A 288,358-nucleotide genomic window follows, 5' to 3' on the forward strand; every position below is an offset into this window, starting at 1 on the left:
ATGTCGGTAGAGTGCTCACCCGAGGTTTTGGTTATAGGAATTAATCTCTTCAGTGGATCATTTTGTGAATGTTTTTTCCGTCCCAACCAGTGTCTTATGACTGGTATATCCAAGGCCCATCAAAGTGCAAGTAAAAGATCCCTTGCTGCTACTGAAAACATTATCTCGTGTTATTGATTGTGTCGAGCGCTCAACATTTTACTTCTCATCATCAAGTATATCTATATTTTGTAAATCTCTTTTTGGCTGAGCACGGACGGGGTTTAGCTCTGTCGGTTGAGTGCTCGCCTTAGGTGCTTGCGTCACAGGATCGAACCACCTTGGTGGGTCCATTCAGCTGACTGGGGTTTTTTTTGTACACGACAAATGGTCAAATGCCTTGGTATTTGTTTTCATGTCTACGAGAGTGTGCATATAAAAGGATCCCTTGCTACTAGTGGAAAAACGTAGCTTATGATCTTGAGCTCTCAACTTATTATCTCAAGCTATCAATGTATTATGTCAAGCGCTCAACATATTGACTCAGGACAACATGCATGTCTTTTTCTTTTGCGATTGTCTTTTTTGGCTGTACAGTACTGATGCAGAAGTTGAGAGCTCAAGATAATAAGTCGAGCGCTGGAGATAATAAATCGAACACTCAAGATAATAAGTTAATGACTAAGGACAATACGTTGAGCACTCGAGATAATAAGTCAAGCATCCGAGAGAGCAAACCGAGCACTCGTGATAATAAGTCAAAGGTTTAACATAATAAGTTGAGCACTCAGGATAATCAGTCAAACGCTTGAGATAATAAGACATGCAAGTGCTCAAGATAATAAGTTGAGCATTTGAAATAATGCCGAGCGCTTTGAGATACCGTAATCGGTAATGTGCTCAAGATAACAAGTTGAGCATTTGAAATAATGCCGAGCGCTTGAGATAATCGGTAATGCGCTCAAGATAATAAGTTGAGCATTTGAAATAATGCCGAGCGCTTGAGATAATCGGTAATGTGCTCAAGATAATAAGTCGAAAGCTCGAGATAATAAGTTGAGTGTGCATTCAGCATGCGCAGAAAAAAGCAGTCGATCGGTGTTACTTGTAACTTAAAAGTACTTTGATGACGTCAAATTACGAAAATGTAGATATGAAAATGCACGTTTCTGTGCACAGATAATGATAATGGAAAGTGGGCCTTATGTTGAGATCTCCACTTATTATATTGGTGTTGAGGACTGAACATATTATCTGGAGCTTTCAAATTATACTGTCGAATGCTGTACGTATGTTTTGTCAATGCATACGTACCTTCAGTGGCATATAGTCATAATAAAAGGTCGAGAGCATGACATTATAATCAAAATCTTGAAATACTATGCTGACATTTCAAGAAAATAAGTTAGACACTTGACAAAACAAGTCCAGATTTCAAGATATAAATTGAAGTTTAGTATTTTTAAAAGTAAGAAAAAAAGTGTGTCTTAAATATACCACCATATTATTTATTTTAATGGGTGGTGTTTTTAGATTGTATGAAAAGAAACCTTGAGACCTTAATGCATTTTAAATTACTGGTGTTTAACATAATGATAGTTATTTTAACACCGAACGTTGATTTATTTCTATGGCAACGAGATTAAATAATAATCATAACCATTTTACATTAAGGTTATATACGCAGTTTTCGGCTCTTACGGTCGTGGTTCATATAGCGGAGCGAATAATTTTAACATGCTCATATACCACTAAGGTTTCGAGCATGTCTATCCCGGGTCCTGTCTCTGGATTGCCAGGGGCATGACTCGGGACAGAAGTTGAATATGGGCAGAATTTTGAAAATAGCAATTAGTAAAAAAAAGTGAATAGAATTTTTTTTAAAATAAATAAAAAGTTACAAGCCAAAAATTAAAAGAATTGACTGCTCGGCCGAATATTTATATAATTTGGAGCATTTTAGAAGGACAGTCCAAAAATAAATAAGAGAAAGAAGAGAGGATCGGACTATTTAATAAATATTTTAAAAAAAGAAAAAGAAAAGTAATTTCGACATAAAATGTTTAACGGAGGTCTAAATGTGGGCGTGGGAGTGAGTTTAAGGTGGGCGTAATTACGAATACGAATTTAGTAGTTAGGTCAAGGGACCTAAAGCCAAAAGGAGCTGCTACATTCGACTCATGTCTAGGTAAAATTTAAAATAATTAAAAAAAAATATTAGAGTGCTCGGCCAAAAAGTTGTTAGGGCGATTTGAGCAATTTAGACGGGCTGCCAGGGTAAGGTGTGTCGGACTGTTTACAAAAAAAAAAAAAACCCATAAAATTTTGAACCACGGCCAAAAGATTTAAAGTCCAACTAAGCCCCAAAAAGGAGGTTCCTGTCCTAGGAGAGATTTGGCGGAACTCATGGCGAGATGTTGGGGTGATCGGCCCGGAACCTCGGGAAAAAGTGAGGCAGGTCAATGTAGCACTCTCCCCGAAGTAAGGCTGGGTAATCTTCCGGAAGTATCAGCCTGATAATCCGATGGACGATTGGATTATCCATGTCTGATTTCAGCAGTTCTTGCTGATACACCCCGTTCCGCTCAGACGTCAAGTAGAAGGTGCGACTCTTCTCGACGTAATGGAACTGGTACCGCCCCTGACCAGATGGTGTTGGTCTTCTACTCTTGGGGATGAAGGGGCTTGACAGTTGGGAGGTAGCAGTGAACTCCCCCTTAACACATTCGCGGAACTATCAAGGAAGCTTGTCGCAGGCGATCTGCCAAGTAGTGGGTTGGGTGTCAGACGGGTCCTGAACCGACACTTTCCTCTTCTTGGCGTCCCGCTCTGCAACCGCTGTAGCAACAACTCGTGGAGACGCCGGTGGGTTAGCTGGAGATGACGACACTTTGACATGTCCTGTCTCCATCGGCGCTGGTGCTGAAGGGAGGATGGGCCGCCACTGCCAGTTGAGCTGACAGCTTAGCCCCCCCCCCCCCCCTTGCCGCTCCTGGCGTCTGCTGCTTCCGAGTAGTGGGGGTCAGCGAAGCAGAAGTGACCGCCGCCGGCAGTTGAGCTGCCGGTTTTGGCCCCACCTGAACCGCCCCAGCCGGTCTTGACTTCGTCTTTGAAGCAGGAGGGACCGCCGGGTCCCCCCCCCCCCCCTTCTTTTCAAATCACTGCATTCCCAGTCTGGAGCTCGATGCGGTAAAACGTGTTTGTTTCGCTTGTGCACACTGCACGTGCTTTCGCAGCTCGACTTTGAGATCCTTCACTTCGTTGTTTTTATCAGCGAAGTGAAGTTTTCTACTGGGATGTATGTGGCCATTGGAACTGATTGAACGCTGGAACGCTTCTCGTTTCGACAGTCTGCACAACCAGGTTGGATTCCTTTTTAGCGAGATTCCTTGCCCCCACGTCATTTCTCCGTCTGACTATGTTGACTTGTTTTTTTCGTGACTCGTATGACGGCCATTCTGCAGAACGCCACGGTTGTTCGCGTTTAGTCTCTACATGTCCGAGCCTGTCCTAGCAGCAATGGAAGATTAACCGTCCCACTCTAAGAAGAAATAGGAAGTGGGGTCGCCCCTACTTCTCTTTTCTAGACTTTACTTTGTTTTATTGTGATACCATCTCGTATCCTCCGGAGTCGAGCCCGTCCGCACCACTATACCAACCCATGACGACTGGACTATACCCTAATCTGATTCTCTCTCTCGTTCAGACGGATCCGGCTTCTCAAGATCTGTATTTCAGCACAGCACTACACCTTCATCGTCTATAGGGGTTTTCTTGACGGGATGCAACCCATCTCGTCCCTACAAGTTGTGCACCCTAACGGCCTTAACGAGGCCACTCACGTGGACATATAGATCGGACTTTAAACTTTTAGACCTTCGTTCAAAAGTTTATGTCGAAATTACTTTCTTTTTTTAATATTATTAAATAGTCCAATTCTCTCTTCTTATTTATTTTTGGACTGTCCGTCTAAAATGCTCCAAATTATATAAATATTCGACCGAGCAGTCAATTCTTTTTATTTTTGACTTTTTTACTAATTGCTATTTTCAAAATTCTGCCCATTTTCAACTCTACCCCCCCCCCCCCCCACCCACCCCCCACACACACACACTCCATCCCGAGTCAGGCCGATCTTATCTAATTTCTTTTTGACCACCCGATCTAATTTAATGAGTAGAATTTTCTTTATTAATTATATTAATTAGATATGCGCATCAAAATTTTAAAGGCCCACTATTTAATTTTTGGATGTAAATTTCAAAATTGTCCGCTTAGTTTTTTTCTGTCCCGGGACAAGCCCTAGGCTATCCAGAGACAGGCCCCGGAACGGACATGCTCTAAACTCTAGTAGTATATGAGCATGTAAAACTTATTCGCACTCGCACTCGCACTCGCACTCGCACTCAAATCACTGGCATGATTCTGCAAGTAAGGTTTTGATTAGTCGAATGAAAGGTCAACTGGACATGATCCTTTTTCCCTGTTTGTTTAAATATCAAAATTGCCCCAGTAATTGTTCTGTCCCAGGTTGGACTACTGGCATCCGGTGGCCGAACCTGGGATAGACATGCTCGAAACCTTCGTGGTATAGGAGCATGTAAATATTTTATTGATTGATTGACTGGACAATAACTATCTAACTTACCAAACTACAAACTGCACCAGTAAATGACCTTGCAGACAATAACAGAAGAAGGCATTTGTTTAGCTGAAATTAACATTACATATAAAATGGAAAATGTACCCTGATAAGTTAGATAATTAATCAAAATTGAAATGTTAAGTTTATAATTTTTGCAAAAACTACCCCTGACATATATGCAGCTTTGGTGCAATCTGACATTAGCCAAATATTATCTAATATAATATACCACATTAATGAAAAAGTACCTTCAGTGGATGATATCCACGGTATCAGTTGTTAGGTCGTTTCACCCCATTCCCTCACCGTACCTGTATGTGGTACATAATGGATTAACCCACGATTATATATTCATTTTTAATTTTAGGTCTCTACTAAAGTAGATCAACTATGCAGCATTGTCTCAGACGACGTAGACCGGCCCTAGGTACGTCAAAATATCGGAAGTACAGATTAGAAGGGGAAAAAAAACCCACATTGAAATACGCTCGAAAACGGAATCGCCGAGTGGGCGATCATGTGACACTACGTCACGATATAGGTCAGCGACCTTAGAATTCTGCTGTCCGAAGTTTGCCGAAGCTTAGCTGAATGTGGGTGCTGTCGGGTTTCTTTCTGTAGTGTGTGTATTAGTAATTAATATGTGGATTTTTTAAAATCAAGGAACTCGAAAATGATCGATGTAAAGATAGTTGACTTCAAACATAGGATTGTTGTGGTATTAGAGCGGGGACCTTTGACTACTGCGAAAAAATTACATATCTTGGTCTCTGACTGTAATGGGAGCGTCATAACCTTCTAAATGTCCGCTTAGCTCTCTTATAGTCAGAGTATCCTCGAAGGATCGTAAAACGTCCTATTAACGGGAAATTGGCTACAACGCACACGCATTGTAATCGCACGATCAATTTGATTATTTGATCTATTACCTTATTCAATTAACTACAAATATCAATTAATAAAATGTTTATAACCTTACAAGTGTATTCCGTCGATATATAAAACACATGCCACATTTGAATGTGTACATTCCAAGGCCTGGATCGGAAAGCGTCCTATAGGTAAGATGGGCTTCCATAATTCGTTTTTGTTGAAAGAATACGTACGTCACGTGACCTGACCCAAAGATGAAAGCAGACGTGACGACAGGATTATTTCGCTGTTGACTAGTGCTGCTTATTTAGATGCAGGTAGGTATCAATATAGCATATGATTTTAATCGATGCTACTATTTAAAATAACGATCATGTATAATGCATTGTGTAGCCTATAAAAATAACTGTTTACCTATTTTTTCCTCATTTGTTTTTTCTTTATCGGTAGCAAGTACTTCCTGGTTCAAAATTATTGTGTTGTCAAAGTTTACGGGCGCGCAGATTCATAATAAACAAGCCGTACGTAAAATAGGACGCTTCTTGACTTAGGACGCCTTTCGATCTTTAGCGATACTCGGGCTAGTGCGACGCGGACAACTGTGAAATAAACCGTTTCAAGGGTCGCGACGTCTGCTCTATATTATTTTCGTTTCATTGTTTACTACTTTCTAGTTATTGATCATATTTGCCTTAGAACTGATATAACAAACATTATGAAAGTACTGCTAAAGCAATACGTGCCTCCTACCGAACCCAATAAGTTTTCTTATCTCCTACATTTAAGGGACATATCTTTGTGAAAAGTGGGTAAATCGCCATGAAAGTCAAACTTGATCTATAACAGTACATTATAAAGCCATACACAAAATTTCAGCTCGATATCTCAAGGGCTTCCGAAAAAAAATGTTCTCCTAAGTTCAAGGGCCATAACTCCGTCAAAAATTGGTAAATCCCCATGAAAGTCAAACTTTATCTGTAAATGTACATAATAAAGCTATATAAAACATTTCAGCTCAATATTTCAGTGCTTTCTAAAACAAACATCCGAAAAACTATATGTGGGACAGACCGACGGACGGACAGACAGACAGACAGAAGGACGGAGATGAAACCTATAGTCCCCTCTGGTTGGACCTAAAGTGGGGTATAAGTCAGTTATACGCACACTTACTCGGTGTATCGGTGAATGTCCCATAGTCCTGTGTAGCGGTTAAGGTCCCGAGCAATTTTGACAAAACCTTGAATAAAAAAAACCCTGCCGGGTTTCAGAATGTCCACCCTCGCTGAAAATGTGTCCCAGAGGGTCCTCTATCAAAACCAGGTGGGTGATTGCGGGGACCTTTTATGCATGCAAACACCCCTTGGCTCCAGGACTACCAACAGTTATGGCTTATGGGTACTTGTTTGACGTGCTCATATACCACGGAGGTTTCAAACACGCCCATCTCGGACTTAACCTCTGACAGCGCCAGTGACAAAGTCCGAGACAGAAGGGGGATATAAGTTTGATATGGGCAGAATTTGGAATAAATTTAGAAGTCAGGTCAAAGGCGTAAAACAAAAAATGGAGACCTGATCATTCTACTCGTGTCTGGAACATAAAAGTTAAATCCAAAAAATTAACTTTGAGTGCTCGGCCGAAAACGTTTAAGGTGATTTTGAACAGTTTTGACGGGCGCCAAAAATATAAAGTGCATCGGACTATTTACAAAAAAATAAACAAGTTTTTGAACAAGAGCCGAAAAAATTAAAAGTCCGACTAAGCCCTTACCTGGAGGCAGAGATTCGTAGGAAGGTTGGTGTCTATGGCGAACCCAGGAAGTGCCAGATGTCGAGCAGTGGTAGAAACCGCCGGAGTTGCGGTGATGTCAGCAACCCAGTGACGTAGGGGTAGTCCTGTCCAAAGATCATCCTGATGATCCAATGAATGAATGCGTTGTCCATATCTGAAATCAAGAGTGCTTGGCTGTAGATGTTCCTCCGGCGTTTAGTCATTGAGACTGCCTCAGGTCCATCTTCTGCAAACTTCTCCCTCGTTTTTCGACAGTGGATGGACAGTTGTTGAAGAGCACTCTTGTATCCGTGACGCCGCTCAGTATCAGTTTTCTGAATCGGGAGCTTGGAGCCGTGCAGTGTATACTCCTCGTTGTTGTTCCGGATTCGGTTGAGGCGGTTGAGACCGTGCCTTGTCGGACAGGTCGGTCAGCTAGGCGTCGGCCTTTCTCTTCCCAACGGCAATTTGCGGGACCGACGACTCAACAAGAAACACGTTCCGAGGGGGCGGCAGCACACTTGGAGTAGTGGTACATGGACTTGAAACGGTTCTGGCCGGCGTGTTCATCGCTGTGTCACGTTGGTTGCCGGCTGGCAGGTTCGCTTGTCAGGCTTCAGTCTGGCAGGCGTGGAAGGTCGGGCAGGGAGCGACGACGCAAACGGGACCGCTGTCGGCAGTTTAGCTGTCGGTGTAGCCAATGGGCCAGATACCGCCCCCCACCAAACACCCCCAGCCCCACCCCCACCCCCACCGGGATTTTTGGAGACAAGTATTTTTAGATACCTCATTATATATGAATTTAATATCTGCTTGTCCGCAGTAAAATTGATGGAATAAAAAAATATCGCCGTTGCACATTTTGTGTCCGAAAAATACAATATGGAAAAATGAAATATAGTGATAAAGTTGTCATCCATATACATTTTTAACAGATATAAGGCTAAAATGGATGATATTCATCCTATACTAGATGCTAATATTCATAAACCAAATAACAATACAATGTGTGGTGTGGATCATGATATACTCATCTGCAAAAGTTAAGCAATGCCTGAAATACATTATTTTTTTATATTTACACATACTTTGGGATGCTTGAACCTTTTATAAAAAAAAAAATTTGAAAGTATTTAATATACTGAGGCAGCATTATTCAAATATGGTTCAGTATATCTGCCTATACTATACTCAACGAAATTAATTAAGGGTCAATAGATAGTTTAGCATTTTCTTTTAAATTTGGGGGAAATTACAACTTGTTCCTTTCTAAGGTGTCAGCATTGTGTTATGTTCCTAAACTTAATGATTTAAACAACAGTTTAAAGGAACACAATGGCAAGTATCATTATGAACAAATGTATAACAAATCCTAACCAAATGCTCAGTTCAATATTTTCCATAAATATGTGAAATACCCACCGTGTTCAAGATTTTTGCGTTTATCGCGGGTCAAATTTTACTGAAACAATGTTTAGAAGTCATATACATATAACCAACACTAGCTAAAACAATATGACACAAAAAATTATCAGAAGTTTACTAGTTTATTTTGTTGAGTATACATATATGTCCCTCTATACTACATACCAGTGTTAAAATTTGTACCAAATTTCCTTTGCATTAAATGTACAATTTATCTACATATATCTCACAGAAGTTCATCTTATTCTAGTTTGTGTATGTAATATTTTTAGAAAGAAAGTTTGTTTTGTTTAATGACACCACCAGAGCACATTGTTTATTTAATCATCGGCTATTGGATGTCAAACATTTGGTAAATTCTGATGCTACATCAGAGGAACATCGCTACACTTTTCCATTAGCAGCAAGACATCTTTTATATACACTTTTCCAGAGACAGGAAAGTACACACCACGACTTTTGACCAGTTGTGATGCACTCGATGGAACGAGAAAAAACACAGTCATTTGAATGGATGCAACGAAGGGGTACGATCCTGCGATGTAAGCACCTCAGGTGAGCACGCAGCCGATTGAGCTATATGTTTTTATTTGCCTTTCTATTAACTTATGCTCAGGTGTATATAATATTGTCATTAGCACTAGGAAAGTCTTGACTTCCTTTCATATTCATTTGTAGTTTTATGCAATTAAAGTATGATGTCTGTTATGTTCACAATTTCTGGGATTCTTCTTCTCCAGGTTCTGCTCTGGTTCTTCCATGAGTATGTCCATCAGCTCTAATGGTATCATATCACATTTCATATCTAGTGTTCTTTGGAAATGTTTCAGCCATGACCATTTGCTTGGGAAATAGCATGGACTGCCTAGTATGACGGATACCAAATGACAACTTGGCAATTTGTTCTCTTTATGTGCATTCTCAGAGCATTCTCAGTGAACATATATACATGTACGATGGAGAAGGCTGATGTACTCTACTGTTGTTCAATATTATCATCCTTGGTTTGGCAACAAACATTTCCAGATGTTTCTCAAGTCATGATTTTAGTGTTATTTGCGCCTGCACTCCTATAGAGAAGGTATATGGGATGCTCTATTTCTTAAATATATGAACATCAATTTCTGCTCATCTTTCATGAGCTAAAAACATAACAAGGAAGTCGTAATGTTGCATGAGAATATTATGATTCCCTGCTGGTTATTCTATCAATAGTGACTTTATTTTTGAAAGTAAAACCTGAATTTGAGACTTTATCTGATAATGATCCTCAAGCACACTGACCTATATCTTTTCTATCTGGGCTGACTGTCTAAGACAGGAGCTAATGGTTAGTTGCTGGTGAGAGAGAAATTGGTGTCGCGGTCTTGTACTTCGTCACTGAGCTATAAAAACGCTCTATATAGGAGTCGGTACCGAGATGCGAACCCAATACCTACCAGTCTAATGTCCGATGTTTTAAGCACTACGCCACCGAAGCCAGTTTGAGATTGTGTGTCGCATCTTATTTAGGTAAGCCAGTACCATATTGACAGGACAAGACAAGAATTTATTTACACTCTGGCGGTTGCACAACGGCATAAAAGGAATATATACATATACAATTTATAACATTCACGTGACAAGATGGTTGATAATAAACATATACAAAGACCACGTACTCTGACTGTAAGAAAGCTAGACGGACATTTGGAAGGTTATACGCTCTCATTACAGTCAGACCAAGCTATGTAATTTTCTTTCAATCGCTGCCCACCAAAGAGTAGTCAAAGATTCCCGCTCTAATGCCACAACAGTCCTATGTTTGTCGTCAAATATATATACATTTACATCGATCATTTTCGAGTTCCTTGATTAAAAACAAACCCACATATTAATCACTAATACACACACTACAGAAAGAAACCCGACAGCACCACCATTCAGATAAGCTTCGGCAAACTTCGGACAGCAGAATTCTATATCGTGACGTAGCGTCACATGATCGCCCACTCGGCGATTCCGTCTTCCAGGGGCCGTCTCATACGATAATACAAGTGCCCGATAAACACCCCAAAAAGTTTGTTTTGTTTAACAACAACACTAAAGCACATTGATTCATTAATCATCGGCTACTGGATCGCCGAGCTTTGCAATTGTTGCGACGGAGTGTCACGAAGCGTAGCTGAATGTGGGTGCTGTCGGGTTTCTTTCTGTAGTAAGTGTATTAGTGATTAATATGTGGATTTTTTTGTATCACTTAACTCGAAAATGATTGATGTAAAGGTATTTGACGTCAAACATAGGATTGTTGTGGTATTAGAGCGGGACTCGTTGCCTACCGTTTGGTAGTCAGGAATTGCCAAAAAAAGACATAGGTTGATCTCTGACTGTAATGAGAGCGTGTTTATATCCAAATGTCCGTCTAGCTCTCTTACAGTCAGAGTACTCGGGCTACGACTCCCCCTTCCCAGAATATATATTTTGCAACCCCATTGGGGAGAGGGGGGAAATTACCTGGAGAAAATAAATGTACACATCATCGCAGGGCCCCCTGAAGCGCGGGTCCCGTAGCACGTGCTATTAGGATAAACCTGCGCTGGTGGCTTGTGTACTGTTATAGCTGTATTATTGTATTATTACTGTTGAACTTATTTTAATTTTAATCCGTACACAAGGTGAGACGTAAATAAAGAATGTGCATGTCTGTCTGTCTGTACTTACTTAGAGAATACAATAAATTACAACAAATGACTAATCAACGCATGATGTTCACGGTGGATGCAGCTTAAAGTCAACACCGTGGCCGTTAGATACCGTTTATCTCACAACGAGTTGTTTTGAAATGTATCTAACGAACGAAAGCGAGTTTGGTACGTTTTTAAACAACGAGTTGTGAGATAAATGGTATCTAACGGACACGAATATATTATTCTATTTCTTACATATCCTCAAAAACCAGGTTTATAGCAAATTTTAACATCTTTTTCGACTAAAAGTTATTTACAGCCGTTGCACTTGCAGCTGCCTTACGCGTCACAGACACATGATTGTTAGGTTAACTATACGTCACAGTCTAATCGATTTCCATCGCGCTGGGGGTTTTTTTATTGGACATATGACATTGGTGACCTAGGAGCAGCCAGTCGTATGTCTTGAAATTGTTAACACACGTACATGCGTTAACAAGTATGTGTAATCATAAATAACTCATGATGTTCTCACCAACTGGTGTGTAAGAAACAGATGTAACGAAGACATTAACTCAGTTAACGGTTTTAATTTTGTGTACATATATTACTGTTCACAAACGATATGTACAGTTTGCTTGTTTTGTTTAGCGATACCACACGAGCACGTTGGTTTATTAATCATCGGTTAATGGATGCCAAAAATATAGTATAAAGATACAACACAAAATTAATATCCACAAACTATGTGCTGTCATCCCTCTTGCCATAAAGGATGTACCCCGCCACTCTGGTGATTCGTGACACTGGTTTTACACAGCGATTTAAGATCAGATTGTAAACAGTCACAAGACATCTTCGCTTCAGATCTAACACTGCACAAATGACGTTGTAGGGAGTTATAAACCAGATGTGAAAGAAAACAATTCCCACCAAAACGCTTGCACACTCAATAGCGATAAAACATCCACACAAAATAGCGTTGATCGCTGCGCATGCGTTCCTCCATACGGCCCGATAACAAGGCTCGGTGTCGATGGTGTATTTTCGCACGTTATCCGAGCTTAACAGCATATCTTCATCGGCAATCTGCTGAAACGTAAAGTATCAAAATACAATAATATCAATACAATTCTCAAATACAATTCATAGGACATACCAATTTAACCCTAAAACTTTTCTTAGATCAATTAATTGAAAAGTTGATGTTTGCTTTGTTTAATGACATAACTGAAGCACTTTGATTTATTAATTATCGTCACAATTTGGTAATTTTTGACACGTAGTCTCAGAGAAAATCCGCTACATTTTTCCATTAGCAGCAAGGACAGGACAGCACATACCACGGCATTTGATATACCAGTCGCGAGACACTGGTAGGGAAGGGGGAACAGACACAGAATTGGTCCATTGAGATGGTTCAATCCTACGACACAAGCACGTCAGGTAAGCGCTCTACCGCCTGAGCTAGACGCTAGATGTCGCTCCCATCAGTTGAATAGAAATAATTGTAATACATGTCAAATGATATATAATGATAAAGATAAATATAACAGCAGCAGCAGCATAGGCGTACAGGCTCCCATTTTTGTGGGGGGGGGGGGGGGGGGGAGGCTGCTTTTGCCCGAATCTGGATAACAACATTTATTCATATCAGTACCGGCCTCGGTAACGTCGTGGTTAGGCCATCGGTCTACAGGCTGGCAAGTACTGGGTTCGGATCCCAGTCGAGGCATGGGATTTTTAATCCAGATACCGACTCCAAACCCTGAGTGAGTGCTCCGCAAGGCTCAAACGGATAGGTGTACACCACTTGCACTGACCAGTGATCCATAACTGGTTCAACAAAGGCCATGGCTTGTGCTATCCTGCCTGTGGGAAGCGCAAATAAAAGATCCCTTGCTGCCTGTCGTAAAATAGTAGCCTATGTGGCGACAGCGGGTTTCCTCTAAAAAACAGTATCAGAATGATCATATGTTTGACGTCCAATAGCCGATGATAAGATAAAAAAAAATCAATGTGCTCTAGTGACGTCGTTAAATAAAACAAACGACTTTTTAAAAAATTCATATTAGCATTACTATCAAACAGCTATATAGCGTATAACGAAACACACGGATTACAAAAGTTTTGCGGGTATAATGATGGAAATATATGGTAAAAAGGCCTCAGATTAGCAAATTTTTCCCGAATATCTCTATCGTTTTTGCCCGACTTTGAGGTTTTGCTCCAGATCTAGGGGGAAAGTTGCCTAGGTAGCCTACATTTGTGTGTGTGTGTGTGTGTGTGTGTGTGTGTGTGTGTGTGTGTGTGTGTGTGTTTGTGTTGCTGTTGCTATTGTTGTTGTCATTTGCATTAAAACTAGTAAAAATATCGGCTGATGTCAAACATTTCGTAATTTTGACATATAATCTTAGAAAGGAAACCTGCTACATTTTCCCATCAGTTGCAAAAATAGCACATAGCACGGTCTTTGATATTACAGTCGTGGTGCATTGGCTGGGACAAGAAATAGCCCAATGGGCCCACGAGCGAGGATCGATCCTAGACAAGCTGCGCATCAGGCGAGTGTTTTACCACAGGGCTACCACAGGACCCTCTTTAGATTCAGGATTATATATAAAATGTGTTGGGGTTTGAGATTGTTTTCATGAGTAAACCAATACTGAATAGGAATTAAATATAATATTAGCAAAAAAACCTCAGGCTTTAAATAACTGAACAGGACAATAATAATAATAGTAATATATATATATATATATATATATATATATATATATATATATATATATATATATATATATATGTATAGACTTACACGACCATTCATGTTAAGCTGCAAAGCACTTCCTGTTGATTTTCGTCTTCGCATCTGACATTTTAACAACTGCACACTGAGCCTCTGCAAAATGGAATAACTAATAAGCAAGGATTGGTATCGCATATACATCTCTTGTAAATTACTTGAGTTACGCAAATATCACATTACACAAGACACCCAACAGCTTCTAAATTACACAAATATCACATTACACATTGACACCCAACAGCTTCTAAATTACACAAATATCACATTACACGTTGACACCCAACAGTTTCTAAATTACACAAATATCACATTACACGTTGACACCCAACAGTTTCTGAATTACACAAATATATTACACATTGACATCCAACAGCTTCTAAATTACACAAATATCACATTACACACAGGACACCCAACAGCTTCTGAATTACAAAAATATCACATTACACAAGACACCCAACAGCTTCTGAATTATACAAATATCGCATTACACAACACACCCAACAGCTTCTGAATTACACAAATATTACATTACACAACACACCCAACAGCTTCTGAATTACACAAATATCACATTACACATTGACACCCAACAGTTTGTAAATTACACAAATATCACATTATACAAGACACCCAACAGCTTCTGAATTACACAAATATGACATTACACAAGACACCCAACAGCTTCTGAATTACACAAACATCACATTACATATTGACACCTAACAGTTTCTAAATTACACAAATATCACATTACACATTGACAGTGTCAATGTGTAATGTGATATTTGACACCCAATAGCTTCTGAATTACGCAAATATCGCATTATACATTGACACCCAACGCTTTCTGAAGTACACAAATATCACATTACACATTGACACCCAACAGTTTCTGAATTACACAAATATCACATTACACAAGACACCCAGCAGTTTTTAAATTACACAAATATCACATTACACAAAACACTCAACAGTTTCTGAATTACTGGCACGTGCAAACTGGGTGTGGTAGGAGGCGAATTGTGACCGCGTGCCATGTGACTATCAAAATGGCAAATGTCACTCGTCTAATATCAAAACTGTTCAGACATTTCATAAAAATGGTATAACAGCCAATCTCGTTTAGTATTCTATATGAAACTAAACAACATTTACTGTTCGTACTAAAACGATGGTCGATTAACATACGATGTTCTTCTACTACAACTAGTAAGCTTTTCTTCTAGGATGAAATGCCTTTCCTTATCTCTTCGAAAGTTCTTTTTGCAAATATTTCCTTCCGACTGTTGATATTCTTTGATAGTCATATATTGAATAGTCCAATGTGTTGCGGTTGATGACACTTGAAATTGAAATCTCAAACTGTTGGAAAAAGACTCGAAAGTAAGCGCATTTCATCGTGTAATAATTCCATTCTATAAAATTTTACTGTTTTGTAATAGGCGTCTGGATTTCTTACAATGCTATTTCGTGATCTAAAAAACCAACGTTCATTCTTCCATGAACGTGAAAACTGCACTTTTTCGTTAAACAAATAAAAACTGAATGTTATTACCGGAACTACGTTTTATCAATTACGTCAACAACGGAATCCTCGAGGATTCCATCGTTTCTATTTTTATCCAAATATCGTCTGCACTGTGGGTGACCGTGACAATTCAGGCTTTAAACACCTCCGGTTTTGAACTGAGACATATAGTGTATATGACAGGCCACAAAAACAAAGCTTCTATTACAAGTTCTAGCAGAGAATGCTCAACAAATCAAAAGAGACATGAGCGCAGCTCTGTCATATTTGACAAAAACACCAAATCGACAACTTACTCGCGCGAAAACACATACGCCTTCGTGCACAATTACGCGACCTGTCCTTTCCGATAATAATATAACACAATCACAAACTTCCTCTGAAATCCACACACACACAGTAACACTGAAACCACTTTATCCCTTTCAAGTCAGTCTTCACATTCACTTTTTACTAATTCAATTTTGACAACTTCAATTTTAATATAGTAATTGATAAATCTAAATAATTTGACGCTCTCCCTTATGTTAATTAGTTCAAAATTCATACTCTAACCGCTTTATAACAAATCTTCCATTATATATATATATTATTCAATTCTTAATTAATTATCGTTTGATATTTTTGAGAAAGAAAAAAACCTGTTTGCGTTATCAGTTGATGTTCAGTTATTTTAAATTTTATAACTTTTTATCCATATTTCATTCTGAAAATTAAACTTTATAAAATTGTATGAAAATCATTATAGGGGAAAGTGCCTAAAAGGCACCCCCTTAACATTGATGACGTGTACATCCCGAAAGTCTGTGTTTATAACCACACATACTATGACAACCGATTTAATTAATAATCAGGTTTGGATCCTGGGAATTTTGCGTGTATATTATTTTCTGTTCTTAAATAATGACAGAAAAATAGGGTTAGGCATAAAGTGGGCCTTTTGTGGACACTGTTCTCACGAGGCACCCCTCTATTCACAAGACGCACCCCATCATATTTTGTATTACTTCAATGGTCACAAAAGGCCCACTCTAGGCTCTCATCCCTCAAACAACTTAACTCATATTAGACTTCAGTAAACAAGACGTTTTATTGTAAATTCATGTAGCAATAAAAACTTGTAACATTTAACGTTTCCTGGTCGTATATTTACAGATATAACTACATTTGCGATTTAACAACACAAGTCACAAAAAAAAAAAACCCATTGCCACATACTTCATGACTGGCACTGTAGCCAATTCCTCTGTCGGTGGATGACTGTACTTCTCTTAACAGTAAATAAAAAAAATATACAGACGTTGCTTCCTTACCATCTTCATACCCCTTACCTACACTTGCTCCAAAACGTGTTATGACTCTTTGTCAGAGCAAAGGATCCACCCCTGGTGACTAATTTTCTTTTTAGTCTTTTCCTTTCTCATACCATAACTCTTGCTGCCCCAATACGACTTGCTTCTTGTCATTCGTCTCCCTGACCCCCTCTCCATACCTCTTTCCCTCAATGCAACTTGTTCAGTTAATGCGTTTTTATATGGGGACGAAGTTAACAGCTGTGCTGCCTGGGCATGTTTATTCCTACTACGTGGTTCGGCCTTAGGAATTAGGGAAAGTGCTAGTATTTGCCGTTTGATTTGTTGCGAGTTTTGTAATGGTGTACATTCTATCACGGTTACGTCATGCCCTCCTACAACCCGTTCCACAACACCAATATCGTGACCAGAGCCCCTTACACCCACTACAGTGTGCTCATTTCCACCACTGACTGAACATGACTTAAAACAGCCTGTTCAAGACTGAAAACGGCCTTCTTATTTTCTACAGTGAGTTCTGGTACCATCACGTTATGTCCAGACAGGTCATCAGCGTCTAAGTTTAGTAGGCTATGTTTAACCGATTTTAGATAAACAATTATTTAAAGTTAATGTAAATACTAATTAACAATTAAATCACATCAGCTTAATATGTTCATAAAACGCCCACCTCTGTTCTTAAAACACACACCCACTGTGTGTTTTAGGAACATCAGAGGTGTGCGTTTTGAGCACAAGCACGCTTTTAGTTTAGAAGAGCGTTGCTTAAATATGGAGATTCATTTTACTTGATTTATTGCAAAGATATAAACAAAAGAGATTGCTTATGACGGACACCCTTTATGCTATGTACTATCTATAAAAAGTTGTCAGATATCACACTTTGAAATTATGGAAAACTAGTAAGAAAAAGTATCAAATTACATTTCTGTTTCTTGGTTAGTGCCACTACTTCTTTAGCTATCAATATGCATTGCACAAGGTCACAGAACACGTGGACAAAACATTTATGACGTAATTACAACATCAATCTTTTGGAAAACGTGCGAAACTAGTAGTGGGCGTCTTAGGCGCAATGGGCGTTTTAGACACTTTCCCCTAATGAATCGGAGATCTGACGGGAAAAAAACGCGAATGTAAAATTTTCACCAACAATAAACAATATAATAAAGTGGGTGGTTTGTTTGCTGGTGTTTTCTTCTTCTTTTTTTAGTGGGGTTGGGGTTGGGGAGGTGGCAAATTTACAATGCTTTGTGCCGCATTCCTTTCCGCTACAGAAATGCACCTATTATTTTTTTTAAATGTGTGTCGCACTTCCCCTGCCTAGGTATAAGCTTGGCAATCATTTATTTATTCTAACATTTTAATTTGAACTTGATGCTCGTGCCTATGAATGTTCAAACACGCAGTCCCGGACACACAGACGAGAGCTGTCTGAACTGTCTGTCCAGAAGAAGGGTTAAACGCGCTCTCTCACAGATGGTTGACCTAATTATTGACCCAACAAGGTATTATATGACAATATATACATTTGATTTGTACCTAAAAGTACATAACCATCATAACACACTTATTATTGATATTTTTATAAAATTAACTGAATTATGGGTACGGTCCATAATTCTGAGAAAAATAACGGCTATTTGGAGAGCAGAGGTGTGACGTATTATTTTGAATCACGTGACGGGCATTCCCCGAATAATTGCAGAGCCAAAACGATTTACCAAGCTCGTGTAACGAGAACGCTTGCCCGTCCTCTGCGACGTAGGGTAAATAGAAAAAACCAAAAACAATGAAAATAAGTTATTAAAAAATAATAAAAACATGTACTGAATAATAATAAGCTTATACATTAATTTATTTTAGTAACAGAAGCATGTTAAACGTCGACAATCCCGACTAGTTAGGCCTTTGCATCTATAGGTAAATTTATCGTTAGTCGTACGCGGAACACTTTAAACATCTGGATCACAAACACCGTAATTATCCACCTTGTCAAATTCATTATTATGCAAAATATGCCATAACAGCTGACTTGGGATAGGAATTGTTACATTTTTAAAGAATACTCTGAACTAGACGGTGTTTAGATACGATGTGACTATACATACGAAGGCCGTGTCTATAGTCTCTACTAACGAGGGCTGGCTATATTCACAGCAAAAATGTATATAGGCGGTAAATAAGTACATGTATTTGATTGATCCATATTACCGAACCATCTGGAACAGGAGGAATACATACTAAGTACTGTACGGGCAGTGCATTTTCTGAACAGGGATGGGGGAGTATATGAATTTAGCGGACCCTTTTGTGTACGTTTTCCACAGATATATAAATAGCGTCATATTGTCCCTACAGTACTAACAAAAAATGTATAATAATATATAAATAATAATAATAATAATAATAATATAATAATAATGATGATGATGATGATGATGATGATGAAATAAATAAATAAAAATAACATTTACAAATTATCAGCGGCTGAAGTAGATTAACTGAAAGAGAAACTAACTACGGACAGTACACAAACTAACAACAGGGCTTGAACTTAATATTTTTTTACTAATTGCAATTTTGAGGCTGCTTACGTAAATTTTGTAAAAAAAGTTAATTTTACCGCAAATAAATATGACTAAAAGGTTATTTTGCTGTATTTAGTCACATTTCAAATGCTCAAAATTGAAAGGGGCAATGAAACTCAAAATACATTTTTTTAAATAGGCTGCTAGTAAAGCTGAGACCACTCCCGGGTCCCCTTCTAAATTTATGTAATGTTTTTGTGACAACCGCCCCCACCCACCCCACCCCACCTCATCGCGACGTGATTTTACCAACATTATAATACATGTAATAATAATAATAATAATAATAATAATAATAATACAATAATTATATACTTATTATTCTTATTACTACTACTACTACTACTACTACTACTACTACTACTACTACTACTACTACTACTACTACTAATACTACTACTACTACAACAACTACTACTACTATCAGTGTTTCTGCCAGAAAGACATTTTTGGGTATGGCACTATGGAATTGAATATTTACAATGTGTGTGCTGCATGCACCTGCTGTCCCCTAGAAAGAAAAATGGGTTAGGTTTAGGGTTAGGGTTAAGAAAATCATACAGTAATGATAAGAGTCATTAATTTTGTCAAACGGTTAACTTAAAAAAATAATATCTGCCCAAATATTTGGGTATGGAGCCATACCCGTTTTACCCTCTGGCAGAAACCCTGATTATTATTATTATTATTATTAGCTTACTACTACCTTTTTGGGATAGAGGGGCGGTGTTTTATCTGGAGGAGTTTTGGCTATAAAAATGCAAGATTAACGTGCGTGCACACACGCACAAACGGCAGACTGAACTTGTCCCTGCACGTAGAACTGGATTCAACTGGGTTAAATAATAATTAGCCAACTTTTGGACGACAAAACATGCAACAGTACACAGTTTTTTTTTACGCTATACATTAAAACCGAAATACCACTTGGCGAATCAGTCAAAATAATTCGCACACGCGCTTAATAATAATAACAACAACAACAACAATAAATGGTGAGTTCATGTTCTGACTGTTTATTATTTTATTTCAGCGTATTCGCGGTTATTTTCGTCATGAAATAATATATTTTTTTATTATTTGCCATGTATATAGCCGGCCCTCATTTGCCAAGTCTCTATACACGTCGATCGTTTATATAAAATCCAAAAATACATTATACGGTTGTCGTATATATAGCCTCATCACTACGAGTCTGTTTTTCCGTATTTTTCATGTCTCAGCACAAGAAGAGTTCCAAATTTTAAAAATGAAGCGTATCATGGAATTCCCTCGATCGTAGTTCAATTAAAATATTTTGGATCATACAATAACTAGGTTTGGTATTCCAAATGAATGTAAGTTTCATTTATAATGTATATTTAGAAAAACAAGGCCCACTAAATCCGTGATTGAGCTCTTTTAATAAGCAATCAATCGTTAGTGGTTATTGAGAGAGACGTCGGCCTTAGTGTTATTTATATTTTCCCACTGAGCCATACCTTAGTGGGAGGCGATACTAGGATGCAAGGCCTGGCGAATATGGTTCCAGTCGAAAATGAAACGCATTGAATCAAATGTCACAACACTGTACTGTGTCACAGACGGCATAGAACATGCGCCAGACTGGCAACTGCACAATGTTCAATCCTTACTCATTCATTTTTCTTATTAAACAACAGGAAAGGTATATACAATGTATTAATGAATGTGAATTTATCATACTTATTATTGATGTTTATAGAAGTAAATTTATCTAAAGATATTAACGTATTAATATATATATTATAAACACGTAACAGTTACTGACCCAGACATCAAATGATCTGGGGCCTATATCACAAAACATCGTAAGTTTACGTCTGCGACTTGCAGTTATACCGTGTTATATAAGTGTTTGGCATCTATTTCAGGAAGAAAATTACATCATTACAGAAGATGAAGCATTTTACGGACAAAAGAAAATGAAATATGTGTACTTTTAACTATAAAAACTGTTGTTTAGTCGTAGATTTACGTTTACGTGCAAAATCAGGCTTACGCTGTTTAGTGAAATTGGGCCCAGGGTCGTTATTAAGCAAGACAAGAAGAGTCTTACATCCGATGGCGCGCAGCTCCCGAGACTTCTAGGGGGGTCCAGGGAGGGGCTCTCTGGAAGAAAAAAAAATTAGAGCCCTTTTCTTGGCATTTGAATCGCAAAATTAGCCATTTTTAAAAAACAATTTCAAACTATTTTGAGGATTATTTTGCACAAAAGGCCCTATTTTAACCCAAGAAGTTTTTCATTTACTTGCCTTAAACACACAAGATCTCACCGGTTAAATGTGTGTGTGTGTGTGTGTGTGTGTGTGTGTGTGTGTGTGTGTGTCTGTGGCTGTGTGTGTGTGTGTGTGTGTGTGTGTGTGTGTGTGTGTGTGTGTAGTTTTGGGGAGGATGTAGTGTTCAGGGTCAGAGACGTCTAAGAGGGTCCGGGGAAATACTCCCCCGTGAATATTTTCAAATTGGATGGCTTAAAGGTAGGGTCAACTCAAACAAGAGCCTTATGTGTTGGAAAGATGCATACCCGGACCACCAACACATACTGACACTTTAGCAAATGAAAAACGCGTAATTTTAGAGTTAATAAAAGCGCATGATTATTCCTGCTAACTGGGGGCAGCCATTTTGTTTCGTTTTTGTGACGTCCGGTGGGATAGCTCGAGGCGAAGTGACGTCAGCTCCTGACCATCTCCTGTATGTACAGTGTAAACAAAAGCAGTAATTTTCGACAAGGCGCTTCTCTTTGATCAACCTGACTTGTAAAACAGCATAAATGACGTAATATTATAATAAACTATTTAACTAAATATATTTCAAGTTGCATTAACGGAACAAAATGGGGTTATAGTATTTTTCTCTATTAAATAATCCAAAGGAAAAATGTACAAAATTAGGCCTATTGATATGCTACGTTGGAGCAAAAACGACAACCCACGATACCCAAGTGATAATTTTCTTTTCTTTGGGACTACGTAATTGGTCAGTTCTGTGGTTTTTGTTGGAAAAGTCTACTTAATCAATAGTTTTACAGAACTGTTTACAGTAATAAACCATGTCCATTACAATTTTAGGGGCGACAGGTAATATTCCACAATACCGGTATGTATTTTTGTGTCTAGACAGCGACAATTAATTGGCTCGTCTGGTTACCAATCAAATACACACCTGCCAATCAGGAATCACAGGTAGAAGCAACTAACAGCATATACCAATCATTTCAGTACGTAGGTTAATGCATGGGCAAAACATTGTTAATTATTTCGACTTGTTGTGTAGCCACTTTGACAATGGTATTTTATTTTGTATTGAAAACTAATATATATAGTGCTAGATATACTTATTGCTGGCTTACTAGGATGTGTATTATTACAGAACATTGCAATGTATGACTATTTATCATCCCGCAAAAACCAGGTAGATTGTGTTTCTCTAGTTCTAAGGCTCATTCCTGACGTTACGCGTTAAGTATTACGTAACCACCAGCTCGCCAGAGGGCGTACTCACTGAAATGGTACAAAATGGCTGCGCCCGTTATATATAATAGCCGTCACATTTAACCGTTTTATTAATTAGCTATACGATTATACGTGTTGATATTAAGCAATAATGTGCATTATATATCGTTAAATATGCATACCAGGCCAAATGCCTTAATTGTCCTCTCCTTTAAAACGTATTTCTCCCCAGGAAACATTTTAACATGTTTTCTTAGCGTGTGAATCGAAACATTAACCATTTTTAACAATAAATTGCTTACTATTTGAAGGATTATTTTGCACAGTATTATAACTCAACAATATTTTTGTATTGTTATTTAGATAACTTTAGATGCGATTTCTTGGCATCTAAATAGTAAAATTACCCATTTTCAGACAATGATCAGTTGCACTTTTTGAATTTTATAACCCCAGAATTATTATTTAGATGAGTTGAAACAGGCTACTCTTAGATCTGAATAGCTATATCGTGAAATTTAGTGTTGACCGCCATCAATGAACACAGCACTGAAACGGTGTCTCGATGCAAGCGATTTGGTTCTGTGACGATTTCGGTCAGTCGGTTGAGCGCTCGCTTGAAGTGATTACGTCGCAGGATCAAACCACCTCGGTGCATCCATTCAACTAATTGGGGTTTTTCTCGTCAAAGGCCGTGGTATGTGCTTTCCTGTCTGTGGGAAAGTGCATATAAAAGATCCCATGCTGCATCAGACTGGTAGATACAGGATTCGCAGCCCGGTACCGGCTCCCACCAAGAGCGTGTTTTAACGACTCAATAGGATGGTGTAAGACCACTACATCCTCTTCTCTCATACTAACCACTAACCACCTAACAACTAACCTACTGTCCTGGACAGACAACCCAGGTGTGTGCCCAAGACAGCGTGTTTGAACCGTAATTGGATATACGCACGAAAATAAGTTAAAATGAAAATCAGGACAAATGTAGCGTGTTTCCTCTGATGACTATGTGTCAGAATTACCAAACGTTTAACATCCAATAGCCGATGCTCTAGTTGTGTCGTTAAGAGATGGATGGATCTGGCATAAAGAGCAGATTCTGCCACTTAGTGGGAAAGTGAAATTTCATATTTTAATTTTACAAGATTTTGCTACCCCTTAAAATTTTACCCTTTGCACTAATACGGCCCTGTTTGTTCGTTAAGCATCGCTGTTCTATATTTTGCGCGGTTGGTCTGACTATGGTTAAAGAAATTATTTGATGACTTGCCACTCAACACAGTTTATTATGGTTATCTTGACGTCGGACATTATGGGTAGAAGCCACACAGATAATAACAGTCTGAGAGGAAATCCGCCATACCTAATACCCGCAAACACAACATTCTGGGGTCTTTTGTATGCATTTTGGTGTACCAGTCGTGGGACACTGGTTGTGATGAGAAAAGATCGGAATATACATGTAGTGGTAATACAATTAGAGATTGTCTTCTCATATAACTAAATATACATGTAGTGGTAATACAATTAGAGAGTGTCTTCTCATATAACTAAGTATGCTTCAATTGGATAGTACAGTGATACCTGTCAAAACCGTATATGTAATAAAACAATAATAATAATAAAAACTTTGAAAAAGCACCACCACCACACCACCACCACACCACGACCCTGCTCCGACGGCCCTGCTAAATTACCGAAACCAGTATGGAATGTTGTCAGAAATATATATTTCTATCCAGTGTGGAATGACATACCTTAATGTGGTTATTAAGAAGAACGGGATCTTCGTCATAATCTGGTTCCTCCATGTTACTCTTTTAGTAGATAGCGACAACTGTTTCGTCTAGGATGTGACCTCAACATCTGCATGGTCGTTATAATCTGGTTCCTCCATGTTACTCTTTTAGTAGACAGCGACAACTGTTCGGTCTAGGACGTGACCTCAACATCAGCATGGTCTTATGCTGTCCACTCGATACTTTACAATATTAACAGTGTAAACACAGCTACCCGTTTCTGCTTATCAACCAAACAAAGAATTGCACGCTTAAGCTACTTTTGTAAATCCGTGTAATCTTAGAGCAATGATCAAGTACAATACTTTATACCTAGATCAAATACAAAGCTTTGTGTAGACCGAATATTTAATTAAAACCATGAACAGCTTAACTCTACTCGACAAAATAATGTATCTATATTTAGTAGTATATGTCCTATTTTCATATAAAAGTAGGTTAATTATACGTTGAATTACTGGGAAATATACACAGCGGTTGTATGAAGCACCAAGGCCATATGGATCAATATTTGGCGGGAGAATTTTCTAAATATCCCAGAATGCACCCTAACCGTTGGGGAAAAGGTGTTTTATCTGCTATGGGTGCGCTTTCGGACGTATCACAAAACAGGTGCCTAGAACAGTCACTGGAGAAAACCAACAAAACCCAAATAAACTGATCAGTCGGCATTTGTAGTGCCACCTATACTATTACGTTGATTGGAAAGAAAGAAATGTTTTATTTAACGACGCACTCAACACATTTTATTTACGGTTATATGGCGTCAGACATATAGTTAAGGACCACACATATTTTGAGAGGAAACCCGCTGTCGCCACTACATGGGCTACTCTTTCCGATTAGCAGCGAGTGATCTTTTATTTGCGCTTTCCACAGGCAGGATAGCACAAACCATGGCCTTTGTTGAACCAGTTATGGATCACTGGTCGGTGCAAGTGGTTTACACCTACCCATTGAGCCTTGTGGAGCACTCAATCAGGGTTTGGAGTCGGTATCTGGATTAAAAATCCAATGCCTCGACTGGGATCCGAACCCAGAACCTACCAGCCTGTAGACCGATGGCCTAACCACTACGCCACCGAGGCCGGTCTACGTTGATTGGATATATGAAGTAGCAAGGCAATAAAACATATGAAAATAAATAAACTTTAATTTTTAAGGTGTGTGATGTGTTTTTAACACTGACACAAGCAAACAGAAGCGAAAAGGTTAACCCTGGGCAAGGTAACACACCGAAAACCTTAACCCGCACCCGGAGGCTGGTTGCTTTTCACATACTTATTTCACGGGAAATAGTGAGACCAAAAAAAAATCAAAAAAAATCAGCATTTTATTAATTATGGCACGAAATGGCAGCAACGATGTTTTTTGTCTTACGAGATCTTATCGAAGTCGATATAGGTGGCCATCTAGTATGTGGAATATTTGTCATTGTAATTGTGTTTTCACGATTTCTGTTTAGACAAAACGTGGAGGACATTTATTGGTAATTAAATGTATGAGAGTAATTGTTAACAACGTGGTTCGGACTTTAGAGCCAACAGAGGTCAAATTCATCCAATTAGCGACTAATATTGTGTACACAGGGTGAGGTTTTAATAAAATATTTGTCTGTCTGTCTGACTACGTTGTTAATCGTTTAGTCTAAACACGTGTAAATCTATAGTCCCATAGAGCCTGCGTTGGTATACGATGGGCTACGATGGCCCAAATCTACGATGGTCCACGATGGTAGACACTAAAATATTATGCTATTGCCATCATACGACGACGTACGACCATCGTACGATGAAGAGCGTCATCGTATGATATAGCTTTAGGTGGTAGCCGAGGTAACCCAAAAATTTCAGCCAGCACCTGTTGTGGAGGAAGAGCCAAAAGAACGAGACTTGATGCAGCAGGGAGGGGCAGAGGCGGAGAGGGACAACCGGGGAGACCCTGAACAGAGTGAAGAGCACAGTGACGGTGATGAGGAACCAACAGCGGCCGGTCCAGCCAAGAAAATGAAGACCAAGACCAGGCATCCGTGTCAGAACTGAGCTGGCGGAGTGATTTTCGGAACACCCAATCTTTTGAGACAAAACCAGAAAGGATTTCAAGCAGGTTTGAGATGAAGGAGCGGCTGCTGAATGACAAGGCAAAGACATTTGTTCGGCTAGATCTGGTGGGGAAGAATCTACGTACATGACACACCACGCAGAGAAGCAATTATGGGAGGTGGAGGGGCTGCAAGAACGTGAAGTCCGGGTCGGGGAAAACCACGTTACGAGTAGGAACAAGTTGGTCCTCGCCAACTTCTCCTTGTTGGAGGGCCTCGTGCTAGTGAGGACAAAGACATCCCCGCTGGGCGTGATAGGTAGCGCCCCACGGTTGATGACTCTGACCAATCGTCTGACGACGGCGCCGTACAGCTCGGTATTACTGTTTTTTCCAAGTCTACCCAACCCCAAACTCTCTTCTTCTTCTTCTTTGATCTTGTTCTTGACTCCTTCTCAGCAGAACAGCTATAGCGATCATGTCAACGTCAACGTCATCTTGCTCTTGGCGCCTCCTCAGCCTCTGGAGTGGAATCAGCGCCATGATGATCACTCTGAACAAGTCGGCTCGAATTAATGATGATGAAGTGATGGCTGGGGTTTATATACCCCAAAGGTAGCTACCCCCAAAATAGCTACGAGGACGCAGGATGATCCTGCGTCCTCGCAGGATCGTCGTACGATATCCTATGACATCGTACGATGCCGTACAATATCGTACGTGTCTGGCATTTACCTGTGGATAGGTGAAAGTTATCTACGTGGTCGTACGATAGTTTACGACATCGTACGACGGTCCTACGATGGTCTACGACGTCGACCATCGTGTACCATCTTTTGAACATTTCAAAAGATGATTTTCCAACCTACGATGGCCCTCGGAGGCCACAAAATCGTACGTCGACGCAGGATGGTCTCCACGATGCTCCACGATTCTACCATTGTAGCCCATCGTATACCAACGCAGGCTATATGGGACCATAGCTTTAGCTCATGCCGTAAAACGCCGCAACTGTGTTATCAATTATTAATTTTCTAGACACACTGTCGGTACTTAATACTCGTACTTATATACATATTATATGAGAGTTAAATTTCATACCTTTTATTCCTTTTTTATTTATTCCATTATGTTAAATGTACACAATTTGAATAATTTTTTTCGAAGATGTGATGAAACGTCTTTTTGTTTTAGTTTTCTTTTATGTTTTGATGTTTATCGTTCAGCGTTCATGATTCAAGATAAAAATATACAAACGCCCTAACAAACAAAATAAACCTATTAATTTTATGGCCTGTGGATCAACATTTTGTTCGGTGACCTATGCTTTTTTTTCCTTTTCTTTTTAACATTTCAGTAATATAAGGATATGTGACCGAATTGTATCATTTCCCCATAAATATACTTTCAGAAAAAATGTCCTCCCCCCCCCTGCCCCCCGATATTTTCCGATATTTTTTTAATATGTTGTTTCTATATCACGTTTAGAGTAATTTCTCGTAAAAAAAATTTTTTTACTTTTGATTGCGTAAAATTGCGTGTCAAACGTTAATTTAACTGGACTATGAACATCATATCGGGGTTTACCGGCCTCGGTGGCGTCGTGGTAGGCCATCGGTCTACAGGCTGGTAGGTACTGGGTTCGGATCCCAGTCGAGGCATGGGATTTTTAATCCAAATACCGACCCCAAACCCTGAGTGAGTGCTCCGCAAGGCTCAATGGGTAGGTGTAAACCACTTGCAACGACCAGTGATCCATAACTGGTTCAATAAAGGCCATGGTTTGTGCTATCCTGCCTGTGGGAAGCGCAAATAAAATATCCCTTGCTGCTAATCGGAAGAGTAGCCCATGTAGTGGCGACAGCGGGTTTCCTCTCAAAATCTGTGTGGTCCTTAACAATATGTCTGACGCCATATAACCGTAAAATAATGTGTTGAGTGCGTCGTTAAATAAAACATTTCTTTCTTTCATATCGGGGTTCTGATTCGAAGACACACAATTATAATTATGGTCCCGTCAAACTCCAAACGCAATACTAGATCAGTGGAGGATCCAGAATGAAATCAATTAGAGGTCACCACGAGGATGTGAACCTGGTGGAACGAATTGAATAATTTTCAAATATTATATTTTATCATTTTGCGTGGATTTTTCCTAATTAGGTCCATTTGTGTCCGTTTACATTAAACAAAGTCATAAAAATTATGTTAAAAACATGCTTCTTATATGCTAAACAGGAATTAAAGGTAACGCATGACTAAGTACAATAGCAATATATTTGATTACACCACGGTAGCGGTAATACCCATGTGATATTTTCCGTCTCCCATGTATTTTGAGAGGTCTTGATCCGATCAACGGTTCGACTGTCAAATAGTATGACTCCACATAGATGGTCGTGCGAAAAGTGTGCTTATGGTCCCTTAGATTTAAATATAATTATATGAATATATTATCGGAAATATACTTCTTGTCGATTCTTATCATTAATGTGAACCGCATAATTTAACATAATACATACATGTATTTTAATACTTTTGTTTAGCCGGGAATACGATTATAGTAGTGTTATGTTTGTGTAAACTTCATTCACAGATGTGTAGCGTTGAAATGCAAATTTTCATTGATAAATAGCTAATCAAATGATCACCACATGACATAATTTTGCTAAGTAACATCATCTTCCACGGTTTTAGGTATATGCATTTCCATGACTCGTTTAGTTATGTTGGAAGTAATTCTGTTCGATTTTTGTTTATTGAAGTGCGGTGTAATAAATAGAATAATATACTCCTTCCCGAAAGAGACCATTCATATTACACCTCGTTCGAAAATCGTCATGTTTTTAGTGAGATAACTGCATTGGTGGAAATTATGATACATGCGTTTCTAACCAAGCGGGTGCTGTGTCTGTTTTTAAAATAAATAATGAATGAAGAACAGCGACAAATATTAAAAATTATTTGGTCACTTTATAGGACATTGTCAGGAAAGATTGTTTGATTGCAGTATACACTGACCAGTGACGTAGGAAGGTGCCAAAACGTGCGCACGCACGCACACACGCACACACACACACACACACACACACACACACATATATATATATATATATATATATATATATATATATATATATATACTACTCAAAAGAATTTAAGGGTCAGACGATATTTTCGACATTATTTTCTGAATGTCAATTATATTAGCTAGACCATAATGTCACGCATGGTATTGTTCCATTTTGATGAAAGTGGGTCTAAGCAACCCATAAATGAATTAAAATCCACTGTCATTGACACTGTCGACTAGTTCTAATGGCGAAAACATGCTTACATTTGCACGTAAATTAGGGCGAAAGCGAAAGGTCTGCTAAGTGCCCATAACTTGCTTTTTCACAAAGCGCTTCATTTGCACGCTTTGCACGTGTATTCCATGTTCCCAATGCTGAATTTCCGTATAATTGGAGCTTGCGTTCGTGTACGGTGCACACTCCAAATTCGACAATGGTACGACTTCAACTGACTATCGAAGATCGAGGAAGGGCTATTGCTTGGCTTCAGGATGGCAATACGCAAAGAAATGTTGCTCTGAGACTTGGTGTCAGTCAGAGTGTCGTTGGCCGACTGTGGCAACGGTACCAAGCAACGAATTCTGTTCGAAATCGTCCACGTTCGGGAAGACCCCTAAGCACTACAAATAGAGAGGACCGCTACATCACCAATATGGCTCTACGTCAACGCACAACCACTGCACGCCGATTACGTGACAATCTGCGGACTGCGACTGGAACTCGAGTGTCTGATCAAACCATACGCAATTGTCTGAGAGCCAATAATCTACGCTGCCGTCGCCAGGCTGTTCGACCACCACTCCTACCACGTCACAGAACGGCCAGACGTCACTGGTGCACACTTCATCTGCGGTGGCAACGTGTTCAGTGGGGTCGAGTGATGTTCACTGATGAGTCCAGGTTTTGTCTCCAATTCAACGACGGTCGGGTTCGTGTCTACAGACGTCCTGGGGAGCGCTTCGCTGACGTTAACGTTAGACAACGTCACCGGTTCGGTGGTGGCAGCGTCATGGTGTGGGACAGCATCTCTATCCACCACAGGACCCCCCTCTATGTGGTGGATGGCAATCTGAATGGAATCCGCTATCTAAATGAGATAATCCGGCCGTTGGTTCTCCCAGGCCTTCAGCAGATTGGCGGCGGGGCAGTTCTGCAGGATGACAATGCCAGACCCCACCGCGCCAGGGTGGTAACGGACTTTCTCAGACAACAAGGTATCGCCAGGATGGATTGGCCAGCATATTCGCCTGACTTGGCCCCAATAGAGTACGCCTGGGACGAATTAGGCAGGAGAGTTCGGAATAACCATGCCCCTCCGGGCAACCTTCATGATCTGGGTCAACTTCTTATGGCAGAGTGGCAGGCCATTCCCCAAGAGTTCTTCAGACGTCTGATCAACAGCATGAGGCAACAATTTGTCGAGTGTATTCGCGCCAGGGGTGGGTTCACACACTATTAAACGAATGTTCTAATGTGTAAAATCCATGTTTGACAACCTTCAACTTTGACAGCATGTCATGTGACTTTCTTGTATACAGTGACGTTTATTTGTGTTTTTTTGTAAATATGGAACAATAAAAAAAAAAATTGGTGTAGTTTACATCATCAATCTAATACACTTTGAAACTTATTTGGTTATAAATTTTTGACCCTTAAATTCTTTTGAGTAGTATATATATATATATATATATATATATATATATATATATATATATATATGCTGCTACTAGATAAAAAAGGTGCACTCCCGCTTCCCACGCCAGTGCTAAGCAGTTAAATAAATATTATCTTCTAAACATTTTTACTAAAAGCGCCAGAAAATTAAGAAGTGCTAGAATGTATATATATATTAATCTACAAGGCTCGATCGGTCTGGGATCGATTCCGATTGGTGGGCTCATTGGACTATTTCTCGCTCCAGCCAGTACACCACGACTGGTATATCAAAGGCCTTGGTATGTGTTATCCTGTCTGTGGGATGGTGCATATAAAAGATACCTTGCTGCTAATCGAAAAGAGTAGCCCATGATGTGGCGATAGCGGGTTTCCTCTCTCAATATCTGTGTGGTCCTTAACCATATGTCCGACGCCATATAACCGTAAATAAAATGTGTTCAGTGCGTCGTTAAATAAAACATTTCCTTCCTCGATGTTTGTTCCCTTCAATAGACTGTACATACGTATTCCGCCCATAAGACCCGTCAGAGTTAACCCATTGTGTGTACAGTATATATGCATGTGTATCCACTAGTGTAAATAATCATTAAACAAAACCCCAAAATTTGGTTGTTTTGTTTCAAAGTTAATGTTTGTTTTGTTTAACGACACTACTAGAGCACATTTATTTATGCATTTATCATCGCCTATTACATGTCAAACATTTGGTAATTCTGCCATACAGTCTTGCATAGGGAACTACATATGTTCCATTAGCAAGCCTAGCACATACCACGGCCTTCGATATACCAGTCATGGTGCACTGGCTGGAACGAGAAATAGCCAAATGGGCTATGAACGGGGATCGATCCTAGACCGACCGAGCATCAGGCGAGCTACTAGCCCATGGTCCAGAGCCGTAACTGGTATCCACTGGGCGGGGAAATTCCCAGGGTATTTTTTAATAGCCCTATGCATTACTTTTCTAAGCAGTAGCATTTTGGTAGTTATCATTCCATAAACATACTAGTGAGGTGAGGACAAATTCTTTTACAATTTTTTTGGGATAGGGAAAACACAATATATCATAACTTTGCAACCAATGAACATAGCCACACAAATTACAACTCAAAATGTTTATATTAAACCACTCTACAAACTGATATGTGATATGTACAAATTGATTCAATAATTAGGTCACCAGAGGTCAAAAGGTCATGACATTTTGGTTATCTTAAAAATCTGACAACTTGGCATTAATGGTTCATGTATGAGGGACATATTTCAACATAACTGTCTAGAATGCGAATGATAGACACCCTGCGTGTAAAAAAAAAACTATTGCCTTTACAATAAACGACAGAAAGTAATATTTACAAAACTAACATAAAGTGTGAGAAACCCATAATTACTTTACAGGCAGTCATCTACCAGTATAAGTTGAAATTGGTTGACCATTGCCTTAGTTTTTAACTTTAAAAGGAACCACTTGTCAAGGATACGTTATGGTGGCCATTTTGGATTTCCAAGATGGTCGCTATGCAAAAAATATATTAGGACCAATACCTCAGCACCACCAATGCCACCTAGGCAGGCGCGTGCGCAGGAGGGGGGGGGGGGGTCGAAACCCTCCCTGCTCAAGGCGAAAAAAAAAATAATATCCCGATTTTTAATGTAATTTCTTTCCAAAAAAATGTGGTCTGAAAGCAGCTCGGCTAGCCAGCAGAAAACACCTCAGAATAGCCCTAGAAGAGGTCAATTTTTCAAAATTTCCTTTTGGTTTAACGTTTTGGGGGTTTTGGGGGTAATTAATGCAGTTATATCGTTCAAAATATCCCTAGATGGATGTTTTATAAACAAAATAAAATATACAGAAAAATCATTGAGAAAAAAAGCTGCAATGTCAACTGGAAGTCCTACCATCGTTTTGCTACAGGCTTTGGAAGCTAAAGTTAGCTTACGGGTATTCCACACAAGAACCAATCTTTATCAAAAGCTCTTCCCCGTCCGTCAGGAGTGGGTTCATGTTGTTTACATAGTTCATTGGTGGTCCATGTTATTGTTGAGCACACAGTTTTGTGTGCTGTAATGGGGCATACTAGTTGGGTGGAATGGTTTCTATTGTCTTCCTATTTGGCGTCAACATGTTCCAGGTCACTGGTCTTATCATGAGGGTTACTGTGAAATGTTCCAATAGCTGAAAGTGTGGAGCATCTGCAGTTATATTGATGTAACAGTTGAGCGATATATATAATAGGGAAAGGCACGAGTCACGTCAGAATAACATGCACTCCAAGCTCTCCTTTAATACGTTTTCCCCAAAAGAATGCATACATAATATCACATGTTTGTGAAGTTGTGGAAGAGGCAGGGCCAGGGACTTAACTTTACTTTATAAGACGTCATATATACCATAATGCACTTCTCATAATGCATGTATCTCATACAACATCGTCTTTTGGAATGTTCTGTGTTATATGAAACACAGACACGGTCGGCATGCTCATCAAATGTTGCGTGTTTGATAAGCAGGTAGGCCTAACTGGTATGACGTTTTAATTGATCGAACCAACAAACAAAAATGTTATGTATCGTTCACCACCAAGATTGCCATTGTAGACTTCCATAAAGTAAATAATTATAATATCTGGTGTCACTGTTATTCTTCGAGGTCCCAATCGTTCGATGCTACCACTGAAAGCAGACATTATACTTTTAATTCATGTGCCTTCCCTAGAAATGGAGAATATACTGTACGTAGTCGCGGCAAATATTAACTTGAATACGACTTGCAATATATAGGGGAACTTATCATTCAAGATGCTTCGCTGATTTCATACTTCACTGCACATGAAATAAGTTTCTATTAATCATTTGATTTCGCACAAACGCAACAATTGAGCATCATATAGGAAAAGGCATGAGTCACATCAGAATAACAGCTCCATGCACCACAAGCTCTCCTTTAATACTTTTCCCCTAGTACAGTTCAATGTAGCATTTGTGTATACACAGTCAGTACCACATCCACTCAGACTCTTGTAAGATTACGTAACCAATATTGCAAGTTCTCGTCTCATAGGACACAGATAGTGTCCCGCACAAGAACTCAACATTGGCTGTCTTTATTAAAAGCCATCCTCCATCCCTCAGAAATGCGCGCATTTTGTTCATGTTGTCCACTGGTAGACCACACCCCAGCTTGTAGGGAACTCGTTTTGAGTACTACAATAGAGCATCCTGGGTGGGTGAAATAGTTTCCTATGTCTTCTTATTCTGGCAGTACAACACCTTCCTTACATCGCCAACATATTCTAACTGTGAAACATTCCAATAGTCAAAGTGTAGAGCATTTGCATCCACTATGATCTACGGTTTGAGCACCATTGTAGGTAAAAACACGAATCACATCAGGGTAGAAGTTCCCTGCACCCGAGGATGTGCATTTACCTTTCTAAAGAAAGGCATCTGAATGGCATTTTGCACATGAATTAAAAGTCTATGTGTCGATGTGTTATGGTAGACATGCATCACGTGTAATATAACCTAATTTTAAAGGGACAGTTAAGGCATTTGGCCTGGTATGCTTAGTCAACGATATATAATGCACATTATTGATTAATATCATCAAGTATAATCGTATAGTTAATTAATAAAACCGTTAAATGTGACGGCTATTATATATAACGGGCGCAGCCATTTTGTACCATCCCAGTGAATGGCGAGCTAGTGGTTACGCCATACCTAACGTGTCACGTCAGGAATTAGTCTTCGATCTGTAGAAACAAAACATACCTGATTTTTGCGAATGAATCGCAATGTTCTGTAATAATATCCATCCCAGTAAGCCAGCAACAAGTATATATTATTTTTCAATACAAAATAAACCACCATTGTCAAAGTGTTGAGATAACTGTATTACATTTTGTACATAAATTAACCCACGTACTGAAATAATAGTCGGAGTGTTTTCTTGGTTAATTGGTCTTTTCTTTCCGTGACCTGTACCTGTGGTTCCTGATTGGCAGGTGTATATTTAGACGGTCCCCAGACAGAACAGAACAGAACAGAACAGAACTTTATTTACTCTCATGGCCCCCATTCGGTGGCATCAGGGGAACATAAATAATAATAAACATACAAATTGTCAAGATGATTTCAGAAACATATATACCACAATACAAACAGATGAGCAGCTAAATATTAAAAACAGTTAAAATTACACGTATGTCAAGAAGCACAAAATTGTTTGTTAATAATTGATATAAACTTACACAATTTTTTAAGAACACTAATACGTTTTGAGCTGAAGAGTTGCTGGAATTTGTATTTATTTGGTCTATTTACATAGTATTTGTTAAGATATTTTAATCTTTCTTGTCTAAATGTTTTGCATATAAATAGATAATGAAATTCATCTCCAACAATATTGCTATTACAAAGCGTACAGTTTCTATTTTCATATAAAACACTGTGTCTAGATACACTAAAAAGACATGCCTCTTTTATTAAGATCACAGGGTATTGTGTGATAACCGCGCGGACACCCCTCGCCGTCCTGTTTTATTACTGTAAGTAATTCTGTAAAACACTTGATTAAGTAGACTTTCCCATCTAAAATCACAAAACTGACCAATTACTTGGTTCCAAAGAAAAGCATTCCTACTCGAGACAGCGCAGAATGCGGTTGTGTTTATCAAACGTCGATGTTCTACTACCCCCACTACTCGGAAGCAGCAGACGCCAGGAGCGGCAAAGGGGGAGCCAAAGCTGTCGGCTAAACCGGCAGTGGCGACCCCTCCCCCTGCAGCACGAACGCAGATGGAAACAGGAAAAGTGTCGTCCGCACCAACCAATCCACCGGTGTCTCTACGAGTTGTTGTGACAGCGGTTGCAGAGCGTGAAGCCAAGAAGAGGAAGGTGTCGGTCCAGGATTTGTCCGACACACAGCCCACAACTTGGCAGATCGCACGCAACAAGCTTCCTGGACGGTACCGCGACTGTGTGAAGGGGGAGTTCACTGCGACCTCTCAGCTGCCAGGCCCGTTCGTCACCAAGAGCTGGAGAACAACACCAACTGGTCAAGGGCGGTACCAGTTCCAGTACGTCGAGGGAAGTCGCACCTACTACCTGACGTCGGAGCGGAACGGGATGTACCGGCAAGGCTTGCTAAAATCAGACATGGATAATCCAATCGTCCATCGGATTATCAAGCTGATACTTCCGGAAGACTATTCAGCAATACTTCGGTGAGAGTGCTACATCGACCTGCCTCACTTCTTCCCTAAGTTCCGAACCGATGAGTTCCGCTGCGCACCTTCTCCTAGGACATGTACTTTCTTTTTTAGGGCTTAGTTTTTGGTTGTTTTTTTGTTTTTTTGTTTTGTTTTGTGGTTTTTTGCAAACAGTCCAACGCAGTTTATTTTAAGGTAGGCTCATCACCTTAAAACCTTTTCGGTCGAGCACTCTACTTTTATTGTTTGGACTTAAATTTGTGTAGCACATTTTAGTCTTCGGTCTTTGACCTAACTACTAAATTCGTATTCCAAATTCCACCCACCTCAAACTTACCCTCCCCCTGGCCTGGACCATATAGATCGGACTTTTAAACTTTCAGACCTTCGTTAAAAAATTTATGTCGAAATTACTTCTTTAAAAAAAGATTTTTTTATTTATTAAATAGTCCGATCCTCTCTTCTTTCTCTTATTTATTTTTGGACTGTCCTTCTTAAATGCTCCAAATTATATAAATATTCGGCCGAGCAGTCAATTCAATTATTTTTGGCTTGTAACTTTTTTCTTTCTAATTTTAATCCTACTAATTTCTTTTACTAATTGCTATTTTTAAAATTCTGTCCATTTTCAACCCCCCTCCCCCCATCCCAAATCAGGCGTGTTATCTATCTATCTAAAAAAAAATTGACCGCCCGATCTAATCTAGCGACCAAATTTAATGAGTAGAATTTTCTTTATTAATTATATTAATTAGAGATGCGCATAAAAAATTTAAAGGCCCACTATTTAATTTTTGGATGTAAATTTCAAAATTATCCCCTTAATTTTGTTCTGTCCCGGAGCAAGTCACTGGCTATCCAGAGACAGGCCCTGGGACGGACATGCTCGAAACTCTAGTGGTATATGAGCATGTTAAAATTATTCGCTCTCGCACCCAAAGAAAAGAAAGTTATCACTTTGGTATCGTGAGTGGTCGTACCAATAGGCCTAATAATATGCATTTTTTCTTTGGATTTTTTGAAAGAGACACATACTATAACTCCATTTCGTTCTAGATATTGATGCAAATTGAAATATATTTAGTTAAATAGTTTATTATACCATCAAGTCATTTATGTTGTTTTACAAGTCAGGTTGATGAAAGCGAAGCGCCTTGTCATAAATTAGAGCGTTTGTTTACACTGTGTATAGAGGAGTTGAACGGAGCTGACGTCACTTCGCCCCAAGCTATACCACCGGACGTCACAAAAACGAAACAAAATGGCTGCCCCAGTTAGTAGGAATAATCATGTTTTTTTTATTAACTCTAAAATTACGCGTTTTTCATTTGTTAAAGTGACAATATGTGTTGGTGGTCCAACACATAAGGCTCTTGTTTGAGTTGACTGTCCCTTTAAGGAGAAAGTGAGGAATGGGTATTCGAGGAAGTAGACATCATGGTGTATAATATAAGGTCTTATATAAAGAAAAATCCCCGGTACTGCCTCTCTTTCACAACTTCGCAGGATGTGACACTACCTCTGCTTTAATTGAAAAAAATAAAAAGACAGCTTGGAACTGCTACTCCGATGTGACTTGTCTTTACCTGCATGACGATCAACCCTTACACAAAAGTAATTGTAAATGTTCCACACTTCCAGCTAACAAAACACCAACCCCAACATATTTACATCAATTACAGTTAACATTTTTACCACAATCAATTATGGACTTTTATAATCTGTAGCTTATCAGGTTCGGTTGCCGTACTTTTCTTGCTGTGTTGAAAGTATTTCAGTTATAGAATTTGGGTAATTTTTTGGGAATAGCCCCTACTTTTTATCAGCAGTATCGTCAACGTCCCTAACTGCGTTATTTTTCCTACTTCGTTCGGTTTGTTTTCTCGTGTATGGTTCGCGCAATCAACATCCGATTTGTTGTCTGTTTGTTGGAGTGCGGTAGCGTGGGAGGGGGGGGGGGCGTGGGGGAATGCCCCCTTCAATAGTAGGTTACCCCCCCCCCCCCCGAAGGACGAGTCCAAAGTGAAATGGTGCGCATTTATGAGAAGGAAATTAGGCGCATTTTTGAACGGTCCGCCGAAATAGTAGCCCAAAGAAGGGAGCTACGTATATATAGTTTTGAAATTTAGTAAGCCGAGAGTACGACTGGTGTGAAGCACAGTCTCTTTTTAATGAATATCAGTTTGGATTTAGAGATTTTTATAATACTATTGATTGTATTTATTTACTAAATGGTTTAATTTCAAATACCCTTAAAACAAAGACAAACTATTCTGTGCATTTGTAGATTTTAAAAAGGCATTTGATACTGTTTCTAGACATTTCTTATGGCTAAAAATGGTAAAAAAAAAATGGAGTTAGTAATAAAATGGTTACTATTTTAACCTCAATGTATGATGTATGTGTTAGATTATTTTCGAATACATCTGAATTCTTCGATGTCTCACTCGGTGTAAAACAAGGAGAACCTTTATCTCCAGTTCTGTTTATTATGTTTGTTAATGATATAAAAGAAGAAAATGTTAATACACTTAGAATATTGAATGAGATTTCTATTTTTGTGTTGATGTATGCTGATGACACTGTACTTTTTTCAAATTTCGAAAACGAATTACAGAAATTGCTTGACAACTTGAGTTCTTATTGCGATAAATGGGAAATAGAAGTTAATACCAGTAAAAACAAAATATGTGTATTTGAAAAAAGAAAATCACTCCATAACTTTAGCTTTAAATATAAAAACACAGTGATAGATATTGTTGATACGTTTAATTATTTAGGTATTACATTTAGTTATACTGGTAATTTTAAAACAGCATGTAAATTGTTAGCCTGGGATAATGAGGATATATCATATTTATCGCCCCAAGTAATCAAACAACGTCTTAGAGATCAGTACTTACAAAATATGTTAGCGAAGTTATCGACATTCTCACGTCTATCAATGTACTGTCATTTTAAACAAGATTATACTTTTGAAAGTTATTTAGCAGTTCCTTTCTGAAGATAAGATTGAAACATGTAAAAGGATAGTTATTTCTTTAAATTGTTTTTTAAAATACATATATACTGTACACTTGTTTTCTTTTATCATTTGTACATACATACATACATACACACACACACACACACACACGCACACACACACACACACACACACACACACACACACATACATACATACATACATACATACATACATATATATATATATATATACACAAATTGTATACTGTTTATGCTATTTCGTAGTGTGACCATTTCTTGCGAAATGTATATATTCTGTTTCAGCCAAAGGCTGATTACAGCTGTGGCAAATAAATTGATTGATTGTTTGATTGATTAACAGCAAACTTCAGACAAATAAGTATTTCAATCAAAAAATATCATTGGTAGTAAATCTAGCAGTGATGAATTTTACTTGTAGAATGTAGGGAATTGCATTTCAGGACATCTGAGGAGGCATACCTCCCCCCTCCCCACGAGCCCCTTAGAATCTTTGCTTTGCGCCTTCGATCTTAGTCACTCCCCCCCCCCCCCCCCCCCCCCCCGAATGTCTACTTGCTTACGCAGTGTCTGTATCTAAATACAAAACTTTACAAACCCCTGAAATCATTAATGTTACTAAGACTAAAGTCGTGTTTGTTTATTCCTTAAAATTGCCGATATCAGGTCCACTTGACTCGTAGAAATTGACTTGAAATGGAGGAAGATGAATTAACATTCGGTGCGTGTCACATGACCTCACATGCGTAGTTTCAGGTCAACAAGGCCAAATCATTTATTGTTTTATGATGTTTAAGCCCCCTATTTGTTTTCAATTAGTATATTATCTCTGCAAAAGATATGCTACATTTGTGGGGGCCACTCAAATATTACATAACGATCGAGAGGGTGGGTGGGTATAGTTCCAAACGTTATGTGGCGTTACACGGGGTGGGGCTGTATTTAACAGCATTACGTAACGCATTTAAAAAAATATTACTAAAACTTTTGCTTTGCGTTTTTCACGGCGACAGTCATAGCTAGGCGTATACATGCAATATATAAGGCTTAGGACCTATAAATCGAGTTGAAAAGCATATATTATGCGCTTTCTCAAATGGCAAAACAGTACGTTAACATTATATATACTACTCAAAAGAATTTAAGGGTCGGACGATATTTTCGACATTATTTTCTGAATGTCAATTATATTAGCTAGACCATAATGTCACGCATGGTATTGTTCCATTTTGACGAAAGTGGGTCTAAGCAACCCATAAATGAATTAAAATCCACTGTCATTGACACTGTCGACTAGTTCTAATGGCGAAAACATGCTTACATTTGCACGTAAATTAGGGCGAAAGCGAAAGGTCTGCTAAGTGCCCATAACTTGCTTTTTCACAAAGCGCTTCATTTGCACGCTTTGCATGTGTATTCCATGTTCCCAATGCTGAATTTCCGTATAATTGGAGCTTGCGTTCGTGTACAGTGCACACTCCAAATTCGACAATGGTACGACTTCAACTGACTATCGAAGATCGAGGAAGGGCTATTGCTTGGCTTCAGGATGGCAATACGCAAAGAAATGTTGCTCTGAGACTTGGTGTCAGTCAGAGTGTCGTTGGCCGACGGTGGCAACGGTACCAAGCAACGAATTCTGTTCGAAATCGTCCACGTTCGGGAAGACCCCGAAGCACTACAAATAGAGATGACCGCTACATCACCAATATGGCTCTACGTCAACGCACAACCACTGCACGCCGATTACGTGACAATCTGCGGACTGCGACTGGAACTCGAGTGTCTGATCAAACCATACGCAATCGTATGAGAGCCAATAATCTACGCTGCCGTCGCCAGGCTGTTCGACCACCACTGCTACCACGTCACAGAACGGCCAGACGTCACTGGTGCAAGCTTCATCTGCGGTGGCAACGTGTTCAGTGGGGTCGAGTGATGTTCACTGATGAGTCCAGGTTTAGTCTCCAGTTCAACGACGGTCGGGTTCATGTCTACAGACGTCCTGGGGAGCGCTTCGCTGACGTTAATGTTAGACAACGTCACCGGTTCGGTGGTGGCAGTGTCATGGTGTGGGGCGGCATCTCTATCCACCACAAGACCCCCCTCTATGTGGTGGATGGCAATCTGAATGGAATCCGCTATCTGATTGAGATTATCCGGCCGTTGGTTCTCCCAGGCCTTCAGCAGATTGGCGGCGGGGCAGTTCTGCAGGATGACAATGCCAGACCCCACCGCGCCAGGGTGGTAACGGACTTTCTCAGACAACAAGGTATCGCCAGGATGGATTGGCCAGCATATTCGCCTGACTTGGCCCCAATAGAGTACGCCTGGGACGAATAGACCTCTTTCTCATTCCACTGCGCATGTGCCCGTTGCGGAGTTACTCGAGGACGCAAGACCTATCTGCAAATTGGGGGGCAAAAGCAATGGGTGGCCACGACCATTGTTCAATTATTAACTGTTCCAATCGCATATGTCCGGGAAATTCGTTATCCTTCCATCGATATCCAGCCAATGGATATCGGAAACGTTTGTGGGTAATCGTTTCACGTAGAAAACGATTTTAATGTTACTCTAAGTACGAGGGTTTGTTCGGTACATTTTGTAGGAGGGAACCCAGTGAACGCATAAGGGACCAAAACCTTACCGGTTCTGTACAGGACGTTCCTACACAGGGCGGTCTAGTATACTTAGATATGGTGGAAAACACATTAACAGTAAAGAAAATAAATATATATTTTGTATATAAAGAAAATATATGTATATTTCGAATTATACTCAATAAAATATATAACGTGGCGTGTGTAAATATATAAAAAATATATGTAGTCAGGACAGCTATGTACAGAACGTTCCTATACAGGGCGGTCTAGTATTCTCTACTTAGATATGGTAGTAAACAGTAAATAAAATAAATAAATATATATTTTGTATATACAGAAAATATATGTATATTTCGGACAATACTCAACAGAATATATATATATATATATATATATATATATATATATATATATATATATGAACTTTTAATGTTATTATTACTCAGTGTGTTTCAAATTTAATTGTAAGTATTGTCTGTTATTACTTTTACGTTCATCTAGGTATGAACAAAAAAATCATCCGCAAACTTATGTGAGAACGGCTTCGCCGATTCACACAATTTACGGATGATTTATTTTGTTCATACCCCGATGAACGTAAAAGAAATAACAGACACTCCTTAAATAATAATAATAATAATAATGATATATGAATATATATAGAGTCATGACGGCTGTGTACAGGACGTTCCTACACAGGTCCGTATAGTATTTTATATACTTAGATATGGTGGAAAACACATTAACAGTAAAGAAAATAAATATATTTTGTATAATACCCAATGCGTTCATGTTGACACTGTATAAAAATGTGTGTATGGGTAAACAGAACGGCGCCTACCTTCAAACACTGCCACCCCCCCCCCCCCTCAAATCCCCCTTTTTTTAAATTCCCACTTTATGGATATACATGTAACAGCATAAAATCAATTCCTTTTTTTAACTTTTCCCAATTAGATAGACACTAAGAAAAATGCAAAACAAAACACCTTCTGATATATATATATATATATATATATATATATATATATATATATATATATATATATATATATATATACAGTCAAACCTGTCCTAGCGGCCACCTGTACTCAGCGGTCACCTGCCTTAAGCGGCCACTTTTTTCCTCCCAAACGATTTATAATGTAAATGCACCTCTAATAAGCGGTCACCTGTCTAACGCGGCCAACGGCCACCTAAATCGGATCCCAAATCGCTAAAATGCCTGCATTAAGCGGCCACAGTAAAGTTTTACTCTTATATAAAAGGGATATTTTAACAACAGCGATAAGGTGCAGCAAATAACTGATCTTCACACCTTCAGGAATACTAGTACCCATTCAGTCCCGGCATCTCCACTGTGTATCAATTAAGGAAATATGAATCTGACATGCATCTAATTGCCTCTGGGCAGGCTACGCTTGAAATTTGTAGATTCACTTACTATAACAATACATCGCATGAAGTCGGAATTAAATAATTAAATGGAAAAAGAAAACAAAATTGTGGAGAACGGTTAATTTAATATATTCTGTTTGCATTATTTCTGAAGGAGACAACATGTCAAAAGTTGATTTATAGTCAACTATGAAGCACAAATCCGTTAATTAGCAGTACAGACGGTAAAACAAGAAACAACAACAAATGTTTTAAAGACTATATATGTGGCAACCTGTACTCAGCGGCCACCTGTCTTAATCGCCACGTTTATCTACTCCCTTGTGTGGCCGCTTAAGACAGGTTTGACTGTGTGTATATATATATATATATATATATATATATATATATATATATATATATATATATATATATATATATATGTGTGTGTGTGTGTGTGTGTATTCACTCTCTCTCTCTCTCTCTCTCTCTCTCTCTCTCTCTCTCTCTCTCTCTCTCTCTCTCTCTCTCTCTCTCTCTCTCTCTCTCAAATATATATATCGATCGATGCCATAACCTGTCGATGCCATAACCTATGGAATCTGTCAACTGTTTTGTTTATACTTTTTACGAGATAGTCTTTTAATCTGGCGTTATCAAAACCCTCGGGTACGAGTCGCAGAGACTTTGTCCAAGTTGTTGCACTGCTTTTTAAAGGGACATTCCCGAGTTTGCTGCAATTTTTTAAGATGTTATCGACTAACAGAGACTTTTTAACGATTGTAATTACATATCAAACATATTTTTCTGCATAAAATATCAGTGGCTGTATATTAAACGTGTTTCTGATCGTTCTAATATTTGTACTATGTTAAATTTCATCTTATTTCCTAAAATATAGTTTTTTCTTATGTACGAAGTTATTTGAAGACAAAATCCAGTCTGGGCTTCTTACAAATAGTAAGACGATCAGAAACACATTGAATATACAGACACTGGTATTCTAAACAAGAAAATATATTTAATATGTAAATTTAATCGTAGAAATATTTTATTAGTCGGAAACATCTTACAATGCAGCAAACTCAGGAATGTCCCTTTAATTTGAACCATTCCGCTGTAAATTTCAGCGGACCGTTTTCTACGGCCATTATACCATCTAATTCGAAATATGTACATGTTAGTTGCCAAAGTTTAAAAGTCTCCTACGAAGCTACTCAAGTCACCCATAACAACCTGTCTGTCACGCCCCCCAATTTGTAAATAGACTAGTTTCAGTCTATTTTGTCACGGGACGTTACTCTTCGCGCGCATGCGCAATAGGAATGCGAAAATACCTCTATTAGGCAGGAGAGTTCGGGATAACCATGCCCCTCCGGCCAACCTTCATGATCTGGGTCAACTTCTTATGGCAGAGTGGCAGGCCATTCCCCAAGAGTTCTTCAGACGTCTGATCAACAGCATGAGGCAACGATGTGTCGAGTGTATTCGCGCCAGGGGTGGATTCACACACTATTAAACGAATGTTCTAATGTGTAAAATCCATGTTTGACAACCTTCAACTTTGACAGCATGTCATGTGACTTTCTTGTATACAGTGACGTTTATTTGTGGTTTTTTGTAAATATGGAACAATAAATAAAAAATTTGGTGTAGTTTACATCATCAATCTAATACACTCTGAAACTTATTTGGTTATAAATTTTTGACCCTTAAATTCTTTTGAGTAGTGCATGAGTTAGTTGTGAATGCGGTGTATGTGTGTGTGTGTGCGCGCGCGCGCGTCTCCAAGCGTTACGTAATATGTTGGGTGGGGGTGTATTGCCTAGCGTTACGGGGGGGGGGGGGGTGTCTAATTTTTGAACGGCCTCTTGTGCCTCTACAGTAGTGAATAGTAGACATAATTCATTCATAACAATTATAATCAGTTCATTAGAAAATTGATATTTTATAAACTATTTACTGGTATGAACGTATAATACCTATCTGTATTGACACCAAGTGTTAGTGATGGTGTTGGTAAAACGCGGATCGGACCGGAATGCTTGACAAACTGAATTTTTCCTTTAAAAAAAACCCAATTAAACAAAGTGTTCGTCCACTGTGACTGGGATCGATTCCTGTCAGTGGGCCCATTGGGCTATTTAGTATTGACACCAAGTGTTAGTGATGGTGTTGGTAAAACGCGGATCGGACCGGAATGCTTGACAAACTGAATTTTTCCTTTAAAAAAAAACAATTAAACAAAGTGTTCGTCCACTGTGACTGGGATCGATTCCTGTCAGTGGGCCCATTGGGCTATTTCTCACTTCAGCCAATGCCCCACGACTGGTATATCAAAGGCCATGGTATGTCACGTATGTGTTATCATATTTATGGGATGGTGTATATAAACGATCCCTTGCTAACGTACGGGGTTAAGACTTATATGTCCGGGGGGGGGGGGGAGGAGCAGATTGATTCCCTTCACCCCCAAATATGAATGTAACCCCTGCTAGTTCATGACAAAACATGACTCGGGTTTCGAGATTCTTTATTCCCGTAGGGAAAACAAGACGTCAACTATCTTTAGTTTGCACTAAAGATGTCCCCATGGGCGCTCACCATCAAGATAATAATTATGTACTTGTAAAAGGCTAAGAGAAGAATGAGAAGAAGGTGTGGTATTTGAAAGGAAAGGTCGGATTTACCCCCAGCATGCAGTGCAACTGTCGTAATGCGTCACTATTAGTGTGGGAGCCAAGAGAGATTTAACTGTTGCGAGAGTTACATGAATATAGTAAATACGTATAACTATAAATAACAAAGACGAGGTTCAGGATCTGAAGGGCTTTAATAATATAAGATAATTTATCCCCAGGATCTATAAATCACTATAAAAGATCCGGTCGTTATATATAGCCTACAGGTAGACCTATAGCCCTAATATTTAGCAAAATAGGAAACAGTTGTATAAATACATGTTCAACAAAAGTGTAGGCTAATCGAATAAATTGCATTAGTAACCAAGCTTCAGCTATCAAACCAAATACACATAATCATTAACATTAATACTCTTCCACAATATCATTAAACCATGGCTTCAAGAAGAAGTAACACGAATAAGACATTTGTAATCATCCTCAACCCATATAAATTTGGCCGGCACTAATGCAACAAGTTAATAATACAAGATAGTTTATTTCTAAACACTTGATAAAACTGTCACTCTATTATTAGATATGCATTTTGACTTTAATATTATCCTATAATCTTTTTATGCTATGCTAATTATGTAGAGTTGTGTACGTTTCTACTCTAGTATACATGTATATCCTTCACATAAAAACAAAGTGAGAAAGCCATTCCCACACAAATACAAAAGTTATTTACTTAAGTCATTTAATACCAAGCTGAGACCAATATTTGTGTTCCTGCAGAGGATTTAATATATATCAATGGCAAACTGGTGTTCTCCTAAAATAATGACCCAGGTCATTCTGACCAGTTGCCAGAATTCCAAGTGCATTGTTCTCTTGGAGCAAAACGCTGTTGATGCTAATTAAGACACACGCCAATATCCCCCACTGAGAGAGAGAGAGAGAGAGAGAGAGAGAGAGAGAGAGAGAGAGAGAGAGAGAGAGAGAGAGAGAGAGAGAGAGAGAGAGAGAGAGACTAAATGCCAACTGTTCCCTTGCAGTACCCGTTTGTAAACTCACTAACTCTTTCCTTTCTATACTAAAAATATATTTAACATATTTTACCCCAATATGAAATATTTATAATAATCAAACCATTAACCTCGTTAATGAATACATATGTATGTATACAATATCCTTATATTAATTAATCAAGTAAGTACAGAGGTGAGCCTTTTACAAAAAAGGGCACCTCTGTTTAAAGGCATACTAAATATATTATATATGTGTCCACTAAATGCAGGTTTTGTACGGTCTACTTGGACATTCGTTTATGAAAATGACTGATCACTTATGTACTGATCACTTATTATAATATACATATCTACAAAAGTATATGAATGAACAAACTAATAGTTAATGATGCCAGTATCAATTACCCCATACGACCAGAGTCCAAACCTGAACAGAAACAAGCAATTATCAGTCGCGTTTTACATAGAAATAAAGGAAAGCAATAAGGCATTATTTAGATCTTTTTAAGATTCCCTCTCAACAAAATATTACAATATTACGTTTTTCCGAGTATACAGTATCAGCAACAACTGAGGCCTGGCTATATTTTTTGGGCAGACAGTCCTCAGTTGCAAAGGCTATATATATATACACACGGCGGCCGTGTGTGTATATATATAATTCAAGGCTATAAACACGGCCTCCGTGTATATAAGCTCTGCTTTTTTTTATAACCGGAAGGAGAATATCAAGTAATCGAAAAACTATTTTATGACAAGAGTACTTTATTTAAATATGACAAATGTAATAGATAGCATACCTTCTAATTAATATTAATAATTGTAAGTAGAGCTGTGGAAAATATTTTTTTAAGGCTGTGATATAGATACATGCTAATTATTATTTTATGGACTGCAAATACATTGAGATAACCGGAAGAGCGGCAACAAAACGGGACGATAGCAAATTTTACCTGATATTTGGCAACCATCGATCATTGTTTAATTCCATGGAAGGTTATACGGTAGTAACTGAGATGGTACAATGGGCAACAGTCACGACAAAATGCCACTAAGAAAGTCCCAGTCAGTCCCCGATACACAGGTAATCCCCGCGTGTTCAATCTTTGTGATGCTAAGGCTTAGTATGATAGGCCTACTCATGTTGTCATCGTCCCGAAATGCGTTATACTTCCAACTTCGTTCAGTTTGTTTTGTTGTGGACAGTTGGCGCAATCAACTTCCAATTTGTTGTCATCTGCTAGTTGTTCATTTGTGAGGTTTTTGTTGACAGCTCTAGAACATTTCCATTAACAATAAAGTTAGACAAGTATTGTCAACATCTCTAACTGCCTTATGCTTCCAACTCCGTTCAGACTGTTTGTTTTCTCGTGCAGTGCACGGTTCGCGCAGTCAACACCAATTTGTCGTCTGCTTGTCGTTCATTTGCAAGGTTTTTCTTCACAGTTCATGAACATTTTCATTAACAATAATGTTCAGACAAGTAAGTATCTAAATTACGTTCATAACAGTGAATAGTTTGTAAACTTAGTCTAAACTATCATATTTTTAATTACCTTTGTGTACAGTGCTATCCAGTGTATTGGCGCACCTAAGCATTCAAAGACCATTTTCTATGTGAAAACTGTGAAACACTTAATAAAATGTGTCTCTCACCAATGAAGCAAAAGAAATAAATGTTTTATTTAACTACGCACTCAACATTTTATTTAGGGTTATAAAACTTATATGGCATCAGACATATGGTCAAGGACCACACAGATTTTGAGAGGAAACCCGGTTTCGCCACTACATTGGCTACTCTTTCCGATTAGCAGCAAGGGATCTTTTATTTGCGCTTCCCACAGGCAGGATAGCACAAACCATGGCCTTTGTTGAACCAGTTATGGATCACTGGTCGGTGCAAGTGGTTTACACCTACCCATTGAGCCTTGCGGAGCCAATGAAGCAGTGCATAGTCTGAGATACACTACAAATTGTTTATGTCTGTAGTAAATAAACATTTTAAAATTATCCATAAATGTAGACACCCCCTTGTATTCAAAACGATTTGCATGTCCGGCGATTCGGTGCAGTAGATGTGGATCGGTGACCCCTCTATTTATAAATCGCCTAATGACCTCACTTTGTAGCCTATAAACGCTACACTGTTGTCCCAGGATTATTTTAGTACTTTTTTGTTTTGTCTTGTTAAAAAATATTATTATGAAAATGAATGATCACACATGACCCATTTCGTGATCAGTTTTGGAATCTTTTTTTTTGAGTCTCACAGTACTGCAGATGCATACATGTTCATTGTCATGCATGGCTAAGATGCCTACATGGAATTTCTTCTCGGGTAGATTGTGCACACACGTGGATCTTATTTCGCTTTTATTTTATTTATTTTGGTAACAATGTGACAATTGTGAACTGGAATGACTGTCAGTTAAGGTATAAAACTTTTGTTTTGTTTGCATTTGTCTGTGTTTTTCTTTTCAGTTTAAATAAAAATAACTGAAATAAATAATTACTATAATTTTCAAAATGCGGGAAAGGTGTTTTTAGACTGGTTTTAACATTCTTAATATCAATAAGGCTGACCTACTTCGCGTTTATATACAGGAAAGCAGATGAATGATTTATTTTGAAATTATATATAATTATTGATAATTCTTAAAAACCTATTAATTGTACCCTTAACAATAAATATGTTGATACTTGATTAAACATTGAAATGGAATTTAACTTTAATTCGTTAAAAACACAGACAACATGACAACTTCCTAAATATATTTGAGCAAAATACCAAGTGCGCCAATACACCGGACATGGTTATATCCTAAACTATCGAATTCCATCCCATATCACTTGCACACTTTCTAATCACATTGCACACGCACAAACTTTCCCTTACTGAAATGACTTATATTTTTCACTTATAAGTGAAGTATAAGTCGTTAATACTTTTCAAGTATAAGTGATTTATAAGTAAACGATTAGGATTTTGTATGCAAAGTAGGTATCACTTATACAAAGTATATGTGACATATAGGTGAAGTGTTAACCATAAGTGATGTGTAAGTCATTCGCTTATATTTAACAGAAGTGTTAGATATATAAATAAGTGACTTATAAGTGAAGTATTTAAGTGAAATATAAGTGAATCACTGATATTTAACAGAAACTTCTGTATAAGTAGTAAAGTATAGGTGAAGTATAAGTGATTCACTAATATTTACAAACATTGCTGTATAAGTGAAGTATAAGTGATTCACTGATATTTTACCAAAAAACCCACTATAAGTGAAGTATAAGTGATTCACTGATATTTAACAGAAACTGCTGTATAAGTAAAGTATAGGTGAAGTATTTAAGTGATTCACTGATATTTACAAACATTGCTGTATAAGTGAAGTATAAGTGATTCACTGATATTTTACAAAAACACTGTATAAGTGAAGTATAAGTGAATATCAAAGGCTGTGGTATGTTCTGTCCTGTCTGAGGTAAGATCATATAAAAGATTACTTAATGCTTTTGAAACATGTAGAGAGCTTCCTCTGAAAACTATGGGTCAGAATTAATTATCAATTTAATTTTTTACATCCAGTAGCCAGTGATGAACTAATCAGTGCTCTGGTGACATCATTAAACAAATGAAATTATGCAACAATCTGTCCCTGGAGGCCAAATTTCAATGTTCTAAGGTAATTTCTGTGTTAATTAATGGGACTGACCCTATCTCCACCCATGGAAATGGACACCAATTTTGGTCAAGCTACCAACTGATAACAAATGTTTTGTTAAGAAAAAAGTAGAGTGAAACAACAGGTTCAAAATCCATCAATACCCATTTAATTCAAATAATTGTTTTAAAAAGTTATTGTTCTTATGTTACCAGTACAGTATGACAGAACTTCCACACACTATCTGTAAACTGTCAGCAAGACATAAAAATTGAAGCACAATAGTCTTAACAAAGTGGTGTTTCATTCTTCCCGAAGTGACCCACTAATATATCTGAACAGTGTATGCAAAGAAATATTTTATAAATAATATAAATGTATATTTATTTTTAAATGTTAGATTGGATTCTCTCACATCCCTTTTCTTCAGTTATGTCTTGTTCAGTGCCATCTTGATATATGTCATCCAACATTCAGATGGGATTCTGCAAAACAAAAAATAAAAAAATATTTTATATAGTCTGGATAGATCTGCTATGTAATTAGCAATTGTTTAATGTAAACATTTAGTTCTTTCTATTAGTTTTTAAAGACTAAGTTAGAGAATCATAGCCTACCACGTTTCAGATGTGGGGAATCAAAACTTCAGGAACAATCAAACTTTCAGTTAAATTTTCAATTTTACTTCTAAAAATAATAGTTAAAAAAAATATTCAATCAAATCTCTAGGATAAACGTAAATTTTTGTATTAAACCAGACTTTGAAATATTCAATGTTGAACTTTAATTTTAATTAAGAAGAAACCAGAAAAAATAAAATACATACATGTATATACATATATTTTTAATCTCTTAAGTTCTGGAAACTACTAGAAAGAATCATGCAAATAACTGTTTATAAATTTCTCTGATTCAACAGATTATGTTTCCATAAGTGTCATGTATTTGTATGTACATGTTGAGGATATTAAAACTGGATGATCAACTTTAATAAAACATCAGTCAGACTTATTTGTTCAGTACATGAACCATTACAACATGTATCTGGAGATATCTGGTGAATAAATGAAAACATCCATTTTAATTGTGCATTTTGTAAAAAAAAATATGATGACATGCAATGATTGGGCTTATAAAAATTAATATGTGTATTAAGCAAACATAAAAGCTAACAAATATTTTTCATGATACTGTTTAAAATGTCAGTCATTACAACTGCCCCCATTTCCCTTGGACTTTTAATTAGCACTCTGCCAGAAGTAGAGATACACATCCTTTTGATAAGACAGGTACAAAGTGATCAGGTGACAACTCCCATTCTCCTATAGACATTTTATTGCCCCAATTAGTGAAGCTATGTAATCCCTTTGTAAGGTGATATCTAAAGACTTCTAGTGTTAGTGCATTGCAAAAGTTGATGAACATTACATAAATTATGTTAGTTCATTTAATCAAAATACATATATATATATATATATATATATATATATATATATATATATATATGATGCTTTTCAAGTTGGTTTTATCACATAAACTGTTTTAATGTACAATGGCACAAATGTTCCTCCATTACCAATTTACCAGACATGGAGGGACAGGTTACAATGATCAAAATTATATAATGATAATAAAAAATTATAACTTATTAATACTTCCAAGCTATTAATTGATCATATGGATTTAAAAACTTAAAAATTTGCCTTGACATAAAAAAAGAAAGAAAAATCATGTTTGTTGGTAACGGAGAGAAACCACAAGTATATTTTAATTAATTACTACTAATTACTTATAATATTTAAATGTAAACAACAACACCAAACCTTTATGTGACAAAATAACTATAATCAGCACTAGTTTGAAATTTTAGTATAGTTGTATTCACTAAATAAAATGTCTATGCACATGCATTAACATAAATAAAGAGAATTTATCAGACAAAGGAATGCCGCCATTTTGTCTATTTGAAAAATCCAACAATGATTGTAATGCATGGTTTTTATATGAAAAACATGAACTGTTTAAAAAAAAAAAAAATAGGTGCTACATGTAGTCAGATACTTACCAAATTAGTTTTCCTGTATGATAGACTTGTTCCACGGACATGAGGTATAGTCTTAACTAAACACATGTGCACAAAGAAAATGCCCAGGTGCCGCCATTTTGGTTTTCTTCTTGAGACACAGTGGTGTCTGAATTAAGTCCTTTTGGAGTTGCACCATACTGCCTAAGATGGCAAGGCTATTAATCTCAGGATTTTGCACCTCTCATAACAATCCCTTGTTCTATCTGAATTCCTATGTCATTGTTGTTGTTTTTTCTTGATATTTTTATTTTTTTAAGCTAATTAACTTTTTTTTATATGTAAATACAAATTACCGTTAATAGATAAAATAAATCCATACTGTAATAAACATTGAAATGGAGCTCACCTCCACACACACACCCCTCCCCTCTGCCCTGCAGCTACAATTTTACAGATATTTATTGTGACAGGTGGTGAGTCTGGAGGGTCTATTTAAGTGAGGAGGTAGCATGGGATAATTATAATCATATAGCATCATGTGTATTAATGTTAATATTAATAATTTTTAAAATTATTATTGGAAATACTATCAAATTCTGTTACATGTATGTTTGGTTGTTTAGCCACTGTTCCCAATGAATTTGATAAATCCTGTGAGAAGCTATGAATTTTTAAAAAATAACCATGGAAATGTTTTGGTCTTAGTTTTTTCCCCGTTCATTTGGAACACATCATTTCCTTTGCAAAAGGACTATCTCCAAACTAATAGTTTACTTATATTTCACTTACAGAAACAAACAAAAAATGTCTTAATTCCAGTTCACTTATACCACTGATAAACCACTTATAGGTGAACTATATGTGGAGTATCAGTGATGTATCAGTTAATCAGTTAACCATTCTTTTCACTTATACTTATACACACTGATACTTCACTTATACCAATATATGGGTAACTTATAGGCCACTTATAAGTGGCGTATAAGTAAAGTATATTCCACTTATAAGTTTGTATAAGATATTTCCGTACAGGTTAATACCACTGCATATGTATCAACTAACCAAGCCTCGATCAATCAACGTTGAAAATAAGGGTGGAAAATGGTAAGATTTTTTTTCTCTCCCTTGTACAGTACCGGTGATTCTGTTATTGCATACAGGAACCATATCCAAAGGTTATAATATATTAAAACCTTTATAAATGAAGAGACTAGATTTGACAGATCGGTAATGACTGTCATGAGTTTTGTCTATATTTAGTAACAAGTCACATAACTGACTCTTAGTGTATGGGTTTGGGTGGGGTGTGTGTGTATGGAAGGTCATTTGTGTCTGATCCACAATTGTTATTGAGAAGCAACATTAGTAGATTTTTTACTGTTTGTAGAAGGAAGCTTTTTAAGTTGTTGGCACAAGAAACCCATTAATTTTTCCAATATTCATAACATTAAAATTAAGACTTTTTGGTATTTTCATACTATAAATGTAATATTTTATTTTCATTATTAACCAGTTAATTACTTGGTTCATATCACTGTTTATCATACCAAACATAACTATGCTTATTCAGAGAAATTCTAACATCCATTTTTTTCAAATATCCATTCCTCCAATGCATTCCATGCATATATATTTTATTTTATTGCAATCATAAAACAAGTGTTGTAAGGTTTCAGGGACATTTTTACAAAGTACACTTATTTGAATCTACATAGCGTATCATCTGTAAGTAAGAATTTGTAGCTAAATTCCAATGGAGCAATCGATACTGAAACCATAACAGGGTTATATCTTTTACACATATGAATGGTAGAGCATAAGATGTTTCCCACGTACAACAGTCATGTGTTAAACCCTTAGATGCATATTTTGTTTGTGACTTTGGTATTACATATTTATTATTTAAAGTATTGTGCAAATCTTTACTATTCGTGTTTTATTTAGGTAATATAGGTCTTTTTGTAGGGTTGAATGTTGTATTGCTAATGGTTTGTAATGAGTGTAAGAACGATTTTACAGCATTCACTAGTGATGCATAATTTAAAAAGTTTGTCTTCAGGTCATATCTTCCTTTAAAAGTTATATGATCAAAGATGTTTCCTTCATCATCAAGTAAGGCATTTATTGATCTCTTAAACTTATATAGCGAATTGAGACGCGATGCTGAACAAAATTCCCAGATTATTATATTTCTTTTCAACATTACCTGTCCTCAACAAGTGCACCTCCCCCCCACACAAGTGGTCTGGTCTGAACATCCCAGCAGCCAATGGGATGGTCTAAAATTCTTCACTGTATGCTCCTTGTAGTTACGGTTATGTGACTATAACTTTCTTCCTTTTCTCTTCGCTGTAGGGTTCGGACGTCTTTTCTTTGGCTCTGTTTTTTAAGAGTCAAACTTCGGGTTTTTTCGTGTTACATTTGTATTATTATGGTGGATTCGTTTCCTCCATTGTATTATTATGGTGGATTCGTTTCCTCCATTGTCTTATTATGTTTATTGCTATATTCTTTTTGGCATTTATGCTTGTTTTAAGTGTTATTTATTCCAAAATTCCTTGTGTTATACTGGGTAATAATATGTGGCCGCATTTTGTCAAATGGTGACACCGTGTCCGTTGTTTAGTGGCTCTGTGCAGTTCATGGTTGTTTTTTCTTTCTATTTCACAGATTAAAAAATATTTCTAATGTTGGATGTTAGCTTGACAGTGTTGTGCGTTCCTGTACCCGTTGTCGGAAGTTTATGTCAGGGGACGACCCACACAAGTTCTGCCCAGGATGTCGTGTTCCGTGTCAGGATGTGACTTGGTGTGACAGGTGTGCCAGGTTGTCGGCAGAAGAGTTTTCTGCCTACTTGAAGGTTCTTGCTACAAGAGCTAAGAAGAGTTGATTGCAGCCACAGTTTCCAGCGCTCCATCGATTGCTGACTGTTGCTGATGTCTTGAAGACTTTGTTACCAGCGATTTTAAAGGAGATGATGGCTTCCATGGTGGCCGCCTCATCAGTTACGGGTTCCAGTTCAGGGTGGATCCAGTTATGGTGGGTTCCGGTCAGGGCAAGTCTACATCATTGGTGCCGGTAGTCCTTCCAGTGGCTTCCTCCAGGCACCCGTCTGAGGGTACGGTTTCCAGTGAACAGCCTCTGAAGACCGCATCCTCCAGTAAGAAGCGGACTGAGTCCTCCAAACGGACCGAGAAGACTGCATCTTCGACTCACCATTCTTCCCGTGATTGATCGAAAGATACTAGATCGCACTGCAGCCGGGGCCGTAGCCAAAGTTGTTCTATGGGATCCATCGATCCATCTACACCGATCTTCAGTGGATACAGGTTCAAGGCTTCCACCAATTCTTGACTGGACCATCCACGGTTCGTGTCTCTAATTGCGGCCACCACTTCAGACCGTCTTGCCTGTACCAGGGTTCTGAGGGACTTCCCGGATAATGTATTGGCGCCTACCCTGGTGGACGATACTGATGCGGCAGATCACATGGCGATGCGTGACTATCTTGCTGCGGTGTATGAGATGTTGCCGTCGCTTCCCCATCCTCCGGCACCGGCTAAGAAGGGACCTGTACCGATGATAGCATACGATCCTTGGCGGCGGGGACGTTGATTTCTGAGGTGTCGATGATGATGTCCATTGGTTGGGGAAACCGTTGCAGTTGGAGCTATCAGATCGTCAGGTATAGACAATGGACACAGCTCAGTGTCGATGTCTCAGTGACCAGACGTTGTCAGGGCTGTGGTCTCCAGAAGAAGCCGATCTGCTCATCAATCTGCTGGAGATGTTGGCTGTTTACAACGCAATCCTCCACTGGCATCCGAGGTTGATTGGAGCCTCTCTGATGGTGGCCACCGACAGTTACCGTGGTGGCTTACATCAATCGCCAGGGCGGTATGCACTCCAGCAGTCTTCTACAGATGATGTTTCACTTGTACGACCTGGTGGACAGCATTCCTCTGCAGATACGTGCTCCACATATTCCAGGGGTGTCCAGTGTTCTTGCAGACAGTCTCTCCCGTCCGTCTCCTCAGTCAACTGAATGGATGCTGCATCCAGAGGCCTTTCGATGGGCGTGCAACTATCTCTGTACTCGAAACATCGATTTCTTTGCAACACTGTTCAACCATCAACTTCGGGTTTATGTGTTGCCAGTACCAGGTCCAGATGCCATAGATCTCGATGCCTTGGCCATCAGTTGGGACTAGATGGATGCTTATGCCTTTCCACCTGCAATACTGCTGCCCAGGGTGCTACAGAGGTTCCAGCAATTCTATTGTGGTCTTCTCTTAGCCAATGTGGCCAACGAGAGTGTGGTTCCCAAACCTCGTCAGACTCGCAGATCCACATCCACTGCCTCTGCCAGATTGGGATCATCTGCTGTGGCATCCCACATCAAGGTTACATCATCCACAGCCCCGCTTGATCCAGTGACATTATCACCAAAGGCTTGAAGAAAAAGAGTTTTACTTCCAAGACTTCTGTGGCTATCCTGAATGCTCTTCGATCGTCCACCACTGCAGCATATAATGTCCGATGGCTGGTTTTCCACCGATGGTGCATCCGGCAGAAGATTAAACCTCAGACTAATCCGGTGCCTCATCTTGCTGACTTCCTGTTGTATCTACGTACATCTCTGAAGCTCAGGGGGTCGACCGTTGTGGGTTACGTTTCGGTGATTGCTATGGTTCGTGATCCAGTCACTCGTACGAAGCTGTTTACCATCACTGAGATACATAAGATGATCAAGGGTTTTAGCTGGAAGATCAAGTCCATCGTTTTTGTCCACAGAATTGGGATTTGAATCTGGTCTTGCAGTCTTTGACTTTGGCACCATATGAGCCTCTAGAAGAGTCCTCCTTAGAAGCTTTGACACAGAAGACTGTCTTCTTGCTGGGTTTTGCTACAGCTGCACATGTTTCTGAGATTCATGCCTTAGATGTCGACCTGGTTTGGTTTCACTGTGAGCACAGTTCTGTTACCTTGGGGCTCCTTATGAACTTTGTGGCTAAGAATCAACTACCTGATCAAGCACCACGATCATATGTGGTTCAAGCTTTATCATCCATTGTGGGTCCGGCTGATGTGGAAGATTTATCCTTGTGTCCGGTGAGAACTTTACATCACTACATCGAGAGGACTCGCTCATTTAACCAATGTTGTTCGAGATTGTTCCTTTCCTGTCACCAAAGTCACTTGAGATATCACCAAGAATACTGTGGCTACTTGGATCTGGTCTACAATCCTGTCTGCATACCAGAAGGAAGGTTTGCCTGCACCTTCAGCTTCCAATCCGCATGAATTGTGTGCACTGGCTGCCACACACCCATTCAGCACATACTTACTGGTTGTTTTTGGGAGACGGACTCCATCTTTGCTAACTACTACCTGAGGGATGTCTCTACAGAAGATGTTGAGGGCTTTCATCATCTGGGTCCAGTGGTGGCTGTGCAGACTTTTGTGAACACTAGCTGTCCTCGTCGTCGTTGAAGTTGCTGTTGGATTCTAGGCTGCACACCGAGATGTCTATCAAATCCACAGGTGAGGACTTGCTAAGACTTTTGTTCTTTGCACTTTTAACATGCATTGGTACTAGAGCTTTTGTCTAGATAACATTTGCCTTGCACTGCACTCGGCGATATGTTTCCCAACTACTCATTTTTCTTTGGTGTACTGGATAGAAACACTCAGGGGATTGTTTAGTTCAGTGTTATGATGGATGCACCCATACTATGTTGTTTGTTTTTATTAACACTCCCAATACTTTGGGAGGTTACCTAATACCTGCATCCCTGGTGGCTTCACCTTTCCACCCGATCAGAACCAGCATGAGATGTGGCTTACCGACTCCAGATTTATGTGTTTTTAGGAGTCGTACTGCCACTGCTGACAGATGCCGCTGTTTCTGGTTGTTGTTACTAACATCACCTGCATTGGTTTGTGACAGACATCCCTTGGAAGAGGGTTTACCATGGTTGGCCTAATTCTTCCACTTGTCAGACTCCATCCGGTCTTGGGGAGATAACAAGTGCATCTGCAGATCTCATAACCCACTGCCATCTGTTGAATGCTGCACTTGTTGAGGACAGGTAATGTTGTAAAGAAATGGAGAAAACTTGGAGTGTTTTCTCTTTTGTAGATACATTACCTGTCCTCAAGGATTTATTCCCGCCCAAGCCTCCTCACTTCCTGTTATCCTTGCGATGAGTGAAGAGAAAAAGAAGAAATTTATAGTCACATAACCGGAACTACAGGGAGCATACAGTGAAGAATTTTAGGCCATCTCATTGGCTGTTGGGATGTTCGGACCAGACCACTTGCCTGGGGAGGTGCACTTGTTGAGACAGGTAATGTATCTATAAAAGAGAAAACACTAAGTTTTCTCCAGTTGTTAATTACACATTTATTATTTTAATGCAAAACACAAAATGAAGTAAAAGATTAGAGATTGGTTTAAAGTGTTTTGAGAGTTCAGTTACAGTCGGAACATTTTGATGTGTCACAAGACTTTCTGGTTGTGGTCAAAAAAAGCTTTCAAAATATCAAAAAGACTTTAATTATTGAATTGGCCAAAACTCTGAAGAAATGTGATATGATAGAAGATGGGCAACTTCGGTTATCTGACAATTATGTGTGATTCGCAAACACTGTCATAAACATATTATGTTTTTAGTTAAATTATTGTAAAATAATCATTTATGTCATAATGACAGATAGGTGCTGACAAAACAATCTACTCGCTAAAAGACAAGTGTTTTTGTAAATTTTAATGGCCTTAGCAGAATTTCACTTGAAACGGCATGATTTGATTACTTTTTTTTTTTTTTTCCTCTGCGCGTGCTGTAACCTCACCGTGGTGCAGGGGTGTAATATTCTCTTTGAGAATGGCCAATACAGCACAAATTGAAATTTAGAGTAAAAGTCAGTATCTATCTATGTATTTTTGCACAGTTCTTTACACTATTTTTATTTAAATCTTGAATTTTTATATTGATGTTGATCATCACTTTGTTTGCATTACCATAGTGTGACACCCAATAGCCAATGTATTTTTCGTGCTGGGGTGTCGTTAAACATTCATTCATTCATTCATTCATTCATTCATTCATTACCTTTTTCAGAGTTTATCAGCAAATGAAACATTTGCTCGAGTCAAGTCTCGTAGTTCTGGCAGATTGTTTCGTCTTGGGTCATCTCCTAAGGTAAACGATGTTGATAAAGAAGACGGAAAAACCATGTGGAAAATTCCCATCACAGAGGCCCTGTTCCTGCCCGACTTCCCTGTCAGAGGTGATATCGAGGAACAAGACTTTGAGGTGAAGAAAAGTATATGGTGTTCTATACATGAACAGCAATTCTCATTTTATGGTAGTGTTGACAAGACACTTAACCCTAAAAAGTGAAGTACATGTATTAGCAGTGCAACGATTTGGGTAGTTATTAAAATTTATGCATTGTAAAAGTTTTTAACGATTACAGATTTTTAGCTCTGCTATGACATTGGTCAGAGGAGCTTTTCTAATACTGATTTGTCCAATGTGCGTCCATGACTCAACATTTCCTTTGAAGTCTATCTTCTACAGTTTTGATTGATCTGTTTATCTTTCACAAACTGATATTTGGGGAATTTTTATCAAATGTTTTTAAAATTTAAATTGAAAATTTTAAAGTGTATTTTCTGCTAGAGTTTTGATTAGATAGTTCTGAAACTTGGTAATACTAAGTACTATGATTCTCTCGGTCAGTCTTCCAGAGTTAATATACTACTCAAAAGAATTTAAGGGTCAAAAATTTATAACCAAATAAGTTTCAGATGTATTAGATTGATGATGTAAACTACACCAATTTTTTTATTTATTGTTCCATATTTACAAAAACACACAAATAAACGTCATTGTATACAAGAAAGTCACATGACATGCTGTCAAAGTTGAAGGTTGTCAAACATGGATTTTACACATTAGAACATTCGTTTAATAGTGTGTGAATCCACCCCTGGCGCGAATACGCTCGACACATCGTTGCCTCATGCTGTTGATCAGACGTCTGAAGAACTCTTGGGGAATGGCCTGCCACTCTGCCATAAGAAGTTGACCCAGATCATGAAGGTTGGCCGGAGGGGCATGGTTATCCCGAACTCTCCTGCCTAATTCGTCCCAGGCGTTCTCTATTGGGGCCAAGTCAGGCGAATATGCTGGCCAATCCATCCTGGCGATACCTTGTTGTCTGAGAAAGTCCGTTACCACCCTGGCGTGGTGGGGTCTGGCATTGTCATCCTGCAGAACTGCCCCGCCGCCAATCTGCTGAAGGCCTGGGAGAACCAACGGCCGGATAATCTCATTCAGATAGCGGATTCCATTCAGATTGCCATCCACCACACGAGGGGGGTCCTGTGGTGGATAGAGATGCCGCCCCACACCATGATGCTGCCACCACCGAACCGGTGACGTTATCTAACGTTAACGTCAGCGAAGCGCTCCCCAGGACGTCTGTAGACACGAACCCGACCGTCGTTGAACTGGAGACTAAACCTGGACTCATCAGTGAACATCACTCGACCCCACTGAAAACGTTGCCACCGCAGATGAAGTGTGCACCAGTGACGTCTGGCCGTTCTGTGACGTGGTAGGAGTGGTGGTCGAACAGCCTGGCGACGGCAGCGTAGATTATTGGCTCTCAGATGATTGCGTATGGTTTGATCAGACACTCGAGTTCCAGTCGCAGTCCGCAGATTGTCACGTAATCGGCGTGCAGTGGTTGTGCGTTGACGTAGAGCCATATTGGTGATGTAGTGGTCCGATCTATTTGTAGTGCTTCGGGGTCTTCCCGAACGTGGACGATTTCGAACAGAATTCGTTGCTTGGTACCGTTGCCACAGTCGGCACACGACACTCTAACTGACACCAAGTCTCAGAGCAACATTTCTTTGCGTATTGCCATCCTGAAGCCAAGCAATAGCCCTTCCTCGATCTTCGATAGTCAGTTGACGTCGTACCATTGTCGAATTTGGAGTGTGCACCGTACACGAACGCAAGCTCCAATTATACGGAAATTCAGCATTGGGAACATGGAATACACGTGCAAAGCATGCAAATGAAGCGCTTTGTGAAAAAGCAAGTTATGGGCACTTAGCAGACCTTTCGCTTTCGCCCTAATTTACGTGCAAATGTAAGCATGTTTTCGCCATTAGAACTAGTCGACAGTGTCAATGACAGTGGATTTTAATTCATTTATGGGTTGCTTAGACCCACTTTCGTCAAAATGGAACAATACCATGCGTGGCATTATGGTCTAGCTAATATAATTGACATTCAGAAAATAATGTCGAAAATATCGTCTGACCCTTAAATTCTTTTGAGTAGTATACGTTTCTTGGCAGTTTTGTTTTAAAATTTTAAAGTGTGACAACTTCTGTCAACAACAGTCTAGGAGACTTCATTACAGGAAAACTAATTGGGTCCAGCCTTTATAATCATCTTGTATTAACTCAGACCTTTAGATCTCACAAATTTGGACGCAACAGGCTTTTTGTCTGTTCTGAGCACACCGTGCAAGGTCTTTTTAGAGAAGTTATGTTAATAGTTTAGCTCTGGTAGTGGTAATGAGTTGTACATACTCAGAAATGCATTTCAAGTTATTAGTCCCCTACCAGTCCAACCGGAGGGGAATATAGGTTTCATGTCCATCCGTCTGTCACACATAGGTTTTCAGACTTTGTTTTTACAATGCCTCAAGATATTGACCTGAAATTTTGTACATATCTTTACCATGTACTGTTACAAATCAAGTTTGACTTTCATGGTCATTTACATTTATGGCCCTTGAATTTATGAGATATGAAAATTAGTTTTCCAGATTTTTTGTGCAATACCTCAAAATACTGAGCTAAAGTTTTGTGTATAGCTTTATCATGTACTGTTACAGATCAAGTTTGACTTTCATGGCAATTTACACATTTTTCACAGAGTTTGGACCCTTGAGCTTAGTAGTGGATTTTTAAATATATATGTCAACCTAATTTTTAATGTTTTGTTGTAAATTGTCAATGAAGAAGCCTGCAACACATGAACAAATTGACATGTGTCTTGTTTCAGGTTATTGATGTCATTGCAAATGGTGCTTATGGAAATGTACTGAAAGTGCAGAGAGAAGATGAAAAACAGTTCTACGCAATGAAGGTATTCAAAATTGTTTAAAGGTTAACTTTATAATAAAGCAACATTAAAACTAGATCAAAAACTGTTTTGCCAAATTGTAGTCATATATCAGGAGATGATATTACATACGGGCAAAAAAATGCCAACATTGTTATTTCTTTTCAACATACCTGTCCTCAAAACTAGTACATATTCCCTATGGTTAGTAGACTGGTCCGAACATCCCAACAGCCAATGGGATGGCCTGAATTCTTCTAATGCGCACCCCTTCCTGTTCCGGTCACATGACTGTGACTTCCTTCTTTTTCCTTCGCGTCTTATGATTCGGACGTTTTTTTCTTTTTTTTTTTCTGTCGTAATCTGAGCCATCTATGTTTTTTACTTGGTTTTCTTGCGACTTTTGTGTTTGTAACACATTTTATAATGATGTTACTTTATTATTATACAATTATTTTGGCTGTATTCACTTTCTTTAAAGTGTGATTTGGAATTAATTTTTTCCATGTGTGCCGGTCAAGAATATTGGTCGCCATTATATAATGGTCTTTCTTGTTTACCACAATTGTACAGCTTATGTTTTTGTGATAATATTTTAGCAGTGAATCTAAAATGGGAGAAATTCATATTAAAGTATTTAGTATCATTCGGGATACAAAACTGAGATGGTTTCAATTTAGACTAATAAACAGAATTCTTACCACAAATAGCTTTTTACACTTACTCCATATAAAGGACAACAACCTCTATACATTTTGTGGTAAGGAAAAGGAAACTCTTACTATTTGTTTTGGAAATACTCAGTAGTACAAAGCTTCTGGACTTCTTTTTGGGATTGGTTAACCGCATCTTGTACACACATAAACAATATGACTCTGACACAGTTTTTAATTTGCTGTTACTTTATTCAAAACACTTTATATATAGACAAAGAACACTAAATAACAAAATAAATATAAACCATTTGTTGAAGGAGTTAAGACAAAGATATATAATAGAAAGGGAAATTTCCTTCAGTGACAGCAGATATCATAAATTTAATACCCGGTGGGCTAACTATCATTGTCGTTACCTTGAAAACAGCTAGCAAGTTAACTTGTACCCTAACTTTCGACGGCTCAAAGAAACCCCAAAAAAACAAAACAAAACAAAACAAATAAACAAAACAACCAAACTTTTATATACATGTATATTTTTCAACTTTTTACAATAACTGTACAGTTGCCATACATTACATGTGCAGATATAGCCTTGGATGTTGTGTGAATGTATGAGAGTTGAGTTAAAAAACACTTTAAAAAATCATAGATTTTTTTTAAATGTTGAAAACAATTCCTGGGTCATGTTGACCACCTGTCCTTGTTTCCTATGGATGGGGGTAGACACAGTGTAACAGGGAATCTGTGAATTAACCCCCCCCCCCCCAAAAAAAAAAAAACACCCCACCTTATGTTTTTGTTTTTTCATTACAATTATAATTGGTAATGTCTGATACAAGCTCATCTCACGTGGTTCGTTCTTGTATTAAATGCAAGAAGTTTATGGCGAGTGGAGATCCTCACAATGTGTGTCCGGGTTGTAAACCTCCCTGTGATGTGGAATCTTGTTGTCTCCTTTGTCTTCGCTTGGGTCTGTCGGAGTTCGACACTTACCTGAAGGTTCTTGCCCAGCGAGCAAAGAAGATGGAGACAGTGGCTAGTTCAACCTCTCCTCCAGCCTCTATCCTTAAATCCATTGCAGAGGTATTGAAAATGTTGTTGCCAAGTATGCTGCAGGAAACCATGTCGTCCATGGCTTCCACTCCTGCAGGTGCTACGGGTTCCAAGCAGCGTCCAGAGACCGTATCAACCGTACCTTGAAAGTCTACTTCTTCTCGATCTGAGAGTAAACCATCATTGGGTCACCATAGCCGGGACCAGTAGTGTAGAAAATCAAGTGTCACGGACTTCCACCGGGTCCCGTCACGGCCGTTCTCGGTCTCCACGACCTTCCAGTATTGGTGACCGACATGCCTGCGCTAGATTACTACGTGATTTTCCGGATGACGAGTCATGTTTCTGTGGTTGATGATACTGATTCTGCGGACTGCATGACAATGAAGGATTGTCTGGTTACAGGTACTGCCTTCTTTACCTCATCCACCTATGCCTGCATGGAAGGATCCGATGCCCATGATCACTACCGACACTGCACCAGTAGACATTGTCATTGTTAGCTGTTGGTACCATGATACTGTCGACTCCGAATTGGATGCAGTCTTTAAAGACATGGCTTCACCGCTGGCCTTTCCTCCTTGGCATGGGTATTCTTATCCAGTGTTCAACATGCCTTTCAAGGATACGGCTCCAGAACTTGACTCGGATATATCCCAGCTCGGCAAACCTACAGCTGTTGAGTTTTTGGAGCATACCGTAGCATCTATGGATACTACTCAGAGAAGACTTTTATACGTGTTATCATATTTGGATGTGTTCCTGGCTGCCTTAGCTTCCCAGGTGAAAGACAGCAAGGGCTATGCTTTGTTACAACAGTCTGCAAAGATGATTGCCTCCATGATGTCCATGATAACTTCGATGTCAACTATTTTGACTCATCAAAGGCAATCATCCTGTTTGAAGCAATCTACCTTGGATGAGGCGCATAAGAAGATGTTGTTATCACAAACCTGGTCTTAAGTTCTTCCAAGCTTTTTGCGGGCAAGAAGACACCCCAGTCTACTGTAACTGTTAAAGCGCTTCAGTTGATCTCTACACTTGAATCATCTAAACGCATCTATGCCTGCCAAGAAGTGGAAGAATGCAACATTCAAGCGACAGTCTTTTCGTCGGCCAGCAACTCCTAAGAAGCCTGCTGGATCGGGGACTTGACCACAAGGGAAGCCTGCACATCATTGATGCCAGCCGGACAACCATGGACTCCTCAGATTGTCACGACGTTCACCCGCCCCTCAACTTTCCGTTGAACAGCGATTCTCAACTCATGCTTCCGGTGTGTCCAACACTGGTCAAAATGTCCACTGTCTGAAGTCGACTGCAGAGCTATTGGAGGAATTGGGAACTGCTCTGTGATGATGTGTACGTAATCGAGATACTGTGACACAGGTATCGGCTGCAATTGTCTTCACCACCACCCTTGACCAAGGAAAGACATCTATATGGTCCAGGCCAGGGGAAGGGTAAGTTTGAGGTGGGCGGAATTTGGAATACGAATTTAGTAGTTAGGTCAAAGACCGAAGACCAAAATGTGCTACAAAAATTTAAGTCCACACAATAAAATTAGAGTGCTCGACCGAAAAGGTTTTAACGTGATTTGAGCAATTTAGACAGGCTGCCAAAATAAACTGCGTTGGACTGTTTACAAAGAAAAAAATAAATAAAAAAACATAAAATTTTGAACTGCGGCCAAAAATGTTTTTAAAGTCCAACTGAGCCCTAAAAAAGGAAGTACATGTCCTAGGAGAGGGTACGCAGCGGAACTCATGGCGAGTTGATGGGATGATCGGCTCGGAACTTCGGGAAGAAATGAGGCAGGTCGATGTAGCACTCTCCCCGAAGTATTGCTGAGTAGTCTTCCGGAAGTATCAGCTTGATAATCCGATGGACGATTGGATTATCCATGTCTGATTTCAGTAAGCCTTGCCGGTACATCCCGTTCCGCTCCGACGTCAGGTAGTAGGTACGACTTCCCTCGACGTACTGGAACTGGTACCGCCCTTGACCAGTTGGTGTTGTTCTCCAGCTCTTGGTGACGAAGGGGCCTGGCAGCTGAGAGGTCGCAGTGAACTCCCCCTTGACACAGTCGCGGTACCGTCCAGGAAGCTTGTTGCATGCGATCTGCCAAGCCGTGGGCTGTGTGTCGGACAAGTCCTGGACCGACACCTTCCTCTTCTTGGCTTCACGCTCTGCAACCGCTGTCACAACAACTCGTAGAGACACCGGTGGATTGGTTGGTGCGGACGACACTTTTCCTGTTTCCATCGACGTTGGTGCTGCAGGGGGAGGGGCCGCCACTGCCGGTTTAGCCGACAGTTTTGGCTCCCCCTTTGCCGCTCCTGGCGTCTGCTGCTTCCGAGTAGTGGGGGACGGCGACGCAGAAGGGGCTGCCGCCGGCAGTTGAGCTGCCGGTTTTGGCTCCCCCTGAACCGCCCCTGCCGGTCTCGTCTTCTTCTGTGAAGCAGGAGGGACCGCCCCTAGCGGTTGAGCTGCCCGGTTTGGTCCCCCCTGAGCTGCCGTGGGACGACGTCTCCTCCTACTTCCCGATCTCTTCTGTTTATTGTCACCATAATACAAGGTGACAATAGCCGTGCTCCCATTGTGTTCAACACGATACTTGGTCAAGCGGCCAAGCTCGTGCAGCACAGCCCCAAGGGTGGGGGGGAGAGAAATCTTGACGTTTGCTAAACACAACCGCATTCTGCGCTGTCTCGAGTAGGAATCCTAAAATCATTCTTTATCGGTGCACAATTATTTTTGCACAGTATGGAAGACGGTAGTATTTCGATAATGATTACCATGTCTGTAATAATTAAAGGTTAAAAAATATAACGAAAAAGAAAAGTTTATTTGTTGACAGTATTATTGAAATCAGTACAATGATGACTTCGGCTTATACACGAGGTTGATGATTTTGTACTTGATATTTAGGGTCAAACTAAGAGGTCAGCTTATAGAAGGAGTCTGCTAATACACAGAATTATATGGTATTTACCATTTTGATTGCTTTATCAAATGTGTAATAATTAATTGAACAGCGGTCTGGGTAAATGAAATTATTTAGGCTAGATCCCCAATAATATAGACATGTACACCAACCAACCAAAACCTGCCTAAATCGACTGAAAATTCATGCACATCCATCCCGATCACAACATGAACATATTATCTACAGACTATAATAATATTCACAAACGGGTATGATATACAATAAGAAACATACATAAAATAATGTATTGTACATCAATAACGAATGTGTAGCTTACATTTATGTAATATTTAAACATGTATACACTTTGTTTTCACGTGTGATGATGTGTTTTGTATTTAGTAGCTTGAATCAGAAATACACATAGTTTAATCAACTGTTTCTTGTTATTAATGGACGGTAGTTGAATTAATTTAAATGTTGATGGTTTATTGTACAGCAAATCTGGGTTTTCTAAGCTAGTCTTGGGAGTGGCAGTAATCCTATATGTTGTACAGGAGGGCAGGGGATCAAAAATCCCGATGCCTGTGCCAAGTGGAATTTTCATGCCGGGCAAGTAATTATGTTAACTGCATATGCCCGATGACAAGTGACTAATGTAACACCTAAAACCTTTTTTAAAGTTTTGTTACAAATCTCGGTAAGACCTTTGGAAAGAGTTCTGATCGTCCGAGCATTTACGTAGCTCTAAGCAGAGTTCGACAAATCTGCTAGCCCGATGCCCATGGCTAGTGGTTTTTAAGTTCGGGCTAGTGGGAAACGCACCCCCTCTCCTTATCGCTCGATCGTATTTTAATTTTTTTTCTCAGCTGAAATTTCATTTAATAAATTTGATTGTGACGTTTGTCATCGAATAATACCACAAAACCATCAGTATATAATAACAATCCACTTGAACTAGGTCTGCAAACTGCAGTAACATGCTATCTCTACATCGTCATAGTTACAGCATGCATTGTTTACTTTTCCCTTTCAAGTTTGTGGCACAGGAAATAAGTCTAATGACATGCGTGTTTTGATTGGTTGGACACGTTTCGTCGTAGTTAATCTCGCACATGTTTTTGGCTAAGAACTTGGAAATCACCAATTGTGACGATAGGTTAATCTCAATCAAGTAAACCCCAGTCATGCTTTGAATTTCAGTGTTAGTTTTATTTACCTGTTGTTTTCTAATTTAACACTTCGCTTACATATGGTTATCGCCAACCAGGAAAGCAATTTACTTTAATGGTAACCGCACATGCAATGACTCAGCTTAGCCTATTACATGTAGCAGTTTGGATAATGCGTCACAGCTGCCGATACAAGATAATACCTTTTTTATTTATCAATTAACAACGGATTAGATGTCGCTGTTATATACTTTTAATATCAGCCTGACATAGGATGATGCCCTGTATTTGAGCAATTGGCATCACTGTTCCTGGCGACATAAATAGTAGGTCCTAAAGGTATAACCCACTACCAAATACACTGAACCATCTATTACTGTGTGTCACACTGTCGTACCCTCATTTAAATTTAATTATTTTGATAGTGGGTTTAGATACCAATCATGAGCTCAATTATTTTTCCCCTGGGGGAGGGCAAAAGCGAAAACGGGACTGACGATGGATCACACGTGACAAAAGACCAAATGTACAACACAACAAAACTGATAGTTACAACATAATTTAAGTGTTTGTTTTATTTTACTGTTAAACTCGTAAATGTGTAATCTTCAAAATTAGATAAAAATCCAGTTATAATTGATCAAGAATTTGGGCTAGTGCTTTATCTTTTATCTGTGGCTAGTGACTTTTCAAAATATTTGTCATACTCTGCTTTAAGGAGAACTAACCCTAACCCTAAATGCTGGAACGATTGGAACTCTTGCCTTATCTACTAAGATCGGTAATATCCGCCACTGAAAGTTCGACTGAATTCGTACAAATAATCGGTTTGATGATCTTCAAACTTGGAAATAGCGTCCAATGCGCTTTATGTACAGCTCATATACAAATAAAGTATATATGCCTTGTGTGTGCATTCAAAATGTTTAATCTTGGCAAACATGGTATATGAGGTGGGATGCAGTTTAAAATTGTAATATTCAAATTAAATTAGACGTTAACGTTGTTCCGGAATCTGCTTTCTGCAAACGAACGGGGCGTAATTTAAAGCAAGTTCATAATTTCCGAGTTCGCTTGAACAAAGCACACATATTATGAACTGTATTCTTATAAAAGTTGCAAGATATTTTAGTTTATATATAATAAACCTTGTAGCAGAACATACTTAATGTTTTTCAGTACTTTACAAATGTAAATCTATGTTCGTGTAAAATGAACGGGTACGGTGAAATTAGATTTCATTAGCCCTATGTCATAATCGTGACTAGTTAGATATTATTACACCTAGAGGAGTGTTGGTTTTTATAAGGACGAGCGCTTGACATTGATACGGTGTGAGACGTAGCCCAGTGGTAAAACGCTCGCTTGATGTGCAGTCGGTTTAAGGATCGATCCCCACCGACTTCATTTACCTGTAAACAAACGTTTATTTAAAACTAAGTTACATGATTATTTTGAATTACAGCATAAATTATTAATTATGACCAGCATATTTAGTGAGTATAAATTCAATATATGTACATTAGAAATTTACACAATCTTGTAACCACTTAAAGGTGCTATATTAGGGCCTATAGTTATACGTGAGCGCACGTGTGTGATAAAGATTCGCCAATAAAAATGTATTTTTATTAGTATTATTTCCTATAATCACCTATGGGTATATATTTAAAGGTGTAGTCTTTACATGTTAAAGCAAAATTTAATAAAAACAAATATTTGCAATAGCTGTCATTATGCAACTTTGAGATAACACCTTTAATACCAGTCTGTAAATACTAATAATAGTCTGTTCCAATAAAGTGCACAAATCACCTGTTTACTGACACGTTTCTTTTAATTTCAAGAGTAAACACCACCTTGTACATCAATGAGAGTCCAAACAATTAAATGTTAAATTAGGTAGACTATCATTAAATTGAAGTTGACAAAATATTTACTTGTCTGTTTATTATGTAAGATATAATCGACAAAATCAGTTTTATTCTATTTCCGACAGTACTTTAGTTCATAATATATCACCATGTTTGATGTGCTTCGTTTTACATCTAAAATTGCATATATAACAATTGCATATATACACGTTCATGACTATTGACTTATTGAAGCTCCACTTTTCACAGTCATCATTTAATACTGTGTAGGTGTCTTCTTTCTTTGATCTCAATCCTATAACTTTAAATTTGGTAATAGACGATAAACATTTGGCTTACCAATGGTAACTACATTTATCTCTATTGACATTTGTTTGCAAGGCTGATACTTCATTTAGTGAGTTTCGGAGTTGAGTAGAACCCTGGTGGTGTAAATAGAGGTATTTTTCTCACAAATAACCAGGTATGTACATGTACATTGTATGCCTGTTGAAGGAAATGGTCTGCTTTTTGGTTACAAGACAGTATCTAAAATTGTCAATGGGATGTACTGGGAACTAGATTGCTGTACAATCATATATGGTGGGAAGAACTTGAAATTAGTTTTTTTGGGCAAATAATATTTTGGCCTTTAATGCAGGTTCAGACCTTATTTTTGCTGACAAATCGTGGCCAATGGCCGTGTTGGACAGGTTGCCGTTCTATAGGGGTCAAATAAAGAAAGAAATGCATTGGGGGGCGGGGGGGTGTTTCAGGGTGGCCGTTATGAGCAGGTGGCTGTTATATAGTGGTGCCCATTAGACCAAGTTTGACTGTACATTTATTTTGGGAATGTAAAATTGTTCAGGACTTTTGAAATGATTATTTAAATTGGTTATCAAAATCATGTAAGCATATATGTAATTTAAAGCTTTCTTTTCAGCTAGCGATATTTGGCAGTGATACAAATAAGAAAAAAAATCACTTGTCCACCAGACAAGTACACCACAGAATCTACTTGTCTGCCAACATTTTCACTTGTCCATCTATGCAGGACGGGAAGTGGAAACGGAAGGAAAAGTTAAAGCCCTGGCTCCATATTGATAAACGTACTTAAGTCAATGTATGATACTTATCTATGTACTTTAAGTATGTATTTAGGTATCATACATTGACTTAAGTACGTTTATGAATACGGAGCCTGGGCTTTTCTTTTTAAACCAATTCGCTTGTTACTCTTCCCTTCACATTGCATGTAATTTCATGACTCGGGTGACTACAACAAATTGTAGAATTTTTTATAGTCGAGGTAGATTCAGCATAAAAATAAAAGTCATGAAAAATTAATGTTTTTGTTCAGGATTCAATGAAAACAGTTAAATTTTTCTCTAGCACATTCCCTTCAGAACACGTCACTGGTTTTCACTTCAGCTGAAGGCCTGGAACTAATTGTTTAACAGTACTTGTCAAAATACCTGTCATAAATGAAAATGTGCCTGTCATCAATAAAATAATGTTACTGTTGTCCTTTATTAATCATGTACTGTTACATATACTAGTATGTACAAGTTTATATGATGCAGTGAATCTCCTCTAAACAGTACCCTAAACCCATGGGCCAAATTGGGCCCAAGTAAGTTCGATCCATGGGTATCCAGTTTACAGGGAGATTGAGGTAAAATTATTTGTTGTATTCTGTTCACTATTAAATGTGGAAAAAGTAATAAAACTGTTTAATAACTACTACACTTAAATGTGGATAAAATGATGCAATTTAAAAGTAATAAAACTGTTTAATAACAACTACACTTACATGTGGATAAAATGATGCAATTTAAAAGTAATAAAACTGTTTAATAACAACTACACTTACATGTGGATAAGATGATGCAATTTAAAAGTAATAAAACTGTTTAATAACAACTACACTTAAATGTGGATAAGATGATGCAATTTAAAAGTAATAAAACTGTTTAATAACCACTACACTTAAATGTGGATAAAATGATGCAATTTAAAAGTAATAAAACTGTTTAATAACAACTACACTTAAATGTGGATAAAATGATGCAATTTAAAAGTAATAAAACTGTTTAATAACTACTACACTTAAATGTGGATAAAATGATGCAATTTAAAAGTAATAAAACTGTTTAATAACAACTACACTTACATGTGGATAAAATGATGCAATTTAAAAGTAATAAAACTGTTTAAACTAACACTTACAATTTAAAAGTAATAAAACAATAACTACACTAAATGTGGATAAAATGATGCAATTTAAAAGTAATAAAACTGTTTAATAACAACTACACTTACATGTGGATAAAATGATGCAATTTAAAAGTAATAAAACTGTTTAATAACTACTACACTTAAATGTGGATAAAATGATGCAATTTAAAAGTAATAAAACTGTTTAATAACTACTACACTTACATGTGGATAAAATGATGCAATTTAAAAGTAATAAAACTGTTTAATAACAACTACACTTACATGTGGATAAAATGATGCAATTTAAAAGTAATAAAACTGTTTAATAACTACTACACTTAAATGTGGATAAAATGATGCAATTTAAAAGTAATAAAACTGTTTAATAACAACTACACTTACATGTGGATAAAATGATGCAATTTAAAAGTAATAAAACTGTTTAATAACTACTACACTTACATGTGGATAAAATGATGCAATTTAAAAGTAATAAAACTGTTTAATAACAACTACACTTACATGTGGATAAAATGATGCAATTTAAAAGTAATAAAACTGTTTAATAACAACTACACTTAAATGTGGATAAGATGATGCAATTTAAAAGTAATAAAACTGTTTAATAACAACTACACTTACATGTGGATAAGATGATGCAATTTAAAAGTAATAAAACTGTTTAATAACAACTACACTTACATGTGGATAAGATGATGCAATTTAAAAGTAATAAAACTGTTTAATAACAACTACACTTACATGTGGATAAAATGATGCAATTTAAAAGTAATAAAACTGTTTAATAACAACTACACTTACATGTGGATAAAATGATGCAATTTAAAAGTAATAAAACTGTTTAATAACAACTACACTTACATGTGGATAAAATGATGCAATTTAAAAGTAATAAAACTGTTTAATAACAACTACACTTAAATGTGGATAAAATGATGCAATTTAAAAGTAATAAAACTGTTTAATAACTACTACACTTAAATGTGGATAAAATGATGCAATTTAAAAGTAATAAAACTGTTTAATAACAACTACACTTACATGTGGATAAAATGATGCAATTTAAAAGTAATAAAACTGTTTAATAACACTACACTTACATGTGGATAAAATGATGCAATTTAAAAGTAATAAAACTGTTTAATAACAACTACACTTACATGTGGATAAAATGATGCAATTTAAAAGTAATAAAACTGTTTAATAACTACTACACTTACATGTGGATAAAATGATGCAATTTAAAAGTAATAAAACTGTTTAATAACAACTACACTTACATGTGGATAAAATGATGCAATTTAAAGTTAAAACTGTTTAATAACAACTACACTTACATGTGGATAAAATGATGCAATTTAAAAGTAATAAAACTGTTTAATAACAACTACACTTACATGTGGATAAAATGATGCAATTTAAAAGTAATAAAACTGTTTAATAACAACTACACTTACATGTGGATAAAATGATGCAATTTAAAAGTAATAAAACTGTTTAATAACAACTACACTTACATGTGGATAAAATGATGCAATTTAAAAGTAATAAAACTGTTTAATAACTACTACACTTACATGTGGATAAAATGATGCAATTTAAAAGTAATAAAACTGTTTAATAACAACTACACTTACATGTGGATAAAATGATGCAATTTAAAAGTAATAAAACTGTTTAATAACTACTACACTTACATGTGGATAAAATGATGCAATTTAAAAGCACTTAGCTTGGGTTTTCATCATCAAACAATTTGACGTTTTGTCAGACTTTTGACACGTTGCAATTTCTTTTGAAAATAAAATGGTAGATATCTTTCAAAGAATCAAAGCCGAAAAATATATTTTGTTACTTACACGTTAAAAACTTAACAACTGAAAAATAAAATTCATAACTGTCATGTCACTGCGGAAAGGCCTTCGATCAATCAGTAAAGTTTTGTTTTATTTAACGACGTCACTAGAGCACATTAATTTTTTTATCTTATCATCGGCTATTGGACGTCAAACATATGGTAATTTTGACACAGTTTTTTAGAGGAAACCCGCTGTCGTCATATATGCTACTCTTTTACGACAGGCAGCAAGGGATCTTTTATTTGCGCTTCCCACAGGCAGGATAGCACAAACCATGGCCTTTGTTGAACCAGTTATGGATTACTTGTCGGTGCAAGTGGTTTACACCTAACCATTGAGCCTTGTGGAGCACTCACTCAGGGTTTAGAGTCAGTATCTGGATTAAAAATCCCATGCCTCAACTGGGATCCGAACGCAGTACCTACCAGCCTGTAGACTGATGGCCAAACCACGACTCCACCGAGGCCGGTGGGAATTTCAATCATGTTCACAACTCAAATAACTTTACAATAACAAAGCTAGTGATAAACAATGAATAAGGTGAACTTTACTTACTTCAAAATAAACGTTTCTATTTAATTTTGGTTGCTTACTTGACATTTGTCAAAAACGCAACACAACCTGAAGTGAAGGTACCGTAGTATATCTTAGTCTTGTGAATCTTTTTGGTGAACATAATATATATTGGATCAGAGTTCACTTGCTTCTTTCAAATTACAGAAAAACATACAATTTATATCATTATCTGATGTATACAAAAAGTAAAACTGCCTCTTTTGTGATATATGGTGCACTGACTTCAATGAGCCCATCAATGGGGATTGACCATAGACTGCATGACCGCACATCATACAAGCTCTTTACCACTGGGCTACGGCCAGCCCTATAGACATCAGCAGCATTTCATTATTAGATTAGTAAAATATAGATCCCCTAAAACAGTGTCATACAAGAGGTAAACTGAATAATAAGTACATCTTAGCATGTACTATATTATCATAAAGAACAGGATTAAAAACAAAATATTTTAACTGAAATGCCAAAATATAATTGGCGAATACATATTTAGATTGGCGAAAGAAATTGAAGATTGGCGAATTTTTTGGCAAACAAAAATAACCACCCAGGGCTAGCACTGCTAACCCGGAGTCTCCTCCAAGGTAATATTCTGCCATAAATGATGGCTGCTACCTACGGGACTATGTGGTTTCAGAAGTACAATTTACACTAAATGAACACAATGGAACCTGATGATTTGTCCACTGTTCAGTTTAGAAGGATAGGCCAAAACATTCATTTAAAGGATGCATTGGTCATAGAACCATTCGCAATGCATAGGGCATCCTCGGGTCTTATTGATAGACGCAGGAAACTCTTTTTTCCTGGAAAAACGCCAAGGCATTCTAGTAACAGTTCCAAGTAGAAACACATGCATGATATGGTAAAAAAATCCCACAAAAAACCAAAACCCTTTAAATATACGTTTCAAAATGTGCTACATCACACTGCTTCAACACAGAAATATTTATTCTTATATTAATTAAGTTTGTGATTACCAAAGCTTGGCAAATGACACATTTGTACTGGGCAATGTCCATAATTACCCGGTAGATGCTTATTTAGGCCCATAGGAACAATATCTGGAGTGGGGGGATGAATAACCTCTATGGTGGGGAGACGAGCCATATTTTTACTTTTATTTATATAGAATGGGTCTGTTATTATCAGACTTGATCTGATAACAAATCAACAAGAAACCATGTGATTGGGCTTATCCCGCCTTTACACGGATCGTAATTTTGTTTTGTCATACCAAATTATTTTTAAGAAACTTATTTAATAAAATTTACTGCAGGTATATATGTAAATATGTAACTTACACCTAAATACTAAACTTTTTTTTTGTTTCCTTTTTTAAATACGAATGGTATCGAATATCATTTGTCGATCAAATAAATTATTTATGTTAGCCGAGATGTTCTGAGTGGGAAATTCGGAACTCAATCGCAACTCAAAGGTATTCAAAATATTCACGAGCTAAGACAATTATGTTATCAAGACCCATTTTTATTCAACTCTCAAAGCACAATGATATTTGTATAACGTTTTGCTATGAGACACCGCTGATTTCATTTGTGTATTTTTTGTTTTAAGTACTACAAATTGCTAAACATTATGACACTGTTTTGTAAAAAAAATATTTTACTTGTCTGCCGGATAACCACTAAGGTAAATTATGCTTGTCTGAGTAAATTTTCACATGTCAGGACAAACGGACAAGTGCTTATTTCGAACGCTGTTTGGATGTAAAGATAATATTAAAACAGATAATATTTTTGACCTGTTATTATTTATTGCTAACTACTTTATATATAAATTTAAAGTGCAAAGGATCCAATTAAGTATTATCCATTTCCAAAATGAAGCTAAACAAAGATGTAAAGTAGAACAACCAAAGATCAAGATGCCATTGGAAGATGATTACTCTGTACATGTCCGAAACAGTATCTCTGGGAATCCACCATAAACATGTACACAGGCATATGTGTGACATAGGGATGGGCAAAATGTCAGTATCAATTATGACCACCACAAGCCCTGATGACAGCTTGACAACATGGACACATGGAAGCAATCAAACATTGCACAATCCCCTGCGTGTGTTGTAACCTCACTGTGGTGCAGAGGTGTAACATTCTCTTTGAGAATGGCCAATACAGCACAAAATTGAAGTTTTTAGTAAAATTCAGTATCCGTAAAATTCTGTGATATTTGTGTTTTTGCACAGTTCTTTACACTGTTTTTGTTTAATTCTAGAATTTTTATATTGATGTTGATCATCACTTTATTTATTTGCATTACCATAGTTTGACACCCAATAGCCGATGTATTTTTCGTGCTGGGGTGTCATTAAACATTCATTCATTCATTCATTTACATTGCACAACACGTAGAATGTTCTGCCACTCATGCTGCAGTGTCATAATAAGTTGCATAAGTGTCTGGGGTGGTGGATTCCTCTAGTGCACACGCTGATCCAGTGCATTCCATATATGTTTTATTGTGTTTAAATCTGGAGAATGTCTGGACATTATGGTGATGCAGAAACTCCTGAGTAACACGTGCAACATGTGGTCTGGCATTGTCATGCTGAAACATTCCACTGTTGACGTTCATGTGCGGAATGATGCGATGCTGCAGTATCTCGTCTAAATATCTGATGCCCGTCAGTGCACCTGCCACATACACAAGTGCTGTCCTACCACCATGATCGATTCCGCCCATACCATGCCACTGCCACCACCAAAACGGTTGAATTGTTGCATGCAGTTTGGAGCATAATGTTCCCCTCGACGTCTATAGACGTGTGTGTCCATCAGCATGTGATAAAAGAAAACGAGACTCATCTGAGAACAAAGCAGTCTTCCACCTGACACGTGTCCATCTCACCCTCAGCTGGTACCACTGCAGACGCTCCACTATGTATGTATCAATCTTGAGCGGTGGTTGTTACTTTGGGATGACCTGACCTTGGCCTGTCATTAACACTTTTGAGTGGTGTTGTACTGTGCCCATAAAGCAGAGATGGTCGGTCTGGAGACTCCAAAGTGCCTTGCCACAGCTTTTTGAGTTGCCCCTGCTGGCAATCTCCCAATGGCATTATTGCATTGAGCTGACGTCAATCTTGGCATTATTTCATTACCTACAGTGTCATTATGCGGTCTACCCCACCAACGGAGGGTTCGGCATGCAAAGTTGCAGAACTTCATGATGCATGTGCATCTCCAGTAATCTTCCCGGATGACCATCTACGATTTTGATGAAATTTCACCCATGTGTGCGTCCATATAAATGATGGATGCATGCAAAATTTAAGTTCAAATTCTAAGTAGTTTTGAAATTATGACCAGTCAAATGCAGTGCCTGTGGAACCATTTTTTGCACTCGCAACTGTGTCAAGTGGTTTCAGATGATGTTTAAAAACTAGTAACTTTTTTAATTATAAAAATATCAAGCTGCAATTTGCTGTATTACCGGTACCTAATTCATACCTGGAGAATCTATAATTGTAATTATTTTGGACACATCTTTTATTGCCTCAGCTTTGGTGCAATCTAAAGCCCTAGAAATGATCGTGATATAGTGGTGACATTGTATGTCACATATGGGCAAAACAACTCATCCCAAGGGCAAAATTACCACCATTTAAAAAGAAATTTAATATGAAGTAAAACATAATATTTATGTATTCTTAATATGAATATTTTCTGGATACATTTTGATTTTTACAAATGAAAAATGCAGTCTTTGTGCATTGATACAAGTTTTTACTTTGTTCTCGAACTCATGATGGGGGTTAGAAACCTAAGTTCATTTACCTATCAAGGAGTTGAGCCACAAAGTTTAAATTTAGAACATATGTACCAAATATGTATTAGTTAATCATATTAAAAGCTTATGGTGCTAGGTAATTGCCCACATGGTCAAAACACCCCTGGTATGCAGGTATATTTTTCACATTTTATATTTTTTTCTCAACTTTGGACCCTAGCTACACATTAATATTTCATTTGATTCAGATAAGCTTTCTCATTAAGAAACATCTATAGGTATATACTTCAAATCAAAGAACAGTTTGTATCTGTGATAAATAATCAGGGAGTAATATAGTCCCACAAAATATAAAAAATATCATTTCCGAATGATAAAAAACTAAACTTTAGGGGTCTCCTGATCAGAAAATTTCAAGTTATTAGCATGCAAAAGGTGCCCGAAATCGAGTGGTCATGTTGTGTGTTACATACATGTGATTAAGACTCCCCTCGATGACTCATCGCTAGGTGATAATTACCAGTATTTTTGTAATTAAAATTTAATATAAACTTGAACCTGAATATTAATACATTCTAAATATAAATTCTTTCTGGATACATTTTTATTTAAAAAAAAAAAAAAAATTCCAGTTTTTGTGCACTAATACAAATATTTACTTTGTTCATGAGCTCTTGTACAGGGGTTATAAATGTAAGTTCATTTAACTATCAAGCAGTTAAGCCACAAAGTCAAAACTTTGTACTTATGTAGCAAAATTATGCACATAAGTTACTTATGTTAAAAGCTCATGGTGCTGAGTAATTGCCCACGTGTTCAAACCACCCCTAGTATGCAGGCTTATTTTTCACGTTTTATTTTTTTTCTCAACTTTGGACCCTAACCACACATTAATATTTCTTTTGATTCAAATAAGCTTTCTTATAAAGAAACGTCTATAGGTATATACTTCAAATCAAAGAACAGTTTGTATCTGTGATAAATAATCAGGGATTAATAGTCCCACAAAATATAAAAAAATATAATTTCTAAATGATAAAAAAACTAAACTTTAGGGGTCTCCTGGTCAGAAACTATGTACAAAATAATTACAATTATAGATTCTCCAGGTATGAATTAGGTAATACAGCAAATTGCAGCTTGATATCTTAATGAATTAAGTTATTAACATTCAAAAGGTGCTCAGAATCACATGACACAATTGTGAATGTTAAAAATGGGACAATGGGCCCTGCATTTCATCAACCATAATTTCAAAACTAATTAGAATTTGGCCCTAAAATTTTGCATGCATCCATTTATTTTATAAAATTTGGAGATGGTGACCTAGGGATCTCTGGTTGAGTTGGCATGGAATGACCCTATATATATATATATATAAATATTTATGTATGTTGTTTTTCATAGAATGGAAAAGAAGGATGAAATATGTGTTTTTTTTGTGTGAAATTATTACAGTGAAACCCCTCAAAACAAGACCCTCGGTCAACCGGAATTCCCTCAAAACTGGATGTTTTACATGATCCCATGATTTGTTTTATCTTTTAACACCACAATTTACCCCTCTAAACCGGAAACCCCTCTAAACTGCACCGGATGAAATTATTCAGTCCCATTGTGTTCCTTTAATGCAAATTTTACCTTGGCAAACTGGATGATCACACCGACGTCAATCATTACTGCATTACTTATACTTTGAATACCCACTTAGCCGGTAACGTGCTTGTGTCCGCAGAGCTAATTACATGTGTGCATGCTCCAGTGTCACTGTTGTGCAGTTGACAAATAATACCAATTAAGGGATTAATTAACGCCACCATATTGAATTATCGCTTGATGATAAACCTAAAATAATTCGAAAGTTCGAAAGTGTACCTGTTTTTTTGGCAGTTTTATTAGTTACTATATCAGTAGAGAACACCAACCAACAAACAGTTTACCTCAATACTGAAACCTCTGTAAACCGGATACCCCTCAAAACGGGACTTTTTCCTTGGTCCGATGGCTGTCCGGTTTTGAGGGGTTTCACTGTATATTGTGTTGTTTTATTATTTTTATGTACGCAACCATGTTTTACCCTTACCCTTCTAATTGTAAACAAGGGGCTGGGAATAAAAAAAAGAAAGAAAGAAAGAAAGAAAAAAATCATTAAAAAAAATCAACTGGTATTAATAAAATGAAACTACTAAGTAACTCTATAGGGTGTATACTACGAAATCAAATCCCATAGACGACAATAGTAACATATGTGGCTAAAACTCCTACCTGCAGCGTATCAATCGACATATTATTAAACGCCACAGATATAAATACTACCACCCCTCACACTTAACGTGAATCAGAAAAAATTGGGGGTCAAGCTGCTCGTTTCTGAGATAACGGGTAGCGTCTATGACTACCCTAGTTCCACACAAAATTCGAGTACTTTTTTTTACAGGTACCCCATACATGTTTCAAACACAAGGCTACTTGACACATTGGTACTAGATGAAATAAAATTGCATATTTTTTTTACCCAGATGAAACTATTATTTTTTACAACCAACACACTCACATTTATAACCAATCACAGGACTTGTGGTGTTCACTTCTCTATCAAAAGTTCGGTGCACCTCAAACTTTGACCCAGCAGGAAGTTATTTGGTTTAGTACTACCTTTAACTGAAGGATAATATCAAAGCTTATAACAGGCCATGTACACCTAGCTTATGCCATTATGGATCATGAAAACAGTACTTGTGATCAAGTGACAGAATTATACTACTTAGTGTGAAATAAGTGGCTTTTGAACAAGTTTGCATTAAGCAAATTGAATTTTAATTTTAAAAAAGTGATTTAATATCATGTGTATGAAATAAACAGTAGAATTACAAAATGTTATACACTTTAACAATGGGGTTGTATCAGAGACTTTCCGACAGGTGGCACTTGTGCACCATTCCGGTTTATAAATTTGTATTATCGTAACGCACGTAATCCACTCTATTATTCCCGATCTGATTGTGAGCATGTATGTGACTGAAGCGTAGAACGGCTAAAAATTAAAGTAAATAATAAAAATCTACAAAATTCCGCAGTTGGTGGTTAAAAAGTCAAATCGTGTTTTTTTCCCAACCGTTCTTACAACTTTCTATCATATATCCACCATGCCAAAACCATTAAATGTGTACATATTTGACTGATAATTCTTGAGTGTTTGCAATAAAAAACGGAATTTAATGAAGTTTTAATTTGTAAAACGCCACGTTCCATTCTTCGCTGTTTACTTCTGAATTCTATTCAGTGGTTGTTATCGCGAGTTAATGTGAAGATAAACGTGTTTAAAGCCACAAATTATTCGTTTGCAGAGTAGTGTAAATTCAACCAAATTTGTCAACATAATTATTTTTAATAAATTATTTCAATGAAATTAAAAATAAAACCCCCAAACCCAACCAAATATGTATATATTCAATGTAAAATCAAAAAAAAAAGAAGAAAAAAGAAGATATATGTAATTTAGTGTTTTTCCTAGCTTGTTTTAGCATGGTGCAGCACCATGCCTCAATAGTCTAGCACCATCTTGCCTGAATCAGCACCATGCTGCCCTGAGATTAAATAAGCCTTTTTCACAAATTAATTCTAAAATTATCTTTATAAAACACCCAAAAAGGTATTATTAATTAATAAAATATGCCTTTTATATCTTTTGCCAGCACATAAATTACATTAATGTTTATTTCAATTAAATTTTGTGTATTTTTAATGAAAAACAAGTGCCCCAAAAGTGTTTGGTCTACCATGCCTTGCCAAATTTCGTGGGAATACATGTAATAAAATTTTTAACAAAAATCAATAACATACATATAATTACAGAAATAACTATTAAATTTTCAAATGATGAAAAATAAATAGGAACTTTAAAATATTAAATATACTGTTTTTTGTTCTTAATTTTCTTTTTCTTGTTTACATGTAAATATAAATATAACAATGCTTTTTCATGCACATTTACATGAAATTAGAAATGATAGTGGTATTGTTTTGCAATATTTATAATTTGTTAATGTAAATAATTAATTTGTGTGTACAAAATGACATAATCTGATAGGAATTCTGGTTTCACTGAGCCTTTTTTAACATAAATATATTTGACATACCGATATCTAAATATTCTACTTTTCAGTACTTATGTTAAGAAAAGTCCACTGTAAATTATCTTAATCATGGTTCATACACTTATTTACCAAGAAAATTCATGACTTTCCATGATTTCCACTGATAAATTGAAAACTGCTTTAGACATTATACTTTTTTTTCTCTCCAAAGGCTGGTAGAGTAATAAATTATAAATTAAAGAAACAAAATACTGGTATTTTACAAATGTTGATTTCTAAAACCAGATGCAGCCAGAAATAATTATGACTCACTTAACATACCTGTACAAGTGTACTCTATATATAAAAGTACACTTATGGTTTACTAATAGTTTAAAGTGAATTAACTTAACACTAATTACATTAATTTCATTGAATCAAGAGATGCATTACATGCAGTATTCACACATGGCTTGTTTCATGTTCAATATATGAAGTACATAAACAATAACTATCTGATATTTACATTTTCAGTCCAACAGTGTGATTTTTTTCAATGCCATGCTAGAATTTATCATAATGTAGTCAACATACTCCCCCAAAAAGTAAAAGTATTATAACTGTTATATGGCTTAACGGTCACTGCAGAATAAAATGTTGGGTTTTTGCTACATTTGTCCAAAATAGTCTACATGTAGTTAGGCAAAAAAAAGATTTAAAAAAAAGAAAGGAGAGACACCCCCCACCCCCACCAAAAAACCCAAACATTTATTTTAAAAGGTAATAAATAAACTGAACAAATATTAAAATTTCCAGTTTCAGGATATTTATAAAAATAAATTCTAAATTATAATTTGGAAAGTATTTTGTTATAGTCAGTTTGTTTTTGGGTCAGTGGCAAAAACCAAACAGTTTGTTCTGTTATGCCTCAAGTATTTAATCAAATCTCACATTGCAAAACAAGCTCTGCAGTTTCTTTAGAATAACCAGTAATGAAAAAATTAATATTTTTATTACAACATCTCAACACATTTAAAATTTGGTGTTAAACATCTGTGTTTCAGAAAAACAGCCTTCATAATTTTGACCCATGGTCATTTTGACACTTGGCCTAGATACTGACTCACGAAGAAGGTAAACCCATGGCCCCTACACAGGCTACTCCTACCAATTTCTTTAATTTCAGTGTTTTCACTTTCATTGGAGTTATTTGTTTACATCACCATCACAGATGGTAGTGTTTTTGTCAGTAATTTCAGATATGCTTAGTATAAAAAGAAAATGCATCCTACATACATATTACATCTTACAAAAGAGATACCCAACTAGTAGGCCCCTTATGGACAGATTAACAAAGGAATAATCAAATATATAGACTTTAAGAAATGAAGAATGTTTTTTTCTTTTTTTTTCTTGTGCCTATTTTTTTTCACAGGAACATGACTAAAAAATATTAGGTAGGGCCAGTCTAAAGTTTAAAAAAAAATACATTTGTACTCTTTTTAGGTGGGGTCAGCTTCAAGAAACAATTTTTTTTTATATACCTTAATGGGTACATCACATCTTCACTATTCTATGTCTATATTGTATATATGCTATTTGCATGTCTTGAAAAAAAAAATTCTTCTTCAAATTGTGTATTAGGGGCTGCAGAAGAGGTGAGGGCCAATAGGGCCATGGTCTCCTCATTTTTCCTTTTACTGTGCTCAAAAGTCTGGAGATGCCATAGACCCTATGTTAACATTTGATATTTAAACATATTCTGGGTGAGCATGCCTCCGAACCCCAATCAACATGGTCGGGCCCTCAAATACGTGTGTGTGTCTCTGTCTCTCCCTCCCTCTCTCTCTCTCTCTCTCTCTCTCTCTCTCTCTCTCTCTCTCTCTCTCTCTCTCTCTCTCTCACACACACCACACCCTTTATCTGACGACACACACCCCCTTTATCTGACGACACACACACACACACACACACACACACACACACACACACACACACACCACAACCTTTTAACTGACGGCACACTACTAGTACCCCCATCCCCACTTTCAAATACAGTCCGCTGGCCCTGTACCTAATTAAAAAAAAGTGTGTTGTATCTAAAAAACTTTTTTTTTTAGTTTTGTGAAATTTATTGATTAAAAATAAATAATTAATTAATAAATAAATAATCAACAACAAGCATGATCAATGCCATGGGGGGGGGGGGGGGTGTAGGACAAACCCTACCCCCACCCCCCACCAAAAGCAGTGAACAAAACACACAAATAAACAAATGTTCACATAGCATACATAAAAGGAAGAAATTATAATATTTCAACTAGATTTTATTCAAATAATATATAAATAATTAAATTGTTAAAAATCCACACACCGAGAACTGATAGGTTTTTGGCAATGACATACAAATGTCTTGTTTTCTAGTGATTCACTGTTTGTGTTTTGTTGTTTTTGTCATATAATAGATCCGTTATGCAGTCCAGACATTCTTTGTGCAATGCCTCATCGTCTGAAAAAATATGACCACTTTTCCTGTTTGTACAGTGGTGGACAAAGTAATTTTATACGACCATTGGCTTCAAATCACACTACCGAACAGCTGTTTAAAGCAAGACTATAGGGTGTCGTAGTAACGATGCGACCTCTAAGGGGGGGATAATTTCTGTGCCTTCGCCATTAGAAGCACATTTTACTTTTAGCGCCACACACAGGTTGGTCTGGGCTAAGACTGCTTATCTATGAGCCTGTCACATAGTTTTGTGGTTTTGTTATTTCAAACTAAGATACTTAACAAGTGCTTAATTATTATTTGTGAAAGGTGTTCCTCAAGTTCTTCATCATTCATCTGTGCCTGTGTACACTGCCAGTGTTTCACAAGGCAACTTCGATTTCACATCAGAATCATTGATGGCGAAATAAAAGTTTTTGCTCATTTTGCCCGCATATAAAACACTTACGTTAATATGTGAAATTTAATTGTATTTTATTGCAGAAAAAACTTATTGTAAAAATCATATACAGCTGACATATGGAATATTAATCACATGAAATAACGTTAGGTTTTTTAAATGTACTATTGATAGTTATTTAATTAAGAAATTTGGTTTGTTGTAGGTGCTAGAAAAGGAGCAAATTATGAAGGAAAATGCAATTCAGCAGTGCAAAGATGAAGCCTCAATTCAGTCGATAGTTGGAGACCACCCTTTCATTGTGAAACTACATGAGTACTGGCAGTCACGGACACATCTCTATATGGGTATCTACAACATATTCTATCTGTTTTAGCTAAAACATGTGCAGACTGCTGGCTTAGATTACTCACTGCAAGTTTAAACTAGTTATTGATTTACATAATGTGCAAGTGATAGTGTGCTGGTTTACACTATGTGCAAGTTTTGACTATTGGTTTAGACTGCTAGTTTACACAATAAGCTAGTTTCTCTAGGAACAAAACTACCACATATATGCACTTTTATGTGCCTTTACAGGGATTTATCCAGTCATTGTGTGGTACCAAACATCGACCCCAAAAGCAAATATCACTGAAAATTCTCAATTTCTTGTCATTAAATTTTCAATTTGGTGAATAAATATTTCGGTAATTATGTCTATTCTAATAAATTCATTTAACTAAGTAAATAATTATTGCAGAATCGCCAAAACAACAACTGAAAGTAGCTGTGGTAATGCAAAGCAATCTTTAATGTGATGAAAATAATTGTAACCTAATCTACACTTACTGTAACTGTTGTGGCAGGCCTTTACACATGATACCTATGATTTGATCAAGTCTTCTATCCCGAGAACTCAAAATTTTCAAAGCATAAAAATACAGGCGAAGATATACAGTACTACTACCCCTAAGAACAATAGCTGTTAACTGAGGAAAAACTGTGTGCAACAAACTATTGGTAGCTAGAAATAGCATCGATAAAGACAACCGCAGATTTGTAACAATGCAAATTTAATATATACTACTCAACTTTTGCTAGAGATTGCAGTTTGACAATGTTGTATGCATGGTCAGTACATGATGTTTGGTTGCACTGTCAACATAAAGCATGAACTGCATGTGCAATCTGTAACCATGCAGTTGAAAGTTAGCAAAGTTATTCAAGGGTATTCCATCGTAAATAAATTCAGCAGATTTAATCATCATTTCAATAATATATACAACCATATGCCTCCAAACATTCAGAGATGATGTTTAAACAATAATGACATGAACAGAGGTGTTGGAATGCTTGAAAATGGGGCAACTCTAGCTCATGTGGCAGCTCAACGTAACATATCCCAAAACGTAATATCCAGGATATGGAATTGATACCTAACAACTGGCAGAGTAAACCGGTGTCATGGTAGAGGTCGGTGTCATGGTAGAGGTCGATCAAGGGTGAAGACACCCTGTGGTGATTGCCATGTTGTTGTAGAAGCACGTTGTCGACCCACTTTGAATGCAACTCATTTGCAAAACCACCACACAAACTATCCGTAGACGGCTTCATGAAGCAGGTTTGCATGCTAGACAACCAGCTATTAGAGTTCCACTCATATGCCATCATGTTGAGGAGTGTTTGAACTGGATAAGGATCCATGTTAGATGGACTCATCAAGATTCTTTCCCTATCACCTATGCGTTTCTTTATTTACAAAGAGTATATATATACTATGTATGTCAAACAGCAAATACTAACATCACAGTTCAGTTCATCAGTGCGTATGTTGACAATGTAATGCTTGCACACATTACATGCTTCAGTTTATTTAATGCATTAAATTACTTAAATGAATTTATTTAAAAACCTTATTGCGCATGGAATATACTATATTTTGAACAGCAGTTGTCAATGAAAAAGTAAGAAAAACATATTTTCTTATTTCATATGTCCATATGCTACCATTTATTGAGAAACCGTGATTACTAATGATGCATCTTTTTTTTCCTTCTAGTTCTCGACTATGTACCATATGGTGACCTGTTTTCTCTGTGGACATTCCATACAATGTTTCCCGAGAGGCTAGTGCGCTTGTATGTTGCAGAGATGGCAATGGTTCTAGGTTTGTGATTTAAGTTGTAACATTTACAAAAAATAATTTACACATTTACAGGGAACATTTTGTTTTAAAAATTTTGATTGCTGATCAGTTGAAAATTGAGTAGCAACTACTAATTAACATTTTAGAATTGTGTAGCAATCTCTGAAAACTTTTTAGCAATTTGCGACACGATACTGAACAAGATGTTCCCTGATTTAATGTTTTTGTTCAAGCCATCAGTTTATTTTTAAAAATAAATATACATGTTACAGGGCTCTACACAGAAAGTAAAACATTCACATTTGCAAGTAATGTTTGTTCACAGTTGACTGTTTGTTAAAAAGTAGTAGCCAACTGGCGAGTACAAAATATTGGGCCTATTAAGTATAAATAGGTTGAACATGACTATGAAATCATCAGTTATTAATATCTTACTAATGAGTAAAACAGGATTTCGAAACAAATCATGTTTACTTCCTATATTAATTCGCCAAACTCCTGTTTAGATTGTCTTACACTTTTTTTCCCTCACGTAAGCATGCGTGGTATGATATTATGGTGTTATCTATTTTTAGCATAAATAGTCTCAATAATGTTTAATGCTAGTAAATATTTTCCGTGAAATTAAATTCTAAAATGTGTTAAGTGGTGATTTTGTGTGACTTGTCAGATGCGAACTACCGTAAAATAAAACTAGAATTATCCACTATTTGGTGTAAGAATTAAAAACAAATCTGTGATTTGTCAATCATTAACAAAGTCTTAGAGAATTTACGATTTTATGAAGGCATGCTGGCAGCCATCTTTTTTTTTTTTTTTTTTTTTTTTTTTTTTTTTTTTTTTTAAATGCTCATAAATGTAAAAGTTGCACCATACAGAATTTCATCCAGAACTTTTTTTTAAATAAATCTAGGGAAAAAAGTAGCATGTTATACCACATTTTAACATTCACTCGATTCACTACGCCACTACATGCACACTGTCAATGGAGTGTCATCATCTTAAAGGAATGCTTAAGCAAGGCTTTTGGACTGGTATGCATATTCAACGATATATAATGCACATTATTGCTTAATATCAACAAGTATAATCTTGTATTTAATTAATAAAACAGTTAAATGTGACGGCTATTATATATAACGGACGCAGCCATTTTGTACCATCCCAGGTTTTGGACTGGTATGCATATTCAACGATATATAATGCACATTATTGCTTAATATCAACAAGTATAATCTTATATTTAATTAGAGTTAATAAAAAAACGTGATTATTCCTGGTAACTGGGGGCAACCATTTTGTTTCGTTTTTGTGACGTCCGGTGGTATAGCTTGGGGCGAAGTGACATCAGCTCCGTCCAACGCCTCTATGCACAGTGTAAACAAACACTCTAATTTATGACATGGCACTTTGCCTTCATCAACCTGACTTGTAAAACAACATAAATGACTTGATAGTATAAAAAACTATTTAACTAAATATATTTCAATTTGCATCAATAGAACGAAATGGAGTTATAGTATTTTACTCTTTTAAAAAATCCAAAGAAAAAAAACCATATTATTAGGCCTATTAGTGTGGTAGGCCTGTGGCAAAATTAACTATGACCTAAAACAAATGGTACACAAGGTCTTTTTTGCTGTAACACTATCACAAAGACCATCTCTACATATTGCAAAAGTTAGAAATGTGTGTGGCTCTGCATAATTGTTTAATATTGATTTGATGACGTCATTATGTAAATAACTACCATCAACGTCCCAAACTGCATTTGGCCAATGACAAAAACATTAATACAATACTTGCAGAACAAATATTATATGTTTTTCAGTTGGGTACATGAAATAAAACATTCCAATCAGTTAAAGAAAAAATAAATCAACATGGATGTAAAACGAATCCATTCTAGTAAACATGAGTATAACACCATCCAGTAAACAGGAAAGAGTTTTTGTTTCTAACCATTCTAGCACATGCGTTTGGAAAAATAACTTTGTTACGCCTGCCCGGTTCGTCATTTTCAATTTTTTTTAAGCCACTACTATGCACAGTGAACGAACACTTTGATTAATATTTTTAAAAGGAAAATTTCAATTTCTCAAGAGTAGTCAGTTTACCTCTTTTTCCCCCATGATCGCTGACAGCACTTGATGTCAATACAGAAAGGCAATGCGTCCATACCAGTTAATAGTTAGTAAAATATACATTTTTTAATGAAGTGAAAATTGTTAATTAAAACAATTTATATACTCAGAATTATATACAATTGTTCTGAATGTACTAGGTCTACTATTCACCATAGTATGGACCCAAAATGCAGCATACGTTTTGGAAATCGAATATAATAATTGAAAAAACATTCTAGCAATAGGGGCCCTAGGGGGCATGGAAGTTGTTAAAAATAAATGATTTGGCCTTGTTGAGCTGGCACACGTGAGGTCATGTGACATCTAATTCAACTTCCTCCATTTTAAGTCAATTTCTACAAACCATGTGGACCCATATGGGTAATTTTAATGAATATACAAAAACAACTTAGTAAAATTAATGGTTTTAGTAGGTTGTAAAGTGTTTTATTAGATACTTATTTGTCTAAAATTTATTGTTAATGAAAATGTTCCTGAACTGTTAAAGTGCTGTGCCAGACCATACACTAAAATTTCAAATTCAACAATTAAATGCTTTCTTAATTCATTGCAATAATATTTTACACCGATATGTAAATCAATAATTACGAAAATGCCCCATAAAAGTATTAAAACATCACTCCCGTAGAACACTGCCGGAAACGACCGAGTAAAATTCTCGGTAAAAACATTTGCCTGTAAATAGCCATGACGTCATGAAGGGAACGCGCTTCACAGAAACCTACCACGAGACGACTTTCATGGGACCGACAGCGACTGCCAAGCTCATTGATCATGCGATTCTTCTTCGATGATGAATAGTGTAGTAATGACGACAATATTTTGTGCAACACAAAAAAATAATGCCTTATCAGTTTGAACCTGGAACATCTTCCGATGAACCACCGGCCTGACAGATGACGATGAAAATTTACCACTAATTTACAACTTTTATTCTTGTTTTGTTCTTTAGCTTTTGGTGCGAATTATTTTGCTACACTGTATGTTCTAATACTTGTGATGTAGTAGAGAAGATGATAAATAACTCTGAATTCTACGAGTCAGTGGACCCGATATCGGTAATTTTTAAGAAATAAACAAAAACGACTTTTAGTCCGTCCCCATCCCTCTATGAAGATAGGGGTTTTTATGAACAATTTCAGTTTAGTTTGACGTAAAAAAAAAAAGTAAGTGTTTTTTGAAATAACAAAACAATACTATTTTTTGTGTGTAGTTGTGAAAACAGTCTGCTCAGAAATAAATAACTTATTTTAATTTTAAGAAATAAACAAAAACGACTTTTAGTCCGTCCCATCCATGAAGATATTTTTGTGCGAATAATTTCAGTTTAGTTTGACGTAAAAAAAAAAGTAAAAGTGTTTTGGAAATAACAAAACAATACTATTTTTTTGTGTGCAGTTGTGAAAAACAGTCTGCTCAGAAATAAATAACTTATAGCACATTCCATAGTATGAAAAAAGGTTTTCTTTGTGGGAAGGTATAGTAAAATTAATTTAATGTATTTATAGTCTGTTTTAACAGGGAACGCCTTTTTTCATACTATGGAATTTAAAGTCATTTATTTCTGAGCCGATTGTTTTTCTAAGATGCATACAAAATTAGCTTCTTTTTTTTTCTTTTTTTTTTTACAAAAAAAATCCCTACATTTTTGTAGGATGGGACGGACTAGGCTATAGATACTTACTTGTTTGTACTTTATTATTTTTATGTTTTTCGAACTGTAAAGAAAAATGAACGAGATGCAAACGACAACAAATCGGATCTCGATGATTGCACGAACCGTGCATGAAAAAAACAAACTGACCGGAGTTGAAAGCATAACGCAATTTGGGACATTGACGATATGCACCCCAAAGTCGTTTCGGTGTGGATGGCATCGGCTGTTGTCATTTGTTTTGTGTCGCAGAAAAATTGTTGGTACGGCATATTTTTTTAAAAGCCATAAACATGGTATTCCCATATCTCGCTTAAGCCGACAAGCCATTTCGGACGAATCGAAACTAAAGTGCCTGCAGTCAACGGTCTCCCGGCATTTTCTTCCTGTCCAGTATTTTCACGTTGTTTTAATCAAATTTACACACAGATTATTCACAGCAACATTACTAGGAAATGCGTGAAGACTAAATTTATCGGCTTTTGTATTGCTACAGCCGCCAACAACACGCCGTTTAACCATAATAAACACAAAAGAAGCAATGAATAATGGCGCTGACTATCGAAAGGAGTTCCCTTCGTGACGTCACGGATCAAATCTTACGGAAATTCCCGAAACGAATTCAGCTGGTTCTGTTTTTCAGGGGAATATTTTTAAATGGAAAATATACCGTTATATAATTTTTTTACATTTTTTTTTTAAATTTTCTAATCATATTAACTAATATCTTGATTGATATAGCTCAATACATCATACATCTGGAACAGCACTTTAAGAAAAATCTCACAAATAAACTAAGACGTCATGTGAGCCAGTTCGAGAGTGATGTACTAACACAATGAGCAGATCGTGTCTTCTCCAACCATTGTAGTAACATTGCTTTTTGCACACTCTGTTCTTGCAGTGATGATCTGTAAGTCAGCATCAGCTTTTGCATGAATGATTGTGCATGTATTTTCCAAAGAACTGCCAAGGGCACAAATGGAACGCTGCTTGTTCTCTTTTGTAAAAAAAAAAGAAGCTCTTTTGTAGATCTGAGCATCATATCAGGCACAAAATGAACAGCATTCGCTTTGAATGATGAGTTTATTTGTTGTTTGCCAATATGCTGTAAGGTTCATTTATTCCAGGGTTGGTATTTGTTGATTGAAAGTGACATAACAGTTAACACACGAATGACACATGCACTATCAAGAACAATGGGGTTGTAAGGGGATGACAATTTCATGACATGCCAGTTCAGTCTTTATCTTTTAACTATATTACATCAAAGTGTCAGAATATATTTAAATTAATGTGATATAGAATTAAATAATTTTCTTAATAACAGCATAATTTATGTTGGGAAATCTGTCACCAAGACCAAATGCCCTCCTTTCAAACCCAAGTAAATTGATAAAGTTTGTTTTGTTTTGGAAATTGTCAAAATCGAGAATGACACCCCACGCACATGTACCAGGCAACTGCGTGATGCATGTGCCAACTATGGAGTGTGTTTCGGTGTGTTGATAAACAGACCTGAACTTTCTTTACTAGGATGTCTGTGGTCAAAACGTATGTTCAGTCTGATAGTTGATATTAACATTAATATTTCAGGTTCCCCTACTTTTTATGAAAAGTATATATTAGGTAAAACTCTGGCAAGTGGACAAAGAGATTTGACTAGTGAATACTTGTCATTTACTGGCCATTTACTAGCTGTTTTGTGCATGTGACATTTGAGAAATCCTTGATAGTTTTATTGAGATCACACTTGTGGTTGTTTTTGAAAAATAAACCGACAATGTATGAGATAACTGGAGTTACAGTTATACAATATATTTTCATCTATAGGCCTACAGTATTTGGCAGCTTGTAATAAAAACTGTGTAATCGCAAGAAACATGTTACCATACCATGTGGGTCACCAATTACTGTGGTACCCAATAAGTGCATGGGTTGATGATTCTAATTTCAAACAGATTTTTCATGCTCTTATCCATTCAACGTTCAACACCAGTGATTGATTCCTGGGCTTAAGGTGACAAGTCTTGAAGTTATAACAAGTGGTGGTACAAAAATAAAACAACCGGCAATGGCAAACAATCATTTGAAAAATTAAAGCACCCAAAATAATAATGCAAATTCTGTATTTTGTATATCAGCATTCACTCCACCCCCAACCCCCATTTAACATATTTTTTGCTCAGATTGTCCAAAACCAGTAGACTTTTGATCCATTACCTGCTGTGATGAGATGGAACAGCAGCATGCAGTGTTTGTTGAAGAAGACCAGATATGTCTTAATCTCTCTCCACCAAAGTTGATTTTTTTCCCCCCAGTTCCATCAGGTAGGATTCAACCACACACACTCACAAACCCCAAACCCACCACACCAAAGTTACAGTTAATTAACTTTTTTATATGTAAATACAAATTACCATTAATAGATAAAATAAATCGATTCTGTAATACACAATGCCCTGCAGCTACAATTTTACAGATATTTATTGTGACATGTGGTGAGTGGGAGCGTATATTTAAGTGAGGAGGTAGTATGGGATAATTATAATCCTATAACATCATGTGTATTAATATTAATATTTTTTTATTATTATTGGAAATACTATCAAAATCTGTTACATGTATGTTTGGTTGTTTAGCCACTGTTCCCAATGATATTAATAAATCCTGTGAGAAGTTATGAATTTTTTAAAAATAACCATGAAAATGTTTTGGACTTAGTTTTCCCCCCGTTCATTTGGAACACATCATTTCCTTTGCAAAAGGATCATCTCCAAACTAATATTTTACTTATAGAAGCAATAAGAAAAAAAAAATTAACTCCAGTTCACTTATACCACTGATAAACCACTTATAGGTGAAATATATGTGGAGTATCAGTGAGGTATCAGTTAACCATTCTTTTCACTGATACTTCACTTATGCCAATATATAAGTGGCGTATAAGTAAAGTATATTCCACTTATAAGTTTGTATTTATAAGTCATTTCCTTAAGGGTTAATGAAAGTTAAATATTAGTACCAGTAACTTTGTAATGTTTGTGAATGTTTTGACTTAATGATGAATGTATTTACATGTATGTAAATTCAAAATCGAAAAAACATTTTACATTCTGATTTTATATTTTGTTTTCTTGCTACTGCTGATTTATTTTTGTATGATAAAATATTTAGTTTTGTATTTTGCAGAATATTTGCATAACTCCGGTGTAATATACAGAGATTTAAAGGTATGTGTCACTGCTTTTATAATTGTATTTGTTTTTGCTGTATTTAATATCGTATCATTGACAAATTACCAGTTGTGTGCATGTACATGTGTCACATTGTTTTATTACATACCCATTAAATCTTACTATATAAATACAGTCCTGAATACAAAAATGAAATACACTTTTCCGTATTCAACTCAATTGCTGGAACTATACCGTATTCAACGCTACTATTTATAGCACATAGGTTACCGGAAATGCCCTTCGCGATATGTAAACAAAGTTGGTGCTTGGTTTGAATTGCCTAGTGAAGCAGTCAACTGTTATGTATATTTAAAATGCTATTTTGTGGAAAATGTGAACTAAAAACAGACGAAAACGGTGACAAATATTTACAATTTAATGAGTGCGATACCAAAACTTGAGACGGGAACACTACTAACCAACAAGCTTTTAATCCACGCTAATCGACGACAGTCACTTTTTGGACCCTTATTTTGGCTTCGTACACAATAAATAAAACATCTCCATCCATAATTTTGTGATATAATATATTTGATAAAAGGTACTTTTTATTTCTTTCATCTTTTCAAACTTCAAATTAATATTTTGTCCAGAATTATGAAAAAATAAATAAAAAAATACAAACCTGTAAACAGCGTTTTCCGCTTGTTATAGGAATTTGACAGGGGTCAAGGTTAGTAGACTAGTTTTTATTTTAATGTGGTGAAGCATTGTAATAATACAGCTAATTTTGAATTTAAATGGTGTCAGTAATCCAATGACGTCACTTTGCATCTCCTTACAATAACCATAAACTGGGTACATGACGTTTCCTTTTTGGAAAAATTGCAATGTAAAATTGTTATTGAATTTTTTTTTTTTAACATTACTAATGCACCTGAATGTGTTTGAACAAAATCTTGTGATTAAATTTTTTTACCTTTTGCAAAATATCGATTTCTAGTGAAATTACGGTTATATACGAAGCCAAAACAAGGGTGCGAAAAGTGACTGTGCACTGTCTCCTCACGTAGAAAACTGACAACCGGATTATTCAGTGGAGCAATGATTTATGGAGGCACATTCAATATAAACTTAAACTTTTCAGCAACAAATAATTCCATAAACATCAATAAAAGAAAACACACCGATGACGACACAGACATTGAGTGAACAATTCTTGACATTTTTCTTCATTGATAAAACTGGCATGCTGAAGGTTTTGTGATGTATTACAAGCAAATTAAATATTATATTGTTTGTGAATTTTAGCTATTACATTGTCTTTGAAAGGCATTTCAAACAATATCATTAAAATTATAGCTAACTTTTTACTTGTTCTTTCTTATTTCTGTTTATTGTGTAAATAGAACTATATTCCTATGTGTAATAATTGGTGGTTCATCGGTCCGCTTAGTAACACAGCTAACCTAGTTGTGTAAATTTAGAAATCCCCGTCATTAGCTAGCAGTGTTACAATTTTTGAACTATTATTTGGAAACAAAATTCCAATTTAGGGTATGTAACATCAGGGGTTTTCTGCAGGAAATACACTTGTGGAATACAGAAATCAGAAAACCACATATATGTAGTTTTGTCTATGTAACTAATGTTGATTTAAGATCATAGCATGTAGTTCTACATCATATTGTTAGGCTTTTACTTAAAGGATAAATAATTATAACCTTAAGCATTTGTTTAATTTTCAGATGGAAAACATATTGTTTGATCCAAAAGGTGAGTTTAAAACTACATTATATTTGTAAACTGATTTAAAAAAAACGAAAAATTACAAATTGTTTAGTGTCTTTATTTGTTTTTGTGCAAATGGTTGCTGATTTTAGATATTTAGGTCACTGTTCAATGTTTTATACATTTGACGGGCAATAGGATTGGCCTGTATACATCATTTACTTCCTGGTTCAAATTCTTTGTTTTTAAATGTGCAAACAAACTGAGAAAATATGTACTGATTGCACAGATATAATCAGCTACAGTGTTATAATTATCTTGTAGACAATATATATATATATACATACATACATGTATATATACATACAGTAAAACTCCCAAAGACTGGACCCTCTCTAAAATGGAATTCTCGCAACACCAGACATTTTCCATGGTCCCGTGATTTTCGTATCTCTTAACACTAAAGTTTATCTCTCTAAACCGAAAACCTCTGAACACCGGACGATTATTTCAGTCCCAAAGTGTTCTTTTAGTGTAAATTGTAGCTCTGAAAACCAGACTTTCAAACCATTATCAATCATTATGGCGCCACTAATGGCTCTGAATATCACTTCGGCTGGATTACCTGACTGCGAACTCTGAACTCGGCTAGTATATTATGCGACAGAAGGTTATCGCATGCTTGGGTCAGCTGACAGAAGGTTATCACTGTTACATGTGGCTGGGCACAGCTGGCAAATAACAGTTAAGCAGTTAAAGATCTGTTGACAGCTTTGATATTTAAGTATCAAGTTGTGTTTATTTGCAGCTTTGTTGTAAATTTAGGCTGAGTTAGGTTTTCTGTTAGGTGTTTTTAAATTACGAATGTGATTGAAGGCTCTTCACAAATATGTTCCTTGACAAACATATATCTCATTATTTGCTCCAAAGATCGACAGAACGACAATGAACTTAATCCACTGTCTTCATATTGTTTACTGTCTTCATATTGTTTAAATTTGTTTTCCTTTTAAAAACATTTATTTAGCAAAATAAAGAATAAATGGTTTTGCATGGTTGAATAGATTTCATTTCCATATAAATTTTCAAGATGTCGGAATGTCCAGCGAAACATCGTCGTGTTGAACTATCACTCAATGATTAACTTAAAATCATTTAAAAATTTGAAAGTTTATCTAAGCCAACATTAAGGTCACTAAGTGAAAACTTTAGTGTATGAAAACCAACTGTTGGAGATATCACCAAGTAATGATGCGAAAACCCTGCAAACCGGACACCTCCGAAGACCGGACATTTTATTAATTCACTTGGGTGTCCGGTTTAGAAAGGTTTCACTGTATATATATATGTGTGTGTATATATATATATATATATATATATATATATATATATATACACACATGTATATATATATATACACACATGTATATATATATATAGAGAGAGAGAGAGAGAGAGAGAGAGAGAGAGAGAGAGAGAGAGAGAGAGAGAGAGAGAGAGAGAGAGAGAGAGAGAGAGAGAGAGAGAGAGAGAGAGAGAGAGAGAGAGAGGGAGGAGAGAGAGGAGGAGCGAGGGGAGGGAGGGAGGGGGGGTTATTACCAGAGTGTTTTTCGGTATCGTCAATATCATATATTAGGAATAAAAATTGTATTATGCGATACCCAAATACACGAGGGTAATAATCTCTTTATCATATAAGCTCAAGCTTAATACAACGTGTTTTTGTAAACTGTACACGCAACTTTAATTCCAGTCTGCCATTACTAGATATTCAAATGACGTAAGAATATGTGGCGCGGTGTATTTTTGAATGGAAATGACGTCAAACTCGAATGAAGTCATTTTGGATGTCCTTACATCAAAATAAAGTTATACCTAATGTTTTTTGTTTTCTGAACGCTGGACAGCTTTCAGTGTCAAATTGCCATTGAAATGTTTTTATTTGATGACTATGTATGCATACGTCAATCATGGAGTGTCACCCAAGTACGTTTGCTTAAATGTCAATAAACTTAGTGCCGAGACCTTGACTAATTTACATCTAATTTGCAAAGTTATCAAATTCTTAAAGTATGTGATCTGAAAAATATCACATACATGTACTTTGATTGCACTGAAAAGGAAAGATATTATATGATAAATATATATATATATATATAATACAGGGGTTTCCCTAGAGCGATAAGCCGACACGGCCCGTGCTCCCTTAGCCAGCCAAGTAAGCGCCTTCATGTCTGGTAAGCGCCTTAACTGCAGGACCGTGTCGGCTTAATTTGTAACATGTATACAAAACAATGGAGCTGTGATCCGTAACGTCATTCACCACACATTATCACACTTCCATTTGGTATCTCTGCAATTCTTTAGATGTTCACTTTGAGGTCCATTGATCGCACCGTTTTAATTGTCGGCAGGCTTGTGTTGGTCACGTGGTACAGGTGATCGGCTACTACTAATCCGCCAGATAACTGCTTGTTGTAATAATGTCTGTATGATTGGGAATTACGCATCAAGACAAATCAAAGAAAATACCTATTAATTGAATAAACATCTTTGAAAGTGAAATTCTTGAGTAAAACATGTCACCATTAATCCTGGTATATATTTACCATATCGAAACCGTAACTACGTTGTTATTTGCTAAAATGAACGGTCACGAATCGACCAAAAAAATGGCTAATAAAATTTGCAACAGGCTAAAATTTTGGCTGAGCCATTTTCTATCTTCTGATGTGAACAAACGGTTACATAATCTATTCGACACCTCAAACATAATAATACCAAATATTTAATTAGCATAATAGCGATCTCGCGACCGGTAACGAGAAACGGTGTTATCCAGAATACAGCGTGTGCCTTATGATGTTTGCTTATTTTAATAATAAAGGTTATTAATTTTAACGGCATGCATTCGACATGTATGACAGCAATGTGACGGCGATTCAATGTCTGGAAGATATGTAACTTGCTATTTTAATTTTGTAAAGTCTTTGAACCAAAGTAATAAAAACAAACCGACAATGCATGTCAATTTGAATACACATGCCAGTTCAGGGCCGAACGACATGTCGGCTATCCCAAGGGCTGAGTTCAGCCAGACCGAGCGGAAACAAAACGTTTGCTACACTGTTTTGTGCGCTTCACGTTAAAACCAAATGGACACGACGGACACCAATCAAGTAGTTCGCGAACGTTAGGAAGAACGTTCGTTGGCTGAACTGAGGAAAGCTCTCGGCGTAATATACGTCACGCTTCAGAGTCAGCTGACACCCACTTGTCAAGAGATATCGTTGCGGACATGAACAATACGATTACACAGGAGTAAATCCTGATGTAAATGTGTAGAAAAACAATAGTTGTTTGCAGCAATGAATACCTAACTGCAGTTTCGTTATTTCCTTTGTCTTTGTTAATTTTGTACCTATGGTCGAGAGCACGCACTGAGATCGCGATCGCGGGAAATGTACATGCAGTATTTATACAAATTGCAGTTAAACGTACACAGAATTAGTTTACAATAATCATATTTGTTAGATAATGCTAGATATATATTTGTTAAACTGTGAGATGACATTTAATAAGTTAGCTGGATTTTTTTTAAAAAGTAAAATTTTATTTTATTAACGGTTTGGGGTTTTTTTTGGTAGTTTTTTTTTTATAAATGGAATATACTGTGAAGTCAGCATTCTTAGCTTAGGTATTTTACAAGCAGAAATCACAACAAGCATTTAACACGACGCTGAAATCAACAACAACAACATGACGCAAATTATGAAGTTGTTGGGGGTGGGGAATTGATGGGGTTTTTAGAAAAAAGCCCCCCACAACCCCCCACAAAAACAACCCCAACATGATTTGATGGATTGAAGGCAAACACTTGACTGTTTTCAACTCACTACCCCACTTCTTTTGGCTTGATTTTTGTGTTATAATGATGCTAAATATGTAAGCGCCTTAAAAAAATCCTGGGGAAAGGCCTGTATATATATATATATATATATATATATATATATATATATATATATATATATACAGTTGAATCCCGTTGGCTCGAACACCCTCGGTGCTTGAGAAAGAGTCCCCGACCCATCGGGTAGTTCGACCTGAGCATTCGGTCAACATCGGATATTTCCGTGATATCAGTTTGAAAGTTGAAAAAGATGCAGGCTATGTATTAAAAGTAAGAGTAGCAAAATAAAATAAATAACAAAATTCATAATTTTGGTAAATGCAAACTTTAACACTTCATCAAGGTTTTATTATAGCAAAATGTTTGAGTGAAAATATTTATTAAAAATTATTGAGTGAAGCTGAGGCCCCTGTGTGCGCTGAAGTTATTACAGTTGATTAAGTCACCCATTAGTTCAATCGATTAAAACAGGGTGCCGATGCCCGTAAGTCTACAAACGGTCTGCTAATCTCTAAGCCGAGGCCCAGGCGTGTGCTAATTGTTTGATTGGCATTACGATACAAGTTAATTAATCTAACAGTTACTGTAATACTACAATGTAGCTGTACTTGAAACGCGGCAAGTGTGGTAAAGAAAAGATTACTAAACTAAATAAATTCAAAAATACTAAGATTAGACTTAAACAACAGGCGACAAAGGCTATGTATTTCGTTCTGGCAAAAGCAAAAGATCATCATCTATCAATAGAATGTAAACTCAAAATGTTTGACTCGATGGTTCTGCCAATATTATTATATGGATGTGAAATATGGGGATTCGAAAACAACGACATCTATAACTCTGTTCAAATCAATTTTATTAGACATATTCTCCCTGTGAAAAAAGCTACCCCAATTTCCATGTTATATGGTGAACTTGGTAGAATGCCAGTTGAGTTGACTATCCACAAAAGATTAATTTGTTATTGGGCACAAGTTATCTCGGGGAAACAATCTAAACTATCTCTATTATTATACAAATCAATGATGAGAGACCATATTAGCAATGGAACTAACTATAACTGGATTACTTCTGTTAAAAATATTTTAGATTATCTAGGAATGAGTAATATCACAAACCTTTCTATCGGTAAAATGGCTATCACAACAAATTAGCATACGAATAAATGAATGAATGTTTAACGACACCCCAGCACGAAAAATACATCGGCTATTGGGTGTCAAACTATGGTAATGCAAATAAATAAAGTGATGATCAACATCAATATAAAAATTCAAGGTTTAAACAAAAACAGTGTAAAGAACTGTGCAAAAATACAAATACAAATATCACAGAATTTTACGGACACCGAATTTTACTCTAAACTTCAATTTTGTGCTATATTGGCCATTCTCAAAGAGAATGTTACACCCCTGCACCACGGTGAGGTTACAGCACACGCAGGGGAAATTAGCATACGACAAAACGACCAGTATTTACAAACATGGAAAAATAATATTTCAGAATCATCGAGAGGTAAAACCTACGAATATTTCAAAAACCAACTAAATTTTGAAAATTATCTTAATATTATTCCTGAAAAATTATGGACTGTTATGATAAAATTTAGGACTTCTAACCATTATTTACCTGTTGAGACTGGACGTTGGAATAGAAGATAGACTTTGTACTATTTGTGATGAAAACGACATAGGAGACGAATTTCATTATTTATTTGTATGTAGTTTTTTCAATAATACCCGGAAAGAATGTTTACGTCCATATTATTATATACGACCAAATATATATAAATTTAGAGAACTTATGAGCAGTAAAAGAATAAGCACACTAAAAAAATTAGCCAAATTCATGAATATTTAAACGCCCATAACAACAACAATACCCAACAACAACCAAAATTACCATACATTAACCAGTTAATGAAACGAAAGGTCAACATAGAACTATACTTGATATATTTTAAATCGTATTACATTATTTTATGTCTTATTGTTATTTTATGAAAATTTAATTATTATTATTATTATTATTTATTTATTTTATTTATACCTTATAAAGTACACAGTTGTAACTGAAATTTTCTGAATAATTATATTTTACAATATACCTCTACTTTGTTACATCGCAGAATGCATCTATATAGTTAATACACATATCTCTTATAATGTAATATCATGTATTTATATGATATTACTAATAATTAATATTATTAATAAATACACATATCTTTATAATGTAATGTAATGTAATGTAATGTCATGTATTTGTATTTGTATTCATATATGTACCAAGCAATGTATTCCTATTATTTGTATCCTCCTGTTAACCATCTTGTCAAAATCAGAATATGTATGTTCCTCTTACGCCGTTGCATAACGGCCTGAGTGTAATAAAGTTCTGTTCTGTTTTGTTCTGTTCTGTTACGATTCCCCGATTCATCTATAGTTCGTTCCGCCTACATAATCAGTCAGAAGGTTGTAATAACCAGCTGCGCATACGCAGCAATTAGTCGTCTCGTGGACCATTTTTTCAGCTGCATGTTTTTTGATACCTTACGCATAAGCGGTTCGAGAGAAATATAACTAATTACACTGACGGGACCGATAATTTGGTTCGAGGGAAGGCTTATAGTCGACCCTGGACATGTTCGATCCATCAGCAGTTGGTATAATGGTTTACCGAACCAAAATCTCGGGACTTCGTTCTTGGTTCGAGCGCCGCGGTGTGTTCCACCCTTCCGAGGTCGAGCCAACGAGATTCTACTATATATGCATATATATGTATGTATGTATGTATGTATGTATGTATGTATGTATGTATCTCTCTCTCTCTCTCTCTCTCTCTCTATATATATATATATATATATATATATATATATATAGATATACAGTGGACACTGTCTTAAACTCTCTCATTTGGGACCGATAAAATATGCCAGTTTAGACAAAGTGCCGGTGTAGACAGAATTGGTCCAGAGTTACGGTTCCTGCGATGTAGGCTACTTATCAGAAAATACCAATGTAAATAATGTATTAACGTTTGGACTATGCGTGAGACATCTGTAATAGCAAGGCTATTTAGCAATGTTTGTTTTAGTGTTTGGTAAAAACGTGAACAATATTTGTGTTTCTAAGAAACTGATCAAACTCACGATAAACAAAATACAACGGGTCGTCATTGAGAAGCGACTTTTGAAAGTGCGATATTAACATTTGACTGTAATAAAATTATGTGTTTAAAACAACAAGCAGAATAAATAACATTATTTTATTAATTAAATTCACATGAAATAGGGGTCTGAATTTATAGTTTTATTGTTTTAAACAGATAGTATGATGCAGTGCAGGTATGAACACATACAAATAATAATCTGATTTCTCTTGCTACCTACACCCGTTATTACAGGTATGGTTAATTGTTTATTAAGCCTTCAAATTAAGAGGCGTGATTATTTTATAACACTTTCTTTGGTGTCCTAATTACTGGGGAACTGCCATCATTGTTTAAAAGGTGACCACTGGCAGACAGTAGAGGTATGATTGTGTGCCAGTGTCGACCATAGAGGTAAGATAGCGTCCCGGTGTGGATGCAGATAATTATTACATAAACCGTTCTTTTGTTCTTGAATTTGCATCCGAAGTCCGGAATAAACAGCATCCGGTGTAGACAGAGTATTATTCCTAATAAATTAACGGTAGCTGAATGGGAATTTAAAACTGCTGGTTTACACAGAATGCTGGTTTAGACAGATGCCGTTTTGGACAGTCCACTATATATATGTATTTATGTATGTATGTATGTATGTATGCATGTACATGTGTACGTACACCTACAAAAAATTCCAAGCAGCAGTGGAATAGTCCATTGTTATTTTTATGTGAGCATGCGTTAGCTTTTGAAAAACCCTGAAAGATAGACAATTATGTCCCAGAATATATTTTATAAAGTTGTTAAATATGAATATAAATAGATTTTTCTGTATTTTGTATGTCACATTTGAACCACCATATTTTAAATTAACATTAATTATCACTGCTATTTATTTATGTTAAAAAAATAATTTAAAAAGCTATTAAAACTGCAATTAACTGCATCACTGGCATAGTTTTCAACAAAGAAAGAAAGAAATGTTTTATTTAATGACGCACTCAACACATTTTTATTTACGGTAATATGGCGTCAGACATATGGTTACGGACCACACAGATTTTGAGAGGAAACCTGCTGTCGCCACTATATGGGCTACTCTTCCGATTAGCAGCAAGGGATCTTTTATTTGTGCTTCCCACAGGCAGGATAGCACAAACCATGGCCTTTGTTGAACCAGTTATGGATCACTGGTCGGTGCAAGTGGTTTACACCTACCCATTGAGCCTTGCGGAGCAATCACTCAGGGTTTGGAGTCAGTATCTGGATTAAAAATCCCATGCCTCGACTGGGATCTGAACCCAGTACCTACCAGCCTGTAGACCGATGGCCTACCATGACGCCACCGAGGCCGGTAGTTTTCAACAAAGAGACACTTAAAATGTCTGAGGTGAAACACATTCACAACTATGAACCAATCCAGCTGTCCACACCTTCTCAGTGTATTACTAGTTGTCAATTAAGTTAAAGTTGCCGCATAAACAGAGGAGTGGTATGTATGGTTATTTGGACACTTTCAAAATTTTGATTGATGGCCGATAGTCCCGAGTGCGCATCTTGAGGAAACTATTGGCTGTCAATAAAAAGTTGTCAATCAAAAAGGAAGTTTGGCTCAGACTTGTTTTTAAACGGCCTATAAACATCTAATACAATACTCATATTTGATCCAAGCTAGAAAACTGAAGTAGCCTTATTTTGTTACTTCAGAAGAAAAATCATGGAATACTCTTTTACAGTTGTAATGTTACAGCTATTGACAGTGAGTTAAATGGTCGGTTGGTTTATCAGGGCTGGACATATCCTAAAATTTCAGTTGCCCACTGGGCAAGTAAATCTCAAATTGCAAAAATTAACTTGTCCCAAAAATGTAAGTAGTATAAATCAAAATTTAAACTGTACGTATAAAACAATTTCACATCATACAAAGCACTTATAAGCGCTGTATTACTAAATGTTTATTTCCCTTAATTTGTGGGTGTGAATTTTTTATTTTTTTTATTTTTATTTTTTATCAGAATAAAAGAATTGGAAATTAGTTTATGAAATTTGTTTTTAACTTTAACCCTTTACTTTTAGAATGATCATCGAAAATATGGTACTTTGAGTTAATTAACTCAAAGTACCATATTTTCACAGTGAATAGCATTTATTTCGGTGTTTCAGGACATTTAATTTTCTAAATTTGTATGGGGAATATACCCTCGGTTTTTCCTAAGACATTCTGGTATTTGGCACTCTCGATGTGAGTCCGACACACAGACTCGGTCGGAGACTGCTTAGATCCAGTTACACATTTTTCTGCACGCGTACCTACTCACTATTCTTTCACAATTTTGTCAATTAAATGTTAATTGCATGTACATACATCAATTTAATTGGGAAACAAAATGCTACTGTGTTAGTGAAAAACCGACCGTGCAGTGGGAATTCCCTGACCTCGTTTTACGTCACGTGTGTTGCTCGAGCTCACATAGATAAAGCGAAAATTAACTTTACAAAGAGTCTACTTTTCCATTTTTGTAACATGCTGGATTGTAACATTTTAAACAGCTTTTTTTCGATCCTTCAACGTTTTTGGCAATTTATTTCACGGACACTGACTTGAAATACCATGATTTACAAATAAAGGCCTAATTTCTCAAATGCCTTAAAAAAGGAGGGACGCTTATTCAAAGACGAGGGCCTACTTCTGGTCAAATACGGTACTTGATATAATAATCATGAATTGAAAGTCTAGGACCGTGATGTGGGAAACGGAAGTCTGGTTCTGTGATTTTACCGACACCGGACTGAAAACTATAATTTCCGTGAAATTCATGGGCCTGCCATGGACACACACACTATACATAGTGAATGGATGGAGAGAGAGAGAGGGAGAGAGAGAGGGAGGGAGGGAGGGGAGGGGTGGGTTAGTTATAACACAACCAATCTAAGTCTGTGAACGGTCTTGGCCAAGCTTAGAAATGTCGCACGACGCTTGCTGCAGACTATGGAATTACAATTATCGCAAGTGTGCAAAAGGGATAAAGAGCCAGTTTGCGTCCGAGCAAATTTATACTGATCTGGGGTGAGACGAGTAATTTTGACCAGCCCTGGGTTATAGTTCATCCCATCCTCCTACAAAAATGCGTTGTTTTCTTTGAGATATTTGTATGTTTGTATATGCCATATTTAATGACTTAATTGACGTTTCCTTCTTTGGATGGTGAATACAGATTTCATTATGTACATGAAAAATTCGAAAAAAAAAATATTTTCCCTACATTTATGTTTTTAACATATATAAATACATCATGCTGAGGTGTATCTTTGTGCCAAATATGAACAATGTACTCCTCGGCATTAACATCTGGGTTCTGTTTTTGTTTGGGCTCCGGGCTGTAAATAGTCTGACCCCAAAGTACTATGCGCCGTTGGTGTCCAATCTTTTCTTTTGCATTACAATACCCACGCCTTTCTTTGGATACAATTCTTTGGAAAACCGAAAAAAGATAATCCCAATCCATTAAACTATTTATTTTGACACCCAAAGGCCGCGCAGTATGGCATTGTTGGGCTCTGAAAAGATCGTACGCCCCTTACTCCATATATATAAACAGTTAAAAGAAATGGAAGAGTACAGCATGACTGACGTCACTTCCGGTTTTTTTCACCAATAAATATGCATAAATCGTTCTTTGATACTGATTGGTGTAATTTCTGCGTTTTAAGACAATTAAACATATTTTATTGTTATAAACATATTTGTATATTATTTTTATCTCATTTTGCTTTTAAAATGAGCTATAATATGGTCTCGTGACAAGTTTCCTTTAAGAATACAGCATGAACAAATGTTGACCAATCACGGGTCTCTCTGCACTTGAGTGTGCGCAGTGTATATGGACAAATATTGCATATTTTGTCAAAGGGACCAACACCCAAGCGTGGTACAATTCATTGTTACATGCACTCAACAGTTAAAGCTGTAGTGGCTCTGCTGTCTAGTGGATAAGCTGCTGGACAATCAAGCTGATGACAGTGGTTCAAAGCCTGTCAAAGCTGGCTCACACTTTCATTCATCTTTCTCATCTATCACCCTCTGCTTATCATTCTCATTATCTTAATATAAAAAACTTTCCAAATTCTCCCATGATTTCAATCTGTTTCGACCCATTCTGTCAGTTTCCTATGACTCTGTCTTTTGAGCTGTCCACACCACCGGGTGCAGTCTCCGTGTATTTCTCTGCACCCACCTGGTATCCTCATCCTCTGCCACTAATAAAGCTAAAAACTGATGGGGAATGGCAGGTGTGTGGAGCAGATAGTCAAAAGAGACAAGCACCTGTCGCGGTTGGAGAGATAAGGACTGGGGGTGGACAGCAAAAGAAGTTGACAGATAAAAGTTGCCATATAGGAAAGAAAATAGATGGAATTCAAAGGATAGCAAGGAAAGGGGGCAGTGGTATGATTAACAAAAACAAAAACAACCCAAACAGTTAAAGCTGTCAGTCTGTCATAGCAAGTGTCTCCCCCCACCCCCATGTAAGAAATAAACATCCTTTTTGTTTTTCACTTGGGTAGGCTACATCAAAGAAACACAGCCAGACAGAGTGAAATTGACAATGTTACAATGTTTTAATCTGTTAGGCTGCATTGAGGAAAAACTTTGATTTCATGTTACTATGTTTGAGTTGAATCATTTGTATTTTTCTTTCAAGAAGTTTGACCCTTTGTGAACTTAAACAGACTTGCAGAACAATAGCTTTTTAACTCAAAGCCAGATAAAAAAAACAAATTTCCACTTTCATATTGGGCCTTTGTTTCAAGAATAACATGTTTATATACAGATCTATACATGTAGGTATGACATCTGGAGTGGGGAAGGCACAGTCTAGTTTGGGGTGTTAAAAGTTAACAACTGGTGTAATTTGATAGCTTACATGTTCCTCTTCAAAATTATCTGGTTGGTATGTTGAAAAATTACCTTAGAGGTCAAATGTGTTTATATATTAATACATTTTTTAAATAATAAAATATCACTTTAACCATCACCTGGAATGGTTCTAAATGCACAGTGTTTTATGTTAAAAGGTAAAGTTTGCTTTGTTTAATGACACCACTAAAGAACATTGATTTATTAATCATCGGCTATTGGATGTCAAACATTTGGTAATTCTGACTCTTAGTCTTCAGTGGAAACCCGCTAAATCTTTCCATTAGCAGCAGGGGATCTTTTTATGTACTTTCCTACAGACAGGACAGCACAGCACATACCACATTCTTTGATATACTAGTTGTGAGGCACTGGTTGGGACTGGGAAAAAACTCCATCAGACCCAACTACCTCAGGCGAGAGCTAGATCCTGCCCCTGGGGTATTTTATACAAATTTGAAAATGTCACCTTTTTTATGGAATATTAAACAACATAAGCCACCACATATGTACAGGAATTTACTGAAACTGAGTATGATATGCCATTAGGAATACCGTAGGCGACTTCAAAACGCTGAAGTTCATGCGTATAGTTTCACTGTCAAGACATCATACTATTGGATTTGGTAGATGTCTGATACTGTAAAATAAAATTTATGTCATCAAAAAGTGTAAATATTAGGTGCTTAAGCAGAATTTCACTCACAGTATTGTGTTCTCTTTATGGAATAGAAATAGTCCATATGTTGATGCCAGGCATTGTACTAGTCCAGATGCCAATATAGCCCAACGTACAGACATGGCAATTGGCATAGCCCTAATTGTATATTGGGAATAGTGCCCATACTGTGTATGCCACGTGTTATGGGGTAATAGACATATATATGGGGGGGGGGGGGGGGATTGAAATGGTGTGATTTGGGGACATACATTGTACCCCAGGGCCTTGGCTATGGCAGTGACTATGGTATGGGACACCCACATAACTAATTCACTAAATGTATAACCAGTGCCAAATGTAGACAGAATACATGCAAATAAACTGGGAAGAATTTATCAAAAATACTCATTTATACATTTGCTGAGGATGGAAAGCAACTTATTGTCACAGATGGGGAACAAGTTCTCTCTGATCTGTCAAACTGATACCAACTTGTTCTCTCCATGCAACCATGACAAGGTACGAATGAATGCCTCGGTGGCGTCGTGGCAGGCCATCGGTCTACAGGCTGGTAGGTACTGGGTTCAGATCCCAGTCGAGGCATGGGATTTTTAATCCAGATACTGACTCCAAACCCTGAGTGATTGCTCCGCAAGGCTCAATGGGTAGGTGTAAACCACTTGCACCGACCAGTGATCCATAACTGGTTCAACAAAGGCCATGGTTTGTGCTATCCTGCCTGTGGGAAGCACAAATAAAAGATCCCTTGCTGCTAATCGGAAGAGTAGCCCATATAGTGGCGACAGCAGGTTTCCTCTCAAAATCTGTGTGGTCCTTAACCATATGTCTGACGCCATATTACCGTAAATAAAAATGTGTTGAGTGCGTCATTAAATAAAACATTTCTTTCTTTCTTTGTTGAAAACTATGCCAGTGATGCAGTTAATTGCAGTTTTAATAGCTTTTTAAATTATTTTTTTAACATAAATAAATAGCAGTGATAATTAATGTTAATTTAAAATATGGTGGTTCAAATGTGACATACAAAATACAGAAAAATCTATTTATATTCATATTTAACAACTTTATAAAATATATACAGGCTGGTAGGTACTGGGTTCAGATCCCAGTCGAGGCATGGGAGTTTTAATCGAGATACCGACTCCAAACCCTGAGTGAGTGCTCCACAAGGCTCAATGGGTAGGTGTAAACCACTTGCACCGACCAGTGATCCATAACTGGTTCAACAAAGGCCATGGTTTGTGCTATCCTGCCTGTGGGAAGTGCAAATAAAAGATCCCTTGCTGCCTGTCGTAAAAAGAGTAGCCTATGTGGCGACAGCGGGTTTCCTCTAAAAACAGTGTCAGAATGACCATATGTTTGACATCCAATAGCCGATGATAAGATAAAAAATCAATGTGCTCTAGCGGCATCGTTAAATAAAACAAACTTTACTTTAACTTTACTTTGCATGCTTAAGAATGCATGCTTAACAACACTCCCAGCACAAAAACAACCCATATCGGCTTTAGGGTGTCAAACACAGGCATAATATACTACTCAAAAGAATTTAAGGGTCAAAAATGTATAACCAAATAAGTTTCAGAGTGTATTAGATTGATGATGTAAACTACACCAAAAATTTAATTTATTGTTCCATATTTACAAAAAAAAACAAATAAACGTCACTGTATACAAGAAAGTCACATGACATGCTGTCAAAGTTGAAGGTTGTCAAACATGGATTTTACACATTAGAACATTCGTTTAATAGTGTGTGAATCCACCCCTGGCGCGAATACACTCGACACATCGTTGCCTCATGCTGTTGATCAGACGTCTGAAGAACTCTTGGGGAATAGCCTGCCACTCTGCCATAAGAAGTTGACCCAGATCATGAAAGTTGGCCGGAGGGTCATGGTTATCCCGAACTCTCCTGCCTAATTCGTCCCAGGCGTGCTCTATTGGGGCCAAGTCAGGCGAATATGCTGGCCAATCCATCCTGGTGCAGTGGGGTCTGGCATTGTCATCCTGCAGAACTGCCCCGCCGCCAATCTGCTGAAGGCCTGGGAGAACCAACGGCCGGATAATCTCATTCAGATAGCGGATTCCATTCAGATTGCCATCCACCACACGAGGGGGGTCCTGTGGTGGATAGAGATGCCGCCCCACACCATGATGCTGCCACCACCGAACCGGTGACGTTATCTAACGTTAACGTCAGCGAAGCGCTCCCCAGGACGTCTGTAGACACGAACCCGACCGTCATTGAACTGGAGACTAAACCTGGACTCATCAGTGAACATCACTCGACCCCACTGAACACGTTGCCACCGCAGATGAAGTGTGCACCAGTGACGTCTGGCCGTTCTGTGACGTGGTAGGAGTGGTGGTCGAACAGCCTGGCGACGGCAGCGTAGATTATTGGCTCTCAGACGATTGCGTATGGTTTGATCAGACACTCGAGTTCCAGTCGCAGTCCGCAGATTGTCACGTAATCGGCGTGCAGTGGTTGTGCGTTGACGTAGAGCCATATTGGTAATGTAGCGGTCCTCTCTATTTGTAGTGCTTCGGGGTCTTCCCGAACGTGGACGATTTCGAACAGAATTCGTTGCTTGGTACCGTTGCCACAGTCGGCCAACGACACTCTGACTGACACCAAGTCTCAGAGCAACATTTCTTTGCGTATTGCCATCCTGAAGCCAAGCAATAGCCCTTCCTCGATCTTTGATAGTTCAGTTGACGTCGTACCATTGTCGAATTTGGAGTGTGCACCGTACACGAATGCAAGCTCCAATTATACGGAAATTCAGCATTGGGAACATGGAATACACATGCAAAGCATGCAAATGAAGCGCTTTGTGAAAAAGCAAGTGATGGGCACTTAGCAGACCTTTCGCTTTCGCCCTAATTTACGTGCAAATGTAAGCATGTTTTCGCCATTAGAACTAGTCGACAGTGTCAATGACAGTGGATTTTAATTCATTTATGGGTTGCTTAGACCCACTTTCGTCAAAATGGAACAATACCATGCGTGACATTATGGTCTAGCTAATATAATTGACATTCAGAAAATAATGTCGAAAATATCGTCTGACCCTTAAATTCTTTGGAGTAGTATATAATGATCAACATCAATTTACAATTCTAAAATTATTAATAAATATAATATATACAGCTATGAAAGAGTTACATTTAGAAAGTCACAATTACTGAAGCATATTAACATTAAATACCCCACCAAAAAAGATAAATAATAATAAATTACAGGGGTTCTAGAATTTAAAAAAAATTCACTTACCATTGGGCCAGTGGATTTGAAAATTCACTGGCCATGGTAAAAAATTCACTTGCCCAATTGTAACTGTTGATAAAAAAAAAAAAAAAAACCCACAGTAAATTAAAATAATTAACTTTTTAGTGTACCGGGTACATTTTGCATACTGAGATCATATGTAATCAATTTGTCAATTTGCACAACACATAGGCTCATTAGGCACACTTTATGTTTGTTTAGAAAAACATGAAACCATTTTTATCAGTTTAGAGTAAAGTTACTTATTAAATTTTTTAAATAATTGTTTCCACTAAAACCACCTAAGTTAATATATATATATATATATATATATATATATATATATATATATATATATATATATACACACACACACACACACGCACACATATATACATACATACATACATACATACATATATAATCCATGTTACATATTATGACAATTAACAGTATTAAAAACAAATAAATATTCTATCACTTACATGTATGAATGAGTATATATTTATGTACTTAAGAATGGGAAATCCTCCCCCCCCCCCCCCCCCCCCAAAAAAAAAAATCCCACCCATTCCCCCCCCAAAAAACAACATACAAAATTAGTAATTTTTCAATATAGGTACTTTGTTATATTTACCTATTTCATGATATTGTGTAATTAGTTATTTTTATTGTTTATTTATTTTTTGCTATTTATGTGATATTTTATAAATTAAATTAATAATTTACACATGAACCTTTTTGCAACATACATGGTGACATGCAACCTTTAAAAACTAATAAAAGACTGGTTACCGTTTCGCATTTTACGCTGACAATATACTACTATGAACATTAGAGTAACAAATCTTTGGGTACCAGTGCAAATCAGGTATACTGATGTCATCAATGGGTTAAAGATTACTGGTTGCCAACTATTTGTTAGTAAAATATCGCATGTGATAGCAAATCGAAAGAAATGACTTGTAGATGTTTCTTTTGTTTTCGTACGAGCCAACTCCAAGCGTTGTTTTTTTTTTTTTTTTTTTATCACTTGCCATCGGGATCTCACAAAGTAACTTTTACTGGCCCGAATCCAAAAACCACTGGCCTCTAGCATCGGGTCACCATATTTTAGAAGCCCTGAATAAAATAAAATTTTAAATAATGATAATAAATTAAATAAAATCTTTTAAAAAAGACAAAAATAAAATGCTAATGTTAGACCATGAAAAACAGTGTGGTAAGCAAACTGCACTTAATTATCGACATAAAACAAATGAGATACCGAATGTGCTGTATTCGCTCTTTTGGGGAAACCCATGAGAATGTTACTAGCCCTGCACCACGATGTACTGTTGTCACTGATGGTATAGTAAAGTAAAGTTTGTTTTATTTAATGACGTACTGGTTTGTATGTGTGAAGGACATCGAACCTTAATACTATGATGATATTCTAAGGAATGCTGATGGAAAATACATATGTATTTAAATTTGAAACAGATGTCTTCCTCCTCAATAGTAAATCTGGACAAAATCTGTCTACACCAGCATATTTAATTGTGCCAAGTGAATCCGGTTTTTCCACTTGTCTTAAAGATACATATATATGTATTTACAACTGAATAGGTATTTCACCCATTTCACCAATTTTTATGTGCTTGTCAGATGAATGAACATGTGACATCATTTGAATGGGAGAAAAGTAGAGTGATGTCATGACAACTATAAGAATACATATATACACACAGTCAAACTTTGTTAACTCCAATTTCGGTCTGTCGAAAAATTTGATTTCTCAAACTGAATCGATGGTCCTGTCCGAATTGCTATATAGGTCAGGCAGAATAGTGAAAGACCCATCACAAATTGTAAAAGTTTTAATTTCAACTGTATTCAACTCTGTATGTAGTACAAAATAACAAAAAAAATGTAGAACAAGATAATTAGTGGAACAATTTAAAATTCAACGTTAAAAATATGCTAGTTAAAATAAGTTAGGGAACACTTAACGTTTCAATTTTATGATTCTGTATTCAACTGGTAACTCAGTTCAACATGAGAATAATTTTAACAGCTATCTAACACTTGAAAAGTGTTCCAAAATTAATGTGAATATATAATTAATAGATACTAACATATTGTAAACCGTTTTAATATGCAGTGTCTTAGCGAAAATATGTTGTGTATTCTACCTCCTATCTGCTATGATTGCCATTTTATTCTCAGTATCCATTATTTCACATGCAATATGACTTACAGTACTGGCTATAATGATGTATACGTAATGGTTGAGGGATCAGTGTAAAGGCTGGTAAGTATAGAGGTCGCATTCCGGTAATGGCTACTATCAAGGGTTTTAACAGCCCTGTAGGTGGTGTAAGGCCACTACACTGACCTTCCACTTACTTATTAACCCACTGTTCTTTTGAGACTGTCCGGATAGCCGAAACGTGTCCAGGACAGCATGCTTTAACCTTAATTGGATCTTTGCACAAAAATCAAGTTAAAATCAATAAAACTAATAAATATGCCTTTGGTATAATACAAATGCACACTATTAAGGCATATGAGAAAATCCTCAGCAAGTTTTGAATATGCCTCTGGACTTCTTGCTTGCTTATATTGCCATTGTAGGTAGTAAAATGCTCAATAGCATGTCACCCGATCTAAGTTCGAAGTGTGCCTAACTTTAAAGAGCGTATTGAATATGGTCACGTCATTGGTGAAATATGTGACAGAACATGTTGTTTCATGTGGCCAGTAAATTCGTTATTAATCTGCATTGGTATCAGTGGTAGTCAAGCACGGTTTCTAAAACTGGCACCACAATCTCACATTATTTTTGGATTTAAAGATTGATGGAAACATTACATGTAGCAGCTTTAGCCACATTTGCTGTTGTCATCTATAGGATTTGATTTTGTGGTATACACTTTAAAATAAGATGGTCAGCATCTGCTTTTGCATCGTATGTTTCACACCTGTGCACTTAGCACATTTAGTAAACATTATCTGTTTATTAAGCCCTTTGTTATCAGTCCATTATAGATGGACTAGCTTGGCATCCATAAAAACCAAAGAAAGCATCTCCAAATTTTGTGTGAAAAATGCTGTGAACAGCATTTTAAACATATTTCCCTATCTAACCACAATGCAATGCTACATGTATGTGGAAAAGTGAGCTATTTTCCAAGACATGTTGGGTACCATTTGATAAACTTTCTAATGTAGTATGAATTGTCTGTGGGATGGTACATATAAAACAACCCAGTTAGTACTAATTGAATAGAGAAGTCCATGGAGTAGCGGCAGCGTGTTTCCTTTTTCAATATCTATGTGGTCCTTAACCATTAATCCGACGCAGTATAACTGTGGAATTTAAAATGTGTTGAGTGTGTCATTAAATACAACATAAAAACGAATACAGAATTGTCTTGTTTACTGGTCTCGATCCATACATTTCAGCAGAAATTGTCAAAATATAAATTTAGAAAACATATATAACAAACTACCGGTTAGAACGAACTGATTGTAAAGTCCTGATTTTCCCCCCATATAGTATTAATAAATTTTAATGTATAGAACAAACTATGTATAGTGAATTAACTGTTAAAGGTGCTCTGTCATGGATGGTTGACCTAATTAATGACCTAACAAAGTATTAGCTGATCCCGACTAGTTAGGCCTTTGCATGTACAGGTAAATTTATCATTTGTTGTACGCGGAAAAATCTAAACACCACATTCATTTTTCACTATGTCAAATTTATTATTGTATTAAAAATGCCATAACCCATGAGTAATTACAGCTGGCTTGGGATAGGAATTATTATATTTTAAAAGAATACCGTGAACTTGATGGTGTTTATATACAAAGTGGCTATATATATACGAGGGCTGCCTATAAACACTGCAAAAATGTATATAGGCGGTAAATAAGTATTTGATTGATCCATATTACCGAACCACTTGGAACAGGAGGAATACATACTACATGTAAGTACAAACAGAGGAATGGGGGTTGAATATGAATCTAGCGGACCCTTGTGTCTATGTTTTCCATAGACACCTACCCAATGTTTATGCCGGAAAGACATTTTTGGGTATAGCGCTATGAAATTAAATATTTACAATGTGTTTGCTGAATGCAACGGCAGTCGATAGGGGGTATGGGGGGCCTCCCCCAGAAATAAAATGGGTTAGGTGTAGGATTAGGGTTATTAAAATTATACAGTAATAATAAAGAGTCATTAATTTTGTCAAAAGATCAACTTAAATTTTTTTAATCTGCAATAAAATTTGGGTATGGCACCATACCCATTTTACCCTGCTATGAATGTTGCCACTGCAGTACTATAATAATAATAATGATAATAATAATAATAATATATGAATGAATGAATGAATGAATGAATGAATACATATAAATAAATAAAATCACCAGCTGCTGAGAGATTATCTGAACAAGAAAATACATACATACCAACTACGGACTATACACAAACTAACAGCGGGGGCTTGTAACTGGAAGCAGTCGGAAGGAAACATGTTATCTGTTTTTGAACCATCAGTGTGCCATTATTGTTTCAGATATGTATAATTAATAACTATGATTCGGTAACTACTAACAGTTTAGCTAGTTTCGCAGATCGGTACGGTTAGTGACTTAAATTATCTGTATTATTATCTATATTATTATTATTATTATTATTATTATTATTATTTTAAATGATATATTAGCCACGAACTGTATTACGTATAGCAGGCCGTTTAATCGTAAACAACTGGGAGCAAATTGCTAGTATGTCACCAACTACACTCGAAGTAGTGACCAATCACTATCCGTATAGTAACAGTATAGTTGAGAAACCTCTATAATATTTTTAAATACCTGCAGATAATATATATACGGGAGAGGGCACAAGCCATATTTTTACAATTAAATGTACATTAATGAGGTCAGTGAGGTAAATATTATTGACACGACATTGTAATCAACGTACTAGTGAACAACTAGACAAACCTTCATTTTCTAGTAATGCAGGACATTATGTTGTGTATTAAGCAAAAATGATTGTGCCACAGTGTTTTTTTGTCGGTGCAGGCACATACCCATTTCTTTGCACAAGCATTTTTTTTTTTTGATACATTTTTCGGGGAACATGTCTAGACCCCTCACTGTAAACTTTGCTCGTTTCTGTGTAGATCCCCTCCCCGTGCTAAAATACTGTGTACGAAGCTCCGTAAAACCCCCAAAACAAAAACAAACAAACAAAAAACAAACAACAAACAACAAAGTAAACAACAAAATAACCCTTGCCCCCCCTCCTCCCCCCAAAATAAATAAAATTAAAATAAATAATACTAATCGCTTGCTCAATCCCCTGCTTAAGCAAATTTAGTTTTCTGTTTTTTTTTCCCCCTGATAATTGTCCGTGGGAGCGTGTCACCCCCTGTAAACGTTGCTCACCTGTCTATAGACCCCTCTTGCTAAAATTCCTGCACACGCGCCCCCAGTGGTCCTGTCAAAAAACAAAACAAAACTTGCACACAATAATAATAAAAAAAAATAAACCCAAAAATAAATAAATAAAACAAATAATAATAATAATAAACAAAAATCGTGAGTTTATGTTCCAACTATTTATTATTTTATTTCAGCGTATTCACCGGGTTTTTTTTTGGGGGGGTGGGGTGGTGTTTGTTTTGTTTTTTGTTTTTTGTTTTTTGCGTGTTTTTGTTTGTTTTTTGGGTGGGTTTTTTTGGTCAAGAAATAATATATTTTAAAGTCTCTATACACGGCAGTTGTACAATGTATATACAATTCAAAGGTACTTCACACGGCTGTCATATATATAGCCTCATCAATACTCGGTTTTGTCGTACGTTTTCGACTCCTGCTAAAAGAGTTCCAATTTTTAAAAATGAAGCTGCTCACAGATTGTCATGGGATTCCCTCAATCGTGGTTCATTTAAAATGTTTTGGGTGATACAGTAGCAAGGTTTGGTATTCCAAATTATTGTAATTGTCATTTATAATCCATATTTAGAGAAATAAGGCCCACTAAATCTGATTGAGCGCCTTTAAAACGAACCAATTTTTGGGTCAAAATTGTGAATTTCAGTGTAAATTAGTGCATATACAGCAAACCAATCATAATTGTTTTGTATCTTATTTGTATTTTATCAGTCTATGGGAGGGGGGCACAAGCCATATTTTAAACCATATTTATATAGAAGTTTAAAAAACTTACATTTTCATCCTCAAGTGTGTGTACATTGTGTGTGTGTGTGTGTGTGTGTGTGTGTGTGTGGCTTTACACACACACACACACACACACACACACACACACCCCAGGCCTCATGGTTGCTACCGGCCTGAGAATGGCCAGAAATGTATTGCATATACAGATATTTATATTCGAAGCAAGAATATGTAGCCTAAGAAATAGGTAAATTTTATTTTTAATTAAGAGACTAGCCGACAACTTGTTAATATGACTACAAACTCAGGATGGTCCCGTTAAAATTAAATTTTAAATATTGATATAGGTGAAAAATTAAACATCACTGGAAATGGCATGTATATTTAACTATAATTCTGATTGTTAAGAGTAGCAAACACATTCCAATTCAGTTCATTTTATTGTATGAAGCCCTCGGCAGGAGGCTCCAGAAACTTCATCAAAGTTGTTTCACTGCTTTTGGTAAACCATTTTGATGTAAACTTTAGTTGACTGTTTTTCGCAGCCATTACATTATCTGATATAAATATGCTTTTATAATTTGTCGAAGAGACTTTGCCTAAGTTATTGCACTGCTTTTTGATTTGAACCATTCCACTGTACATTTCACGGACATCATATTAGTTGCCAGAGTTTCACATCTCATATGAAGGTACTCATGTTGCTCATAACAACTAGGTCATGCCCCCTAAACTGCTAAATCACCTGGCTGTAATCTATTTGGGCAAGGGACGTTACTCTTTGCCCACATGTGCAGATGTAATATGAAATAGGTCTTGTAGACATGTGTAGGTGTGCATTGTCGATGTGATTTTTCTTCCTTTTTTAAGGTTTGGTAGAAAAATTATCATTTGTAAGAATTGACTTTGTTGTTTCTTGTTGCTCAAAACTCTAATGTCCCCATTCCCACATATAGTCGATAAAATGCAGGTTAACCTAGCCATGGTATTTACTAATAAAATTGGAAGCCACACCATAGTTAACCCACATGCTTTCAGGGTGTGCACTTTACAGTCGCTCATGGCGAGTCAAAATAGTGTCGGGCAAGTCAAAACCATATCACATGTCACCTGCTTGGCGACCAAAAATTTCCGCATATTGTATTATGTATTAAAATGCAAATAACTAATGTTTGTAAGAGATCGGAAAGTTATTTTTTATTTATTGTTTTCAACTGGTTACCTATTAATATCTATGTAACCAAACCCATATAGGACATAATAGCGACCACTTCCCCAGTATATCGAACAGTCTAAAACCATTTGGAATGCCTCGGCTGGTTTTAATTATGTATTCGGAAAACCTCGGCCATGTAAACGTATTTGTAGGTTCAATCGGAACACCTCGGCCATGTCTGCCTTTACTTTGGGCCCACCGACGGGAATTGATCCCAGAGTGAGCGCTGTACCACTGGGCTACATCCCACCCTCACTGCCAACGATGTCAATAACAGCTATCATTGTCTGTGCACTTGCCAGTGTTAAATAGGAATGCCCTCACTGCCAGCGATGTCAATAACAGCTATCATTGTCTGTGCACTTGCCAGTGTTAAATAGGAATGCCCTCACTGCCAGCGATGTCAATAACAGCTATCATTGTCTGTGCACTTGCCAGTGTTAAATAGGAATGCCCTCACTGCCAGCGATGTCAATAACAGCTATCATTGTCTGTGCACTTGCCAGTGTTAAATAGGAATGCTGGTCAGCTAGCCCCAAAGCCAACTCGCCTGAGTGTTTGTTAAAAATCAACGTCTACAACTTTGGTGTCATTTTATTTATTAATATTACAGTGAAACTCCACTATTATCACCTCTTATTAAATGGTTTTATATTGGGGAGATCTTAATATCGGATAAATAATAATCTATTACAATGAACTGTCAAGCCTTTGTTTGTGAGTTTGTCCTTTATGTCCTTAAAGGAATGATCAGGCAAGGCTTTTGTACTCTGACTGGTGTGCATATTCAACAATATTTAACGCACATTAGCTTAAAATGTTGGTATATTAATTTTTAAAATGGTAAAGATATGAGTTGACTAAACTGGGGGGCGAGTTGACCAACCACGTTGGGGGGGGGGGGGGGGGGGTTGGTTTTGGGGCTAGTTGACCTGCTCCCGTTAAATAATGATAATTATGCCTTTAACATGTGTTGTATGTTTATTTATCTAGCGGATGTAATTATTGTTTGTATAGATTGCTGTCAGCTTAGTAATTTTTTTAATTCCTTGTCATATGGTCATAAAAGCACCTTATTCATTCCAAGAATGAACCTAGGTAAAACATTCCAGATGTTTGATTGTGTGGTTCTTGCATGTGACAACATAATATTTAGAATTTAATTACAACAGTTTGTAATAAAACTAAAACAAGTTCTGTTTCCTTCTTTTGTGTTGTTATTATTGTTTGTATGATATGATAACATGTTTTTAAAGTGCAATTTAAGTAAGTTCTTTTTTAAAAAGAAGTTTGGTCGCGGGCCATTCAAAACTTGTACGGGCGAGTTAAAGTGTTGCTGTGAGTGGCCCGATTGGCTAGTCAAAAAAAAATCCCAAGTGCATACCCTGTGCTTTTTAGGCTATGCCTCCCATTATAGTGACCTCATCGTTATATATGCACATGCAAAATCAAAGTAAAAAGCACCATATAGCGTACTAGTGTTTATTTCATGAATGTTGTTATCTGTTTTTGTTTTTTTATATGATAGGTCATATACAGTTGATAGACTTCGGTTTAGCAAAGTGGCTAAACAGAGGTGAGAGAACGAGGACAATATGTGGGACACTGCAATATATGGGTAAGATATGCTAAATTCTCTTGGTTTATTGTTTTTGTTAAATATTTTTATTCATGAAATGTGTACCAAAAACATTTTTATTTAACTAGCCATTTTCTTTTGTTTTTAAATGTAAATTCTTCAAAGTGGATCTCTTTAACTTCTGGAGACAACTGGAGACAAGAAACATTCCCTTCCACTATGTAAAACATAAAATATATGCAGTGCATATTATAATAAGGTGGCTTTATAAAGTACAGTTGAATCCACTTAATTGCATATCAGTTTTTGTAGCATAAATTGGTTATTTGTATATTATTCTGTTGCACAGAACCTTTTAGCATTAAACCAATTCAAATTATATTCCGTAATCAAATAACTTTATAAACATATATACACATGCATAGGTTATTGCATAAGAAAACTAAAACAAAAACTGAAATTTTATCATAATCTTTAATATTTTATTAGAAACAATTATAATTGTACAAAGAACAAAGCTGAATGTTCTATGTTGAATAAAAACTAATGTGCACATCGTGTGGCCTCAAGATGAATATGTTATGGATTTCGTCAGCATACACACAGGTATAATTTTCTGAGAAATCAACTTGAAGTACTGCATGTGATGGATCAGTTACATGTTTTACTTCCTCAAAGAATGATGCCTGTTCCCTTTACATGGGAATGAATGAGAAAGTTTGGTAACTTTGACTTAAACAATAACATAGCTTCACCTACAGTACCCTGCTGAAGTTGTTTCTCAAACTTTGCATCAACCTTGACCCACTGATACCGTGAAGCTTCATGATCTCGGGTTATTCTGGTAACCTTTGATTCAAATATCTCAATAAATAGTTTCCCATCACAACATGTCTTTGATGTTGCATCACAAACACATCGAGCAATGAAATCCTGTGAATATGGATGAAACACATTTGAGGCCTTCTTGGACAGACAATCAAGAATCATAATGATATTCTCATGATATAAACAAAGGCACTGGTTGTTTTGGCATGTCGGCTGCTGGAAGCACGTGAATAGACCGGAATTCAAAAAAATTTGTACGCCCAATAATGACTGTAGTGTTATCTTCTTTAAAACATGAATACGCTTCGCCGATTTACATTGTCAGATGGCGTTTCTGAATTTTAATTTTTTTCTTGTTTGATTTATCAGTGATAACATCCCTTTTACTAGGATTTGAGATGGGCAGGGTGCTCACTTATTAGGGCACTTTTTGTGGGAATAATTTTTTATGATGGCAGTAATTTATATACCATAACCGAAAAAAACACCCCAAAACTAAGAAAATATGAAAATTATGGATTTAATGTTAATTAATAATATAGGGTTTATAAATAATGCAACAGTTGTATGGATGCACTGCTGGACATAAACTAGTCAGTTTCATAGTTAACATCTTTAGGTTTTTACATGTATACACAAAAAATGAACAAAATTATGAGGTAATTATATATACTAAACAAAATAAGAAACTTCCGCTAACTTTGCTTGAACATAACTTGATGAAAACAAACCGGGGGAATAATTGTTATATATGCGTTTAAAGAGTGTTCCATGGTGCATCGTTTGGTGCAAAAATCATGGCCATAGGTTAACAGAAACTGGGTGAAATTTTGACCAAGTGTGGTAGGGGTTAAAAAAAAAAAACACCCACTTAATAACGGGTATGACCACCTCTTGAATTGACCACTGCAGTGCATCGCAGGCGCATAGAATTGACTAAAGTGTTGATTTCTGCCTGTGGAATATTGTTCCATTCCTGAATGAGTGCTTGACGAAGTTCGTTGATGTTAGCGGGTGGGTTGGGACGACGCCTCAATCGTCTGTCCAGACTATCCCAGACATGCTCGATGGGGTTGAGATCAGGACTTTTAGCGGGCCAGTCATCAATGAAATCAATGTTATTTGTCCTAAGAAAATTTACAGTATCTCTAGCTGTATGAGAGGTGGCATTATCATGCTGAAAAATCGAGATTTTGGCGTTGTTATGGAACAGAGAAATGACATGATGAGCGAGAATGTCATTGCGGTAACGTTGAGCATTTAAATTGCCATCAATGACGACTAGTGGTGAATGATAACCATGGGCAATGGCTGCCAAGACCATGACACAACCCCCACCCCCGAAACGATCTCGTTCAAGAAAACAACAGTCAGCATAGCGTTCATTTCTCCTACGGTAGATGCGCACCCTGCCATCACCACGTTGTAAAGAAAATCTGGATTCATCCGAAAAAAGAACGGTATTCCAGTGTCGCCGTATCCAACGAGTGTGTACACGTGCCCAATTAAAACGATTTAGACGATGACGTTGCGTTAAAACGCATCCGACATAAGGACGTCGTGCATGTAAACCGTTCTCCCGCAGACGATTACGAACAGTTTGCCCACTTAACCGGTTATTATGAAGCCCAGGTGTGTTAGCAGCAGTAGCAGTGGCAGTTTGGAATCGATTGCGCAAATGCGTGTTCATGATATAGCGGTCTTGACCACGCGTTGTAACACGCGGATGTCCACGATGTGGCAAGTCGTTAGTGCTTCCTGTCGTTTGAAATCTTACGCGAAGATTTCGTATCGCTCGATACGAAATCTTCCAACATGCCTTGCAACGTCTTCTGTCGACATGCCAGCATCAAGCATGCCAATCACCCGTTCGCATAAATTATTGGGTATTCTTGGCATACTAAAAATGCTACAATGTAAAAAACATTGATTTTTTTACAAATTTTGAAGTGTTTTCGTTCACTTGACAACAATGTCAGTAAGACAAGTAAAACAAATTGACCGAATACTACACGGGACATGTCGAACCATGCATGCACGTGCAAATTGAATTTCACGTTGTCGACGATTAACAGTGCAAAAATAATCGATAAAATTCATGAATCCTGATAATACAGCTCAAGGCTAATACTACCTATATAATTTCATTACACAATGAATTCTTTAACACAACAAATACTATATGTACAAATCAGAAGTTTCTTTTTTTGTTCAGTATACAACTTAGCACCATGCAACATCAATAGGGACATACAACTGATCAGTTCATTTCAAAGATTGCAACATATTCTGTTTTTTTTACGCTTAGGAACTTCTCTGTTGTCTTATTTAGCAGTGTTTCAACGTGAATGAATTTCCATTTAAGTTTAATTTGGAGTAACTTGCTTACAGTTGGAACATTTAGTTTGCTCCTTCTGTCTGTTTTTATCATTTATATACATGTATACAGTCAAATCAGCTTAATTGCATAGCTCTAGTGCGTGTCAAATTTATGCTAATAACCGGTATAACCGATAATCCGATAGAGCCCCATTTCCAGATTATAACCAACGGTAAACTTTACAAATGCCTTGTGGACAGTCTGTCTTACTCTAACTGCAGAACATGGTGGCATTGTGGCAGGCCATCGGTCTACAGGCTGGTAGGTACTGGGTTCAGATCGCAGTCGAGGCATGGAATTTTTAATCCAGATACCGACTCCAAACCCTGAGTGAGTGCCCCGCAAGGCTCAATGGGTAGGTGTAAACCATTTGCACCGACCAGTGATCCATAACTGGTTCAACAAAGGCCATGGTTTGTGCTATCCTGCCTGTGGGAAGCACAAATAAAAGATCCCTAGCTGCCTGTCGTAAAAGAGTAGCCTATGTGGCGACAGTGGGTTTCCTCTAAAAAAATCTGTGTCGTCCTTAACCATATGTCTGACGCCATATAACCGTAAATAAAATGTGTTGAGTGCGTCGTTAAATAAAACACTTCTTTCTTTCTAACTGCAGAACATTATCTGAATGCCGATACATGTGTGTATTTCATTTGTTTATACATGTATTTTAAAATAGTAATAAATAAAATAACAGTATAAATGTTGTAAGATTAAATATTTTTAATTTTTCATTGTTACAAATCTGCGGTTGTGTTTATTGATGCTATTTCTAGCTACTAATAATATTCGCGTTGCAGTTTGTTGCACACAGCTTTTCCAAAGTTCACACCTATTGTTCTGAGGGGTGTTGAGTAGTGAAACCATGTTACTTGGCAAAGTGCAATTTCCATGTGCAGACGAAATAAACATCGCTTAAATTAACAATTGTTAATTGTCAACCGATTTCAGCTTCAGTGTACTAATGTTACAGTATATTTTGTTAGAGATGCTATTGTGCATTGGGGGGCTGCTCTATAGTCCGACGGTTCAGTGGTCCAAAGGTTCCATAGTCCGGGGTTAGGTCTATGAACCTTCGGACTACTGAACCTAGGGTTAGGGTTAGTGTTGAACCTTTGGACCACTGAACCTTCGGACTATAGTAGAGCTGTAACTGTGCATTGAACAAAATATAAAAAGCGTAGTGTTTATTTTGCTTATTTCATTCAATTAATATAAAAAACAAATATATTTAATCATAAATAATAAATGAAATTATTAACACAATGTAAACCAGGCCTGTAAGAACCAGGGGAGAGGCCTGATGACGGTTAATAATTGGAAATGAAATAACGCCAAACAACTACAAAATCACGGTAACCCGGTTCAAGACGTTTCTTACAAATACATGTAGGCGGTATTTTCTACATGGCTCCATTTGCAAGTCAACTTTTAAACACGTTCACGATTTTAAAGACCTTTAGTTTAAAAGCAAGTGTAACACAATGCACATGGCATTGTTACATTCACTTTAATTTTAACGCAAAACCTGAATTGTAATGTCTACATACGATCTGATCATCACGTCAATGTCTGGAAAGTTCTGACCCAGATACATGTACTTTTCATCGATTGGCGACTGATGATTGGCCAATATTTATAATTTGGCATCATGTGACCGTCATAGAAGGTGAAGGAGAGAACTGTTACAGTTACCGTCATTCTGATGGTCGTGAAAGCTTTGTTGTTAATAAACTTGTATTTACTCTATTGTTTCAATTGTGATGTTTTATATCATTAATATCAAAGAATAAATTAGCTATTAAGAAGTACTGGTAGAACTATAATCATTACATTCTTCTATAGCTTACAATTAACTACTATAGTATTCATTGATGATCTGGGGAGTCGGAGTTGGGAGCCTGTGGGGGTGGTGGGGACATGTTTTGATCCCCCCATAATTTGTTTACAAATAGATTGTTTTTTTCATCTTTATTACGGATTATATGTTTAATTTTTACTCAAAATTGCTCTCTTTACCAGTTTCAAAAATCTCTCACTCGGAAACATGTAGGCCTGTAAGCTTGTTATTCTAGAAACAAAGACCCAATATGAATGTTGTTAAAATAATTTATTTGGCTTTGAGTTAAAAATATTTTGTTCTGCAAGTCTGCTATAAGTTCACGAAGGGTCAAACCTCTTGAAAAAAAATTGTTCAACTCAAATGTAATAACTTGAAATCAAAGTCCCCCTCCACCTCAATGCAGTCTAACAGATTAAAACATTGTAACAGTGTCAATTTCACTCTGGCTGGCTGTTTATTTGATATAGCCTACCCAAGTGAAAAACAAAAATGTTTATTTCTTACATGAGGCAAGACACTTGCTATGAAATTGTGTCGACATGTGTTGATAATGTGTTTGCACCACAGCCTGTCTAACAGTCACATGCACAAATCCTAGCTGTGAACACATCCAGTTCAGAGTTTGTGCATTCCCTTTTCTGAGGTGCAATACACGGGGAAGTTTCAACATTGACGTCGATATTCACAAGCAACAGAGCCGGATTAAGCAACTGCGGGGCCCGTAGCAAAACATAGCATAGGCCCCTACTACTGGCTAGTTACAAAAGTAAACATACAGCCCCCCCCCCCCCCCCCCCCCCCCACTATTATCATAGCTTTACATACAACATAAACACACCTTAATGTTTGAACAATCAGTCAGATATATTGTCGAAACAAAAGGAATCTCGCCAACAGTATTAAAAACCAGTGCAAATGCCATTAAACTATAATGCAACTGCATGTATGCCCCGAAAACATGGGTCAAAGTTTAGGCCAGTAGACAAGTGTGATTCAGACTCAGATTAAGTTATATATCGCACCTTCGAGATTTAATATGAGCAAAGTCTTTTATAATGGAAATAGTGTCAACCGTTCTCAACAACTCGCATTCGATGCTCATCAACGTCAGCATATTTAAAAGTTTTTCTCCCATCGTTGTTCTTTGTGCATTTTTTATGCGGCACAATTTGGAAAATGAACGCTCCCCCGTACAGTTTGTAACCATCATACACAAATACATGCGTAGCATGATTTCAATATTAGGAACACATGATTGCATGTTGTGACCACTGATGAGACAGTACATGAGCGTAACTGAGTCTTTATTTTGGGGGGCCAAAAGGGGGCAATGGGGGGGGGGGCAATGTTGTGAATGGGGGGGGGGAGATCCGCCCCAGGCCCCTATAGTGTTTTGTGACAGTCAAATTTTTACATTATGAAGAAAGCTGATCCAATCATAATGTAGTTTTTATTCATGTACGCATACAGACAACGTCGTTTCTAAACAGTGTTTCTACAAGTTCATTGAGCTGTTGATAGCAAGACGGCACAATGAGATTGAGAAAACGTAAGGTGGCATGGTCTCATCAGAAACCTTTTGCAACTCGCCTGTCATAGGTACCTCTGACTTTGTTTGTGTATGTGTGCGCGTGTGCATAAATATGATATATTTGTGCGTGTGTGTGTTCTATCATACACATGCAAACATCTAATAAAATGTCGATAAAGGGGCACTATAATTAGAGTGGGCAACTCAAAAAAGGTTTACAGTAAAATGTGTTTAATAATACCAGCGTATCAAATTACCAATGACAACACAGTCGCGCATGCTGTATAAAGTTTAAACTAAACTAAAAAAAGAAATAAAAGAAAAGGAGATCAGCGGGGCCCCTGAAAGCGTGGGGCCCGTAGCATTTGCTACATCTGCTACATTGTTAATCCGGCACTGACAATCAAAACCAGCAGTTCAAGCAATATTGTGTCTTATTACCCATATGGGCTCAAATATACAGGGGTAATATTTTTTTGATCTCTGCACAGTGTGCAGATTGCTTCTACAGCCACTGATTAGTTGGCTGAAAAATCATGACGTTTGGTTGGTTGCTTGCCATAGCCGGAACTTTCATTCATATAGTGTTTCCAGTCATGAGTCAAATTACACATACGTTATACTATCTACAAAAGATTTACAAAAACAAATGGCCTTATGCATTTGTTTCGTAAACAGCGGCTTTAGTAATATATAAAAATAATTATTTTCATTATTGTATTATTTTGTACTGTAAACATTTGGCTGTAAAAAGAACGCTGTTATGCTATGATGTCACATACATTACTTCATGTAATGCGCATAAGATTGTATTACGTAATGTCTGATGGCTTTGTTGTAGACTCCAGAGGAATTTTTACATTAAAAATCAGTTAAAATTGACAATGGGTAATAAAGAGAATAACCAAATCACTACGAGGAATTACGAATTATTTGTCCCTCTTGAATGAATGTTGTAAAACCCTCGCTAAAGGCTCGGGTTTACAACATTCATTCACTCGGGACAGATAATTCTTGGTTCCTTGTAACTCGTTAGTTATTCTCTAATTCATCACTTGACCCTGCTGAGCCAATTCAGTAACATTTATTCTTTCTTCATTACTAATTATTAATACAATTAAATTTCATAAAAATTCATGTCAGCTGCATTTGTTTTGCTTTTTAATATATACATGTTTTACCATTTACAGCAATTGATTTATTTGTACTCTTTACCTTTGGGCATATAAACATGATTTCACTTTAGAATGGGTTGTGATCAGGTTTTCAAGACATCAGTGAACAGAAATTACTCTGATGACAATGAAACATTGTTAATTTGTTAACATTGACTGGATTGTTTATTTAGTAAGACAATTATGAAGTAATAAACAGAATATTACATTCATGTGAGGTTTACACAACTCTTGCCTAAATTATCACATATTCCTTTCTCTAGCTTGAGAAATATGATAATTTAGCCATTGCCATGGTGTCGTAATTTACATCCTCTGATTAGTGTTTCAATTTCAGTACTTACATTATTTTGACTGATTTATAATATACTTGCATGGCATATCAGTGCTCTTAACAGCTAAATTAATAATTAATATACAAATAAATATCATTTATTTTACAGCTCCTGAAGTTCTTTCTGTCAACCCCTATGGCCACACAGCTGATTGGTGGTCGTTGGGAATCCTCATGTATATAATGCTAGCTGGAAAGGTTAGTACTGGGACTTTTATATTTTATAAAATTGGTTTCTTTTGTATTTGCCATGATCTGTTTTGTGTATTGAGATTAAATTTTTCCTAATGACATATTTTCTGCATTTTATCTAATGATACAGAGAACATTTTATTTTTAAAATCTTGATTAGCAATGTTTTTAGTCAATTGAAAATTGATTGGCGACTACTGTTTAATGTTTTAAAATTGTGTAGCGATCTCTGAAACTTGTGTAGTGAATTGTGATGCGATACTGAACAAAATGTTCCCTGCGATATTAATTTTTTTCTAATCCGAATGGAGTAAATCATATACCAGTAGGAAATATGTAATTATAATATCTTAAATGGATGTTTCTGTCATCTGTTGCTTATTTCTGATGCTTGATAATCCAGTTACAGTTTGTAACAGTTTGCTTACTGGTGACAGAAAGTCTTTCCAAAATTAATGCAGTTTCTTTACAACTTAACCTGACCTCAAACTAACAGTATTTTCCCCTGGAACAACAGACTGGTCCAGAGATTGCAACAGCCAATGAGATGGTTTAAAATCTTTTAATAAGTCTAGTCCGGTCGCATCACTGAAGCTTCTTTCTTTTTCATTTGCTCTTTTGGTCCGGATGTCTTTATTTTGCTCTCGTAAAATCTAAGCCATCGTGATTTTTGTTGGTTTATAGTCTAGTGTCTTTGATGTGGATTGGTTATTTTCAGTACTTATTTCTTAAAATCCCATTTTGAAAATCTTTTCTTGTTGATGGCTGTCTGTGTTTGTGCCTAATCGGAAGTTTTATCTTTCCAGATTGTTTACTTTTTCTATCCTTTCAGATTAGAGAATGTTTAATTCATTGGTTACGCTAACTTGGGACGAAGTTATGTCAGCTCCTTCCAACTCTTGTATGCATAGTGTAAACTAACATAGTAATTTACGACAAGACACATCACTTTGATCAACCTGACTTGTAAAACAACATAAATGATTTGATAATATAATAAACTATTTAACTTAATATATTTCAGTTTCATTAACAGAACGAAATTGGGTTATAGTATTTTTTTCTCCTAAAAATTCCAAAGAAAAAATGCATACTATTAGGCCAATTGGTAGCCTATTGGGAGCAAAAACGATCACCCATGATATCCAAGTGATCATTTTCTTTTCTTTGGGACTACGTAATTTGTCAGTTCTGTGATTTTAGATGGGGAAAGTCTACTTAAACACACTCTCTCACAGATGGTTGACCTAATTATTGACCCAACAAGGTATTATATGACAATATATACATTTGATTTGTATCTAAAAGTACTTTATTGAACCATCTACATAACCACCATATCACACTTATTATTGATATTTTCCATAATTCTGAAAAAAATAACGGCTATTTGGAGAGCAGAAGTGTGACGTATTATTTTGAGTCACGTGACGGGCATTCCCCGAATAACTGCAGTGCCAAAACGATTTACCAAGCTCGTGTAACGAGAACGCTTAACCGTCCTCTGCGACGTAGGGTAAATAGAAAAAAACAAAAACAATGAAAATAAGTTATTAAAAAATAATAAAAACATGTACTGAATAATAATAAGCTTATACATTAATTTATTTTAGTAACAGAAGCATGTTAAACGTCGACAATCCTGACTAGGTAAATTTATTGTTAGTCGTACGCGAAACACTCTAAACATCTGGATCACAAACACCGTCATTTTCCACCTTGTCAAATTCATTATTATGCAAAATATGCCATAACAGCTGACTTGTGATAGGAATTGTTACATTTTTAAAGAATACTCTGAACTAGACGGTCTTTATATACAATGTGACTATATATACAAAGGCCGTGTCTATAGCCTCCACTAACGAGGGCTGGCTATATTCACAGCAAAAATGTATATAGGCGGTAAATAAGTACATGTATTTGATTGATCCATATTACCAAACCATCTGGAACAGGACGAATACATACTAAGTACTGTACGAACAGTGCATTTTCTGAACAGGGGAGGGGGTGGGGGAGTATATGAATTTAGCGGACCCTTTTGTGTACGTTTTCCACAGATATATGAATAGCGTCATATTGTCCCTACAGTACTAACAAAAAATTTATAATAATATATAAATAATAATAATAATAAGAATAAATAAATAAATAAATAAATAAATAAAAATAACATTTACAAATTATCAGCGGCTGAAGTAGATTAACTGAAAGAGAAACTAACTACGGGACAGTACACAAACTAACAACAGGCCTTGAACTTAGTAATTTTTCACTGATTGCAATTTTGAGGCTACTTACGTAAATTTTGTAAAAAAGTTAATTTTACCGCAAATAAATATGACTAAAAGGTTATTTTGCTGTATTTAGTCACATTTCAAATGCTCAAAATTGCAAGGGGCAATAAAACTCAAAATAATTTTTTTTAATAGGCTACTAGTAAAGCTGAGACCACTCCCAGGCCCCCCTCTAAATTTATGTAATGTTTTTGTGACAACCGCCCCCACCCACCCCACCCCACCTCATTGCGACATGATTTTACCAACATTATAATACTAATTATAATAATAATAATAATACACAATTATTATTCCTATTATTATTATTATTATTACTACTACTACTACTACTACTACTACTACTATCAGTGTACTACTACTACTACTACTACTACTACTATCAGTGTTTCTGCCAGAAAGACATTTTTGGGTATGGCACTATGGAATTGAATATTTATAATGTGTGTGCTGCATGCACCTGCTGTGCCCTAGAAAGAAAATGGGTTAGGTTTAGGGTTAGGGTTAAGAAAATCATACAGTAATGATAAGAGATTAATTTTGTCAAACGGTTAACTTAAAAAAATAATATCTGCCCAAATATTTGGGTATGGAGCCATACCCATTTTACCCTCTGGTATTTTTCATATCTCATCACAAGAAGAGTTCCAAAATTTAAAAATGAAGCGTATCATGGAATTCCCTCGATCGTAGTTTGGATCATACAATAACTAGGTTTATAGTACCTTTATAATGTATATTTAGAGAAAAAAGGCCCACTAAATCCATGATTGAGCTCCTTTAATCATGTGTTTTACACAATTATTTACAGTAATAAACTATGTTGGCTGATAATGTCCATTTTAGGGATGGTAGGTTATTTGTATGAGAATACAATACCTTGTGGTGTTAATAATACAGATATGTATTTTTGTGTCTAGATGGCAGTAATTAATTGCCTTGTCTTGTTACCTACCAAATATACACCTGCTAATCAGGAATTACTGGCGGAAGCAACTAAATGAATAGACCATGTCAATATCATTCCAATACATTGGTTAATGCATGGACAAAATATGATACAGTTATTTTGACTTGTTTTATAGACACTTTGACAGTGGTGATTTATTTTGTATTGAAAAATAATATATATTTATTGCTGGCTTACTGAGATGGGTATTATTACAGACCATTGCGATACATGCTTGTTTCATCATCCTGCAAAAGTAGGGTACGTTTGTTTCTTCAGTTCTAAGATTAATACCAAAAGCCTTGCACATGCATTCTTGTAAATTTGTTCACCAAATTGAAATGAAAGTCAATAATTTTGGAGAGTAGCAGAGCTAGCCCTGTATAAATAATTGGTTGAACAGAAAGCAATGCAAAATTAGCTAATTTTCTCTTGCAAACGTTTTTTACACTCTGCCTTGAATACAAAATGGGAGAGAGTTTGATGTGGTTTCACTGAGGACGATGTAGTGTAGAGTAGTAACACTCAGTTGAATGTTGAACAACCAAAGACCAAACACGAGGAATCTGATGTTAGAATAGAAATTCATGCAATTCACTGATCAAAACTATCTGACTAAATATTGTTGTACATATTAGTAAGACACTAATGTCCTGTTTGTTTTTGCTTTTTTGCTTTTTTACATGTCAAATGTCCATGAAACAATTGACAATTTCTGGAAAACCATTCCTATAAACATAATATTGGATACATACCTCTCTGGACTGTTGTGTTTGCTTGCTGTCATACTCTGAGATGCAGTGATACTATTTCATATGTTGTGGTTTTTTAATGACATTTGAAGGACTCTAAGCTTCCACACCACCATTAATTACTCCATGCAGTTCAATACAATTTCTATGTCTGAATATATTCTGTGAAAAATACAACACTATTGAGAGGGTCATGTCACTACTAATTTTAAGGAGTGCTCTCAACTGACAAGTACTGTGTAAAATAATTAACATAGGTCGACCACAAAATTTTTCAGTCAGCCACCCTGATATCAGAGTACCGCCCCATGTTGCACAGTTGTTATCATTTAATACTACATATAACAAGTTACTTCAAACCAATGTGTTATTTTAAAAAATTTTTTATGAGGAACTATTTCCTAAATCTGACTATATTAAGTTGCTACAGTAAGTAACGACACGACAAATGGTGATGTGTTGCTTTAAGAATTGGTGGTTACTGTGAAGAAACAGGAATGCTTTGAACAATTATTTTGTAAAGTGTATGGCCTTACAGTGTACATAAAGTACGGAATGTTCTATTTCAGAAACAGAAAGATCCAAACTGTAATGTTCGCAGATGACACATTTGGTGACACATATTGGTCTATTTATGTTCCAGCCAGTGCACTGCAACTGGTATATCAATATATTGATATTATTTTAGCATTTATGGCAGCAAAAATGACCTTCATAAGACTTGGATGTCGATTTTATACATTTTATGACAAATGGCTGTCATTTTGTTATTTTTCATCATTTGACCATAAAACTAAATTTTCTAATTTTCAATATAGATTTTTATCATTAATGTATAAACATATATGCCAATGCTATAGTGTTGGGATACCAATTAAATACACATACCTTTTATTACACAATTTTCTGCCATAAAACAGTTTCTCCGATACCCAAATCCCAAAACAAACTTCTTGCATGCTTGCATTGTTCGTGAAATTGGACCTGACTTTGAGAGACGTGTTTATTTTATTTTTAAAATGTACATTTTTGTGTTAAACAAGCAATTTTTAATTGTAAATATTACTAATTTTATTTATTTAACACCAGAAAGCCACATTTTATGTATGTTTGTATGCCCTTTAATGAAAAACACAAACATGAAGAAGGAATATACAAAATTATACAAATATTCCCAAATAAAAAGAAAAAGTTCTCAACTTTTTACCCAAAAGAGTTCATATTTAACACGCAGTTTCGAGAGTGGATTTTTAATATATTATACTAGATACATATATAATGTATAAAACAAAAAATCATTTCTGTTCTAATTTGTTTTGGTTTATGTAATGTTTGGGTTAAATTGACTCGACTACAAGAGTTTTAAGCAACAGGACCATATTCACTGCTTTTGGCCACTGAAGTGGAATTTTTTCATTTGATAGTGCGTGTACGCTTGAATTCCTAGTAAGGTCCTCACGCTCTCTAGCTAGCGTACTCCGACTTTGGTGAGGTTGAGGTTTTCTGTAGGGGTTACCTCACCCTTAGTTCCTGAATGAAGATTCTAATCCTGTGAACTCAGGAGGAGTATTTCTGTCTAGGTTTCCATCCAGTAGAAGCTTGTCTTACTGGACTTGCATTCGAAATCGACATGGTTTGGTTTAGGCTTCGAGATACAGCAGTGACTTAGGAAATGTTGATGAACTTTGTTGGCAAACAGCAGTTCAAACATCAGTCTTCCCGGACATTCTCTTTGACATGGATTCTGGGTCCAGATGATTTTGAAGATTTGTCTTAGTTTCCGGTATGGGCCCTGAAGTTTTATGTGTAGAAAGCAAGAACTTTAGAAGTGGCCGGAAAAGGCTGTTTTTGTCATGCAACCAGAGCCAGATGAAACACATCACCAAGTACATGGTTTTGATGTGGATTCGCTTAATCATTCTTCAAGCATATGGAGATACAAATTTACCACATCCATCTAATCCTGCATCTAATCCTCAGTAATTGAGAGCACTATAGTGACAATGACATCTTTACACAACACCTCACATACTAACTGGGTGATTTGGGTGACTGACACAGTTTTTGCTAACCGTTACATGAGAGATCTGTCCACAGAGGATGTAGATGGCTTCTATTTTCCTGGTCTATTCATCATTGTTGACATTTTCTCTGGGTTGTTGGGCTGCATCCACAGATGTCCATCCTCCTGACGGGGAAGGATTGCTTTTTCACAATTGTCTTCTGCACTTCTATAATTTGCACTTGTCTTTTGTCATCACACTTTTACATCTAAGCTTTTGTTTCCAATGTTTGTTGAGCTAACAGAATTGTTGTTCTTATATAACATCAGAGCTCTCTGGTTCTTATTCTGACAAATGCTAACATGTTACTAACGTTGTTTTGTTGTCCCATGCATCCTTCGTGGAGATCAGGTAATCATTGCTCAAATCTTCCACTTTATCAGAACCGTTTCGGTCTAAGCTAGGGAAGAAGACTGGCATGTTGGTTTCTGAAACCTGCCACCTGCTATTGAAGCTGCCATTATTTGAGGTAAGGTCAAGTTGAAAATTTTTTTTCACAGACACAAGAAATCTTACAATACATGTATTCCCAATACATTATAAAAACACTTTCTGATAACAGTATCTTGGTACGTATGTTGTTTTGTTTTTCAGTATCCTGTGGAAGGCACTACCACACACACACAAATGGCACAAAAAGTATATGAATGTGACTTTCTTCTACCTCACATGATAGGGAACGAGCCTCAGGATGTTGTACATAGAGTGAGTTTTTAAGGTTCTAAATATTCAAATAACCAAACTGGAACTAAAATAGTATCTTTTCACTGACTGTCAGTATCAATGAATATCTAGTCAAAGCAGTATTCCATAAACCACATTGCTACACTTTCTGAAAGTTGTTTATAAAATTCATTTTATTCATTTATATTAATTGTCTTGCTTATTTCCAGTTAAGGTTCAAACATGCTGTCCTGGGCTAACACCTTGGCTATCTGGGCTGTCTGTCCAGGACTGAGGGTTAGTGGCACAGAAGTCAGTGTAGTGGTCTTACCGACTGAGTCATTAAACTTGCTCTGGGTGGTAGCTGGTACCGGGAGGCGAACCCAGTTACATGGCTATTATATTAATATTTGAATGGACAGGAAACATACACTTGCAGTGATCTAAATGCCCATAGATTCACAAGACATATTTATGATAATCCTTATTGTAGTTGTGGCCATCCTTTTGAAGATAGTCTACTTTTTGTTCTGTTGTCCTTTGTATGATCATATTCGCCCAACAATTTTTTTGTTACTATAGCAGTTTTGATATTAAAGCAGTGCTGTTTGGAAACAAGGATTATCCATCCGAATTGAACCTAAAGATAGTACAAGCTGTACACAGTTTCATCATCTTATTGAAACGATTTACTTTATAAATTATGCATGTTCTAGCTACTATGCTGGTATAATATTAGTCTGGTGCACCATTTGTATGTACATAATTCATGTACATGTATGTAGATATGTGCACAAGTTCTTGGCTTGGTTTAAATATATGTACTGTATGTTTAAACCCAACCCAGTATTTGTAGTTTGTATGTAATGGCTGAAATTATGTTTTTGTAATGTTATATTTTATGTCATTCATTGAAATATGTAACATCATCTCGTGGAGAAGCATTTATATAGGCTTATTGCCTGTTTGCTGATTCACGTCATTTATTTGAATAAATATTGTTTAATTTTTTTTTTACAAAAATAAATACACATTTATACAAAATTTGTAATCAAAATTAATACTATTTCTTTAAAATGGAAAAAAGATACAGGTTATATAAACCACAGAATTTCAATTTCTGCAAGGCTGAAAGTCCATTTAGCAAAATCAAGATGTGTGATTTTCTGTTTTTGATATTGACAAATGCCCCCCCCCCCCCCCACCCCTTTTATCATTTTACACAAGTTTCTTATTAGTGTTTTTGTTACATAGCCGACATAACAAACAGGTTGAAAAGGCTGATCAGCAAACATAAATTCATATTATTGTGCATATAGACCTATGTAAGAACACAACACATGATTCTTTAGTCTACAACTGTAAATTTTGTGTGTGTGTACCTTCATGCCTCGTAAAGAACTTCTTAGTTTGCCGTTGTGCCCCTTGGGTTATCAAAATTGCTGTGGTGCCCTCTTGATCACACGCTCCGTTAAGGCAATAATTGCGGTGCCCCTCTAAGGCAATAATATCAGTGACCCTTTAACAAAGAAATGCAAACCCTATATTACTGCTCTTTACTTCGAGGGTTCCAAAAAGGGAAGCAACTCCAATTAAATCTCAGTAGACACACACTACCAGTACATGATATGGCATTAATACTTATCCTTTACGTTTTTTATGCCCACCCTACCTCTGCACACTACTACTTGCTCAGTGGGAGGAAGGAAGAGTTAGTCAGAAGCTGGTACGCAATAAAAGATTCTGGTCATTTCATTGGCTTTGACAAGTTGATCACTCATGTTTAATGAAAACTATTCAAATAATTGGGGTGGGATTTAGCTCAGTCGGATGAGCGCACGGCCTCGGTGGATCCATTGAACTGATGGTTTTTTTCTCATTCCAACCAGTGCATTACAACTGTCTGTGGGAAAGTGCATATAAATGTCCCTTGCTGCTAATGGGAAAATGTAGCGGGTTTTCTCAGATGATAACCGAGTCAGAATTACCAATTTTTTTGCATCCAATAGCTGATAATTAATTAATCAATGCACTCTATTGGTGTCGTTAACAAAACAAAATTTGACTAAAATAATTAAATACATGTGTATTAAATTTACTGAATGATAATAATCTGAAATGTTTTTGACTTTTTTCCAAGTTGTACATTATGGTATAGTTTTTATACACATACATGTACCTGTTCTGATATAAGCGTAATTATATTATTATATTTCAGTTGCTGACGAAGAGCCCTGCAAGAAGGTTGACTGATTTAGCTTCACTGCAGAATCTGGACTTTTTCAAAAACCTTATATTTACCACTCTTATAGAAAAACAGGTTATATGCTATTAATTTTGTTACATTTCTAGAACTTGGGTATAATGTCACTTAAAGTGTAAGGGCATATGTACAATATACATATAGCTAAAATAGGTCCTGTGGAAATTCATGTTGATTTTTGGAACTATTATATACAAATTCAGAAAAAATATGGTTCCATTTTTTCTGATGAATATGAAGATTATTTTGAGGTCACTAAAGGTCACCACTGTAAGGCACTAAGTGAAGTAAGATGTCACTGTATAATTAGAACTTCTATTTCTACATGGTGGCAAACAATTAAATCTATATTTGTAGAGAGTACATATCTATGGTGCATGACTGCCAATGATGCTGCCCGGTTCTTCTCGGATGTGCATGGTCTGCTTCAGGATAAATTTGCGAACAATTGCTTGTGAAGAAAAGATCAATACATAAACTGTTTTTCTGTTTTCACATATCCATGATAACAACCACAAAAAAGTACTTCTTTGACACATGTCACAGTACATAGGAGAGATGACTAGAAAGTTTTCATGGATGACAAGAATCGTTGACATAGATTTTTAGTGGTATCTGTACTTGAACATGAATTATTTAAAGCCCCTTTTTTCGTTGTTAAAAACATAGGGGCAAGCTACAAAATGTATTCTTACTGACACTCAGGTCAGGTCAAGTCAGAGCGTTTAATGTGCACATTCAGAACAAGCTTTTGTAGTGCACGCCTGTCTTGGGCACAAGTGCCAGCCTCGGCCGGCTCGGGACAGGAAAGGGTGGAGTGTGGTGGAGAGGGGGACCGCCTACACTAGCAGGTTCAAGGGAGCACCAGCAGCCCGACTGGGGTCGGTAACAGGTGGAGGTTGGTTATGGGTGCTATGGAATTTGGAATGTCCCGTAGGATTAAAGCCAAATGGAAAGGGTGCACAGTTTGTATGAAGGAAATTGGGCATAATTTTGAACAATCCGCCAAAAAATAAAGGAGGGAGCCAAAACATTTGCAGCTAGTTAGCTACTGTTCTTTGTTATAGCATTATGCAATGGTTTTGGTTCAGCATGCCGGAGAATTGATGTGTGTTTTGATATATACTAGAAGAAAGAATGCTATAGTCTCATATAAGATGATAAAGCTTGTCAACCAATGTACTGTTCCCCCATCGGTAAATGTTTGTATCAACTTGCCAGCAAATAGAACAGGTTTCAAAAAGGGCACAGTTTTCTTCGGAGATTGAGCTAGTGACTGTAGGTGATTTTTTTTTATCCAGGTCTATTGATTCATATAGCAGGGCTCACGCGACCATGCAAAGTGACCCCAAACTTCGCTCTGACCAGCCTGATTTCCCCATGCCAGTCACCTTAAGGCGAAATCTGTGTCGTCTTTTTAAAAATAGTCATCACTTGCAGTGTACACAATCACTGATGAATAGTGAAGAACTTGGGGAACACCTATTCATAGATACTAATTAGGTGTTATGTGAGTTTGATGAGACACTGGCACCACAAAATCATGCGACAGGCTCACAGATAGTTGGTCTAGCTCAGACAACACCCGTGTCTGGCACTAATAGATGGCCTAAACGTGCTACTGACTGTTGAATCATATTGTCAGGTGAATGTGCTGGAAATTGTACAAGGGTGGGGATCTAGACTATGGCGAGTGAATTTTTGTAGGGACTTTGGGTGATACTCCACCGGAAAATACATTGAAAAAATTAAAAATCTTTGGAGCAGCAGACCTCAACGTGAAAGAAATGTGGGGATTAAGTAACTAGTTTTATGCTGACTTTGTCATAATGAATAAATTCAACATAACATGTCGAAATTATAAAATAATACAGGCAAACCTGTCCTAGCGGATTTTTAATGTAGATGCACTCATTATAAGCAGTGACCTGTCGTGTCAATTGTATAAAAAAAATTCATTTTAAACAACAGTGACGAGGAAGGAAGGAAATGTTTTATTTAACGATGCACTCAACACATTTTATTTACTGTTATATTGTGTCAGGCATATGGTTAAGGACCACACAGATATTGAGAGGAAACCCGCTGTCACCACTTCATGGGCTACTCTTTTCGATTAGCAGCAAGGGATACAACAGTGACAAGGTGCAGCAGATAAGCAATTTTCACACTTTCATGTATACTAGTACCCATTCAGTCTGTCTCGTTCCAGCCAGTGTTCCACAACTGGTGTAACAAAGGCTGTGGTATGTACTATCCTGTCTGTGGGATAGTGCATATAAAAGATCCCTTGCTGCTAAATGGTTAAATTAGTTGCTTTTCAATTACATTTCATCATTTCTAAAGAAGGCGACATGTGGAAAGGTGATTTAAAAAACCCCTATAGAACACATATCCATCAATTAGCAGTACAGACGGTAAAAATAAAAAAATAAAAATACAGATTGTAAAAGTTGCACTTGTATTAAGATACCCAGATAGCACACCAGGGTTGGCCCAATGTTGGCCCAACATATACCATGCCATTGGCCCAATGTAGACATGGTCATTTTGTCCGTTAGTCACCTTGTTCAAAATATTAGTTATAAAAAAATAACATATACTGTCAAAAAAGAAACACATAAGCAAAATATTCATAGAATTATCTCTTAAATACAAAGTGGCATAATTTCGTTATTTATGATGGTATCACAGTCACATTTGACATGAGTATGTGACAATGTTCTTGCTATGGACTAACGGCAGTGGAGGCGTTTTCGTCACCAAACGGCGTTGCACGAGGGTGCCGAAATCAGTACCTTGTGTGGCCACCAGCACCAGCAATCACTGCTCGACATCTCCTTGGCATAGACTGAATGAGTCTCTGAATCCGGGCACATGGAATCCTAGCCCATTCTTCCTGCAGTGCATGTGACAGTTGCGGAAGCGTCTGAGGCTCTGGGTCATGCTGGTGTACACGTCTATCCAGTACACGTCTATCCAGTTTGTCCTATAGATGTTCAATGTGGTTGAAAAATCTGAGATACTATATTACATTATATGTCCACACACCTTACTAATAAAATTTCAAGCAGACTGCCTGAAATTTTCAATATCACTTTATAGATGCCAATAGTGTTAATATAAATATCATATACATGTGTATTTTTTTATTATAAATTGTATTATCCCCAGATCATTGACAGGGTCATGCTTGGGGAGCCCTGAATTACTGCCTTACAATATGCTTTTAACATTATCAAATATATTAAATTAAACAAATATATAACAGAATCATAATATAACATTCATAAGGAGATGTTTAGCTTTTTGAAAAATAAAATAAGAAAGGAAAACAGTGAGAGAGAAGAGGGAGAGAGAATGCACATTTTGTTCAGTATCGCGTCATGATTTGCTACACAAGTATCGGAGATCACTACACAATTTTAAAACATTACTAGTAAACAGTAGTTGCTAATCAATTTTCAAATGACTAGAAATATCACTAATAAAAATTTTGAAATTTTTTTTTTCCCCTGGAATGATAAGATATTGAGATCTTACTAACAAGATTTAAAAAAAAAAAAAAAAAAATGTTTTATTTTGCTTGTTTTTTCTGTTTGTTTCCAAACAGTTGAATTTTTTTTTTATTATTGAAATTTATTATAATTACATTTTTTTTTAATATAAATTTTTCTATTTAAAATTTCCTTTGTGAAATATTTGGAATGGCCTAATCTTTGGTTTTGAATATCCATACTATAAATATTGAATGTTGATAATTGTTAGCCAGGTTTACAAGTTTTTTATTTTCATTATTTATCATACCAAATCTAATTACTGGTATTTGTTTTTCTAACGAGTCGTTTGCTAACATCGGTGCAATGTTGTGCCAACGTCGAGCCCACAGGTACCCCCAGACAGAAACCCCTAATACAAATACTATAGTTACATATATAATACTCTTTATTATATAATGCTACTATAACATATCTGACGTTAATTTTGGGGGATACCTGTGGTTGAGCCGACCCCTTCCAGCAGAAGTAAATTTGGCGCAAATGCTTCAATGCGGTAATTTATTTTTTACGATTTACACAAAACCTTGGTAATTTCCACATATAAATCCATACATTTTCTGAAGCAGAAAATATTCATATTCATTAAGATTTTATATCATGTTTCAAATACTTACGTGGCAGGTTAAATTCCTGAAATTAATGCTGGAAATATTTTCTGTTCAAACACAAACGACTGGCTGCTGAAGGTGAAGGTCAGAGTTTTCCTCACGTGGTGAGATTGGCCCAAACCAACCATTTGCCAATGTCGTGGCAACGTTTGGGCCAGCAATGGGGATAGTGCCGACCGTGGCAACATTGGGCCAACATAGTTGTGCTATCTGGATAACTTCTTTTTGCGTATTTTAATTTTTGGATTAAAAATTCAAGTCTTACTGCTGTTAAAAACTTCGCCCTCTCTAAAGTTTGAGAGAGAAGTGACTTTGCTCTTTGATTTTGACTGCGAGTGAGGCCCAAATTATAGTCAGAGTGATTGGTCATACCTCATGGTCAGCTATGAAGAACTTGATACAATCTTAATTAGCCATGACAAGGAACCAAAGACAGACTATTTTAGAAAGAACATGTAATTGGATGTTCTCAAGCCAAATAAACCACAAGCATCACATATGAATTGTAATTTTATTTAGTTGAAATTAGCGGGTAAGACAACTTGGGCATGCATTTAAAACCAAAAATGCTGCTCAATATATGATCAGCATTGTATCAATACTGAATAACTTACCGATACCGAGGTAAATCACCCCCAAAATACTGATACTGACAGAACCTGAAATTTCAATACCGCCCAGCTCTATGGGAGATACAAACATTTGTTAGGCCTAGTAGGGGACATGTATTGCTTTGGTAGTATTCTCTGAATGCTTGTTCTTTCTTGAGGTTCTAAATCCTTATTTTTAATAAGAAATCTTTACGATTTATCTGAAAAATTATAATATTGCTATTTTTGTAATTAATTTTAATTTTGAACCCTGTAAATTACTCCTTTAATTTTTGTAAGTGAAAATTGTATTTTATTTTTATGTAATTTCTGTAATTTATACAAATATATATTATAGTTTGGTTTTTGACATTTAACTTTGGCCATTACTAATAATTTGAATACTCACAAAAACAAATTCTAGTCATCCCATTTAGGGCCCCACAGTATCCTTAAAACCTATTTTAAAAAGTGACATCCACCCTAGGGGTGTTCCACTATGATGCCACAACACTTAGCATGGGTGACATTGTAATAAAAGGTGGCATCAAAAGTGTTAGGTAGGGTACTTTTGAAATTTCGCCACCTGACTAAAACAGAATCATTATTAATGGCTATGAAAAATCTAATAATCTAACCCCACTGATAGGTGTCTATTTGCTTGACAACATGTAGATAGCATATTAACTAATGAATACTATGCAGTATTATTAAACAAAATAACATTAGCAAAGGTTTTCCACTGGTCTGCCTTCAAAATACAAGTGATGAAAAGTTTTCTCGATAATGTGTGCATAATTACAAGAGACCTTATATTCAGGATTTTAAAATAAAATGAACAAAATAAAAATTGTTAAAAATATTCTTTTATGGATTATGGTGATACATGTATGTGATATAAAATAAAATACACCATTAAAGGCATTCAGTCACAGATAATTAATAACCCAACAAAGTATTATCTGCAAATATCATTTGATTGGTCTCTACAAGTACTTTATTTAACTATCTACATAACCACCATATATCCCACTTACTATTGATATTTTATAAAAAATAATTTATGTTGATGGTTCATAATTCAGAGGAAAATAATGATAATAAGAACGCTTTTACTGTCCAATGCAATGTAGGGTAAATCGAAACAAAAACTGTGAAAATAAGTTATTAAAAAATAATAAAAACATGTACTGAATACATTAATTTATTTTAGTAACAAAAGCATTTTAAATTGATCGTTGGTCATACGCAGAAAAATCTAAACATCGGGATCAAACACCTTCATTTTCCACCTTGTCAAAGTCATTATTATGCAAGATATGCCACAACCCAATGGGTAATTACAGCTGGCTTGGGATAGGAATTGTTCCATTTTTAAAGAATACTGAGAACTATAGCTAGACGGTGTTTATATACGATGGCACTCTCAGAAGTGGTATTATTATTTTTTAAATTATGTATTGGCCACAAACTATTACATATAGCAGACCTTTTAAATATAAAGAGCTGAAAGCAGATTGCTAGAATATCACAAACTACACTCGAAGTGGTGACCAATCACTATTAGTGGAGCAGCAGAGCCAAATTAAAAGTCCTCTAGTTTTTGAGATATTTCAACATAGGTTGAGATCTATCAAAATGTTTGTCTTGGGGTCAGGATTCAGAAAACCAATGTTGACATTGTGGCAAATTAGTGCGGACTGAGAAATTTGGGGTGAGAAATACGAAAAAGTAAAAGTAAAAATTCCAAAGTACATATATATGCAAACAACAGGTCTAATTATTAGTTTTTAAATTTTTAAGGCTTAAATGACTTTTATTATATGAATGACCATATGAATTAAATTTACTGTATTTATTTATTTGAATGACCATTACATAAAACAAATGATACCAAAAAGAACGGCTTCGAGCAACAAATGTGCACATCAAAACAAAATTAAAGTTTAGGCATGATCTACTTATCTTCTTGAATTAAAATCTCAGATTCTTAGATAATGAAAAATACAGAACAGTTTTAAAATCAAAATAAATTCAGTACTGACCAAAGTATGACCAGTATATGACCAAAGTATGACAAGTGTATGACCAACAATTATAGAATCTGAAACAGCAAAATGTAGCTAACTTGTGTAGTGAAAATTACATCTGCTCAGTGAGAAGTGTAGTTTTAGTTTAATCACTTGCATTATCTACAGTCTGCTGTGTCAGTGCCTATATATTGTCAATGGGGTTTAGCACTGGTTTTCACCAAAATCCTCAACTGATGTCTCACAGATGCAAGTGGCAGAACATACATGACCATGATTTACTTATTATCTGTAATCGTCTAAACAACTACATGTATTCAGTTGCACAGGAACAAACACTAATATTTTAGAAGTTAGGGGCTGCAACTCATTAGTTATGCATGATGACTTAGTCTCAGGTTACACTGGATCTAACATGTCATAAATTACAATACCATCAATTGGTAAAGATATCGAGAAACATGCAGCTAAAACCTGTATTTTCTTCTTCTTTTCGTTCGCTTGTTGACTACATGCCGAGGCCAGTAGTGACTATGAACGATACTGTTCTCTGTAGATCACTTCTTGTGCCGTACAGCTTCTTCTGTTGTAGTTGTCCAGGTAGTCTCCCTTGATCAGCTACTGTTGGTTTATGCAGTCTTGGATGACATTTTCGGTCATCTGTTCTGCTTCTCCACAGGGGGGCGGGATGTAACTCAGTGGTAAAGCGCTTGCTCGATGCGCGATCGGTCTGGGATCAATCCCTGTCAGTGGGCCCATTGGGCTAGTTCTCATTCCAGCCAGTGCTAATCGAAAAGAGTAGCCCATGAAGTGACGACAGCGGGTTTTCTCTCTCAATATCTATGTGGTTCTTAACCACATGTCTGACACCATATAACCATAAATAAAATGTGTTGAGTGCGTCGTTAAATAAAACATTTCTTTCTTTGCTTCTCCACAGGAGCACATGAAAGAACGTACCAGCCATAACCTCTTGTGCATATGCTGGTTCAGCCTGTTGTGTCCAGTCCTTAGTCGGAAAATGATGACCTGTTCTTGACGGGACAGCAGGTTTGTTTGGGAGGTCTATAGAGAAATTTAATATGGGATTTCATCTCTTCGTATGTCACCCAGTTATCCTTCTGTTCTTTAGCTGCACCCAGTTTTGCCAATCTGTCTGCATTTTCATTTCCTAGTATGCCACAGTGAGCAGGGATCCATTGTAAGACAACTTGGTTGACACTGCTGATAAGATGTAGGGCTTCTGAAAATCATATCAAGCTTGTTGTTTTCAAGAGCCTGGAGGGCAGAGAGAGTATCTGTCTCTGGTGCTGATGATGTGGGCAGCATGAATGAGAGCCTCAACCTCTGCAGCATAGTTTGTGCAGTGTTTCCCTGTAGGAAAATGTGCCTCCTCTCGGTAGCCACTAGGGTCCATGATGTATATTCCAGCCCCTCTGTTTTCCACTGCATTTGTTGCAGATCCATCAGTATATAACTGTGTTCATGATGTCTCTGGGTACTGTTCATCAATCATGGTCAGTGTCAGGGCTCATTTGTGTAGTTCACTGTGTTCCTTTCCAGGGGTGAGGTGTTGGACCACTGTGCAGATCTTTATATTGTTCAGTTGTGGTTCCCATGGTGGGATGCAGCTGACAGTACTAACTTGATGGATTTTATCTGGGAGTTGTCCCTTTTATTGCCTCAGGAGTGATTTGCTCTGTTTATGAAAGCTAGTTCTTTCGAGTCTGTTGCAGGGATAGGCATTCATTCTCTTGTTCATTAGGTGTTGTGTCACAGACTTGAACTTAGTGGCTTGTATCATTAGCTTGGAGTCCCAGCATTTCCTGAGGGGTATGATGCCAGTGAGCTGTTCCATTTTCTCAATGGGGGTTGACCTCATTGCTCCAGTTATTATCCTCAGTGCTTGGTTTTGAACCCTGTCAAGGTTTTGTTGATGTGACTTTGCTACTGTTGACCATGCACTGGATCCGTACTCAAGATGTGGTCTGATTGCTCATTGGTAGACACTTTTCAGTATGTTATGATCAGCACCCCACTTGGTGCCAGCTAGTTTTCTCATTATGGCAAGTTTTCTTCAAGCTATGGCCTCGGTTTTCTCCACTTGTGATTTCCAGGTCTGTCTCTTGGCAAAAATGACCACCATGTATATCTGTTGGTCCTCATACTGGAGAGGCGTGTCATCACGTTTTAGGTTGCCTACTTCCTGCTTTGTGGAGAGTGAGAAAAGAGTGGCAGCTGACTTGTCTTTGTTGATTGTCATGCACCAGTCTCGAGTCCAAGATATAACATTGTCATGGGCAAGCTGCATGCGATATGTTGCTGTTGTTGCATACTCCGAGCATCACAAAACTAGGTCATCTGCATATAGTGTTGCATGTATTCCTTTGGGTAGTTGTGTGACCAAGTCATTGATGAAGATGATGAAGAGAGTAGGTGACAGTACTCCTCCCTGAGGTACTCCATGGCGTATGAGTACTTTCTTGCTGTGTTGGCCATCTACCATTACTCTCGTCTTTTGGTTATGAAGATAAGACTTGATCCACCTGTACATGTTGACACATATACTGTTTTTTGTAGCTTTGCTAGCAGGCCATCTTTCCAGACCTTTTCAGAGGCCTTTTGCAGATCAATGACTGAGGCAAGAACAACCCTCTGTGCTTGGAAAGCATCTTCGATTACTTGTGACAGGTAGGTGGCCTGGTCTTCTGTGCTGCGGAATTGTCTAAATCCTGCCTGTTCTTGAGTGATAAAGTTCTCAGTGTCAAGGAACTATTGAAGCCGATGATTGATGATGCACTCTAGGGTGTTGCAGACACAGCTAGTTTGGCTGGTGGGTCTGTAGCTGCTTGCCTTTTGTTTGTTTTTACCTGTTTTCAGTATGGGTATCATCACCGCCTCTTTCCAGATTTGTGGCACCTTGCCTTCAGACCAGCTTAGGTTGAACATTTTCAACAGCTTGGATCACGTAGTATTGTCTAGGTGTTTCAGCATTTCATTAGTAATACCATCAGGTCCTGGAGATTTCTTATTTTTTAGATGTTTGAGGGCATTTTCAAGTTCTGGTAGAGTTATACTATTCGTCATGGAATCTTGCGGGGTAGCTCTACATGCCGTTTCTTTTTGTTCCCTTTCGTGCTTCTTTCATCTGAGTTGTTGTGATGGTGATGTCACTTTCTTTGGCATAGGTCAGCATATTTCGTACCTTTGAGTATATTTCCATCCTCCATTGATCATTGAAAGATCTTCTGTCCATGGGATTCTTCCTCATTTAGTAAGTTTCCATAATTTGGTGCTGTCCTTTTCAAGGTTAAGTGCAGCAGTTTCGTCTCTCCAGCTTTTTCTTTTGGATTCAATCTTGGTTCTGAGGTATATGACTTTAGCATGCTGAAGCTTTAGGTTGTTGTTTTGGCTCGGGTTAGACTCTGCTTCTTCCCTTACCTGGGTCAGTTCTTCATGTACCATTTAAAGTTTTTTTTATTCGAGTAAGGAGCATATATACTTTCCTGACTCCTCTTGAGATATTTTCTTTGGCAGCTTTAATGATTTGGAGGTTGAATTCCTTCACTACAGAGTCTATGTTCCTTCCCTGCACTTCAATTTCTTTGGTCAACTCGTTCGTGCGAAGCTTGAAAAGTTCCCATTTGGCTTTCTTGTAGTTCCACCTTGGGGGCTGTGAAGTTGTATGGATTTTGCTATCACTTAAGGTTAGGAGGACCGGTCGATGGTCACTTTTCTCTAGCTGTGGTCCTACTTCTCGACTAATGACTCTATGGACATCGTCAGTACAGAAGGTCATGGGATGTTGTGGAATGCCAACGCTTGGAATAAAATGTAAGTTGATCGAGTGGGTCATTGATGAGATTAAGGTTCTTTTCATCCTGCCAGTTTTCTATCTCCTCTCCTCTTTTGTCAATGTTGTTGTAACCCCAGATCTGGGATTGGCTGTTGAAGTCTCCAACAAGTAGGAAGTTACTGTCTGATGTCTGGATATCATTTCATTTTGTAAGGGGTAGTTTTTCGACAGGTAAGTTTTCCCCCAGCATTTTCACAATGAAAACTGTTCAAAGGAACAATCCTTTTTGTCATACAGAGTCCCAACAAAATACCATACTCAGCACTAATTGCTGTTTTGTTCATAAAGCTTTTAAGTTATTATGTAGAAGCATTCCGTACCATTAAACAGAATGCAGATTTATTTTTCCATGTCCAAAGAAAGAGTTCATTGTATCACATCTAGTCTAGCAATAATCACAGTGCTTTTCTGGGAATTTAAAGTTTCAATTGACCATATATCTGATGAGCTTGGGTAAACTTTACCACATTTGCATGCTTACCAGTATGATCTGTTAAAGAGACTGTTCTGAGTTTGCTGTCTTTGTTTCCGACTAATAATTAAATACAGCCTTTTTCACAACTTAAATACATTTTCCTTTTTGGTGCATGTAGTTTTACAACATCAGTGTTTCTGGTCATCCTAATGTTTGTAGTTGTCTAAACATGATTTTACCTCTCAATAGTTTCATACATACATAAAAAAAGAGATATCTTTTAGGACGTAAAATGAAGTTTGAGCCACTACAATATTAGGACAACTGAAAACATATTGCATATGCATACACATATTCTAAACTGGAAAAAATATTTAATGTAGTCGTTACAAAGTTTTATGAGTTTGAAACACATTACAATGGCAGTAAATTGAGGATACCAGTCCTTTTAAGGAATAAACTGTGCTGGCAAGTATCTGCATGGTGGTGGATGAGAAGTGTGAGGATGTTTAGTGTCAGGACTCGACATCAATATGTTGTCAGCACACGTCCAAAAATCATTATTTCTTATATTGGTCCAATCTGATTAAAATTAGCTCTACTGGGTTTACCAGAAGATTTAACATCATTGCATGGACTCCCATGTCTGGGTGGCATTTCATCTATAAATAACAGTTGTAACATCGACCAATTACACTTCGCCTTTTATAGCGTTATTCGAGAGCATACAAATTCTAAAAATATCGGACGAGACTATTTATGCAATAGGCAAACTTGTTGGTCTGTTTCAACATTGAAAAAACAGGGGGAAAAGTGCAATAATAAACTCTGGATTGTATACTACTATACCATCATGTTTTTTTGTTTTGTCTTGGAAACAAATTTTATATAAAATTTTATATTGCAGTTAGTTTCCGGCATACTTCGTAATTCACCCGAATCATTTCATATACTCTCGGCATAATCCCGAATGTTTTCAAATTCTTTTCAAAATCACAGACATGATTTTGCAAGTAAGGTTTTGATTGGTCGAATAAAAGGTCAACTGGACATAAGCTCCAACGGGCTGCTGTTAAATCCACATGTAATAGTGGAGCTAATTTTAATTAGATTGATATTGGTCTCCTCTTGATTAGATTACATTTGTGGAATGCCAAGGATCCAAAAACACATATTGGTCTTACCTGAGCAGTTTTGTTACTTGTACAACCAGTCAAGTCTGATAAACAATGTCTTGTTCCAGGAGAATCTTTCCCCCCCCCCCCCCCCCCCCCGACATGTAAAGGTAAAGAAATTTTTTACTGTTGCAGAGAAATATTTCTATCTTCTGCAAACAAGATAGTAAAGATAAATAAGAACATAACAATGGATAGTGTAATTATTATGTACCTTCTTGCTGTCAGTTGTGAAAAGAACAAGATTTATGTCATGAAAATGAACCTGTTCCATTTTTGCAAAAAATTGAAAGACACTATCAGCAAAATCTCAATAGTTACCATATCTGGAAGGATTCTGTGGTTAGAAAAAAGCGACATCTCTCACAGAGTGTGATGCAGTGTTATCTGACAAACAAAATAACCCTTGCTGCCCCTTCCCCTCCATTGAATTTTTTTTTATAACTCTCCTTAAGCAAATATTCTATTCTTTTTTTTTTTCCAATAATTTTCCAGGGAAGTGTGTCTTAACACCCCACTGTAAACTTCGCTTGCCTCAGTCTAGACCCACTTGCTAAAATTATGCACATGCACCTGCTGTGGTCCTGTGTACTGTAGGTCCATAAAAGATCCCCCCCCCCCCCCCCAAATAACCAAAACAAAAAACCCCCAAAAAAACCACCCAGATATATATAATAATAATAATAAAATTGTGAGTTCATGTTCCAACTGTTTATTATTTTATTTCAGCATATTTGCCATTATTGTGTTATAAAATAATATTTTAAAATTTATTTGACATGTAGCCAGCCCGCATTTGCCAAGTCTTTATACACATTTATATAAAATTCAAGGGTTACATTACACAACTGTTGTATATATAGCCTCATCACTATTCGGTTTTGCTGTACATTTTGGACTTCTCACAAAAGAGTTCCAAGATTTAACAATGAAGCATGCCGACTGGTTGTTATGGGATTCCCTCCAGCATGGTTCTTTTAAAATGTTTTGAATGATACAATAGGGAAGTTTGATATTTCAAATGAATGTAGTTTCTATTTATAACCCATATTTAGAGAAATAAGGCCAAGTAAATCCGTGGCTGAATGCCTTTAAAGCTAACAAGTTATTGGTTTTATAACAAGAACAAAAAGCTTATAGGTTTTGTTTGACTTTGTCTTACAGTTAAGTCCCATGGATGTGGTGCCAGGTGACTTCTTCCCAATGACTGGAATGAGTTGGGCACCTGTCATGGTAGAGAAGGAATCATCAAAGGCTTTTACTGGGGTATGTTTATATCATAGAATTTACAGCTTATTCCTTGCTATATTTTACAAACAACATTTCCTTTATTTGTACTGTTGCTTGGTATGAGATGACAGTATAATTAAATTTACACAACTATAACTTTGCTTTTCAGTTTACAGTGTTTCCCCAACGGATTTTAGTTCAGAGGGTTGGCATAATAGTTAGCCTTGAATGGAGCTCCTGGAGTGTAATGCTGGGGGAAATTGAGGGGGTTTGTCGGGGCATGCGCGCACCCCCATTAAAAAAAAAAAAAATTCAATTACATTTGAAGTACATGAGAGTGTCATGTACGGTTATTATAGAAGTCTAAACAAAAGATATATTTTAGGCCAAACAAAATAAATTTCTGGTCTGTGGTCAGCGCGAGCGGCGATTTGACAGCGATTTTTGACAGGCTTTTCTTGCTATGACATAAAACCGAATTTGAAGCCAAAATGAACTAGGATATGCATTCTAATTTCAATTTAAATAATCCCCTTCTTGCTGTATAAAATATACCCACCTTTTCTATGCAATCTATGCTTTAAAAAAAAAAAGCTGCATTGTGGCATCAATTCTGGAACTTTGGTATGACCAGAAAGAAAGAAGTGTTTTATTTAACGACGCACTCAACACATTTTATTTACGGTTATATGGCGTCAGACATATGGTTAAGGACCACACAGATTTTGAGAGGAAACCCGCTGTCGCCACTACATGGGCTACTCTTCCGATTAGCAGCAAGGGATCTTTTATTTGCGCTTCCCACAGGCAGGATAGCACAAACCATGGCCTTTGTTGAACCAGTTATGGATCACTGGTCGGTGTAAGTGGTTTACACCTACCCATTGAGCCTTGCGGAGCACTCACTCAGGGTTTGGAGTCGGTATCTGGATTAAATATCCCATGCCTCGACTGGGATCCGAACCCAGTACCTACCAGCCTGTAGACCGATGGCCTGCCACGACGCCACCGAGGCCGGTGGTATGACCAGAGACCGACTTTTTTTTTTTTTTTTTTTGCATTAAGATATATTTCAATAATAATTCGCAATAATAATTAGGGTATAACTATATTTTATTTGACGATTTGCAGGCGTTCATACTGGTTATACAGTCGCAAATTGAATTTTACTTTGACATACATGTAGTTATCCCCATTCTAATTCAATAAATGTATTTTCTTTTTAAAAATTGTTTAAATAATAAAAAAATTCAGGATAAACGCAGCATTAACAAAAACCTGGTCACTACTATCGTGTTTGGAGTTATCCGCCTTATAAAATAATTATAGCACAAGCGGACTAAAAAATATGTTTTTACACATAATATAACTGCTGCTCCTAATATCGTTTTTATATTTTATTGTTTTACTAACAACTATACCAACTATTATTGCCGATTTCACTTTTTGCGAATACTGGTCATGACAACTGGTGCACAATAAAGAAGATTCATAATTTGGCAAAGTTGCCATTATTTACTTCCGCATTCCTGTCAGTGTCACACATGTCATAAAATTTAGAGGAGCTCGCTTGGTATTTTAAAAACTAAGTATTCCAACTAAATAGAGAAATAGCATATGAATATGCAAATAGGCTCTTGGGGAATCCCCCTAATTTCCAACAGTAACTGGTGCTGGAAGTATAACATTTGTCACTATAGTGGAAATTAATATCTGGGGTGCTGTGTTCATGAAAATATAAGATGACATTATCTAAAGTTGGTGTGAACAAGATGGTGGCCATTTTTCAAAATGGCTACCAGTCCATCAATAAAAAAAAATGTGATTTTGTGGCAAAACTGATGTCTATGGGGTCAATAAGTTCATCAAAACTGACTGTAATACTGTCAGATTATTGTCAAGCAGTTAAAATGGCTGACATGTAAAATGGCGGTGGGGGGGGGGGGGGGAGGTATATGAAAATTGAATAATTTGTGTTCAAAGACACTTTTTATTTTAAATATTAAGTTTTGAAGTTTCGTTAACATGTTTTGAAGAATTCTAAAACAAAATGGAACCTTAAATTGTAAATAATCATCTAAAATTTAAATCAAGATGAGGTACACAAATATAGATATACCATTGCTCATTGAATAATCATTGTCATTATCACTGTTTCTGCCAAAAAGAAATATTTGGATATGCATGGTGCTATGGAATTGAATGCAACCACAGTCATTATGGGGTATGGGTGGCCTCCTCCAGATAGAAAATGGGTTAACTTTAGGGTTAGGGTTAAAAAATCATTCAGTAATGATAAGTAATTTGTTTTGTCAAAAATTAACTTAGAAAATAAAATCTGCAAAAACATTTGGGTATGGTGCCATACCTGTTTTACCCTCAGGCAGAAACCAAGATTATACAACTATTATTAGCACTCAAAAGTTACCATGCATAACTGTAATACCAAACCATGAATGAATGAATGAATGAACGAACGAACAAATTGTTAACAAATCCATAGCACGAATCCCCTGAAGATAATATATAAATTGAGTGCACAGTGTTATATACTTAACTCCAAAAGAAACGCGAACATTTTAAAATATTAAAAAACCCACATTTGAATAAACTATGTACAAATCGATTAAGTTGACCAATAGCCATCTTGTCAGCGTATCCAATTCCACATAACGCATGAAAAAAACGAGTACAGTGTGACGTCACGCACGTGCTGAAATTGACGACCAAAATCGATCTGGAATGCAAAACGGGTGGATCATGAAAGATGCGAATTGCACGTGAAACACTACCAGGCCTGGGTATAAAAGAAACGCCAGACAGCAATGTTCAACTCATTTTACGAGTAGCGATACAACGATGCCACGACTTAACGCTGATTCCAGACATAGAGCTTTGGGGAATTTGGAGGCCGGAATGGATGCCAGGCAGGTTGCACGTGCTTTCGGTGTCCATGTCTCGAACAATCTACCGTCTCATAGACCGATTTCTACAGAACAACAACGTCGTCGACCGTCCACGTAGCGGCCGTCCCAGAGTGACGTCACAGCGCCAGGACCGTTACATCGTCCGAACTCACATGCGTGATCGGTTCGTACCAGCCACCACAACAGCCCGGCAGACAGTGGGAACCCACAACCGCCCCGTTTCCTACACCACGGTACGACGTCGTCTGATCGCCATCCATCTGAACTGTCGTCGACCGTACATTGGACAACGTCTCACACAGCGACACCGCCTTGCACGACACAACTGGGCTGTTCTGCATCGACAGTGGCGGAACCGACAGTGGCAGAACATCGTCTTCTCCGACGAAAGCCGCTACTGCTTAGATAGGGCCGACGGTCGTATGAGGGTGTGGAGGCGTCGAGGTGAGCGCTTCACAGATGCGTGTGTTATGGAGAGGGACCGTTGGGGAGGGCCTTCCGTCATGCTGTGGGGTGCCATATCCTGGGGACGTCGTGTACAACCTGTCATCTTCGACAACAACGGCCGAGGACGCGGCAGGGGCGTCACAGCACAGCGCTACATCGACGAAGTGCTCACGCCTGTGGTGGTGCCTTTTTTCGCGGGTCACCGTCAGATGGTTTACCAGCACGACAATGCCAGGCCACACACGGCACGGGCCACCCAGGCATTCCTGGCACAGCACAACATCATCACAATGGACTGGCCAGCTTTAAGCCCGGATCTGAACCCGCATCTGTGACACAGCAGCAGCTCCGCCAGGCCGTCGTGGACACCTACAACAACGTGCCCAGGGCCTTCATCAGGAACCTCTTCCTCTCCATGGGTAGGAGGTGTGCGGCAGTCATGGCCAGCAATGGCGGACACACCCGCTATTAGTGGACATGTTTGAGTGGCATGTGACGCCATTGAAGAAGCGCCATGGCCTTGACATTTCAAATGACAATGCGACCTCGATTTTTAACATGTCAATAACATGAAATCTCATCTTTACGAATTGTTTAAGTTTTTCATAGAAACGATTATTTTAAGAACTTTGGGACGTATTTCAATGAGTGCACTCAAAACCTCCAATCTACGTATTCGCGTTTCTTTTGGAGTTAAGTATACATACTACTGTCCTCATCCACATATACGTTATCATCTGGTACACTGTCTGCTTCATCTCACTATTATCTTCATACACAACATAGTCATCTGGTTCATTTCTTGCCTGATGTTGTGCATGGTTGTCCATTGTCAAAGCATGATCACTTTGAAGCACAAGAAATGGGCTGTCATTTACACATGAATTGTTCAGCAATTCTGGGTAAGATCAAAACTAATTCATTAGCTTAAGTACCACAAACCAATAGAGCATTTTTGTTTTCAAAGCCAAATTTGATGGGATTTCCAAATTGTGACCTTTCACAATGCCATCAGCCAGTAGAGACATCACTGCTTACCAATGTAGGTTAAAGCTGTCTTCTTTTGGGATGTCTCACTCCAGCCACTAGTGCACCACGACTGGTACATCAAAGGCTGTGATATGTGCTATCTTAAATTGTCTATGGGATGGTGCATGGAAAATATCCCTTGCTGCTAATCGAAAAGAAGTGGCGACAGCGGGTTTCCTCTCTCAATATCTATGTGGTCCTTAACCATATACCCGACACCGTAAATGAAACGTGTTGAATTTGTCATTAAATAAAACATTTCCTTCCTTGTTTGAGGTAACTTTTGCAAGCACAGTTTTCTTTACTGGCAATGTCATATTGAAGATTGTTCAGTGAAGCGCAATCTGCATTTTTATGAAAAGAGTAGCCCATGAAGTGGCGACAGCGGGTTTTCTCCCTTAATATCTGTGTGGTCCTTAACCATATGTCCGACGCCATATAACCGTAAATAAAATGTGTTGAGTGCATTGTTAAACAAACTATTTCCTCCCTTTTATGCAGGGACCCAATACATTTGATGGCTGCCAAATGTTCTTACAACAATGTCCCTTGTGTTCCTAAGTTCAACTGGTCAACTTTCTGCATCGTTAAAATGAACATTTTCCATGTCATAGCCAAATAATTGTACTGTATTGCTTATTCATTAGCTGGTCATATATAGCATGCACTTGTCTAAACCAGTTAACACTGCTGTATATTTCTTCCATATATGAGGAGATATAATAATTAATATGTTCTTCACTCCAGTTATAATATTAGGAAAACTCTGCAAATGTCTACACAGAATACATGGAATTTTATGTTGATGGAACTCTTCAAACGCAAGCGCCAAAGGTGCAGAGCCCTAGACGGGGGAGGGGGTCCCAGATTTTTATATCTATAAAAAAAACCCTTGCCAAACAATGTTACACATGTACATGTATGTTAACAAGTTGCATTAAGTTGTGGTGGTACATGTATGCATGTAAAATGGCCTGGTCACAGAACCATGACAAGAAACCATTTGTTTTCAGTCATACCAATTAATGTACGATATATAAATAATAAATGATACATGGCAAAAATTTAAGCCTACTGGAACATATTGACTACTAATCGGCGGTTATTGGATGGCAAATGCACAGTTATATCGACATTTGGTCACAGATGAAATCCGCTGTTGCCACATGGCTACTCTTTCCAAATAACAGCAAGGAATATTTATGTTTAACAATACCGCTATAACTGATTTGGTGATTGAGGAGTCCGACGGGTAACAAACCCGGCTACGTTATCCTGGTCATTTGGGGACAAGGAATTTTATATTTAAAATCCCATTTGTTTTTTCATTTGAGCGGAATTCTCAATCCCGATCCAACACCCCCCACACACACACACCGGTTACGGGCCTGTTTATAATTATACTAACCATCCTTACTTTTCATTTTAGTCCTATTGACAAGTTTACCACTAAGAATCATCAAATAAATATTAATTTAATCACTGTCATTTTGAAGTTTTAACTGTTCATTAATAATTAATTACTAACCATTCTCACTGATTAACTTTATGACTGTCACTATATAACCACCACTGTCAAACAGTTAATTATTAATCACTGTTCTTTTGAAGTTTTCACTGACGTTGGGCGTAAGTGTACGCAACAATTCGGCAAACACTAATTTCCGCCCCCTTTTCAGGGGTACAGAAATTTTAAATATTTCACTAGTCTGCCAGCCTAGAAAATATACTTTTGTTTAGCAATATTTTAATATATATTTATATATTTACTGACAAAAACATTAAGGACACTTAATAAGTTATCACGTGACAAAAGAACAAAATCAAACCTTGATTGACAAATCTACATGTATACATGTTGAAATATTCAGATCAAGACTACATTATTAACATTTCTTTCATATAGATAATATTTACATATTGCTAACATGCATGTACTTTCAATGTAAACAACTAATTTTTAGGAACTATTGACCTTTCACAAGCCTCGTTTCCTGGGAATTAGACTAAATTGGAACCACTATCAAAACGGAACAATTTTTGTTGGTGAAAACGAAACCGATTTGGCTATAAGGGCACCTCAATGTAATGGCGAGAATGATACTTTTTAAAAAACAAGCTGTAATAGCATTTCATTTGATTGCATTTCACCGACTTCTAGTGAACTACTAATACATGTACTTCTATCTCCGCTATATAGAAATAAAAATAAAACAAAATAAAAAAAGATTAATATACAATGTAGCTGTTGTTTTATTGAAGATATTATCGTTCGTGTAATGATACCGTTTTAGCCATACATTTTTGGGGGTTCCGTTTTAGCCATAGGTTGTGGTGTCGTTTCAGCCAACGCTAGTTTCTGTTTTGTCCAGTTTGGTTCCATTTTCATTTGGGGCCATTTTGGCATGGTTCCCAGGGGTTCAAAAATTTCAAAAAAATTACTTACCACAGGGCAAGTGCCAATCGATATTCACTTGCCCCATATATTTTTCCACTTTCCCATACTTCTTAAGGTAACCAATTGTCTTACTCCTATTTAATTTAATACAGTGCTTAATAATGTAATAATATTGAAAGTAATTGGTTTGACTGCACAAATAAAGAATTTTGCCAGTAGGTTAGAACACTTACTCAGTAAGTACTAAATGTATATGTCTGTCCAGTAGTATCCACTGTCTTCTCTATATGTTGATTTAAACTTTATCTTTTAAATATTGTCCATTTGTCGATTTAAAATTTGTTATTTGTTTGGTAGTGTCCACTTGTTCATCTCAATATAATGATTGTGTCGATGTATGTATAAGTGGCCGTGGATGTGGTGAGAACCCTTTCCACTTGTGAGCCATTCTTTTATGGCTGGCATTGGTTGAAAAATGTTTATGGATTTTGGCCCATGTGTCATTATTGTGAGTATATTATTTAACATTCTCTGCCCCAAAATACTTCTCTGGAATGTTTTTACCCAGTTCATAGCTGAGAAAAGTCTCTCGCAAACAGCCGTGGCTGGGCTCAAAGTAAACATGAGCTCTGTTAATGTTTTTAAATAGTGCATGATTGGTAAACAACAAAAGGGAAGGGGTGTACATCGATTGCAGCCTTGTATTTTTAATTTATTGAGCATAATTTATTTGTTAAAAACTATTAATAAAGCAGAAAAAATTAATATATTCATGTAGGGCATCGCATCATCATGATTATGGAGTAGGGCTAATGAAATCTAACTTGTCACGATTATGACGTAGGGCTAATGAAATCTAACTTCACCGTACCCATTTATTTTACACGGACGTAGATTTACATTTGCAAAGTACCGAAATACATTAAGTATGTTCTGCTACAAGGTTTATCTAAACTAAAATATCTTGCAACGTTTATAAGAATACAGTTCATAATATTTATTTATTTATTTGTTCAAGTGAACTCGGAAATTATAAACGTGCATTGTTCATTTGCAAAGAGTAGATTCCAGAGTCCACTGCGTTAACGTCTAATATAATTTCAATATGACAATTTTTGCACAGTATTGTCTCAACGCTCCATTATTTTTCAGTAATTGAGAGATGAAACCCTACTTAATTAACCCACCAAAATCATTGGTGTTAATTTCCATACTAACATATATTCACATAAAATTTATTACTCAGTGATGTATTTTAAGTAGGGGAATATCCTCGTAACTCTCCATTCCTGAAAAATAATGGGACTCAGTCTCCATTATTTTTCAGGAATGGAGAGTTACTCGGACATTCCCCTATACATAAGCTGTAAAGCGTATTGGATGCTATTTCCAAGTTTGAAGATCATCAAACTGATTACTTGTAGCAATGCAGTCAAACGTTCAGTAGCGGAAATTACCGATCTTAGTCGATAGTAAAAGGGAATAACTCTAAAGTTGCTATTGAACTTTTCAACACATTGTTTTCCATTTTGGTGTTAACGCACTGGCAAGAGTTCCGATTGTTCCAGCATTTAGGGTTAGGGTTAGTTCTCCTTAGAGCTATGTAAATGCTCGAACGATCGGAACTTTTTCCAAAGGTTTTACCGAGATTTGTAACAAAATAATAATAATAAAAAAAGAGAAGAGTTTTAGGTGTTAATTAGTCACTTGTCATCGGGCATATGCAGTTAACATATTACTTGCCCGGCGTGAAAATTCCACTTGGCATGGGAGTTGGGCGATGGGATTTTTGAACCTCTGGTTCCGTTTTCACTATAACCCATTTCCGGAATGTCACGCTTGTGTGGTTCTGAACTCTGAAGTCGTCTTATTGACATTGTTTGAATGGTTTGGAATTATTGCATGGCTGATGCGGAGACACGGATTCAATGCAAAATAAATAAATAAATAAAATTATAATACAATCAATCAGAAAAAAGATAGATCACCCATCAAACTGGTAGTTGCATTTTTTAACTCGTCCATCAGAATTTTTACTCACATTTACTTTCTGCACCCCTGTAAAACCGATAATTAAATATAACAGGAAATTACTAGTAAGTAAACAAGTAAATAAACATAGCAATACTGTTTTATTTTAACATTGATTACAATTAATTTTTGAGATTGCTACAAAAGCAACACACCTCACCTGCTTGTTCTGCAAATTCGTGATAATTCGGAACACCTTGTCTGATCATGAATAGAAATAGACTGAATGATCGGAATATTCCAATAGACAGTACGACTTCCGCTTACCAATGAGAACAGTTGATACATGTTATATTGAGGAAGACACCACTGTTTTCTTTTTTTGAACAAATGCTTTTGGTTTCAGTTTTAATTTCTCAAAAATTATATAAGTTAACAGTATAAAATTTTCACCTTGCAAATTTGTTAAGGGGAGCGTTTGTTTGCACGCCGAGATATGATTTACGGGCGCTATACAGGCGTGGGCATGATCGCGTCTGGTAAACGGCAGTCACTGTAGTCAAATATCTAGGTATCAATCTGAACGATACAAAGATATTGTGTCTCAGTGTTGAACAGGACAAGATCAAGAAAGTTAACAGTTTTAGTCATTCCCAACATTGGAACACAGGAAATATGGTTTTAGGAATAAAACTGGAAGCCACCAAATTGTTAGGCCCTGCATACAGTAAGACGAGTATGACATTGCTTATAAGGAGGGTGTCTTTGCAAAGAAATGGCCACCAGCTGATGACATATATACACATGCAGACTGCACTGATGTCTGTTGAGATAGCAATAAACCACCATGCCCATGCATAAGGATCCCACCAAGTGTCATTTCGAGAAAATGCTTGATGGGTATGGTTTACCCGAACTGATAAAACAGACTTTAATTGATCCAATATGGCTGTTGGTTGCTGATTCTCTCCCCCCCCAACTGGCTATCAGGCTCGAACAATGTACTTATTTGGTGAACATATTGATGACAAATAGCTGTTCAATTTTTTTTTTAATTTTATCTGTGAATTGAACACAGAGGTGAGTCCATTTTTTATGGTTACAATTTTCACAGTCCCGGTAAAGCAATTCGTGGGGGGGGGTCGTTGCAGGGTCCGAATAGCCCCAAGGAAAAACACTGGGAATTATTTGACTATAAGCACAAGTACCTACTACATACTACTGAATTATTGATTGTCATCTATTTTTGTTGCTGTACTGAAAATGAAAAAAATCTGCAAGTCATTCAGTTGAAAGTGTACAATAATATCCTGGAACTGCAATCCAGGGCTTCTAGATTTTTGTAAAAGTCCACTAGCCATGGCATCAGTGATTTTTTAAATCATTAGCCATGTTTGAAAATTCACTAACCATTGATAAGACCAATAAATGAAAATAAAGACCTTTTCATTGTATAAATTGTAAAACTAAATTATATAACTAAGATCATGTTTGATAGTTTGTTAATTTACACAACAGGTGAACTAATCATATTTTTTTCCAGTTTGTCTGAAAAAATACATATAAGCTAAAATATTCATCAGTTTAAAATAAAGTTACCTATGAATTAACAGCATTAAACTTCAAATTAATGTTTAATAATACCCCAACACAAACAATATATTGGCTATTGGGTATCAAACAAAGGTAAGTATATATGAATGAATGAAGCATTAACAAAATAACTTTGTTAGGAAAAACTATATCACAGTTTAAAAGGCTCACTCTCAGTCATAAATTTGGTAATGAAGTGAGAATCTAAACTGGATTTTTTTATTATGTAGATGTATTGTTAACTTTGTGTTATTTCATAATATAATGCACTTGAAAAATCATATCTTGCAAGTCTTGCACTTTTAATTATGTAAATGTTTGAAAAATAAACTAATTAGCTAAAATAAATGGTGATGAGCAACCTTAAAAGACTGGCACCATTTGTATTCATGAGTAACTGTGTTAGGTTAAAGGTCCACAAATCATGGCATATTAGTAATACACTATATAAAAAACCCACATAAAGATTACACTATTAACCATAAAAAAACAAAAATACCACCCCAATTATTAATAAAGCGACCTTTTGTCGATTTGACCCGCATCTGACCTGTGAAGTAGCATCAGGTGAATTCCACTCATTCATTAGTATGTTAGCATGGTGACAGCATGTAATGATTCTTCGGAAAATAGCTCATTCTTATCGGAAGTTAGTTTGGACATTTCGGACTTGTCGCATTTGTCTATTTATTCTAATGCTACCTCGATTGGTGAGGAAGAAAGAGAAAATCCGTTAGGGGTACTTCCTTATCAGTTTGAACCGTAGTACACCGACGATGATCCGTCGAGCCAAATGCAGTCAGCCTATTTGCAGCCCGGAGCCCGGACATCGCCCGGTGACAAAAACAAAGCCCGAATGTTAATGCTGACGTGTACATTGTTCATATTTGGTACAAAGATACACCTCAACACGATGCATTTATATTATGTTAAAAAAATAAATGTAGGAAAAATATTTTTTAGAAAAAATCCTAATTAATATTAACTGATGACTGGATAGCATTTAAATAATTAATGTATTGCAATTATTATTAAAAACAACAAATACATGTACATACATTAAATATGTTTTTGAAAAACATCATTAAATATATTAAACAAGGCACATTCATCGTCAGTCTAATGATTACTTGGTTACAGACATCTACGATTGGTACCTGTTTCGTTTACAAAATATGAAAATAGAAGATTTTATTGTTCAAAGTTAATCCTTTAATTGGTTAACTAAAGGCTTATTTGCAAAAGCAATACATATCTACAGATTTTGCACACATCACTACGAGATCAAGAAATCTTAAGTGGTTGTGTGTGTACTGCCAATATGCTACTGTATCTGTGATTATGTAATGTTGTTGTAAAGAGGTGTTTTCAGACGTCGGATGCACGTTTGTTCCTAATTTGCTCTGTCGGTGTCGGAAGGTGTGAATTCCATTGTAATGAACAGAATAACACTGATGTATGCGTTTGTTCCCAACAATTTGTGGTCGGATGGTGTAAATGTCGCAGTAACAATGATCGTTGTAACGAGGTCTGACTATTTTTTTTTAAATCGCATTAACATTCGGTAGGACTATCTGTTTTTGTTTTCAGGTGACGTTCGGGATATCGTTGTGTACAGCCCGAACATGAAAAATACGATTGTTTTCTAAAAATATTTTTCCTAAATTTATTTTTTTAACATATATAAATGCATCGTGTTGAGGTGTATCTTTGTGCCAAATATGAACAATGTACACCTCGGCATTAACATTCGGGCTTTGTTTTTGTCTCCGGGCGATGTTTGGGCTCCGGGCTGCAAATGGGCTGAACAGGGGGGATACAGGCATGGAACAGACAAGTTCTTTAACAAAAGTTTCGGTGCCATTCCCATCGACCATCTTAGATAATTGTCGTAATCCCCAGGTGTGAAGTGGTCACTGCAAATCGAATCCCATCTTGACGGTCCTTTCCAATACACACGTGTTCGGTTTAAGAACTGCTTCCGTGCAAACAATGTCGGTTTGTCTTTCGGAAAAATATGCAAACTTCTTTTGCCTTTAACTGCAGCTTTTGTACATCCATACAACGAACAATGGTTCACCATGTTTCACATTTGAAAGATATCTTCAAAATAATATTCCAAACATATAATTCAATTCAATAGAATAACATTTTCGCGTTTTAAAAATACACATGTTCCACTTTCATGTAAAATGACTGAAAGGCTGTGAATGTTATGCTGGTTAGGGCGTCACAGGGTCACGTGACTTGACTCTTGGAGTTCAGAGGCTTTTTGGCAAGCGATGGAAAAAAACGCGACTTTTTATTGCGAATATATTAAAAACGAGTAAATGTTTTTACATTTATTCTATTGATACTTCATATATATATGTAAAAGGTATATGTAGATACCAAACAATAGTGAATTACGTTTTTGATAAATGTAGACCTTTAACAACTGTTTGGTTGCCAATGGTTTAAAGGAAAATAGTAGCAAACTAACTACACTGTAGGATCATTTTGGATTTACCGTTAAAATTTCATTGTTAGATAGATTCATGACACGGATGGGACATAGATTAGACTGTTGCATATGAAAGCAAATCGAAAGAATTAGTGACTTGTAGATCCATTTTTGTTTGTTTTCATATGATCGTGTTAGTAGATTTTTTATTATTTTATTTTTTCCCCTTTCCCACTGGGATGGTACAAAATGGCTACGCCCGTTATATATAATAGCCGTCACATTTAACCGTTTTATTACTTAACTATACGATTATACTTGTTGATATTAAGCAATAATGTGCATTATATATTGAATATGCATACCAGGCCAAATGCCTTAATTGTCCCCTCCTTTAACAAAATTATTATCAGTATACTGCAGTTCAATGTAAATGGCAATACACCGTCATAGTCTATTAATTTTATTAGTTTAGACATTGTTGATGACAACCGGAAAGAAGGGCGAGACATAAAATTCACTATCAATATTTATCAAACAATGATCTTTTTGAATGTTGATAATACGGTATTAGGACCATCCCAATATTAAGACCAATTTTAAAAAGTCCTGCCAATGGTAGCAATAATGGAGTTTCATTATACATGTATATAAATGAAGTATAATGATTTACTGACATGTAACACAAACTGTTGTGTAGGTGAAAGTGTAAGTGAAATATAAGTTAAGTATAAATAATTCAATAACGTTTAACAGACACTGCTGTACATGTATAATTGAAATAAAAGTGAAGTATAAGTGATTCACCCACATTCACTGGTAATTGCTGTCATTAAGTTTGAGCCTATTAGAGATCTTGTCTTCATGTTTATTAACTGATTAGGGCTGTTGATGTCCCACTTATAAAACAATGGCCAATTCTGCTTACGAAAATTGCCAATTCCACTTATAAAATGTGTTTTCCAGCTGAACTAAAATTCTGTTTAATTATCTTCAGAAATAGTCAGGTAAGGCGTTTGGACTGCTATGCATTTTCAGTGGTATTTAAGAAACATTCTTCCTTGATGTAAAGAAGCTAGTACATTGGTATATTTATTTAATATAATGGTACAAATATGACAGCTATTATCTATTGGTTGAACCATTCAGTCAGCTTTCATCAGGATTCAAAGATTACTGCCAAATTCAGGTATTCTGAAAAGACAGACAACTAATACCAATTAAAATTAAAATAAGATCATTAACAGGTAATTTTAATACATTATCAGCACATTGGGTAAAATATAAATAATTTTATGAAATATACAGGTACGTTAAGAACTTCAAATTTATGAAGGGGAATAAGTCTTAATTTCTGTTTAATTGATAATAAAAATACTCAAATTAATTTATAATAACTATAATTAACATGGATGTGTTGAACAGAAGTGGGGGTGGGGTGGTTATCAAGACACATATAACGAATGTCAGGCATTTAAAAAAAAAACATAGTTATAATAATAACACAGGAAGAATGAATTTTATTTGTGGTCATGCATTTTAAAGCTGCTGTCCCTGGAATATTTTTATTATTTAAGCATTTAGAATAGATGATTCAGTTCTGTTTGGTATATATAAGGTCCACCACATCGCTATAGTTTGGCAATGCTCACTTATCTACATTATCTAGGTCAACTACAAACACAATGGCCAGCTTTATTTTTCTTCATTTAGTGGGACGCCAGTAGAACTGGGACTTTACGTGATTTGCGCAGGCGCTGAGCTTCTCACATGATTTTGAACAAATTTAACTGTCTTGATTGAGAGGTTGTCTCATATCTCCAAAACATATTTATATCCATAGATATCAACATCTTTCCAAGGGTCGGTGGGGGATTTGCCTTGAAATTTTAACAGTGACCATCGGTTGGTATATGCATTACAAGTAAGGGGTTGTCAGTAATTATGTAAAGTTCTAGGGGGAGAGAAAGCGGGTGGTGTATTCGATTTATGTAACATTTATTAAGACTAAGTGTTATTTCTATTCATTACTTAGACCTAAAAAGGTGGGGTTTTTTTAATTGCGCTGTCGGTCTAGAATCGATCCCCATCGGCGGGCTCGTTCCAGCCAGTGCACCATGATGTATATAAAAGGCCATGGTATCTGATATCCTGTCTGTGGGATGGTGCATATAAATGATCCCTTGCTAAAAAACCCAAAATGTTGTGGGTTTCCAACTGGCAAGGCGCGTGTGCAGGGATTTTAGCGGGGTTGGGGGATATAGACTGTGTTGAGTGAAGTTTATATGGGGTCATGCTCCCCCACAAAATATTTTTCAATTTTGTTTAGCTTGGGCAGATAGGTGTTTCAATCCCCAATACCCTCCCCCTTCACTTATACCTGTTTCCTCTATAACATTTTATGTCAAAATTTACCAAATGTTTGACATCCAATAGCCGTGGATTAATAAATCAATATGCTCTAACATTTATGTCCTTAAACAAAACAAACTAACTTTATCCTTCCCAAACGAAAGAATATTCATTTGAATTTTTCGATTTTAACACTCGTAAAATTAAGACGTGAAAACGTTCAATGTCTGCCTTAAGCCCCAGTCACACTGTCAAGGATCAGGACGCCGAATTAGCCAAGGATACGATTCGACATCATTCGTGACAATCTGTTGTGGTCCGTAGTTGTCCGTATTAAATCCCTGATCAATCGTAGTAGTACTTGTATGTCCGTGAAAATTTTGAACATATGTCCGAAAATTCATCACGGATCGAACAACTGTAGTACAATCTTAATGATCCGTAGAAGAATGTAATAATCTATTCTAATCCGTAATAAACCGTACTTAATCATAGTAATCCCCGGCCTCAAGCCCCGGTCACACTGTCAAGGATCAGCTAGGACGCCGGGTTAGCAACGGATACGTTGCGGCATCGTTCGTGACAATCTGTTGTGGACCGTACTAAACTGTACCGATCCTTAGTGATCCGTAGTGACCGTTGTCAACTAACTCCTATCTTTAATAATCCTTGGTTTATTCATAAAAAAATGTAGTTAAACCGTGGTGCATCCGTAGGGGACCGTGGAAAGACCACTATCCGGGGTCATCCATGAGGTTTTCATCTGTCGTGGATCCAGCCAGACGATCCTTGACAATGTGACCGGGGCTTAGTATATTTTATTTAAAAAAATATACATGATCAATGTGTTATACAAACTAAACTTTGAATATTCTACTAAATCTTTATAAAATATTAATTCTGAAATAGGAATATACGATTGTCGATAATACGTTGTCAAGATCAAACCGGTTTTATCGAAAGACTAGTATCCTATCCTCAACCGAACGTTCTTCGAACAGCGCAAGATTTCTCCTTTCATTTTTTGAGATGACCCCTACAATTTCAAATCCATAAACACATGTGTTAACAGAAACTGACAACAGGCTGTCACTTGTGCTTTGCTGAGCAATGGCGGCACAGGCGACAAATTGAGCGTATACCTTTGACGATCTCCGTTGATAGCGAACACACACAAGTTTTTTAAAAGTGCATTTGAGCTTGTATTTCATATTTGTACATAATGTTATAATATGGTAACCAGAGACTGTAACTTTAATAAAAAAAAAAAAAAATCCTTGACCCTGCCAGCAGATCAGTTTATGGGTTTGAGTATGCATTTGAGTATGGCCCTTAATTGCTTAATCTCAGACATGATTTTGGTATAATAAATCATGATGTATTCTATTACATAGGCCTACCATTTGCAAGTAAAAATAAAAAGGTTGAGTGGACTTTGTAATTAAAGTAGTGGAATTTGTAAGGTAAAAAAAATAATAAAAAGAGGAAAGAATGTAGATAAAGTTTGGGCCATGCATTTCCCTTTATCCTAAAGGAACTGTATTTTATTATAGTTTAAAAAAAATTATCTTTAAGAATTCGGTATTTGATCAAAAGATGAAGTGTGGTTGGTTACTTTATATAAAATGCATGCATGAACTCTTGCATCTGTTTACAGGTGAACACTCAATCGAACATAGCCTAGGAATTTACCCAACCAAATAAAACCAAGCCTAGCCAAGCAATGAAAACAAAATGGTGGCCAAAGATGTTCGGATACATGTTTACATTTTGTAACTTCTTTTGATGCATCCATGTGCTTAATGTTTTAAATTATCAATTAAGCAGAAATGCAATGTCTGTATAATATTAACTAGGTAAAACAAGTGAGATAAAATATATACATTGTATATATACCCACAGAAACAAATTCCTGTGCACCAAATAATTGCATATAGAATATAATTTACTTGAAATCTGGTCATAAAAACTTCAGTAAATGAATGTCTAACCAGTCCCTTCGATATTTCAGTGGTGTCCTGTCAATTGCACAAGCTATTCATGCTTTGTGATCACAAATTGCATTACTAGCATTCTTGGTCACGTGCTCCTGTTTGACATCATTTTTCTTATCATTGGTCTCTAAATCTATTGTATGGATTCTCATCTCTCAGAAAAATACTTTTGTTGGTATCTAATTGTCGTCAATGTGATATCACGACTCTTAAGAAAATGAACTTCTTCAAATGATGGGTATGACTGAGGTTAGAATGGCATAAACGTTGTTGCTAGTCATTTTATTAGTGTTCATTGGTGTTCATCGGAACACTATGCAGTGTCTGTGGTGATGTTCTCGATAGTTTTGGGATTTTAGGGATCTTCCATGTTGAGGGAGTCAACACCTAACATCATGTTAACAAATCATCAATATCAAGCAGGTACACAAGGAATCATTTGGAAATGACAAGTTTAACATCCCAATACATCCTTGAGTAAAAGGAATGCTCGAGCAAGGCTTTTGGACTGGTATGCATATTGAACATTATTGCTTAATATCACCAAGTATATTATTATATTTAATTAATAAAATGATTAAATGTGATGGCTATTATATACTCTGTCAGAAAAGAAATGCATAGATGAAATATTTATGGAATTATCTCTTATAATACAAAGTGGCATAATTTCGTTATTTATGATCGTATCACAGTCAAATTTGACATGAGTATGTGACAATGTTCTTACTATAGACTGACGGCAGTGGAGACGTTTTGGTCACCAAACAGCATCGCACAAGGGCGCTGAAATAAGTACCTTGTGTGGCCACCAGCAGCAGCAATCACTGCACAACATCTCCTTGGCATAGACTGAATGAGTCTTTGAATCCGGACACGTGGAATCCTAGCCCATTCTTCCTGCAGTGCATGTGACAGTTGCAGAAGCGTCTGAGGCTCCGGGTCACGCTGGCGTACACGTCTGTCCAGTTCGTCCCATAGATGTTCAATAGGGTTGAGATCTGGCAATCTTGATGGCCATGGCAGCACATTAATGTTCTCATTCTGTAGGAAATCCATTGTTACACATGCCGTATGCGGCCTGGCATTGCCCTGCTGAAAGAGTTCTCTATGTCGATCCAAAATGGGAAGCATGTGACGGCAAAGAATTTCATCCCAGTAGCGTACAGCTGTCAGGTTGCCTTGTACGAACACAAGTCCACTTCTGCCGGTGTATGAGATGGCTCCCCACATCATGACACTCAGTCCACCGAATCTGTCAACTTGGGCGACGCAGTTGCAGTTCATTTCGGCATCTGTAAACACGTTATCGTCCATCACGTCGCTGTATAAGGAAATGTGACTCGTCGCTGAACCATACTCACCGCCAGTTTCCCAAGTTCCACCCCAGTACATTCGTGCACCAGCGAACACGTAAATGTCGATGTTGACGTCGCAGGACGGGGCCAACATACGGTCTCCTAGCCCATAAACCAGCTTCTCGAAGTCGGTTCTGTACGCATGGTTTGTGCAAACACCCTTCTCAAACCAGGTATGCGTCCAGCAGTGTTCGTTGCTGTGGCAGTTCGGTGACGCAAGTGCAGAACCCGGATGTAGCGATCTTGTGCTGCAGTTGTTATGCGAGGTCTTCCACTCGTGGACCGGTCTTCAGCTGATTGAAACTGCTGGTACCTGTCCTAGAGACGTGAAATGGTGCTCTGATGGACGTTCATGTGGCATGCGACTGCTGACTGCAATTCGCCTAACTGGAGGCGGCCTATTGCAGGCTTAGTCTTGGCATCTTGTAACTTGTCTACGTTGAAATGGAAATGAGGCATCATTGCGAGCATTTGCAGCTTTAAATACCCATTACTACCACAATCTTTTCCCCCCCGAGTTTCACGTGCATTCGCCAAAAATCTGACTATTTCGTGCCGATTTCCTGCAATTGTTGCACAATGTGCCACAACGTGCGTTAAATTTGTTTTAGGGTACATTTTGGCATGCTGTCCCATTCCAGGAACATTAACAAACATGGTCATTCAGCAACATTGTACAAAAAACCCCAATATTTTGTAAAATCAAACACTTTTCTTCTTTCCCTATCACCTGTGTATATAACAGGCCCAGCCATTTCGTTCCATCGCAGTGAATACACCCTCCGATGAACTAATGGTTACGTAATCAGGGGTAGAAATTAAGAAATATTTTCACTGGCCCTGAGGATTAGTAGCTGAGGAAAGTTACTAGTCCCCAGGAAAAATCACTAGTCCCCCCCACCCCATCCCCACTTTATTATCCAGTTTGAGAAGACGAAACCTATATGGGATTTGTAAGTTGTTCAAGGATTGAACACACAGTACTATGTTGCCTGTATTTTATTTTTAATGGTACAAATATAATGGACATCCATAATAAAATGAATAAAAGTCAAGTTTAAAATGTGCCACAAAAGCGGCAGCAAAGGGTGGGATATTTACAAAAAATAATAGCAATTATAATATTAAATTAATTTAAGTCATAAAACTCTTTATCTTTACTGTTACTGAATTATTTTATTCTGTCCTAATACACTCGGATGTCCACTGGTAAACTCAGAACTCTCCACTCGAGACCTTTGGAAGCAGTTAGTTAAAATCGATCTATGCCAACATGATCTATTACAATGCGTTTAATTAAAGACTGTATTTATTACCGACGAAACGAACACACACACCAACACACACACACACACACACCAACACACACACACACACGCACACACACACACACACACACTAAAAACATTTTGAATATCTGAATTTGGAAACAAAAATCAGAAAGTTCCGATTATGTTTGCAGTAAATATCCGGATTTATCGAGACCAAACGAAACTGTGATACTTTTGAATTTGTCAATCTGTTTGTATGTTTAACAGGTTTCATTGCCAAAATAGTTTGACTGTCCGCATTTGACTGTCCGTAAAAAAAATTGTTTCAGGTAATATGGCCAAAAAAAGTAGGGTGGGTAGGTAGGATTTTTTTTTTTTTTTTTTTTTTTTTTTTTAGTTCAAAGAAAGGTTACCCTACCTTAAAGGGACACACCCTAGTTACGGCTAGTTGTTAACCATTACGGTGTTGTTTTTCGCTATTAAACCCATTTTTTCACAAATAAAATTGCACTTTACTTACCGTTTATTATTTAGAATATACATTTCCATTCACCTGAAGTGTTTTTTGGTAATCCTGGTAATGCTGGTGTTTGTAATACCACAAAATACATTTTTCATATTTCTTAAAAACGGACACACGTTTGAGAAAAAAACATTGAGCAGACAAGGTCTAATCTATTTTTAGAGGGGATATTTCCATTTCAATGTCACAGACGTTGGTATACCACGTGACCGTTATCATTTTGGTTCAGTTTGTTTTCTCGTGCACGGTTCGCGCAATCAACATCCGATTTGTTGTTGTTCATTTGTGAGATTTTTCTTCACAGTTCGTGAACATTTTCAGTAACAATAAAGTTCAGACAAGTAAGTGTCTCAATACAAAACGTTACAAACCCTTAAAACCAATAATTTTGCTAAGTCTTACGATATCTGGAGAGGGGATACAACCAGGACAGAACAGTTGGAACATGTCCAGGAGAGGTGAAAGAAACACCCCCCAAGTCTGTGAAATTTGTCATGACGTAGGCATTGTTGTGCTTCGAGCGACATCTACCGGTGACATCAAAATACTAACTTTCAAAATTATTTCAAGCAATTGGGACATGGGGATTCCCATGGTATTTATCGATATAAAACCTGCTTTTTCACTCCATTTGATAAAAATGTGATCTAAGTGTGTAACTTTTACAGGTTTGTAGATTAACCAAATTATAATTTATTTTCGCTGGATGGAACTAGGGTGTGCGGCTTTAAATATGTTTGCCAGAGAAAACTCAGTCTCAAGATGAAAGACATGAAAGCAAGCTGTCTGAAAAATCTTAGTTTACTCTTTGCAGCCAGAAAGAAATAAAAACAATCTCACTGTCAATGTCAGTTTTAAGTTTCACATGTCATTTTCAAAAGACAGGAAAACCAAAAAAGTTCAAACTATTCCTTTCACCAATAAAAGTCAGTAGATGACTGCACAGAAACTTCACAGCTTTGTCCAGTTTTGTCAGAGGATGACTGCACAAATTTGTCCAAGTTGGTCAATAGATGTTTGCACAAAAAGTTCACAGATTTATCCAGTCAGTAGATGACTGCACAAAAACTTCACAGATTTGTTCAACTTGTATTGGAAATAACAAAACAATACTAATTTTGTGTGCAATTTACAAATCAATCGGCTTAGAAATGAATAACTTGTAGTAAATTTCATAGTAATAAAAAAGGCGTTCCTAGCCCGAGTACTCTGACTGTAAGAGAGCTAGACGGACATTTGGACATAAATAATGAGAGCATGTTTATGTTCAAATGTCCGTCTAGCTCTCTTACAGTCAGACTACTCGGGCTAAGGCGTTCCCTGTGGGACGGACTTATAGTTTTAATGTTTATTAGCCTATTGAACGGACCCATGCTAAAATCACCCAAATTAATTTATTCCCAATTAATTGAAACACTAAAATAAATGTGAACTATTTAATGTTTGTGGTTATTCTTGAATATTCCGTTTATTTAATTATTACCCATGCTCAGCAGTTGATAGGCCTGTCTACATCACTGGCGTAGGAAGCGGGGAAGGGGGTACTTTGTAGCAGCATCGATGGTTTATATATTAATTTTATACGTGTGTGTACCCACCCACCCCACTTTTTGGTATCTTCCTACAGGCTACACCCGTGTATATTAAGAAATTCTGGGTACTAGGCCTAAGCAGTAGCCAACAACGAAAATTGTACCACGTCTTCTTCAAATGACCTTCACCTTTGCATGCGGTAAAAAACGCGATGACTTGTAGTCTGTGCATGTGGTATCGAGAAATCCTTGATTGTTTTGTTGAGATCGCACGTTGTTGTTTTTGGAAAATAAACCTACAATGTATGAGATGACTGGAGTTACGATAATACGATATATTTTCCTCTATAGGCCTACAGTATTTAGCAGTTTGTAATAAAAGCCGTTTAATCGCCACACACGTTACCGTACTGTCATGCGATCTCGTGTGTCACCAATTACCGTGGTACCTAATAAGAGCACGTGTTATTAACAGTGTTCTACACTCAGTTTTATAACTTACTCTTCTTTAGCTAGTGGACAAACAAAATTTACTAGCCAAGCTTGAAATGTTACTCGCCACAGTGCGACACTACTCATTTTGTATCATTTATGAATGTGTTGTAAGTATCTGGATTGTTTTCGCCAAATTACTAAAATCAACGATGAGTTCTGAATTGTACCGACAATTAATACGGAATTCACAGTGATCAATCGGACAACTTCGTAAATACTGAAATGTTCCGACTGCACAATAATGTCAACAAATGTCATTTGTTTTCGCTGCTAGGACTCTGAACGCACATGGCAAATAATTTAATACTTAGACGTTTTTGGAGTCAGTCGCCAGATGACGACGATAATAAATTCAATCAGTCGCCACGCCAACATTTTGGTCGCAACGTAGAACACTGGTTAATGATTCCGATTTTAAACAAATTAGTTATGCTCATATCCATTCAACGTCCAGGCATGTCTAGTCTGGGTCCAGTCTCTAACAACGCCAATGATTGGGTCCAGGGCATGGCGTAAGAAGGTGCCAAAAAGTGGGGTGGGGGTGTATAAAAACCATCATTGCTGCCCCCCCCCCACAGGCCTCTCAACCTCCATTTAACACACACACTGACGTGTAAGAGTTATCCTACTTGTCGATCCGTGACCACAACTTCTCTGTGCGCTTCCCCCTACCCCAGCAGAAAAAAAAGAGTTCAGGGTCGGTGGCAAAATTTAGGGTCGGTCGGGTGACCGGAAACAAACGATTATTTTTTTTTTACCTAAGAGAGAAAAATACTATAATCCCATTTCGTCCTGTTAATGCAAATTGAAATATATTTAGTTAAATAGTTTATTATATTATCAAGTCATTTATGTTGTTTTACAAGTCCGGTTAATCAAAGGGAAGTGCCTTGTTGTAAATTACTGCATTTGTTTACACTGTGCATACAGGAGTTAGTAGGAGCTGATTGTCACTTCCCAACTAGATTCCCAACAAAATGACTGTCCCCAGTTAACAAGAATAATCACTTTTTTTTTTATGAACTCTAAAAAATTTCATTTCTTAATGGGGTATATACTACCAAATCAAATCCCATAGACGACAATAGTAACATATGTGGCTAAAACTCTTACCTACAGTGTATCAATTGACATAAACGCCACAGATATAAATACTACCACCCCTCACAGCATTCTGCCCGCGCTTGGTCGGCCTTGCCAGCACTCGGACATGCCCGACCACCACTAAGCTCAAGAAGTGCTTTTTTTTTAATCACCAGGCATTAAATAATTCTTTACTTTCACCATGAAACAGTTTAAAACAATTGTGACATACTTTCCGCAACTTTAAACAAACACGCGTCATAACCGACTATGCCATGTGCGTTACATTTACTGTAGTATCTCAGACAGCTGCGAGTGATGCTGCAATCACCTGCTATTCTATGCGCATGCGCTGATCCAGCTGATATAAAACGACATGAAACGATCTCATGAACAAGCGGGCATAGGTCCGCTAAGCAAGTTCTTTAGGTGAGAACAATCCCATGGGAATATAAGTAGTCTCATGATTAAAATGAATAGCATTTTGTTCCATTTATGAGGCTGAAATCTTACAGCTAGCTGGCCTACTTGGAATTAAGCCCACCACCGAGACCTATCGTCTGTCGTCTGCTCGACTGCTGCGCTTCATCCACATGACACAGAAATCCTGCGTATCTGACGCAATATTTACCTAAAATGCTCCCAACTAAAATCTGTGTGCGTCATGGTTGACGGAAAATATTTCCAATGTCAATCGATGTTATATTATTTTTTTTTTATTCATAAAAACCTAACGATTACAAAGTTCAAAATGAAAATAGCCAAGCGGTTCCCAACCTTATCAATACGTTTAACGTAACTTAGTGTAAAAACCAGTGACTGATGTAGTGTGTTTGTTGTCTAAATTTATATCATCGCAACAATGTCGAAACTGCGGTCTGTATACGAATATCAGATAATAGTTGACAAGCCACGAGAAAACACCCTTATTTGATAAAAAATGGCATGAAATGATCAGTACTATCAGTTTTGTTTCATCATAATTTTCGGCATTAACTACAGTTTTAAAAGTGTTACTATTGCTATATTTTTTTTTAATTATTCTTCAAATTACACACACCTTAAGAATATTAAATGTCCTTTAAATTAATATAATGTTTATAATTTTAAAAATCTGTTACCATGGTAACCATTGCAAATTGGGTAACTGCCAAAAAAGTGAAATTGAAGCAGGTTTACTTTTACCAAAATCATTGAATAGTGTTATTATAATCCTCTGTCTGTTAAACAGACCCTTATACAACAAGAATGCATCTGATTAATATTAAGGTCCTGAGGTCAAAGGTCATGTACATAGTTAATAATGAAAACAGATTGGATTACATACTAAATCATTTAAGAAATTTCTTCAAACATCTTACTTACGAAGTTCAAACTAGGCAAACTAACTAATGCACATATTACTTCGTAGGTCATAGATTATCAGGTCAAAGTTCAAGGTCACACACAAAAAAGAGAATTATTGGGCATTTCTAACAAAAACAGTCACAACTGTTGGGCATTTCTCACAAAACTTCTTACAAAAATTGTTAAAGAAACTGACCTAAAACTTCTATGCATCACCAATCTATATTTTGCTTTTGGGGTCACCAGGTCAAATGTCAAGGTCACAATGAATAGAAAGAATCAATTGTCAATGTATTTCTTATAGAACCGTTTAATTAATTGACCTTAAACTTCTAATTTATGAACTTGAAACTATGCAAACTAACTAATGCACATATTACCTTGTAGGTCATAGATTATCAGGTCAACGGTCAAGGTCACATACAAAAGGCAATTGTTGGGCATTTCTAACAAAAAAGAAACAATTGTTGGGCATTTCTGACAAAACTTCTTACAAAATTGTTAAACAATCTGACCTAAAACTTCTACTATGCAACACTGATCTATATTTTGCTTTTAAGGTCACCAGATCAAATGTCAAGGTCACAATGAATAGAAAGAATCAATTGTTAATGTATTTCTTATGGAACCGTTCAAGAAATTGACCTGAAACTTCTACATCACAGGGCACAATATTTAACGCGAACCGCCGTTCTGTTCGCGTGTCGGTTACGCAAAATTAAATTTACGCGAACCGCAAACTGGTTACGTCATGACCTGTAAACGTTCAGAAATTAAAACTTGCAAACTTCACGATTACAGGACGTTTAATCACGCAGACATACTACTAGTATTTCGACAAATGTTTTAGGCTGAATTTTAGATACTTCATGCGCACGTTATATTTCAACAGTTGTAATTTGCAAACAGTCTAAAGTAAATGTTCAGTATAGAGTCAGTAAATGTTCAGTATAGAGTCGAGCCAAACATTTTAAAGAAATGTGCTCAGACCGTTAGGGATGGCTAAATTATCTGCTGCTATTTTATCTCTAAAGGAATATATGTAAACATAATATTGGATTGCCTATAAGTTTACATATGTTAAAAACAGTTTTAACGTAAACAGGACTCCAAAAGTGTCACAAAAATTGAAAAATACTAACATCGCATAATGAGCAAAACAAAACAAAACAAACATTTGGAACGTCACTGTAGCATAGAAGTACCATCGATAAAGTGAAAGTAGCGTAACCAGCGCAAAATGAAAAAAGGAATCCCTTCAAATAATTATGTATCTATTCCAAAGGCGTAGCGCCCATTACGCACTGTACGCATGTGCGTAATGCAAAAACATAATAGGTCGAGGCTGTATGTAATTGTTCTATAAAATATCCTCTTAAAATTGACTCGAAAAAAGATAGAAAAATAAATGCCTCCGAAAAGGTTCAGAATGCATCTATAGCTGTTGTGAGTTTCAAAATTTTCACAGGGGAGAGGCTTTCCGAATTCCCTGGCTCGGGCACGCCTTTGGCGTGCGTAATGCTAAAAAAAATTCTGCTTACGCCCCTGTATTTTGTTTCAGTACTGGGGTTGATATTCTGTTGTTTTATAATATTGTTAACTTTAGCAAGCATTAAAGACATATTGTTTTGGTAAAATGTTTTCTTTTGTATTTGTTTTTAACTTTATGTTTGAGCTAAAAACTATGTATTTAAAATATAATTTCAACATAATTTTGAGGAAACCAATCAGGTAACCCACGGGTTACGCAAATATAATTCACGTACCCGAACAATTGGTTACCTAGGTAAAAACCACGTGAACCGACTTCCGGTTACCTCAGATTTAGAAATATTGTCCCCTGCATCATGACCATTATGCTAAGCAGATCCATATTTTGCTTTCTTTCGGGGTTACAAGATCAAAGGTCAAGGTCACAGTAAAAGGAGACAAATTGACAATGTATTTCCTACAAAATGTTTAACAAACTAACATTAAACTTCTACTTTATGACTTTAAATTAGACTGTTCCATAACAATCTAGCTTATGGGGGTCGCTCGGTCAAAGGGCAAGGTCATATTTTGCTCATCGTGTCACTACCAAACTATTCAACAAACCAGCAGGGGGTGGAGGGCACAGAGTCATGCCCCCAATTAAACCTTTTTTTTTAACTTAAATTTTATAAAATTATACACACATATATACATAGTTATTCACCCCCACCCCACCCCCATGTAACAAACTGACCTCAATTGTCTGCTGCATGACCTTAGTGCTAGACAGCCACATATATTGGGTTTGGGTCAAAGGTCAAAGTTACTTACATAAAAACAAAAAAATCAAAGTAGGTTTTTTACAAACCATTCAACAGATACCACTATCACGTGCTAAATGAGTTTAAGTCATTATCAGTAAAACATGTACATTAGATTTCTATGTATTGCTGTTAAAATCATTGAATGAATGAATGAATGTTTAACGACACCCCAGCACAAAAATGCACATCGGCTATTGGATGTCACAAATCATTGAGAACAAACATCACAAAATCCTCATGTAAAGAGTAGTTTTAAAACGACTTTTAAGGCTACAGAGTCAAATATCAAGGTCACTGTACATAATTTTGTAAAAGAAGGTTTCTACATGATTTTACTGCAATCTATCTGACATGTTCATCTAAAACCTGTAACACGAGTATGGACAGGCTTCACTAAGATCTTTAGGTGCAGGTCACTGCCAAATAATGTTTTTATTTTTATTTATTTTTATTTTTAACTTTTTTTTTTTTTTTATATAGTGCATATTAAGCTTGTTTGTACTAAGAAGTGTATTATTATGTAGATCAAACTCATCAGATACAACACCAAACTCCTGAGCTCTGTATAATAATACATTTTGTAAATTGAACCCAATTATTGTAATACATTTCCAATGGGTTGACCTTATATTGTAGTATATGCATTATGAGATGGGATAAGGGCCGTTAAAAATTTGGGTAATAACAAATATCAGCATTACGTTAATGTTGAATGGTCCTTTGTTGATCTTTGAGGGGCGGGACGATGCCCAGTGGTAAAGCGCTCGCTTGATGGCGGTCAGTTTGGGATCGATCCCCATCGGTGGGCCCATTGATCTATTTGTCGTTCCAGCCAGTGCACCACGACTGGTATATCAAAGGTAGTGGTATGTGCTATCCTGTCTATGAGATGGTGCATATAAAAGATCCCTTGCTACTAATGAAAAAACTGGGTTTCCTCTGACACTATGTGTCAAAATTACCAAATATTTGACCTCCAATAACCGGTGATTAACATACCAATGTGCTCTAGTGGTATCGTTGAACACCCCCCCCCCCCCACCTTTTTGTTGATCTTTGTGGCAAGTCAACAATAAGCAATGCAAAATCTTGCACTTTTAATACCCCGCTCTCTCTCACCCTCACAATAAAATATAGAATATCAGGTTTTTACGTTTTGATAATGTAGTTATTTGGCGGGATTTTGATAACAGTGTAACAGGCCACAATAATTCTGAATCAAAGATACTATTGTAGTAAATCTTAAGGCAAAGATGAATTTTATTTGTAGAATGCAGGAAATTGCATTTCAAGTCATCTAGTTTTCAAAGTTTACGAGGGAGTATACCCTGAAACCCCCTAAAAATGTTTTTTCCACCCTCAATCTGGTCTTCCCCCCCCCCCCCCCCCCAATGTCTACTTGATTCCGCGGTGCCTGGCAAAATGTGTCGAATGGCCCCATTAGTCAATCGTAAATAATAAAGTAATATTGCTGGTCGGTAAATGTACATTTTTGACTGGATCGATACGTAATCTAATAGCTCAAGTCACCTCCAGCCCTCCCCTTATTGATACTGATATGTAGGCCTAGTTCCCCTACATGATATGTAGTTCCCCTTCATATCAGCTAGCAATTTAATGGCGCTGAGCAGAACTATTAACCATGTGCAAACACGCACGTGCTGTTCGACACACGACTTTACATAATGAACACGGACATTACTTCAAAAATAGGAAGTTGCACATTTTAATTAGTGTTTTTACTTAATTTACAACTACTGTAATAACTACTTTTAACTTACAAAGACGTTATCAGAACAATTTTTTTTTTAAATAAATAATAATAATATGAAGAAAAAAGTATGAAACATACACATGTACATGTGTATGCACACCTAAACTTGCACAGAAAATATCGCATTGAATGTGTTGCCGAAGATCCCAAATGACGTGTTAACGAAAATGGTTAAATCAAAACAAAAAGTAGTATTCTTCTACCAAAAATGTATTATATCGGACAATGTAGGCCTATTACTAAAAACTACGATACAACAGACTGTATCGAAACAAGATACACCTAATTTGCATATCCAGGTCAGACTTCTTTGTCATGTGATTATCCATTTAACTGTCGGTCGGAAAGCCCGAAACCACGGAAACTAAATGTTTTCGATGTGAGTTTTATTTTAATCTAGTGTTCATCATTAAAATAATTTATCTTGGGTGTCAAATATTATTTTGACAACCTTTATAAAAACGAAACTACTTTTATCAGTTAGCGATGTCAATGCGATGGATTCATTTGAAGAATATAAAAATAAAATGGAACAGAAAATTTTATCCCACGTTAGGGGATTATTTCCAAAAATCTTTATTCTTTTTTCAAATCTCTTTAAATCTTTATTAAAATATAATAACAAAACTTTGTATCGGTTTAGGCACGCATGCAGGGTAGGGTTCCAGTGTGGAAACCCCTCCGTATTGAAGGAAATTTTTCTCTCCCTCCTCCCCCCCCCCCCCCCCCCCAATATATTTTTCCGGGGCATGACCCCTAAAAACTGTGTGACATGCTATGTTGGGATTTTGTGATTGGTTCCTAAAATTGAGGAAGTTCAAAGCAATCCCCTCTGCAGTCCTGTCGGCCTTCCCAAACTTCTGAGAATACATAACCTACCGGTAGTTTCGTTTAATGTAAGAGTGATTTGATGGGAGTTGGGGAGAGAAACAGTATCGAGCGTAAATGCAGGTCACCTTTATTAGTGCAACAAAAAAAATTCTTATTATTATTTATTTCTGTTTAGGCAATTCATCTTTGTGAATAGCTATATAGGCCTGTAAATCACATGCAAAATTACTGCATTACCATACCATCAAGTTTAGTGATGTTTTATGAAGTACAACAATAATAACTTGATGATTTAATAATACATGTACATCCAAACAAAAACAAACAAACAAAAAATTAAAAAGAAGGAAAGAAGAAAAAACCCAAACCCAAAAGAAAAAGAAAACAACACAACACAACACTAATATTCATTGATATGTTAGCGCTACTGACATCTTTCGTAATAAAAGGAAGTGGTACTTGTGCTGTCAAATGATCCATTTTTGTAATAAATATCAACTGCTTTATAACATCAACAAATCATATTTTTTTAATTGATTGGGAAAGAGGAAACAATGACATCACGTGATCAGCTGTCGAAAATGGCGCGAATGTCCTTTTGGATACCAGACGTCGTCAGGTCATTATAGTAAAACATGTTCCATATAACTACGCTTGAGTAATATTTCGAAGTGAAAATACACTGTTCTAGTAATTCTGGTGATATAGCAATGTACAGTGAAACCCCTCAATACCGGACATCCATGGGACCAAGTAAAATGTCCAGTTTTCAGAGGTGTCCGGTTTTCAGGGGTCTGCCTGGACGGAAATACCTTCCGTTCTCCATAAAATAGGGAAAGTGTTAGTGTTTTAAAACAAGAACAACAAATAGGTTGAAAAATGGTGCATTTATGAGCATTTAGACAACTAAAATCATCCATGGGAGTAATATTGAATAAAAAATACATTAAAAAGTCCACAAATTGTCAATCAATCGATAAATCAGCCTACGTTGAGAAACGTATCCATCGATGTCTGTTGTCTTTCACATCTGTGTTTAACAATGGTTGCCTGCGTTAAACTTTCTAATTCCTGTACATGCAATAGGAAATGTTCATCTTTCTGTATTGCAAAGTCGTTTAAAATCTGAAGCATGTTCAACACGTCAGGATAGCTGAGATCGTTTCCCGGAACAGATACATCTTGTTCGGATTCGTTGTCGTTTCCGTAATTGGGTATTTCGTCCCCTCGGAAGTTGGCCTCTAGTTCTCTCTCCCGCTCGTTTGTGCAGTCTTCAATCGGCACGTCATCGTCGAAGCTGGTCAAGATGTCAGTGTCCACGTCGGCAGTGATGAGTTCGCGTGCTAGTCGTGATAACGGAATGTCGTCGTCGTCATCGTCTTCAAGCACCGATTCATCGGTCGGCGAGAAACCAGCGACGGAGAAACACTTGCTGATCGTACTCGGCTTCATTTCATTCCAAGCCCGTGAAATCCAGTGAATAGCGTCCAATCAATCAATGTGTTTACAGTAGTTAACTCCATACCAAAGCTTGCGATCAGTCCTTTTAATTGTTTATTGTCAAGTTGCTAATCTTGCCTGCTGAGCGGTACCTGTACTGTATGCAGCAGTGATTACACTGATAACAGCGATCTCGAGCATGCGCATATTGCACTAGCCATCGGTGTTCACAGACAGTTGGGCGCCATATTGATTGGTATCGGTTTGATCGTCCAGTTTTCAGGAGTAGGATTTACACTAAGTTGACACATTGGGACCGAATTGTTTGTCCGGTGTTCAGTTTAGAGGGGTTTCCTGTTTAGAGGGGTAAAATATAGTGTTAAAAGATGTGTAAACGTCCGGTTTTGAGGGGATTCCGGTTTACAGGGGGTCCGGTGTTGAGGGGTTTCACTGTATAATACATTTCGTTGTAACATGTGGGTAGGCCTACACTGAGAAATAAAAACTGCAACATCATAGATTAAAAACAAACACATCTTTATTTTTTATAAATTTGCAATAAACACCGATTCTCAGTGTCAGTTTGAGGATTTTATGCACCTATTATCCATTAACGTTTTCATATGTATATGTATACACGTCTGCAGCACTCTACAGGTTAAATTACTAATTGCCAGTATGTGTTGGTGGTCCAGGTATGCATCTATCCAACACATAAGGCTCCTATTTGACTTCTCTTCCCCTTTAAAAACAGCGTCATTGGAATGATCAATGATGTTCTTATAAACACAAACAATAGGCCTACAAATACGGTAACATCATTTTCCATAAAATATTCATTAGAGGGGTGGTAGTATTGTGTTCATTGATATGCTGCAGGTAGAGTTTTAGTCACATATGTTACTATTGTTGTCTATGGGATTTGATTTGGTAGTATACACCCATATGAAATAAAGTGAAGTTACAGCCGTGGCAAACAACCGACCAACCAAATGTCAGTCAGTAGTTACAGAAGCAATCTGCACACTGCAATTATGGAAAAAAATATTGCCCCGTATATTGTGACGACCCTGGAATAGAGGGTGTGTTTGTAAATGGCCATAATTACTAACTATGAAGGCAAAAGATCACCAACAAGATTGAAATTCAACAATATTTATTTAGCAATAACCTCAAAACACATACAGAGTGGAACTGTATGCTCACTGATTCATTTAGTAATAAAATTCACATGAATAATTAAATAAATTTGACTAGTTTACTTTCAGGCTATAAAATAATATACCACAATTCTTATATACCTTAAAAGACTGAGTCTTATTCACCTGGGACAAGTAAGTCACTCTATAATAATTATTACGAATATACTAAGTCCCCAATGTTATAATATATAGTCTAACTTTGAACCAAAAATGTCAACAACTGCAAGAATATACACTTCAAATACTTTGTTTGGTTACATACATGTAGACCTATTTCTACTGCATAGGCATCTCTCTATCTCTATCCCTCTCTATATAATATGCATTAAACTTTGCCACATAAAAACCACAACACCCAGGGAATACACCTTTTCTGTGTAATGGGTGCTGTCTATCTCCCTAAATTCTATTAATAATAAATGCCGAAAATAATACCCTTTAATCTTTATTAATTATCTAATCATTAAAGTTGTGAGTTTGGTCTCTACAAATTATCCCAATAATATTCACAACTGTAAAACCCGTATAATTTAGTATTCTATAAATAAACCCAACCCACCTATCGGGGCGAATGATTGACCAAAATTGACAAATCATTGCAGGATCCATATTTATATCCCCGCTAAAATCCAGCAATACTGGTTAATATCCAGCACTGCAGAATTAAGCATTCCGCAGATCGGAATATACATTCTGCAAAGTGGCGTAAAATCCAACAGTGCAGAGTACAATCCTGCATTGCAGAATTTGTAAATTCTGCAGTGCTGGTTAAAAACCCAATGATGTCATCTACTACTGGATAACATCATTAGGCCCTACAAGCCCTACACCTTAATTACTATGCTACAATGAGAACCAAACAATACAATTAAGCCTATATATACAAATAAATATAAATTAGTAACATGTCAGATATAAGTTGCATTAGTAATATCTGAAATAACTAATATTTACCTAAACTACACAGCGTAGCAGACATCAAAAATAGCAGTGACAGATACCCAGAAATAACACAGAAATCCAGAACGAGGCTCGTACAAAAGCGTGGCTTCAATCTTTTACATTTGTGGCTGTAAAAAAAATGCCAATTTAACAACTTAATAACACATGACAAGGTAAGTTATCTGTGACTACTGATAATATAAACACTAATGATTAGTATATAGAGGATAATAAACGAGTTACCAGTTATTATCAAATTCATGTCCCGAGTGAAATAATTTTTAGTTGTCACGAGCTTTAGCGAGTGACAAATGAAAATTATTTCACGAGGGACATAAATTTGATAATAATTGGTACTGAGTTTATTATTCTATTTATTACCTCAGCGATTTTTTCTCTAAAAGCCTTTATTTCGACGCACATGCATGAAGGCCAATCTGTATAGGAACGATGTAAACCACTTTACGCACTGTTCTGAGAATTACTATAACATTGTAATTTAATCACGTTCATAGATAATTTTAAAAAACACAAGTTCTCTTTATTCTGCTTCCAAATCTATAATGAATTGCATTAAAATGACATTTTGTTATTAATTTAACCCCAAAAACAGAGACCTGTAAAGGCAAACTCTTTAAACTACATGACGTCATTTTGTTGTGTTTGTCAAATTGTGTTGACGTCATATTTAGTACCAACAAAGTCATTTGTTTGTAAGCGTCAAATTGTCCAATAGTATTGTTCGTTAGACCATTGCAGAATATTTTGCACTGAAAAAATATGGAAAATATTTTCCCAGTTATGAGTGACTGCTGGGGTAATAAATAAATGTTATACGATAAACAAGGCCTTGTTTTATTGTCCCATCGCATAGAATTGTGCTGTTCAATGTAAACAAATATAGACTTCGATGCACGTTGGCGCTAAAACAAAACGGACTTGAATTATAGCTTAATAATTTATCGAAATAATTTACTGGCAATATTGTAATCCCGGGTTCTCACAATATTTGAGCCCATATGGGTAATAAAAGGATATCTTTATAATATTTGACAGAATAGTAAGATTTTCTTTTGAAAGATGTAGAAATCACTGGAATTCCAGTTTACTGAGGAGTTTCACTGTAATTACATTACAAATTATTCCAGTTTTGATTTGCGCACTAACTGACCTGTGTTTTTATTCCAGTTTGATGGATTGAACTTCAGATGGAACCTGCCAGATGATACTGTTCCAGTGTTTGTATGACAGAGAACCAGCATAGTATTTGCATTTAGGGGACTATAGATTTCCTGTCCGTCTGTCATTCCCACATATTGTTTTCTGGATGTTGTTTCCACAGTGCCTCAAGATACTGAGCTGACATTTTGCATATAGCTTTATCATGTACTGTTACACAGGATTCTTACGCATCCTGGAAATCCTGGAATGTCCATGAATTTAAAAAAAAAAAAAAAATCCAGACCTGGAATGTTCTGGAAAGCATTAAATTTTATTGTGTCCTAGAAATGTCCTGGAAATATAGTCCAGAAATTTGGGTTTATTTTTTTCACATCTTTACTTTTGTTGTCCTCATAACCTTTCTAAATTCAGACTACTATTTGTTATAAAAACATTCGTTGATTGAACATTTCATGTCCTGGAAAAGTCCAGCAATTGTCCAGGAATTACAGATCATTTGACTTTCATGACGATTTGCCTATTTTTGTTTGACAATTATGGCCCTTGAATTTAGGAGATACATGTACGTAAATTTGTTGGGACCAGTAGGGGATATGTACTTTCAGAAGTCTTGTTCACAATACATGTATTTTTTACATACCAAGCTCTGCATCATGTAGTTCACAGTTGCGTGTGTGTGTGCGCATGTGTGTGTGTGTGTGTGTGTGTGTGTGTGTGTGTGTGTGTGAAAACTTTAAAAAACTAAACAAACATTTAAATTGTACTTGTGAATTAGTTCAGCCATTGTTTTATTTAACAAGCAATATGATCTATTTATTATTTTGTGTGGATTTTGTTTTTACTTTGTTAATTTGTATATTAAAATGTAAATATTTATTATGTATGATTTTGTAAAGAATTAGGCATTATAGCTACAGTTAAACTGACAGAAGAGAGTGTTTGTATGTCTAATGCAGGTTCTTACACGTCCTGGAAATCATGGAATGTTCTTGAATTTTGTGATTTTAAAATCCGGGTCTGGAATATCCTGGAAAAAACAATAAATTTTATTGTGTTCTGGAAATTTAGGCCAAAATATTTTGTGGTTTATTTTTTTTTTTTGCATCTATTTGTTATAAAAACATTCATCGATTGAACATTTCATGTTCTGGGGAAAAAATTTCCTAGAATTTTATATTTTTTCAAGTGTAAGAACCCTGTAATGTAATATGTGTACTTACCAGTTAATCAATTTAAAATACAGTATAACCATCCAAATGCTTATATTGGCAAACACATGATTTATTTTCAAGTCATGAATTGGGTAATTGGCTTTACATGACTGACTTGTCTTTCAGTGGCATTTTTGTTTAAATTGTGTGAGATTGTTTTTTACTTAGAGCATTTAAAAATGAAACAGTATGGAACGTATATAGTTTTTCATTATGGTGCACCAATTTTGAAAAAAAATATTTTTTGTTGTGTTGTGTTTAACTGTTCACAAACTAGTAAATGTTCAGTTGTATCATCTTAATCCACATTTTAAAGGTAGGGTCAACTCAAACAAGAGCCTTATGTGTTGTAAAAATGCTTACCCGGACCACCCATACGTACTGACACTTTAACAAATGAAAAACGCATAATTTTAGAGTTACTAAAAAAACATGATTATTCCTGCTAACTGGGGGCAGCCATTTTGTTTCGTTTTTGTGATGACCAGTGGTATAGTTTGGGGTGAAGTGACATCAGCTCCGTCCATCTCTTCTATGCACAGTGTAAACAAACGCTCTAATTTACAACAAGGCGCTTCGCTTTCATCAACCAGACTTGTAAAACAACATAAATGACTTGATAGTATAATAAACTATTTAAGTAAATATATTTCAGTTTGCATCAATAGAACGAAATGGAGTTATAGTATTTTTCTTTTTTAAGAAAGCCAAAGAAAAAATGCATATTATTAGGCATATTGGTTGGGTAAGTTCGAGCAAAAACGACCACTCATGATACCCAAGTGATACTTTTCTTTTCTTTGGGACGAGGTAATTGGTCAGTTTTATGATTTTAGATGGGAAAGTCTACTTAATCAAGGGTTTTACAGAATTACTTACAGTAATAAAGCAGGGCAGCTGATAATGCCCATTACGATTTGAGGGGAATCCGTGCAGTTAGAACCAGCCTCGGTGGCGTCGTGGCATCGGTCTACAGGCTGGTAGGTACTGGGTTCGGATCCCAGTCGAGGCATGGGATTTTTAATCCAGATACCGACTCCAAACCCTGAGTGAGTGCTCCGCAAGGCTCAATGGGTAGGTATAAACCACTTGCACCGACCAGTGATCCATAAGTGGTTTAACAAAGGCCATGGTTTGTGCTATCCTGCCTGTGGGAAACGCAAATAAAAGATCCCTTGCAGCTAATCAGAAAGAGTAGCCCATGTAGTGGCAACAGCGGGTTTCCTCTCAAAATCTGTGTGGTCCTTAACCATATGTCTGATGACATATAACCGTAAATAAAATGTGTTGAGTGCGTCGTTAAATAAAACATTTCTTTCTTTCTTTCTTTTTTCCGTGTGGTTACCACACAATACCCTGTGATCATAATAAAAGAGGCACGTCTTTTTAGGGTGTCTAGACCCAGTGTCTGGGGACCATCTAAATATACCGGCCTCGGTGGCGTTGTGGCAGGCCATCGGTCTACAGGCTGGTAGGTACTGGGTTCGGATCCCAGTCGAGGCATGAGAATTTTAATTCAGATACCGACTCCAAACCCTGAGTGAGTGCTCCACAAGGCTCAATGGGTAGGTGTAAACCACTTGCACCGACCAGTGATCCATAACTGGTTCAACAAAGGCCATGGTTTGTGCTATCCTGCCAGTGGGAAGCGCAAATAAAAGATCCCTTGCTGCCTGTCGTAAAAGAGTAGCCTATGTGGCGACAGCGGGTTTCCTCTAAAAAAATATGTGTGGTCCTTAACCATATGTCTGACGCCATATAACCGTAAATAAAATGTGTTGAGTGCGTCGTTAAATAAAACACTTCTTTCTTTTTGTTTTCATCTAAATATACACCTGCCAATCAGGAACCACATGTACAGACCACGGAAATAAACAACCAATTAACCAAGAAAACACTCCAATTATTATTTCAGTACATGGATTAATTTATGTAAAAAAACATAATACAGTTATTTCAACACTTTGACAATGATGGTTTATTTTGTATTGAAAAATAATATATAATTGTTGCTGGCTTACTGGGATGGCTATTATTACAGAACATTGCGATGCATTCGAAAAAATCAGGTATGTTTTGTTTCTTCAGTTCGAAGACTAATTCCTGACATGACACGTTAGGTATTATGTAACCACCAACTCGCCAGAGGGCATATTCATTGGGATGGTACAAAATGGCTGCGCCCGTTATATATAATAGCCGTCACATTTAACCATTTTATTAATTAGCTATACGATTATACTTGTTGATATTAAGCAATAATGTGCATTATATATTGTTGAATATGCATACCAGACCAAATGCCTTAATTGTCCCCTCTTTTAAGATTTGTTTTTGGGTTTGTTTGTTTTTTGTCCTAAAAAACATACTGTTAAAGAAAAATTGGGTAGTAAACTTCAAACCTGTAGTTATTCAGTTATTTTTGTGTATTATGGTCATTATTTAGTCAAACTTGATGCAGATAGGTGTTTTCCCACCAGTTTTAGTTATTCGGGTAGTAACAAATTTTAAAGTATTTTGAAGAACAATGTTGTTAATCTATGAACTTCCATATCTTTATGTTTCTGGTGGCAGTATTAAGTACATTTGTAGTCCTATAGTATTGTGGTTTGTTAATGAACAGAGATCTTGATAACTTAAACAATGTTTTATTTATTTTAGGTTTTGTTTTTATCATGTTCACAATTTATAGTTTTTTTCTCCAAAAAACAAATATGATCTGCTGGAAATAAGAGAGTATGGGATGAGGTGAAGGTTTGGGATAGTGTGAAAAGCTGAATAACAAATGAGATATATAATGTTCAAAATAAGTAGGGGATATTCAAATATAAACACAATATAACAGATGTATTAATTTTTATTGCAATAATCATTAATGGTAAAACACAAGCACCCATGTGACAAGGGATTGACATTAAAGATTCTAGCCAGGATAGTGATGTAGGTCCGGAGGAGAGACAGATAGGCAACAAACGTGGTGCTTGTCAATTTGACGTGTTCAACATTTACACTAGTAACTGGTAAAACCCCGTGGTTCGCCAAGCATGCACGAATCCGATGTGGCATGCTCCCGATTAAACGTCCAATAACATTTTGTGGGACCCTGTCCCATTCCCCTTGGAGAGCGGCGCCTAATTCAGCCAAGTTAGTTGGTTGACGTTGACGTTCTCGAAGACCTCGTCCGCATGTGCTCAATGAGTGAAAGGTCTGGGCTTGGGGCTGGCCACGGTAGTGTGGTGATGTTCTGTTGCTGCAGATACGCAGTCACCAGTAGACTGGTGAGCACGGGCGTTGCCGTCACAAAAACAAAATGGTGTCTAGCCTCACGTGCCAAAGGGTGCAAGAATGTTGTCACGGTAGTACTGCCCAGTGACCCTCCCATGAACAATATGCACCATAATGGACCCTCCTCCAAATTGGTCATGAGAACGAAGATTGACGTTGGTGTAGTGTTCATTGACAAGTGATGGAAGTCTAGTGTGAATCTGGACTCGTTTGAAACCATCACCGGAGCCCAACACTTGTTAGCCCAATGTCTACGATGTGTACACCATTGACGTCTGGCAGCAATGTGTCTCGCAGTCAAATGTGGGGTAACGTAGGGTCGACATGCATAGATATTACTTCTATGCAGTCTGTATAGTCTGACCAGACACTGTAACACCAGTAACTCTAACACAGAGTTCTTATGTGATTTGATTGGCTGACTGACCTCGATTCCTCAATGTGCAAGTTCTAAAGAAGCGGCCCTGAACCGGAGTTGTGGCCCTCTGCTGTCCTGAACGGGGACGATCATCCACATTTCTGGTTTGTCGATATTGGGCCTACAGTCGGCTAATGACTGACTGTGACACATTAAGTCTACGGGCCACAATTCGCTAGTAGTGCCAACTTGGAGCATGCCTACAGCCCTGAGACGTTCCTGACATTGGAGATGTCGCATTGTTGAAAAGTTACACAATGTTGTAAAGAATGTGATAGCAAGGTTATGATTTAGTGTTCCAGTAAGAAACAAGAAAAAATAGTGTGCACACAACGTACACACAAACTAAGTGTTCAATTACAAATCACACCCTTCGCACGTGCAATGTCACGTCACGTGCTTCGCGATAAAACAAATCGGTGTGTTTTTTCATGCTCTTTGAGTGAGAACATTAAAGGGACACACCCTAGTTACGGCTAGTTGTTAACCATTACGGCGTTGTTTTTCGCTATTAAACCCATTTTTTCACAAATAAAATTGCACTTTACTTACCGTTTATTATTTAGAATATACATTGTTTTTTGGTAATCCTGGTGTTTGTAATACCACAAAATACATTTTTCGTATTTCTTAAAAACGGACGCACGTTTGAGAAAAAACCGTTGAGCAGACAAGGTCTAATCTGTTTTTAGAGGGGATATTTCCATTTCAATGTCACAGACGTTGGTATACCACGTGACCGTTATCATTTTGGTTCGGTTTGTTTTCTCGTGCACGGTTCGCGCAATTAGCATCCGATTTGTTGTTGTTCATTTGTGAGATTTTTCTTCACAGTCGTGAACATTTTCAGTAACAATAAAGTTCAGACAAGTAAGTGTCTCGATACAAAACGTTACAAACCCTTAAAACCAATAATTTTGCTAAGTCTTACGATATCTGGAGAGGGGATACAACCAGGACAGAACAGTTGGAACATGTCCAGGAGAGGTGAAAGAATCGCACCCCAAGTCTGTGAAATTTGTCGTGACCGGTGACATCAAAATACTAACTTTCAAAATTATTTCAAGCAATTGGGACATGGGAATTCCCATGGTATTTATCGATATAAAACCTGCTTTTTCACTCCAATTGATAAAAACGTGATCTAAGTGTGTTACAGGTTTGTAGATTAACCAAATTATAATTTATTTTCGCCGGATGGAACTAAGGTGTGCGGCTTTAATGCACATTGTGCACTTATTTTGAGTTTTATATCTCATTTCATTCTATAATTATTGATATTTGAAATTGAACATCTCCTACTTATTTTTAACAGTATATAATCATATACATACATGCTTTTCTTGAAAATGACCTGAAGTTTTGTTGGGATGGTTTTTAGCAGGTGAATTTCTATTTAACCTGTCAATTCTACTTATAGTTCGAGCCCTGGTATGTGATTTTGTTTGATTTTATTTTTTAACAAATTGTCAGTTTTAAATTATTGAGAGCAAAAATTATTGGGCCCTGGGTTTAGTAATATGGTCGCAAACAAAAAGAACTGTTATGTTTCTGACAATATTTAATATGCAAATTTCACACATTTTTAATGTACGATTTTAGTTCCATATGACACAGTAATTTTACCTTAATATCTGTTGATATAAACTTTTAAATGTATGTTAAAGCAGTAATTCATACCATCTAAAATTAAAGTTAGTTTTGTTTAATGACACCATTAGAGCACATAATTAATCATCTGCTATTGGATGTCAAACATTCAAGACCAATAAGTGTTTAATTTCATCTCAGGAGGTTTTCTTTTATCATCCACCTCAATTATTACTTCCTTACCGGTCCAACCGGAAGGCACTAAAGGTTTCATCTCCATACTTTTGTCCATCTGTCTGTCCCACATATAGTTTTTTGGATGTTTTTTTTTTTTTTTTACACAATGCCTTTAGATATTACTGGTTGCTGTAGCTGTCGGTTGCGGAGGTGATGTAACACAATGTGATGGTCGTCTGCCTATAACGTCACACGTGGTCTACCCAGTTGGGGGCGATCAGCGGTGGTGCCCGTTTGTTGTACTCGTGTCCGCAGATCATTAATTGCCCATCGACTGCAACCCAGCGCCATTGCAACGTTAGCTACTGACGTTCCCGCGTGCAACATACCGACGACGGCACGTTCACGCTGCACATTTGTGAGGAGTGGCATCAAAACAGGTCATAACAAATATCGTTTTAATGTGTTTTTTCGTTGTGTCGGACCACTGTGAGCAAGTAACGATGAAAACGTGTACTATTGTAGTCACGTGACCAATTAAACGTGCAAAACCACTTTTTCCTCAATGGTGCAGTGCACATGCTATGGATCAGATCACGTGGCGTGAATGGGTTTCAAATGGAATGTAGACATTGCCATTACAATATTTATTCCTGAAAAATACCTGCTTTCAACACTCATTGACTTTATTCAAATTTTAGATTGTGAAGTTTTTAATTTGACTGTATATAAGGCCGAGCGAAAGAGACATGGGGTCAAAATTGAAAATTACACAATCAGAATCCCTTCAAAAGGTGTTTCTAAAGTCAAATCATGGGACAAGACATGTCCTCAGTAGCGTGTGTGACCACCCCTTGCATCAATACACGCCTCCTCATGGATGTCGTCAGTCGTCTCAGCTGTCGATCAAGATGATCCCAGAGATGCTCTATAGGATTCATGTCTGGAGAACATGATGGCCAAGGCAATACGTTGACGTTAACGTTGTTGAGATAATCCTGAACAAGTCTGGCTGTATGAGGTCGTGCATTGTCTTGCTGCAAAAGGGTACCCCTGGGCTGTTGACGCAAGAATGGCACTACAACAGGTCGCAACACTTCATTCCTGTATCTTTGACCAGTCAGATTTCCACGGATGATGAGAAGCCTTGTTGTCCGTTGACCGCAAATACCGCCCCATACCATGACGCCGCCTCCACCAAAAGGGTGCACATCTTGGATGCAGTTCGGCGCCAGTCGCTCTCCCCTACGTCGATAAACACGAACTCGGCCATCATTTCCGAACATGTTGAAGCGACTTTCATCTGTGAATAGCACCCTTTCCCAATGACGCCGCTGCCACCAACGTACAGTTCGTGCCTATTGTAATCTGCGTTGACGGTGTAGAGGGGTCAAGGCCATTCCACGGAAGGGGCGGAAAGCTCTGATACCAGCCCTGTGGCGTCGTCGTAAGACTCTTCGTCTGCTGATGGGGTGTCCCAGTGCCGTCGCCGCCGTCACGAATCGGTTCCGCAGGTGGATTGTCCGGATGTAGCGGTCTTCAGCTGGCGTTGTGACCCTTGGTCTTCCCGGTCTTGTGCCTGGCCTGTCTGCTGATAACGGCTCAACAAGTTGCTGATGGCGGCTTGACTGCAGTTGAAGGTTCTTGCAATCTGCCGTTGAGAGGCCCCCATATCGGCCATACCGATAGCTCTGCTGCGTTCTGCTTGGGAAAGTCTCAAAAAAAGAATGGTAAAAAACCTCTTTTTTTTTGTCCGGTACACATCTTTAACAAATGATTAATAACACTACATACAACATAATTTGATATTTGGTTCAAAGTGCAAGCTGTAGATGTGAGAGATAGGAGGTGGCAAAGATGTTTCTTGATAACTAATGTGTGTCAACTACTGTAAAAATATAAACTGTTATTATAAAATTCAAGATAGATAAAAATATTGGAAACCACCAAAATAAAATCGACCTAAAAAAACCCACCTTAAAAATGATCAAAACTAATAATTAGAAAAGGATTAATATTTTTACTCAGATGCCAGGAAATCGGCTTTCAGGCCATAATATTTTCAAAATTGTCCGGGGGAGCATTCCTCCTGTAACCTTGACTGACTTGCATTACTATTTATAACTTCCAAACAGTATGTCATTTGTTCTAAATACGCCTCTGTAATTTTCAGGATTTTTTTGGATGGTGCATTCTCATCTATGTGATGATTATTAAGTGAAACTTTATTGAATGTATCCTAAAATATAGAAAAAATATTTCAGTTATGTACATTTGTAGAAAACGTGTACCATTTTAAAAAGAAAGACTGGCCTTAGATCTTTCAGCTGTTACTATTATTAGCTCTGGGATATTCCAGATGTGATCACATGGGGTTGAAGTGGGGCGCAGTTCACAATGCCAAATATTATTCTCTTATTTTTATTTTTATTGTTTTATTATAAATCCGAGTTATTATGGTGTTAAATGTGTGCGAATAAAATGATAAATAAATAATTTACTGACATAACACGCATGCAGGCCACACCGAAAATCGCACCCCCACCCATTTCGTCAAATTATTATTTTAATTATTATTATTATTTTTTTTATATTTATATTTATATTTTTATTATCAATTAATTAATTAATTTATTTGTTATTATTTTATTATTATATATATTTTTATAAAATTATTATTTTTTGTTTCTTGAAAAATGTTTTACTTAAATTAATCATCCACAATATACAACATATTAAATTACCCAGAAAACGCGTCTCTGATTAGTCATAAAATGTTCTATATAGTAGTTAATTACAAAACGAACCCCTTTGACACTTACTGGTGATGCCCAAGACAAGTACAAACAAAACAGAAGAATAGGTTGGGTGTGTGGGTCATCTGATACCCTCGTCTGCTGAGGCTAAAATATTGTTTTAAAGTTCAATATATTAAGCTATACAGATGTCCAGGGAAATTATATTTGTAAAAGTTTAAATTATTCGTTATGATTTTTGTATTCGCGCGTGTGTGTGTGTGTGTGTGTGTGTGTGTGTGTGTGTGTGTGTGTGTGTGTATATATATATATATATATATATATATATACACACACACACACTAAAGAAATGTCAATCAGTATATATATATATATATATATATATAATATATATATATATATATATATATATATATATATATTGATCAAACTGTCGTTGCTGGTAGTATTTTAAAGACGACTGACTTGTCAGTCAAGTCAATCAGACAAAACGCACCTGACTCGTGTGGTCTGGGCTGTCGAGGATTAAGGTGATAATTACAGAATAATAGATCGCCGGCTACGCGGAACGCACTGATCCTGTGTTTGGGTGTTGGTGTTTGTACATGGCGTCATACATAATTACATGGAGAGCCGGCGGCGGGTTTCCTCTCTAATTATCTGTGTGGCCCGTAACCATATTCCGACGTCATAATGTTTTGTGCGTTGTCAAATAAAACATTTCTTACTTTCCTTGTACATTTTCTTCTTAAAGACCATCTAATACACAACAATAATAAAGTTAGAAGCTGGTACTGCACAATAGACGTTTGTTTTCCTCAATAATATTTCTCTATATTTCATTTCTTTTATACAAATCAAGCTAGTAAAATTTGTAATTATAAAATTGCATTCCTTGCCCATAAAAATGTTAGGTTAGACCAACAATTTGCGATCCTAGGTGGCATGGGTGCTGAGGTATTGGTATTAATAGGTTTTTATATGGCGGCCATCTTGAAAATCCAATTTAGCCATCATAATGTAATTTGGGCAAGTGGTTCATATTAAAAGTTAAAAATTATGGCAATGAACAACTTGTGGACGAAATTTGATGCTTTTATTATCTGGAACGTTTACACCATTTTACTGGGCTGCTTGAAAAATATACTAAATACGGTCGCCATTTTGATGACGTCATTTGAGCATGTTCCCCACAGGAATTTTGGGTAATTTTCACTTGTGAGAGAGTCAGGACATATAAAATCAAGAAATACCAAAATTAGCTGGTAGTACGGTAGTTGCCACTTGACCCCCAAAATGAGCCTCAATCTGTACGCCTAATGAGGTAACTACATTTGGTATACGGATAAAAAAAAGTTGTATTACCAAAACAGAACTTTGTATTTTCCCGTCAGTATTCTTTTTTCTTCCTTCCTTTATTTATTTAATTATTTATTTATTTTTGTTACGGAAAATTGCTTTCGACAACATATTATTATGCATATTGAGTACAGGACGTAATTATTTTGCATTTCATACTGTTTGTGTAGGCCTCCTACCCAAAAACAATTTATCGAAAAAAGATCGGGCACTCGGAAATACCACTGTTTGAGTTGTTCTGGGTCTTTGATGAGTACGTCTCAAACGCTGACCTGTACAGTACGTGTGCCGTGCCTTTAAATCGTTTCTGTTAAGGTTTACCAATATCAAGTGCCAATGTAGACACAAAGGACCATACACAAAGTACGTTCGCAAAACTTCATATCTTTAAAGGGGCAGTGAACGTTTTGTTTTTGTTTAACGACACCATAAGAGCACTGATTTATTAATCATCGGCTATTGGATGTCAACATTTGGTAGTCTTAAAGAGGAAACCCGCTACATTTTTCCATTAATAGCAAGGGATGTTTTATTATGCACTATCCTACAGACTGGATAGCACACACCACGGCCTTTGATATACCAGTCGTGAAGCACTGGCTATAACGAGAAATAGCCCAATGGGCCCACCGACGGGAATCGATCCCAAACCGACCATGCATCAAGCGAGTGCTTGACCACTCGGCTACTAGATCTGATGTGTTGGAACGATGCATACCCAGACCACCAGCACATACTAGCAGTTTTAAACTGTTCAAGAAATGACAAACGCGTAATTTTAGAATTAACACACACACACACACACACACACACACACACACACCGATTATTCCTGCTAAGGGGGTAGCCATTTTGTTTCTTTGTCAAGATTTGACAAGATGGCGACAGGGTGTTGTTGAAAACAAATGCTCGTGACGGTTTTTGCGTTATAAGTGTACTTGGTGTTACCGATGTTCAGCAGCTGATGGTATTAGTACAGGTATATGTTAGATAGATTATATATTAATATATCGTGAACGATTTTTGACCTGTCTACAGTCAACATTAGTGTGCATGTTGAGTCGGCGTGACAAAACAAAGACAAAATGGCGGACACATGAAACGACCCCTCCCAAGACACAAATCCTCCACTTTTACAGGTGCTAAGTAATGCGCACATGGTAATGATAAATGAACCAGAACACGCGAATCTTAACGTCGTGCATGTCGCCCAACCACGATTGCTACCTAACACACCACAGACACAGACACAAACTACTCGGTCGCCAATGTACAAGCCGCCGGGCTTCCCACAACAAGCAGTCACCTCCGCCTAGGATTTTAAGCTTGTATGACCAGATAGCCCGACTGACTGTTACGACAACCGAAATACACGAATCGATGGAAAAACCTATTGGCACAATAGACCTCTTTCACAATCCCATTGCGCATGTGCGCGAAGAGTACCATCCGTTGCCGAATTGGATGGTATCTAGGCTATATACAAATTGGGGATCATGATCGACAGTTGTCATGAGCGTCGTGAGTAGCTTCGTAGGAGCTGTGAATCTAGCGACTAACGTACATATTTCGAATAAGATGTTAAAATGGCTGCGAAAAACGATCTACTAAAGTTTACATCGGAATGGTTTAAGACCAAAAGCAGTGAAACATTAACTTAGACGAAGGCTCTGGAGCCGCCTGTCAAGGGTATTTTAACAACGCAAAATTAAAAGATTCATACAATAAAATTAACTTTAGTGGAATGTGTTTGCTACTTTTAACAATTAGAATTATAGTTAAATATTCACGCGGATTTACCATTGATTTAAAATTTAATAAAATATGCCTCCCCTTCCCCCCCCCCCCCCCCCCCCCCAACAAAACCCCTAACTCACATAGAGCTTTATCACAGCTCTATTTTCCCCTTATAGTTTCATTAATAAAAGACAGTCGTACAACAATCAATATTACATGTCTATCCACAAATTATTTATTTATGTATTTATTTATCTTATTTTATTTATTATTTTATTTTATTTTCACTATCATTTATATCAGATACATACAACTTCACTTGAAATAATATCTGATATTTACGAAGTTTTAAAACATATATGAGCTGTCACACGCGAAAAGAAACCGAGTAAACGCGTCTCAAAGTCATGTGTAAACGCAGAAGTAAAAATTGACATGCTGTTTGCGTTCTTTGTTTCGAAGAATTTAAAAGATGACATCTTCTTTGCATGAAGATCAGTTTGAAGTAAAGATATATCTGTATGGTTACTATTTTGTATTTTGTACCTGAGAACATTGGTCGAGATCGTTAGCGATACCATCAGTACTTTAATACACATTTACAAGCTAGGGCGAAGTCCTATATATCGATATGATATGCAAGTATCACACGTTTTTATAACGTAAATGATTATACATAACATAAAGTTCAGCAACTTGGTGGTAGACCCATGCAACCCGATACGATCCTAAGTTGATGTTTGGTCTAACTTATGAATATTGTATATAACTTCAGGCCCGTAGCCGGCATAATTAGCGGGGGAGGGGGGGGGGGGGGGGGGTGTGGATCTCTTTATTTATATATATATATATATATATATATATATATAATATATATATATATTACCAACCAAACAATGATATGACGCCGGTTACACACGAGAATAATACACGAACTTTTGTTGCGAAATGTACGTTAACAAGCTGCATTAAGTTATGGTATGCATGTAAAATGGCCTGGTCACAGAGCCACGACAAGAAACCGTTTGTTTTCAGTCGTACCAATGTATTAATAATAAATGATACATGGTATACTTCTCACATCCCACTAGCAGGATAGATTACACGACGTCCTTTGATATGTAAAATCCGATTTTTAAAAAAAAAATTTCATTTGAAGGAAACACTCTATCCTGCGTGGGGCGATTGTTCGATACCCCGCCCCCCACCCCGGCTACGGGCCTGACATGGTACTTAATAATGTTTGCTTCAAACATTCAAACGAAGTACCTTATGACTGCGCATAATAAACCCTCGTGAGTTTATAATAAAGAGACCATCCTGAGTTTGTAGCTATATTATTAAGCTGTCGGCTAGTCTAATCAGTTATAAATAAAACTTACATCTTTCTTAGGGTAAATAATCTTGCTTCGAACTTAAATAGCTGTATATGCAATACAGTTACATTTCTGACCATTCTCAGGTCTGTAGCAACCGAGAAGTCGGAGGGGGGACTATAGCCCCATTTTTATAAACCCGGTTTAAAATATGGCTTTTGGCTCCTCCCCCCCCCCCCCCCCCACCAACTAGACAGTGTCCCTCCACTACAGATTGTGCCCCCTCCCCTCCCCTCCCCCAACTCCAGATATCGTTCCTACGGGCCTGATTCTAATGTTTTATATACCATAGCTGAAATTTCATATGTATCATTTAATTTTATTCCAAATACCAAACAAAATTTTAAATAACTTGGTGAAAAGAAATCCCGACAAGAATCCTGAATGTATTTATCTGTATAATGCTTTATAAATATTTAAATCATGTTAAATACAATAAATATCTGCATACATACACGCGCGCACACATTAATATTATTTCCGCCTATATCCGATATTTATTAAGTACGAATCCGAACCGATGGTTTGTCGGGCCAAATATTTTTTTATTTCGTGACGAGCAATAATTCACAAATGTCTCCAATAAGTCTTGTTGGATGTCGACCGAATTTTCGGGTTCCCTACTTATAGAATAACCAGTCATGGAGATATTCACAGTCCTATTGCGTGGCCTCCCATTGTCTATGCCCCCCAACTTGTCCACAGGTCTATTTTTGCGAGATCTCGCGTGAGTTCGCGGTTTGCGTCCTCAAGTTGCCCCGCAACGGGCACATGCGCAGTGGAATGTGAAAGACGTCTATTGAACATTCGTTATTTGGTTTGCGTTCAGGTCTCGACGCTGCTAACCAAAGAATTGATAAAATGGAACACAGTTGTCAATTTATCAGTGACTCTTTTGACAAACTCAACACCGAAAATAAAGATCTAAAACGGGGCATGAAAGACATGGACCAATCGCTCAAATCAGCCCAAAGTGATATCTATCATTTATCAAAAACTATTTATGATATTAAAAATGAAAACTGCGAACTCCACGACGAAGTTCTGTATTTACAGACACGTTCGATGCGGTTTAACCTCCTGTTCTCAGGAATTCCGGACCAAGGCCCCACTGAAAATACCGAGGAGGTACTTAAGGAATTCATTAAAAAGGAACTTGAAATATTAGACGATATACCCATACAAGTCACTCATAGGCTAAGACCATACCGCGATTACAATGCCCAACACAGACCGCGCACAATCGTAGCCCGTTTCAAACAATTGAAACACAAAGACATCATAAAAAAGCTGCTAGAAAACTGGCGGGTAAGCCATTCGAAATTAATGATCAGTACCCCAGGGAGATAGCAGAGAGGAGGAAGAAAGATGCTTTACCCCATATTCCGAGAAGCTAAGAAGAAGAAAAAAAAAACTTTCCTCAAAGTAGATCGGTTGTTCATTGATGGTAAGGAGTACACACATAACACATGGAATGCCACACCAAACAAAGCGGGACCCCCGAATACAGTCACCCCAGACAGCAGCAACGCTCCACCCAGGAAAAGGAACAGAGTGGTAACACCCCAGCAGTCAACATTCGAGAGCAGGAACTGTTTTGATGGACGTCGTGTTCATATTAGTGCATCCCATGATATAACCAAAAAACCCACTGTACCTACTGTGTTTGCACAGCGATGTGAACCAAATTATTGTTCTTCAGCCTTTTCTAACTATAACCTTGATGTTCCTGAATCACCGAACCACCACCCGATACAAACCATGTCAAATATTTCTAGTGTATGTACCAACTTCACTTGTGTTACTACTATTACTTTAAACCAAACAATGTCATTCAGGCTTAATACTGTTGATACTAACAATAGCTGTAGTACTAACACGCCTCATGATCATAGTGCTCATGTAAGAAGGTATAATAAAAATACTGTATCCCAAGCTGACATTGCTAATACACCAGCCAGTATGAAAATTATTCTACATACTGGTATTACTAATAATACACCTTACTGTAAGGAACTTACACTGCTACATAATAATGATATATATATACTGAACCAAAAAAGAAACTTCCGATTTGTACATATAGTATGTGTTGTGTTAAAGAATTCATTGTGTAAAGAACCGGCCTCGGTGGCGTCGTGGCAGGCCATCGGTCTACAGGCTGGTAGGTACTGGGTTCGGATCCCAGTCGAGGCATGGGATTTTTAATCCAGATACCGACTCCAAACCCTGAGTGAGTGCTCCGCAAGGCTCAATGGGTAGGTGTAAACCTCTTGCACCGACCAGTGATCCATAACTGGTTCAACAAAGGCCATGGTTTGTGCTATCTTGCCTGTGGGAAGCGCAAATAAAAGATCCCTTGCTGCCTGTCGTAAAAAAGAGTAGCCTATGTGGCGACAGCGGGTTTCCTCTAAAAAAATCTGTGTGGTCCTTAACCATATGTCTGACGCCATATAACCGTAAATAAAATGTGTTGAGTGCGTCGTTAAATAAAACACTTCTTTCTTTCTTTCTTTCATTGTGTAATGAAATTATATAGGTAGTATTAGCCTTGAGCTGTATTATCAGGATTCATGAATTTTATCGATTATTTTTGCACTGTTAATCGTCGACAACGTGAAATTCAATTTGCACATGCATGCATGGTTCGACATGTCCCGTGTAGTATTCGGTCAATTTTTTTTACTTGTCTTACTGACATTGTTGTCAAGTGAACGAAAACGCTTCAAAATTTGTAAAATAATTAACGTTTTTTACATTGTAGCATTTTTAGTATGCCAAGAATACCCAATAATTTACGCGAATGGGCGATTGGCATGCTTGATGCTGGCATGTCGACAGAAGACGTTGCAAGGCATGTTGGGAGTTCTAGTCGAGCGATACGAAATCTTCGCGTAAGATTTCGAACGACAGGAAGCACCAACGACTTGCCACCTCGTGGACGTCCGCGTGTTACAACACGTGGTCAAGACCGCTATATCATGAACACGCATTTGCGCAATCGATTCCAAACTGCCACTGCTACTGCTGCTAACACACCTGGACTTCACAATAACCGAATAAGTGGGCACTGTTCGTAATCGTCTGCGGGAGAACGGTTTACATGCACGACGTCCTTACGTCGGATGCGTTTTAACGCAACGTCATCGTCTAAATCGTCTTAATTGGGCACGTGTACACACTCGTTGGATACGGCGACGCAGGAATACCGTTATTCTTTCGGATGAATCCCGATTTTCTTTACAACGTGGTGATGGCAGGGTGCGCATCTACCGTTGGAGAAATGAACGCTATGCTGACTGTTGTGTTCTTGAACGAGATCGTTTCGGGAGTGGGGGTTCTGTCATGGTCTGGGCAGCCATTGCCCATGGTTATCGTTCACCACTAGTGGTCATTGATGGCAATTTAAATGCTCAACGTTACCGCGATGACATTCTCGCTCATCACGTCATTCCTCTGTTCCATAACAACGCCAAAATCTCGATTTTTCAGCATGATAATGCCACCTCTCATACAGCTAGAGACACTGTAAATTTTCTTAGGACAAATAACATTGATTTCATTGATGACTGGCCCGCTAAAAGTCCTGATCTCAACCCCATCGAGCATGCCTGTGATAGTCTGGACAGACGATTGAGGCGTCGTCCCAACCCACCCGCTAACGTCAACGAACTTCGTCAAGCGCTCATTCAGGAATGGAACAATATTCCACAGGTAGAAATCAACACTTTAGTCAATTCTATGCACCTGCGATGCACTGCAGTGGTCAATTCAAGAGGTGGTCATACCGGTTATTAAGTGGGTGTTTTTATTTTTAACCCCTACCACACTTGGTCAAAATTTCTCCCAGTTTCTGTTAACCTATGGCCATGATTTTTGCACCAAACGATGCATCATGGAACACTCTTTAAACGCATATATAACCATTATTTCCCCGGTTTGTTTTCATCAAGTTATGTTCAAGCAGAGTTAGCGGAAGTTTCTTATTTTGTTCAGTATATATATATACACACACACACAACTGTGAATATGATACCAGTCTACATGTTGACACTTTTGATATACCTATAATCAGCAATGTAAATAAGAATGTGATTGTTGATGAATATATTGACATGCCAAGCAATGAGACTTCTATTACCAGTGATAAAGTAATGTACTACACAACACATGATAAAACTGAATGTTCAAGATATGTATGACCAAATAACAATAGATGAAAAATGTACTAATGATGTATCCTATAATGCAAGTAATAATTATGCAAGTACAACATCGCATATTTATAATGATGTATCAGAAAATGGAAATAACTCACACGTTGATGCAGTGTCTGATGTATATAACTATGTGACTGATGATTTTGCACATGTTTACATAACTGATGTAGATAGAAATACATTACATACTAATAACAATTCTACACCTCAAAATTCATCTTATGTTAAAACAACCAATATGAACGTACCATATTGTAGTACAGATAAAGCAAACTCACTTAATATTATTAATGCTAGTATGAACCCACCCGGTATTAGTAGTACATCCTGTCCAGCCATAGTCAATGTTAATTTACTTAGTGCTAGCCAAGTACATTTTAACTCACCTTGTAGTGACACACCTAACACCCCAACAGCAGCTACTTCAGATAAGAACATATATAAAAGTAACACTAATAGCATCAATGTTCCTGACTTACCTAATATCAACTTTGTACAGAATATCCCTAACCCATCTGGACAGAATGCTCAATTATCATTCATTAGCATCAATGTCCCTGACTTACCTAATATCAACTTTGTACAGAATATCCCTAACCCATCTGGTCAGAATGCTCAATTATCATTCATTAGCATCAATGTCCCTGACTTACCTAATATCAACTTTGTACAGAATATCCCTAACCCATCTGGACAGAATGCTCAGTTATCATTCATTAGCATCAATGTCCCTGACTTACCTAATATCAACTTTGTACAACATATCCCTAACCCATCTGGTCAGAATGCTCAATTATCCTATAGTCTGAGTAATGGTTATATACTTGCTGATTCATCAACAGACCCAAATGTTACTACAAATATCCCATAATATACAAGAACAACATCACATATTTATAATATGCACCTAAAAATGGGGATGAAAAGTTATGTGATGATACAAAAGTTATGTGATGATACAAATGCTATGCACATAAATATGACTAACAACAACATACATGTTGATGCAATAACTGATGTACATGTATATAGAAATGAGAGTAAAGGTAGTGAACATGTTGATATAATTGATGTTTGTAAAAATGTTAATGATTTTGCATATGTTAACATATTTGATGTAGATAGCAATGTGAGTGCTGATTTTGCACATGTTGGTACAATTGATGTTGATAGAAATGTGAGCAAGCAAATCCTACTTGTTGATATAATTGATACTGACATACCAAACCAAATAACTCACCTACATACCAATATTCCCACACTTGAAACATTAAACAATAATATAGCAAGCTCTGGTATAACTGACACACTCAGCAACCTGAGTAACAATACCCCATATGCTAAAAGCATTGATCCACATATCAATTTGAACCAAAATTTTGATAATACTGATACTATGATTACTGAGTCACCTTATGTTAAAACAGCAAATATAAACGTACCATATTGTAGTACAGATAAAGCAAACTCACTTAAGAATAGCAATGCTAGTATGAACCCACCCGGTATTAGTAGTACGTCCTGTCCAGCCATAGTCAATGTTAATTTACTTAATGCTAACCAAGTAAATTTTAACTCACCTTGTAGCGACACACCTAACACCCCAACAGCAGCTACTTCAGATAAGAACATATATAAAAGTAACACTAATAGCATCAATGTCCCTGACTTACCAAATATCAACTTTGTACAGAATATCCCTAACCCATCTGGTCAAAATGCTCAATTATCATTTATTAGTATCAATGTATGTGGACTGAGAAGCAAACTAATGATACCACAATTTGTAGATTATGTCTCAAAGCATGATATCCTCTGTTTTACTGAAACAAAAACCAACGAAACAGATTGTATGTCCACATTTATACCAGGCTATGTATTTTATTTAAACAACAGAAAAAGAAAAGTATGCCCATCTGGTGGCATAGCTATTGGTATAAGACAAGAACTAATCACCTATATAGAATTTAATGACACAAATATTTCCGAATATATATCTTGGTTCAAAATCCCTGCCATTCTTATAGGTCTTGAAGAAACACTATCAGTTGGTATGGTATATATCCCCCCTATTGGATCCCCATACTATAAAGAAGACATATTTGATATTATTGATCATGAAATTACCCAGACTAAAAGGGGAGGTAACCACATTTTACTTTTTGGAGATTTTAATGCAAGAACAAAATGTTTGCATTCAGAACAGTTAAATAACATGAAAAACCAATTTTTAGACGCGGCCGCATCCACTTTGGGGAAAACCCGAGCACGGCACGCAATCCAGCCTTCGTACACTAAACGTAATTGATTACTATTTGTAAAATCTCACAGGTGCTGACTTCTCCATTGTAAATACCATCAGGCAAAGAAAACTATATACAAATAATAGAACTTTAGGAAATAAACTTAGTCTACTTGATGCAAGTAAATCATATAAAAAAATGCTTAACAACTCAATAGTCCGCTCAGAAATTTAAAAGCAAAATTATGAGAAATCTGAGACTAAACGAACTCAAAGCTTTTTATAAAATCTTTAAACCTGAGAAACAGGAGAAAAACTTACCACCAATAGAAGATTTTAATTTTTTTTTTTAATAAAAACCTCAATGAAGGAGTACTGCCTGAATCTGATCACGAGAAAGAATTAAATCTTGACGATATCGATATAAATAACGATACTATCTTAAACAGTAAAATTGAAGATGGTGAAATAAGAAATGCAATTAAACAACTGAAAAATGGCAAAGCAACTGGTATAGATAACATTGTAAAAGAGTATATAAAATCTTCTATCGATCTGATGATCCCAATCTACGTTAAACTATTTAACCTTATGCTAGACCATAGTATTTTTCCTAATGAATGGTTAATAGGAATTATTAAACCGATTTTTAAAAATAAAGGAACCCAACTGATGCCTGAAAACTACAGACCAATAACGTTGCTATGCTGCTATTCTAAATTATTTACCACAATTTTAAACTTAAGACTAAATACATTTATTGATGAACATAGCATTTTGAGCGAATCCTAAACAGCATTGCGAAAAGGCTATTCTACTACCGACCATCTATTTAGTATAAATTTCTATTTAATAGAAATTTTAAAAAATAGGAAAAGGAAACTATACTGTGCTTTTATCGATTTTCAAAAGGTCTTTGATATGATCCCCAGATACCTGCCTGTGGCAAAGATTATTAGACAATAACATAAGTGGAAATGTTTTCAAAATTATTCACCAAATGTATCAAGGTATTAAATCTTGCATTTGCACTAACAATATATACTCGGAACTATTCTCATGCAACATCGGCGTGCGACAAGGTGAAAATTTGTCACCTATCCTATTTTCTTTATACTTTAAGTAAAGTTTGTTTTATTTAACGACGCCACTAGAGCAAATTGATTTTTTATCTTATCATCGGCTATTGGACGTCAAACATATAGTCATTCTGACACTGTTTTTAGAGGAAACCCGCTGTCGCCACATAGGCTACTCTTTTTACGACAGGCAGCAAGGGATCTTTTATTTGCGCTTCCCACAGGCAGGATAGCACAAACCACGGCCTTTGTTGAACCAGTTATGGATCACTGGTCGGTGCAAGTGGTTTACACCTACCCATTAAGCCTTGCGGAGCACTCACTCAGGGTTTGGAGTCGGTATCTGGATTAAAAATCCCATGCTTCGACTGGGATCCGAACCCAGTACCTACCAGCCTGTAGACCGATGGCCTGCCACGACGCCACCGAGGCCGGTTTATACTTTAAGTTAAAATTGTTTGACACAGTGGTATTACCTATTCTTCTGTATGGATGTGAATTATGGGGTTATGAAAACACTGACATTATTGAAAACATGCACATAAATTTCCTGAAACGCATGCTTCATGTTAAAAAAGGTACACCGATATTTATGTTATACGGAGAACTATGACGTAGACCGATTAAACTAATTATTCAACAAAGAATGATACATTTCTGGGCCACAATTGTATTAGGAAAACAAACAAAACTATCCTTTCTATTGCATGCATTTATGTTACAGGACTCGTTCGTAAATGGACACAACTACACTTGGATTCAACATATTAAACAATTATTTAACAACCTAGGTATGACTGATATATTGTTGTCTCGAAGATTTTCAACAAAACATCAACTTCTTGAATATATCAAACTGAGGCAGCATAACCAGTACCTTCAAACGTGGAACAATAACATTGCATCATCGTCTAGAGATAAAAAGTATACAATGTTTAAAAATCGGCCAATTTTTGTTTAAATACCTCACCATAATGCCTGAAAAACTATGGATCATTATTCTTAAATTCAGAACATAAATCATTATCTCCCAATTGAAATAGGACGATGGAATAATACACCAGTAGATTATGCACACTTTGTGATTCTAACGATATTGGTGATGAATATCATTATTTATTCACTTGTGCCTTTTTTACTGTCTCGAAAAGCACTCCTAAAACAATATTATTATGTGAACCCCAGTACCCTAAAAATTTTAAGAATTATTGACTAGTAATGAAATAGGTGTCCTAAGAAAAGTCAGCAAATTAATTAAAGAAATTAATGATAAATTTAAAATACCATAGCTATTTGTATCAATATATACCACATCACTCGAGTTAAATATGCTTTGTTATTATAGCACATGTATCCCTATTTTAATAAATCGATATATACTAGTACATGTATAACAAATTATATAATGAACTTCAATGATTCTACTATACCTAATAGTATTGACTTATTGTATATATGTATTTTTGTTCTGTCCACTCATTGTATTTCTGTATACATGTATTTATATAATTTAACTATTCATATACTATATTATTTACTATTTAATGTTCTCCTGTAAACCCTGTTCTGTCTTGTCACATATTATATTATGTATTTGTTCATGTTTCCCCATATGCCGTTGCCTAACGGCCTGGGTGTAATAAAGTTCTGTTCTGTTCTGTCGCGTCCGGTAATCTAGCTTGGAAGGAAAGTGGCGTGAGCACTGTCAACTCCTGTTTGCACAGTATAAACAAACCCAGTCATTTACGACATGGCGCTTCGCTTTCATTAACCTGACTTCGAGGAGGCAGAAGGTTTCCTATCTCATTATCTGTGTGGTCCTTAAGCATATGTCCGTCGCCAACTCGTCACTTTTCATTACCACCCACCTGTGACTGCAACGCACTTTACTCAACTGCATACACTTTATTCGTATGACCTGACCAGCGTGTAGGCGTATTTGTTCAGACACCATCAGCAGGTCACGAAATTACCTGACGCGGAAGTTAACAGTCATGGGAGGACTGTGCTCCTGTCTCTCGCCAGATGTCGAGGTAATCTAATTTAGTTGCTTAACGTCATGTAATTAATTTATTCAGCCGTCTGTAGTTGGGTACGCTAACAGTGAGTTACCATTTCACCAGCAGACACCAATTAACTCGCTGGTACGATTCCACAACGTCCCAAAATGTTTGGTCACATTCGATCCTTATCCTCATGTAAATAGGTTTATACACCGATAACGAATATAGGTTATGAAGATCTGAAACGTATTCGGATTTTAGGTAATTGTTCTTTTTTCACATGACAGGATGTTAGACATTATGTTCCATACGATTTACAGTACATGTATTGACGCAATTTGAAAATATGAACGAAGTAACGAGATATTTACCTTTTAAATTACCGTATTTTTACATTTAACATCCATCTATACCATTTAATAAATCACTAAAATTAGTATTAGCTTTAAGAAAATTCAATCTTTAATCTTTAAAATGGAATTATGATGGCAATATTTGGTGTATTCAGTAGAATGTAGTGATCCGGCGAGCCAAATGACTATGTACTGAAGTGGCAAACGAAAATGACCCACATGGCGAAACACTACTAACCGATCTTGAAAACTGGTAAACAGCATGTCGAAAATCAACTCGACGGTTTTATTCACTACTCTGTGTCTGTCTTGGAGGCGGGACGTAGCACAGTGGTAAAGGAAGGAAATGTTTTATTTAACGACGCACTCAACACATTTTATTTACGGTTATATGGCGTCAGACATACGGTTAAGGACCACACGCCATATAATCGTACATAAAATGTTTTGAGTGCGTCCTTAAATAAAATATTTCTTTCTTTCTGTGTCTGTTTTTGTCATAAAATATAGTTAAAATAATGTACGGCTTAGTTTTTCGGTGTATTCATTTTAAAGGTCCACAGGCTTATGGCACATTATTAATACACAGTATATATACCAATTACTGTGTATTAATAATGTGCCATAAGCCTGTGGACCTTTAAAATGAATACACAAAAACACTGTCTAAACATAAATATATATATTTATGCTTATATACTGTGTATTAATAATGTGCCATAAACCTGTGGACCTTTAGACACCTGTAGACATATATATATATATATATATATATATATATATATATATATATATATATATATATATATATATATATTAAAAAAATACCATCCCAAATATTAATTAAGTGACTTTTTGTAAAAGGCTTGAGGAAAACCCCCACTGCTCAGTCGATTTGACCCGCATCAGACCTGTGACGTAGCATGCGGCGGATTCCACTCATTCAGTTAGTAGGTCAACATGCCGACAGCAGAGAATGAATTTTTGAAAAACAGCTGATTCTTAACGGACGCTAGTTTGGACATTTTGTTTTTCTCACATTTATCGGCAAGACTTCCGAATGTTCCAGCATTCACTTATTTCAGGCTTAGGTTTAGGGTTAGTGTTAGTGATATATTAACATTATGCTGGAACGTTTCCCATTTGCCAATCTACTCTAATGGTACCGCGATTGGTGACGAAGAAGGATACAATCCGTTACGGGTACTTCCCCATCAATTTGAGCCGGAATACAACAACGATGATCCGGCGAGCCAAATGACTGTACTGAAGTGGCAAACGAAAATGACCCAGATGGCGAAACACTACTAAACATCTTGAAAATTGGTAACACAAATTTGGAATACATCTTAATTATAAAGATGGTATATATTGTCAAATAATGTTTATTTTTCCGTTCTAAATTAATTTATATCCAATATAGGGTAGAATTTTGAGACAAAATATCCCCGTCTAGACATTTTTAATGGTGACCTATTGTCGTATATGCATTTACACAGGTAAGCTACCACAATCGCTCAAAAACTGGAAATGGTTTTTGTAGATTATTTTATTTTGGGTAATTTTAGTTCCACCATCAAAAGACGGGGTTTTGTTTAGCCAATTTGTTAAAAAAATCTTTTTAACAATTTAGTGGTTGACATCTGAGAATAGTTGCTTAGTATATTAGTAAGTAGACTAACTTGGATACATGCAGATTTTATTATTTATAATGAATAATAAATTGTACAAAAGAAAACAGGACAATATTGTTAACAGTTTCATTGGAATATTTATTTACATGTTTATATATTACTTAAAAAAAAAAAAAATGTCTCCAGCTCATTTTGACGATGCCAGGGTTGGGGTGCCCTGATTCATCGCCTTTCAGAAGATGAATTAAATTATACACGCTAAATACTAGGAGTACATACACATTGTGGCAGTATGAAGATTAAAGTAATAGTAGTAATACTTATACAAATAATGTAGACGATGATATATTTAAAACTAATGCATATGCACATGTAGATAGTAATATTAATATTAATAACACATTATATATGGCTAGGTAATAGAAATATATTTAAATAGGCTGGTTGATGTAATGGGGACATAAAATAAGTATAAGTTTAGAAAGAAAGACTGTTAAAAAGAAAAGCTGTAGTTTTAATTATAGTGATAAGTAATAAATGTCAAAATTCACGTCAGGTGCTCGCTTGATAATTGTTTCTATTTTCTTCCATCAAATTACTTTATTGACTGAAAAGTCGTTTTCATGGTGACCAGATTGTATTATACTCTTCATATCTACAGTTTTTAAAAAGAACATATATTTCTATTTCGTATTTATTTTGCAGAAACGTTTGAGCAGCTATTATATTTAATTTTGTTTTCCATTTTTGTCTTGTATATATAATATTTAATATTTATTAACAGCCATTTTATATGTCTTTGTATCGCCTATTTGTTCAAATAAAATAATTGTTATATTTAATTTTATTTGAATTCCTTTTTTGTTTAAAATCCAATTTACAACAGCATTCCACAGACACTGTATTACAATTATAATAAAATAAATGTGTTAATGTTACTGGTGAACTGCCACAGAACGTACATTCGTTAGTATCTATGCATTTAATTTTATGTCAAAAAAAAGTATTAGTTGTTAGTATCTGGTGTATAATTCTGTATTGAAACCATTTCAAAATTGTATCTTTGACACCGATGTCGGTGGCGTCGTGGTTAGGCCATCGGTCTACAGGTTGGTAGGTACTGGGTTCGGATCTCAGTCGAGGCATGGGATTTTTAAATCAGGTACCGACTCCAAACCCTGAGTGAGTGCTCCGCAAGGCTCACTGGGTAGGTGTAAACCACTTGCACCGACCAGTGATCCATAACTGGTTAACAAAGGCCATGGTTTGTGCTATCCTGCCTGTGGGAAGCGCAAATAAAAGATCCCTTGCTGCCTGTCGTAAAAAGAGTAGCCTATGTGGCGACAGCGGGTTTCCTCTAAAAAAAACCCAGTGTTAGAATGACCATATGTTTGACGTCCAATAGCCGATGATAAGATAAAAAATCAATGTGCTCTAGTGGCGTCGTTAAATAAAACAAACTTTACATGTAAAAGGCACTTTATAATAGTTTCCCCATTCTTATGAGTCAAAAGCAAAACCTTGGTTTCTACATCTTATTTGTGATGTTGGTGTAATAATTTCGTGATTTAATAATTTATACATGCCTTTAATGCATCAAATTCATTTTATGCAAAATATGCCATAACAGCTGACATGGGATAGGAATTGTTACATTTTAAAATAATACTTGAACTAGACGGTGTTTATTTACGATGTGACTATATATACGACGGCCGTGTATATAGCCTATAGCCTCCGCTAACGAGGGCTGGCTATATTCACAGCAAAAATGTATTTGATTGATCCATATTACCGAACCATCTGAAACAGGAGGAATACATACTAAGTACTGTACGAACAGTGCGTTTTCTGAACAGGGGAGACGGGGGGGGGGGGGGGGGGGGGGGGGGGGGGAGAAGAGAGGGTATATGAATCTATGAATAGCGTAATATTGCCCCTACAGTACTAACAATTTTTTTTATTAGTAATAAATAAATAAAAATTACAAATGATCAGCTGCTGAGGTAGATTATCTGAAAGAGAAACTAACTTCGGACAGTACACAAACTAACAATAGGGCTTGAACTTAATAATTTTTCTCTGATTGCAATTTTGAGGCTCCTTACGTATTTTGCTGTATTTAGTCATATTTCAAATGCGCAAAATTGCAAAGGCCAATAAAACTCAAAATACATTTTTTTTTTATACCTGTAACGCTGAGACCACTCTCGGGTCCCCTTCTAAAATTTATGTAATGTTTCTGTAACAACCGCCTCCACCCACCCCATGGCGACGTGATTTTACCAACATTATAATACATATACTACTACTACTAATAATAGTGTATTGCTATTATTAATTATTATTATTGTTATTATTATTATTATTATTAGCCTTTTTGGGGTGGAGGGGGCGGTGTTTTATTGGGGGGGGGGGGGGTCTATAAAAATGCACGATTAACGTGCATGCACACACGTACAAACGGCAGGCTGAACTTGTCCGGCTGCACGTAGAACTGGATTCAACTGGGTTAAGTAATAATTAAGCCAACCTTTGGACGACAAAACATGCGACAGTAGACCCTTAAGCTTTAGTCACACATTCAGGATTTTTACTGCCGTCCTTGATAGGACCATTCCCGATTAAAATTTGTCAAAAGTTTGATCAAGATCCTGTGATTCGTGGCGGGAAATCACGACAACAATCAGATATTGTTCAGGAAGCGTCCCGATTCAGCCGTTTCCATCCGAATTCTTCCCGATTCTCCAGTTCTCAATCCGATTCTGATCCGATTTGTATCTTTCGCATAGTAAAAAAAACTACCAAATCTGTCCCGATACTCCCGAATGCGATCCGACAGAGATCAGACAGTGACCCGACAGTGAACCGACGCTGACGGAAGACATCCGTTAGAAAACGTTAGTCACGTGATAGTCCAGATCATGCCCGTTCATCACGACAGCGTCCCGATCCACAGGACACCGTCCAGACAACACAGGACATTGTTACGATTTTGATCCGATACATCAGAATCTGTCACGACATAGTCATGATTGTAATCCGACTAGACAAAATCAGCTGAGTTTCCCGAATGTTACGGGACGCACCTAACTGTCGGGAGTGCTTGGCCGACCTCTCCAGACCATTCCCGATCCGTAGGACTCTGTTACGAACGTATACGACTGCGTTCAGACAATGAAAGGACATTCCAGATCATTGAGGATAGTAATCCGACTTTTTCACTTTTCGTGTCGTAGCGCTGTCTGATCTTAAACGGGAGCCATAATCGGCACTGTGTGAACGCCGCATTATACTGTTTTGTTTTGTTTGGTATTTTTTTTTTTACGCTGTACATTAAACCGAATGACCACTTTGCGAATCAGTCAAAATAATTTGCAAACGTTTAACGAAAAACGACTGGCTGGTTGTATGCCACATTTGTGACGCTGGAAAACGTTATCTGTTTTCGAACCAAGCACTATAGCGTTGTAACCGTCTAGATTCTCTCCCCTGCTAAATTCCATGCATACACGGCTGATACTAATACTAATACTAATAATACTACTAATAATAAATGGTGAGTTCATGTTCCGACTGTTTATTATTTTTGTCATGAAATAATATATTTTTAAAAATTATTTTATTATATAGCCGGCCCTCATTTGCCAAGTCTCTATACACGGCGGGCGTTTATATAAAATTTTAAAATACGTTATACGGTTGTCGTATATACGAGTCTGTTTTGCCGTATTTTTATGAATTTTCACAAGAAGACTTCCAAATTTTAAAAAAGAAGCGTGTCAATGAATTCCCTCGATCGTAATTCAATTAAATGTTTTTGGATCATACAAGAACTAGGTTTGGTATTCCAAATTAATGTAATTTCCATTTATAATCCATATTTAGAGGAATAAGGCCCCCTAATTCCGTGATTGACCGCCTTTAAGCTTAAAATGTCTTCTATTTTTTACAAAATTTGTTTTTGTTGAATTATCTCCCAAATGCATAAAACATCTTTCCAAAACATGTTTTTTAATTTCTTTCTTTTTATATTCAAGTAATAATCTCCATTTATTGCACGGTCTCTATTGAATAAGTTAGTAGTAGATACAAACAGTTTAGTCCATTTTGGGTTACCTATAAGAGTCTCCTAATGATGATTTTAAAGCCATCATGAAATTATATATATTTAACATTTGTAATCCACCATCTTTGAATTCCTGAGCTAATAAGACTTGTTTTATTTTATTGGGTTTATTTTGTTAAATGAATTTATGAAATAATCTATTCAAATTGTCAACTACCGTTTTGGATGGGTTTGGTAGTGCAGTTAGTAAATACGTAATTTTAGGTATTATTAGTGTTTTTAATACGGTTATTCTTCCTAAGACAGTTAACTTCCTTATTAACCATAGTTTTATCAATAGTTTAATTTCACTAATTTTTGTGGGGTAATTCGCTTTAACAATTAATTGTAAATTTACTGTAAACGTTATTCCGAGCATCTTAAATTCTGTTGTATTCCTTTCCAGTTTCCAACTTGAATGGTGATAAACTTCTTTTAAGTTTTTTTTTTACTGCTTATCCAAAAAACTTTTGATTTTGTATAATTTATTTTTAATCCAGATACTGTAGCATAATATTGTAATATTGTTAAAGTATTAAACAGAGATCCAAGAGTTCCATCCAGCATAAAAGTTGTATTGTCTGCGTAATGGGATATTAAATACTGTTCACCATCGATTGTTATTGCATTTATATTTTCTTTATTTTATTTTATTAATAGAGCTAGAATTTGAGCGCAAATAATAAAAAATATATAAAAAAGTGGATCGCCTTGTCTACATCCTCTTTAGTAGTAACAAGGCCTGTACAGCGTCATGACCTACTTTCCGTGACCGTGACCTTGGTGTCTGGCCTTGGTGTGAGTCATAGTGGTGTGGTCTACTAGGGTGAACGCTCGCCCGTGTCCCTGACCGACTTAGGTTGGTACTGATGTCCTTGGACTGGCCCTGACCGACTTAGGTTGATACTGATGTCCTTGGACTGGCCCTGACCGACTTAGGTTGATACTGATGTCCTTGGACTGGCCCTGACCGATTTGTTTAGCATTTACCGACTTAGAAGGCAGTGACTGGTATACCTGGGCAGGTGTGCGACCTTGGTGTAAGTGATAGCCTTGACGTACTTGATGTGCGACTCATCGCCTAGCCTTGACAGGGATGGTGTAGGATCCCAAATTGCTACTAATGGGAAAGTGCAGCGGGTTTCCTCTCTAAAACTGTCAGAAGTATGTTTCACATCCAATAGCCGATGATTAATAAATCGAGATGCTCTAGTGGTGTCGTTAACCTACCACTTCTAAGGACTGCCCGACGCGAGGTGGTGTATTTAATTTTAGCGCGCTGAATGACGAATGGTTATCACTGTTTACATCCGGCAATAGTTCATAAAAATAAACTCGAATGTAAATCCTCCGGAGTCGGGCCCGTCCGCACCACTATACCAATCCATGACGACTGGACTATACTCTCTCTCTCGTTCAGACGGATCCGGCTTTTCAAGATCTGTATTTTAGCACAGCACTACACCTTTGACTGTCAATCTTGAGGTGTTCTTGACGGGATGCAACCCATCTCGTCCCTACAAGCTGTGCACCCTAACGGCCTTAACGAGGCCACTCACGTGGACATATAGATCGGACTTTAAACTTTTAGACCTTCGTTCAAAAGTTTATGTCGAAATTACTTCTTTTAAAAAAAAAATATTATTAAAAAGTCCGATCCTCTCTTCTTTCTCTTATTTATTTTTGGACTGTCCTTCTAAAATGCTTCAAATTATATAAATATTCGACCGAGCAGTCAATTCTTTTTATTTTTGGCTTGTAACTTTTTTTTTTTTTTTAAATTCTAGTAACATTTTTTACTCATTGCTATTTTAAAAATTCTGCTTATTTTCAACAACTTTTGGATGTAAATTTCAAAATTGTCCGCTTAATTTTTTTCTGTCCCGGGACAAGCCCCTGGCTATCCAGAAACAGGCCCGGGACGGACATGCTCGAAACTCTAGTGGTATATGAGCATGTACAAATTATTCGCACTCGCACTCGCATGATCAAATGTTTATAATACTTTTGCGTAATTCTTTATTAGGTGGTGATCGGGGGGATCGAGAGTTCTACTCCAACGGGAAACATAATGCGGAATATCCATATAGAAGGTCTCTTGTAAAAATCAAACTATTAAGAGTAGCTGTATTCTGTTGTGACATCTAGTAGGTCCAAATAATATTGATTGGGTAAATATATCTCAAACAATCACATATTTAGGGTCACCAACGCACTTCAGTCTTTGATTTACTTGAAATTAATAACAAATATTCCTCAATCATCCACATGAATACATCCATAATTTGGCGTCTATATTACAAGTACTTGTTGAGAAATGGTCATTTTGCAAACCGTAGTAGGTGTTAAATTTAGCTATATTTCAAATCCCATTATCTCATAAAATAATATACATAGAAACAAAAATGTATAAGAGTACTAAGAAGATTATGAAGTTCTGAAATATAACAGGCAGGTTAAACTGAATACATAGAGACAACTGAAGAATCCGTATTAGTTAAAATGCCATTTTATCTTACGAGCAGCCATTTTTAATACACCAAAAACACTGTTTTACATTCAGTATCACACACATTTATTTTATTGTTGTTTGTTTCACTGTTAAGTCCACTCCAATGATTCATGAGTGCTAAAATGATGCATAATTAAAAACTAAATTTTCAAAGAAAAACTTTATATGGATAATCAAATTTGGTACACATACATGTAAACGAGATACCATTAGCTATAAAATGAGACAGTGTTCGGGATTTGAACAGTCTATCCACATTGTTTTGGTGGTTTTTCATTGCAAAGGTCCCCAAATGATTGTTTTCGATTTCAGAAGGGTGTTGTTCCATTACTAATCCTCACATAGTTGTACTATTTAAGATTTATATAGCAAATAGGATGAATTTGACAAGAGTAAAACGTTACATGTTTTTACGTCTAATGTTATAAGACAGTGGTTTTGTAAGATAAAATGGAATTTTAAAGATTTTTCAGTTGGTTATAGACATTCATTATATCTACTAAAAACTACCAGTCTCCTATATATCTGTTATCAAACCTTTATAACATTCATATGTAGTTCCCATACAAAATGTTAGATTTCTATGTACATTATTTGCTGGGATAATGGGACTTAAAACATAGGATAAAAATTATGACGGCAATTTTTTAGCTACATTTTACACAGGACTGCCATGGTTTGCAAAAAGACCAATTCTCAAAAACTACTTGGAATACAGAACCCATATGTCAGATTTATTCATGTAGATGGCCTCAGACCACAATTAATTTCGCTATATGTTTCTATATAGCCTTAGTGACTATAACATTTTTATTAATATCAGCAGGCCCGTGAAGTTTTGTATGTACCTTTGCCTGCATGGGGGACACATACCCTGAAAAGGACAACCCCTGTTGTCCAGCTCTTTCTCCCAGCATATTGGTTTAAACAGACACACCCTCTAAACCAGGCCGGAGTACACCCATTTTACACAAAAAGCACTACTTTTGCACGGGCCGGAATTACCACAAACAAGTCTTCAATGTCAACAAGTTACTCATGTTTACAAACTACATGCTATCCCCTGTCACTTCAGTCAAACAGTTGCCACTTCATAGCTGTCTGCCATGAAATAATCACAGTCAAACAGCAGACTACTTGCGCGGTCAAATTTCCGGATTTTTGACAACCAAATGGGAAGATAACTGTAATCTGAGGCCAGATGACTGAAGCATATTTGTTACAAATGTCAAGTGAATCTGAAACCGAAGTGCGTGGGACACTAGTTGATTTGAAATAGACAGACCCTAAAAGGTTACGATGTCTGCAGTTTATTTCATAGGATGAATCAAACACAAGCAAAAAGCGCGTTTTAAAAGTCCTTCGAAAGCCGCAGAAAACACGCCAGAACAGCGCTTAAGAGGGGTCAATATCCCAAACCTTTCTGGGGGTGGACCCCCATATCCCCATTACGGCCTTCTCGCTTTCGGCGCTCGCCTCGTCAGACTACGCCCTCCACACGAGTTCCGTCTGATTCAGTCGATCCCCCTATTTTATACGCTGATTACGGACCTGGTGGTGTAGGATAAAGATCGTTTTAATTTGTTTTATGCTGTTACTATTTTTATTTTACTTTTTTATAGCAGCGACAAGAACCATCGCCACGCACTCCGCTTCTAGATGGCACTGAGCCAACCACACAAGAGGTTTCCAACATTAAATCGGTTAGGAAGCAACAGACAGCTGGGATAAAACACATTTGTAAATATACTAAGTCTTATTATTTATACTAAATGATTTGTTGAACATAGATAATATTATGACTCTCTACCAGTAAACCTGCTACACATTACACTATACTGCTCAACAGGGAGTCGGTGGATTATCTGGTGTCATCAAGGACAATACCATCCCATGAAGCTCCCGCCTAATCGGTAGCTCCCTAAAGTCGACAAGGAGTCGGTTTTGTTCTTGACATCATAAAGGAGTTCACCACCCCATAAAGCTCCCGCCTAATGGGTATCTCCCTGTCCTGGTATAATAAAATAATTATAAGTAGCTGCTGAATCATCCCCTAAGTCCCAATATTAGATACTTAATCAATTATGATATAGAAGCACGTTGTCCGATACCTACGTCCAGATATTTTCAAGAATAGATGCATTAACATTTACATGTATTACTAAGGCAGATTGGTCTGGAATACGAAAATAATTGTTCACAATTTCCTTTATATATATATAATTACACAGAAGCGTCAATAATGTACTGGAAACATTGACGTTAATATCATGAAGAAATGAAATATGCAAATGAATGTTCAGTACCATATTGCCAAATATCTAGATATTTTGATCCATCTTAAAGTCTGAACCAAATTGTTGACCACTACGATAAATTACTCTCCTACCTTTAATTACCGTTAGATTTCCCCCAAAGTTTGGCCAGACACAAGTTTTGAAGAACAAAAAACATTACAGTGACACAGATTCCACATACGAGACTGTAACGATGTCACCGATATCGACTTCGCTGAGACTGCATAGAGGCAAAATAATACAGTCCCGTGGCCAATTTATGGAGACAAAGGTTTGAAAATGTTTTTCATATCTTCAAAGCCTTCTGAATAAAAGGGGTGACCCTTTCAAAAGTGGGGGCTAACTCCGCCAGGTGGCGAAATCGAAAATGGGCACCAAAATTATCAAATCCCTTTCTTCTTTTTTTCTTTTCTTTTTTTTTAGCTTGTTCTGGTCTAATGAAGATGGTTTTGATGTCCAGATATATGTTTTGGGGATCAAAGTTTTTCATTTTACACACTAGAAAAATGTGGGATAATAAATTAAATTATTTCAGATGATAATCCATAATAGTTGCCAAAATTTACTTTTTCTTTTTCATGTTTATACAACTGCCTTGAAAAAGGTTGCTTATACAGTTGCTGTGTTATTTGTATTTGCATTCTGCCTTATTTGGATACAACAGAAATGTAATTAAACCTATGCATAACATATCAATAGTGAAATAAGTCTTGATGACACTGTCCTACTCGGGCTCTAAGTCAGTTCGTAAATTGGACTTGTTTTCATATTCTTAATGGTATTTCTTCTTAAAACCAAAGGCATTTAAAATAAAATAATCTGCATTAAAGAGACTGCTGCCATTAAAACATGTTTTTGACTAACAGAGTATTTTTAAGAAATAAAATTACATTTTAATTATGTTTTTTCTTAAAATGTCTGTATATACAATATGTTTCTTGTTTTCCTAATATTTGTAGGTAGTCCAAACTATATTTTACATCAACTAATTTCGTATGCAGGACACCCTCCCCGAATTAAATTTGGGGTCCTCATGAAGTGACAAGACAAAGGTGAGATATCTAGCTCGACATAACTGAGCAGAAAGTACACTTAATTGCTTGTCAATTCAACCTTGCTGTTATCAGTGTCCTGGTTTAGTTGAATGGATGAATGTTTAACGACACCCCAGCACGAAAAATACATCGGCTATTGGGTGTCAAACTATGGTTATGTCAAAACATGAAGTGATGATCACCATCAATATAAAAATTCAAGAGTGAAATAAAAACACAGTGTAAAGAACTGTGCAAAAAATACAAATATCACAGATAAAAAAGTGAGTATCACGTAAAAATTGTAAAACAAATTCTGGATGGAATCGAAATGATTCCATCACATTACGTTGGTCAAATATATCTTGTCGGGTTTCTTTAAGATGCTTACACTCCACCAAAATGTGGCGCACCGTCAGAGTACACGGACAGTGCTCAAATTGAGGTGGAGGATCTTTCTTCAAGATAAATGAATGGGTCAAATATGTATGACCTATGCGAGCACGACACAAGACTATTTTATCCTTCCTGCACTATTTATAGGAGGACTGCCACTCTCCCAAAACTGGCTTGATAGCATGACACGTGTTCGCAACCACACCGTCCCAATCATGTTGCCACGTCAAAAATATAAATTGGTTAATACTATATTTAAAATCAGTATAAGGCACACCAAACCTGGCATGAGGCAAATCCAAAGCAGATTTGGCAGCTGAATCTGCCTTTTCATTACCCCTGATGCCAACAAAATACAATGTCTTTATTGTTAATGGATAAAAAGACACACTTTCGTATCACCATCCCAATTAAGGGGTGGTCCAACTTCACATTGCGTAAAACTTGGAGACATGAAAGTCAGTCGATAAAAATAATAAATTTGGATACAATCGAATCTTTGATTTCATCTAAGGCTGTAATGACTGCCCAAACTTCAGCACTAAACATTGATGCTGAGTCAGGCAATCTCATGGAAAGTATTGTGTCTGATGGAAAAACTGTAGCACAAGCCACAGAATTCCTATCCCGTGATCCGTCTGTATACACAGGAATGTAATCACGGTACCTGTCTTGAATTTCCATGAAAAATAGTTTGTACACAACAACATCTGTACGATCTTTCTTCAGATGCGCAAGATCAAACACAATTTTAGGTGGTGTAATACACCAAGGTGGTACAACAAAATATGAAGTAGTTTCCAAAGTGTCAGTTAAATCAATGTTGGAAAGTGACAAAAAACGCTTAATGCGCTGACCAAATGTACGGATAGCATTCCGACTTGCATCAAACAACTTCATATATTTGTTATCAATCACTGTTTGATGTGTAGGATGTTTTGGTAATGAATTAATCTTGATAGCATACTGCATAGAAAGCTTTGCACGTCTAGCACCCAAACAAGGTTCGTGTGCATCAACGTACAAGCTCTCTACAGGAGATGTTCTAAATGCACCAAGACAAAGCCCAAGTCCCTAGTTGTGTATAGGATCTAGCATCTGCAAGTAAGACTTGTGTGCCGACCCATACACAATGCATCCATAATCAATTTTTGATCTAACTAAAGATCTATGCAAACGGAGCATAACATTTTGGTCTGCTCCCCATTCCGTATTACCAATAACTTTTAAAATATTGAGAGCTTTTAAGCCCTTCTTTTAAACATATTTAAGATGAGACACAAAAGTTAGCTTCCTGTCAAATATAACCCCAAGAAATTTAGTCTCCTCTACAACCGGAATTAGTATTGCTACTACCGTAGTACCAAGTCTGATTTGACAAATCTGCACAAAATAGTTTGATGGACATTTGGACTAGTGATGACACCAACTCATAAACCATAGTCAGAAGAATGGTGTTTTTCAAAGATGAGCATGTTCTGCGGCTGCCTCACTGGTCGCACCCGTCATGGGCACCGTCTACAGTTGGCAAGTATGTCGTTATCATCCGTGATGAAAAACATATGCACGCTATATTAACCATTATGTAAACGTCCGAACTAGATTATAATAGTTGCTATAATTACAATCAATAATGTATTATATCAAGAAATAACATCTAAATATCTACAATAATACTGTAAGACAAATGGGTCCTTGAAATTTCAATTCCAAGGAAGCATCTATGCCCGAATGACATGGCATTGTTTGAAATCGGCACATATTGAACATGCACTATTATTCATCTCAGTAGTTAATACGTAAACAATAAAAGCTGGAAATAAAATATGCTGCTGGACATAACGGAACATTGACTATTAAAAAGATGAACTCATCTGTTTTGACATACAGCTTAGTTTGAGGTCATGTTGCTTTGAATCTCTATGTATAGATTGAGTATGAAACTGGCTTGGTATCTTCAGTAGTTAATATCTTATGTCTAACTATGGTAGGTAAATCAGTGGGAGTTTATATTTTATCCTCCTAGCTGTTATAATATTTTATCCTGCTAGCTGTTATTGAATAATATAAAATCGACATTATAAAGGGCAGTGAAATTAATCCTTTTAGTCAGATAATTGTATCTGCTGCTCAATTATTACAAACCATATGTCCTATGGCCACCTTCTTCACTTCATCATGGATGGAACCTGATAAAAGTGCAACAACAGAGAGCATATGCTTCCTAAGACATTAAATAGTCTTATATCAAAACATTACACAAGGTACAGGATGCAGAACATAAAACTTGTCCGACTTAACAGCTGTTTTGGAGCCTGAGGAGGATATACCATCATGGACATAAATTATCATTAATAAAAGTTTCTTTTCTTTGTATCCAAATCAGTTTGAAAACAAATAAGAATAATACAGCAACTGTCGGTTTTGACTACTATTTTGGATTATCATCTGAAATAATTCCATATTATCTTGTGTTCTAGTGTGTACAATTGAATTATTTGACCCACAAAACATATATTTAGACCTCAAAATTATCTTCATACAAGCAGAAGCTGAAAACACGTGTTTTGATAATTTTGGCGGTCATCTTGGATTTCGTCTCCTGGCAGAGTTAGCCCACACTTTTGACAGGGTCACCTCCGCTACTTTTATTCAGAAGGCTTTGAAGACCTTCAAACCTTTGTTCCCGTAAATTGGTTACGGGACTGTATTATTGTGCCTCTACTAATCGTGAAAAAATCGTGATAAAACCCCATTACAGTGACACGACATGTGAAAAGTACAACCCCCCCCCCCCCCCCCCCCCCCCGAAAACAAAAACAATTACAGTGACACAGATACCACATACGAGACTTCAACAATGTCACCGATATCAACTTCGCTGATAAAGGCAGTTTTCTGCCGTCTGACATTTTGCTTGTTTATGGAATACTCTTCAAGAGGAGTGGGTCGATATGACATAATCTAACAATGCTATGCCATGCGCTAAGGTATAACGCACACACCATGACGTCAGATTACTTACGTCACATACTTAGGAGGCTTCCACCCCTGTTTAAGAGTATCGCATAAACAAGCAAAATGGCAGATGGCAGAAAACTGCCTTTATCAGCGAAGTTGATATGGTTGACATTGTTAAAGTCTTGTATGTGGAATCTGTGTGACTGTAATTGTTTTTGTTTTCACGATCTGTGTCTGGACAAATATGGGTGAAATCTAACGGTAATTAAAGGTAGGAAAGTAATTTATTGTAGTTGTTAACAATTTGGTTCAGACTTTAGGCTGTTGTCATGTGACGTACTATCATAATTTCTAGTTCAATTAACTAGTAGAAAGGTGCCAGACAGCCGTCCTAGAAAAAACATCTGGCACAGGTCCCTTTTCATTGGTTAATTGGTCTCGTCAATTCAATTCAATTTCAATCAATTTTTGGCCCAATACAAAACAATCTGATGTCAGCAGACCTGTTCCTTGGGTATTACGTCATTCCATAATCGAAGGTAGTACGTGACGTAATGTAACATGTAACCATGCGTGCATTCATCCAGATGAAGTGATATTTATCAACTGTTAGCAGGGATTTTCTTGAGACAAGTGTCAGAAAAAACCCCTATCTACAAAAGGACTTGAGCCAGAAATTATTATTCTTGCTATACCCACACATCTGAGAGAACACTGTGTGCGATTTGTACTTTCACAAACGAGGTGACACATTAATTATAAACACATCTGATTGGCTGATCCATGTTGACGACCAAAATGTCGAAGCAAAATATCCACTAAATGGAAATGACTTTCACATTACTGATGTGTAGACGGTCGTAATTGCTGAACCCATACATAGGCATATGGGCTCCCATTTTAGTAATGAGGGGAGTCAAATATTCCCCAAATTAAACAAAAATGCCCGATTCTGGATAACAATATTTATTCATATTTGCATTACTACCAAACAATTATATAGTGTTTGAAACGAATCAGTTAGGGATTTTAACGTGGATTACTAATATTGTCAGTAGAACGATGGAAATCGTCCTACAGGGTAAAAAGGTTTTCAGATCTAGCACTGGAGACACACACACACACACACGCACACACACACACACACACACACACACACACACACACACACACACACACACCTACGCTTATGAACCCATACACATATGACGCATATATATTTCAGCGACATCCGTGGAAGCTTTAGTCCCAGTGTCCTGTGGCAAAATCGCCCTTCCATTGCTTGACAAAACATTCCAGGTGAGTATCTCCATCGTTTGAAATGATACAGAGGTATATTATTTCAGTTTATACACAGGACCCATCGCCTAGGTATGGCCTTCGGGATTAATTGGCGGAACAAGGGATTTATTTAGTCCTGGAGCCTAATTCACAAAACATCGTAAGCGTAGTTTTGCGCGTAAACGTAAATCTACGACTGAAGAGCATTTCACAAAGAAGTGTAAACGTAAGTTACGAGTAAAAGTAGACGTAAATTTAAGAGTGCCCTCGGCCACAAGTAGCGGTACACTTCGATAATTCATAAAATGGTAAATGCATTCTTTTAGAATTTAATGCACAAAATAAAACGAGTTTAATTCATAGACTATATTCACTAAACAGCGAAAATGTTATCAACAAAACGTTTAGAAACAGTCGATGTAATGACATTTATTATTTTTAAATTCCAAGAATATACACATTTTATTTTTTTCAGAGCACAACTAATTAGTTGCTGAGTGGGTATACTAAGCATTTTTAACAGTTTTATGTGAAAAGCCAAAAAAAAAGAAAAAAGTTTGGCAGCCATTTTTATTCGCCGCAAGTAATGTTTAAATGACATTGGCTAATGTTTGGTTTGCTCTTGGTAGTCAAGTCCCATTTCTCAGAAAGTTGCTTATTATTCGATGTGCGAGCATTTCTTTAGGATTATATCCCACATACTTTTCTAACCTAATTTGGGTATTCTGAATCCGAAAAATTATGTTGGCCATCTCAAAAATGACGTTTTGAGGGTCAAAATGACCAAAACAAATTGACCATCTACGGAAATAGGATTGTATCGAAAATACATTGTAGCATAGTATAATGACCAATACAAATTGACCATCTACGGAAATAGGATTGTATCAAAAATACACGTACCACAGCGTAACAAACACCAGTGTAGTTGCTAAAACTTCAATTAAATTATTAACATAATGTATTCTGAGAAAGGGCATTTGTCTTTTCTAATTATAATAATGTACGTGAGACTTTTAGTACCAAAGATTAGAGCAACGAAAACGGCCAGTCTGCTCCGAAATTTCAAAGATGGAGGACACCTGCGAAATTTGAGAAATAAAATAAAAATAATTGTATAGAAATAGTTGGTATTGAGTTAATATTATTAATATAAACCGTATCTTTATTATATTAGAACATATTTTAAGCGAAGAACGCAGATAACTCATCTCCGTTTGAGAAAAATTCTGTGTTTTCGTAGGGTTTGTTGAACAAGTGCTCGGGCCGTTCAGTTCGGCTGTTTTGGCTTTTGCGTTGTAAATTGTTCAACAGTTAAATGTTAAAGTAACAAGATAAGTCTGTTTTAAATTCATCAAACAAGCTTTATTAAAATATATTTGTTGTTTTTCTTGGTGTGTAACCTTTTAGGATGTGAGGGTGAAGAATAGGTGGGGTTAAGTTAGTTGCTACAGTCCTTTTTTTTTTTAAATTATCCAATATTGACATTGTGTACACTTTTCTTTCGATTAATATTATTTTTAATCTGAGTATGGAGTCCAGCAACAGTCTGAAACGACGTCACCAGGACAGCTCAGATATGTGTATTATTTGTCAAGAGACTAAAGCTGATGTCCTTGAAAGAAAAAGAGTTCAAAGTATTGATACTCTCAAAGAGCATGCTCGAATCAGGAAGAGTTTCAGAGATGTATCAAATTATGATGCAATAGATCAAATTGAGAAGCTCGAATCAGGAATTAGTATTATGTGTCACTTGAAATGCTACTCTCTATTCACACACCCGAAATATATACTAGAATCTAAGTTTAAAAAAGAAACCGAGCGTTTGAAGCAATGTTCCCGTTTCAACATCACCTGCATCATCACTTCCATCAATGTTAATGTTGTTCGTTGTTCCTGTTCTTCTGACCTAATAGAGATGGTGGCTCACATTTGGTGGCAGCGGTTAAAGTGGTAAAAGCTTTAAGAACGGCTGTACGTTTATTACAGAACTGTTTCGGTCGTGAGTGGAATTTTTTTTTATCTTGGAAAGTTGTTTGTCAACAGTGACCTTGAATGTCAGCACGTGTTTCTTCGAAGTCAGTCGGGCCGCTGGGTGCGTGTGTCGTACTCGCTATCGTGTGTGGATATTGGTTGACTATAACATTCGTATCAGCGTTAAATATGGGTGAGGAAGGTAATGTTGCAGACACTCAAAGTAAGCAGTTTTCTCAATTCAAAATGCCTATGTTTGATCCGAAAAAAGTGACATTTTCGCAGTACATTAATGACATTTATGAAGTTAAAGCATGGGGAAAGTGTACCGCCCGTTCCCCCCATTAGTTATCGATCTAAAGCAGGGAATTTTTGATGGGGTATATATAAAAAAGTGGGGCATGGGGCCCTAACCCTAACTCTATCCCTAACTCTATCCCTAACCCTAACCCTAACTCTATCCCTATCCCTAACCCTAACCCTAACCCTAACGCTAACCCTAAACTATTATAAATGATGGGGGGAACGGGTGGAGCTCTTGCCAAGCATGGGGCTTTGGTTGGAATGATGAAACAAAACTAAGAAGCTTAGCTCTTATTCTCCCCACAGGTTGGTGTACACGAGTATTCCGTGATTTACCTGTTGAACACAAAGAAACTTATACTTCTTTGAGAGATCATCTTATTAAAGAGTTTGACAGGTCCGCAGAAAAAAAGCAAAATGCAGCATGAGATTTTCACAAAATGTCTCAGTATTTTAATGAAACTGTTGATGAATTTGCCCATAGACTAAGAAATAAACTTGACGAAGCTTATCCTTCTTTTGCTAAAGGTAATAAAGAAGAACTTTGTGCCCAAAGGTTTTTGGAAGGGGTTCGTGGGAAAAAACCTTAAAGAACAATTGAATATTATTATGTGTCAGTCTGCTAAACCACCAAAGTTTGATGATTTGGTAGATACAGCACGTCGTTTGGTAGAAACCTGTAAACCAAATGAACAGGTGTTGCGAGTTCGGTGTTTTTATTGTAATAAACCAGGACATAAACAGAATCAGTGTAGGAAAAAGAAAGCAGACCTGGATAGAACTTTTGATAAAGACAGTTCAAGAAAATCACAAAGTCAGAATAATTGGATGAAAAGTGCTAAATGTTACAATTGTTCACAGCGGGGTCATATATGAAAAATGTGTACCAAAAAAGATGTGAGAAATACTGTTAAAGAAATTCAGTCTTCAAATAGAAACTGTCCAACTAGGGAAATTCTAATTGGCAAACTTGAGTGTTCAGCTGTGATAGATTCGGGTGCATCTGTTTCATGTATATCTAAATCTACTTTAGAGCGAGCATTTCCAAGTGGTATTATGCTTGAAGAGAGTACAGCTACATTACGTGGTGCTGCATCGCATGTGTTACCTGTATGTGGTACAGTGTCTGTTCCAGTACGTATGGGTGAAGATGTTATACCGTGTAAATTACATGTATTGGACACTGATGAAGACAATTCAGTTTTGTTAGGTTGGGATTTCATGTGTAAGTTTGAACATATTTTGATTAAACCCAAAGATAACAAAGTAGTGTTTGGAGCAGTTAGATTGGCCGAGTTAACTATTATTCCTCCTAGATCTCAGAAAATTTGCCGTGTGACTGTCGATAAATCACAAATGAATGGGACATCTAGTTTGTTAATAGAAAGAAATGAAAACTTTGAATACAAAACAAGTTTATATATTGGTAGATCTGTTGTTTCTGAAGATGAGGCATACTTGCTTATTTTAAATAGGAGTACGACAAGCAAAAAGATATATCGTTGTCAGTCAGTTGGGGTATGCTCAAATGTTCAAGAATGTAAAAATGAAAAGGAATTTGAAAAAACTTCTACCAGTGATAGTACTGTGAAATGGAACATAGGTAGAGGATATCAGACAATTGTAAAGCTAATCTCATAACTTTATTGAACATAGGTAGAGGATATCAGACAATTGTAAAGCTAATCTCATAACTTTATTGAACATAGGTAGAGGATATCAGACAATTGTAAAGCTAATCTCATAACTTTATTGAACCAATATGAAAATGCAGTGTTTACAGGTCTAGGAAAAGCCAAGAATTACACATACAAGCTTCATTTTAAACCAGATGCAGATCTGTCAATGATTCGTCGTCGTCGTCGTCGTTATGGACCGCTCTTGGACAAAGTTGTTGAAAAGCAAGTTGAACAGTTAGTCAAAGCAGATATTGTTGAACCTAGTACATCTATTGTGATTTCTCCGATTGTTTTGGTGAGAAAACCTGATTCGACAATCAGATTCTGTTTGGATTTTCGGGGGATAAATAAAATGTTAGTAGATGAAGTGTTTCCATTGGTGACAGCATCGGAAATGTTAATGAAGTTACACAACTCAAAATATTTTTCAGTGTTTGACATGAATTCAGCTTACAATCAGATTCCTATGGACGAATCATCTCGTAATCTGACAGCATTTGAAACATCTTCGGGGGTATATCAGTTCACTAGAATGTGTTTTGGTTTGAAGACAGCTCCTTTAGCATTCCAGCGTATTATGCACATGATGTTTTCTGGTTTGCCCAGGTCTTTTATACTTGTGTATTTAGATGATATTCTTGTTCATAGTGCTACTCCAGAACTTATGCTGGAATATCTTGAGGAAGTTTTAAATCGTTTTGAAACAGCTGGATTAACACTGAGAAAAGATAAGTGTTATTTTTTCATGGATAGTGTGAACTATTTAGGTTTCAAAATTTCTAGGGATGGTGTACAACCTGGTGATAAAGGTTTGAAAGCAGTTTGTGAATTTCCATTACCTAGGTCTTGGGAAGAGGTTCATTAATTTTTAGGACTTTGCAAATTTTTTCAAAGATTCATTTTAAATGTTTCTGATATTGCCTTGCCATTGAGTTGTGGAGAAAAAGTTATATGAATGGACTGAAAAACAAGAACAAACATTTGAAAAGTTAAAATCTTCTATTACATCAAAACCATTGCTAGTACAGTGAAACCCCTCAATACCGGACATCCATGGGACCAAGTAAAATGTTCGGTTTCAGAGGTGTCCGGTTTTCAGGGGTCTGTCTGGACGGAAATACCTTCCGTTCTCCATAAAATAGGGAAAGTGTTAAAGTGTTTTAAAACAAGAACAACAAGAATGTTGAAAAATGGCGCATTTATGAGCATTTAGAAAAATAAAAACATCCATGGGAGTAATATTGAATAAAAAATACATTAAAAAGTCCACAAATTGTCAATCGATAAATCAGCCTACGTTGAGAAACGTATCCATCGATGTCTGTTGTCTTTCACATCTGTGTTTAACAATGGTTGCCTGCGTTAAAGTTTCTAATTCCTGTACATGCAATAGGAAACGTTCATCTTTCTGTATTGCAAAGTCGTTTAAAATCTGAAGCATGTTCAACACGTCAGGATAGCTGAGATCGTTTCCCGGAACAGATACATCTTGTTCGGATTCGTTGTCGCTTCCGTCATTGGGTATTTCGTCCCCATGGAAGTTGGCCACTAGTTCTCTCTCCCACTCGTTTGTGCAGTCTTCAATTGGCACGTCATCGTCGAAGCTGGTCAAGATGTCAGTGTCTACGTCGGCAGTGACGAGCTCGCGTGCTAGTCGTGATAACGGAATGTCGTCGTCGCCATCGTCTTCAAGCACCGATTCGTCGGTCGGCGAAAAACCAGCGACGGAGAAACACTTGCTGATCGTACTCGGCTTCGTTTCGTTCCAAGCCCGTGAAATCCAGTCAATAGCGTCCAGCAGTGTCAGCTGTTTACACAGGTCAGATGCATTCCCGACAACGTCAATCCTCGTCACAAGATAACGGAGCATGTGTCGGCGGTACCTGGCTTTAAAGGCGCAAATAATTCCCTGGTCAAGAGGCTGAAGGTGTGAAGTTGTGTTCGCGGGTAGATATTTCAAAGTAACATTGCTAAGTTCAAGGTTTGGCCCATGTGACGTCGCATTGTCTAACAGCATGATTATTTTCCATTTCTGTTGTCTCATGATTTTATTAACACTTGTTATTTATGCCATGAATAATGCGATGGTCATCCATAAAACATACTCGTAACTTAATAAAGACATCTAACCCAAACCCGAACTCCACTAATGTTAACCATAATAACAACACAATCAATGTGTTTACAGTAGTTAACTCCATACCAAAGCTTGTGATCAGTCCTTTTAATTGTTTATTGTCAAGTTGCTAATCTTGCCTGCTGAGCGGTACCTGTACTGTATGCAGCGGTGATTACACTGATAACAGCGATCTCGAGCATGCGCATATTGCACTAGCCATCGGTGTTCACAGACAGGTAGGCACCATACTGATTGGTATCGGTTTGATCGTCCGGTTTTCAGGGGTAGGATTTACACTAAGTTGACACATTGGGACCGAATTGTTTGTCCGGTGTTCAGTTTAGAGGGGTTTCCGGTTTAGAGGGGTAAAATATAGTGTTAAAAGATGTGTAAATCACGGGACCGCAGAAAACGTCCGGTTTTGAGGGGATTCCGGTTTAGAGGGGGTCCGGTGTTGAGGGGTTTCACTGTACATCCTAATTTTGATGACGATGCTCCGCCGTTTATTGTACAAACTGATGCAAGCAACACTGGTTTAGCTGGGGTACTTCTACAAGAAAATAATGGTTATGAACATCCAATTGCGTTTGCTTCAAAGAAACTTTCTAAAACGGAACGTAATTATTCAACCATCCATCATGAGACACTGGGAATTATTTGGTCGGTTTGGAAGTTTCGTGAATTCTTGTATGGCAGGAAATTTGTTATTCGAACAGATCATAAACCACTGATATACATTACAAGTTCAAATTCACCTAAGTGTGCTTGCTGGAGTTTGGAACTTTTGGAATATGATTATCAGATTGAGTATGTTAAGGCTAAAGATAACATTCCAAGTGATGTTCTGAGTCGTGCGTCATTATATGATGAATCTGAATTACCTGTGTTAGCAGTGACAAGAAGTCAAGCAGAACGTCTAGATCTAATAAAACGTTGTCATGTAGTGGCTCATTTTGGTGCTGAGAGAACATTAGAGTTAGCTAAAGAAATTGATCAGTCAATAACCTTAAAAGAAGTTCAAATATACATAGCTACATGTAAACAATGTCTAGAAGGTCCACATGTTATTCCTAAATGTACTTTAAGTATGACAAGAACTGCTATTAACCATGGCAGATTGTGCACTGTGTTTTCGTGGGACCGATTCCAAGGACAATTTGGGGTTATGAATACATTTTTACATTTAAAGACGATTTAACAAGATTTGTGTTCGCGATTCCGGTTAGTTCACAAACAACTGCATCTGCAAAAAAAGTATTGAATCATATTTTCTCTATTTTTGGTCCTCCTGAATACCTGCATATGGATAATGGTTCAGTGTTCACATCTTATGAATTCAAGAGTTTTCTTAAGGAGTGGAATGTTGAAAGCAGTTATACACCTATTTATAGACCACAAGCTAATCCTGTGGAACGTGCTCATAGAACTTTAAAAACTTCATTGCTAAAAACTGCTGAAACGGAAAAACAGTGGGATGTTGTGCTTCCTAAAATTGTAGCAGCCCATAATGCGGTAACAAATAGAACAACAGGTATTCCTCCATATTATGCTATGTTTGGAAGATCGAGTCCAGTTTTCCCAAATGATTTCTGGCCAGGATAGTAACTTTCTGGAAGGGGAGGAGGAACAGGATTTAAGAGAAATCTGGAACTGTTGTCGAGAGAAACAATTAACTAGAAAACTATTAACCATGGAAAAATCAAGTAAAGGTGTTAAGCGTGATTTCACTGTTGGTCAGTGTGTTGCTGTTAAAATACTGACTGGTCCGAAATTTAAGAAACAACACTTTAGAACTGGTTTCACTGTATCAAAAGTGTATGGTGATTTTCTGTGTGTAACTAATATGGAACAACATCATCGTGAGTCTGTGATTGTCAGCAAAGACTTGGTCATCCCTGATACAACATCTTAGGGGGAAGGAATGTGGGACTTAACAAGTCAATCGACGAAGAACACTCATCACTGTCCGTGAACATTCGTCATTGTTCGGTGTTGTGAACATTCGTTGTACTTCGGTATGATTCATATTGTGTTATGTGCACGCGCATGTCTCGTGGTTCTCGTGTTTCCTGTATCGTGTGGATCAGCTGGTCACTTGTTAAATGTTTGTCTGTAAAGTAAAGTTTTGTTAATGTTGTTCGTTGTTCGTGTTCTTCTGACCTAATAGAGATGGTGGCTCACAGGCCATCACCATACACTTCGAGGAAATCGACGAAGCCTGTCAACTGGGATTTGTGTATGTTCTGCCAACACGGTACCATGGGTAAACTATTTAACGTCGCAACATTTCAAGTTAGTGATAGGATTTTACATGATGCTAAATTTGACAACAAAATGCGTGTGCGACTATCAAGTGTAAATGATCTGATTGCAGTTGAAGGAACATACCATAACAAATGTATAAACACATTTCAGTATGGAGCACAAAAATGCAAATCAGAAAGAAAAAGTACTGATCTTGCGATGATATTTCTGATCCGAGAACTGGAGTATGCAGCAACACAATCACAAATCCTGCAACTATCTGATGTATGGCATCGGTACACTATACTCGTGGAAGAAACATCTTCTGTAATACCATCTTCATACTTGTCTAGAAAATCGTCATTCAAAGAAACCTTACAGAATAAACTTCATTATCACTTTCAGTTTGTCAGTCCTCTACACAGAGAAAATCCTGAAAGGGAGGTGCTTCTTGTTCCACATGCTTGTGTTCATAACATAATTGGTGATGTTCATCATGAAAGGAAATATGATCAAGATGAAGAGCTAACGATGCCAAAATATGAATCAATGGACAGTAAATTCATTTCCTTGGTACATGTGGCTCTCAAAATGCGAAAAGATTTGCTTTCAAAGAAAGGGCATGCAGGCCTCAATATCAGCGAAGATGATGCGATACACTGTGTACCAGAGAGTCTTTATATGTTTCTGAACTTGCTGTCAGCAACTACTAAATGTAGATGCTGAATGTGATTATGATGAACCTGTGTGTGATAAACAATCCAAAATACTAAGCGTTGCTCAGGACATTGTTGACAGTGTGAGTGATGGTAAAAAATGGACACCGAAACATATTGGGCTTGCTTGCACTTTGCACCAAGTAACCAGATCAAAACAGTTAGTAAATCTGTTTCACAGTGCTGGACACACATTGAGTTACAAGGACACATTGAAACGTGACACAGCACTGGCAGAAAAAACACTAGAATCGATGGATCCAATGACTGGATACTTTGCGCCAGCTAATCTATCCAAAAATACTTTTACACACTTCACAGAAGATAACATTGACATCAGTGATTCTACTCTAGATGGGTTGAACACGTTCCATGCCACACAAGTAGCTGCATGGCAGCGAGGACAAGATCACTGTTTGAAATTGGATGAAATCTCCGTTACTGGGAGAGAAACTTTTAAAGTTCCAGACTTAATGGATAAAATAGTACCTGCTGGTATCATCGAAGGCAAAACAACACCCATTTTTCCAAACATTGTAGACGAAAATGTGTTTCTGTCTACTGAATCTGAAACAGATTCCGCAAGACATGCTAGAGCCACTGATCTGGCTTTTCACTTCAGTCGAAGTGACAAAGATTGCCCTCCATCTTGGTCAGCTTTCAATCAGTCAATCAGTACAGCTGATCCCGAATTAACTAACGTCGGGTATATGCCCATTATTCAAGCTCCAGCTCATGATATTGATAGATTGAACACTGTTGTGCAAAGGTGTATGCATGTGTCTGAGAAGTTACAACAAAAATATACAGTCATTACTGTTGATCAGGCACTATACTTCAAACTTATGGATTTGAAATGGGCAGTACCTGAATACAAAGAGAACCTAATACCAAGAATGGGAGGGTTACACATCGCAATGAACTATTTGAAAGTTATTGGTGATCACATAAAAGGGTCGGGTTTACATGAAATATGGGTAGAATCTGATCTGCTTGGTCCTGTAGCCACTGATCAAGTATTGACAGGGAAAAACTACAGTAGAGGAATGAGAGCTCATAAATTAACATCTCAAGCTCTGTGGAGTTTTATCTTTCCGCAGTTAATGCATTTCATACAAGAGAAAGACATTAAGCTTACCAAACATTGATGGGAGTAAAACATTATGACAATCATATGAATGCCCACATTGCAGAATGATGCTTTCAGGGGTTACTTCAACGAGTTTGAGGTTAACCAGAATGAAAATTTTAAAATTTTGGTTGGTTGACATATCTTGATATGGTTTCTGTACTTCTCATGTTTACAAGGGCAGAAAGGGATGGGATCTGGGATCTGTATCTTTATGCATTTCGGTGCATATTGCCATGGTTTCATAGATACGATCACATCAACTACACCAGATGGGGTACTGCCTATCTTGCTGATGCTCATCAATTACCGCAGGAGATCCTTGAAGAATTCAAATGGGGTAATTTTGTTGTCAAAAGGTCCAAAGCAAAATTCAATCAAGTCGACCCAGACAAAAGCCAAGAATGGCTGAATGCAACAGGGAAGAAAGGTGGAGGCATCATTGGCATAACAAGAACTAACACTGCCCTGTGTAGATGGTCGTTATCTTACAACTTGCGATCGCACATTAGCCTTCTGACCAGGATTATGTACATTGTTAACCCAGATGATATTTTGACACACAAAGAGGTTACAAAAAGTCGACAGTGCGTGGATTACAAATCGAAAACATCAATTGTCAAAGTTATGAAAAGGTATGAAGTGATGGGTCCAAACTCTCGGACAGATGTCTTGGTCAATCCTGTCACAAAGGATATAGCAACTGATGTCATTCAAACGTCTCTGTTATCTGCCAACCAACTTGGACAGGATCAGTTGCAGCAATTTGTCAAAGACAGGCTACAAACAAATAATAACAAAGTTCCAAAAGTTCCACTGCGTGATAGTTTGAAGAAAAACAATCCTCCTACATTTGCTTCCCTGTACTGCATTGAAAAACCAACAAAGTCTATAGTTAAAAAGAGCAAAATACTTCAGGCTGGCAGAAACATACTAGTTCGATTGGTTACAGCCTACAAAGTGGGGCGGGAAGTGAACATTTCACTGATCATGTACCAATAGCCATTTTCGAAACAAATGGGAGCATTAAAGCAGGAAATAAAGCAGTTTTGACTGATGAACTGATAAAAGGCGTGGACACGGGTGTGCCTGTGAAATTACTTGGCAAGTCTGCTTTAATTGTAGATGGTCAGGCATTGGTGCAAAGTCTGAAAACTAAGGATATCAAAACATTTGGGGAATATGCCAACATGTTTGTTTCTGTTATTTTGCAAAAAGCACTCCATTACGAAAGGGTAGATGTTGTTTTTGATCGTTACAGACCTCTGTCCATCAAATCAACTACAAGAACTAAACGCACGAAGACGCATCGTCCTGTAAGGAGAAGAATTGAAAACAGAGAAGTACCATTGCCACAGAACTGGCTAAATTCTTTAGCTTTAACAGAAAACAAATCTGATTTAGCAAACTTCCTCTCAGAAGAGTTGATCAGACTTTCACCCAAGGACAAAACAGTTGTAGTTGGTGGTGGTTTCACCGATGAAAATAAAGTGGTGACAAATAACAACGATTTGGATGTAGACCAATTAAAGGCTTAACATGAGGAAGCCGATACCCGAATAGTGCTTCACGCAATACACTGTTCGAAGACATCCATCTGCAATACTATTGTGATAACGGCAAGAGACACAGATGTCCTGTTGCTTCTGCTTTTTCATTTGCCAAACATCAAAGCTATAATTTGGATGATTGCTGGAACAGGACAAAAGCCAAAGAATATTGTGGTAAACACAGTATTGCAAACAAACCTCACATCACCAGAATGTCGTCACAATTTGCTTGCTTTTCATGCTCTGACAGGAAGTGATACCAATTCATATTTCTATGGTATTTCAAAGAAATCTGCATTCAAAGTGTTTAAAGAGAATGCTGTTTTGTTAGGACTCGGGAAGGGGTGCTTACTGAAGACACAGAAAAATGCTGAGCAATTCATTTGTAAACTGTATGATCAGACTGTTGACACCGTTGATAAAGCACAAAAAGTTCTGTTTGGGAAATTGAAAGGCCCTGAACATATGCCACCCACAAGTGATGCCTGTGTGTTTCATATAACACGAACTCACTACCAGGCAATGGTATGGATGCAAGCTCACAAGCCCATTCCAGATCTCCCAACACCTTTATCAATGGGATGGACTCTTGTGGATGACTTAAGTTGGTCATCCACAAGAGTCCATCCCATTGATAAAGGTTTGCTATAATAAATTCAATGTAAAGTTGTTTTATTCATACCCATACAGACCATGTTTTGACAAATTAAATGTCCTCAATATTAACACTTATAAATCGGCGGCCATCTTGGTTTATCATCTCGCATACACAACTATTTTGTTCAGTTTATTTGAGTAGTATATGTTAACACTGGCTGGTGTTTATAACACCAAATAATGCCGTTAATAACACTTTGATGCCACATGTTTTAATTTTTTGTGACCATTTGGCGGCCATTTTGTTTTTGGCCATTTTGACCCATTAAACGTAATTTGTCAGAAGGCCAACATACTTTTTTGGATTCAGCTCCCCCAAATTATGCTAAAAATCTATGCTGGCCCAAATCCTAAAAAAATGCTCGCACCTTCTACCTTTTGGGGAAATGGGACCTGACTATGGCGAATGACGTCACAATCTAACTGACGTCATATTGCATATTACCTATATAGAATACTAAACGAGCTTGCCTTTTATACCATTTTTATGAAACAAGTGAACAGTTTTGGTATCTGATGAGTGAAAGCGAGTCAGATACCAACACTGTTCACGAGTTTCATAAAAATGGTATGACAGGCATGCTAGTTTAGTATTTTATTTATTACAAACCAACTGCAAACATACCGCAACGCAGAAGTAAGCAGATTTCGAGACCTACTACACGTTATTTTTCTACGAATTGGGTCAGCAAGTGATCTACGTCACACGTAAACTTAAATGACGTCACAGTGAGCAATGAGACATCAGCAATGTACAGTTTAGATGTTGAAATTCACAATAATAACTGAATTGTTGATCGGACCAGCAAATATTAAGCTGAGTGGATGGGATTAACTAAATGTGACATTTTGTACATAGTGCTGTAAAAAAGAGTAGCAGGTCGACGACAGATACTTGCCGCAACATTGTTTTGGCTTCGTACACAATAGGCTCAAATATAACAGCCCATCTTATTGCAATTTCAATTCATGGCCATATTTCGTAATAGTACACTTTTAAATTACATTATTTGGTACAAACAGTCAGATACTTTAACAGCAATTTTACACTTATGTTTTCTAGCGTTCTAAAAAAGGACGTGTCAATTATTTTATTGCTGGGATATGCAAAGTGACGTCATTCGAATACCGACGTCATTCTAATAATTAAAAAAAACCGCCAGTCTGCGCGTGCCAATATTACACTAGTTGGATACTGAGTAATTGTTTTGACATCAGCAATATCTTACACTGGTGTGTAATAAATAACAATATTAAACATGACGTCAGGAAATTTTCAAAGACATTTCAGTTGTGGATCCAAGAGATGGAGATGACATTTTTTATTCACCACATTTTTGCAGTATATTTACTTAAAAGACATAAAACATTTTTAAAACTACACATCCACTTGTCCTAAAATAGGGAATTGGCCCATATATAAGTGTTTTTAACTACATGCATATACGTTAACGTTGTTGCCTATAGGATTTTATTTGGTATTACTGTGACGTTTATATATATATATATACTTTAATACTAAGTGGCATAATTACGTTATTTATGATCGTATCAGTCAAATTTGACATCGATATGTCACAATATTTTTGCTATAGACTGACGGCAATGGAGGCGTTTTCGTCACCAAACAGCGTCGCACGAGGGCGCTGAAATCCATACCTTGTGTGGCCACCAGCAGCAGCAATCACTGCGCGACATCTCCGTGGCATAGACTGAATGAGTCTCTAAATCCGGGCACATGGAATCCTAGCCCATTCTTCCTGCAGTGCATGTGACAGTTGCAGAAGCGTCTGAGGCTCCGGGTCATGCTGACGTACACGTCTGTCCAGTTCGTCCCATATATGTTCAATCGGGTTGAGATCTTGCGATCTTGATGGCCATGGTAGCACATTAATGTTCTCATTCTGTAAGAAATCCATTGTTATATGTGCCGTATGCGGCCTGGTATTGTCCTGCTGAAAGAGTTCTCTCTGTCGATCCAAAATGGGAAACATGTGACGGCGGATAATGTCATCCCGGTAGCGTCAGGTTGCCTTGTACAAACACAATTTCACTTCTGCCGGTGTATGAAATGGCTCCCCACATCATGACACTCTTTCCACCGAATCTGTCAACTTGGGCGACGCAGTTGTTGGCAAAACGTTCATTGCGGCGTCTGTAAACACGTTGTCGTCATCACGTCCCTGTAGAAGGAAACGTGACTCGTCGCTGAACCATACTCGTCGCCAGTTTCCCAAGTTCCACCCCTGTACATTCGTGCACCAGCGAACATGTAAATGTCGATATTGACGTCGCAGGACGGGGCCAACATACAGTCTCCTAGCCCGTAAACCAGCTTCTCGAAGTCGGTTCCGAATGGTTTGTGCAGACACCCTTTTCAAACCAGGTATGCGTCCAGCAGTGTTCGTTGCTGTGGAAGTTCGGTGACGCAAATGCATAACCCGAATGAGCGATCTTGTGCTGCAGTTGTTATGCGAGGTCTTCAACTTCTGGGCTGATTGAAACTTCTGGTACCTGTCCCAGAGACGTGAAATGGTTCTCTGATGAACGTTCATGTGGCGTGCGACTACTGACTGCGATTCACCTAACGGCGGCCTATTGCAGTGTTTCGATTCAGCAGGCTTAGTCTTGGCATCTTGTAACTCGTCTACATCGAAATGGAAATGAGGCATCATTGCGAGCATTGCAGCTTTAAATACCCATCACTATCCCAATCTTTTCCCCGAGGTTCACGTGCATTCGTCAAAATCTGACCATTTCACGCCGATTTTCTGCAATTGTCGCACAACGTGCGTTAAATTTGTTTTAGGGTGCATTTGGGCATGTTGTCCAATTCCAGGAACATTAACAAACATGGTCATTCAGCAACATTGTAAAAAACCCCGATATTTTGTAAAATCAAACATTTTTCTTCTTTCCCTATCACCTATATGTTTCTTTTTTGACAGAATATACATACATATATATACTCTTCAAAAGAAGAAACGCAAAACCACATTGTCGTAACATTTGGAGAATTGATTTAATTATTGAATGGTGAGTCCGATAATTACCAAATGTTGCAGGATTGTTCAAAATTCACTCTAGTCCATTGTGAGTAAGTGATAGGACACACCACCAAGGTCAAGGTCATCTGGAGTCAATACCGGGTGTGGCCTCCGCGTGTGTTGACAACTGCCTGGCACCGCCTGCCCATTGAAGCAACCAGAGTACGGATGACGTCCCGGGGGATGGTGGCCCACTCGGCCTGCAAGGCTGCTGCCAGCTCGGGCAGGGTCTGGGGCTGTGGTTGTCGCTGTCGGAGGCGTCGGTCCAACTCGTCCCATAGATGCTCAATTGGGTTCAAATCCGGTGATATCGATGGCCAAGGAAGGACATTAATGTTGTTGTTCTGTAGGAAAGCCGTTGTGAGACGTGCTGTGTGAGGCCTAGCGTTGTCATGTTGGAACACTGCGTTGGCGTTGGCCATAACTGGAACGATGTGTGGCCGGAGGATCTGGTCAATGTAGCCCTGTGCATTCAGGTTGCCCTGCACGTGGACCAGGTCAGTTCTGCCAGTGTGTGAGATGGCTGCCCACACCATGACACTACCCCCGCCGAATCTGTCCACTTCCTGCACGCAGTTTGCCGCATAACGTTCACCACGACGCCTATACACGCGACATCTTCCATCATGACGTCGGAGCAGAAATCGGGACTCGTCACTGAACCACACCTGTCTCCATCGCAGTTGAGGCCATTGTCGATGAATCTGGCACCACTGCAGTCAGAGTCGACGGTGTTGTGGTGTTAAGATGACACCTCGAACTGGACGTCTGGCACGAATTCCTACCTCACGTAGGCGGTTCCGTACGGTCTGGTCGGATATCCTGCGCAAACCTGGTATTGCTGCGGCTGTGGAGGTGGCAGTAGTCAATCGTTCCCGAAGGTGGCGTACCCGGATGTAGCGGTCCTGCCCGGGGGTAGTGACCCGTGGTCGACCGGATCTAGGGAGGTCACGTGTTGATCCATGTTGCTGGTAACGGTCCCACAGTCTGGAGATGGTGCTTGGGGACACATGGAATGCCCTGGCAACGGCCGTTCTGGATTCGCCTGCGTCTAGTCGGCCGATGGCATTGTTTCTCTGCGGTTCACTGAGACGTGGCATGTCCTGGATTGTCAACTGTCGGCCAGATACAGAGGCCAGGCAAGCGAACACCCTGCACTTTTATACTGTCGGTGTTCATGTTGCACGTGCAGACAACGCACGTGCAGTGGTGACATGGTTTGCACGTGGCTGCGTTTTTGCGAATATTCACATTTTGGAACTTTATTGTACAGTAGCTGCGTTTTATCGAATGTAACCGTGGGAATGTGTTTGGGACATGCAATGACCTTATATTCACAAAGCATGAACCGGTAGGAAACATAAAATTGGAGTTATAACCCATTTGTACCCTTTTGCGTTTCTTTTTTTGAAGAGTATATATATATACGGCCCATTGTCGTCACTCATGGACAAACAAACACAGGCTTGTTAGGCACATGGATCGGCGCTCATAGCAGAGAAGTATACAATACTCTTTCTTGGGAAGGCGAAAAAGATAATCCAAAATATGTACTAGATAAATTCGAAACTTATATTAGACCAAGAAAAAACAAACGTGTTGCTGGGCACAAATTAAAACAAAGGGGGCAAGCAGTGGAGGAGTCTTTTGACAATTTTGTGAAAGACTTGAGATTAATACTGATGGATAGTGAATATGATCAGCCAGATGATATCCTGATTGATTATTTTATTGATGGTATGTACGACAAAAAGATACAAGAAAGATTGCTCGACAGAGAAGACAATGTGACACTTCCAAAAGCCATCGAGATCGGACAGCAATATGAACTGTCACAGAAGCAAATTCGAATCGTCAGAGATGAAGACACAATGTGAGTACAATCTATCACAAACACAAAGAAACGATAATTAATCAGAATCTGTCTGAACACAAAAGTGGAACACAACAACAAGAAAAACAATATACATACAGTCCAATATCCTTCTGATCCAGAGTCAGAGTCTGAAGTTTTGAATATTTATATGGCATCTGATCCTAACTACAAAAAAAATAAAAAAAAAGACAAAAAAAAAGACAAGTGGAACCAAAACATCAACTTCAAAATTGATACTGGAGCAAAGTGTAACAGCATGAAACTAAAAGACTAGCATAAGCTGTCTCATCTTAGTGATCTCTAAACATCAAAGCGAGTATTATGTTCATACTCCAACCACTATGTCTGTCCAGTTGGCACTACAAGCCTGCCCATCAAATGTAATCAGAGAAATGACAACAAAATTTGAGATAGTTAACCTTGATCAACAAAATGTCATATCTGAAGATACTGCAGAGACACTAGGATTGATAACACGACCCGCAACTATTGATGAAGAAATACAAAATACACAACCATCTCATGGACCTGATGACGTTTGGGAAGAATTTCCAGAGCCCAGCAAGACAACTGGAACACATCCGGGCGAGTATTCAGTAAAATTAAAACCGGGAATAAAGGGTGTGGTGCATGCTGCACGACGTCAGCCAACAGCACTACGTGAGAAAATAATGAAGAAACTCAAGGAAATGGAAACTAATGGCCACATGACAAAAGTGGAAGAACCAACAGAGTGGGTAAGTTCTATGGCAGTTTCTTTGCGAAATGACAAAATTCGCATTTGCATAAACCCACGAGATCTCAATGCTGCTATCAAGAGAGAATATTACCCTATGCGTACTACAGAAGACATACTAGCAGAAATTCCTGAAGCTAAGGTGTTCTCAAAAAAAAAAAAAAAAGTGGATTTCACCAGATCAAACTTGACGAACCTTCCTCCTATCTCACAACATTCAACACACCCATAGGAAGGTGCAGATGGTTACGTCTACCCTTTGGAATTTCCTGTGCACTTAAAGTATTCCAGAGAATAATGGATCAAATGCTAGAAGGAATAAAAGGGGCATACGCAGCAATGGATGATATTCTCGTGGTCGGCCGTGATATTGAACATCATGACCAAATGGCGAAGGCCCAAAAATTATCTCCGCCATAGAGGTAGCGTCGTTATTATACACACTATAATCTCGCTTTAAACAGCTGTTCGGTAGTGTGATTTGAAGCCACTGGTCATATCAAATTACTTTGTCCACCACTGTACAAACAGGAAAAGTAGTCATATTTTTTTCAGATGATGAGGCATTGCACAAAGAATGTCTAGACTACATAACGGATCTATTATATGACAAAATGCAAAAAACAAAAAAAAAACAGTGAATCGCTGGAAAACGAGACGTCTTGATTGTCATTGCCAAAAACCTATCCATTCTCGGTGTGTGGATTTTTTAAAATGTAATTATTCATAAATTATTTGAATAAAAATCTAGTTAAAATATTATATTTTCTTCCTTTTATGTGTTCTCTGTGGAAATTTGTTTGTGTTTTGTTCACTGCTTTCTGGCGAGGGGGAGAGTTTTGGTGGGTTCGTTCTATTCCCCATGACATTGATCATGTTTGTTGTTGATTATTAATTAATTAATTAATTTATTTATTTTTAATAAATAATTTCACAAAACTAAAAGAAAAAAGTGTTTTAGAAACAACACACTTTTTAAAATTATGTACAGGGCCAGCGGGAGGGGAGAGGGAGAGGGAGAGGGAGAGGGAAAGGGAGAGAGAGAGAGAGAGAGAGAGAGAGAGAGAGAGAGAGAGAGAGAGAGAGAGAGAGAGAGAGAGAGAGAGAGAGAGAGAGAGAGAGAGAGAGAGAGAGAGAGAGAGAGAGAGAGAGAGAGAGAGAGAGAGAGAGAGAGAGAGAGAGAGAGAGAGAGCATATGTATTTGAAGGCCCAGACTTCGGGGTTCGGAGGCACCTGGAATAAGTTTAAATACCAGATGTTAACATTGGGCCTATGGCATCTCCAGCCTTTTGAACACAGTAACAGGAAAAAAGATGAGACCATGGCCCTATCGGCCCTCACCTCTTCCGCAGCCCCGAATATACAATCTGAAGAAGAAAAACATTGTTCAAGACATGCAAATAACATACATACAATATAGACATAGAATAGTGAAGATGTGGTGTGCCCATTAAGGAGTAACAAAAATAAAAATCTTGAAATCTTGACCCTACCTAAAAAAAAGGGCTTACCCTAAATATTTTGCCCTATTTCTTTTAAAAAAATATTTTAGGTTAAAAAGAGTACAAATGTAGTTGTTTTTTTTAAACTTTAGACTGGCCCTACCTAATATTTGTTAGTAATTTTCACAGAAATATTTTTAGGCACACGGCAGAATAAAATTGTATTGTCTTCATTTGCTAAACTCTATATTTGATTATTCCTTTGTTAATCTGTCTATAGGGGATCTACTAGTTGGGTATCTCTTTTTTAAGATGTAATATGTATGTAGGATTCATTTTCTTTTTATACTAAGCATATCTGAAATTACTGACAAAAACACTACCAAAGGATGCTGCTGTGGTGGTGGTGTAAACAAATAACTCCAATGAAAGTGAAGATGCGGAAATTAAAATATTTGGTAGGAGTAGCCTGTGTGGGGGGCCATGGGTTTACCTTCTCAGCGAATCAGTATCTATGTCAAGTGTCAAAATGACCATGGGCCAAAATTATGAAGACTGTTTTTCTGAAACACAGATGTTTAACACCAAATTTAAAATGTGCTGAGATGTTCTTTTCATTGTTGATTATTATAAAGAGACTGCATAGCGGTTTTTTGCAATGTGAGATTTGATTAAATACTTGAGGCATAACAGAACAAACTGTTTGGTTTTTGCTACTGACCGAAAAACAAATTAACCATAACAATAAAATACTTTCCAAATTATAATCTAGAATTTATTTATATACTCTTCAAAAAAAGAAATGCAAAAGGGTACAAATGGGTTATAACTCCGATTTTATGTTTCCTACCGGTTCATGCTTTGTGAATATAAGGTCATTGCATGTCCCAAACACATTCCCACGGTTACATTCGATAAAACGCAGCTACTGTACAATAAAGTTCCAAAATGTGAATATTCGCAAAAACGCAGCCACGTGCAAACCATGTCACCACTGCACGTGCGTTGTCTGCACGTGCAACATGAACACCGACAGTATAAAAGTGCAGGGTGTTCGCTTGCCTGGCCTCTGTATCTGGCCGACAGTTGACAATCCAGGACATGCCACGTCTCAGTGAACCGCAGAGAAACAATGCCATCGGCCGACTAGACGCAGGCGAATCCAGAAATTGCCAGGGCATTCCATGTGTCCCCAAGCACCATCTCCAGACTGTGGGACCGTTACCAGCAACATGGATCAACACGTGACCTCCCTAGATCCGGTCGACCACAGGGTCACTACCCCCGGGCAGGACCGCTACATCCGGGTACGCCACATTCGGGAACGATTGACTACTGCCACCTCCACAGCCGCAGCAATACCAGGTTTTGCGCAGGATATCCGACCAGACCGTACGGAACGCCTACGTGAGGTAGGAATTCGTGCCAGACGTCCAGTTCGAGGTGTAATCTTAACACCACAACAACCGTCGACTCCGACTGCAGTGGTGCCAGATTCATCGACAATGGCCTCAACTGCGATGGAGACAGGTGTGGTTCAGTGACGAGTCCCGATTTCTTCCGACGTCATGATGGAAGATTGAACGTTATGCGGCAAACTGCGTGCAGGAAGTGGACAGATTCGGCGGGGGTAGTGTCATGGTGTGGGCAGCCATCTCACACACTGGCAGAACTGACCTGGTCCACGTGCAGGGCAACCTGAATGCACAGGGCTACATTGACCAGATCTTCCGGCCACACATCGTTCCAGTTATGGCCAACGCCAACGCAGTGTTCTAACATGACAACGCCAGGCCTCACACAGCACGTCTCACAACGGCTTTCCCACAGAACAACAACATTAATGTCCTTCCTTGGCCATCGATATCACCGGATTTGAACCCAATTGAGCATCTATGGGACGAGTTGGACCGACGCCTCCGACAGCGACAACCACAGCCCCAGACCCTGCCCGAGCTGGCAGCAGCCTTGCAGGCCGAGTGGGCCACCATCCCCCGGGACGTCATCCGTACTCTGGTTGCTTCAATGGGCATGCGGTGCCAAGCAGTTGTCAAAACACGCGGAGGCCACACCCGGTATTGACTCCAGATGACCTTGACCTTGGTGGTGTGTCCTATCACTTACTCACAATGGACTAGAGTGAATTGTGAACAATCCTGCAACATTTGGTAATTATCGGACTCACCATTCAATAATAAAATCAATTCTCCAAATGTTACGACAATGTGGTTTTGCGTTTCTTCTTTTGAAGAGTATATAAATATCCTGAAACTGGAAATTTTAATACTGTTCAGTTTATTTATTACCTTTAAAAAAACTAGACTATTTTGGACAAATATAGAAAAAACTCAACACTATTCTGCAGTGACATTTAAGCCGTATAACAGTTATAATACTTTTATATTTTGGAGGAGTATGTTGACTACATTATGATAAATTCTAGCATGGCATTAAAAAAATCACACTTTTGGACTGAACATGTAAATACCAGATAGTTATTGTTTATGTACTTATCAAATACATGTACATGCTAAGCAAGTAATTGTGATCATATATTGAGCATGAAACAAGCCATGTGTGAATACTGCATGTGATGCATCTCTTGAAATTAATGTAATTAATGTTAAGTTAATTTGTGTTGTACCTATATTCACTTTAATCTATTAGTAAACCATAAGTGTACTTTTGTATGTAGAGTACACTTGTACAGGTATGTGAAGAAGAAAACCCTATGTTAAATGAGTCATAATTATTTCTTGCTGCATCTGGTTTTAGAAATCCACATCTTACAGCCTTTGGTGAGAAAAAAGATATAATGTCTAAAGCAGTTTTCAATTGCTGTTAATTTCATTATCAGTGGAAATCATGAAAAGTCATGAATTTTCTTGGTAAATAAGTGTATGAACCATGATTAAGATAATTTACAGTGGACTTTTCTTAATATAAGTACTGAAAAGTAGAATATTTAGATACTGGTATGTCAAATACATTTATATTAAAACAGGCTCAGCCAGTATAAACAAATGGAATGTTCATTTTCTAGTATATACTGATATGGTTTATTGTTACAACCATTCTAGTTCTCTCATAGCATGTGTTTATTTTTTGCTAATGCCATGCAAACCAATTTTTAAAACATAAATGAACACCAATTTTATTGCACGTGCTGTAATGTTGTGTTGTTTCTCGCGGCTTGTTCTGCGCATATGCGTTGAGATTTTAATGATTCACAGGAACTTTTTTTCGATTAGAGTATGTATATATATATGTGTGTGTGTGTGTGTGTGTGTGTGTGTGTGTGTGTGTGTGTGTGTTTGATAGAATAGAGGATAACCACATGGTGGAGACAAATTAAAACACTTGATACGCAATATGTTCAATCTCGAGAATACAAATCCAAGGTCACATTTACTGCTTACTAAAATGCTAATAATTTGTTTTTAAAAGAAGATTAATGCAGTTCATTTAACTTTCAGGACCACAGCAAGCTGTATAATGACCTGCTGAAGAATTTTAATCTGCTACGGCAAACAATCGTGGACTTAAAAATCTTGACAGTCGAAGAAAACAATGTCCATGCAAGCTTAGAAACCTGTATAAAGAACATAGTCTCTATGTGTGGTAAGTCTTTAGTGGCTCTCAGCATTTGTTCATGGATATATTATAACTGTATTTCACTCATTTACACAACAGTTAAAACTTTTCATTTGTCGACATTATTACCTTGGATCAGCCACTAGGTTAGAGGTTATCAGGTTTGTGTGCAATAAATTGACTTAACAATAGTGCCTGGAGACACGATATAGGTCAGCGACCTTAGAAAACTGCTGTCGAAGTTTCCCGAAGCTGAGCTGAATGTGGGTGCTGTCGGGTTTCTTTCTGTAGTGTGTGTATTGGTGATTAATATGTGATTTTTTTTAAATCAAGGAACTCGGAAACTGATCGATGTAAAGGTATTTGATGTCAAACATATGATTGGTGGGCAGCGATTACGAAAAAATTACATAGCTTGGTCTCTGACTTTAATGAGAGCATCATAAACGTCCAAATATCCGTCTAGTTCCCTTACAGTCAGAGTAATCGGGCTACCTTTTAGTAGATATGTTTGATTGGGGTTACGTGTAGTAATAAATATCTTCTTGATTTGCCTATGGGCAGTTTTAAAGAAAAAATTGAAATCTCTTGAAAGCCTAAAACGCGTTTTACAGGCATCTGTAAGTAAAAAAATTGATATTTTAAAACAATGACTTTCGACTATTTTGTAGATTGTATTTTTGTTATTACACACAACAGGTTTTAAGTGTATTGTTAATTGGTTATTGTAATGTTTGTAGCAGAAAAGGTACACATACGCGTACGAGACGGGGGGGGGGGGGGGGGGGGGGGGGGGGGGGGGGGAAGGGACAAAACCTCAAATTCGGGCAGAAATGATGGAGATATTCGCGGGAAATGTGCTAACCTGAGACATTCCACCTGAAAAATCCATATACAAATGCGTATTGAGTCGTTTGCAACCCCATATAGCTGTTTGGTAGTAATGGTAACATGAATAAATATTGTTATCAAGATTCGAGCATTTTCGTTTAATTCGTGAATAACAAGCCTTTGACCCTACAAAAATGGTAGCCTATGCTTCAGAACTACATGTACTATTGCTTTAATAATGAACATATTTATGAAAACCGAAACATTATTTTCTTAAACATTATATCATCACGAATCACCGCCATCATACGCATCTCCTGTTAAGAGTACAGGTGTAGTAGTCCTCAAACGTTTTCAGCAAAAATTATTGCATAATGTATGATATTCCATTTCATTTTTGTCACTGATGCATCATATCATCAAAATGGCATCTACATGTTGGCCGTAAAACGTTTTGAAATACTTGGAAGTACCCGGCATGATAAAGTAACTTCTATGCCAAAATGCCCGAAGAATGTGGTTTCATAAATATGGAAGATGGTGATTTGAATCTCTATATAATAAACCATGTATGGAAATCTGGGTGGGACTATGGCTCTTAAGAAATGTAGGTCCAATTAGTCCATGAGCCAAAGGGTCGGTCGGTACCATCTGGGGGGACAAATGCTCATAGTGATTTTTGTCAAGGCCTACATCCCTAAGGATGGAAAATTTATCATAGCATTGCAGGACTCACAGCTTTCTGTGTGTCAGGGCATTTATGAATACAAAGCTTGAAGGATTGGGAGATAATTGACTGGAGAATTCAGATATATTACCAATATTGAAATCCTTTCAGGATTAGGGTCTCATATAAAAAAAAAATCTTTAACGTTATAAAATACAATTCACACAGGTTTATTTTTCAGTAGAAATTTAACACAAAGTTTAGGCTCAGCACCTCAGATATTCTCTTTAAATGTTTTAATTACAATATAAGCTCATTTGGACATCCAGTTATTATTTACATCCTATAAATAAAGTTTCCTTGCAGGATTTGCTGTGTAATTACACCTTTTATAACCCACAATTATTTCCTCAACAGGTTTATGTTTACAGAATTACTAAAGGGTGATTATATTAAAAACATTGTAAAATATTTCTCAGGGCATTTAGGAATACACAACTTGGAGATTGGAGAATTCAGATATATTACCAATATTGAAATCCTTTCAGGACTAGGTTCTCACGTAACACTTTTTCTCTAACGTTACAAAATACAATTCACACAGTTTTATTTTTCACTAGAAATGTAACAAAGTTTGGGCCCAGCACCTCAAATATTCTCTTCATATGTTCTAATTACAGTAGAAGCTCATTTGGACATCCAGTTATTATATACATCCTATAAATAAAATTTCGTTGCAAGATTTGCTGTGTACTTACACATTTTATAACTCTACCCCTATTTCCTCAACAGCAATATTTCAATGGAATTGTTAACAGTGACTAAAACATAAAATATTTATTAGGATGGGTGAGACAAAAATAAGAGAAAAGCAAGTTAGTGGAATATGAATTCCAGTAATAGAAGCTATCTCAAGTCTCAAGTAACACTTTTGTTTTATATTACGTAATGCAATTTCCACCATTTCTCAACAGTAATTTCACTTGAAGTTTAGGATGACATCCTCAAATGTTCTGTTTCAGGGGGTTTATTGTACACACATCTATATTAGGCTGTTAAATACTACTTAGGTCCTGCATTTAAAGTGAATTTGACGTTATATGTTGGTGAGATGCCATTAAAATTATCTCTCATTAGACTAAAACCGATTAAAAGTCTACGTTATTGATTTACAACCCATATTGATCATGTATTTATTGTTATCTTTGTAATATAACCATGACTACAAAGGTATTATTGTTTAAAATTGTATCCAAAGTTGGACCGAATTAGTATGAGTACCAAATAATTCAATATGAACCATCTGAGCCGACGATTATATCTGCAATTGTGAACCAGAGCATATCACAATAAAACTACCTTTACAAACCATTGCCGTACTGATGAATCAATCACTTTGCAAAGGCATAACGACGGCTATGTCATTGTTATTTTAAGAATGGAATCATTTTTAATGATATAGGCATCATTTCAAGTGATTTGAAGGCTTGTACATGGGTATAGGGGTATAGGAGATTACTGAAAACGTAATTAGTGAGTCCTTGAAAGTTAAGATGTATAACCATGTACAAGTATATTATGAAGCTCTGAAAGTCTTATGAGACTAGCTTGGTCAGTTTACTATTTAGGCAAAACGCCAACCAAAGAAAAGACCTAACATGGTAAAAGACTTGTGCCAAATGAAAGTTGACAGCCTAACAGTTTTCCAAGTTTTAGCAGAGTTAAACAATCTCTGGAAAGATTTATTCAAATGTCTGTTCCACAGAAATGAAGAGTTTTCAGCATTTTTGATGCCTCACAGTTACATAGATGCATTTGCTGAGCTTTCTACGAGCATCTCATGTGAAAATTGCACTTAGTGATTCCGCGGTGCTTTGCTCTGACAAGCTGTATTATGGCACATACACACAAACTTATTAAGCTCAAAACCCATCTTCCAATTGAACACCCTGATATGTTTGAAGTCTTTCAGATTGGCAGCATTTTTTTATCAGATGTCTGACAACAATATTTGTGGATATATTCCTAAAAACCACTAAGTTAAAGTGAACAAAGATGCCCGGACTTTACAGGTCATAACAGAGCTAAGGCTAAATTCTGGTGCTAAAAAAGATACATCAGAACATCAATATGTCATCACAAAAAGTTTCCAAAGTCAAACGTTTGATAAAACATACACAACATACAATCAACCAGATTGAAATGTAGAATATGGCCCAGTGACACCAAATGCCGTTGATATAGGTTGAAAAATAGAAACAGAAGAAGACACTATATAGTATCTATATAGACTGGTATAATGTTGATAATTGAAGACTGTGACAACCAGGTTGAAGACAGTGATGGAAATGTAGCACAGAAATATTGGTATCTGCAAAATATGCATTCATCTGTATCATGACATTTTTAATCTATCAAGGCAATGTATGCATTTCCAACCGATTTATTGTTTTGACAATTTGGTTACATACACATATATATATAAAATATTTAGAGAATAACTAACGAGCTACGAGGAATTATGAATTATCAGTCCCGAGTGAATGACTGTTGTAAATCCCAGCCTTTGACGAGGGTTTTACAACATTTATACACGAGGGACAGATAATTCGTAACTCTTGGTAGCGAGTTGGTTACAGGCGCGGATCCAGGATTTCTAAATTTTGAAATTTAAGTGGCCTGAAACGCGATTTCCTCGCATCTGAGTAACAAAATAGCTATATTAACGTATGTTTTTGGTATTGTCATACTGTTTTTGTTATCTTCAAAATTTCATAAACTCTGGTCTCTTCTTTTTTTTAAAGTTAAAGTGGTCATCTCTCCTTCCCATATTAGGCTGGTTTTCCGTTGACTGCGGCTGCCGGTAAATGGGAAGAAATATCGAAACAGTTGTTTCAGTAATATACATTGCTTTGAACAACTGGGCCAATGTGTATCAACAGCCATGGTGTATGCTATAGTTAAAAAAAAAAAATAACTTGACCCCAAAAATAGGGGGGGGGGGGCCGGGCCCCTTGGGCCCCCACTAAATCCGCGCCTGGGTTATTCTCTTTATTACCCATTGTCAATTTTAACTGATTTTTAATGTAAAAATTCCTCTGCAGTCTAGAACAAAGCCATCTGCCATTACGTCATATAGTATTACGTGCATTACATGACGTAATGTAAGTGACATCATATCATAACTGCGTTCTTTTTACACCTAAATGTTTACAATACAAAATAATACAATTGTATTTGCATTTGAAAATAATTATTTTTATATATTACTAAAGCCGCTGTTTATGAAAATATACCATTTCATGTTTACGAAACAAATGAGACCATTTGTTTTTGTAAATCTTTGTAGATCGTATAACGTATGTGTAATCTGACTCATGAATGGAAACATTATATGAATGAAAGTGAAGTTCGGGCCATGGTAAGCAACCAACCAAACGTCGTGATTTTTAAGCCAGCCAATATCAGTGGCTGTAGAAGCAATCTGCACACTGTGCAGAGATCGAAAAAATATTACCCCGTATATTTGAGCCCATATGGCGCCGAGATATGTGAGCTTGTTGGGCTCTTTATCTTGAAAACTATACGGAATGAGTCAAACATCAGCAACCTATATACAGGGATGATGGACTAGCAGTATTGAACAGACATTCGGGGTGCAAATCAGAGCGAATTAGAAAAGCCCTCGTAAAGATTTTCCAAGGACTCGGCCTCAAAATAACAGTGAAGACCAATTTGAAAATCACCAACTACCTGGATACAACATTGAACCCTACAGAAAACCAAACGACCAAACGATGTACATCGACAGGAACTCCAATCATCCACATGCAAAGCAAATCCCACGAACTGTTAGCAAGAGAATCTCTCTCCTCTCATCAACCGAAGACATTTTTGCCAACAGAGATTTAGAAGCAAGCAACTATACAGAGAAGATAGCATTCCATCAATCAGACATGAAAACTGGAGCAAGCACCAAAAAGAAAAATGGATCTAGGAACATAACATGGTTCAACCCGCCATACAGCAAGAACGTAAAGTCAAAAGTGGGGAAAACATTCCTACAGCTAATAAAGAAGCACTTCCCGACCGGCAGCAAGTACCACAAACTCTTCAACAAGAACAACGTCAAAGTAAGCTACAGCTGTATGAAGAACATGAAAACGATCATACAACACCATAACGCAAAAATCATCGCCGAAGACAGAAACAAGCAAACAGAGAACAAATGCAACTGCAGAAGTAAGGACGATTGCCCACTTGAGGGAAACTGCCTCACTAAATCAGTTATATATGAAGCTGCAGTACATACCACTAACACACCAAGCAAGACATAACATAGGCCTCACAGGGGGATCCTCAGCTTTTGCGGTAGGGTTCGGATGAACCCCCATAATCCCCCCTAAATACGAACCTGCAAACACACACACACACACACACACACACACACACACGACTGACCTGTCTCTGTGTAAAAGAAACGCAGGTCCGTGGGAATCGTCCTATTGGACTTACATTTCTTAGAAGCCATAGTCCCACCAGATTTCCATATATGGTTTATTTTTAAGTAGTTTGTTCCTAGGACTTGTATTCCTACCGGACTTAAATCCCTTTTACAACAGTAACAGCATACTAGTACGGCAAATTAATATATATGTCCGGATGTTATACTGTGCAATCTGCAGAGACACGAATTTGTTTTTGATATTTTGGCAGCCTACCCTCGTAGTGTGATGGATAAGTGTACGATTCTCCTACGATTAGGGTGGTTCAAATGTCTATGTCACATAAAGATTTTTAAGTTTGAGTACCAACTTAATTATTTTTGTATGTAATAGACTCATGAAGCAGTCATGTGAGTGAATTTTCGTAATTGTCTTACATTTTAGTTAGCATATTGAAGTAAGAAGAGTATTTTAGTCAGGTCCCATTTCTTTAAAACGTGCTTATTTATCGAAGTACGGGCATTTGTTTAGGATTATATCAAACATACTTTTATAACCTAGTTTGGAGGTGCTGAATTCTCTCCCCCCCCCCCCCCCCCCCCCCACCCCCCACCCCCCCCCCCCCCCCCCAAAAAAAAAAAAAAAAAAAAAAAATGTTGGCCGTCTGAGAAATTACGTTTAGAGGGTCAAAATGACAAAAACAAAATGGTAGTGTACAAAATTAGGATTGTGTTGAAAATACATTGTATCTAAATATAATAGTGTCACAGATTATGTTTTTATCTATTTTTGTGCGATAATGTCTTTAGGATTGTATCCAACATACTTTTCTAACCAAATTTAAATATGCTGAATCCAAAAACATGTCCATTTGAAAAATAATACTTATGTAGTCAAAATAACAAAAACAAAAACACGCCTTTATACTTGGATACAACACTTTTTCGACACAATAATAATGTACAGACGTTCATATTATGAAATATTATGAAATCCCTAAATGTAGTTTTTCAGATGGACAACATATTTATTTGTATTCAGCAAACCTATATTATAATAGAAAAACAAAACATTTATGTTTTCAAACAATGTAGATACAAATGTGTTTACAGGCATCGAAATTGAGGAATAATGTTACGATCTCAAATAGGGAATTGTATTTTTTTTAAATGTATTTGAAATAGTTAAAAGGGAAAAATAAATAATGTATGCCAAAATCTATATGTTTTTGGAAAAGTTTATATCTGTACTGGTCTACCTCATATTCTTAATTCAACATCCAATCAGGTTGTCTGTATTTCATATCTTGTACGTAATTGCTAAACTTATTTGGCACAGTATATATTTTGTGTATAATTATGTAACAATTACAAACACAACCGGACATTTAATAACTGATCCCTCCAGTTTGCCCCCCCCCCCCCCCCCCCCCCCCCCTCCCGTTACCGGCCTCTTCCGACGCTTATGTTTCAAAGACTTGTTTATATCCAACCTCCTAAACTGGATCAGCAAAATTATGAAATCATGTCAGACGTCGCAATGACATGACAAAGATCTGCCTTCAACATGATTGATATTCAATTGGTATATTATTATTATTTTTGTTAACCAATATCAGATATATGCCCATTTTTCAACATCTATACCTATAATGGGAGGTTCACACATCGCTATGAACCAAAATTATCTGACATCACAGGAAAGGTTCAGATCAGGTATATATTAAATATGGATAGAGACATTTGGCCCTGTAGCTGTTGATCGGGAATTGGCAGGTAAACAATACATGAGAGAAATGAGAGCTAGCCTCTCAAGCAATCCAACGTTTAATCTTTTGACAATTAATGATTTTCATAGAACAGAAATACAGAACTATATGTTGTTATTGCTGTTTCACAAGTTACTTCACAATATTTAACATTAGGCCTAACCAGAATGCTGATTTCAAATTTTGATTAATGGTTTCAGTGTTTACAAGGACATTGATTGCCGATCACTGGGATAAGTATCTGTACTTGTATTGGTACATGTTGCCATGGCTTTATAGATACATTTGTATGATCGCATTAACTACAATCGATGGTGCACTGTCTATCATGCAGATGCTCATCAGATGCTACATGAAATCCTTCATGAATTTTTACGTGGTAATTTTATGGTCAAAAGACCCAAAGCGCCAAACTGCAATATAGTACAATCCTTGAGTTCAATAAGACATTTTACACAGACTATTACAGCATACAAAGCCGGCCTGGATGTAAATACCAATACCTATTGCTAAAGCAAACTCAATATTCAAATGTACCTAAAAAAAATTACTCAGGAAGTCAGTCTTGATTTTTGACGGACAGGCATTGGTTCAAAGTCCAAATCACAAAGGAAACAAAATGTTTGAGAAAAGTGAAATGTGCTGCCATATTATTCTACAAATCTCTGTTAACCAAACTAAATGCACAAATTAGATATATACAAACCCGTAAAAAGGACGGCAATGCCTCATGCTGAACAGAAGTTAACTTCCTTTTTGAAACTTTTTAAAAATATTGCATTGAATGCAGAATGAATGGATGGTTTCACCGAGGATGATGCAGTGTAGAGTAGTAACACCAGATACCAGAATAATAGTTCATGCAATACTGTTCAAAACTATCTTACTAAGTATTGCTGTACATAGTTAGTAAGACACTGGTATCCTGTTGGTTTTTGTTTTTTTCACATGTCAAATATCCATGTAACAATAATTGGACTTTTGTTTTGAAAACCATTTCTATAAATATAATATTGGAAAAAACATCTTTTAGTACCAGAATGTTGAGTTTGGTTGCTTTTCATGCTCTGAGATGCAATACTATTATTTCATATGTTATGAAATTTCAATGGAAATTAAACGATTCTGGAAAAAATGGTGGTTACTGGGATCAAATAGGAATGTTTTAGACACTTATTTTGTAAAGTATATATTGTAACAGTAGACAGCGGAGACAAAGTACGAAATGTTCTACTTGGGAAATTGAAATATCCAAAACGTGGTGTTCGCAGATGAGCCTGCTTGTGTCATGTCATTACCATACAAAGCAAGCTTACATGTACCACTCTAGGCTTTTCATCACCTTCAGCAGTGGATGGACTCGTATGGATGGATAACCTATGAATGCTGTCTGATTTTGTTTCTAGTTTGTGTTAAAGTAGTAGAAAGGTTGCTGCTGTTGTTAAATAATCTTTTCATTAAATATCCATATATGTTAAAAGACTCTTAGCATAATATTTGATACTGTAATGTATTAATAAATAGACTACTTTTTGTAAGATATATTTCCACCCATTGCAAATACATGTAGATATGATATGGCGGATCATACAACATTATGTTGAACTCATTTGTGTTGTATTCTGCGATACATTCTTGCATTTATGGCAGAAAATAATGTCCTTCATAAGACTTGGATGTCGATTACATTTTTTATAACAAATGGCCACCATTTTGTTTTCCTCCATCTTGTTTTTCAACTTTTTGACTCAAAACTACATTTTCATATTTTCAGTATAGACTTTTATAAATTAAAATGTATTCACATGCATGTTAATGTCAAAACAAATCCTATAACGATTGTTATATTGACTATCTTGCTGCTTTTTTTTAAAGTATGTAATGCAATTACAGATATAAAGTAGGGTATATATTCATGCGTTCGTCACGAAGAAACATTAAAATACCCAAACTCATAAAGGAGCCCAAATTTATGGGGGGGGGGGGGGGGGGAGAGAGAGAAAATCTGGTAACTGCAAAAAACATATCATTAGGCGATCATAAGTAACAATCCAAAAAACGTTTTCATAATCTGTGTCCGATCGGTCTTCCATTCCTCGGAATCATAGTCTGTGGGACGTGTAGTCCTAGGAATTTAAGTCCGTGGGACCTGTATTTCTAGGAATTTAAGTCTGTGGGACTTTCATTCCTGGTACTCCTACTTTCAATCCTAGTATTCCTAGTTCGCTGAAATGTTATTCCAGATGTTATGTTTATTACATATGATTCATGACAATCACTGAAATGAAACTTTGAAAACTGTACTTAGTTTAGTACTTAGTACTAGTAACTAATACTATGATGATCTATTACTATAATATAAAAATAACAGGAATAGTCTGCCCATTTTACAGTACTATAAAGAAGCAGATAACAGGAATTTTCTGAGGTGTGGGGGTATAGACTGGCGAGCGAAGTTTATAAGGGGATTGGAGTTATGCTCCCCTGAAAAATATACACGTGTATTGAAAAACATAAAATTTACTTGACCAGGCAGGGTTTTCGACCCCCGCCCCCCCCAAAACACTCCCCGTGGATACGCACCTGATATAAGTATTGTGACGACCGAGCGTCTGAATGTTTTGCTAATGGCTGGTAATAAACTCCCAAATAACTATAGAAGGCAAAGATGACACAACAAATTTGTAAAGTTCAATCATTTATTATGTAACAACAAGGGTAAATAGTTTTCCAACAGTCTCAATAAAATACTTCTTGCACTTCACTATATTATTTGTATATTTGCTATCAACAAGCACTTTCAGGTCATACACATTGACCAATATCATTAAATGTTACTAAAAACTAACATTGTCTCAGCTATATGTATTCATTAAGGTAAGTAGTATTCAGGTTACCTATTTTATCATTAAACTACATTATGCAACTACACAACTATTTCCATTATAACTAAATTTCTATTTACTTATACTCTAACTTCAGATGTGCTAGTTTAATATATTGCTTTATCTTTAATACTACAGTTCACTACACTATCTCTAATACTCTCTCACACTACTTCCTACTACTTCATTACTATATTTCTCTACTCAGAGTGGCACTACATCACTCTGTCACTTCGACACTATAAACTACACAGGGTGGCACTACATCACCCTCAACTACCACTTAAACACTATAAACTCACTAGGGTGGCACTACATCACCCTCAACTACCACTTAAACACTATAAACTCACTAGGGTGGCACTACATCACCCTCAACTACCACTTAAACACTATAAACTCACTAGGGTGGCACTACATCACCCTCAACTACCACTTAAACACTATAAACTCACTAGGGTGGCACTACATCACCCACAACTAATTCAACTATATTTCACTTCTCTTCACTACTTCTACACTATCTTCTCTTATACACAGTGTGAACAACCTCACTTTTCACTACTTCAGCAATATATTAAACTACACTTTAACTTCTATTTCAATACTTCTCACTCTTCACTACTTCTATTCTATCTTCTCTTATACACCGAGTGAACTATCTCACTTTTCACTACTTCAGCAATATTAAGCTACACTTGAACTTCTATTTCAGTACTTCTAACTCGATAGATTACATATTCCTATCTCAGAATAATATCACTATGTCCAAGACACTTTATCTCAATGTTAACTTTTCACAGTAAATACCATAGTACTTCTGCGCTCTCAATTTATGATTGAAGGCTATCTACCTATATCTAAATAATAAATTTCTAATTAATTATTATTGCCAAATATAATTATTATGTTTATTGATACTACTTATTAGTGAGAATGGCTGTCTAATCCCAACTCTTTATTTAAAAACCCACAAGTTTAGAAAATAAACAAAATGGGACCCAACCCACCTAATGTAAGGGTAAAGCCAGACTGACGGCCAGCGTTAAACGCTGCCTTTTTATAACTTTTGATAATCAGCGAAAATTTCACCGTGCTGGTAAAATCAGCTTGCTGAATCAGCGCACTGGGAGGGTATTCACGTTCTAAAACAACCAAAATCAGCCGACTGAAATCAGCGACGCTGAATTCAGCGTGCTGAATCAGCGGAGCCGGCTGAATCAGCGAACTAAGACCTGCCCCCTGTTTGGCTGTGTAAGGCTAGAAGTACACCCGACTTTCCTATTACTGGTGTAAACTAATACCTCAATAAATTATCTAAATAAACATATACAGTAAATTCTAATCTCATTCATGTTCCTACAAAAATAATAATTTAAACTTTGGTTTTCCAAAGTTTAGATATATTTACCGCTAAAATGTTTGACAGCTGTCAGGTCAGGTCATAGGGTTTTACGTGCACATTCAGAACAAGCTGTTGTAGCGCACGCCTGTCATGGGCACAGGAAAGGTGGGGGGAGGAGAGAGGAGGGACCGCCTGCATTGGCAGTTGCAAGGGAGCACCAGCAGCCCGATCGAATCGGTAGCAGGCGGGTGGGGGTGGTGATGGTGCTATGGAATTTTGAATGGAGCTGTTAATGCCAAAGAGAAAGTGGTGCGCAGTTTTGATTGAGGAATTTTGGGGCAATTTTGAATGGTCGGTCAAAAGAAATTGGCCGAGCTACTATAAGTTTTGATATTAGTGAATCGAAAGTAGCTCGTTAGTTATTGACCTTTATGATGCTGGTTGTCTCCCTAGGTTGCCCGTAGGGCCCTGATAAGGACCTGACCACTTCTGGTCGTGGCATGACAACCTTGGGGAGACTCGTGCAATTGTGTAGATACCGGTAGGCAAGGCAGTTGTTCCGGGGGTTCCCGACGTTGTTGTTGTTCTTGTAGCCGTTGTTTTGATCCTCTCCTGTGTCACCAAGTACAGTACCAGCAGCAAGTATTTGGGATTGGGTAGGGTAGGTTGGTATTCTTTTGTCCAGCTTCCCCTGGGTGCAGTGCAGATGTGTACTCGGAGCTGGTATTCTTTTGCCCAGCTCCTTATTAGAGTACGGGCTGGGCCATTAAATGGGTGTGGATGCATTGTTATCATTAGTCAATGCATCCTGTGTACTGATGTGATGTGCATGCTATCTGTATGTGAATCCTATTTTGATGTTAGGTTGTTCCTACTGTCCTATGTCCCTAATCTAGTTTTCCAACGTCCTTTCGGAGCCACCTCCCCCCCTCCCCCTCTCCTTGGGATTTGTAATGAAATACAAGAATAGGGGGGGGGGGGAGAGTTATACTAGCCTAGCTATCTAATTTGAAGGGAGTTCCCCTTGTAGCGTGAGTATTGGTTAAAAAGCAGAGTGCTTTAGCATAGTTTATTTTGTTTATCAATAAAGTTTCATCATAGCCAGGGAGTCAGTCAGGACTGTCTCACAAACATACTTCAGACATACACACACATACTACTAATTCGTAACTGTAACTGTATATATCCGCTTCACCTTGCAACATATATTATTTTTGGTTCCCGCCCCCGAAAGATATAGTTTAATATAAAGTATTAATCTAGTTACTGTACCTTTATTATATTATCTGGTTGCTGCAGAGCTGGCTCCGGGGTTTTGTCTCTTTGTCGGTTCCCGTTTGTGCCCTATTTGACTCACCTTGTTGCTATAAGAAAGTTTATTGATGGTACATGGTGCAAGTGCATAGTTTGTGCGAAATATACATGTGAAGTTCCTGGATCGTGATTGGCTGGATTGGACCAATGAGAGTGCTGCAAAGAAAAGGTGGTAATTATTCTGGTTGATTGCTTAGCATTGTTGATTGGCTAATTGATTGTCCAATTGGTTTTAACTGCGATCTTGATCCTATATTGGTAGATAAAAGGGTTGGTATTTTGCTAGTCTGTGTTCAGGATGGGGAGAGTAGCTATATTAGGTAGCAGTTACGTTTAGACGACTAGGAGAGCATACTCGGGGTGATATGCGTGTCCCTGCTACTTGTAAATTTTTTGGCGGGGGGGGGGGGGGGGGGGTATGCGGTCGGACCGCATACCGGAGGACTTGGTACAGGAGCTGTTGCAGTTTAAGCCAACATTGGCTATAGTTCATTTGGGAGGAAATGACATCGGCCCGAATACTGATCCTAAGGACCTGGTGGAGCGGTTACTCATGCTGCGGCAGCGTGTGCTGTCCGAGTGGGTGGAGCGGGTGTGCTCCGATGTCTGTTGCTTTGTTTGATACATTGAGGAACGCAGTAAATAGGCGGTTGAAGAAGGCTATAAGGCGTGATCTAGTGCCTCTGTCTACATGGTATCCAGATGACTTTTGGCTGACGGCGTCCATTTCAACACCAGAGGGATGTGGAAATATTTTTTCTGCATTCGTGAGGCTATCAAGCCCCGATAGTGTTCCAAAGGCCATTTTAAGGGCCACTAGGACATTTGGGAGTGATATATACCAATTGCAAACCACGATTTCCGAACATGATTATTTACAATAAAGATACTAATGTTTATTAATCATTCGCTACCGTCCCTCCGTTGACCCCCGGGTTGGAGTGCTTGTTGGTCGGGTGCTTACGGTCGCTCTTCCATCCAAGGGATGTACAGGCAGGTGGTTTTGAGTGATTGCTAATTTGTTATTAAGTTTTTATCTAACGGTTTAGTCAATTATTCGCTACCTCCCCGCCGTTGACCCCCGAGTTGGAGTGCTTGTTTCGCCGAGTGCTTAAGGTCGCTCTTCCATCCAAGGGATGTACAGGCAGGCGGTTTTGAGTAATTGGTGATTTATTAATGAATTTGTAACTAGTTTGTAGCTAGTTTGTTTAGACATATATTTTGCTTTTGTCATTACACCGTTCTCTCCCCGGGTTGGAATGAGTGTTCATGGTCGAATGCATAAGGTCGCTTTTCCATCCGGAGAGTCACAGGTGTGACGAGTAGGCAGTCTATTACTTATGTATCTTGGTTGCGGGTCGCCACCTACCTTCCGTTGGTCTCCCGGGTGGGAGTGCATGTCGGTCGAGTGCATAAGGTCGCTCTTCCCTCCGGGAGACGTACAAGCAGGAGGTTTGTGATCATTTTCTTTATGTCTATCAGGAGCCCAGCGGGTGTGCCACACTTTTCCATCCTGCCTGCGATTGGTCGGGTTGGGGGTCCGCGTCAACCGAACGCTGGCAAGGCGGGTGGCATGGCACTTGTAGTTTTGGTTTGGTGGACTGGACGAATTGATGTACTGCTTTGAAGGTTTTAAGTTTAAGGTATTTATCTGGGTTAAGTAAAAGATTAGGAGTAATTGATTTATTGTGGTTGGCTTCGGTTATTGATTCTATCATTAGTTTTCTCTGGCTGTCATGTAGTGTGCAATCAAGGAGATAGTGTTTCATATCCTCCCAGGTGCCACATTAACAGTCAGGGTTTAGTTTGGTGAAAGAGCAGCTGTTCAGCTGTGAATATTTACCTGTGTGTAATTTAGTGATTAGCTTATCCACATAAGTGTTTAGATGTTTAGGTCAGATAGAGTTGACTAGTGGCTTGATGTTATAGTGCCATGTATTGGTTGATAGGTCCCAGTCTGCCTGCCATTGATTAATGTAGTGTTTTCTTGCTTTTGACATTAGTTCTGATATTCCTAAAGGTAGTGCTGTAATTGTACTAGTGATTAAAAGTGCAGTTTTGGCTCCATAGTGAGCTATTTCATTGCCAATTATACCTACATGGGCTGGGACCCATTCGAATACTACTGTTAGATTGAGCTGGTTTATTTCTTGAAGTTTGTTATGGATAGCTGCGAGGATATCTGGCCTGGTAGATTTGTTGGTTTGAAGTGATTGGATGGAGCTAAGACTATCTGAGAAGATAACGCTTTTAGGGTATTGTTTATTTTTAATCCAAATTAGCGCCTCGTGGATGGCTGTCAGTTCTGCTGTATAGACTGATAGATTATCTGACAGCCTAGCGTATTTAACTAGTTTAGAGTGTTTGGATATCTTTTCTTCAACTATTGCGAAGCCAACCCTACCGTTATCTGGATTTTAGCCATTCGTATAGATATGGATATGCTCAGGGTAGTTTTCATTAGCTGCGGCTTCAAACAGGACTTTCTTAAATGGTGGAAAGGGGGTTTCATCTGTAGCTTTTTTAATTAGGTATGGAGTGTGGCATTCAAATGTTTGGTTGAGTTGGTATAGTGCCACAGGAGTGTTGTCAATTCCTACCTCTATTTCAAGTTTACTAACACTAGTGGCAAATGAATCATTAAGTTTTTTATTAGTTTTAAATTCTAGCCCTGGTTTTGCTATTATGGGAGTGAGTTCCTGAACTGGGTGATCTAGTTTAAGGTAATGGATTTTAAGATGGTAGTTGAGATGTTGAAGATTATGGCGGAATTTAAGTGGCATAATATTAAATTCAACTTCTACGCTTTGGCCGCTAGTATTAGCTGCAACTTTAGCTATTGTTCTAAGAGCTTGGTTTTGGATGATATCTAGTTTTTGCAGTAGCTTTGGAGATGCGCAACTGTAAGCTTGGGGTCCATAGTCTATCCTGGAGAGTATACATGCTTTGTAAACCATAAGCATTGTCTCTGTTTGCGCTCCCCAGCTGGTGCCTGAGATTGCTCTTAGTAAGTTTAGAGTATTTTTAGATTGTCTGATGATATCATTAATATGATCACTAAAGGTTAGTTTTGAGTCGAAGGTGACTCCTAGGAATTTGAAATTGCTAACTCTTGGGATTGGCTTATTGTTTGAGGTTATCTGAAGGTTATTTGGTGAGTTGACTTTGTTAAATAGCATACAAACTGTCACGGGGATCCTATAATACCCGTAACTGAATGAAACACGATTGTCCAAATATCTCTCCTAACTGTATATCTATTAGATCTCTCTGTAACAGGCAGTTATACCCGCTGGCTCGTCTAGGAATGATCAGAGATAAGATCTTATATAAAGTATATATTATTATAGCACGTTTAGTTCACTAGAAAACACAACAAAAACACAATACACTTTGGAATTTGTATTAACCTATGCTGACAAATGTACTGCCACAGTAGTTAATTAACAACAACAAATAATAACAACCCAGAACTGATCACTTAATTAGTTAATCTCTAGGTGTCTAGTTTACACAATATGCTAATCACTTCACCGTGACACAACACCCACACGTGTGATAATTGAGAAACGCTTCCAGGAGAACTTAATTAATAAAGGAATTACAACTCTATTCCTAACTGGTTAATTTTTAATTAACCCTTAACTACTCATTCAGTAACCTTGTAACACAGAATTAATACTGGTACCTATCACAATAAAGACAATAACCTACAGTTTACCTAGGTCCTCTAGGATGACTGGCTAAGCTTTAATAATTATTTAGACAGTGAGCCTACAGATTACTGCGTCATATGACAGGCAGCACCGTCTAAATAATATTGGTATAATACAGTATTAAAATATTAAAAGTCACATCAATCACATCAAGGTTATACAACAGATCGTACCGAACTAGCGAAGGTATTACGTAACTACTGGCCACATGGCCTCCACACCTGGACTGGGTGTGTATTAGAGAGGGTTCGACGAGCGTCGCGCAGAGGTATTACGTAACAAAGTGCCCAACTGGGCTAAGTGCATATTGAAACTGCACACGGCCCTCTAAAACAATTAATATCGCCACAGGCGAAAACAAAATTAAGAGCATGTACCGTCACACAAACTGTTTTAGTTTCAGATAATTTAATGCTCCAGTCCAGGGCCCATTTATTTAGTTTGTCCATATCATTTTGCATTAGATTAAATAGATTTTTGACTACTCTCTGCCTGTGCACCAAATGGCGCAGTCATCGGGAAACAATGCTGTGTTTAACGGAGTGGTTGATTTAATTTTACCTTTAGCGTTGAGTGCTTTAGTTATGTGATTAATGAATATGTTAATTAAGGTTGGTGATAGGACCGAGCCGTGTGGCATTCCATTAATTATTACGGTTTTATCTGAGTAGTGGCCATTAACTCTGACTGAGATTGATCTATTATGAATAAAATTATTGATGAAGTTAAACATATTGCCTTTAATTCCATTAGTTTGTAGTTTACTGAGTAAGCCTTGTCGCCATACCATATCAAATGCTTTTTCGATATCTATAAATATTGCTAATACTTTATTAGATTTGCGAAAGGCGTCGTTTATGCTATTTTGAAGTCTGACTATTTGGTCTATTGTTGAATTTTTAGATCTAAATCCACTTTGTATGTTTGTAATTAGGTTATTCTCTAGTAAGTAGTTGTTTAGTCTTTTGTTAATGATAGTTTCTTGTTAATGATAGTTTCTAACGTTTTACACATGTGCGATGTGAGTGTTATTAGTCTATAACTCCCCAGGAGGGAGTGGTCTTTTCCCGCTTTAGGAAGGCTAAAGCATGCTGCATGTTTCCATGCCGTGGGCATTTGGCCCTCCCTCCAAATTCTGTTATAGAGCGATAACACCACCTCTAAGGTTACATCTGGCATGTGTTTTAGTAGTGTATAGCTTATTTGGTCAGGCCCGGTGGCGGTACTTTTTTTTGGCTTTAAGAGCAGCTTTTAGTTCTATCAGTGTTAATGGTTTATTAAATTCTAGGTTATCCGTGTTAGGTTGTTTATCCATATTAGTATCGGTTGTTGGTAATGAGTTATCTTTCTTAAGTTTATCAAAAACTTGTTTAGGGAAGTTTTCATTACTGCTGTTTTTACTAAATGTTTTACTTAGAAGGTCAGCCTTTTGTTTATTAGTGGTAGCTGTTTTATGTTTTTGAAGGACTGTGGTGATCGTGCGTTGTCCTTGTATAGCTTGAACTTTTTTCCACATTTCTCTAATGGATGTTCTATTATTAATCTCACCGCAGAATGTCTGCCAGCTGGCCTGTTTAGCTTCAATAATTAGTTTGCCTATTTCATTTTTTGCTATTTTATATTTAGAGTGGTACTCTTGTTTACCTGTTTTTTTAAAAAGTTTACGCATCCTGTTTCTGAAGCCGCATTTTGATTTAATTTCACCCGTCCACCAACTAACAGGTTTATTTTTACTAGATTGTTTAGTTTTAGGTATATTTTTCTCTGCTATTTTAATTATTTCGTTGGTGAGTTTGGTGGTAGCGTCGTCAATACTTATGCTGTTTTCTAATTTAATTTTGCTACAATCGCTTGTAAAGCCTGCCCAGTTGGCCTTACTAAATTTGAATTTAGATATGAATTTTTCTTTTTCTGCGTATTCTACATTACTTTTATAGTTGATTAGGATAGGGAGGTGGTTGCTGTTAAGAGCATCTAGTACCTCCCATTGGGCGTTTGCACCTATGTTATTAGATGTTATAGTAAGGTCGATGGCAGAGGAGGTTGGTGATTGATCGTGATAGAAAGTATTACTGCCATCGTTGAGACATACTAAGTTATTTATGTTAATGAATTCTTCCAGTATGTCCCCCTGTGCGTCGGAATGCTGACCTCCCCACAGTGGATTATGGCTGTTGAAATCTCCTACTAGTATTAGATTATTATTTGGTTTTATGAGTTTATTGTAGTCATTTATAGTTAGCTGTTTATGGGCTGTTCCCAGTGGGCTATATACATTGATAACGTCTATGGGCATTTTATCGTTTAGTATGGCAAGTCCTAGGACTTCTAGATTGGCGTTTATAAATTCGTATTTAATTTCACTATGAGGTATAGTGTTTTTAATGAGTGTGGCTATTCCACCTCTGGTACTGTTTTCTCAATGTTTATAATAAGTTGAGTAGCCTGGGATTTTGAATGATTTGGGTTCTTTAGTTTTATTTTTACTAGAGCCATTTCCTAGCCAAGTTTCTTGTAGGCATATAATATCTGGCTTGGTGTTATTGGTGCTAATGAGTTGTATGAGTTCGGCACCATGTCCCATCGAATGAAGGCCTTTAGCGTTCCATTGGAGAATGCTAAGGCCCTTATTTTTTTTTGAATATTTGGTTTATTTAAGTTTTGTGGAGATGAATCTCCCATATCTTATCCTGAAGTTTATTTATTTGTTTTATTTACCTGTTTTGACTTTTATTTAATTTAATTATTATTATTTTTTTTATTATTTATTTTTTCAAATTCTTTATATTTTCTACCTTGTTAATTTTTTTGTCTTATGTCGGCTTTAATGGAGGAACTTTCTAGGGCCAATTTTTCAATTATGGCTTTGAGTTCGCTGACATGTGTCTGGTCTGTGGTTTTAACTTTTTCTGCATAAGTGATTGTTTTTGTAACTAGACAGTTATCTCTGACGGTTAGCTTTGGTTTAGTTGTGTTTTTTCCTGTTTATCCAAAAGGTTCATTTGCCGCAACGCCCTTTGATAGTGGTGGCACCGAGAGTCGTGTGCCATGTGTCTATCCAGGCAATTGGGGCATTGGATGGGGTTGGTGCAAGGTGAGTTATGGGAGGCTCTGGCATGCTTCTTGGCCGCAGCGATGCAGGTGGGTAGGCTTCTGTAGTGGCGGCATTTTGCGGCTCCGTGTCCTCACTGCTGACAGTGGTGGCACTTACTCGGTTTCTTCTCGTAGGGGAGGAGCGAGTGTCTGCGACCTTGGACTATGATGAAATGGTCGCATGGTTGGGTGGTTGCTATTAGGAGGTAACCATTTGTCCAGGTTGATACCTCACTAATAGACAGATTGGGGTTATCCTCTTTAAGAGTTTGATGTGAGGTGGCGTGAGCTGGCAGTGGGTGGAGTTTGGCCAGCCATTTGTTAGTTGTGGTGAGGATGGGGAGGGGGGGGTAGTGGTTTTGTCGGTGGGGGCGGGGGTGGGGGTTTGGCTCTGGATGTTGGGCTGGCTTTTCAAATTGCCGATGGTCTTTGTTGGAACCTCCTTGTAGAAGTAGCTTGGGACGGTCTTAGTAGTAGGGGTGGGAGTGGGGGCGGGTGGTGGGATGGGTGGCTGAGCCTACACTATCTTTGGACGCTGTGGCTGGCGTTTTGGCTGGTTTTTGTTGGCTGGTCTTAACTGCGGCTTTTATCGTTTTAGTTTTTAGGAAAAGATGGGCTCCTGCCTTGGTACTTGCTTAGGTTTTTAAATGACTGGAGGTTTTTTTCCCCTACTTTGGTTGCGGTTGGGGTTTTGGGGGCCTGTCTAGTTTTTATAGGTTTGGTAGCGTTCGTTGTTGTTGAACTGCTTTTGACATAGGGATTACCTGTTGCCTCCAGCGGTTTAGCCCGCTGCAGGCTCGAAATGGCCTGTGGCCAGGTTGCTAAATTAAAACAGTGTCCCGTTAACTATTAAAATATAATAACGTTATTTGGGCGATCTTCTTTAGAGCTATAACATATGCGCCACTATTAATATTTGTATTGCATATATTTATTCCACATTAAAATCTTGCTCGTAGTTCACGGTTCGGTTACCTTAATTTGCCAACATCCATTATTTTTTGGGCCACCGTATTTTTTAGCAAGTTTCGAGCCCTGCTTGTGTCAAATTTCAAATTTCAGTTTCATTTGGCAAGACAGATGTCACTTGACCTTAGCAGTAACCCAGACTGTTTTGGCCACTTAAATTCCTTTGGGAACACCAGATTGCCAAAACTGGTAGTTAGATGGGCTACTAGATTATTTTCACCTGCACGTTATTTCTACAGTCACAAATGAAGCTAAGTTTGCTGGTGTCTAAAATTCTTCCTTTTATGTGTGGGCCCTCATGGCTTCAACAGTGTTCAACCTTGATAGCTAAATTCTTGAAATAATTTCTTGGCAATGTTTTCAAAAACAGTTAATCTCTAGATGATTAAAATGCTTCAACTAATTACTGATTAATGAATGGTTTTCTTCTCTGCAGTCTGTTGAGGTGTTTCTAGCACACGTGAAACCCATGGACAAAGATTCAGAATGGACTCCAAAGGTCAGTGATTACCTTGGAATCCCTGAGATTTCATGGTGACATTCTGTTACAGTGTGTGTTAACTTTTGCTTCTAGTTTATTTGCTTGTTTGACATGCATGTACAGTTGAAAGATTACAAGAATATTGGTCAAATGTTGTTAGCTTTTTTGTTTTTGATGAATGTAAAAGAAATAACAAACAATCCTTGTAATTAAATTAGAAATACATACTTACTAATATCACTTACAAGTTCATTTTTATTTTGAATAAATTTTTTTGGTTCATAAACAATAACACTCAATAAGACAAAGTACCAGTATGAAGTGATGTCATCAGATATGACGTTCCCTGTTTGTTACATTCATTGAAAAATGAACAAACTCACGTTGCTACAGCTGACAATTGAGATGGCTTTAAATTGGAGTGAATATAACAGAAATTTAATTATATCTTGATAAACTTTAAACACTTTTCTGTTTAGACTTAGCATCACTGGATGATTCAGTTTTAACTTAGCAAGCCACACAACTAGCCTGGTGCTTATAGAACGTTTAGTCTCCAGACTCCAGACTCTAATAGAGTCTGAGACACTAATGTCATGACCAACGCCATACAAATGGTATGTGGGTGACGTCATTAGAGTTTGAGTCTGGACTCTAAAAGTTTTATAAGCACAGGCCCTCGTCTGTTGATGTATCTGCATCTATTGCACTTGTGTTCCAGCCAGTGCACCACAACTGGTATATCAAAGGCTGTGGTATGTACTACCCTGTCTGTAAGATGGTGCATATAAAAGATCCCTTATTGCTAATCAAAAAGAGTAGCCCATGAAGTGGCGACAGCAGGTTTCCTCTCTCAATATATGTGTGGTCCTTAACCATATGTCTGACGCCATATAACTGTAAATAAAATGTGTTGAGTGTGTCGTTAAATAAAACATTTCTTTCTTTCTTATGTCATGACAACGCAATACAAATTGTATGAGTGTGATGTCATTAGAGATTGAGTCTGGACTTTGTATTATACAGGCCCTGGTCTGTTGATGTATCTGCATCTATTGCACTTGTTTATTTGTCAGGTAAATTCATTCATCATCGATCAGCTCAGTAAGAGTGTGAATGACGACCAGTCTGATGATGAATGGCGGCTCGATGGACGACTTCTCTTGAGGTAAGTGTGTCGGCTGCAGTGTCATTTTACTTCATACTCTAACAAGCCCTAGTAGCCCAGTGGTACTGGGATTGACCCTCGTTGGTGGGCCCATTGGGCTATTTCTTGTCCCAGCCAGTGCACCACGACTGGCATATCAAAGGCTGTGGTATGTACTACCCTGTCTGTGGGATGGTGCATATAAAAGATTCCTTGCTGCTAATTGAAAAGAGTAGCCCACAGAGTGGCGACAGCGGGTTTCCTCTCTCAATATATGTGTGGTCCTTAACCATATGTCTGACGCCATATAACCGGAAATAAAATGTGTTGAGTGTGTCGTTAAATAAAACATTTTATTACATACCTATTCAGTCTTACTATAGTGATAAAGGCCTTTTGAAACAGTAATAAATTTATCCTGTATCGCACATATGTGCAATCTGTACCAGAACTTTTAAATGGGGAATCCCCTTTTTCTTTTTGATGCAGTTAGTGCCTTTTATTTACTTACGTCATATATGATTTACAAATGATGTCATATCGTATTTGAAACATTACACAAGGCTGCCACAGAGTGATTTTTAATGTTAAATGAATAAGGAGTTTTGATCATAGATTTAACAAAGTGTTGTTGTGACGTTAAATTAAAAAACGTTTTTGTAAAACATAAAAGAAGGTATGTACCGTATTTGACCGGAAATAAGCCCATGTCTTTGAATAAGCCCACCTCCGTTTTGATAGCATTTAAGAAATTAGGCCCTCATTCGTAAATAAGCCCACCCCCAACTTCGTCACCTTATAAATAACCAGATAATTAAACACAAATGTAACACAATATTTTACCACCAGTGAGATTTAGCAGTCTAACAATAACAGTGTGTAACATTGTTTTCAATTTCATGCCTGCAGTATTTCTCTGAAGTATCCAAGCCCAAGTATGAACTAAAAACCAATGTCTATTTTTACCACCACACTGGGTCTGCAGTTAATGCTAATTAAGCAAATACCGTATTCTGATTGGCTAAGAACAATGACCTTAGATTGACAATTCTTTGTAGTGTAAGCTAGCTGCCTGTGTCAGAAACGTGTGAGTTTGTTGTTAATTGCTGTTGTTTTAAGTCTTCTCAGCATTAAATTTTGGATGTAAATAAACAGCACTGGTAAGTAATTGTAACATAGAAGGTGTGTTTCTGATAATTAGATACTAGTAAAAAACAAACAATTTAATTAATAAACAATTATTATTTATTAATAACAAATGGAACACTAATTAATAGATGTGCTACTGAACATTTTTTGTTTTCTTCCTAGTTCATTTAAGTATTGTTATTTATTTTAATTATTACTATTAAATTTTTTTTCAACAAAACTGGCCCCTTGTCTGGGAATAAGCCCACCCCAGTTAGATGAAGAATAAACCGCATGTTAGTGACTAACTTGTTTCTTGCTTGTTTGTGTTATAATAACTATAACACATAACGTAACATGGTGTCAGAAGGTGAAAAAGTACCCTGCTCTCGAAAAACATGTTTTGGAACAGAGTAAATGTGATATTGCTGTAAAAAACTGACCAAAATGTTAGTAAGTGGGCATTTCTTCTGTGACACTTCCTCCTTAAAGTGCGCACCAGTCCGAGAAAACTTTCTTCTTTGAACTACGACCGGAAGTGGTGGTCCGTAGTCATACGTTGGAATTGTAAATTCCTCCGGAAGTAAGCACTGCTTTGGTATGTCCGACCGGAAAGGAGCATCACAGCGATCTTTTCCATCGGAAACGTGAACCGAAAGTGTTTATAAGTAAACTTGGTGGGTTAAATACTGGATTATTTTTCTGTACTACACTGCTACTAGTAAGTGATAACAATGGGTGACCAAGAGGTACAGCCTACAGTCATTCAGAGTGTTCCGTTCCCGTGCAAACTAGAGTTGAGTGGAAACGTTGCTACAAAATGGGAGCATTTTAGACAAGTATGGGATAATTATGAAATTGCTTCGCGACTTGAACTACAACCCACACAAGTAAGAACAGCTACACTTCTAACATGTTTTGGCCCTGAAGCACTGAAAGTATACAATGGGATGCAATTTCCTAATGTAGATGATAGAACTAACATTAACATTGTGTTAGAGAGAATGCAACAATTCTGTCTTGGTGAAGTAAATGAAATCTACGAAAGGTATTGTTTCAATAAACGTGACCAAGAGAAAGGTGAATCTATAGATGCGTACTATACTACATTGATGAAGATGCTTTGAGCAGAGCATACATACCACATCTGACAAAAGAGGTACATGATGGTGAAGTATTTCATGTGGATGTGCGGACTGTAACTGAAAAAGATGTTGAACTGATAAATATGTCGGAGGATGTAAGGATGACTCCAGAAACTTTGGAGGAAATACAACAAGCATCTGAAACTGATACAGTGATGAATCAACTAAAGAAAACCATTGTACAAGGATGGCCAGAGACAAAAGCAGAAATACAAATATCAGTTCAAGATTATTTCAACATTCGGGATGAGTTAACTGTACAAGATGGTCTTGTCTACAAAGGAGACCGTATTGTAATCCCTACAGCAATGAGAGGGAAAATCAAAGAAAGAATTCACAGAAGTCATCTAGGAATTCAAGGATGCCTTAGACGGGCAAGAGAAGTGGTTTATTGGCCGAGGATGAACAAAGAAATTGAAGAATGTATTTCAAAATGCTCTGTCTGCAGAGAATTCTCGGTGAAACAACAAAAAGAACCACTCATCAGTCAAGAGATACAAGATCGACCATGGCAAAAAGTCAGCATGGACCTTTTCGAAACTGAAGGCTGTGATTATCTAGTCATTGTTGATCACTATTCAGACTTTTTCGAAGTTGACAAACTAAGTGCAAACAAGAAAAGCATCACAAGTTATTGGAAAGATCAAGGCTCAGTTTGCAAGGCATGGTATTCCCGAAGAAATGTTCACACAGACAATGGACCTCCGTTCAACTCAAAAGAATTCAGTGAGTTCGCAAAGGAGTATGGATGTATGCATGTTACAAGTTCACCAAGATATCCACAATCAAATGGAAAGGCAGAGAGTGCTGTCAAAATAGCTCAGTCTATCATCAAGAAAGCTCACAGAGCTAACACCGACCCATACATTGGCCTACTCGACTACTACAACACTCCGACAGAGTTGGTAACCACATCGCCAGCACAACGGATGTTTTCTCGCAGAACTAGAACATTGTTGCCTACTGCTCGACGTCTGCTCACACCAGAAGTAGTCAAAGATGTCAAAGAAAAACTGTATTATCGGAAAGAAAAAGCAGGTCAAGTACTACAACAGAAGTACAAAAGAGCTTGAAAGTTTAAAACCTGGTGATATTGTGAGGATACAACCAGTAGAAAAAGGGAAATGGGTTTTGGCTAAAGTTGAAGGTCAAGTGGATGTGAGGTCATACCAAGTGCGAACAGAAAATGGTAGAACCTACAGAAGGAACAGAAAACATCTAAGAAAAACGGGAGAAGAGTATGCACCAGAACCATACGTACCAGAACCATGTATTCTTCCTGTAAACATTCAACCTATCCAACCTACTCAGGAGAGATGCGAAAACAAAGAAGCATAGAGTACTACAATACATCAGTCAATGTCAGAGATACCAGTTCAGACTAAGACGGTACGAAAATCACCCGAGAATCTGAAACGCGCATTTGGTGAAAAACTTATTGTTACAAGAAGCGAAAGAGTGTCCAAACCAAACCCAAAGTTTAAATAATTAAGTTAGTTCAAGTACAAGAAGGAAGAGAACAATTCGTTATGGATGTGCATTCTTGGGAATATAATTTTTCATTATGGATGTGCAAGGACATGCATAAAAACCACACAGGTCAGAATAATACCTGGTTTTTATGTATAAAGGCAGGGCAGTCTACCCTCGTCCTTTATTGTGTTTATTTTCGGTAGTTAATTGTTGTAGTTCATTTGAATAGTTAAGAAAACAGAATAGAACACTAATGCAAAGTTGAAATTGTTTTATTTACAGAAACTCTAAATTGATTGTAAAGGGAGATTGGCTAAAGAACTATTCAACAAAAAGAACTGTTAAACAGAAGAAGACTAGAAACTTTAGTTTGAAAAAGAAAAAGAAAAAAGGGGGAGATGTCTCGATATATAAAGTTACATGTTACATGTTGAGTCTCGATAAATAGATGCTAGTGTTTGCGAGATTAACTCTCGTGAGATCTCGTTGTCGCCATGAGTTAGATGAAGAATAAACCGCATGTTAGTGACTAACTTGTTTCTTGCTTGTTTGTGTTATAATAACTATAACACATAACGTAACAGGCTAGAGTATGCTATATTAATAAATACAAGTTAATTCTAAAGCAGAAAAATACAAAGATACAAAAATGCTAATACAACTTGCAACAAAAAGGAAAAAAAAATATCAACATAAAACTAACTATATAACTTAACTATCAAACTATCTAACAACTATTTTCCTACCTCAGTCCTTAGTACAAGTACTGCTCCTAAGTTCCTAACTGTAAGCGTTTTGATGATGTGACAGCTGTGACCCGGATGTACAATAAATATAATTTTTGAAGGTCACGGTCAACTCGGCCATTACCGCCATTTGCAAATGTGTAAAAATATAAACATGATTTGTTAAACACTCAGAAGTGACAAGAAACTTCGTGCCACGACATGACTTCATTGGAATATGAATTTGGAATGTACACAAGTAATAATTACATCATTTAAAAGGATCGACATTCGCCCAAACGTAATAAAATGGACATAAAAGACTTAGTAAGTTGGCGGTTGGTAATGGTCTCATACCGGAGTTATGTGAGCGCCAGTTTACAATTATAAAACAAACGTAACTCACAACAGTATTACTTACAAATATACTGGGTTCTCACAGTATTATATACAAGTGTAAACTACACATTTGCTATTGATATACAATGTATTATTCTATGTATGTTTATATATAATAATCATCCTCCGTCTGTGAATATTATTATAGTCTGTATATAATAGCCTATCTGCCGGTGTGTTATCTCTTGGTAAATAAATAGAGATTATTATATGAGCTTGTGTGTTGTACTGATTTTACGAAACGAGTGTCAAGTTTCTTGTATTACCCGAGCGAGAGCGAGGGTAATACATGAATCCTGACACGAGTTTCGTAAAATCAGTACGACACACAAGCGAGTGTAATAATTTCTTTATTATCCATATTATTTGTTGAAGAAAAACATGTCAACAAGTTTCAAACAAAACTTACCTCCATTGCGAATGAATACTTTGCATAAAAGTGAACAGGCTTATGGCGACGCACTCACGTAATCCTACATGCGTAAACTATAATCCCGTAGATAAAACAACCAAAATGAGCAAACATGAAAAGGTTAATGCAACACATGTATTTTTTTTTACTGAGTATTTATTATGTTGGAAATAAAAACTTAATAAATGCAAATGAAAACAAAATATAAATAAAATTGACAGTTCTGATTTGTAACACTGAGTGAAGGGACGGCTCTACTATTTCATAAGAGGGGGGATGCGTAAGCTAGGGGTCTGAAGAAATAGGAACTTCAGAATGTTTGTGTAATATACTGGAAAGTTATACATTTTTAATAAAACATTAATTATTCTGTACGTATACACAGTTAATAATAATTTTTTCAATAATGTTCAGTCAATGCAGCGCATGTTATTTGTTATTATGTACTCCATATATATATATATATAATTTGGCATGCGGCCCCGTAATGGGACTTCAAAAAACAAACAACACCAATCATATCAACAAATGCAACTTCTAGTTCATATAGATTGTAAACAACACAGAATATAATTGTACTTCACAAATAGGTTGGCACGCGGTCCCGTAATGGGACTTAAAAAAACAAAAAACAAACAAAAAAACAACAAAAAACCCCAAAACAAATCCACTGAAGAAAAAAAACCCGAGAGGGCGGGTGCATTCCGATACCCCTGGATTCGAGCCTGTTAACTGCACGTGAGCTGGTGACATATTATTTGACATGTTATTTTGCGTCATTCAACATTCGCTTTTAAAGAAGGTGGGGATTGACGTGCAGTGTTTATATTTATGTTAAATGTTCCACCATGAATGGGACCAGCGAAGATAGTGTGCACAATGTCAGTAAACAGTGTTCGACTTGTGTTAGAGACAGATGTCTGCAAATGAGAATGCATCACTGTTTTAGAAGTTGCCATGTTCAATTCATTCAAATTGGAACTGGAACTGGAAACTCTATTTACGTGCCCCTATCCACGAAGGTTCAGGCACGCCCACCACGGATTTAGCCTCTGACTTCGCCAGTGACTAACTCCGGAGCAGGGGGGGGGGGGGGGGGTAAGTTTGAGGTGGGCGGAATTTGGAAGAAAGCCATTTAGTAAGGTCAACGCGAGCGCGGACCAAATAGCAGACACTTCGTAAACTTGAAGTACACCGAGTGGGAGCCGTGCTCTGATTGGCTGAATTTCGATTCCTCGGTGAAGCCTGTATTTTACCTAAGTCTACAAAGAGTAACTGCATCCAAATACATTTCCGGACTCTAAAATTTAACCCAAAATAGTTAAGACTGCTCAGCCAAAAGGTTTTTAAGGTGATTTTGAGCAATTGAACGGGCGCCAAAGTAAAATGCGTTAGACTATTTATAAAAAAATAAACATAAGAATTTTGAACTGCTTCCAAAACGTTTAAAGTCTAACTAGCCCAAAAAAAGAGGTTGATACCTGTCCTAGGAAAGGTTGGTGTCTAGGGGGATCCGATGTAGTCGGTGATCTCGAGATGCAGGAGGAACTGCCGGTAATCGGAGTCTGCTAACGACTTGGTGATTGGACGGTAGTGAGGTCCCGCGACGGTTTTGAGGACACGATGTAATGTCGGGTTGTCCATCTCCGATAGCAGCAGACCTTGATTAAATCTTCCGTTCCGGCGGATGGTTACGCACACAGCGCTTTGTCCCTCCTGCATCTTGAGCCGGTGCACCGCGAATTCCCCCTCGTTAAGTCCGTCAGGTAGAGGTTGGTATGCCTGCTCCTTGGGACGACTCATCAGGAGGCGTACGTCTGTGAGATTTGTCTTGACCAGCTGTTGGTAGCGCTGTTGGAGACGGCCGGCCTGCAGTGACCACTGCTCCACTGGTTCTGTCCCCGGCTGCGGCGGTTGAGAGGGGCGACTTGGCCTAGCTGGAGTGGCACTCGGGGGAGTGTTCGCCTTCCTCCTCTTCACAACTGGTTCTTTCCGGGCCTGCGCCTCAACGGGTGTCGTCGACTGGATCGGCGACACATCCGGAAGCGCTTGAGTAGGAACTGGTGCAGGAGGCCGATTGAACGGGGTGACACAGATGGCTGTGTCAAGCTCGTCCAGTTCGTCATCTTCCTGGGGGACGGGAGCCGAGACAGCCGGGGCCGGAACCTCTTCCATCTTGGTCGTCTTCCTCGGTTGAGTGGCGTTGGGCGGTCTAACAGAAGGAGTCGCCGCCGGCGGTTTAGCCACCGGTTTTGACCCCCCCCCCCCCCCCCCCCCCCCCCTGCGCCGCCGCTGGCGCACGTCTCCTTTTCCTCCACCTTCCTTTCTTCTGTACGCGGTCTCCTCCGTACACCAAGGTCACGGTTGCCCGTGACCCGGTGTACGAGACGCGGTATTCAATCAAGCTTCCATAGGTGGCAATTAGTCCCCCCAGGTGGGGGGGGGGGGGGTAATTGCACAGCGCACTCCACAACGTCTAGTTGGATAGGCTGCATATTTGAAACCAAGAATCGACTGCAAGAATCGACTGTTCAAATTGGATGGACAGCAAGCGGTGTTTGACCTATTTAAAGGAACAAGCGCATCACGTGGTGTGCTAGACAACAGATTACTAATTTCTCTGTGTTGTGTGTTTGATAGACGCGAATAATTATTAAAGGAGGGGACAATCAAGGCATTTGGCCTGGTATGCATATTCAACGATATATAATGCACATTACTGCTTAATATCAACAAGTATAATCGTATAGTTAATTAATAAAACGGTTAAATGTGACGGCTATTATATATAACGGGTGTAGCCATTTTGTACCATCCCAGTGAATACGCCCTCTGGCGAGCTGGTGGTTACGTAATACCTAAAGTGTCACGTCAGGAATTAGTCTTCGAACTGAAGAAACAAAACATACATGATTTTTGCAGATGCATCGCAATGTTCTGTAATTATAGCCATCCTAGTAAGCCAATACCAATTATATATTATTTTTCAATACAAAATAAAACACCATTGTCAAAGTGCTGAAATAACTGTATTATGTTTCGTACATAAATTAACCCACGTACTGAAAACAATAATCGGAGTGTTTTCTTGGTTAATTGGTCTTTTCTTTCCATGGCCTTTCTGTGGTTCCTGATTGGCAGGTGTATATTCAGACGGTCCCCAGACACTGTGTCTAGACACAATTAAAAGACGTGCCTCTTTTATGAAGATCACAGGGTATTGTGTGATAACAGCACGGATACACCTCAAATCGTAATGGACATTACCAACCGCCCGGCTTTATTACTGTAAGTAATTCTGTAAAACCCTTGATTAAGTAGACTTTCCCATCTAAAATCACAAAACTGACCAATTACGTCGTCCCAAAAAAAAGAAAAGTATCACTTGGAGTGGTAGTTTTTGCTCGAACGTGCCCTATAAATAGGCCTAATAGTATGCATTTTTTCTTTGGATATTTTTAAAAAGAAAAATACTATAACTCCATTTCATTCTATTGATGTAATCTGAAATATATTTAGTTAAATAGTTTATTATACTATCAAGTCATTTATGTTGTTTTACAAGTCAGGTTGATGAAAGCGAAGCGCCTTGTCGTAAATTAGAGCGTTTATTTACACTGTGCATTGAGAAGATGGACGGAGCTGACGTCACTTCGCCCCAAGCTATACCACCGGACGTCACAAAAACGAAACAAAATGGCTGCCCCCAGTTAGCGGGAATAATCATGGTTTTTTATTAACTCTAAAATTACGCGTTTTTCATTTGTTAAAGTGTCAGTATGTGGTCCGGGTATGCATCTTTCCAACACATAAATCTCTTATTTGAGTTGACTCTACCTTTAATGCTTTGTACATTCTTGTGGCCAGAAATCTGCATATTGTGTGTCGGAGCCATGTTAGAATTCTGCATTGTTTGAATCATGTACTCTCTGGCGCTGTGGTTTGTTAGACTTTTGTCGCTAACTATTTTCGCATCAGAAATCATGTCTTTTAACAGCATACCCAGTTTGGTTTTCCCAAATGGTTGGCGTTTAAACCAAAGCTGGCCTTCAAGTGAGGTAGTTTTACAGGCAGTGGCGAGATAAAATGGAGTTGATACGTCATGGTAGTCGTAAGGTCGAACAGATTTGAATTTTATGTACATTTCAACTGGACATCTATTGAGATTGTCTGGCGGGGCCCACATACGAGGAGGAATTTTTCTTGTCTTTCTTGGATCAGTCCCTGTGCGTGTTTTTGTCTGCCTTTCGCACATTTCTAAAAATTATAATCCGTCGGTATCAGTTTTTAATGTGATATCGCCCCATAACATATTCCTATGTGGTGTTGGTGTTATTCCACCAAAGTGTATTGAGTAATGACTGTGGGTTATGTGCACCCAATTGGCCTGTTTTCCACCAAAGTGTATTGAGTAATGACTGTGGGTTATGTGCACCCAACTGGCCTGTTTTCCACCAAAGTGTATTGAGTAATGACTGTGGGTTATGTGCACCCAATTGGCCTGTTTTCCACCAGTGTATTGAGTAATGACTGTGGGTTATGTGCAGCTAATTGGCCTGTTTTTCACCAAAGTGTATTGAGCAATGACTGTGGGTTATGTGCACCCAACTGGCCTGTTTTCCTTAAGTGTTTCACTTCGTCGTCGGATATTGGTTCAGCTTGAAAGGGTAAGTTCCCCTTTCCACTTTTTTTTCAGTTGTTTTTGTTTATAATTCAAGACCTGAGCAAATACAGAATCTAAAATCAAAAACACCCCATAATGTTTCTGCCTCTAGTATCTATCGAAGCTAGATAGCATGCCTCTCAAGCTGGATGGTTCATACTCGTCACCATTTACTTTTTTCATGGAAATGAAAAACTTGCATAACATCACGTTCAGTTCATGGAATGTTTTGTAAGTTTCTCGTGTCATGTTCAATATTTTTCATGTAAGCCTTCAGTGTGTTTACGTCATATTTTGTTTTGTTTGAAGTATGTTTATTTTCATTTTCTATAACAGTCTTTGATTTCATCATCAGGCACCAGTCGAAATCGTTAGGGTTAATTAGTTAACGCTGGTCGGTCAAGAAGTCATCAATAACTTCCTGTAGTATATTCACGGACTCGTTGTCATGACCTCGCGACGCAATACTTTCAGTTTCGGGGATTACCTGCAATCGAAATCTTGGCAATTGTTTAACACCTTCTTCTGTTCAAACAACAAATATATGAAATGTATTTAAGGGCTGAATTATGCCCGTGAGCTTTCTGTCAATTTTAACGAGACTTTACTGGAATTGGAGTTAATGTGTCGTCTGCTAAATGTAAATAAAGTTCTGATCACAATTTTAGTTGTTATTTTTAAAAATGTATTTAGTTATTTATTTTTGTTCAGTATAAATGAAAATTAATACATGTTTACTTTACATTTATAAAATATATTTATTTTAATAATATGAGACCGTGTGCCCAATATTTGAAAGATATCCCTTTCAATCGCCAGTTGTGAATACTGCAAACTTTTATGTTACGTCTCACTTTAGGTTCTAGTGGGACGTAACACTGACAGTGTGTTATTATCCACATGGTTCCAAATAACCGAGCTAAAGGGAAAGGAAATTGTTTATTTAACGACGCACTCAACACATTTTATTTACGGTTATATGGCGTCGGACATATTGTTAAGGACCACACAGATATTGAAGGAGAAAACCCGCTGTCGCCACTTCATGGGCTACTCTTTTTGATTAGCAGCAAGGGATCGTTTATATGAACCATCCCATAGACAGAATAGTACATAACACCTGTCGTGGTGCACTGGCTGGAGCGAGAAATAGCCAAATGGCCTCAGATTACAGTTATTTTCCCATTTGGTTGTCCAAAATCCGGAAATATGTCCGCGCAAGTAGTTTGCTGTTTGGCTGTGATTATTTCATGGCAGACAGCTATGAAGTGGCAACAATCTGATTAAAATTAGCTCCACTATTACATGTGGATCTAACACCAGCCAGTTGAAGTTCATGTCCACCAATCAAAACCTTACTTGCAGAATCCTGCCAGTGATTTAAAAATAATTTGAAAACATTCCGAATTATTCTGAGGGTATACGACATGTTTCGTGTGAATGTGTCAGTGTTCGCAGCGCACTTTTCTTCCAAAAAGGAAATAAATGACCTTGTCAAAATAGGTCACCTGCTCATTTTGTCAGTACAGTAACATGATTGTAAATTAATCACAAATTAATAGCAAAACACACATCATCAAAACGTTTTATCCCTAACTAAATTTGAAAGGTATTCTACAAGCTTCCTGTGTGTTTTTCTGATGGCTTTAAATAATAAATAATGAATTTAAAGTGACTCTTGTTTTTAAAACAGGCAAAATGAAACCTTTCACTGTTGATTAAAGTATTTCTTTCGAAACGAGATGTTGCATCAATACTTTATGAAATAAAATAAAATTTGGACCACACATGAATTATTTTATTCCCTGTTACGGTACTCACTTACATGTTACTGTACTGACCTCCGTTACGGTACTGACAAACATCACTACTGAAATGTTGTCTTTCTTAAAAGAAAAAAGAAGAAAATTTGAAAATTAAATTGCAATACTATGCATATTTAATTCCTGCACCAGACGTTTAAAAGTTGATTGCCGTCGGTGGGCCCATTGGGCTATTTCTTGTTCCAGCCAGTGCTCCACTAGTGTAAAAAAAAAAGGCCGTGGTATATACCATCCTGTCTGGGGTGATGCATATAAACATCCCTAGACAATCTGTATATTTTTTGCTGGAGTGTCATTAAAGTGGATTTTCTCTCTCATTATCTGTGTGGCCCGTAACCATATGTCCGTCGCCATATAACCTTATTTAAAATATGTTGAGTGCGTTGTTAAATAAAACATTCCTTCCCTCCTTTAAAGTAGTTACTTTTCTCCAAGAGGTACATGGCTTTAATCAGAATTTTAGGTAATGAAGTTTTAACAAGTCTACATTATGTAGAAAGTGATGCTGATTCCAAAAATAGCAATCTTATTGACCCTACTTAAAACAAAATTGCCATTTTGGCCATTTTGTGCCCAAAATTGGCCAAAATCAGCTCATTATACAAACGGTCTGGTACTGTAGCTACTGAATATTTTACATTACTATTTTGCGGTCAAGATCTAGTCAAAGAATAACAATCTCATCAATGCGGTTATTTTTGGACCACATTTAGCCAATATTTGGCCACATTTAGCCAATATTTGGCCAAAACCAGTTATTTTCCATTGGAATAGTAATGGAATTGTACTCGATATAAATAGCAGTAAAATTCACAAATAAATCAAATTCATGAAGCCGAATAGAATAGAATAGAATAGATGTTTAACGACACCCCAGCACAAAAAATACATCGGCTATTGGGTGTCAAACTATGGTAAATGCAACAATAATTTAATGAGTAGCATCAATATAAAAATTCAAAAGTTAAATAAAAACACAGAGTAAAGAAGTTTGCGAAAATTACAAATATCACAGATAGGTAATATTAAAATTTAGAATAAAAGTCATTATCACGTAAAATTGTAATAAAAGTTCTGGATGGAATCGAAATGATTGCATCACATTTCGTTGACCAAATATATCTTTCCTAGTTTCTGTCAGATGCTTACACTCCACCAAAATATGGCGTATCGTCAGAGTACACTGACAGTGTACACACTGAGGTGGAGGATATTTCTTCAAGATAAAGGAATGGGTCAAGTAGGTATGATCGATGCCAGCACGAAACAAGACTATTTCATCCTTCCTGCACTGCTTATTGGAGGACTGCCACTGTCCTAAGACTGGCTTAATAGCATGAAGCTTATTCGCAACCGCACCGTCCCAATCATGTTGCCAAGTCTGAAAGATAAACTGGTTGATACTATGAATCTGCCTTTTGATTGTCCCTGATGCCAATATGGCTGGGCAACCAAAAAAATACAATATCTTTGTTGGCAATGAATAAAAAGACACACTTTTGTATCACCATCCCAATTATGGGATGGTCTGGCTTAATATTTCATAAAGTTTGGAGACACGAAAGTGAAACTGTAAAAGTAATAAATTTGGATGCACTAGAATCCTTTATTTCTTCCAAGGCTTTAATGACTGCCCAAACTTCAGCACTAAAAACTGATGCTGAGTCAGGCAGTCGCATGGAAAGTATTGTGTCAGATGGAAAAACTGTAGCACAAGCCACAGAATTCCCATCCCGTGATCTGTCTGTATATACAGGAATGTAATCACATGGTACCTGTCTTGAATTTCCATGAAAACTTGTTTGTACACAACAGCATCTGTACGATCTTTCTTCAGATGTGTTAGGTGGTGTATTCACCATGGTGGTAAAACAAAATATGAAGGAGTTTCCAAAGTGTCGTTGATAAAAAAAAAACCCGCTGAATGCAAAGACCAAATGTACGAATAGCATTTAGCCGTGTATCAAACAACTTCATATATTTGTTATCAAAGACAGTATTATGTATAGGATGTTTCGGTAATGATTTAATCTTGGTGGCATACTGCAGAGAAATCTTTACACGCCTAGCACCCAAACAGGGTTCGTGTGCATCGACGTACAAGCTCTCTACAGGAGATGTTCTAAATGCACCAAGAAAAAGCCTAAGTCCCTGGTTGTGTATAGGATCTAGCATCCTATACAGAACATACAAAATGGCACTTTATGGTTTTAAAAATGCGGTTTTAACTAAAATAATGTGCAAAGAGTACACAGAAAAACAATATGAAGTACATCATCATCATCATGTATTACCATCGTGATTGCCATCACTAATCTGTTCAGTGGTATGAGACAACACATTTGGCATGGGACTGCTGGTAAACCAGTGGTAGAAAACCTGCATTAGCTAAAAACACTTATAGTCATGTCGGTGTTTGTATGTCGAATGCTCTCTATGAATGAAAAGAAACACGATTCTTTCTTAAAAGTGTGAGGAACATTGAATGACGACGACCTATAATTAAGCCAGCTTCTCAGCTGCAGGACATTATGCAATCGAAATATAAGAATGTCTTTGCTTTGGCGCTTTCCATTTGTATGTTCCCCCATCTGTCAGCAGTTGGGTACTTCTTAGACAGGTCAGGAACAGCCCTAAATGTCTTTCTGTCAGTCAACTACTAAAACTAGGGAAACTTCTGCTGCTATGTTCACGGTTTTCTATCTCACTAATTTGTGCACAACAGGTTTTATGTTTTGTTTATTCTGAGCACACTTAATCTTAGGTCGTTTTAGTGCATTAATGTTAATAATAGCTGGTAAACAGTTGTACATATTCGAAATTGCATTTCAAGTGATTTTAATCTAATTACATCTTAACAATCAATTTATTTTGAGGTGAAATGTTTTGTTGTTGGCATGTTTGTACTTAATTTTAGCTTGCTTATTTTGAACATACCCTTTATTGTCTTAGCCCTGTATTAATATCCATCACAATATGGAATTGCTCTTGCTACTGGAAGAAACAAATGATAGCTATGCATATGTGGTTTAACCCCTGGATTATATCTAAATATGACTCATCAGAGTGGATGAAATATTTAGCATCCATGATGACCTATGAAAGTTTCTGTAATAACAGCAATGCTGGCAAGTACATCATTAATGCACAGCATTGGGGAACTAAACTGATATGAATGATATCTACATGTACGTCCTTTCATTAATAGGACTGTAAGAACAAAATATTTTTCAGCTTTATGCTTGGTGAAATTAATGGCATTTTCTTTACTTCAAATGACTACAGTCATGTATGCACTTTTAAATTGGATGTCACCCACGTTGGCATTGGTTAACTCCTGTGGTCAAAAACCAGCGTACTAGAAAGATAAATACTCCCTTTTCTGTTAGTTATTAGATGAACAACATTAAAGTGTTGACGAATTTTGTCATAAACAATTAAGATATTCATTAA

General features: G+C 37.2%; 3 protein-coding genes and 1 long non-coding RNA gene across 6 annotated transcripts in view; 2 read left to right on the forward strand and 2 right to left on the reverse strand.

Annotated features, from left to right (window-relative positions):
• Window positions 1-11,938: 11,938 nt before the first annotated feature.
• On the reverse strand, window positions 11,939-48,607 carry LOC121368229. Its single transcript, XM_041492867.1, has 3 exons — window positions 48,485-48,607; window positions 14,183-14,266; window positions 11,939-12,453 (listed from the first exon to the last, which is right to left on the reverse strand). Exons 1-3 carry the CDS (start codon window positions 48,500-48,502, stop codon window positions 12,109-12,111), a joined length of 447 nt encoding a protein of 148 aa, XP_041348801.1. The 5' UTR covers window positions 48,503-48,607; the 3' UTR covers window positions 11,939-12,108.
• On the forward strand, window positions 48,272-188,257 carry LOC121368228 (ribosomal protein S6 kinase-related protein-like). 2 transcript variants are annotated; one of them, XM_041492866.1, is made up of 14 exons: window positions 48,272-48,615; window positions 59,371-59,578; window positions 60,353-60,547; window positions 63,326-63,409; window positions 86,674-86,815; window positions 88,510-88,617; window positions 95,590-95,630; window positions 97,325-97,352; window positions 122,166-122,255; window positions 130,414-130,502; window positions 137,155-137,265; window positions 139,442-139,543; window positions 152,885-152,986; window positions 187,388-188,257. In XM_041492866.1, the coding sequence occupies exons 2-14, from the start codon at window positions 59,531-59,533 to the stop codon at window positions 187,445-187,447; spliced, it is 1,200 nt and encodes a 399-aa protein (XP_041348800.1). In that variant the 5' UTR covers window positions 48,272-48,615; window positions 59,371-59,530; the 3' UTR covers window positions 187,448-188,257. The 2 variants fall into 2 exon arrangements, with proteins under 2 accessions (XP_041348800.1, XP_041348799.1); XM_041492865.1 differs by lacking the exon at window positions 59,371-59,578.
• LOC121368230 lies at window positions 51,568-53,309 on the reverse strand. Its single transcript, XR_005957490.1, has 2 exons — window positions 53,268-53,309; window positions 51,568-51,687 (listed from the first exon to the last, which is right to left on the reverse strand). It is a non-coding gene; the product is annotated as an uncharacterized LOC121368230 (long non-coding RNA).
• A 22,297-nt stretch (window positions 188,258-210,554) lies between the features above and the next one.
• Window positions 210,555-288,358, forward strand: part of LOC121368231 — a 103,899-nt gene continuing 26,095 nt past the window's right edge. The window contains exons 1-4 of one of the 2 annotated variants that reach the window (XM_041492869.1): window positions 210,555-210,864; window positions 221,064-221,181; window positions 227,355-227,428; window positions 250,359-250,503. In XM_041492869.1, coding sequence (XP_041348803.1) covers window positions 210,826-210,864; window positions 221,064-221,181; window positions 227,355-227,428; window positions 250,359-250,503 — 376 coding nt within the window. In that variant the 5' untranslated portion in view covers window positions 210,555-210,825. The remainder of the gene's footprint in view (window positions 210,865-221,063; window positions 221,182-227,354; window positions 227,429-250,358; window positions 250,504-288,358) is intronic. The other variant, XM_041492868.1, reaches the window with a different exon arrangement.

The sequence above is a fragment of the Gigantopelta aegis genome, chromosome 3 (genome assembly GCF_016097555.1).
Source record: "Gigantopelta aegis isolate Gae_Host chromosome 3, Gae_host_genome, whole genome shotgun sequence".
Taxonomy (NCBI): Eukaryota; Metazoa; Mollusca; class Gastropoda; order Neomphalida; family Peltospiridae; genus Gigantopelta; species Gigantopelta aegis.

Coding starts and splice junctions, on each gene's coding strand:
- LOC121368229 (XM_041492867.1), bottom strand. Junction 12,454..14,182: donor AGCTTAACATGAATGGTCGT/GTAAGTCTATAC, acceptor ACGTTTCAGCAG/ATTGCCGATGAAGATATGCT.
- LOC121368228 (XM_041492865.1), top strand. CDS start 48,556: ATGGGCAACAGTCACGACAAAATGCCACTAAGAAAGTCCCAGTCAGTC. Junction 60,548..63,325: donor TCGAGGAACAAGACTTTGAG/GTGAAGAAAAGT, acceptor GTCTTGTTTCAG/GTTATTGATGTCATTGCAAA. Junction 139,544..152,884: donor CCACTCTTATAGAAAAACAG/GTTATATGCTAT, acceptor TTTGTCTTACAG/TTAAGTCCCATGGATGTGGT.